This window comes from Lemur catta, chromosome 2, assembly GCF_020740605.2.
Source record: "Lemur catta isolate mLemCat1 chromosome 2, mLemCat1.pri, whole genome shotgun sequence".
In the NCBI taxonomy this organism is placed as follows: Eukaryota; Metazoa; Chordata; class Mammalia; order Primates; family Lemuridae; genus Lemur; species Lemur catta.
The window spans coordinates 81,969,322-82,257,679 of record NC_059129.1 but is presented as its reverse complement, the minus strand read 5'-3'; the positions used below and the strand labels follow the sequence as shown (position 1 = coordinate 82,257,679).

Sequence of the window (288,358 nt, the reverse complement as noted above, 5' to 3'; positions counted from 1 at the left end):
AAGAAAGATTTGGATGAGGTTATGTGCCTTTTCTGCAGTGGCTGTTGTTTTCTGCCCCAGGCCTGTGCCATGAGGGATGCTTTCTCGGGACTCTTGCCAATCTTTTCTGAGAGTACCTGGTGAGCTCTGCTGTGAACTGCCTGCGGGTAGATGAAAGTTCCCCCTATATCGTCCTCCCCAAAGGTTTCTACAATCTAGCCCACGTTTTACCTTTACTAATTTAATAACTTTAGCTAATTTCTTCTTACCAGCATCCAGCTGTGTCTGCCCCAAATAAACAAGTGTTCATGTCCCATCTCTCCTTGAAGTCTCTGTGTTCGGTTCTCTGATGGGTCAAGACAAGTTTTGAATTTGCAGTTTGTCTGGCTTACTTGTTGTTTTTTGTTTGTATGAGTGGTACCATGCTTTTTCCAGTTTCCTACATCCCCAGCAGAAATTGAGGTAGTACTCTGTATATATGTGTTTGTGTGTGTGTATTCATTTATTTATTGATTGATAACCATATATATATTTATAACCATAAATATATTTGGTTATAAAAGAAATACAAGTTTATTGCAGAAACCTGAGAAAATTGACAATAATATAAACAGAAAATAAAAATCACCCACAACATCCCCATGCAGAGATGAATATTTTGGCATATTTCTCATACATATTAACATACGTGTTTTGTAAAGAAAGTTTCGATCAGACTATGCACACTGCCTTGAAATATATTCTTTTTTTTACTTTTTTGTTTCCCTGACTCTGTGGACAACTGCTAACATGAGCTCAGGATAGAGCCCTAGTATACAGATGCTTTCACAGAGTATTCATCTTAATACTACTCAATATTCATCACAGTTGAAACTCTAGATTGCCAGAGTTCAGCGTAAACCCTTAAGATAAGAGCCTGTGTTGAGCTTCTTTTCTTTCTTTCTTTTTTTTTTTTTTTTTTTTTGGTCCTTTCTTTTTTATCTTTTTGACTCCGAGGCTTTCTGCTTTCTCTTTGTTTTAAGGCTCTGCCCACTTTTTTCTTTTGCACCAGATTGGTAATATATTTTAAAAGATGATTTTTGATAACTTTAGTCAGAATTGTTTTATTTCTTTGAGTTAGGGTGTTTTGGGTCATCTTTTCTGCCACACTGTTGGGAATAGAAGTGAGAAGCCACTTAGTCTCTCTGTTTTTATTCAATCTGTTCCAATTGGTGTTGCAAGATAAAAATACCTGGATTATATTGTTAGCCTTTAGTTCTGGGTGGATTCTTCCATAACTATATTATAAATTCTTTGAAAGAAGGGATACGTCATATTTTAGATTCCTTATAGTTTCTGAAGGGTTTAGCACAAGATAGTGCATGAAAAAGGTGCTTCATAAGTAGTTTTTTTAATGCATTATTGATGCAGGTACCATAGTCTCTGTAGGGCTGATCCACATGAACAATCATACATGGTAGCCACACTCATGACAATTAATTTGCTGTTTAAGTTGAGTAGAAAAAATATTTTACTGTCTTGTCGAATATGACATTAACTTCTTACCTGGTAACATAAGCCCTACAAAACTTAAGGTTATCAGTATAATTTAATTAAGAGTCCATTATGTTGAAGCTGAACAGACTTGGATTTTTCATCCCAGCACTATAGGCAACTAGTTAAATGATGCCAAGTAAATAGTTAGTCATTATCAAATCATTCATTAAAGAATATTTATTGAGCCTCTACCATATGCCAGACGTTGTGCTAGGCACTGGGTAAATAGCACAGAAATGATCTTTACTCTTGTGATGGCTACAGAGTTAGCAGGGAGATTCACATTAACTAAGTAAACAAGTGAGCTAATATTACTTAAAAATACAATTCCCTCCTTCCCCTCCCCTCCTCTTTCCTTCCCTCAAAAGAGATCCTTTCCACCAACATTGTAAAAGTATAAATAAATACCCTCCAATATCTTGCCAATGCCTCCCATTGGCCAAACACAGAAGATATAGAAGCCTGGAAAAGACAGTCTTCAAGGGTCAGTACCCACATGAGTTATAATATAATCAGTCCCGCTCTAGAGCAGGGATGAGTGAGGACTGGATCTGAAAGTTAAGGTCAAGAACTGGCACAGGGTCCACTAATATTGTAGTCACACGATCTATAAAATGTCACTGATTAATTGTATCTAAAAATGTATAGCTGACAGTAATACAGTATTAGTTACAAGTATTGAGAGCCTGAAGGCTGTTCAATTTAATTCAAAAAACTGAGAAGAAAGCAAAAAAAATCTTTTCACCAAATCTGAACCCAGATTTGTCTGATTTCAAAACCTGGCATCTAATGTCTTTCGTGGCCTCTTAAAAAGTTTCCTAAAACAAGGGTCTTCAAATAATAATATTCTAAACAATAAAAGGAAGTATGTTTCAGTATGAATTTTTAAGGTAGTGACCATTAAATCCCATTTTTAAAGTCTAGTATTACTGTTTTTGTAGACCTAGGCTTTGGGGATTTTTTTGAAGAGCTATTTAAAAACACTTATTAGTCTGGAAAGATGACATTTAGCAACAATGTCACCAATTATTTGAGATTTGTTTATATTGCTTTGGGGGAAAATACTTTGCTCAAGACATTTTCAATGACTTGAATATATTAATTTGTGATTCAATGACTCAAACTTTTCAAAACAGTAATAGATTTCCATTCAGCAAACATTCTGTGGATTAATTGAACAGCCTTCGTGGGCTGTGTTTAATTTGTTTAATTTAACAGCCATTGGTCTACATGAAAAATTGGTTAGCGTTCCCTCTTTCTCCCAAGATTTAAACAGAAGTTTCAATAGTGACTATTTGTGCAGTGAAACTGAAAATGGTATTTTGGAGTCCTTAAAACATAGACTGCTACAAGTATTCAGGTTACTCCTTAATGGAGCAGGCATTGCCACACAAACAGACTTAATCAAAATGGACTTAGGCAACTTGCAACTCTTCTTGTCTCACAAATGATGGAGAAAGAGAGCCAGCCATTATAAAGGGGTAGACTCAGGAAATCTGTGAACTTCTGAAGTCAGATATACTTGCCACGCAGTTGCTTAAACCCAGGTCTGGCTGAGGAGTAAATTGTTTTGAGAGATCTAGAAAAAGAATGACACCTGCTCTACTGTGAAGCCTGCAATGCCACAGAACTGATAGTGGTGAATTTCATGATGCCCTTTTTATACTTTAATCCAGAACACCCCTCAAAAGCATATGATTATGTATAAAATCATGATAGGCCAGCCCCTGAGAGGAGAGTATACAAGTCTTAGAACCATAATAGTGATAGGTAACATTTATGCTAAATGCTTACATATGTACATGATACATTTATTTTTCACAACAATCCTCCAAAGTAAATCCTAAAGCTGGGTTCGAATATGCAACTTAAACTTTAACTCTAAGCAAAACTTCTGTCTCTTTTATGCCAGAACCTCAGTCTTGGGTCCTCAGGACCCTCTGGCCAGCCACATGATATAAAATCAAGTGTAAGTATTAATATTTAGTATACATGGGAAAGGAGAAAGATGCATAGCCTGCTCAAAGCCAAAATGTACTTAATACTCATTCATGAAGGGAAAATAAATCGAGAAATTAAAACATGGTAGCACATGACCACTTAACACACCATGACCCCCACTCATGGCAAACAAGGAATAATCATTTTTCTTCAGTCCAAACAATTAGATTATAATTCCTTCAGGAGTAGAAGAAAGAAGGAAGGATGAGGGGAAGGGATATTTTCTTGTTATAAGGACAATATTGAAAACTCTCCTCTCCCTAAGAGACCTATGAATAATATTATCAAAAAAGCGATTACCTCCAAGTCTTCACTGATCAGAAAAGAATATCAGGGTAACAAAAACTCACTGAGTAGCAGCATTACAAATTAAAACCAATAGCACAAATCTAGTTTCCGACCCAGTTTCCTATACTTCTGGGATAAATTAGTTCTACGACCTGAACAGTTTATTTAACTTTGGCACTTTAGAATCTTATTTTTTAAATTAAGAAATTTTATAAATTAATATTTAAGCTCTAAGATTCTTGATTTTCCAACTATTACTAAGATAATACATTTGACAATCCATGGAGTGGAGACCTTGAAGTACTGCAATAAGCACACAGCCTCGTGCCTCTTTTTTAGGAAGTTGTTACTGGATCCAAGCTAAGAAGAATGGAAGCAATCTTCCAAGATTTACAAACAGACAAAAGTGATGTAACTAAATGTAAGTAGACAAAGTCCCAAACACATCACTGTTCTCCACATTAAAAACTAACTTGACAACTATCAAAGCATATTGTTATTCTATATTGCCAGAGAGATCCTGTGCAGAAGGCTTTGGATCCAAATGCTGAACACACTCTCTAATCCCTGAGGATACCTCAAGATTCCCCTCCCCTGTAGCTCTACTCTCGGGAAGGAGAAGTTCTGACATATGTCAAGAGCATTCCATTGTAAAGAGTAGAGCTTTGGGTAAAAGGAGGGAAGAAATTAACCTATCATTCCATCTTGCATTGTAGTAACTTTGGGATTATTTGCTTCTCTCTCCTCCCACCCACAGTGGGTGCTTTTGGTGCCCTGCCAAGATCCACCTATGTCCTAGCTGCTGTGACTATTGGCAGCAAACCATACACAGGTGCCCCCTTCTCCAGGGAATTTCCCTTGACCAAACAGGACTGGGAAATAACCCTACCAACCAGCCAGTGGCCAATGACTGACTGATCTTGGGGTACAAAAGACCATACTGGCCCTTTGGCCTCAAGTTGAGAACAACTCTGCAGTGCACTTTGTGTCCCAGGACTTCCCCATGGAACCAGGCTTAAGCTAATTTCCAGGCTATACAACTTCCTTGCTTAGCTTTCTTCTCTGCCCCACCCTGTTTCCCTCATTCCTCTTCTTCTGAGAGCACTCCATCAATAAATCACTTGATAAGAATGCCCATCTTAGGCTCTCTGTGAAGGGAACCAAACGTAAGACATGCCCGTGAGGCTGGCGATGGAAGACACGCTTGGAACCATCTCCTAAATGGAAGTAGAGGCCTCCTTTCCTCAGAAATGTTGCAGGAGCAGTGATGTCCAAGGAAAGGATGCCTGAGGCCCATCCCTCTGTGGAAGGAATCTGTTTATATTCACTTCTCATAATCAGAGTAAAAAGATCCAGAAGGTTGAGATCAGGATATGAACCCAAATAAATGGTCCATGAAATCTACTTGATCTATCTTTAGATCTTATACCAAAATGGGGGTGGGTCGGAGCTCTTACATGGCCAACCATAGTTCACCACAAAAGAAGAACACAGATATTTAGAGTTCAACTTCTAGCTAATAAGAAGTAATGTGACTTTACCCAGAGGATCTTTGAGTACTAATTCTCCCTATACTTATTGAACAGCAGGAGTGGCTGGTCAAAGAGTCTATTATTTAGATTTATGGCCAAATCTCCTTCTTGCCATTTAGAAATCAATTAATACCAAACACTGCCCAACACCTGGTAGTATATAATGTAACATGACTTTACACACAGGGTTCTTGGACCAGTACTCAATGGATATTTTCTGATTCATTGCCAAGTTTGTGATTGGCTTAGTGATGTGAAATTGGGAAAGAAAAATGCCATGACTAGGATCCATAGAGAAGCTAGACCAGGAACAGACAGGGTTAATCTGAGTCCATCTGTTTTTTATTTTTCTCCAACCCACTCTGTCAGCCACCACAAAATATTCCCATGTGTTCCTGGGTACTGTCAAACGAGACATCTGGAAACAAGCATTATTGTTTTTAAACCATGATAACAATAGAGGAATTAGAAAAACTATGTTAAATGCTTCATTATTCTGATGGGAAAAGTCTCTAACCAAGAAAACTGTATTCAGGTCCATTTTGGAAAGTGCTGTTCTCTTACGTGTCTTGTCCCCTATATACAGGTCTGACTCTCAAGCTTTGGAAGGAGGGGAGGGGGTGTGGTGAAAGAGGCAATATTGGTCAGGTAGTTATTAGACTCAGAAAAGCCAAAGCAATGCAGTGTTTTGATTCAGAAAAAGAGAATCAAGTCAGGGGTTAAGGACCTCCAGGCTGCCTCCAATAAATAGAAAACACCAATGAAATAAAAAAATACCAAAAAAGAACGTTTGAACAAATAAGAGTGTATTAGAGCACACATATATGTACTTAATTCTGTTAATTGCAAGATACAATTATCCCCTAATCTCACTTTAAACATAATCATGAAGTCATGGAATTTAAGCCTGGGTGGGAATTTTGTGCTTATCAAGAATAGCTCTCTCATTTTATATTGAAACTCCAAATGGGTAAGGAACAGCAACACAAGGTTTCTGTTAGTACACTTTGCCATGAAGTATGGAAACTCCCAACAAAATATGACAACTCCTCAGAATTAGCTGTGGTCACTTAATGCTACCTTTAAAAACTTAATTAAGGTACTTTAACATAAGTAAAGATATTAACAATATAATTTCTCAGTAAAAATATATTCAGCACAGAGATGACAGCTCTGCCTGTGACTATCGTTTCTTCCTTATAAATGGAATGCAACTATCATTTCCCTCCATTGTATATTTTTGGTAACAAAACTCATTGTAACAAAAAAAATGCAATGCAATTTAATGAAAACTGATTGTTACAGAATTAAAACAAGTATCACTGTATTAACACCTGGGTATAAGTTACCTTCAGATTAGTCAGGACGCATTAGACTGCTACAGCCTTGTAGACAGGGTACGATTAAACAGAACCATAAACAAAGTCACTAGCCTGACAATCCTGCCTTCATTCTGGCCAACACCTGAGGAGTAACTGAACACGGAACTCTTTGATCTTCACAAGCTTCCAACCGGGAAACAGGACTCAGCTGACCTGCCTCACCAGCATTTTGTAAGGATTTGTAAGCACTCCAAATAGAGGCCTTTCATGGACTCAACCCATTACCATTGTGTGCCAGCAGGATACTTGCCAAGCACACAGAGATGAGGGTGAAATTAAAATTAAACAAAATCCCAAAATGCCACTAGAGCATCACCAGCTTTCGTTCTGTCCCAACAGAGTGGAAGACTTGGACTGCCCTCCTGACATCAAATAAAAATGGATTAATTCGCACTTACTCAGGGTTGCCAGGTAACCATTCCCTTTTCCCCATTCATTAAAAGCCCTCCAGATGTGTAAATTCCACCTTACATCTCTATTATTTCTGCGGCACATTACAAGTCCCCTTGGTGGATTTTAATGGGATGAAAGACCAGGCTGCACCTGGGCAGAGCTAATGCTCAAAGTCAAGGCTTTGGGATTTTCTAGACAGCCAGACACACTCACAAGAAGAAAAACAGCAGATTCCATTTTCTTCTGCATTGGAGTCTTGTTTTTGACAACTCCCACCAAAAAGGGTGCATTTCCCTCAAGCTTCAATCGGCGTGCTACCCTGTGTTAAGCATTATTCCTAGGGTCAAGTAAGGGCCGGGGACGGCCTTGGGGAAACCGAGGGTGACATTCCCTCCCTCTGCACCCTCACTCTCCACCCCTCGCCAAGCCACCTTAAGAAGGTGTTACATTTAAAGCCTAGCTGGGACTGTGCCTTACCCACTCAAGGAGGTGTGTGCCCATTAAGGAACTCCCACCCTGCTGGTGCTGGAATGTGTCTTTCACTCATTCAATAAACACTGACAGTGCTTATGGCATGCCAGGCTGCACTGGGGTGACAGGGATTAAGAGAATCAGAAAGCCCATGCCTACCTGGAGCTCAGCCTGCTGCGAGTGTAGCAGAGTCCAGTTGCCCTTCTGGGTTTTATTTATTCATTTATATCAGTTTGGGGTCTTGGAATATAAAAATCATTCCATCTTTTTGCCAGCATATGCCTATCTGTAGAAATCTCTGTCCCCTTTTGAGTCTTTATTATACCTGAATATCGCTATAGTCATGACTGAAAACCTTACTGATTCTAAGCATCATCTGAGTTTTTAGGCAAAGCAGGAGTGTGTCCCTTTGAAAGGCCTGCAGGGCCGATGGGACCAATGCACAGTGGTGAGGGAGTGGGCAGCTGTGACCCATGCAGCACAGTGACCCCTGCTCTAGGGCTTCCCCTCAGAAATCCTCCTGGATATCCGAAGTCACTTCACTAGATTAATACGTGGTAAGATATTCATAAAATACAATCATAACAGGTTAGCATTTAAAGGGACCTTAGATTTCATCTGGCATAGCCTTCTTTTTGTAGAGATGAAAAAAATTGGAGCATAGCTGTAGACAGAGTTTTACAAGGTCAAGGTCACCCTGCCTGCAGCAAACCCGGGGACATAGGGGAGTGCTTGTGTCATAATGACAGGCTCAGGGCCCTTGCCCAAAGGAGGGTTGGCTGGGGCACTCCCTGGGCCTGACAGCCTGGCAGGCCGAGGAGGAGAACTTTGGGAGAGGAGGATATTTGGGTGCTTTCTCAGGTTGTACCAAATAGATGTTGCCCATTCTAGATAACAATGCCCCAGCAGGTGCTCTTGCCGGAACAACTTCTGTGGCATAATTCACGCCCTCACTTGCTACAGAAAAAATGGAAGGCATGGATAATGGTCTGTGCTCCACTTTTGATGTGGTGTTTTCCTTGGGACTTTCTAGGGGAATTCCTAAAAATGAAAGAATTTTTTTATTCTTAGAGAGTTTAAATAAATATATTTTTACAATGTACAGAGGGACAGGTTAATGGAAACTTATTAACATATTTAGCTGCTGCTATGTTTAACTTGATTTTTCTGTCTTCCAAGCCATATGTTTTAAGTGCTGCCAGGGGAAGGAAATACAAGTGAGGATGGAGTTCGGGCCATGAGAAAATAAAGACTTATAGCATCCTAAAAGGAATCAAGCTTAGGTTTAAAAAGGATTCAGGCAGCTGTAATAATAGAAATATAAAATCTTCTATTACATTTTTTAATCAACTCTCAAATCTTCATAGAATGTCTAGTGTGTTCAAGTCACCAAAGGAGATAAAAGATACAGTCCCAACCCCTGTCTTTTGGGAGAGAAGGTGGAATAGGGAACATACAAGTTTATGTTTCAGAGCAAAATGCCCTAAGTGCCAAAGGAGTGATACAGATAATCAGTTACATCTCAAATGTGCCTGCATGTCTTTATCTCCATTGCCACCTACTTAGTCCCAGCCACTGTCATCCCTTACCTTGAATAGTGCAGATATGTCCTAACTAGCCTTTCTCTACTTCCCTTGCCTCCTGCAATCTATTCTCTTCCTAAAAGTCAAGGAGATTTTTTTATGAAATCAAAATAGATTCTGTTACAGCCCTATTTGAAGTTGGCTGAAGTCCTCCCTTTGCTTTCAGGATAAAGTTCACCATTCTTAATACAGCTTATTTAGTGCTGCGTAATCTAGTCCTGCTCTTCCCTCAACTTCATGCCCTTGTGCTCCCTCACTCTTCCTACTCCAGATATACTGGACTTTTCTCTATTCCTGGAATGCTCCAAGCTCTTACCAGTTTTAAACACTGGGAACAAGACTGTTCCCTATAACTGGAACCCATTGTTCATCTTCTTCCCCCACTTCATCCTCCTTGTCAATCAGGACATAAATTAAGTATCCCTGTCTCAAAGAGACTTTCCATGGCCCTCCATTCTAGAATGGTCCCCCATTACCCTTTTTCACAGTATCTTCTACTTTGTTCTCACATAACTTACCCCAGATTGACTATATCCTCCAAGAGAGTAAGAATGTTGGTCTGGTTTCTTTATTGCTTTATAAAAAACACAGCTTTAATAAATAGTTGATCAATAAGTATTTTTGAAAGAATAATTGAACTGGGAGATCAGAGGAGATGCCAGAGCAGTAGCAGTTGAGGTAGTGAGGGAAAACTTTACAAAGGATTCAGGATGACAGTCAAGTCTTGAAGACTAAGTAGGGCCTGATGTATGGAGAAAGGAGGTACTGATAAGACTAGTGTTTCCAGAGTGGCTTTAGTCATGGCTAAAAGGCTAAACAAAATCCAGTGCTATTTTTCAGGTTGGTTCCATTTCCATCTGGCCTTTTACAGAAACAGTTGCTGAGAAACAAATCAATTTTTGAAAAATCAAGCTGATTACTTTCTCAGTAATAATCCAGATAGATTTCATGACATTACTATCATCACTTTACCTGTCTAGGTTGACATTTAAACAGAAATCCAATACAGATTTAAATTGTTTCACCATAGACTCCTAAAGAGTTGATTTGATGGTGGATCATTCTCACATTAACTGTGGCAAATGGAAGGGAGAAAACAGGTAAAATGGAGGTGAAGACAATATTGGCCTATGGGCACAAGGCCCATGCAGTTGGCACAGGCCAAAGTTGGTGGAAAATCTTAAAAATAATTTGAATTTTTCTGAAAGACAGCTTTAAAACAACATGAGTTTTAAAAAGTTAACTGATTTAAGTGAGTTGTAAAAAGTTGTTACATATGAGGCCACACCATAAGTAGTTGGGTGGAAAAATGTGCCTACCACAAAGGGAAGGATAAAAGCTAAGTCTTCCCCAAAGAGAATTGTAGTACCCAAACTTATGGGATGCAGCAAAAGCATTCTAAGAGGAAAATTTATAGTGATAAATGCCTACATTAAGAAAAAAGAAAAATCTCAAACAGCCTAACGTTACACCTCAAGAAAGTAGGAAAAGAAGAAAAAACTAAGCCCCAAATTATCAGAAGGAAGGAAATGATAAAGATCAGAGTAGATGTAAGTAAAACACAGATTATAAAAACAATAGAAAAGATCAAAGAAACTAAGAGTTGTTTTTTTGAAAAGATAAAATTTTGAAAAATATTTAGCTCAATTAACCAACAAAAAGAGAGAAATCATAAATGAAAGAGGAGACTTTACAACTGATATTACAGAAATACAAAGTTTTGTAGGAAACTACCATGAATAATTATATGCCAGAAAGTTGGTTAATCCTAGGTGAAATGGATAAAATCCTAGAAATATACAGCCTACCAAGACTGAATCATGAAGAAATAGAAAGTCTGAAAAAAACAATAGTAAGGAGATTGAAGCAGTAATCAAAAACATCCCAACAAAGAAAAGCCCAGGATCTGAAGTCTTCATAGGTAAAGTCTACTAAATATTTTAAGAAGTGTTAATGCCAATCCTTCTCAAACTGTTCCTTCTGAAAAATTGAAGAGGAGGACACACTTCCAAACTCACTTTATAAGATTGGCATTACCCTTACACCAAAATTAGATAAAGATACGACAAGAAATCAGGCCAATATCCCTGATGAACATGGATGAAAAAAATCCCCAACAAAATACTAGCAAACCAAATTCAACAGCACATTAAAAGAATCATTCACTATGATCAAGTGGCATTTAACCCTAGGATACAAGAAACATTCAATGTACACAAATCAATAAACATGATATACCACATTAACAGAATAAAGGATAAAAATCATATGATCATCTCAATAAATACAGAGAGAGCACTTAACAAGATAAACATCCTTGCATGATAAATACTCTCCACCAATTATGTATAGAAGAAAAGTACCTCAACATAATAAAGACTATATACGACAACCCACAATGAACATAATATTCAATAGTGAAAAGCTGAAAGCTTTTCCTCTAAGATCAGGAACAAGGATGCTCAATCTTGCCCCTTCTAGTACTAGAAGTCCTAGCCAGAGCAATTGGGGAATTACAAGAAATAAAAGGCATCCAAATTGGAAAGAAAGAAATCAAATTGTTTCTTACAGATGACATGAGCCTATATGTAGAAAACCCTAAAGACTCTACAAAAAACTGTTAGGGATGCAGCAAACCAAATTCAGTAAAGTTGCAGGAGACAAAATCAATATACAAAAATAGCTTCTACACACTAACAATGAACTGTCTGAAAAAGAAATTTAGAAAACAATCCCATCTAGCATCAAAAAGAATAAAATACTTAGGAATAAACTTAACCAAGGAAGTGAAAGATCTGTATACTGAACTATAAGAAATTGATGAAAGAAATTAAAGTCATAAATAAATGAAAAAATATTCCATGTTCATGGATTGGGAGAGTTAATATTAAAATGTTCATACTACCCAAAGTGATCTACAAGTTCAATGCAATTCTTGTCAAAATACCAATGTGAAAAAATAATCCTAAAGTGTCTATGGAACCAAAAAGACCACAAATAGCCAAAGCAATCTTCAGTAAATAAAAAACAAAAACAAAGCAGGAGGCATCACACTACCTGATTTCAAAATATACTGCAAAGCTATAGTAATCAAAACAATATGCTACTGGCATAAAAACAGACACATATAAACCCATGCAACAGCATAAAGAACCCAGAAATAAAACCACATGTATACATTTAACTAATCTTTGACAAGGGCACCAAGAATACACAACAAGGGAAGGATAATCTCTTCAATCAAATGTTGTTAGGAAAACTGGATGTCCTCAGGTAGAAGAATGAAACTGGACTCTTATACCATATGTAAAAATCAACTCCAAATATATTAAAGACTTAAATATAAGACCTGAAACCTTCAAACTCCTAGAAAGAAAACATAGAGGAAAAGTTCCTTGACATTGGTCTTGGCAATTTTTTTTTTTTTTTTTTTGGATATCACCCCAAAAACACAGGCAACAAAAGCAAAAACAAACAAGTGGGATTACATCAAACTAAAAATTTTCTACACAGCAAGTACATAATAAAACTAAAAGGCCACCTGCAGAATTGGAGTAATATTTGCAAACCATATATCTAATAAGGGGTTAATATCCAAAATATATGAGGAACTCATACAATTCAATAGCATATATATATATATATATATATATCCCAATTAAAATATGGGCAAAGGACCCAAATATACATTTCTCAAAAGAAGACATACAACTGACCAACAGGTATATGAAAAAGTGCTCAACATCACTAATCATCAGGAAAAGACAAAGCCACAATGAGATGTCATCTCACCCCAGGTTAAAATGGCAACTATCAAAAAGGTAAAAGATAACAAATGTTAGCAAGGGTATGGAGAAAAGGGAACCCTGGTACACTGTTGGAGGAAATGTAAATTGGTACAGCCAGTATGGAAAATATTAATAATATGGAGTTTCCTCAAAAAATTAAAAAAGAACTACCATATGATCTAGTAATCCCACTTCTGGGTATATATCCAAAGGAAATGAAATCAGTATCTCAAGGAGATATCTGCACTCCCATGTTCATTGCAGCCTTATTCACAATTGCTAAGATAATGGAATCTGTCTATTAAGGGATGAGTGGAGAAAGAAACTGTGGTACTCTGTGTATATGTATATATACACACACAATGGAATATTAATCATAAAAAGAAAGAAATCCTGCCATTTGTGGCAACCTGGGTGAACCTGAAGTACACTACACTAAGTGAAATAAGCCGGACACAGAAAGACAAATACTATGTTATCTCACTTATATGTGGAACATAAAAAAGTCAAACTCAGCCAGGCACGGTGGCTCACACCTGTAATCCCAGCACTTTGGAAGCCTGAAACAAGAGGATCACTTGAACCCAGTAGTTTGAGACCAGCCTGGGCAAAATAGCAAGACCCTACACAAAAATGTTTTGGAAAAAAGTAGGTAGGTGTGGTGGTGCACACCTGTAGTCTGAGCTACTAGTCTCTGGGCTGAGGTTTGAGCCCATGAGTTCAAGGCTGCCGTGAGCTATGATCACACCACTGTGCTCCAGCTGGGGCAAAAAAAAAAAAGTCAAACTCATAGAAGTAGAGAAGAAAATGGGGATTGCAGAGGTGGGCAGGGATAGGGAATGAGGGATGTTGGTCAAAGGTTACAAATTTTCAGGTATGCAGGATGAATAAGTTCTGGAGATCTAATGTACTTGCCCAGCAAATGACTATAGTTAATTATGCTATATTGTATTCTTCAAGTTTGCTAGCAGAGTAGATCTGAAGTGTTCTCACCACAAAAAAGCAAACAAACAAAAAAAAAAAAGACAAGAAAAGAAAACTTTGGGAAGTGATGTATATATTAATTAGCTTGATTGTGGTAATCACTTCACAATGGCTACATATATCAAAACATGTTATGCAACTTAAATATATGCCATTTTGTTTGTTAATTATACCTCAATAAAGCTGAGAGGACTAAAGAGAATTGTTGTATCAAGGCCTGGGGATAGGGGCAGGAGGAGGGGATTGGGGGTGAAGTTATTCTTAACTTATCAATCTTCTCATTCTCAGCAGCAGACCAGGATCCTCCACGATTGTTTTCCCTGACTTACCTATCTGATCTTGCTGTTCACCACCCTCCTGCTCTTTTCCTTTCACCCCTGGACTGTCCCAAGCTTCCACTTGCCTTTGGCCTCCGCATACCCTCTCCTGCCTTCCTGGGAATTCCTTCCTAGCATCACACCTGGCCAGCTGCTGCTGATCCTTCAGGTCCTAACTTAGACCAGTTTGTCAGAGTTTCCACCGCTCCTCTTGTACGCTCCACATTTTTCCTCATTTTTATCACCCACCAGGGTCCTAAAGGCTTTTGAATTTGTGAACCCTGAGATCAACCTGGGGACTAAACTATATGATGATGTTTTGGGGTCCTTTATTTGCAATTTAGGGAAGATTTGACAGAGATTTGCGGTATGGTGCTCCATCTGATTTGGCTACTTGACCTAGGACAAAGAACCTAGAAACTAGTTTTTTGGCTCTACAGGGATAATGAACAGTGTTATTTACATCAAAGAAATGTTGAATTCTGTTCTGTCCTTTTGAGCTCTGAATAATGAAGATACATACTTAGTATTTTCTGCTTCATCAGTTTCCTCTAAAAGGCCATTATTAGGTACTTGTTTGTAGATGCCATAGTCCTGGGCACTGCTCAAAGAGAACAGATAAGAAATTACTAGAAAAATAATATGTAAGTAATTCAGATATAGAGATCTATCTACCTATCTATCTTTCTATTTATCTTTACCCATCTTTACTATATACAGATATATTTATAATACTTGTATAAAATATCTGTTTAAGCAAAATTCCTGCCCTATTTGTAGCAGGTATATTCTCGGGTCACAGACTCGGGCATGCAAAAAAAAAATTTGTTTTACCATATAATTCAACTTATTTTCTATTCCCAACCCCAATTTCACAGATGGAAGAAATTCAATCTTAGTCAGTTCAGTATTAGTTTACTACAGGGTCTTTCAATTGATCAGAATCCTCAGTCTGCATGTAAGTCCCAGGTGTATACAGAAAGTCAACCTATCAGGAGAGTGGTGGGGAGTGTCCCATATTTGATTGTCATCTCTTCAGCTAGGCACTTGTGGAGTCATCCTAGAGGTCACTGAGCCTCCTCCATTGTCTTGCAGATCCCTGCTGCATTTTCCTTGTGCTGCCTGGGAGGCCTTGCCTGGCCCGCCAGTTTCCTCTGCTGTGTCTGCCTCCCTTGCACCCTCTCTCCTCTGCCCCTCTCCCTCCTTCCCCAGGGATGGGAGTGCATGAACACACAGGAATTCTCTGGAGTTGCCTCCGGCACTCCTCCCTGCAGATACCTCACACAGCCTTTTCTATCCTTTTCCCAAGCCAGGCTTGGCTACAAGTAGGGAGGAGGAAAACCCTACACTCCCACGGCTCAGTCTGAGAGCTGAAGAATAGCTGGAAGTAGTCATGGGAATGTCTTAATATATTCTTACAGGACAGCAAAGACATTTCTGGCACGTGTCGTCATGGTTTGTAAGAAAGTTCTGGGTTGACATGAGATAACCCAATAGAAAGGATAATGAAAGGAAGGGACTAAGGTGAAATTTTGAAAAAGCCCAAGGAGATGGGCTCTTGGCTGAAGGATTTTCACAGAGAACTAATGCTCTTGAACATGATCTCTGATGAAAGATGCTGCTAGGGGATCTTATGTGGATAACATGGTGTATACTACTATTTCTAGAAATGTTGCAACATAAATAGAGTTGAATGTCATCAAATCACCCAGTAGTCTCAAATAGCAGAAAGTGTCCTAGAACTCTGGATTTTTGGCTCATTTGTTACACCTAATATGGAATTCTCATCAGCTCCTTGGTTTTTGAGGTATGACACCATTCTAGCTACCCAGCTTTTAGGTCTATATTCAGATAAATATTTTGGAATAATAAAAGGCAAGCACCACTTCATATGTGATATATTTGTGCCTATTTTCTAAAATAATTTTTTTCTGAATGTTTGAAAAATGCAAAAAAAGCTTAAAGAAGAAAATGAAAGCACCTATAATTTCGTCACTCAGAGAATAATCATAACTAACATTTTGATGTATATAGTTATAGTCTTCCTCTCCACATAGAAAATTTCTTAAAAAATTATTTTTAAAATTCTTAGTGGTTGTACCAGGTTCAATTATGTTTATACGCCATAATCCATCAATCCACTTCCCTATGGCTTAAAATTTAAGTTGTTTCCAATTTTTCACTATTACCGAAAGCAAAACTTTCTTTAAAAATAGTAAAGAAAAAATTGCTATTATTACCACTGTATTTTTTCAGAACAGTACACAAACTGCAATTACACAGTTTGGGGAGTGAAAAAGCCAGAAAGAAAGGATCACTTTGGTGGCAGTGTTAAGAATATTTAGAGGCTGTTTAAGGGAAATATGCCTTCAAGGAAGTTCTCATCACTGATGGGAAAGATGACTAGCATTTGGGCTAAGAGTATAAGAGAAGGGAACACCACGTACAGAAATGTTGAAAAGGGATATAAGGAGGATTGAAGTACAGGACAATGTAGAATGCAAAGCTAAGATTTTAAAATGATTTTAAGAAGCAATTTTTGTTGACTTTTATGGCAAACAAATCAGGTGCTTTCAGTTATGGAAGGGCCGTAAGACGGTGTGATGCAGTTTGCAGACAAGGACTCTGTAGCCTCCTTGCTCTTGGCTGTGCGTTTAGGTCTTGGTATCAAGTCACTCCAGCCAACAACACCGACTTGTGGTATTTACAGACATGGTTGTACCTACATATAAGTTAATTAAGACAAAAACAGTGCAAGTCTGCAAAATTTTACCTGATCAAAAGTGTCTCTGGGAAGTGCAGTTCCTTGTGATTTATTTGTTCTACTCCACAAGTAACACCATTTTGAAATGATTTTTAAACCAAAGGATTTTCTCCAGCTTGAGATGGAAACATGCAAGGATATAAAGTTAAAAAAAGCGTGGAGTAAGAAAGTGTTTCCCCCATGTTCACGACATTCAGAATTACCTAGAGAGACCATGGGTGCCTGCAAAGAAAAAGAACTGGGTATGATTCCCCAACACTCTTCCCTCATTCTAAGTACAGCCCAAGCAACAGTCCATAAGGGAGACCTCTAATTCTGACCTCAGTTTGTGTCGTGATGTTGGGAGAATTCTTATTTTACCAGGAATTTTTCGCTCTTTAGATCTTCGCCGAGAGATGTTCACAGTTGGGCGACTGAAAGTGTTTGTGACATTAAAAGGCAGCAACCTGTCCTGGCCTACGGTTTATATCACAAGTGACTGGTCTGAATTGCCTTCTACTTAGGCAAGTGAAAGAGAAAGTTGAAAAAGAAGTTCAAGGATTAAGTTTCCATGTGTCTCCATTCACAACAGATGGCCTCCACACGGACAAGTTTTACGAATTTGGTGATCTCCAGATGGGCAAATAAAATGCCATTTTGATCTTATTGTAAATTTGGGAAGGGGGTCGTTACAATCTTTCAATCAAACAGAAAGGAAAATGAATTTCCTCCAGGCAGGGACCCTCAGCTAAAAGAATAAACATTAAGGCTGTATAAGGATTCTACATGTAAATATATTAGTCTTCATTGAAGCTTAAGGTTTAATTTATTGTAAGCTTCAGAGAAAAAAAATTATAAATATTTGGTTGAACAGTTTTAATAGGCTATGCATATGGTTTATTAAAGAAAAAATAGTATTCAACTTTTGGTAAATCCTATGAGATTCAATATGCATTAGGAAAATAACTATTTTAATAGTTTCATTGAATATTTAATTTTATAATATTATTTAAAACACACACTCTTGAAATTATGTTTTTCTTCTTCTCTCTACTAAGCAGTCAATTTTTCCTATTATGCCTAAAATGTTTCCTTTCTTCATTTTCACAACTAAAACCACAGCCGTATCATCCGGTGCCTCTTTGATTTATGCAACACTGTGCACAATTGATGTCTTGCCTTTGATTTGGTGTTTCATTCTGCTTCCCCACCTGAGCCAGTCTCTCCAATATTCCTGTCAATTATGTGACACGCCCCCATCATCACACACACACACACACACACACACACACACACACACACACACACACACACACGCATACACAGCATCTGATTTCAGTAGCTGCTCCATGACTTGAAGTCCAGGATCCTGAAGATAGCCAGGATGCTTAATTACCAATTTGGAAAATTACTGTTCTCTGTAAACTTCAATTGTGAAAAGCAATTTCTCTGCTTTGAAAATAGGACAATAATAATACATGATTTACATGATTTTCATTCTGTAATTATGTTTAAATATCATAGGCCTTGCATTTCACACTAGAACACCAAACTTAGCCAACACACTCATATGAAAACATTTGATTAATGCTGCCTCTTTAATTAAACCAACCGACCTAGCCCAGTGGTAAGCATATGGTCAATTTTCAGATAATAATGATTTAAAGATATTTTTATTATCAAAGTCTCAATTTTTAAAAAAATGCAGTAGCCTCTAATAGCCACAGTATTGCATTGAAATGAGGCCCAGACACATCTGCCCCCAGAACAGCAGAGTGAGAAGCAGCGTCGCCTACTGGTGATGACCGTAGTCTCTGGAGTCCAGTAAACCTGGGTTCTAATTCTGGGTTCTAAGCTCTTCAATATTAGCTTTTACCCAGGAGAATTACCTGCCTTTCCAAGCCTGAGTTTCCAAATAAATGAAACAGGAAAAATAATAGTACATGCAACACATTAGGTTATATGAGGATTAAATAAGATGGCACGTGTAAGACTTTTTGTACATTTTTGTAATACCCCTCCAAAATACACACAAAGGTGTGATTATGTTCAGCATCAGTGTATTCTTTCTTTATAAATTCCTAGAAGAGAGGGGCTCTGGCTCTGTCATCTTGGACAATGTTGAGCAAAACATCCCTTAGGTACTTTATAATGCCCTTGGTTTATTGTGATGATAAAAATTGCCCCATTCTCCCATTAATCCTCTATTTCAGCTGGACCAAGAATCTTATCCTGCCAATAAATCCTATGTTCTTTTACATCTCCCTAATTTCACCCTGTTCTCTCACCTGTAACACCGCTATTTTTTCCAGAAGTTCGAGGAACTAGCAAGTCACACAATGGTTTTCTAGTTAGCACTCAGGTATGTAAAGGTCGCCTGGCTTTGACACCTGCTACCTCGTCCGTCACCAGACTGATGTGACTGCTTTTGATTGTCTGCACCCATGTCTCCTTATTGTATCACCTGCTGGTACTCCTTTCCAGAAGTCACACCTTCAGCCAAAAAGCCCAACCATTCCTGGGAGACAGAAGCACCCTTCACTCAAGGGTGTGGGGGAGTATGGCTACGTGACCCCTGACCACAATTAAGAAAATCGCCTGGGATTTTGCCTACAACCCCAGCCATGTTGCAAAAGCTATGTCCTTGACACATGATTAGATCTGCAAACCATGACAAACTGCTGGTGTTCAGAATTTCTGCTCCAACCCACAGAGAACCCACTAGTCTAACTACGTGTGAGATTTATATCACTCCCTGCCTCACTTCCCCCGCACGCCTTTTGTTCATCTGCATCTTCTCATTTGGCCTTGGTCTATAATATGCTTGTTGCTCTATGTGGTATTCCAACAGAAGAGTTGTCTGATCACATGCTACAAAAAGAGCTTTCTTTTGACTTTTAAAATACCTTCGTTAGTTGAACACTCAGCTTTTCTAAAAAAGAGTCGTTAGAATATTTGAGAAGAAAAATCCTATGGCAGCTCATGCCAGAATGTAGTGGAAGAAGCACAAACTTGGAGCCAGACGTAGCTCTTCTAAGCTGAGCTAGTCACCTGTTTCCTCGCCTGCTAAAGGAAGAAGGTGAGTGTATCTGCGGAGTAGGGCTGCGATGTGGGTGGAGTGAGATAATGAAATATGTAAGGTACCTGGTGCAATATGTGAGGCATTTGTAAGGACCCAATTCTTTTTTCCACATCCTCCTCCCTGTCTGCTCAACTCCTCTTCTCTGAGTTAGGGTATAGAAAATGAGAAGGCGGTTATATATGCCTAGCATTTCCCTGGAATAGACATTCTTGACCCAGAGTTCAAGTTTACTTGCAGTATGCAGGGATGAGGAGGCTGTCAGCACTCAGAGCAAAGAAAACAATGGGTTCATTCTCCTGAGAGCAAATTCCAGCTAAGCCAAAACAATATGCCATGACTGTCTCATAGAGGAAGGTGTTTTTTCTTCTTTGTAGGTCTGATAAATGAGAAAATTCCCAACATTTTTTAAGGTGGGTTAAAGAAGACTTGTGAGGAATTGCCAGGAATTTCAAGCAGAGTATCATAGTGTCAGAAGATGGGAGAGTACCTAAAGGGTGTTCTGAATGCCAGGAATGGTAGATGCGGCTTCTTTTTCTCTTTTGCTTTCATCCTTCTCCCTGCAAGCTGTTCCACATCGCCCTCATTTCTTAAACACCTATGACAGGTTTGGGTTCCGATTTTATACCATAGAGCCTGTCTCACATCTTGTGAGTTTTGTTTTTTTTTTCTCCATTCACCAGCTCAAATGGCTTTTTTAAATTATCATCCTTATTTTTTTTCATGCCCCCCAAATTGGCTGATCTTATACTTAGGAAATATCTCACCCTGAGCACCTTTTCCACCAAAGCTGAACTCTGTAAATGCCGGATCTTAACAGGGTCAAATCATCTTTCAACTCTGTACTTGGTTTGGCTTAGTGGTCAGAAGAGATGAATTTATGCAAGATAAGGAAGCCTTTTGTATGAAAACTTGCAGTGTGTTTCTCTCTGTTGCTGTTTCTTTTTCCCCCAGTTATAGGCATCCGTGCTGGCTGACGGCACTTGCAAATTCTTGCTTTGAGCAAAACTTGTTACTGATTTTTGTAGAAGTCTCAGATGGACAAATAATCAACTTTTCATACATTTGGCTGAACATTTCACCCTGTAGACTAGAATTTCTGTGAATTCTAGAATATTCTAGAATATTTAAGGTGGTTTATTTTTAATAACAGAATTTTGCATTAACAGCTCAAAACATTGTCCTCTAGATGAGTCTTCCAGTACTCCCTGATACTCGCAGATAAGACTCAAATGGGTTTCCCTATAAGTTCAATTCATTATGTTTAATATGCTAAAATTTATAGTGTGGACATTTAGCTTTTGGAAGGAGAGAAAATACGGTTCTTGGCAATTGTTATTTGTCTCTTTCTGCAAAGATGACTGGGAAATCATCTCTGGGTTCCCTGGTTTTAAAGACATACACATGCTAAGTTTGTAATTTCATGATTTCTCTGTATAACATGCACTGTTCTAGAACCTACATCTGAATGGATGCCTCTGTGAATTAACATGCCAGACTGTTCATCAGTTTTCATGATCAAGAGAAGACAAATAGATTATCTTGACATTTTTATCAATATATTAAAAGTGAAAGATGATCTCATAGACTGAGGTCTGGTCCTGGCTGATGCAGTTATGCCAGGAGTTCCCTGTAAAAGTAATTAGGGAAGTTGAAAAAGGGAGCACTCCCCAGATGTGATCTTACCAGTGGCCTTAATATATGACATCAATGAGTTAAATGAGGAAACTACCAGAGGCCAAACATCTAGGTTTTAAGTTTCAGACAAGGTTTTTGCTTGTGTTCACCTCAGGAAATGAATATTGCATTCATAAATTGTTGTCCTTATCCAGGAGATGAACCATAGCAGTTTCATTTAGCCCTAGAGTATTAAATTTCTTTAACACTTTGCCACATTAGAATATGTTTTCCATCTGAATCTGATGATGCAATATTTGAATGGAGAAATATTTAGCCAAGTGACATTCCATAACAAGCCGTAAAAGTTTATGATGCACATAGTAGGATAATTGACACAACAAGAATTGAATATTTCCTTATGGATAATATTTGATAAGATATGGCATGTGTAACAATCATAACATTTCAATCAACCAATGATGGCTACTTTAGAATGCATTTATTTTATTGTTTCCATAATGGATTTTACAGTGCCAGAATTGGTTCTCCTCTACCAGAAAGATGGAAAAAGAACCATATTCTTTTTCCTCCTACATTTATTTTCCATTGTAATCTTTTGCCGGTGCATTTTATTTTTTCCTCCCACTCCCCCACCAGATTGTTTCATCACAGGCTGTTGACAAATGATTTGTTGAAACCCAAAGCTAGTGGACAGAAATGTCTTATTTTTCTGCTTGAGTCAGCATTCTTTTGGTAAAGTCCTTTTACAATATTAATTAAATCATTCATAGACAGTGTCCTTTCTCCCAGTTCCCAGATTTTCTAAACCTCACACCTGTTTTTCTTTGGGTTTTGTGCTATATCAGCTTATAAATCTTCCTATATTTCCCAGTATAGTTTCTTATGAAATAACACATCCCCCCAAAAAAAAACCTCTTGCCCAACTGTTTTCAATAGTGGCAGTCAGGCCTGAAGTTGTCAATCAAAGAACAGCTTATCAGTCTGAGCTTTTGCTTTTTAAGCTTTTACTCGGTGACTTTTGAGACCTGTCAACACCCAGTTGATTTTAGCCCTAACAATAAAGTCACACTCTATCTCCCACATAGAAGCTTTAAGATTAAATTCTGATGTCATATACGTCATATTTACATAGTTAAAACGCATAACAAGCAACCCACAGGCAACAGGATGTAATAACCATGCAACAGAGCCATTTCCTGTCCCCCTTTTTTCTCTCACACTATGTTTTGTGCAGTTTATTGGATGTGAATGTTATGAAAATGAAAATCGTCTGGGAGAAACCTGCTGGCCAGGTCTGAGGTTTAGAAGAATTCAAGGAGTATATAGAGTTGTAAATGCTTGGCCACCTCTTACGTTATAAAATAGGAACACTTTCAACCTTCCTTTTATTTCCAGAAACAGGAGAGATGGGAGGCCACAATTACACATGCTAACAGCCAATTTTTAATATCTTTAATTCTTGTAGTATGAAAGGAAAACAACTAACTTGGAGTCAGAAAACTTGAAACATCAAAAGCTTTACAATTTGTATGTTTAAACACAAAGCTCCTACTTCAAATGCACTGCAAGGTGAACTTTAACTATGGACATGATTTGAGAGTCAAATCTACTGTGGCGCTTTAAACAGCCAATTTAGGCAGTTAAGCACTTTCTTGGCAATCACTTCACAGCTAGAAATATGTGTGTCATGTTAAAGTAAGAAAATGAAAACCACTGTCTGTGATTTAATTTGAAGCCTCCATCACATCAAAAGATTAGGCTAGAAGTAAAAATATTGACAAGAAAATAAGGCTCTAATGGAAGGACATTATATACCATGAAGTGGACACCTTTTTGTAGTTTCATTATTTAAAGGGAAGCTGAATTTGGAATTATTTCCTTAATAGTGTTACTTTGGAAAACCTTCTGTATAAATAAAGCCTAAAATGCCATTTCAAAATAAATTCTTATTCCTTCTGGGGCTGATCTTTCTTATTATTCATGCCAAAAGATGTACACTTAAATTTAACAACCAGATTTTATCACTGTGTTAGAAAACATTTACATTGCCTTTTTACTATACCTGAAAGGTGCAGTCATATTCCTCATGTGAAATAACATTAAGGGAAATTTCATAGAATCAATACTGTGGTTTTAATTCTATCTGAAAACAAAAAACAAATTTAAAAAAAGACTATAATAGCAGTCTTTATGCAGTCTCAAATTCCATAGCTTCTACACAAAAATCAGGTTATTTTGATTTTTTTTTTTTTTGTTATTCAAACTATGTAGGAAGCTGATTTTTGGACTCACTGATTTGTTCTAGCAAAAAATAGAGCTCCTAGAAGTACATAAGCTTTCTTAAAATCCCAGCAATGGAAGTGCTTTTATTGTCAGCAAAGGATGTGTCCTCTCTCTTTCTGTCTCTCTCTCTCTCTTTCTTTCTCTCTCTCTGCTAAGCACATACACCACATACTTGTGGAATGACGGAGAGGACTTCTCCATCTAGACCTGCAGGCTTCCTTCTCTCTGGTCCACCACTAGGTCTTGGGTTCTACTAACAGAATTCATTCCTCCTTGTTAGGCACCTTTTTCCTGCTTAATTCTCTCCCGTTTGTGTTAAACTAGGGGTAGAGAAAGTTTAGAATAGTTTCTCAGACCTGTAGGTCCTGTTGAGTGTAAGCCACTTAGAGAAGGGTGATTGATTAAAACCTCTCAGTCTCTTTCACCCGGTATCCAATGTAAGGACTGGATTCAACTCCTGGAGTCTCTGATAGCAATTACAGATGAGTGAACTTCAAATGCTTTGGAGTTTGTGTTCAATTCAGAGCAGCATGTGACATCTTGGACAGATCTCAGTATGTTCACAAAGTCACAAATGGAGTTGGAAATCTCATGAAATAGGCCAAAGATATCATCCTTTATGGGGTATGACCATAAAGTAATATAACTGATTTTAACTGACATGGAAGAACTTATACATGCAAATTGAATGTTGTACCTTTAAAAACAGTCATGTTGGAGACTTCACATTCATCTAATTGTTGCTTCCAGAAACAGAGCCAAGGTCTTCCTTGCAAATGGAAATGTCCCTGCTTTTGAAGGTAAATTTGAAATTTTAAAATGGATGAAGTGTGCAGCCCTAGGTCTGATGAATAGAGTAAGTGAGACATAGAATGTTGGGCAAAACTCAATGGGGCCATTAAAAAAATGAACTTTGTTAAAAAAAATTTGCATTGTGATATGTAATAAAAATAGCTAACACTTAACTTGGATTCTTACTAAGTGCTCCTGGTCTAAGTATTTGACACCCATGATTTCACGCAATGCCCATACTTAACCCCATGGTGCTGGTTGAATCATCACTATTTTGAAGTTAAGGAAACTGAGGCACAGAGAGGAAAATAAGCCCTAAGATCAAACAGCTAGTAAATGGTAGAGCCAAGGACCCACACATGGAAAGTCAGTCTTCAAAGGCCTGGCTTTTAATCACCACGCTGTGTTAACTCTAAGACTTGCTCTAAAGAAAAGTCTTAGTCAAGTTCTCAGCCAGTGCAATAGGCTGCTGGACTTAATAGTTACTCACTCTCAACATTCATAATGCAATAATTTGCGATTATTCTAAGACTTGGATCTGAATCTTTTTGGCTAGCCTGTAGGAGCCTGTCACATAATCATAACCAATGACTAAACTTAACTGACCATCCCGCAAGCCCATTTCAGTACAGCTTTACAGCAGTTGTGGAGAAAAGTTGATACCACAATGCCCTCTGAATGGGGGGATTTGACAATTCTCAAGATACAGTGTTTGTAAATGTCAAACTCTCTTGTAGAACACAAACTTATCACGACTACTTTGAATGACAATATTTCTTTGGATGTAGTAAGTTCAGGGCGCTTGGAAATACTCGAAAGAGTGAGGGATTGGGGTGAGGACGAACCTGGGCCGGGCCAGGTACAGCGTGGTTCACCAGCAGGAGTGCAGACTTCATAATCAGACCTAAGGACATCTCTAGAATTTTCTACTCATTAGATACACGACTTTGGGTAACTTAGTTGACTTCTCTGAGCCTTTATTTCTTCATCTGCAAAACAGGGGCTCCGATGCTTACAGAGTGTGTGAGGATTAAGTAAAACATACTGAATCTAATTTTGCCAGCACACTCTGTAGCAATACACCTTCAATAAATATGAGTTCTCTTCTTTTTTCAGCAATATCCTTGGATTCCCCATCTGAAAACAAATTATCCTCCAAGTCATCAACTCAGCTTTCTAAGAGCACTGAGTAGTGTAATTGTGATACTATAATTTAGAGGCATAGAGGAAAAGTTATTTTTACTGGTCTTGTTCATGATTCACCCCTGCTATTTTATTTGCCTAAAGTTTAGTGCCTGCAGCAGGCACCAATTGGGCTCCAACTGATAGAGACAGCACGTGGGAGGAGGTGTGGGGTCCAACAAAGGGCTTGCAGCTGTTGAGAGAGCAATTGGATTAGGCAGCCAAGACCAGAAGCATCTGGTAAAACTGACATTTTTCCACAAAATTGACGTTTCTGTCATAAACGATAATTCACAGCTTTCTTTTAACTACATTTGGAAAACACTTTTTTTTAGTGGGAAAATGAGAAGATAGGGGTAGTTCCCTGTCTGTTTGGTTATCCCCTTCTGCAGAGGAAGGGAGGGAAACCTTTTCCCAGGCACAATAAAGGCCAAGGGAGTTGTGTGCTTTGGTCTGGGGCACAGAGACAGCGTGAGAGGAGGCACGAGAATTTTTTCCCTTCATGGATCCAAGGAAACTTAAAAAGTTTACTAGGGTGAACCTCGGGGAAAACAACAGAAATTTTACTAGTGAAATGTGGAAATTGAGATTATTCATCAATTACCATTTGTTATCAAGTGTCATCAAACAGATGTCCCGGGATATCTCTGAATTTGCACTTTAGAACATTGCCCAATTCTTCCCCAAATGCAGACCAAGTACCACTTCAGCCTTGAGAGGTGATTCCAGATGGAGACACAGAAGGAAGTGGGACGAGCTAAACTAATAAAATATAGATGGTGATAAGTGCAGGAAAGGGGACTAGAGAGTGAAAAGAGTAGTTTCAACTTAAACCAGGGAGGGGAGAGATGTCCTCCAGACCAGGAAGGAGCAGAAGGAGGAAGCCTGCAGGTAGCTGAGAGGAGCACACTCCAGGCAGAAGCAGGTATGGGGACAAGGGCTGGGCCAGGGTGCCCAGGGAGGGTTTGAGGAACAGCAGAGAGGCCAATGCATTGCCAGCAAAAGGGAGAATAGATGAGGTCAGGGGTCAGGGGAGTGGGGATATTGGCTATGGGGGCCTATCGGCTTTGGCTCTTAGCGAAATGGAAACGGAGCACCTGCCAAGTCCCAGGCATCAGATGGGATGCTTTCCACAAATATCCTCTCTAGTTCTACCAAGCAGATAAAATTAGTTCCTTTAACAGACAAGGCAACCACAACTGGAGCTCAGAATGTAAAACTCGCCCACAATCATACAGCTACGAAATGGAAGAGCCAAGGATGCAAACTGGAGTCCATGCCGGCCAGAGTTTTAACCCAAGCAGGTTACACCTGCCCAACTAGGGGGGGCTCGCTGAAAGCAGTTGCCATGAAGTGTTGCCATATTTATGTGTCCAAATGCCACCCACTTTGGAGCACTCTGAATTCGTGGTTTCTGAAACAGATATGTATGTGAATCACTTGGAGAACTTTTATAAAATATTCATTCCAAACCCCCGCCCCAGACATGGAATCAGGAAATTATGGTTCCCAAATGTCTTTGAAGATGGAACTGTTTTTTTCTGGACCATCTCACAGAGATAAGTGTTAGGAACAAGGCATTTTGGAAATGAAACCACAGGTATAAATCTCATACTGTACAGATGTAGATGCCAACAAATGAAAGAACAAAAAAGACTTAATATGGTTTGGTTGTTCAGTTGATTTATTATCTGTTTATTTATTTTTCTAATTTTGGATCATAACTATTGAGTGCTCAATAAATGTGTTTGGTTGATGGTTTTTGAAATCATCTTTGTTGTGGTCCATTTACTGCTTTTAAATAATGCAACACTTTACCTGTTAAAAACAAGAATCCAAAGCCAAGGAAAATAACCGGTTTAAACCACTAGAAAGTTTTCATTACCTTCTGTGCCTGTAATTTCACCATGTTTATAACAGAGAAATTAGGTCATTAAATATGAAATGTCCAATTTTGAATCAAAAGTGTAGTTTATTATATCTCAAACAAGAAGCAGTACAATTAATCAAACTATGTGCCTAAACTATTGACACAGTTTTGTCATCTTAACAGTAGCTTGTTTATGCCAGCAGCGAAGAAGCCTGGAGAGCTAGTGGCAATGAAATTGTGAAAGGTGTTTTCCATAGCTTGTTGGAAATGAATATTTTTCCTTGCAAGAAGTGGTCCAAATCCTGGAAGAAGTGGCAGTCAGTTGGTGTAAGGTCTGGTGAATATGATGAATGACAGAAAGTTTCCAAGTCCAGCCTCTGTAGTTTGGGCAGCATTGTTTTTTGTGGCCTGTGGTCTTGCAAGAGGATTAGCCTGTCTCTCTTGACCAGACTTGGCTGCTTAATCACACGCATCCTCATCATTTCATCCAATTGGTTGTAGTAGATATCCGCTGTAATAAACTGACCAGGGTTCATGAAGCTACAGTGGACAATACCAGCGGGGGACCATCAAACAGACACCATTAGCTTTTTTGGATGAATATTCAGTTTTGGACTGTGTTTCAACACTTCATCTTTATCCAACCATTGTGCTGAATGCTTGCAATTGTCAAAAAGAATCCATTTTTCTGGTTTCATCACACGTAACAATATGGTGTGGAAATGGCCTTTGTGTCGTGACAGTAAAGAAAGGCAAGCTTCCAGATAATTTGTCTTCTGATGCTCATTTAATTCACACGGTACCTCTATCCAGCTTCTTTACCTTGCCAATTTGTTTCAAATGTTCCAATATTGTTGGAATCATGGAACTTCTCAAACCATCCACATACTGTGCGTTCATTAGCCACATCCTTCCCAAACACTTCTTTGATGTTTTGAGCTGTCTGTGCAGCATTGGTTCCATGATGGAATTCATGTTAGAAAATAACACAAATTTTGGACTTAATCATGGTTTCACAAAAATTGCTCTAAAAAAATTGAAAGATAACCACAAGCCAAAATATGCTTTTGAAAGACTGACGATATACCTTCACAATAAAAATAAAACAAGAAGTGTCAAAGTGAAACGTCAGAGATATCAACTGTCAAATTTAGTACTTAAGGAAATCGGGCATCTAATACTTAATAACCTAGTAATTCTGCTTTCTCAAGAAGTAACAGAATAATCTCCCAAGAAATGCCATGAAGAGTGATTGTTTTTAAAATCCTGACCAACATACATCTATATGTTTCTTTATGAAAAGTGTTTTATCTTTTATCATGATCATGAAATAGTTTTGCTTTCTGGATTACGAATATGCCGTTTACTTTGGCTGAAATTACTTGCTTATGCTACCATATGAGCCAAAGGTAATCTGCCATTATTGTTCAAATAGGGGGAGGATGGAAACCAGAGCTCTGACCGCTTGCTGTCCCAGTTCCACTGTGGAAGAACCTTGAGAACATATGTGCCTTGAAGCTGTCATAACCCTCACACCCCCTCGCCACTCACTCTGCTGCTCACGATAAATGAACAACCTATGGCCCAGGGATAAATGGACAGGCTCTAACATAAACCAAGTCCTACACACTAACTATGGCAGACTAAAAGAGCAGTTCTTTTTGTTTGTTTGTTTGTTATACAGATTTGTAACTGTAAGATCACATTCTATTGCTATTACTTGAAACAGAGCCGAGCAAGCATTACATAATAATCCCTGCTGGTTGAAGAACAATGAACATTTAGTTTTCAAAATCACTTCCAGATAACAACTCCCAATTAAATCGTTTTAAGTATGTTAATGTGTTTTAATCAGAAATGGCTGAAATGAAAGTGACACTTTTCTACTAGCTGAGGGAGTTTTGGTTTACAGAAATTATCTCAAATGGTCATAAAAGCAACAGTCTGAAAATAAACAACAGCTTACCAACAGTCTTAAGTATACGTGGTGCAGATTTGTGGTATGCACAGTACACAATCCTCCTCCCCTTGCAAGTAGGCAGGGCATGTACTTAGATCTGGTTGATGAGCTGGGAGTAGAAAAATTTACTTATCCAGGGAAGTTTTTCAGCATTCTCTCCCCCTGCTGCAGCAATCATAGTGCAGATTTCATGTTGAGGTGATAAAGCCCTGAGATTAAAATAACTAGATTCCTGAGTGACCACATAGAGGACAATTGCTGTGACAAGACAATCAGAATTTAACTAGACTTCGCACAAGTGAAAAATGAAACGTTTGTTGTATCAAGCCGCTGAGACTTAGGTGCTCTTTTTCATTGCACTATAACCCAGCCTAGCCTGACTAATACAGTATGTACCAGAGAAAAATGCTTAACAATGCCTGCATGTGAATGTCACAATAGTTTCATTACAGAGGATTCACCAATAGACATTCTGTTCCTTTGGGCCCTACCCACTCCCTTTTTTTTAATGACTTCTTGTTTTGTATCCATGTATTATGGTCAAGCATTTACAATATGTGTTTTTGTCACTGTCATTGCCAAACAGTTTATTATACATATATTAGAGTTATAAAAATGTTAGATCTTTCTAATCTCTTATTCCTGATCCCCTGCATCATTACTATCTATTTCCTCTCCATGCTCACATGGTCATCTCTTTCCACAGTATATTCAGTGGTGAAGAACACAGGCTTTGGAATCAAGCAGACCCAGATTCAAGCCACTTACTAGCTATTTCTATGCTTCAGTTTCCTCAGTGCAGAACAACTACGATTGGAGATCCTATCTCATGAGTTTTTGTTTTTAAGATCAACAAGGCAAATGCATTTTAAGGGATTTAGCATAGCAGTGTCTGAATAAATGTTTTAAATGATCTAAAGGACAGGGAAACTAATATTTGGTGAATAGAGCATGCTGCTTTACATGAATTATCTCACTTAAAGCTCACAGCAGCCCTGCAAGGTCGGCATCATTCCTATTTTAGGAATAACTCAGAGATGCTAACAAATTTGTCAATCTCGCAAAAAGCAGTCAGTGGCGAGGCCTTGAGTAGAGCCGAACCTGCCTGTGCCAAGCCTGCGGCTCCTTTCCCTACACCAGGCTGGCTTTCCTCTCTGCCACAAATCAGCCTAAAAGGGACATTTTTCGGGGTGCATGTTTTCCAAAAGTGTTAAAAGGCAACAACTAAAAATTGTTGTAAAAATCCACCCACAATAGCTAGGACGTGGTTTAAAACATGTATTTTGTATTAGATATTAAAAACATATTTTAATTGTATTCAAAATAAGTTAAGTTTACATAATCAAGTCAGCTTTGGTGACATTTGTTCTTTCTTTAGTTTCTTAACTCCTCTGTTAAGTCTTCTGTGCTTTTTTATGTATAAAAGTGGTTGGTTAGGTGAAAGCCATGTGGGGAAATTTATTAAATCAGTGGAACTGACATTTTTCTCTGTATATATATCACTTATTAAATGCAGTTTTAAAAACATTTTCTAGTCAATGTCTTTTGCTGAAAACATGATGAGAAAGAAATATCTATTTTATTCGTATTCTTTCTTTCTGCAGGTATTATATTTTGCTTTCCTAGATTTCTTCTAGGGCCCTTTCCAGCATCTAAAGACACCTTTAATAGGGAATTCTAACCTCCAGAGACCTTACCTAGCAGATCACCAGAAACCAAAGTGTAAGAAGAAATCAACCACTATGGAAAGTATAGTATGTTACTTTGAATTTTGAATCTGTTTGATTTGAAATGACCTCAACTTCTACCTCACTCTCATTTTTAAAATGTAGTTGATCGTAGTGAATTGTTCCTAAAAAGGCAACACAATTAGCATCTCCATGTATGCATGAAAACTGCAAATAAAGAGCTGCTAATTGTGATTTGAGGTAATTTTTTTAATGGCCAGCTCTGGCAATTTTTTATGACTCCCAAATGAATTTTAGTCTGAAACAGGTTTGGAAATCAAGGTGATAAACAATACATCTAATTGCTGTGTTAATATTTTACACACCCTTAAAATTGGGGTTTCATATAATTAAAATTTTATCTTTAAATAAATAAATACCTGACCCCAAGGCAACTGCCAGTGCCAATGACATCTCCTATGGGAGGAAAGGCAGGGGACCCTGGCACCTGGAGGAGCACCTTTCTCCACTTCTTCCTGAGACCTGCTCCATTCCTTGAACCAGAGAAATATAGAATGTACCTTTTACAACAAAGCTTTACTTTGTTTCTTTCCATAAGTGGTACATATATTTTAGCTTTCAAAATAATCTCTTTTCTGGAACAAAAACAATCTTCTTTTTGAATTTATGACCTCCTTTAAAGGACTTGATTGTCAAACTAAAAGTTAGTTAAGGTCTTGGTTTCAATGGAACTTGATTAAAGCTGAAAGATATATAAGAGTTACAAAATCAGAAGAAATAGAAAAATGACATTGGATTTTTAACCTAAATCTCCAGCAAGTATCTGGAAAGTAGGATTTTCTAGAAAGAACCAAATGGTAGTTATTCTTTATGCAATATATTTAAACTTTTTTGTAATTCCCCTGCTTCAGCAGAAAAAATTATTTTTAAGTTAAAAACAGGGCAAAAGGATATAGTATATGTATATTGTTGGTATTAAACTCAAGGGATCATGTTTTGTTAAAAATATTTGTTAAATAAACCATTGTGAACGTACCTTTAAAAACATATTTATAAATGCCCATATTTTATAAGTAAATGCTGTATTATCTTAAAAGGTAAAAGCCAAAATTTAATTGAGAACTAAATGAAGAGCTGAGACCTTTTTTTTTTTTTGGTTTAATGAACCTATTTAAAGTTTAGAAAAATGCATCAAATTAAAAACAACCCTCAATTTAGGCTGCAACACAAAACACCCACAGACCTCAGGAAATCACCAGGCTCATTCACCTTGACCTTTGGCCTCTCACACATTCTAACATTCAGCTTTCTTCCTTCTGTCCATCTGCTTGAACCATTAGTAAAGTTCTTTTGCAACAGCTCGAACAAGTAAGCCAGCTGTCATCGGAGCATATTTAAACTCTGCCTCTTAGTTTCCACTGAATCATGTGTTTGCCCACAGGTCTCATTAAATACAGGGAAGGGCAGTAGTGCAGTTTCAAAATGCTCTGGGGGAACAAACCATCTATATAAAAGGGTGGTCCAAAGGCCTTAGTCTAATTTGCTTGCTTGCTTTTTTCTTTTCAATCTAAAGAGGAATTTTCTATAGAGAAACAGGACAAATGTCAAATGTATGCAATGTAAATCTATAGCAAAAAGGACAATAGGTACATTAACAACAAAAAGAGAAATCTTTCCTTTAAAAAAGCAGTCCCTTTGAAAATTAGTTCAAAAACAAAAACTCTTACACAAACTCCCGTTGCTTGATTTGATTTAGGAAATAAATGATTCATGCATGATCACTTCCTGATCTTACATCCAAAAGCCCAGTAGAAGAGGAAATTCAAGAAAATGGCTAGATGCAAAGTCAGAATTGTCAAACTACTGCTCGGAGGTTAATTGAACTGTCTTTAGTGAAGCCCAAAGAAGAAAATGAAAACGCATCCACTTCCGTAGTGTGGAAAGGGTTGAAATACAGGACTTCCAAGTGAACAGGATATGAAATTTAAAGGTCCATTCTATGATGTAAGGCCAGGAAGCAATTAACACCAGGTAAACCAGGCAAATTAGAGTGGATATCAGGTCATTTGGGGTTCTATTTTTCATAGGCTCAATATAGATATTTTGGCTGGTCTCCTAAATACCTTTCATTTTCACTGCCATCAGTCTGCTGAGACTGAGGTCAGACTGTAAAATCAATCACATTGAATACTAACCAGGGCACACTCTGCTAAAGCCAGCCCATCAACAGAATGATCAGAAACACAAATCAACTAGCCAGGCTAAGGGCTTTCACTTGTGTATCACTAGAATAGCATTTATATTTGCATCTAAACCAAGACAGTCCATTTCAAAGGCAAAATTAACCAGGGGCATTTCCCAAGTTTCTCTGACTCATACACAGCTCTAATGGATCAGGTCACATCTCTCAGGCTCTCTCTGTATTTTGTTCTCTCCCTCTTGCTCTTTGTCAAGCACACTTGTATACATACCACACCATCTAGGTCATATTAATACAAAGTAACATGTCATTAGTGTTTTCATAGAGAAAGTTATTTTGCATAGAAATCTTCTCTGTGCTATAGACACTTTAATTTGCATTTAGTTTGTGGTTCTTTGTTTTTGTACACTATTTTTCTTGATTATTTAGTAGACAAATCCTCAATGGGAATTTTCAAAACTTTTCAAGATTGGTGGGCAAGGGAGATCTAACCATGACCCTTTCCTTACATTTAAGCTAATGCCCTAAAAATCTGCACCTTCTCTAGGAGTATAAAATAGCAGTAGAGCAAAGGCTTCTTGCACTCATGGAGGAAGAGAAAGAAAAGCAGGTGTGTGCAGAGATCACATGATGAGAGAGGAAGCAAGAGGGGTACAGAGAGGTGCCAGGCTTTATTTAACAACCAGCTCTAGTGGGAACTAATACAGCAAGAACTCACTCATTACCTTGAGGATGGCACCAAGCCATTCATGAAGGATCCGCCTCCATGACCCAAATACCTCCCGCTAGTCCCTACCTCCAACACTGGGGATCAAATTTCAATATGAGGTTTGGGGGAACAAACATCCAAACTAGAACAGGGAAGAGCAACATGGCAAAGGGCATAGTAGTCTGGCCAGTTGAAGACACAGTATTCAAAATTACTATCAATGGATTTAGTGTAAGAATCTGATAGACAAAAATTGGGGGACCCTATGGAACATCCCTCACAGAATAGGATCCTTGGGCCAAGGGTATTCCAGAGCACAAGGCAGTGGAAGCAGCCAACCAAGGCACAGAGAAAATAAACCTAAAGACCCTATGGAGGATGGAGAATGCAGAGGAAATATCACGTAGTGTATGTGAAGAAGCCAGCCCTTTCTTCAGATGATGCCCAGAGAAGTACCTGGTATACCATGACCACAAGAATGGGCACTGTGGTGACCAAACAGAAACTCCACTTGTGTCAACAGCGGTGTTCCAGGAACACAAAAGGAAAAGGAAAATTAAGTGGTTTTAAATATGTAAATGATCACTAAGGGGAAGAATAGAGCTTTGGGACTTGAATGGAGGATGCCACCACCATTTTGTAGGAAGACAAGACTGTCTCAAAGGCCCTTTTTTGATATAAAGATCCCCTATAAATGGGTTTGCTTCCTGCACGTGGAATGAATAGGTCACGTTTAACTTATTGGTGGGGATTTCTCCCAAATGAATTTTAGTTTCCAGGTCATGAACTCCAAAGACTAAAACAATAATTGATCCCAATAAGGCTGAAAGAAATATTTTTTTTTCTTATTTTTCTTTTTTCTCTTGCTTTTGTTTGGAAATGCTTTTCTGCAAGAGTTACGTTGGCTGTAACTTGTATAGCTATGGGTTTGCTGCTATATATGTTCCATCCATGCTTTGGAACTTTGGAAAATCCCAACTGGAGAATGGCAGAGTAGGATTAATGCCCCTCTGGAGATGCTAAAGGAGTGGCATCTATTATGCCGCTGCCACCTGTCACAGTCCATATTGTAGGTACCAGAGGAACCAGGCATCTGACCGGGACTCCTCTTCATTCATTCACACATATAGCAAATATTTATTGAACTCATATGAAGTGCCAGGAATTGTTCTAAATTCTAGAGATATAATGGTGAGCAAAAACTCACTGCTTTGGGAGATGGACAATAACAAAATAACCACCCAAAAGAAGCAAAATAACTTTCCAAAAGAAGCAAGAGTTCTAAAGGGAACAAATATCTGTGATGTGAGAGCTTTTAACAAAAGAACCTGCATCAGGCAAGGGTCTCCTAAGGAAATACCATGAACTGCAATTTACAGAAAGCATAGAATCTAGCTAGGGTTAAAGAGAAAGGAAGGGCTTTACAGACAGAAACTGCCACAGAGAGGGCCCCAGATTCCAAGAATATGAATTAAGCCAGTGCAGGTGGATCAGAAAGAGTGAGGCAGAGATCGTGAGAAAGAAAACTGGGAGAGAGGCACAGGTGAAGCCATGCAGGACCTCAGGGGCCATGTTATAGATTTCAGCCTCTATCTTAAGACCATTGTAAAGCCATTGGGAGGTTTTAAGCAATGAGGTGATGGCATCAGATTTGTTTCTGATAAGTTTACTCCAAAAACACAACAGGCTGGGGATTCAAGAAGAGAAGAAGCTGGAGGATGAATGTAGCAACTATTGAAATAATACAGATGTGAGCTGAAAGAAGCTTGAACTAGGGTATTAAATGGAGATAAACTGATACATTTTAAAGATTTTAAAGAAGTAATAGTTGAAAGGACTTGATTATAGACTAGAGGTGAGAGTGTGGAGGATATCTAAAATTACTCCTTGGTTTCTGACTTAAGTAATTGAATGAATGGGCACTAGTGTAATTCATTGAGACAGGGAACACTGTGCAGAGAAGGAGCTTGTAAGGAAGATCATAAATTCAATCTTGAGCTTGAAATATTGAGACGTCTAAGTAGGTATGCCAAGTAGTCACGATATATGAGTTAGGAGCTCAGATGAGAGGTTTTGCTTGAGAAATAAATTTACAATTTATGGTTGTATTATTTATAAGTTAGAAATCAAGCCATGGGCATGAATGATGTTACTTAAGGAGAAGTCACATAGTAGGACAAGGGAATGTAGAACCTGGGGCTCATGGAACTCTAATGCTTAATGTCCAGGTGGGTAAAGATGAGCCCTCCTTCAAGGTGATGGAGAAGGAGAGGCCAGAGAGGGAAGAGGAAAACCAAAGGAATACGAGGTCCAAACCTCTTAGAACTTGGTTTTCACGGTGTTGAGGGTATTTCAAATAGAAAGCTGACTCCAGTTTCCAGTGTTTCTGATAGATTATGTGAGATGAGGATTGAAAACTGCCCTTCAGATTTAGCCATATGGAGGCCAATGGTGACTGGATGGAGAGGTTTTATTTAAGAAGGAAGCCACATAGGAGACAGTTGAGAGGTGCAAGGGGACAAAATTAGACAATAAATTTAGACTACTTTTTCAAGAAACTTACCACAAAGGAAAGAGAGAATTTGGGAGCTGGGGGCGGGAGGTGTGTATATGCATGTATGTTAATGGGAGGCTTCTCACCATTTCACCTGTCCCTGTGAAAGGAAACTGTTGACTATACAAAAGGGAGACAGGGTAATTAGCAGTGATTGACTCTAAAGCATGGTTGGAAGAATTGGAAGGATGGGTGGATGGATGGATAGATAGATAAAGCATACAAGAAGTAAGAGATAATGGTACAGATGTGGCCAGAGGTTTGGTGTGTGAAGTTAAGGGAATTTTCCCACAAGATGGCTTCAATTTTTTTTCTGAGGAAGAAGGTAAACTCATCTATAGAGAGAAAGAGGCGTGATCTGATATTGAACAAAATATAAACTTGGAGAGGTGAAAGTCTTCAAAATACAACATGGAGAGATGAGAATTTGGGGGTGATAATTTACAGCTAAGGTGATTTCATTTTAGAAGATGTTATTGTGTTATCTGAGCTTGTTGGAGGTATCTGAAGAGCTTCTCTGAGTATTGTGACAGAGCATAATTTGAAAGAGGAAGTGCTATAGAGGATGAATTGTACAACCTCCAAGGTATAGGAGATTAACTAAAAAGTCCTTCTCTGATGTATTTCAAAGGCTTTGAGACAACAGCTGAACTGTCCATCTCAGTCTTAGAGTACAGGAAAAGCAGAGCTAGTAGCAGTGACCAGAACCACATATAGAGGCCAGGAGTCACCTCATAGACTTCTGACCTTTAACACTACCTGGCTTATCTTGAGCTTGGCTAGGAATGAAAAAAAGTTTTGGGTGATGTCAAGAAACTGGGAAAATATTTATGAAATTCTTCTTGTGTTTCTGCCTCAGCCGATGGAGGTCAGGATTTCTATTCTCTTTATCAAAGTGGGGGAGAGCATGGGATGAAACTCCTTTGCTTCTGTCCACACCCTCCTATACTCACTGCTGGCCAGTGAGAGCGTCTCATCTGCTGAAGCTTCCTGTCCACTGGGCCCCATTTCAGTAGGCAGGTTCCCTGCACAGTAAAGAAAAATGCATCCATTCTTTCTCTCTCTTTCTCAGCTTCCCTACCTGCTGCTGGGGAGTAGGTCAGGAGGGGCTTGCACCAGAGTCTCTTGGTTCAGCAGGAAGGTTATAGAAACCTCATTTATGCCTTCTGAGTTCTACCAAAGTTTTGCCTTGGAGTCTTAGGCCATTGCTCATATTTATGTAATTATTTTCTCCACATTTGGTTAATTATCTTTGTGAGCTCCACTAGTCAATGCTCCAAAGTGTTGAACCCTTATATTTTAGCCTAAGAAATTCAAAGATAACTTCTCAGAATAAAGATTAAAAATATTGAAACTGGAAGAGATATTAGAAATCATCTATTCTAAATTCTTCATTTTATGAGGAAATTGAGCCCAGAGAGATTACGTGTTTTCCCAAGGCACAGAGTTGATAAATGGCAGATATGAAATTAGTAGTCATTATATGAAGGGATTTTACTATTGAACAGACCTGAGTTTGAAACATGTCTTCAACCTTAGTTGCTGCAGAATCTTGGGCAAGCTGCTTAACCTCTTTGACACTAATTTTTCTTTTTCTATAAAATGAGAGTTAAAAACCTAGCGGAGGGCCAGGTGTGGTAGCTCATTCCTATAATCCTAGCAGTTTGAGAGGCCAAGGCAGGAGGATCTCTTGAGGTCAGGAACTCAAGACCAGACTGAACAACATAGCAAGACCCATTTCTATAGAAAAAATTAGCCAGTCATGGTGGTGTGTGTTCCTAGAGTTGAAGATACTTGGGATGCTGAAGCAGGAAGATCACTTGAGTCCAGGAGTTTGAGACTGCAGTGAACTATGATGACAACACAGCACTCTAGCCCTAGCCCAGACAACAGAGAGAGACCCTGTCTCAGGAAGAAAAAAAAAAAAAAAACCTAACTGCTATGGTCTGAATATCTGTGTCCCCCAGAATTTCATTTGTTGAAATTCTAACCCTGAAGGTAATGGTATTAGGAAGTGGGGCCTTTGGGAGGTCATGAGCATGAGCCCTCATGAATGGGATAAGTGCCCTTATAAAAGAAACCAGAAAGAGATCCTTTAGCCCTTCTACCATGTGCATACACAACGGGAAGGGGCCTTTACCAGACATCAATCTGCCAGCACCTTGATCTTGGACTTCTGAACCTCCAGAACTGTGAGAAAGCGATTTCTATTGTTTATAAGCCACTCAGTTTATGGTATAGAACCCAAACAAACTAAGACACTACTTCATAAGACCATTGTGAGGAACAAATAATATTTAAAGCTTTTACACAATGTATGGTAGTGTAGTATATTTGTCATAATTAATGAGCCAATATTAATATATAATTATTAAAGTCAATACTTTATTCACATTTCCTTAATCTTTACCTAATATTCTTTTTCTGTCCCAGGATCCCATCCAAGGTACCATATTACATTTAGTCATTGTGTCTTTTTAGGCTCCTCTTGGCTGTGACAGCTTCTTAGACTTCTTTTGTTTTTGATAACCTTGATGGTTTTGAGGAGTCTGCTCAGGCATTTTGTAGAAAATCCCTCAATTTGGATTTATTCAACGTTTTCCTAATTATTTGACTGGGGTTATGGGTTTTTGGAAGAAAGGCCACAGAGTTGAATGTTATTTTCATCACCCTGTATCCAGGGAACATATGTTGTTGATGTTAATGTTGATCACCTGGCTAAGGTGGTGCCTGTTATGTCTCCACTGTAAAGTTACTCTTCCTCCCTCCCCCTTTGATATCATATTCTATGAAAATAAGTCACTATGTGCAGATTACACTTAAGGAGTGGAGAGTTATGCTTCACCTCCTTGAGGGAGAAATATGTATATAAATTATTTAGAATTATTTTGTCTATTCTCTATTGACTTATTTAATCATTTCTGTATATCAGTATGGGTGCATGGATATTTATTTTATTCTTAGGGTTATAATCAAATAGTACCTTATTTATTGTGCTGCTCAAATTGTTCCAGCTTTGGCCCACTGAAAGCTTTTTCCGTTGATTCCTGTGTCCTTTTGACATATCCCCATCATTGTGGATTTTTTTTCTGAGCACTTTATCACCTTTTGGCATCATGAGATGCTCCAGGCTCATCTTGTACGTTCTCAAGCTAATTTTTCCTCCCACATTTCCACAACACTAATACTGTGTTTTGATATAATGCTACATCCCAAAAGCCTTCAAACTAGTTACCAAAATAAGGCATTTATTCAAATTCCCAAGAAATTGCTAACTTCACATCTGGTGACTAATAGAATAAATCACAAACAGCGGCAACAACAAAAACCATGACCATAATCTAAGATTTTGCCAAGAATTGTGCAAGTATCCAAGAGATATAAAACACTAGAGAGCATCCTTTCTGAAAAACAGATTCTGGAACTTCTGTTTCCATACAGTTGACCAGAGATCTTGACAGACCTTTCTGCTAACAATAAATTCAAATTCAAGGTAATTTTTAAAATATCTTTTCAAACATATCTATAACCTGTCAAGGAAGTAAGAAATTTTGAGACTCCAATAACTAAGGGAAAGAGGGAATGCAGAGCCATTGGCCAAAAACTAAGAACAGGTTGCGTTCTGAAGGCTGATCCCAGGTTAACTGCAGCTTCAGTTTGCAAGGTCTACAAAGCTAGAGAACACTGGAGACAAAGACCATGGCCCAGCCACTACATATATAGTTGATGCCCTAAGGAACTATGTCATCTGTGCTACAATGAGCTATAAATAAACACGTCCTTCTCCTGTTCCTTTGCAAAGGACAGCAAGGGAAATTGTCTCAGATGTTAGTGCTAGGAAAGAGGAGAAAGAAACCTCCTTTGAAAATCTGTAACAATAAGCTTGCCCTACATGGGTTATAGCCCAAATTCACTCTGTCTTGCAGATATGAAGAATATGAAATTTGGAATTTAAAGTGATGACACTTTGGGTGAGATGATTGTAAAATAAATAAGTAAAGTGATTCCAACTTGGTAGTATCTCCAGTTGCCTGGTAGAACAAATGCAGATCATCTCTGAAGATATCCACCTTCAAACCCATCCTCAAAGAATTTAATCAGATGAAATTCCAAGGAACTTGCAAACATAATTTAGTAAAATTCCTAACAGAAACAAGAAAAGAACCCCTAAAATTACCCCAAAAAACCATCAGCTATTGGTATCATCTGGCAGATTATAAATTAATATATGTCTTACATGTTTAACAAAATTAAGTGGGAGGTTTTATACATGCATAAAGAGAAAGAAACTTTTTTAAATGAACAGATATTTGTGAAGCAGTAGAACTTTAAGAAAGTAAAAATACAATTATTAGAATTAAATATCAGTAGAAAAGCTCAATAGAGCTTAAATAAAGATTAAGAACTGAACAGAAATACATATCAAAAAAAATGCAAAGAATGACAAAGAGTCAAAAACTATGAAAGAGGAGTGAAAGTCATGGGAGACAGAATGAGAAGTTCAGAGTTCCAAAAAGGGGAAGTGAGTCAGTCTGGGGAAAAGGCTGTCTTTAAAGAGAAAATGGCTGAGAATTTTCCAGAAATAACCTCCTTATTCCATTTTCTTATTCAGGAGGCCTACCAGTATAAAACAGAATGAATACAAAGAAAAACACACACATTGTGTGAAAGCACACAATGCCAAAGACAATAAAAAAGAAAAGAAAAATTAAAAATTGCCAGACAGAAAAGACAGTTAGTTACCTAAAGTGAACCGACAATTAGACTATGAGATGACCTCCCCAAAATATCAAAAGGTAAAAGATTGTAGAATTATACCTTCAGCGTGCTAGATAAAAGTACACTTCTAGAGTCATACACTCAGCAAAATAGATTTCAAGAGCAATACATAAAGACATTAGAGAGTTTGCCTCCAACAGACACTCAGCATGAAACTTCTGAGTGACATACCTCAGGCAGAGGGAGAACAATCACAAATGGAAGATCTGAGATGCAAGAAAAAAAGAATAATGTACAAAGAAATGGTAATGAGGTGAGTAAATCACTGCATGTTTGGTTGTATCTTGTAGTGAAAGGTGAAAAACAGACTTAAAAGACTTACCATCAGCAGCATGTAAGTCAGCAGGCAGGTGATTGGTGTTAGAGTGTTTAAGGACCTGCTATTATTCAGAATGTAAAGATATTGATTAAATGTAGACTTTAATAAGCTAGGTATTCATACTAAAATCATTAAGGTAGCCAGTCAGAATACCAATAATAGCATATCACTTCCCAAGTAGAAAACATGGAATAAGAAAAAATATTCTATCAATCCAAAGAAAGCAAGAGAAAATTACAAAAGAAACATAGAAAAAGTGGAAGAAAAGAAAGTACAAAACCAATTTAAATTCTTCACCAAGTAAGCCAAACACACAATATGTCAGGTTTATTGTCCTGTGTCAAATTTCTCTGAAAGAGGCCACAGGTGGCCCAGAGCTAGCACCCACAAACAGCTAACATTTAATGAGTGCTTGCTGTGTGCCAGGCATTTTACTAAGCACTATTTAACTGCAACAAAATCTCTTTGGGGAAGGTACTATTATTATAGATGAAGAGATCGAAGCTTAGGTTAATTAACTTATCCAAGGTCAGAATGTTCTCAGTGATAGAATTTGGATTTGAGCCCAAATTTATCTTTAAATAATCTGCATTGAGTACCTACTATGTGCCAAGCCTTGTGCTAGGTATGGGGGCACAGGGGTGAATATGACAGACAGGCCTCCTATGTTCACGTGGTTTTTGTTCTAATAGAAGGAAATAGATATTAGCAAGTAAAAGGTAAATATTTATACATATATATTCAAACATGCTTACACAATTATTTCAGGAAATGAGAGCTACTAATACTATCTATTTCAGGGTACTAGACAGAACCAGACATATTCATCTCAAATGCAGGGAGTGGACAGGGATACACATCCTTGATTAAACTAAGTGCTTCTGAAGGGTTCAAAGGAACAGAGCCACAGAGAAAAGAGATTTTATTGTTTTAAAAAAAAGGAGCTGAAAATACTTTAAGGTAGTATGTTAGTCTAAATCATCTCCTAGTACTTGTTAATATAGTTATTAAATAATAAAGAAAAAGATACCAGGACAGCCTTGAGAGACTCTGTAGACTGCTTGAAGTAGCATAACAAAAGCTCTGTAGTCTGCTCTGCTCATTTGGGGCTACTTTCCTCTCCCCACCCCTGCTGCCTGTCTCTACACCCAATTCATCACTTCACAATGGTCCATCCAAGAGATGATGAGCGCAGAGATGGTTCTGGCAGGCTTTCCTGGCAAGGTGAACGTGGAAAAATAATTTAGCCATTGATGTCAAAGGAACATAGGAGTTTGGAATAACTCTGGTAATAAGTGGAGAAACAAGATTTCCATTTCAGCTTCGTAATTTGGGAGTAAACTTCCTCACTCCGTGATGAAGTCCTGTTTCTTGCCAGTTGGTGAAGTTCTTTCCCCTGTCAATCAATATCACTTCAGTTGAATATAAGCCATGTGGATTTCGTCAGGACTTCTATTACATACAGAATATCAAGGAAACTGTTCTGTTTGGGTTTTATTAAATATATACAGTATATGCTCTAGTAAAGAGTGACCCTACTGTAGTAAGAAGGGAAATTTGTTTTTGGATCTCTAGCTCATTCATTGTCAGAAGTAAAATGGCACAATTGCAGTAATAAATATCACAGTTATTGTGGGGATGATTTCTGATCCTGGTGTTCCGTTCACATCACAGTGCCAGAGGCCATCACGGGCACCATCCAGCAGGAAGGAGTAGTGTGTTTGGTTTCCCCTAGAGGTAGCTTAGCTTCTAGAGAGAAGTTATGGAATTTACTGTATTTGGTTTCGAGAGTCTCTTCTTGACCCATGGAATGCCAGAATGCCGTCAGTCATTCTTTCAGCAGAACAAAACCCCCGTGAACATCTCCTAAGAGAGGAACTAGTTAGGCCTTCCATGAGGCTTTGCATAATTCTGAGGAGACACTCCATTCCTCATTTTAAGGAATTGGTGTTCTCTTTAGATAAATCAATACTGACCCACAAGTGTTGGCATAAACATATACATTTATTTATTCACCTGTCCCCTATTTCTAATACCGATTTAAGGTGGCTTAAAATAAAGGCATAAAACATGTTTCATTGGCCTTGGTATTCCTTCAGCACACTTTTATTCAATCCATGGTAATGAATTTCACAGAATGAGCAGTTGGTGGTGGTTTTTCTAGATGATGTCATTTTCTTTTCTTCTTAAAATCAATTTATTTACCTAATTTATTAAATGTGTATTACCTTGGCCTCTTTCAAAAATAAAATAAACAATAAGAGATCATACAATGAAAAGTCTCTCCCCTGCTCTGTCCCATATTCACTTAGTTCCCTCTTCCTACTCTCAACCCATCCTAACAGGAACCACTCTTAGGAATTTTCTTATGTATCCTTTGTGAGTTTCCTTATGCATATTAAATATACATGTAAATTATATACTTGTATGAGTATATATGTGTGCATACATTAAAACTTTTTTTTCCCCCATGCACTCAGTTTGACACCTTGCTTTTTTCACATATGTATTTTGGAGGTCTTTCCTCAGTACAATAGAATAACATTCTTTTTTACAGTTGAGTAGTAGTCCATTATATAGATGTACCCTATTTAACTAGTCTCTTTTAAATGGAAGTTAAGTTACCTAAGTGTCTATAACTTTACATTTTGAAGTATTTGTATAATTTATGCTTGTATAATTTCTGTAGGCATTGCTAAGTTACTTTACATAAATGTTTAACAATTGACACACCAACAGGAGTAAGCACACCTGTCTCTCCACAGCCTCTCCAATAATGTAGTATTAATCTTACATTGGATTGTAGATCTTTTCCTTGATCATTTCTAGGAAGTCTTTATACATTAGGGAGATTAGCTTTTTTATTTCTGTGATGAGAGTTGTGAGGTTTGTGGTTTACTTTAGGTAAAGTAAAAAAAGTTGTTTTGTTTTTGCCATGCAGAAAACTTTTTTCTTTTGTCTATGGTCTAATTAATTTATTAACCTTTATTTTATGCCTTCTATATCTTAAATCATAGTTACAAAGATCTTCCCTACTCTGAGATTACAAATGAATGCTGCCACATTTTCCTCCATGACACTTATGGTTTCCGTTTTACATTTAAATTACTGACCCATTTTGGAGTTTATACAGTGTATGACATGAGGTGTGAACTTAACTTTATTTTTTGTTTTCTTTTCATGAAAGCACTAAGATTGGGGAGAATTATACCATAAAGAAAGTGAGGACAAATTTTAAAATAAATAAGTAAAAACACACCAAATTTATAAATTTGCTTTTATTTATTTATTTTTGAACACATATCAAAGATTTTATTTAATTCATTACTTAATAAGAAAACCACCAAGCCTTATAACCAGCTCAAAGATCCTTTAAGAAACTAGAAATAGATAAGGTATTATACAAAGAAATGTTAGTATAAGATTTCTGGATTGGATACGAAACTGGTTATATCCAACAGGTCTGTAGACCATTATCTTTAGTGTTATATGTTTTACTGGACAAACATTGTTTCTTTTCTAGACAAAAATCAACAGGCTTAACCTCTTGTCCCTACAGAATTGAACATTGCATGGTCAATACGCAGTCAAGACCAGCACTACACTGAAAGAATACCAGTTATCTTTTTTTGGCTGTTTCAAGTTGGAATCATTTTTTTTTATTTCAGCTTATCATCATGGGGGGTACAAAAGTTCAGGCCACATACACTGCCCATGTCCCGCCCATTCCCCCAAGTCAGAACTTCAAGGGTGTCCATTCCCCAGATAGTGCGCATTGCACTCATTTGCTTTTAAAATGTCCCTCTGTATAGAAACCTCACTAATTGTGTCCAGGCCCCTTAACAAGACTGGACCAACACTGAGGGAAAGGCATGAGGATGAGCTGTTTTGGATGATTTCCATTAAGGACGTGGCTACTCCTTGATGCATAAAGGGAGCACCAGGGCAGATATCCTGGAAAATGGAGCCAGGCGCTAAGAGCTTAAAGGAGGACAAGGTTGCATTTGCAAAGGAAATCATGCGGAGAGGTGAGAAAGAGACTCTGATAAGGATAGAGAATGAAGTGGTGAACAGAAGGGAACTGGGTACCAGCTAGTTTAGAAAGGGGATCAGGAATCAGGCCAGTCAACACAGAGATCTGTGGGGTGGAGGATACTACACATGCCTGCAGTATTTTCTGCTGAGCCTGTTGTGGGTCCTTTAGAGCTGGGCTGGGAAGGACAAACTCAGACCATGTGAGCTAAAGCTGGCATCGACTATGGAAAGTCTGAATTAGAGAATATTTTAAATAAAATGCAATTTTTATGTTCACAAATATATTCAATAACATGGGTTTCTCTAGATGTATAAAATAATCTGTTCCTTTACACAGCAAGATCATATTTACCCTCCTAATTTACCTAACATGCTTCATAGATAGAGCAAAAATTAACTGCAGTCCAGCCTTTCCAAGTGGTCACAGTTTTTTTATTAGTGTAGTTCAATCAATGAGTTTTTTCCTCTGCTCTCTGGCTCTCCTGCTCTCCGTCTTTCACTCTAAAAGGCAGCTACATCTATTTGGCTACTTCTAAGTCTATCACCCTCTTCTACAAACTCAGGTGGTTGTGTTTGGGCGGCCCCAGGATAGGTTATACTGGAGTCCTAAGAGTGGGCAGAATGATGCTCAGTTAAACAAGAAGACATAGCAATCTGTGATGCCAGGATCCATCAGACTCTCATGCTGGTCGCCTCCTCCTGCCTGTTTGGAACTGAAATTCCCTTTGATTGGAAATGACTTCCCCAGATGTTATTCCTCTAGGATCCCTAGAGCCAGGTGCTCCTTTGATTCAGGAAGTTCAGGAGGTCACTGTTTTTGAAGCACCTTTCAGCAGGGGGAATCCTTGTTCACCTCCTTCCATCAGACAACGAACTCAGGCTGACCAGAGACACTGGAGCCAAGGGCTAGCGAATAAGAGGCCCTTTGTGTCCCATCTCTGATGGGTAGTAGCTGTCTGGGACATGCCATTGAGAAAGATTCCAAAACACACCCAAATTGCGTGAGAAAGGTGCACCCCAAGGGATAAGTAAAGTCTGCCACAGACATTGAATGGAGGTGGCAGAATGTGGGCTGGTTATGTGTCTTACAGGTCACAACTGTCCCACAAATTACCTTCTGAAAAATTCTTAGTGAATATCTAGGACTCTTCTGGTTGGAAAAAAAGAATAATTAGATTCTAGTATTCACACAGAAACAGAAAATAGTAAGGAGCTACATCTTCTTGAAAGGGTATCTGCCCATCTTGGAAGAGGGCTCTGACTTGGAGAGAGAAATGTTTTGGTACATATCTAGAGAGGAATATTTGATTAAAATAGAAAAAAATCCTTGTTTATAGATTCCTGGTGAACAGAAGAAGAAAACTAAGAGAAGGGTGATTTTTTTTTTTTCAGTTGCTAAAATGAAGGAACCTTGTAATGAGCCAAAACTTGTAAATCCTCTTGCAGTTTATGCTAATTTTGTGGAAAAACCCACAAAGAGGAAATCAAGGAATTCCCTAGTGTCATCTGGTGCCTCCCTCTCTCCTTTGCCATCACTGCACAAATGTTTGTTTATTGGCTTCTCACCTCTGTGGTATTTCCATTTCCTCTTGGTGCTGTTCTTTTTTAATGGAACATAATATTTAATAAAATAAGGAATAAAAATGTTGGAATTTTTTTTAAAAAACTGGCAAACTTTAACAAAGAGTGGTACTTATTCTTTGGGCACCAAGCTTTTAATTTAGCAATTGAGCCTCCACCTATGAATGATTCTATTTAGGCACTGCACCATTACTTCAACATGAACTTGATGCAGGGGTCCAACTGGTGCAGACTGAACTCCCTCCAACAACAACACCAAAGTACCAGACACTTGGCCCAGGGTTCCTACCATGCAGCATTGGTGGGAAGAGGCAGCTCTCTTGGCCAGTCGGGATGATTGACAAGTCACCAAATCCTTTTCCACAGGTTATGCCCAACAGTGCACTCAGTTTTTCAGAAATCATCACCGCTCTAACACTGTTACAAAAGAAAAACACAGTGTATAAAGTGTCTTTTTTCTCATTTCGAGTTCTCATTTGTTCTTTGGAATTCTTTTAGAATTTCAACATGTTTTGGAGTGTGCAGCAGGAGAGGGAAGCAAGAGAAAGAGGGGCAGAGATTTCCCCTAGATGCTGGAATCCACTATTGCTGAGTCAGCTGCATGTTGGCGGAAGTGAGTCAAACTCAGTGTGGTATGCGAGAGCCAAGACTCAGTTTGAAGAACAAGAAAAGTAGTAACGGAAGATTCCTTGCTCTTCTGAGATCCACAGCGTACGGTTGAGAGAGAAGGGAGGGAAAACATTACAAGGTAAAAGAGAGGATAAACAAGAGATAGGGTCACAAATCCTGAAATGTGTTTGTTTTACAGGGATGTTCCAAGTGTGTTGAGACATTCCAGGTGTTTGAGTTTTGCTAATTACTTCTGAGGTTTTGCCTTTATCTGGCAATTTGAAAGCACAATCTTCCAAATTTATAGGAAAAAAAAAAACCCAGCATAAATACTTTATATTTTTTCTGAACTCTAGGTTTCTTTAGGCTTCTAAATTAATTTTGTGCCCTGGAGCCTAAATGCTGCTTCAAATCAGAAAAAGGTGGGGGAGCTCTCCCAACATCTATCACACTTTCCACAGTCAAACCTCTCCTACATGTGTTTGATTCACTAACCACCCCCCAGAACAACCTTGTCTACCCCAAATCAGATATATAACCCTGAACTTGATCTCATAGAACATAAAACATTTTGGCAGCTTTAAAGATTTGCCAAGGATTTTATTCAGCCACTACTTTCAGGTTTCACTTGCAAATTTAGAGAATGCATTGCATAACTCCATTCCAAATCAAATCAGGTAGTATAAGAAAGTTCTTATCATAGGGTCTGGCCCACAACAGATGCTAATTATGCTTGTTTTAGTAGTGATTAATATAATGCTGATTATTTTATGAAAATGCCAGTGGAGCTTGACAAGTCACCAGTACATTAATTTTTTTAATTTGAGACAGAAGCCTTATTTTTTTCTTAGCAGACTGCATCTTCTTGTAGACTTGGTTAGAAAACAAATACTAGCCTGAGTGGCAGTGTGACCCATCTAATGCCATTCAACCTCAGCAATCTAAATTCATGACCTGTTGTACGTGACTGGCTGATTCCACTGAGCCAGAGTCAGGGTTTGAAAGCAGCTAAGCAGTGATGAGTGACCACACTCACCCCACCCACTGTGTCACTCCCATCTAACCAACTGTATCAGAATTGTAACAAGAATGAGACACTCCTTGGAATAAAACATAAATAGAATTAGAACAATGTCAATGACTGCATATATGCAGACAAGTTGGCTAAACTCAGGAAGATCAAATGAGAGCCAAATAGCAAAGGCAGCGATGGGGAGGTCAGTGTACCTGAGGACAGTCGCCTTATAAGGAAGGAAACTTGCACATGAGCTGCCTCTAGTGGAGCCCAAAGGAAAAGGGCAGTGGGATACCAGTGAAGATACTGACTTAGGCTCTCTGAACGTGGGCAAATGTGTCCACTAAAAGGGTGTACACATTTAGTACTTAATAACACCTTGGGGCTCAAGGGGACCTGCTTTGTGACTTCTAAATGAACACATAGACAAGAGCCTTTTCTCTCTTCACACTCAGCAGCCTCTCAGAGCAGGAAGCTGGGGTTCTTTCCCTGTGGTAGGGTACACAGCAGAGCCACGGGTACCCCTGGCAGCAGATTTCAGGATTAGCTCACACTAAGAGTAGCAGAGCCTCCTCTGAGCCATGGCCAATAATGTGGCAACAAGAGTGACAAAACAGACCAATTGTGGAGGCACTTAAGATGCCTCTTAAAGGGACTCCCAGAAATACTCTGGGGAAAGTTTGGAGAGGGCATGAGTTCTCCTGTAATTGGATCTTTTGAGTTGCAAGCAATAGAAACCCAAGCGGTTTAAGACAAGCAAAAGAAATGTATTAGCTCATGAAGAATCAGAAAGGATGGTGCCAACTTTTAGCATGGTTGGATATAGGCTTTCAATCAATGTTAGTAGAGCGCTCTCTTTCTCTCTCCGCACCCCCCTTCCCTCTCAGCTCTGCTTTTTATCAAAAAGTCTTTCCAAGTCAGCAAATAACCACTGTGCTCATATCATCTTTGTAGCCAGTGTTCCTAACGAAAACAGTGTCCTGGTGTCCACATCAATTTTCAGAAGGACTCAAATATGTCTGGACTGTACAATTTGCCCATCCCAGAACCAATTAGTGTGAATGAGGGTTTGAAGTGCTCTTATTTTCCAGCTTGATTCATGGTGCCTACCCCAGGGTTAGAGGTAGTTGATTCTTGTTAGTTGACAGTGCCCAGGACGGGAAGGGCTACTTCCCAAAAAGAAGGAAAAATAAGACCAAAAAGTTATATATAGGCAGACTGGGGCTTGGAGCTAAACAATTCCAAGATTTCTAAAATAGCACCAATAACAAATCTAAGTAACTTTTTTATATTTTATTGCCATTTTTACTATTTCATTGCTGATGGTCATCCTAGTTCAATCCTCCAAGCAGTATCTGCTTGAGTTTCTTGCTGTTGTCCCTAAATCCAAATACTTTTTTTTCTAAAATGTATGGTTTTAGCAAAACACCCCTAGATTGGATATACATGTCCACTTTCTTTTCATTGTCATGAGTAGTGAAACATTAATCTGGCCTCCTAGTTTGTGCTTAACATGAAAGGCAGCTTCTGAGTGAGGGCCTCTGCCCTGGCTTCCTCTGCTGAGATTGCTCTTCCCTGACAGCCACGTGGCTGACTCGCCACTGTCTTTAAGTCCTTGCACATCCTGGACATCTTACTCAAAATTGTTATTTGCTCCCCTTACTCCAGTATATGCCCACACTTTTGCTCTATTTCCCCCCTTTGTAGCACTTACCCTTCCTAAAACATTATAAAAATTTACCTAATTTTTATTTTTCTTGTTCATTGATTGATCCTTATTCAAATGCAAGCTCTTAGGGATAGGGACCTCTCTCTGTGTGTTGTATCCCAAGCACCCAGAATGGTGCCCTGGCGCATACCAGATACCCGCTAAATATCTGGTAAATGCATGAATTTCCACAAAGCACTGAAAGCCTAAACAGAGTATGTTTTAAGTTTTGAAGATTTTAGCACATTAAAAATAACAATTTATAATTTAATATTAGATATATGTTCTCAAACTTCATTGAGAAAAAATCATCAAATAATTGCTGGCCACAGGGAATTTCTCTTCTTGGGCTCCAGTTTATTACTCTCTTCATAGGCTTCTTTTCTTTAAATCTCCTCTTCTTTCTGACCTTCTTCACCACTTCAGAATTATTCCCAGAAAACTAAAGATTCTCCTTTTTATTAAGCAAAATTATGCAGTCCTCTCTTTCCTTACTGACTTGACCATGGTGTGCCCAGGGGACCTCATCTTTATCAGCCAGAACAGCCCCTCAGAAATATCATGGTGTTTTCCAATAAAAGAATCCCCTACTTTTGAGATGATACTTCCCCTCCCCAAATTGTGAAGTAAGCAGTGAGGATTTTGCTCCAAGTAGAACTTTCTTCTGCTACATATATCAATATATCAGAAAATGTCAACACCAAAATAACCTTAATGTAGAAAAGGTAATGGTGATTTGTTTTCTTCTTTTTGCTTATCTTATTTTCTATTTTTTCAAAAGTAAACTTGTAGTACTTGTGAAATACGGAAAAAAATGTTTAAATTTTTCTGTTCTGCAATATAAGTATGTATAGCTAGTAAATAAGCATGCAGCTCTAAAGACATGTTAATCATAGTTAAAGTACGTGGAGCTCATGTATGCTAAACACAGATAGGAAAGAATGGAAGGAACCAATAAGTACCCAAGATTAATGAGGCAACTGCTACTTCTGGTCAAGGCAAAGTAACATGAAGAAACAAGGATCTCCCTCTTAAAGCAATTTGAAAACTGGACAAAAATATGAATTAATGGTTTTTAGACAGGTAGCACCAAAAAACAAATGTGAAAATAACAAAAGACCAGAAGAGAGTTTGAGGAGAGAGTTTCTAGACCACAGAGCAGGGAGAGGGGACTCACATAGAGCCCATCAGTTTCTCTGAGGTAATGACACAGATCTGAGGATTCAGGGAGACCAGGGAAGCTAAAATTGGGAGGATAGAGTACCAGGGAGGAAATAGCTTCATGTAGAAGAAGGAACTTCATGGAGAGGAAAGAGCTTCCTGGGAGTAATTGCACAGAGGAAAAGTTAAAGATCTTCACAGAGGCACCGAGTTCCCCTAAGTTTTCAGTTGAATTTTTTTTTTTTTTTCAGAATATTACAGGGGTACAAATGTTTTGGTTACATGGATTGCTTTTGTACTGCTTGAGACAAAGTTATAAGAGTGCCCATCACCCAGATAATGTACATTGTACCCATTGGGTATGATTTCATCCATCTACTTGGTCAGTTGAATATTGATCAGCACAGGTATGAGGAAACTGCCTAAGGCTGGAGAAAGGACCACAGAAGAGAAATGGGCAGATCAATACTTAGAGTTCACACAGGGCCAGGAATAGTTTGTGTTTCCACCAGCCATAGGAAAATCTTCATAACACACAAAGAATTAGGTACAGGACTCGGAAAGACATTGCCTCCATAGTAGGTAAAACTTAGCCCTAGACTAAATGCTATTCTTTTCTCACCTAACAAAGTTTAAAGGCACTTCTTGAAAGGAACAAACTGTTACAAAGCTTAAAGGCATGCCTGCAAAGGAATAAGTTGTTTCCAAGTAACATAACTACACTCTAGAACAAAGCTCAAGAATATTTTAATAAACAGAAAAATATCCAACACCCAAAAAAGTAACATTCACAATATCCAGCATGCAGTAAAGAATTACTAGATACACAAAGAAGGAAAAATGTTACTCATAACTCCCCCAAATTAATCAATAGAAATACTCAGAAATTACATAAATGACAGAAATAGTAGGCAACGATATTAAAACAGTTATTATAAATACATTCCATATGTCAAAGAAGGTACAAGCAGTCCTCAGGTTATAGATGAGAAATGTTCCTGAGAACGTCTTTAGGTCAGATTCACATGTAACTCAGATCCCTGATGAACAGCACATATACAGTGATGATAATAACAACAACAGTACTATAATGGCTCATATGTGGTAATAATACAGTGTAATACTGTAATAATAATAATACCCCTGTACTGTAATAAGTTACAGAAACTATTATGCTCTTTTAATTCAAATAAACAGAACGTTAAAAACACTCATATGAAAAGTTTAGATAAGAGAAATTTCAAAGAAGAATATTAAAGGTTAACACTCACCTAATGTTGCATCGATGTCTGGAAAGGGTATTTTTGAGGCAAGCAGTAGGCTAACATTAATTGGAACATGGTGATGGAGATGGCGCTGGAGAGGATGCCGTGGTTGCTGGAGAATCAGGATTTGATTCTGTTGTTGAAGGAGGGGAGATTACTACTGAAGTCAGTTTCTTTAAAGAGGTATCTAGGATTGTTTTCACAGCCTTTCTATTTTTTTCATCATAAATACCCTTGTAGCCACTGACATTCTCACTGACTTCACAATAAACTTTTGTAAACCACTCAATGTTAGAATCGTGCCCCTCAAGCTTAGCAAATCCTGCTTCAATGAGATGAAAGTCTTCAGCTAATTCTTCTGTCATAAACTTTCTTGCCTCTGGATCTTCTGATTCCATGTGTTCTTGTGTTTCTACCAGCTGCTTCTCCATCTATCTATGAGATTGGCTGCTAGCACAAAGATGCTGCGCCAACGAGCCACTATGTCATGCAGGTTTGTTTACATGTGTGGAAGAAACCAGTTCCCAAATTATTAATTCAATTATTTAATTATAAATTCTCCTTATGGGGAGCCTTGGGAGCCCATTCTTAAGTACAGAACACCATAAGTCAGGTCATCTATAACTCGGGGACTACCTGTAAAGGGAAATTTTTAAAAATTTTAAAGACTATAATTGAATTTACAGAATTGAAAATAATAATGACTGGATGGGGTTAACAGCAGATTAAACATAGTAGAAGAAAAAGTTAGTAAACTTGAAGAAAGAAATAAAAACTATCCAAAATGAAACATACAGAGAAGAAAGACCAAAAAAAAAAAAAAAAAGAATAGAGCATCAGTGAACTGTGGGACAGTGACTTCAATCAGCCTAACATATATGTAATTGAAGTCCCAAAAGAAGAGGAGAAACAAGAGAAGACAGAGAAATATTTGTAAAAATAATTACTGAATATTTTCAAATTTTATGAAATCTTACAACTACACAGATCCCAAAAGTTAAATGAAACCCAAGCATGAAAGCAGTGGAGAAAACTATACCAAAGGCAACTTATCTAATTGCTTAACTAGTGATAAAGAGAACATCCTCAAAGCATCCAGAGAAAATGACATATTGTATACAAAGGAACAAAGATAGCAGACAACTTCTCATCAGAAGCAATGCAAGCCAGAAGACATGGAGCAACATTTTTAAAGTAACTAAAAGAAAAAATTGTCAACCTATTCTATACACAGCAAAAGTATCTTTCAGAAATAAAGGTAAAATAAAAACTTTTTCTGATGTACAAAATCTGATAAAATTCACCAATAGACCTTAAACACATAGACACACACAAGTTAAAGGAAGTCCTTCACCCACAAGGAAATTGATACCAAATGGGAATCTGGGCCTACACAAAGGAATGAAGAACATTTCCAGTGGTAAGAAAGATAAATTTTTCCCTTATTTTCAAACTTCTTAAAAAAGATAACTGACTCTTGAAAGAAAAATTAATAACAGTGGATTGTGAGGTTTACAACATGTAAAAGTAAAATATATGACAATAGCACAAAGGCTGAGAGAGGAAATGGGAGCATGCTGTTATAAGGTTCTTTTACTAAACATGAAGAGATATGCTTTATTTGAAGAGAAAAGAGGACACTCCTACAAAAATAAAAAGACAAGTTATACACTGGAAGAAAAGTAATTGATACAGGCTTATATTGAGATTATTAAGATCTCTTATCATGTAATAAGACCATAAGCAACCCAGTAAAAATAGGTGAAAGATTTGAACAGACATTTCATCAGAGAAGATATACCAATAACAAATAAACACATGACAAGATGCTCATTATAGGTTAGGGAAATGAAAATTAAAAGCACAATGAGATATCACTACACACAAACTAGAAAGATACAATTAAGAAGACTGGCTATACCAAGGGTTGGCAAGATATTTATTAATATTAACTGGAACTCTCCTATGTCACTGATGTAGTACAAAATGGTACAACCACTTGGAAAAACAGCTGTCAGTTTCTTAAAACATTAAACATATGCCTACTATATGACCCAGCCATTCCATTTCTAGATATTTACCCAAAAGAAATAAAAGATTTTTGTCTCAAAAGGTGGAAGGGAGTTGTACAAAAATATTCATAACACCTTTATTTGTAATAACCTAAACCTGGAAATGACCCAAATGTTCATCAACAACTGAATGAATAAACAAGTTTTGATATATATAGAATGGAATACTACTCAGCAATAAATAGGAATGAAAAACTAATACAACAAGAAGGATGAATCTCAAAAAATTATGCTAATTTAAATGAGCCAAGCAAAAAAAGAATATGTATATTTCCATTGATTAAAAAAATTATGGAAAATACAAACTGGTCTATAATTACAGAAAGCAGACCCATCCCTGACTGAGAATAGTGTTTGGGAGGAGAGAAAGATAGATTATAAAAGGGCACAAGAAAACTTTTGGGGGATGATGGATATGTTCATTGTCTTGATTGTGGTTATGATTACATATATATGTCAAAACTTATCAAACTGTTCACTTTAAATATATGTAGTTTATTTTATGTCAGTAATAGCTCAATAAAACTGTTTTTTAAAAAACTTAAATTTTTGAGAATAAAAGCATTTATGAGATATCAAATATTTATGACAGTTTAGCATCTTTTAATCAGCCATTATCAACCTCATTTGGCCAGAGACAAGCAGATAAAAACTGTGGCCACTCAGCAATTATCAGTGAGCTTCACTTTCTGTCCTCGCATACTTTCTGCTGCATCTTTCTAGTAAAGTAAGCATGTGTTGGCTCCAGGCACCTTCCGTCTACCAAGCCCCCTTGCTGACCCTCAACTCTGATCCTCATAACCATGCAATTGGCAGGGGAGGGTGATGCAGCAGAGAGACAGCGCATGTGAGCACTGCAGACTCCAGCATGCAGGTAACGAGCTCCTTTCCACTGGGTCCTACTCTAAGCATGTCAACCCCTGTTCCCATCTCTTTCTCCTTGTTTCTCACAATATGTTTTAAATTGATTCAATATACTCTGCCATTCATGCATCTTAATTCGGCTGTGAGTCTTTCTGCGTCTGTTCTGTGAGGCTACTGTGAAATCAAGGAATTTCCCACGGCAACGTACTCAGAGGTTCATTTGGGAAGTGAGCGTCATTGAAAGAGTAGGGAATTTTCTCCCCATGTCATTCATTTCGCCCTCTGGCCCACTGAGTGTTAAAATCTTTTGTGTCAAGGTCACCAACCTCTTTCCAAAGATATTCTATCTCCATTGTCACATAAACTCCTGACTGGAAAGAATTTTCCTGTGGTGTCCTGCTTCTTCGTGGCTGTACCTGAATTATTGGTTTTGAAAACAGAATGCTGGGTTCAAATATTACCTATTCTCTTGCACTGATTGCTAAAGTTCTCTGAAATTTGTTATTAGGAAATTTATTAGAAATCTAGATTTCTCAGCTGTAGAAATCTATGTAATGGGAATTAAAATCTCTTCCTTGTCAAGTTGTTGTAATGATCAAATGATGACATTTTTCTGGTGCCTGGTATGGAGCTTGATACATGGTAAGTGACCAACAGATGATCACTCTGTTTGTCTTTGCATTCTCCCTGGCTTTGCAACAACTCCACAGCTATTCCCTCCCTTGCATTTCAGCTCTGGAAGTGGGGTGCAGCACTCAGGCCTGGGAACCATCTGCATCATCTTCTGTCTCCAGTTAGCTCCTTCCTCCCCTCTGGGGCTCCACCCTTCCACAGCCTCTGCCCAGGCAGGAAACTGTTTTCTCTGCCCACGCACTTGATCACTAAGGCACTGAGGAAACACCGAGGCCCACGCTCTGCTTTTCAGGGCTTCCTTCTCATCCTGTTCTCCCTCTACTACTCAACCAGTTGTAGCTACACTTTGCCTAAGGCAGGAATCAAAGGTCTATAAAAGGACCAGACCAAAGGAACAACTTGAAGAAAGGAAGTATAATAATAGGTGAAGACCCTACAGTCAGTCATTTCAGCATCATTGTGAAATGATTTTCTTACAGACTTTCAAAATTTCAGGGCCTTAGCCACTCCCGTCCAATTTCTATGCAAAGAAACTTCCTGCCCTTCTTCTGCTGAGGTGAAAGACTTATAGGAGGTGTTGTTATCATCCTATCCCGAGAGGAGAAATGGCTCAGAGGAGGTAAGAGCCACCTCGTGATTCGTGAACCAAGGCTCAACTCCAGGGTTTCCCCATTTCCCTTACTGGGCTTGTCGCCTCTAGTATCTCCTTTTTCTTTGCCATGTAACTAGCCCCGTTCTTGCTCCTCCAGATCACTGCCTCACATTTTTACAATCATTCTCCTATTTGGGTGAGGGAAAGAGCTCATTTGAACTGATTCTTATGTCAAAGCCTTTCTTTTCTGTCATTGTACATGCACACTTGCTGTGTGTTTCATCCGTCCTGAGGCAACCAGATTCGTGATGTGTGACTGTCAAGAGCAGGAGGTAAATAAACGGAAGATGGAGGAGGAGAGGGAGGAGGAAGAAAAGCAGAAGGAAGAAGAGGAGGAAGAGCAGAATAAGTAGAAAGAAGAAGAGAAGGAGGAGGAGGAGAGGGGGGAGGAGGAGGAGGAGAGGAAGGAGGAGGGGGAGGAGGAGGAGGAGGAGGAGAGGAAGGAGGAGGGGGAGGAGGAGGAGGAGAGGAAGGAGGAGGAGGAGGAGGAGGAGGAGAGGAAGGAGAAGGAGGAGGAGGAGGAGGAGCAGCAGCAGCAGAAACAGAAGCCCCCAAACAAGAAATGTATATGGAAGTAAACAATTTCCTTTGGAAATAAGAAAAACATACTATTAATTTCTGTGTACTATTAAATTCTTTGCCCAAATTTTAGAAAATTTCCAGGCTCCCTTTGGAACACGTAAACCCTCAAAGGCATTGATTGCTATTTCTTTATTTTTACTCATTGACCACACCAGTCATCTGAGCAACTAGAGAAAAACCAAAGGTACCAGATACTCCAGATTTGACCAATCTAGTTTAGGTCTGTGTTAGAATATTTTTTGAATACACACACACACTTTTCTAAATGGGAAATCACAGCTTAGGTTCCTCAAACTATCCAGTTTAGGATAAAAAACTTGAATAAAATTTGAAGTATAAAAATTGACATAACCTCACCTTTCTAAATGCCTCCCTACTTAATATTAATTTATATCAAAGCCAGAAAATAAAAGAATAATTATGAAAGAAGTCTGTAAAATCTGAGCTTCATATTTTTAACTTGTGGGGAGTAAAGTGGTTTTGCTTAATTTAACCTGAGTTTGTCCTTCCAGAGTAACGGTGCGATACCTTTGGCAATTAGTTCTCAGATTAGGAAAACAGTAAACTGAATTTTTCACCTTTCTCATCTTTTTCTTTCTTTTCCAATAAAACTATTTGTGAACCACATTTCAGGATGGACTAAGTTGCCTCTGAAGTGAGAATTAAATAAGCTGGGAATTCACTCAGACCTCATGAGGCCCACAGTAGATCTTCAGTTTAGTATATTAGTGATATACCCAGTAAACAATGCTCCTGGGCCTAAACAGAAGTGAAATCACAATAGTAATGCCCTTCCCCACCAGTCTTACATACCTACGCATCTCTCTCCTTTTTTTCCTGAACAGAGAGGAGGCAGGATTGCAGTATAAACACAAAGATGAGACAAAGTGGTGGACTTCCCACTGTTATCTTTACCCATTCTAATGGGGGCATAAGGCCCCAGAGCTTGAAAGCAAGATTTCATATATTAGCTGTAGAATTGACTCATTCTTTGGCAAACAACATTGCTTGGACCCCCACCCCACCCATTCCAGAGAGTCAAATAACTCCACACCATCATGGTAATGGCGACATTGTTATTAGGTTCAGCCTATGAAAACTGGTATCTGTATGTATTTTTTCAGTAGGTGGAAACTGAAATTTTGCAAACTATTAAAAGTCAGTACTCATGACCTCTTTTGAGGTGAGGATCCAACATTGTGAGAAGGTTAGGATTAGCGTGAGAAATGAGTCTTGTGAGTGAATCCTTTATGTTTGATAGCCACCCTAGAAGTCAATTGCTTTGGGTTGCTTTTTGTTTCTTTTTCCAAGGGAAAGTCCAGGGAAGAACTGATCAATAAAGATATTCTTGAGAATCACAGAATTTATTGCTCCAGTCTGCATTATTAAAAGGGGAAAAAATACCAAGATTGAGAGAACATCTAATAATTGTCAAGCTAAAATAAGACCCTGATTCTTTGTTTCTGTGTAGACTACATTTCCCCATTTTGTATACCCAGAGCAGCTTTGTCTCAGCTTCCAACAGCTGGAGGACAAACCGAGGGAGAAAAGCACAGCAAATCTGACAATGGACATAGAAGGACTTTGAGGGAAAACTACTACAAGACAAATGAAAAACTGCAATAAGCCTGAAAAAAAGTAATCCTTCCAATGAGATAATTTAAAGGTTGAAACATGCATGGCTCAGGGATTTCCTTTTTTTTCTTCAAAGAATTTTTAAAATTCCCTTGACATTTGAATAAAATTCTCAAAGCTAAGAAGTACTTATTAACAGAACCAGGAAAATCATGTGAAGCAAGAACATTCTGACTGCTAAGAGCCATTTGACAGAAAGATTAAAAACATAAGTCTTTTTTTAACCTATTGATTTTTCATATAGTATTTTTTTTATTACTTTTCAACATCAATGAAAGTAATACTATGCTTTGTCTTTTTTTGAGGTAATTTATAGTGTTTAACACTTTATGTCTCAGTATATTTTAAAGCTTCATTTATATGAGAGTTTTAGAGGTTTTTAAAGTTTAAATCTTTTAAAGTTATTCTCACAATATTTATGAGAAGAGCAATCTTTACAAAGTACAGTTAATCTCAGCCTTCTTTTGACAGCCTGGAAGAAAAGTGTATCTTTGTAATAGGCCTGACAAATTTTTATTATTTCCAGCCATTTTTAGGGTTTTAGACACCTGAGAGGGCTAGTTGCATCCATTCTATCTAAACTGTTTTATTTCATTTTAAAGGAATTTTGATTTGGAGTCCAAGACACATTTCATATCATTGTGAGTGACTTTTCCTCGCCATCCCACAAACCTCTTCCCACAGCTTCCATCTCCCACTTGTCTGGGTGACTTCTTTCTACTGGGAGCCATGCCATTATTGAGGCTAACTCCGATTAGCCCAACTGCATCTTAAATGGCCTTCTCTTTAAGAAAATGTAAACTTCCTCATATTTAAAGCAAAGTAGAATTCAAATTTCCAAATGCTGTTGTGTTATTTCATTTTAAAAGAAAAAAACATGGCATTTCTTTTCTTTTAATGAGAACAAAAACTATCGAAAAAATAGGTACTTAAGTGAAAAGCAAGACATCTGTTGCTATTTTTTAAAAAATAAACTACACATTTACAACCAACAGAATTGTCAGCTATACCTATGTTTGTAGGATTTCATTTTTTAACTTTATTGTTTTCCTAATTATTTTTAATGTTTGTATTGCTTTTACAATGAAAAACACCCATAAGATTTTCAAATAAACATTAACCTACTGAGTTAACTGTTAAACTTACTTCGGTTTTTACTGTAATCTCTTGTTCAAAATTCAGATGCAGCAAAACATACCAATTTATATGAATGAGTATAAAATTCCCTGAAAGTCATTAAGGTATTTTGTTCTCCAATGTCTGGAAGACTTTTGAGGATAAAAAGCTTATTTTACACAAACAAGAATACTAGCTTCTTGACCTCACTGAGGAAAAGAAGAGCTGTGCTAGGAAGAAAATATCCGGTGGCACCCAAAGAGCAGGACTGGACACCCCAAACGTTCCACGGCTGCCACAGGACACACGTTCTCCCAAGAGCACAGGCTGGATGGCGGTTGCTACAGGTCATCCCAGCTGCCTCCTGATCTTGCTATTACTGTTGAAAATATCTGAAGCAGTCCAGGCATTATTCCAATTTCCCCCAGTAGTCTGCTCTAGAGGAAGAATACAATATTCATTAGGACACAAGCTCCACGACTGCTCTATCCCCAATGACTGGAACAGAGCCTGACATTAGTAGAAGCTCTATGAATATGTATGGAATCAATGAATGATACCTAAGAAATGTGCAAAATTTCATTCAGAGTGTTTTTTTGTTTACTTGTTTTTTTTTTGTTTGTTTGTTTTTTAACCTTTGGACCATATGTGCCCATTAAAAAACAAACTCTCTTAGGGGCAAGAACATGATCTTTCCAGTATCTAATACACTATTGGCACATAACTAATTTGAAGTAATTATCCAAAGTTCTTAAGTTACAGGCTAGCGCTGTGGAAACAGGCAGTATTGTACAATGGTTAAAAGTTTAGACACAGCTCGCCTGATTTCAAATCCCAGCTCCACCGCATGAGTTGTATGACCTTTGGACAGGTAATTTAACTTCTCTCTTAAAATGGACATAGTAACAGCACCACCCTCACATGGTAGTTGCAAGAATTAAGTAATTTAAAATATGAAAAATACTTCGAACAAACCAAGCACCTAGTGTTTGCTTTATTATTATTATTAATTTTAACACTTATCCTAGGTTTGAAATCGTTTAAGAAATTCTAAGTTTTTTTGTTTACTCTCAGAAAAACACAACTTCCTGTTTCTAAGGGGGAGAAAAGCTTTTAAAAGTTATAAAAAGACTCAAAGACTTCTTGGACATCAAATAGCTCTTACACAACAACAGTTTGGTGAGTTAAGTGTAAAGGAATCAAAAACATACGGATTAAATTTCCTTTATAATACACATGGGTTTAAAATGAAGAGAAAAGTGCTTAGCAAAACACACTTTGGGTTTGCCAAACCCAAAACATTGAAAAACAGTTCAAGACATTCTGCAGACCCAGAACAGAACCAGGTCTCCCCATCCACGGTTAATATTCTCACCCATCTGGGCCTCTGCACTCCAAGCTGCTCCACAGCCTGTCATTTTGTGATCAATCTTCTCAAGGGTAACCTTCCCCCAATTTATAAGGAATTATGCTGCACCTCAGAAGTAGTATATAAACAGTTTATAATTTAAAAGATGAAGAGGTAATAATCTGCACATGCCTTTTATTTTAATATTTTATTGAAGATCTATAACTATGCATTTAAATGCAATAATATTGCATATACTAAAACTAAGATGTAGACAAAAGTCTTATACTAAGTTTATATTTTTCTGTTTGCAACATAACCATGAGCAAGAGGCAACTTGTACATTTGAAAGTATTATTTTGAATCAAAAAATTTTCTGCATAAATATGATCTTTTTGAGAGTATTATAATAATATCACCCTGTCTGTACATGTTATTAGGATTGAAAAACAGGTAATTGCCTGACCAGGAAACTCTTTCCTCATACATTAAGTCTATGTGAGATGTTCTGTAGCTCTACTTTTAGAAAACAAAGAAGTTTCAAATTTTAGATTTCTTCTGAAATAAATAATTTTCTGAACTAAACCCCCTTTACAGGCTGTTATAGAGGAAAAAAATCCAGCCTGCAATACTGATAACCCAGAAAAGCAGATAGGACTCAAAAGCCCATGTTAACATTAATCATGTGGTCACATCTAAAGAAGCAATTTGTTAATAGTACAGGCAGATATATGGATGGCATGCTCGATTTTTTTTCTGCTAAGCCTTGTTACATTTGTGTATTTCCTGTAGATCTAATATCATAAGACTCAATGAATCAGTTAACAAGTCTCTCGGTAAATAAAATATTAGGATAAAATAGAAAGAATTTAATGTTTCTGAGTACATCTTAAATTGAGAATGGAGGGTAACAAAAATAACTTAAAACACATTTCTCTATCTTGAAATGTATTACTTTTTAAAAAATTTTTCTTTTTTTTTCTTAATGACTTAACTAAAAATATTCTGACTTTAGAAGTATTTTTCCCTGTTTAAGAGCAGTGTAAGGCAATGTGGGTGGTCCCTTCATTTAGAAACTGTCAGATTCTCTTTGAGTAGGAAGTTTGCAGCTAAAAGAACCATCTTAAGAATGAAGTTGATCTTATATACACATATATTTTCTCATTTTTAGGACTAACTAAATTGATGAATACAGACACTGGTTTACATTTCATTAGTTTTGTAGAAATGTCACTGAAGAAATTAGAGCAAGATCTGTTATAATCGCCACAAACCCTTGCCTTACCCACCATTCCTGTCTGCCCAAGAATCTTCTTTCCAATGCATTCGAGATCAGATTTTCTGCAGACATGTTATCTTGACTCACAAGAGACTGGAAGACTCACAAGTTATAAAATAAAAATAATTACACTGAAAGAAAAATTTCATGATGGCCCATTTTACTTTATATAAATTTTGATTTCTTATGACCAAAAAGATAACCTATCTCTGATGTCTTCAATTTTTGTCCTCATAAAATATGTCAAAATTTTCAAAAATTTTAGTTCATAGAGAGGAGGACCAGTTGAAATTAGTAAAAAGATTACATTATTGATCATTTTCAATAAAATGCATTTGAATTAATTTAAATTTTCTAAAGTGACTCAAAATAATCTAATATAGTTACCTAGCAAATAGCTTTTGGGGACGATAGTTCAGTGATTGGCTGGTCTGTGTTTTTATCACTGTTCACATGTCAGAATTTCTGGAATAATTTCAATGTTTGCAAAACTGTTTTTTAATAGTGTAAACATTTCTCAAAAATCTTAATTATGTCATTAATCACTTGAGAAAGCGTTGTTGCACAACGAAAAAATTCAGTCCAGCCACAAATCATCAAAAGCATCAAATAAATGAAAATCAGCTTAATGAAGCTTTATCACAATTACCATTGCTTTTACATTATACAAAGGAAACAGCCACAGCTGCTCACTACTTGACCTATTTCACACCTCATGAATTGGGTTGACTTTTAAAATCATTATCTATAAAACTATCTGTGGTCTCTGACTATGCATTGCCATCCAGATATGCAAGTATCATGGCTGTTTGATCACAGAGACATTTAAAAGCATAAGACCCAAATTAACCTCCTTTTTCTGATGGAAGCTGATGAGAAGGACTCTAGGTTTACTCATTCATCAAACATATACAGAAGATCCAGTAGGTGTTAGCCACCAAGGAATCAAAGAAAAATAAGATGTCATAGTTTAACCATAGATCGTAACTTATTTAACATTAAGATTAAAAAACCTGAAAGAGTAGAGAGTGGAAGGAGACCTCCGAGATCATCTAATCCAACTCTCATTTTACAGATGAAAAAATTAAGCCCTAGAGTAGTCAAAAAGATTTGTTTAAATTGTCATTTGATGTGTATACAAGTTAGAGAAGAATGATGTATAACTAGGATCTTCTGACATGTATAGAGACTCTATTGCATAATTAGTTTATGTAGCCACCATTCATCATTTTATTGCAGCATAATTGTCTATGTAGTGCTTTGGCTCAAGGTAGGTTTGTTTGTTATGTCCTTTAAGCAAACCTCTGTCTGAACATGCAGTTTGGAATAGTGCTAATTAAATCAAGGTCTTGTACTGTTTCTTGTTTGGATCACTTCATTTGGTTATGTGCCATGGTCTCAAGTCTGGCCAGGCATCTCACAAATATTAATACATTCAGAATGAACTAGGTAAGAGAGTACAGCTAAATCCTATATATTTATTTCCTTTGCTAGAAAAACTACTCAGCCTAAATATCCTATTGAAAATGAATCTGCAGACAGAACACTTACCTTGATGACAACTAGGTAAATTACTCAATAATCACTCAAAGAAAATTCAATTTTTTCTGTCTCTAATCATTTCCACATCAGCTTGCCTTGCAGCAGTAGCTAAGGTAACATCCATTTTCTGTACATGTTCACATGAGTGAAACCATTTGGAAAAAGACAAAGTCATAATGACTAGAGACACTGTTAGTAGGCCTCCCCTTTCTTCCACAAAACTCCAATTTTATTCAGATATTCATCCTTCAGGAAGGATGACCCTATAGGCAACTAAAAGATAAATCTGCATACCCATCATGATTTTCCCATTCCCCTTGCCAAGAAATAGTTTGGCCATGGCTATTTATGAGGTACAATGTGATATTTCAATCCATTGTGGAATGATCAAATCAGGATAATTTGATCCATCACTTCAAATATTTATCCTTTTTTTGTGGTTAGAACATTTAAAATCCTCTTTTAGCTATGTTGAAATATACATTATTATTAACTATCATCTTGCAGTGCAATAGAACATAAGAACTTATTCCTCCCACCTAACTGTAACTTTGTACCCCTTGACCCACATCTTCTTTTTCCCCATCCACCTCTCCCCTAGCCTCTGGTAACTACCTTTCTGTTATCTACTTCGATGAATTTGACTTTTTTAGATCACACAAATAAGTAAAATCAGTAGTATTTGTCGCTCTGTGCCTGGCTTATTTAACATAATGGCCTCTAGGTTCATCCATGTTACCCAAATGATAGAATTTCATGGTTTTTAAGTACATATACCACATTTTTAATCCATTCACCCATAGATATATACTTCCATTGTTTCCCTATCTTGGCTACTGTGAAAAATGCTACAATAAACATGGGAGTGCAGACACCACTTCAGCATAATAATTTTAATTCCTTTGGGTATATACCCACTAGTAAATTGCTAGATCATATGGGATTTCTATTTTTAGTTTTTTCAAGAACCTCCATACTGTTTTGCAAAATGGCTGCACTAATTTACAATACCACCAACAGTGTGTAAGGGTTCTCTTTCTTCCACATCCTCCAACACTTGTTATCTTTGATCTTTTTGATAACAGCCAGTCTAACAAGTATGAGATAATATCTCATTGTGGTTTTAATTTGCATTTCCCTGATGATTAGGGATGTTGAACATTTTTGCATGTATCTGTTGGCCATTTGTATGTCTTCTTTTGAGAAATGTCTATTCAAGTTCTTTGCACATTTTTAACAGGGTTATTTTCTTGTTGTTGAGTAGTTTGACTACCTTGAATATTTTAAATATTAGCCCCTTATCTGATGTATGATTTGCAAATATTTTCTTCCAATCCATGAGATGTGTCTCTTCAATCTATTTATGGTTTCATTTGCTGTACAAAGGCTTTTTAGTTTGAGGCAATCCAATTGGTCTATTTTTGCTTTTGTTGCCTGTGCTTTTAAGATTAGATCCAAAAAATCTCTGTCTAGACCAATGTCATAGAGCTTTTTCCCTGTTTTTTGGTAATTTTATAGTTTCAGGTCTTATGTTTAAGCCTTTAATCCATTTTGGGTTGATTCTTGAATAAGGAATGAGGTAAGAATCCATTTTCATTCTTTTGTATGTAGACATCTAGTTTTTATAACACCATTTATTGAAGTGACTACCTTTTCCCCATTGTGTGTTCTTGGCAGCTTTGTTGAAAATCTATTGGCTGTTGATATGTAGGTTTATTGCTTGGCTATCTTATTCCATTGGTCAATGTGTCTGTTTTTTGTGCCAGTACCATGCTGTTTTGATTACTATAGCTTTTTAATATACTTGAAATCTGGTATTTTGATGACTCTAACTTTGTTCTTTTTGGTCAAGATTTCTTTGTCTATTCATGTTATTCATGATTTCTTTGGCTATTCAGAACCTTTTATGGGTCATACAAATTTTAGGATTGTTTTTTCTATTTCTGTGAGAAATGACATTGGAATTTTGATAAAGATTGCATTGAATCTTTTTTTTCATGTTTGTTGGTACTTTATATTTTTCTTTACAACAAAATAAGTTTTAGCTTTTGAAAAATCTTTTTTTTTATTTCAGAATATTAAGAGGATACAGATTTTTTTGTTACATGGGTCACTTTTGTAATGCTTGAGTCATAGTTATAAGTGTGTCCATCACCTGAATAGTATTCATTATACCCATTAGGTAGGTTTTTGCTCCTCTCCCCTTCTCCTCCTCCCTGCTTGATTTCCAATGAATTTTACTTCCCTCTGTGCACGTGTGTGCCATCAGTTAGTTCCAGCTTAATGGAGAGTATATGTGGTTTTTGTTTTTCCATTCTTTAGGTACTTCACTTAGGATAATGGTCTCCAGTTCCATCCAAATTGTTGCAAAAGGCATTAATTCATTTTTTTTATGGCTGAGTAGTTCTCCATGATGTACATATACCACATTTTGTTAATCCACTCATGAATTGATGGGCACTTGGGTTGATTCCACATCTTTGCAATGGTGAATTGTGCTGCGTGAACATTCAAGTGCTGGTGCCTTTTTGGTAAAATGACTCCTTTTCCTTTGGGTAGATACCCAGTAGTGGAATTACTAGATCGAATGGTAGGTCTAATTTTAGTTCTTTGAGGAATCTCCATACTGTTTTCCACAGAGGTTGTGCTCATTTGCAGTCCCACCAACAGTGTGTGAGCATTCCTTTCTCTCTGCAGCCACACCAGCATCCATTATCTTTGGACTTTTTAATGAAAGCCATTATAACAGGGGTAAGGTGATATCTCATTGTGGTTTTAATTTGCATTTCCATGGTGATTAGTGACATTGAGCATTTTTTCATTTGTTTATTGGCCATTTGTCTATCTTCTTTTGAAAAGCTGTTTATGTCTTTTGCTCACTTCTTAATGGGGTTGTTTGTTTTTTTCTTGCTGATTTGCTGGAGTTCTTTGTAGATTCTGGATAGTAGTCCTTTATCGGATGTATAGTTTGTGAATATTTTCTCCCATTCTGTAGGTTGTCTATTAGGTCTGTTTATTATTTCCTTAGCTGTGCAGAAGCTTTCTGTCTTTTTGATGTAGGCATTTAAGACTATGAATTTTCCCCTCAGGAATGTATTCGCTGAATCCCATAGATTTTGATAGCTTGTGTTCCCTTTGTCATTCAGTTCAAGGAATCTTTTGATTTCCATCTTAATTTCATGATTGACCCAAGAATCATTCAGCAGCAGGTTGTTTAATTTTCATGACTTTGTGTAGACTTGAGTGTTTCTCTTGAAATTGTTTTATTCCACTGTAGTCTGAGAAGATACATGGTATAATTTTGATTTTTTTTGAATTTGTGGAGATATGATATGATCTATCTTGGATGATGATATGATCTATCTTGAATAATGTCCTGGGTACTGGTGACAAGAATGTATATTCAGTAGTTTTGGGTCAGAATATTCTGTAAATGTCTGTTACGTCCATTTGGTTTAGAGTCTGGTTTAAGTTCACCATTTCTTTATTTATTTTCTACTTTGTTGATTTGTCCAGCTCTGACAGTGAGGTGTTAAAGTCCCTGGCAATTATGATGGTGCTATTTATATTTTGCTTAGCTCTAGTAAAATTTGCTTTATGTACCTGGAAACTCCTGTGTTAGGTGCATATATATTTAGGATTGTTATGTTTTCTCATTGAATTGCTCCCTTTACCATTATATAATGATCCTCATTGTCTTTCTTTACTTTTGTTGGCTTAAAGTCAACTTTATCTAATAAGAGAGCGGCTGCTCTCTTTTGATTTCCATTTCCAAGGAATATTTTTTTCTGTTCTTTCACATTCAGCCTGTGTGCATACTTGTAGTTTAGATGTATTTCCCGAAGACACCAGATACTTCAGTTGTGTTTTTTCATCCATTCAGCCAGCCTATGTCTTTTGAGTGGAGCATTCAGATTATTAACATTGGGTGATAGAATTGATATGTGGGATGCTGTTCTGTACATCATGTTAGGAAGTGCCTTTTTGCTTTGTTTTCTCTCTTGTGCTATTGTTTTATGAGGGTTGTGAGTTTTAGGGGTTTTCTGGGGCTGGTTTTACACTGGTGGGTATCTATCATGCTGATTCATGCATAAGGCAGTTCTGAGTATTTCCTGCAGGGCAGGTCTGGTCATGGCAAATTCCCTCAGTGTTTGCTTGTCTGGAAAAGACTTAATTTCTCCATCAATTGTGAAAATTTTGCAGGATACAAAATTCTCAGATGGCAGTTCTGTTTAAGGAGATTGAAGATGGGCTCCAATCCCTTCTGGCTTATAATGTTTCCACCGAGAATTCTGCAGTTAGCCTGATGGGTTTTGCTTTGTAGGTTAGTTGCTGCTTGCAGAATTTTCTCCTTCATTTTGACTTTGGCCAGGTTCATTACCATGTGTCTTGGAGATGTCCTATTTGCTATGAATCCTCCTGGTTTTTGATGACCATCTTGTATCTGGATGTCTGGATTTCTGACTATACCGGGGAAGTTTTCCTCAACAATTCCCTCAAATAGGTTTTCCATGCTATTTCCTTTCTTCTTTTCCCTCAGGGATACCTATAATTTGTATGTGAGTTCACTTCACATAGTCTCATATCTGTCTCAGTGATTGCTCAGACTTTGTTACTCTCTGCCACTTTAAATGATTAGGTTAGTTTGAGAGCCTTGTCTCTAGCTCTGAGTTTCTTTCTTCTCCTTGGTTTAGTCTGTTATTGAAGCTTTCTGCTGTGTTTTGAAATTCCCTAGACGACTCTTTCATTTCTTTAAGTTCTATTACATCCTTTTTTATGTCATCTAGCTTTTTAGTGACTTTTTCATTGATTTCCTGAAATTTTTTTTCCTTCTTTTTATTGTTTTTCAACTTTCCCTTCAATTCCATTCATCTCATTTGCCATCCATATTCTGAATTCCATTTCAGTCATTTCAGCAATATCCTTGTGGGTGGAGTCCACTACTGTATCTTCATTGTGTTCCCTTGGGGGGTATCAAACAATTTTGTTTTTTCATGTTGCCAGAATTCTTTTCCTGGTTTCTTCTCATCTGTCTCCTCTTCTCTTGGATAGGGGTTAATAGAATTGCAGGGCACCTGTTATACTTTGCTGGGAACTCCCCTGTTTGGTAAGAGGAAGGGGAGGACCCTAGATGGAGCTTTTGTGTACTACCCTGGAATGTTGACTGGTCAGGGGAGGGGCAGGTGCACTGAGAGCCTGTAGAACAGCTGTTCTGTTTTGACCTGTTCCCCTGTGATTGCCTCAGTTTGAGCCAGTACTGGATAATCTTCATGTTGGGTGGAGAGTTGTTCCATTGCTCATTTTTGGGAGTTCGAATTGGGGGCTGGATGTGACCCTCTCCACAACAGCTTTTGTTGTGGGGGTTTACTCTGCCTGGAGTCACTCAGTAGAGGTGACAGTGGCAGCTGTCTATTTAGGTAGTGGTCATGGATGACCATGCTGTGGGCATTTGAATGAACCAGGTCCAGGAGTAATGGCTGCTCAGGGCTGGGGGCATCCCAGGTGAAGTATTGGACCCTGGGGAAGTTCTGCTGGCCCAGCAGCAGTGGTAGAGGCTCAGGGATGGGGTCTTAGGGCCTTGGCCCAACTCTAGAATCTTGGAGGTGGTGTCACAGGCCCAATGGGTGCCCTACAGCTACAGAGGCAGAGCCTTGGGCTCAGGCACAGTGAGAGCTTCAGAGCTGGATCTAGGGATTACGGGGGCAGAGCTGTGCAGATGTAGGGGGGGCTGTTCCACTAGTGCAGAGACTACTGATGCAAGTCGTGCAGGGAGGGTTTTGTCTCAGCAGCCCAGGGTCCGCAGAGGTGGGCCGGGGCTATTGGTTGGCCAAGGTTCTCTCCTTCCCCTACCTAGGTCTCAATGAGGCAGTCGCCCAAGGCTTTCCAGGTGGTGCCTGTGGCATCTGAGGCTTCTCCTCTGCTCAGACCCCACACAGGGAGTGAGGGATGCTCGGCTCCCAGTCACAGGGCATGGCACAGAGGGATGTCTGCTCTGTCTGCTCCCTCCTTAGCCCAGCTGGAAAGCAGAGTCCCAGGCAGACCTGGTGCCCTGTGCCAGAGCAATCAGGATGGTGTCAGCTGCAGAAACCGGGAATTGACAGCCACTAGATCTCTGTTGCACCTGCTCTCCAGTGCAGTGTCTTTGCACAGACTCTGAGGAGCTCCCCAATTAGCCCAGAGGTCTGCAGTGGAGGAGGGAGACCCCTCCACAGCTCGAGCAGCCTGCAAGTTATATTCCTCTCCTAAAAAGTGGCACCCCCACGGGCTGCTTCTATTCTGCCCTCTTCCCCTCCCCCCAGCTGTGTGAATTGCATTGGGACCCCCAGCTTAACCTCTGAGATGGTGAGTGGTGCTTGTATTGCAATGAATCTTTACATTGCTTGTGTAGTATGGACATTTTAACAATATTAATTCTTCTAATCCATGAATACAGTATATCTTTCCATTTGCTTGTGTCATCTTCAATTTCTTTCATCAATGTTTTATAGCTCAGTATACAGATCCTTCACTTTCTTGTTTAAATTTATACGTAAATATTTTTATGCTATTATCCCAAACCTCCTATCTGAAAGCAGCCCTGCTATGAGGCTAGTTTGTCTTTAGTATTGGTTTTGAGTTTTCTATAGTAGATGACTGTTGTGGGTGGTGAAACCAATGCAGCCAAGAAGCCATTTTCAAGGGAGCTGTTTGGGAGCTGTTCATCCTTAAGCAGTTTTTGAGGTTCATGCATGAAGAGTACTCTTTCTACCAGCACAATCTCTCAAGTATAGATGTTCCATGCCAAAGTGGGCTCTGGCTCCCAATGTTACAGCTTCCAGTTAATACTCATCCCACCCTTATCCCCCAAACACATACCCTCATTGTGCCTAGATATAGCCCTCCGCACAACTCTTGGTTCTGGGTTTATGTGCAGATCATCAGTTTTGGCTCCTCTTGCCTATACTGTGGCAACATTTAGCTGATACACTGATGTCCTGGATCACAGAATGTGATGCCTGTAGAAGTTTAAAGGACACTGGTCCTAGCCCTGTCACTTTACTGATAAAGAAACCAAAGCCCAGAGTGACAAAGTGCCCAGAGTAAAACATTTAAGTATTTAGCTATGGATTTAAGAGTAGATATCTTTATTCTTTCTCTTGTGCTATATCTTTCCTCTGGCCTTTGAATAAGGAGTACGATTTAGTAGAAGAGGAGTATGTAGTATATAATATATCATAGAAAATTTAAAAATATGTGGAAATTAAACAATCTGCTCCTGAATAACTGTTGGGCCAAAGAAGAAATTAAAGGAGAATTTTAAAAATATCTTGAGACAAACAAAAATGGAAACACAACACACCAAAACTTAGGGGATATATAGTAAGAGTAGTTCTAAGAGGGAAGTTTATAGCAACAAATGAGCCTACATCAAAAAAGAAGAAAGATCTAAAATAAACAACCTAACATTATACCTCAAAGAACTAGAGAGAGAAGAACAAACTAAGCACAAGTTAGAAGAAGGAAGGAAATAACAAATATCAGAGCAGAAATCAATTAAGAATAGAAAAACAATAGAAAAATCAATAAAACTAAGAGTTGTTTTTTGAAAAACTAAACAAAATCAGCAAACTATTAGCTAGACTAAGAAAAAGACACAGAAGGCTCAAATAAATAAAATCAGAAATCAAAGAGGAGACATTACAAATGATGACAGAAATACAAAGGATCATAAGAGACTAATATGAAAAATTTATATGCCAACAAATTGGACAACCTAGAAAAAATGGATAAATTTCTAGAAACATATAACCTACCAAGACTGAGCCAAGAAGAAATTAGAAATCTGAGAAGACCAATAATGAGTAAAAGATTAAATCAGTAATTAATTATAAGTCCCTTGATGGATGGATAGATAAAATATAGTGTTTATACATGCACGCACACATACAATGGAATATTATTCAGAGCAAAAAAAGAAGGAAATTGTCATGTGCAACAACATGGAGGAACCTGGAGAACATTTTGCTAAGTGAAATAATCCAGACACAGGCAGACAAATACTGCATGATCACACCTCTCTAGAATCCAAAAAAGTCAGACTCATAGAAGCAGAGAAGAGAATCATCCCCAGGGGCTGGGATGTGCAGGAAGTGGGAAGATGTTTGTCAAATGGTACAAAGTTACAGGTGTGCAGGATAAATTAGTTCTGGAGATCAGTGAGTACAGCAAGGTGACTATAGATAACAGCAATGTATTTTATACCTGAAATTTGCCAAGAGAGTAGATCATAAGTGTTCTCACCACAAATAAACTGCAGTACCTATATGAGGAGATGGATATGTTAAATTAACTTATCATGGCAATCATTTTACAGTGTACACATACATCAAAACATGTTGTACACCTTAAATATATAGAATTTTTATTTGTCAATTTTATACCAACAAATCAGTGCGGGGGGGGGGGGGGGGAGAGGGGCAGGGGAGTGGCAATAAACACAGCAAAAAAATGCCTTAAAAGATATAAGAAAAAACTTTTGAAAATCAAAAGCAAAAAATGAAGGGGCATGGGGAATGAAGAGCTATTTTATAATGGGCAAAGAGTTTCAGTTGGGATGATAAAAAGTTCTGGAGATGGGTAGTGGTGATAGCTGCACATACTAAATGTATTTAATGTAAATGTACTTAATGCCAATGGGTTGTACACTTAAAAATGGTTAAATGGTATATTCTATATTCTATGTTCTATAACTGAAAAAAATAAATAGAGTAAAAGTGAAAGGGAAAAAAGAAAGTTACAAATGGTGATAATCAAAAAGTTCCTGAAATAGAAAAAACAAGAAAATAAACAACTATAAACACTATAATTCAAAAAACTTTCTTAAAGAAATTAAAACAAACAACATATCAGAAGAAGACATGTACCTGAGAATGTTGCACCAGGTAACCAATAACTACACATAATTCAGTAAAACTAATAGACTTTTTAAAAACAGGAAAAAATACTTTTTTGCATCTATGCAAAAATAGCAGGTGACTCATAAGGGGAAAAATAGGTTATCATCAGATGTTTTTAAATTTTATTTATTTTTAATTGACAAAAATTGTATATATTTATGGTTGTGACATGTTTTGATATATACATTGTGGAATGACTAAATCAAGTTAATTAACGCATCCATTACCTGTTTTTTTACTGTGTGAGCATTTAAAATCTACTGTCTTAGCAATTTTCAAGTATCCAATGCACTGTTATATTGTCATGCTATTATCACCATGTTGTGCAATAGATCTCCTGAACTTATTTCTTCTGTCTAACTGAAATTTTGTATCCTTTAACCAACATCTCCTCAAATCCTACCCTTACCCTGCCCCTGGTAACCACCATTCTACTCTGCTTCTGTGAGTGGAATTTTTTATATATTTTTTTATATTTATATTTTTTATGTTCCACATATAAGTGAGATCATGCAGTACTTGCCCTTGTATGCCTGGCTTATTTCATTAGCATAATGTCCTCCAGGTTCATACATGTTGTCACAAATGACAGGATGTCCTTACTTGCTATTTTTTTTTTTTTGACAGTAGCCCATTATGCCAGACAAAGAAATGAAGTAACACATTTAAGACACTCAAGTAAGGAAAACGTAAATGTATAAAGGCCACAGACAAACTGTTATCAACATGTAGGAACTCAGGCAATATCATTCCTATGGGTCCTTCCTTTGGAATTTACTAGAGAAGGAGCTTCACAAAATGACTAGAGGGACATTGACATAACCACCAGGGGCGAGCACGAAATACGCTGTTAGTCACCGAGCTAAGATAAAATGAGAAAGGCATCATAGACTTATGCTACTACCTATGACTACATATGATAATGTAGATATAGTACATCTTTTAAAAGGTAAAGGAAGAATAGAGACAACATATGAAAACAAATTTAACTACTTTCAGTAGTAAGATAATCATAATGGTTATCTTAGTTTTGTTACTTAGAGGCTGTCATATGTGTAACATGGGATAAAGAAAATGAGTGTTCTGGGACATTCTAATTCTATCATCCCCTAAGTCCTTGAGAATCAGGATTCTCAGTGTAGAAGGAATAAGATACAGATATAATATAGAAAAGGTAAAGTAAAACCCTACAATCCTGTATTTGAATTAAAAATGTTAGACTGAATTTGCAGAAAAAACTAGAAATAATGAAAACCCCAGGTCCAGTGAGTAATTCTGGAGTTAGATTGTGGTCTTTAAATATCATTTCATATTAAAAGACACCAGGGCTTCTTAAAGAAATGGCTGATTCCAGGTCTGGTGCAAGAAAGGTACAAGATGACCTAAAATATTGTGACATACCAGAAAGCAAGGAAAGACCATTCTTCAAAGCCAAACTGAAAGATGCTCCCTTTGGACAAAGATAGGACAATAAAAGTATCAGAAAGGATAAAATTAACAATCAATTGAAATCCATCAAATATATTTAAAGATTGTGTAATGATATTTAAAATAAAATCTTCATCTTTTGAGGATGACAGGGAACTACTTAATTATCTTGAAAATCATGTAAAGAAAAGAATCATGCATTTATACTGCCTCTTCTTTAGGAACTGTACTATAGGGTAACCAAATAGCAGATGAGAGGGAACATTGCCTCATAAAATTATCCCAATTAAAAAATAAAAAATAAGTGATAGAATTATAATATTAATATTACCTTCTTTGCAACCCCCAAAAACTACTATGCATAAGCATTGAAAATCAACTGTTATAAATATTTTCAAAAGAACAAAATTCAGACATGTGTCTCCTAATGAAAACCTATAGTTTTGCCAAAAGGACTGAATCTAATTGAGCGTCTGGATCCATCTACCAATTTGCAGGAAATACGGAGCACAGAGGAACATGTCAAACTGCACCATGAGTGCACAGTCGGCAAAATCCAGACTGTTGACTCTGGAAGGTCAGATGCTCTGGGTTTTTCACAGATGTATTGTAAGAAAAAGAAATGAATGGTTGAGAAACTTGTAGATTAAAAGAAGCATAAAAGAGACAGGGAGTTTTTAAAATGGGGGCAACACTGAACTCCATCATATCCAGGGATGCTCACTTGGGTGATAAAAAGAAATGCAGGGAAGGGCTTACTATACCTGTCAGGATGGTGGTTACTTTAGGAAGGAGGGAAGTGCTATGATGGAGAGTGGTCTATGGAGGTATTTCTGGAGAGGCTGCCAACGTTTTACCTCTTAAAATGAGGCTGTTTACTTTATAATAATTTACTAAGCTATGCATTTGTTTTGTGTAGTTTTCTGTACCTGTGTTTTATTTTATAATAGAAGGTAATAAAATAAACAAAATGTAAGCATACGTCATATCAAATATAATTTGCATATCTCCATGAAAGATACATTTTGTAGGCAGAAATATTTTTTAAATGACTCAACCTGCTATACAGAGCCTGGAAATATTATGAATAATTTTAAATATTGAAAAACATAGTGTCTTAAGCATTTTTTGTGTTGTCCCGTGGCCTAACATAATTTTAAGAATATAACAGGTACCATTTATTGAGAGTTCATTATAGGGTAAGCACTGTGCCAATTGCTTTACATGAACTATCTCATTGAATCCTCCCTATGACCTTAAAAATGGTGTTTGTAATTATCTTAAGGAATATTCCACATAAAGAGACTGAAATTTAGAGAGGTTAAGTCCATGCCTGAGGTCCTCCAACTGCAGTCGGCACAGCTGGAATTTGAACCCTAGAAATCTGACTCCAGAGCAAGTTCTACCTCCAAAGCTGATGTTCAACAAATACTGTCTAATAAAGTTTTTTATAAAAAAGGAACACATTTTGCCTTTCTATTTTCTGTTCATTGCATCATTCTAAACATAAAAATATCAGATAATTATGTTTGTGTTTGAGTTGAATACATTATATTAAATCAATGTAAATAATACATTATGTCATAAACACAATATATCAAGTCAACATTTGGTAATTTTCAAAAAGTATCATAATCCCATTTTACAGTGAGTGTTTGGGCCTGGTAATTTTTTGGAAAAGAAAAAAGAAAAGAAAAGAAAGGAAAGCCCATCCCCAGATTTACAGACCACAGGGAAGTCACTTACTTGCCCAAAGCCTGCTTCCCCATCAGCTTCCTTCAATCTTCCAGTGACTCTCTTAATTAATACTAAATAAACAAAATGAAATGGTCTCAAAGGGCACTTGGAAGAGTCAATGATCATTTAAAACATTTTTCAAGTGCTTAAAACATTAAAAATAAAATATTCTGTTTGAGCTACATTGAATACATTGTTTTAGTATCAATATGAATCTTTGATACAGGTGATTATTATAGTTTTAATTGGCTATTGAGGCATAAACAGAAAATATGGTATAGAAAAAATAATGTAATTATTTTTAACAAACTAATAAACATGAAACTTTTGTGTGGGTGCATCTTAAAAAGTTGTTCTACTCAAAATAGCATTTATTTCATCCAGTTTAACCTGGAATTTGAGTTGACATTGCAATATCTGAATTTCAGTACAATATATTAATATGATTTTAATAATATTGCACATGGAACACTACATTCCAGAACCTCTCCACTTTTAAGGACACTTTTACATTATGCAATTAAACTTTAGAATCCACATAAATATCAAATGGTTGTTATTTCACAATAAAGTGGTTATGGTTACAGTATATGTCTGCTATTACAAATACTATTATTAAATATTAACCTCATTAGTGTTTTTTATTGTTATTCTTTGTGCTTGGTTATGCCCAGTGATGTTCTGTGTAAATTTTGTTACTGTTGCTGTTTCCAAATTCAGGATCAGTTTAAAAATTAACTTAAACAATAATATCAATGTACCACCCAGTGGCACCTTTTTTGTTGTTCCTCCTTTCTTTTTTCCTCCCTCCCTATTCTTTCCTTTATCCACTGAACAAATAATTTTTGACTGCCTAAAATATACCAAAGCCTAGATTAGACTAACACAATATTATGCTGTTCTCACATCACTTAACCTAGAGGGGTATGTAAGCAAATACAGAGGTGAATATTATAAACTGTAATATTTGCAAAATAGAAATAAGCACTGGATAGTTCGTCAGCGTAAAGAAGTGCTGAGCTCAGCCCGGTAGGGAAGGTGGAACATGACACACTTCTTTGAACATCAGCACCACCTACGGTAAGGGAAACTGTTCTGAAGCCAGTAGATAGCATCAAATCTTTTCCCATAGGATTGTCTGCAACCAGACCCCTTTCCTTCCACAGTCTTCCCTTTTTAAAGCACCACTTTTAAAATGTTGCCCTTAAAAGACTAAGATCAGGAAATTGACAGCTCACAAAGCAGTCTGCTGGCACCAGGGCTCAAAGGAACAGGCCCCCAAAGCAGAGGCTCTTCTCGTTAGCCCAAACACAACTTGTTATAATCCCTTTCTGCCTTCTGTGCTTATATAATACAGGCCTTCTTCGATTACAAGACACTTTGAAGATCTCACCTTCTCCCATTACTTGTCTTCTACATAAAATGCCCACAGATGTGAGACTGTTAGAATGTGTGAGAACTGCAGTTGATAATTTATAAACCAATACTTCCTATGGTTTGAAATTTGTTAGGATTCAGTGACGTTGAAAGAGGACAGGTTGCTTCAGGAGCACCCCCTATTGACCATAAGGAGAGGTATTGTGAAACTGAGTGTGAAAGTGGACGGGCCTGGAAACAATATTCCACACTTACTATCTAACAACAAGTATGTATTGAGTAATATTCTGTGATACAAGAGAGCTAAAATTACCCATTCAAATGGCAAAGCAATTATTTTTGTAATTTTTAAAACTAAGGTATTCAATAATTTGACCTCTTCTAGAATAACAATCACAAAAAAACTTGTGGTTTGGCTGAATTCAAGCATCTTGGAGGTGTTTTGTTTTTGTTTTTCTGTTTTGTTTCTTCTCTAAACATAGTCAAATTGGATTATATACCAACTGAGCAAGAATGGAATGATGCAAAAAAAGACCTAAATGAATCATGTTCTTGCATGGGGGAATTCAAAATTATGAAATTGCCAATTGTCATGGATACACCTACGAATTCAGCATAATCACAATCCAAATATAAATGGGATGCCTTAATACATGTGACAAGTTGAATCTAAAGCTCATATTAAAGAATAGACAAGATACTTTTGATATACCAAATATCGGAACATAATGCAAAACTTCAGTAACTAAAACATCGTGGCACTGGCGAAGTCAATGCATGAGAAACAGATACAGGTGTTTGGGGGAATTTAGAATTGATAAAGGTAAATTAACTGGAAGAGCATTTCATGAGAAATGTTGAGACAATTGGACATAATGTCTATTTTAAGACATTTACAAGAATAAATTACTGCTGGGTTAACTATTTAAACAAAAGAAATCTTAAAAGCCATAGAAGAATATGTAGTATGACATTTGTATAATACTAGGAGGAGGTAGGTTTTCCTGAACCAGATATACAGTGAGCCATAGTTCTAAGCTCCAAAAACTATACATTATCTTACAGTTTTCTTTAACATATGCATAGTTTATACTCTTCCTGTTCAGTTCTGATCTCTCTATCTTTACTCTTAACACATATTTTGCTATTGTTACTGGTTGGGAACCTCTTTCTTTTTTTCTTTTTTCCTTTTTTGAGATAGGAAAAATGAGCCATATGGAAATGAAGTTGCTTGGCTAACAAGTATGGAGCCTTTGACATAGTTTTGGGAGTTCAGAGGCATTAAAAGTCCTTTCAAATTACTTGAACGTCCTCAAATTAGTTCAAAACTCACAGATACTAGCTAGAGCATCTAGGTGTCTGGGACTTGTTTGAGATACCCTATATTTCCCCCCAAAATCAATAACCCAGTCCAGAAAACCAACAACAACAACAACAAAATAGCAAGAAGGAGCAGGGACTAAAGCCACTTCATTTGTAGAGAGTGAACAGGTGAGAAATAAAGAGCTTCAGCTGCAAGAAAACTCACTTTAAAGCTAATGTGAACAGGCATGTTAATGACCATACTAATCTGTGGGAGAAGACCACTTAAAACACCACTGTCGGAACTAGGTAAGGAATCGTTGAAGAAGCCACTACTTGGAATTTAATGTTCCAGTAATTGCTCCATAAAAAGACCCTTGAGCCACTGTGTGAAGGAAATGGTCTAGACAGCCACACTCCAAGAATGTGCCATTGTGTATGCAGCAGATTGAGTTTACACTCTGCTCCTGATTCACAAAGAGGAGTGCGTGTGCCAGTGGGCCATCGGCCAGGATGTGGGTAGTTGAATAAGTGCTCTTGGAGGGAGTGGTGTTCTGGCAACTGCATCAGCACACCAGCTGATCAACAAATGCAGAAGTTTTGAATAAAGTTAGACAAGAAGATAAATTGGACATGCTTTTTCCAATATGTGAAGGGTGGGCATTCACCAGATTTAAAATTTTCCTGGACTGTCAAATTTCCAGGCAATTCTGAGTAACTATCCATGTTTCTCTGTGAGATTCATATGAGGAAGACTTGTCTATATCAATTATATATAGAAATATATACCACTATATTTTCCAGACTACCTACATGATTTGATTGCACTTGCGTAACTATCACTACTTTCCACTTATAGTCAGACAGGAGGGCGGAAAATGGAGAGTGGAAAAAATCTAGATGTTTCTAGTAGATTTGCAATACATTAGTGAAAAAGAGCCTCCTGTAAAAAAAATGTTTTTTTCTTTAATTCATTACAAAAGAACCTTAAATCCTACCTCTTTCATGAAAAGTTTTATTGCTTCATGAACGAGTTGACAATTTCTCCCACACCCTAAGTTATTCAAATTCATTTCCCATGATTATCTTAATACTTCAAGGAATGTGTTAGTTGCTTATCAGTAAGATAAATGCTTTTCTATTTAAAGGGTTTAATTTCATAATATCCCTTATATTTTTCATATTGCAGCCTGCCTGAATTTTAAAGAGGAAATTCATGAAACATGCTTACATAATGGGTGCAATGCACACTGTCTGTGGGATGGACATGCTTGAAGCTTTCACTCAGGTGGGGCAAGGGCAATATACATAACCTAAATATTTGTACCCCCATAATATGCTGAAATTTTAAAAAAATTTTAAAAATGTTTATACAAAAATTTCACCCCAATGACCTTTTTCCAGATTGGAGAGCAATTATGTTGCCACCATGGCTTTATTCATGCAAAGTTCTTTTCCCCATCAATACAAACAAGGGATTAAATAAAAGATGATAACATGGCAGCTTGACTCTTGCTGGGACTGAAAGAGGAGAGAACCAAGTAGTGCTATCTTTTGCAACTATCTCTTTTGCCTTCTAGCCATTGTCCCTCATGTCCTTTGCATTCACATATTTCTCTTTTAACTCTCTTATAATAGATGTTGCCACTGTTCTTCAATATTAGCTTCTCTTTTATTTCCAAGAACATAGAACATTACACTTCTCATACTTCCTGCTTTCTCAACATTAGGCATGACCATATAACTTGTTCTGGCTGATGCAATATGAACAAAAGTAATAAGAGGGAGAAGAGAGAGATGGCCACTGCAGCTAATTCTGAGCATAGACCTTGTGCTACTCTAGCTCTAACTCCCAATAGTCATGATGACATCAGTGCATTTTTGCTATACCTACAGCTACCTAAGGATGAATTTTATACACTGTTATCAGTCAGGGTTCAACCAGAGAGGCAGAACCACTAGGAATTAGATAGATAGATTATATGTAGGTAGCTAAAAAGACAGATACATAGGTAGATGGATGCTGAGATATTTGTTACAGGGAATCAGCCTTAAGCAACTATGGGAGCTAATTAACCAGTCTTTGAAAGACTGTTTCTCTACACCTGATGCTGGATCTTGAGGTCCACAGGGTGGGCAGTCAGGAAAGGAAGATGGATGTAAAGTGGGGAAGAATAAGAACAAACTGGAAGCTACAAGCACACACTAGAACCCTACAAAGACAACTAAAACCCTTGTCAGTTCTGATTGCCTCTGACCTTAATAGCAAGGATTTTGTTATTAAGGCAGAGGAACAGTCCCTCAAAGATGTCCACATCCTAATCCCTGAAACCAGTGAGTATGTTCTTCATATGGCAAAGGGGAATTAGGGTTTCAGATGAAATTGAGGTTGCTCATGAGTTGGCCTTAAGAGAGAGGGCTTATTCTGGGTTATCTGGGCAGGCCGATGTAATTACAAGGCTCCTTAAAAGCGGAAGAAGGGGGCAGAAGAGGAGTCAGTGTCAGAACAATGAAATGTGAGAAAGTTTGACCAGTTATTGCTGGTCTTGAAGACAGAGGAAGGGAACCATGAGCCAAAGAGTGTGGCCAGCTTGTAGAAGGTGGAAAAGGCAAAGAAATGGATTCATTTCTAGAAATGGATACAGCCCTGCAGACATCTTCATTTTGTCCCAGTGAGATATATGTCAAATATCTAACCTGCAGGATTGTAAGATAATGAATTGTTTTAAGCCACCTGTTTGTGGTAATTTGTTACAGCAGCAATAGAAAACCAATAAAAGTGTCCTACAGAAACCAGGGCCCTTTGGCACAGAGCCAGACCAAGGAGTTGGAGAAGCCAAAGGAGGAAGGTAGAGTAGCTGTAAGCCCAATTTCTCCTTCATGCCAACGAGGTGAGTCAGCAGATGAGCTACAAAATCGCTGCTGCTTCCCTCTCCCCTTCCAGATCACCCAAGAACCTTCCACACTATATGAGAAAGAGGATTCTGGGAAATTTAGTGCAGGCTAACCAGACTGACACATCACAAAGCCATTAGAGAGGCTTCCCATGCCACTGACTTCACCCTGGTTCTCTTTCCTTTCTTCTCCTTGAGGGAATTAACATAATAGCAAACTGTTTGACTTTGAAATTTAATTTAATATTAAATGTTTAAATGCATTCTGGGTGTTTTCTTTAGAACATATGTGCAAAATAGCAAAAAAAATTCCTCATGGTTCTAAAGTACTATGGATAAACATTAATATGTATTTTACATACAAAGTTACTTGTTTAATGACTTAGAAAAGGTGAACTTTCCCTAAGCTAACAATGAGTTCCCAGTAGGGATCCACGCAGTTTCATAATGAGCATTTAATGAAAATACATGATTTCCTGCAAATTATCACTGTTACTAAAAAAATTTACTCAAAGATGCAATATACCTGTATTACAACGTGGGGAAATAAGTAAAGTCCTAGATTCTAGTATCATCTCTAGTCTGTCTGACCTGGACGGGCTTGGAAAAAAAATCACCTTATTTCTCTGAAATGTAATTGCCTTATCTGTAAAATAGTAATGATCTTTTCAACTGCCTTCAATTCCATGAAACTTAAAACTGAACTAGCTATGATTTTCTGAAGTCAAAATGAATGTCATGAAAAGAATTGTTACTGTGATGTGGTCATTCTGAACAGGTTTCTTAGCCATTTACTATAACCAACTGCTATCCATGAAGAAAACAGCCGCAAGAGTGACTGAAGAGATAGTAGCCATCAAGACTTATTTTTAAAGAACTTAACTGAGAAGAACAGCAAAATCCTTGAACATGCTAAGGTTGTAGTACTTTTATCTGGGGCAATCATAATCCTTTAAAATGCATGGAAAGGAAACTACCTTACCTTACCCTGAAGAATACCTTATGCTGAAAAATAACAGCAATATTTAAAGAACCACAGGTATGTAGTAGATAAAGAGAATGAACCCTTTGAATCTTCACTGTTTTACAGTGAGCCATAGTGACCTCAATCAGGTATGTGCTTTGCTGATCCACACTCTGAAAAAGCATATTTTGACTGTAAAATGTATTAAGAATTTAACGTATTTGCCATATGTGTTATCTGAAAGAAAGAAAGAAAAAAAAAACCTGCTGTGGAAACATTTTTTTAAAAAAGTTTAACCACATGAAAAGAGTAAGGCACAAAAGGACAAAAGGATAATGATTTTTTTTCCCCCTAAACTCCTGGCCTGAACATAAGTACTCCAAAAGTCCCCCTTACCAGATGGCTAACCCAGCCAAGGGAAAACAGCCAACTTGATTTCAAATGTGAGAGTGATTTTTTATTTAAATGAAAGATAGAAACTGTCTCAACTTCATTATATCTAAGAGGGGAGCTCAAGTGTTCAGCATGTGGGTCTGGTTTGAGTAAAAGTTTGTCTTTTTTGAATAGAAATCATATGTAATCCCAGGCAGTGGCCCGAACCATTTGCTAATACTAATTGTTGTCGGTTGAAAGCGGAGTAGGAGATTGTTAAAGTCTTCCCTGGCAGAAACCTGATCTGTGGAAATGTACTTCACAGGAACTGTGATGAGGTTTGCAGCTGGCAGGAGAGTATGACAATGTGGCCACATGCATCTCCATCTTTCCTTTGGCAACGAACGGAGACTCACAAGAAACTGCTCTGGAAGTTAGCCGATGGCCCTAAATGCAGCCCTGGCATTCTTTTCCTCCCCATCCCCATCCCAGTCCATGATCTGACAACAAAAACTGAAGCGGGTGTAGGTACCATTTCTAAGAACGTATATTTTTCAAAAAATGATTATTTAATGATGTGGCTATTTTGAACCATGATTAATATAAGCACATTGAAGATGTAACACTGGCAAGTTGGAAAACCACCAAGTAAGGCCAGATGTATAAACCGACTTGATGTTTTAATTTAAAACACCACCATCAAGTTGAAAGGTCTATTATAATATAAGCCAAATCATAGAGAATTCACACATAAATTACATTTATCTGTTATCCCCAGTACCTAGAAATATACTAATTGCCTTTTACAATTATTAGGAACTGATCTATGCATGATCTAGCTAAGTGGATTTTGTTAGTTAAGACATTAAATTATTAAAGTGAACTTTTGATCTTATGTTAATCATGTCAATGTTTGAGAATCCGGTTATGTTCTGTCAGTTTTAATATAATTTGTCTTATGTTTTAAATCGTGGTGGGACATGTAAAATTGTTGTTAAATTACTGTGACATTCTAGTCTGATTTAGCTTTTGTTCACTAATACTAAGAAACCTCCCCCATTGACACTGCTGAAAGTATGTATGAACCTATTATTTCAGTTTTATTGGCCACTACCATGGCTTCTTTCAGATAATGGAGAAAGGTATGTGAGCAAAGTTCATTTGGAAGAACCAACACATAATATCAAGTAGATATTCTACATATACTTTAGAGAATAAAGAGTGACATAATGGCCCAGGCGCGGTGGCTCACGCCTGTAATCCTAGCACTCTGGAAGGCCGAGGCAGGAGGATTGCTGGGGTCAGGAGTTTGAGATTAACCTGACCAAGAGTGAAACCCCGTCTCTACTAAAAATAGAAAAAAATTAGCCGGGTGTGGTGGCATGCACCTGTAGTCCCAGATACTCGGGAGGCTGAGGCAGGAGGATCACTTGAGCCCAGGAGTTTGAGGTTGCTGTGAGCTATGATGATGCCACTGCACTCTAACCCTGGGCAACATAGCAAAACTGTCTCAAAAAAAAGAGTGACACAATGTTGGTGCCCACACAAGGGTTGAGAACCTTCTGGATCCTTGAGTGCAGCCTTTGATAAAATCCAAATTTTACAGAACAAATCCTTTTAATAAAAGGGCTGGTTCTGTGAAGTTTGGATTTGGTCGAGGGGCTGCACTTGGGGATCTGGAGGGCCACGTGTGGCCTTGAGGCCGCAGATCCCCACCCTGTGGAGAGCCACTCTAACAGCCAGATGTTTCACAAATGGAGAAATGCTGCAAGCAATCCCTACTTAAAGGGCAACTGCAAAGTCTTGGGTTATACTGTACGGTTATTTTCCCCCTATGGTCCTATTCCCTGCTGTTTTGGAATAAGTAAAGTGACTGCTCTTTAAATGTTGTCTGCAAAACAAATATTTAAATCAACGCACCATGGAATGCCCCAAAAACTTTCAATGGGACACATTTATATTGTACTTTAAGTTGGTTTTGAGCACCTTTTCCTCTAGAAAAAAAAATCATTTTACAAGCCTAGGAGACACAGGGAACATAATTTGCAACTCTCATTTACTACCTCTGATATGTAGAGGCCTTCCACACCAGAAATCTGAAAAATGTTTGTACGCCCTAGAAAACACCACACGCACACATATCAGAATTCTAAACAACTTGTGCTAATATAATTCAATATCATGAGACCACACAGAGATGTTTTGGGAAGCCTTTTATATAAATAAATTGGTATGATTCTTGAATCAATAGATAACATTTCTCTGATCTCCCTGGGCTTACGCACCAGAGTGAAATTAGCTCCTGCAGAAGTCAGCTATAGGATAACAGCCAAGCCCTTTGGCATGGCTTACAAGATCCTTCGTGCTATGCCTCCTGCCTACCCTCAGCTCTATTCCTAGCCAACCACTTCACTTGCCACTTTTCTGCTCACTCTTTACTCTTGGCCTTCCTTACTCTGAGATGTCACCACCTCCTGAACATGCTGCCAATGCTGCGTGCATCCCACTGTGCCCTCATGACTCATCCATATTCCTGTTTCCATCACTAGACTGTGAGCTTTGGGGCGGGGATCTCATCTTATGCATCTTTTTATCTCTAACACCTAGAACATAGTATCACCTTAGAAAACCTTTGACCTGTTAAGTCTCCAAAATCCATGCTCTTTCTAGGACCTTTTACAAGGACAGTCAGGGAAGGCTGCAATGAAGATAACTGGCCTAATCAACCTCAGTGATGGGTGTGACTTGAACATGCAGACCTTGAGTCAGTTTGTTAAATAAATCAAAAATAGAAAAGAACAACAGGAAAAGTGAGGTCTTTTCGAAAATCAGGTCTTCAGACAGCACCAGCGTGTTAAAATGGCTGATGTTAATTCATGTATTAAATTTGACATTATTTTAAATGTTTTCTTGGTGGAGGAACTTTAAAAATCATTATTGTTATGTTATAATCTACTTTGAAGTTGTTTAGTATTGATCTGTTTCCTTGCTTTCATTTTTGCCAGAGAAGAACTAGGATACATTTCAAAGTTTACCCCAAAATACTCAGACCATTAACATTTTGAATTATCTGGTATTCATTCAGCTTGACTTTATCCTGAATTGTTATCAGTTGGTTTTATTTTTCCTATAATCACTCATTTGCAAATAATCTGTACAACAAGCAGCTGCTTAGTACCACTACTCCATCCTGGCAAAGACTGCTAGTTGACCACCAAAACTATTTCCTTTTTCTCCCAGGCAAACAATTAGACTATACTTTCCAATCCTTTGCAGTTTGATGTGGTCACATGACACCAGCCAATAATCCATGAGTGGAAGGGATGTGAGCCCCTTCTAGGCTTGATCCATAAAAATCTCTCACACACAGTCCTACAATCATACTTTTTTCTTTCTTTTTCCACCAGCTTGATGGCAAATGGCAAAGAGAGGCAGAGCCATGAGATGAAAGGAACCTGCCTCACTAAACACCAGGGGAAGAAAACTCCCTCCAGGACTTCTCATGAGCTTCAGCAAGCACTCTACTTCTACAGTATTAGGCAACTGAGATCTGGGGGTATACCAATAACAGTCTTAATACACAACCTGCCCTGGTTCCCTTTCCGATCGAGCTCCATGCAATACTGATGCACACACAGATATTGCAGCTGCCACTGTTGTCCAGGGGAATCAGCACCCCTGAGTTCTCACCACTCACCCTCTGCGAACCAGTTTCTCACCAGGGAAGCATCCACCACCAGAGGCTCTCTTTAGCTCCTGAACTTTTGCCCAGCCCCATCAGTAGATTCGTCACTTCATGGAGCCCTCTCTACCCACTTTTCTTTAGAGTTTAGTGGTGGTGGGTAAGTGGAGAAGAGGATAAAGAGAAGGTTTTTGAGCATGCACTATGTGTGTACTATGCTTTATACAGCCTCTCATCTTAAATGCTCACCACACAACCCCATGAGGTAGGTATCATTATCCTCATGCTACAGAAGGGGAACTAAACACTCACACAGGGTACCAGCTGGTAAGTGGCAGACTCTAGATTCAAACTCACTCTTCTGACTAGAAAGCCAGCAATGGTTCAATCACCATGGAGTCCTCCTGCACTGAGGAACACTCATCCTACTTCCCTACTGCCCTCTGAGATCCTCGTTGGAGTGAGGCTTCTGGAAAGGGCAGTGTGGGAGCCTCTCTGTGGAAGCCAAGTCTTTTCACTGAGACGGGAGTGGGTGGAGGATGTGTAACTGGCGTTGGCATTTAAAACTTGGAACACATTTTTTCCATGGAAAAAATATTATGCAGAGACGCTCCATTTTTCAAAATGTATGCAAAAGTACTTTGCAAACCATCAAGAAGTACATAATATGCCTATAAGGAATTACTATTCTGCAGTACATTAGCACTATAATTCCGACACTTTGTGGATTAAATAACCTTTTGTGAAGTAGTTCGAGAATTTAACCACTGAGTGTTACAGTGTCTCAAAGGAAAAATACATTCCAATCACCAAACAACTGACTTACAACAGACTTTTGGAACCCAATCCATTCATAAACTAGGAACTGCCTGGATTAACATGAAGAGGACACATCATCACCATGTTCATCAAGTATTATTTATTAAGGGGAGTACATAGGGTGAGGACTTTAGGGTAAAGGAAAAAAAGAAGGGAAGTGTTAATCTAATTTTTAATGGTTATAATTCCACATCCCTGGTTGTGAATGAACTCAAGCTGTTCCAAAACATCCTTCTCATCTTTCTCTTTACTTCCTTTCCCCTATTTTCACTTATCTTTTGCTCTCTTTTTTTTTATTTTCCTCTTACCATTCCATGTTTTTCCTGCTTTCCATATTTATTCAACATTCATCCTTGCATTAAACAAACTCTTTTTCAAGAGTTAACTGTACTCCCAGACTCTGTGATGAAGTCTAGAAACACCAAGATGAACAAAATACAGTCCTCGGGGAACTCTTAGACCAGTAGGAAAGTGAGCCTGTAAACAAATAAAATTCCACCTAATGTGATGAAAACGAAGATCTGTGTAGACAGTTAAGAGTATAGTGTGGGCAGATGTTAAAGGAGAAACTCCAGTTTCCTTTTTGCTCATCTCACGCGTGCACGCCCTCCTCCTCCCTTTCCTCTTGCCACACCACTTTGAACCTTCATTACTTCTCTTCTGAACGACTCTAAAATTGTCCTAACCAGTCTCCTGACTTCTGCCTCTTCTCACTGCAATCCAATGAATATACTGTCGCCAGATCAATCTTCCTTTGGAACAACACATCGTGCCCACTATATATCCCACTGATACTTTATGGTCACAGAGTTTTATAATTGCATTTGGAGGCCCTGCAAGGCCTATACCTGTAGTCCATCCCTACACAAAGTTCCCTTACTTGTATCCTATTAGTCCAATTGAACTCCACGTAATTCCCCAAACATGCTTCCCTCCCTATGTCTTTACCGTTCTGTCCTCTTCAGTGCTCCTCAAATCACCAGTATGAGATTCTGTGTATTCTTCAACACTCCACTCAAAGGCTGCTTGCTTGACAGTGTTTCCTTATCCTCTTAGCTATGAATCCTTTATTGCTTGTTTTTGAAGGAAGAAACCTATGTTTGCCGAACACCTTTTACATACTATGCTAGGCACTTTTCATGTAATATCCTCTTTAGTGTTCACAACATCCCTGTGAAATAACTGTCAATTTCCTCACTTGTCAGGTAAGGAAATCGAGATGTAAGGGATGTGCTCTAGGTAAGGAAGTAGCAGAGCCAAAATTTGAGCCCATGTATACCTGACTCCAAAGCCTATGTTTGTCTCTTTCCATCAAGCCTCATTGCCTCCTTCATTATTTCCCTTAGAGTGACAGACTGGAAATGTGGCATGTGAACACATCAGTGTCTCTACACTACTGTGGATGCTTTCAGGTCAGAAACTTGGTCTTAAACATCTTTGCACCCCAGAATACGTACTGCCATGTCTTGTATAATAAAAACTTAAATAATGTGACAGTGATGTGAAAGTGTCCCATCAGGCATGACTCATGCCCCCCTATTCTGTTACCACAGGCAACCCAACTCATCAGTAAATAGCCACGGAATCATGTGTCCACAGACACATTAATAGAAAGAATCAGATATGAGCTTCTTGCCAGTGTAATTCTGAACAGAACAGAAACTAGAGAAACTGGCTGTTGGTGTTTGCAGCTGGCAAAGTTTGAGAAGGGAAGGATACTGAGCGTCAGCAAATCCTTAAAATCCTTTGTTTATTTGTTTAGATATCCAAAGTGAGCCATTTGCCAAGTTTGCAGGCCCAAGTACAAGACTGAGACACAAACGAGTGTTTCTTCTCAGCCAATAATAGCTTCTAATAGCATCTGGAAACCTACACCAGTTAAGAAAGAAACAAATATGCCTTTTCTTCTTTCCTTTTAAGGCCTCAAAGCTTGTAAATCTGGGGTCTGTTGGGTAGGGAGAAGAGCCTTCCCAAAACGGGGGCCCTCCATAAAACTCAAGCCCCCTGGCAACCGAGACTTCAGATCCTAGGGACAGTGAGAGATCATGTTTATTCTGATCTCAATGGCTCAGGAACAAAACAGAGGTTGCCGCTATCTCTGTTCACATTGAAAGAACTCCCCTGCCATCCAATCTAGCATTCAGTTCAACCCTGTAAATTACTATGATATTTTTATTGATACCATGAAAACATCCCCTCGCTTCTCTATTGTCACAAAAGCATGTTGTTAAAACACTTAAAATGCCTTGGAACACTTTAAAAGTGCTTTTTACAAAAGAGACATGAAATTAATGGTTCATCTCAGTCAACACATCCCGCACAATGCTTTCTTTCCCCTTCCTCAAAGCCACAGGATAAAACAGAGTGGGTCCAAACAAGACCTCTGAACATTGCCCTGATGGTAATAACATCTGGGTAGTGAGGAATGGAAATCAGTGCTGCAATCTCCTCTCGTGCCTGAATGTACACATGAGCAGCATTAAGCTAGTTTTATCATCAGATTTCACTTTTCACTGAAGTCTTAATTACCAACCTTTACTATGTCATTTCTGTGAGGGGGTGTGGTAGTTCACCCCGCATTTCCTTGTTTCCCAAATCTTTCTCTTAACGGGGCTCCAGCCTACTCTTCCTCCCTGCCTCCTGTTTACATGCCCCCGGTTCAAAAAGCTTCAGAGCCAGTGTGAGTGTCCCCCACTCCATCAACATCATTTTTTGAACCCTGTATTTTCCTAACCACACAGCAGTTTCTAGCCATCAAACACGTAATCTTCGTTGCACATTAGCCTGGAAATGGGCTTTCCTCCTTTTTGGTTATCTTATACACAACATGTGCAAATATTACCTCATTCATCCTTGAGTTGGTTCCAGAGATTAACCCCAAAACTGTCATGATAAATGTACAATTTAAAAAATAGTCAGTTTCCTCAAACTATTTTGTCAGTCGTTTTAAATTTCATCCCCTGTTATGACGTGGCTACTAGAACTTGTCATCTTTTATACTGTTTCTTTTCCAAATATTGGAGCCAAAAATGATGTCATATGTTCTAGTAGCACAGCACTTATCTAAAGGAAAAAGCTTACCCAGGGCTTTTAATAATGTTTTTATTTGTTATAATAACACACAGAGCACAAGTTGGAAAACATATTTTTAAGGGAAACCAATGAAACAGGCTTTAACCTTTAACTGTGACCAGGAATCCTTAAATATTTCAAAAGAAAGACAAGGTCTATTCCTCAGACAGATTAAGTATTGATTCGCAGAGGGTTACTTTCATCAACATTCAACTTGCAAAATCATTCCATCTATTAGTCAAGTTTGTCACTTTGTTATAAGCATCGTGCATGTGTTATGGAAAGTGTCAAAAAGTAAAAGACCTTGTGCCTATTCAAAGAAATTTAATATTTAATCTTTTTGTAAAAGGAAAATAAAACAGCACTAAGATTCTTCTATTTTCCAATTAACACCGGTGGCATCATATTTAAATGACAAAAATGGAAGATGATGTCATGGGAAATGTAATGGATTTGGAAACAGAAGACCAAGGCATGGACCTAGTAAAATGATTCTGGGAAAATCTCTTGCTTTTCCTTATTTATTAGAGATGATCTGTTGTATCGCAAAGTACTAATACTTGGGGACCATCAAAAAATTCACATAATATGATTTGAAATCATAAAATACTGTACACATATATGGTATCATCTCTGCCAATTTTTAGTCCCCACTCTTAATTTTTAAAGTTATCAGACTCAGCACTCTGTACTCCATTTGCATGTTGAGCATCCTTCTCTGCCAGCATTGACCATACTGTACTGTAATTATAGCTATATGGTTATTCTTTCTACTACCTTGCAAGCTTCTGCAATTCAATTCATCTTTGTATCTCCAGAGCCTAGGACAATCTGGCATATATGTCTGTTGAATGATTTACTTGCTAAATGGATACAATATAGGGTCCCCAATTTTTTATTAAATCATTTTTCATTTTCCTTTGAAGACCAAATCTCTTGTCTTTGCTTCATTACTATACTGTCTACACAGAATAACTTTAATTTTTGTTCTGCCTCCCAAACCTTCCTCTACTGTTACTTGTCCATGGAATTTTCGCTTTGGCTAAGGAAAGAGAATCAGTACCATAACTGAAGAAGCCATTACAAGCAAGAAATTTCTTTGAAGTCTTAAGAATTAATTTTGAAAATTAATGCAAATTTTGAATGGAAATGAATAATATACCTGAATTTATCTTAATAAAAATCATATTATTCTCCTAAGTATTTGAGTACAATTTGTGCTCCAGAAAAAATGGGCCATATTTGTCCATATTTGTTCTGTTCAAAGATCCAATAGTTCCCAACATTAGTTGCACAAAGGCACAGAAAAAAAATCTATATTAAGAATTTTATTCTATTTGTCATAGATGTTGCAAAACAAAAGAAAAAAATAGTTTTATTAATGTATTAAAATTAAGGAGGAAATTTGACCTCACAAGTAAAGGTAATTTAACTGTATACCATGAGCATACTATTACCACCAAGTGAATTAACTAAAAAGTTCAGAAAACATCCTCATCTGTCTGGATATTAAAGGACATAATATATAGTAGAGTAAGTTGATTTTTATTTTTAATTCATCCAGAGAGGTGCTTGTTTTTTTAATACAGAGTCCAATCCCTCTTTGCATTCTTATTTAGTTGGTCCATTGTTAAGCTTCATAACAGTATTTTTTTAAAGCTCCCAAAATGCTTCTGGGCAATTAGGGCTGAGAATTTCTGAAGTACACTCAGAATTGAGCAGCATATGAGGCCATGTAACTGAAGAACTTGGAAATGAAGTGTAAACATTATGTTCTGGAAGTTAAACTCCAAAAGAGGAATTTAAAGGTGGAACTAACTTTGGTATCAGAATGCAGTTACCTGACTTAAAGAGATAAAATGGCTCTCATACACAGTCTTCCCTGCAACCTAATTATGGATATTTGATATAGACAAAGAAAGAATATTTCTGTCAGGCTGTAGTGATCACCAATGGGAACATGGGAAAGAGAATCAGAAAGATTAACAATGACAGAATGACTACACTGTATTCCAAAGGAGAGGTACTCTGTTCTCCAAATATACCCTGTAGAGGAGGAAAACTCAATCCTGGGTAAGGCAGCGTGAAGCACATGAGTTTTAGATTCAAATTGGCCTCTGGCTAAATCCCAGGTCTGTCCCTTATTAGCTGTATGATGTTACACAAGTCACTTAGACACTCTGATCTTCATATCCTCATCTGTAAAATAGTTTTATCATATATAAATGTAAATCTATATAAATTAGCACAATGCCTGGCTTGTAGTAAGAGCTCAATACTGGTAGCCATTATTATTATTGTTAGCTATTATTTGTTGATGACACAGTTATTGAAATAATTTAACACTCCTTTGTTTTCATGCTTACCAAGCAACTTTCTGATTATAATTTTGCTTCTATAGAGACTTGTCTATTGGGAGGGAATGTAATGATCAGTGAACAGAAGTGGCTGGTCTACTAAATAGCTCTATTTCTCATCATAAATTAATGAATTGGAATTATTATCGTTATGCATCAGTCTTTTGTGAATGTGATTAGTGATTTCCCTGGAATAAAAATTACCTATACTTATTTTAACATTAAATGTTTTGGGTTAATGTTGAGAATCTGTCCCTGGGATGTAGTGAGCCTACCAGAGACTTCCTACAACAGCATTTCTCCTGTCCCAGGTAGGGATCCTTCTCTTTCTAATTCCTACTTCTCCAAACTGTAATACTGGGGTTTAAAGAAAAACGATTTTTTTTTCTGTTATTCTTTCTTTTTTAAAAAATAAATAGATCCTCAGGTTTTTCACTGATACAATGAGGATTAAAAAAAATAAGGGTTTGGGTGGATTAAATAAAGCAATAAATATGAAAGTACATTGTAAACTGTGAAACAGCATTTATTCAATACATTTAATAAATATTTTGGGTGCCTATGACATGCAAGGCCTTCAGCAGTAAACAGAGCCCTTGCCCTGACTCTGATACGAAGAGACAAATAATAAACAAATAAATAGATCATTGTAATGCAATGATAAAAGTCCTGTGAAAAGAAATGAAGCAAGTTAAGGGAAATATAGAGTGATGGAGTGGGAAGGCCAACGATGAGACAATTTGATCAGAGACCGGAAAGAAGGGAGAGAGGGACCCAGGCAGAAAAACATGGGGCAGCATGCTTGTTAACTCAGGGTCTTTTTTGAAAAAGACTGAAGCAAGATTTGCCTGTATTGGAGAAAAAAACCATCTCATCCTGAGCATCGTATGACAGTGGGGCCCTCAAGAAGAGGGCAGGAAAAGGCTGAGATGGTGAGAAGGGGACTCAGGGCAGGGAAGTGACTGATGATGTTGTGTCGTGAACTTGGGACGCAGCCATGGTTGGAGAAGTGGTGGCACACAGGCGAGCAACAAGGTTTTACTTTTATCTCTTTTTTCCCCTTCCTCATATCAGCGTCATCCCTGTCCTAGGGACCACCGGACATCACAGGGAGGCAAAAATTAGAATGTCAGGAGAGTGGAGTGTGTGGTCCCAAACAGCAGAGAAGGAGGGAGGGAAGGTCACAAGAGGAAGGAAATGCCAACTGACTGTCAAAGAGACAAGAGAATTCTTAGCTAACTGGCTGCAGGTAACCAGTCCTGAGTGAATGTTCATTTATAAAAGATGTGTATATGTTGCAGACTGTCTGAATCATGATTTTTGAGGGTTTTTGAAGATTTTGGGGTAGAGGGTTCTTACAAATTATCTTTAATTGTATCTTGATGTAATTTTTACCTCCATCCTTGAGAGCACAAACAGCATTTTCTTAACCTAACGTGGAGAATCACTCTCAGAATTTGATTTAATTGTGTGACCTTCAGTAGCTATTTATGAATGACGTATGAGTCATTTGAAATATCTTTTTCTAGAAATGTCATCAAATATGTTTTATTTCCAGTTAAGAAACAGCTGAGTCTACACATACTACACACTTATTTTCTGTATTCTCAGAATTTTATTATGTTAACCTTGCACATCAAAAGGGAGTGGACAGCTCTATATCCGCACACAACACCCTCCACATGCAAAAGGAATAACTTTATCCATGAGGGAAACAATTTTTTTTTTTAAAAGGAAGTTTTGTACATGTGTTTCTTTTATTCTGTTGTTGGTTTTCATCATCTTTAATTCTGGCCGAGGGAAAGAACTTGTGTGTATCTCTCAATCATCTTTTTAGGGGAATTGTAGGTCCTTCATGAACTCTGATGAATGCTCTGGTCCCTTTCACCTGCAATTAACAGACACAAATTCTTACATTCAGTTTCGGGGTTCATGGGCCTACTGAAGTCTGTCTATGTGCTACAGACCCGAAGTTAAGAACTTCTTCTGCTCCAAAACATTTCAGAATCTGTCATGCTGAGCTTGTGACTCTTTATCACCATGGAGCCAGAGTCACAGGACTTAGTTGCAGTTGCTGGATTCAATCTGTAGATAAAGTTACATTAAATCCCCACCTTATAAAAGAGGGAAGTCTAGACACTCAATAAATGAGATAATTCCTCCTAAGAAAGACAGTTAGGGACACAAACTTTATGGTGGCCCATGAATTTGGAAAATAATGGAAAATAGCAGAAGCCATATTGGCAATGTGTACATTTGTGTTCACAAAACAAATGAGAAGAGTAGCTCCAAGTATGTATTTCATTATGTTTTATCACTATAATCCCCCAAATTGATAGGAAGCCCCAGAATATGAAAATATTACATCTACACAGGTGATTGTTGACATTTTATTTTTATAAGACAAACATTAAGAGGCTGGAATATGTTGCCTTTTCTCTTTAACCTACTGCTGTAGGAACAGTGTGATGCTTTCTGCCCTGATCCCTACTTGTAGCCTCTTAACTTATAAGTAGTTAGGTCCAAAGAGATTCAGTTAGAACTAGAGAAATGAATATTTCTGAGACTATGGATTTTTACTTCCTGCCAAGCATTCAATTCTCATACACTCTTGTGACCTTATGGAAATAGGAACCATGAAAATATTTTCTGGCTTGAGGGTTAATCTATAGTTCACTTTCTCCAACACTCCTCCAAAGACCAGATGGGATTCTAAAATGAACTAGGTTCTAACTACAAAGCACCCTCATGGCCGGAGGCAAGAGAAGGCATTACAAATATGTGTGCTATGTGGAAGTCCCAGCGGGATTTCCACAAAGAGCCCCTCTGAAGGCGCATGTCCACTCTGGGAAGCAAGCCACTCTGCGATTCTCAATCCTTTCTGAGCACTGACCTTGCAGCATGGGTAGGGAGGCCAATTCGAACCATGTGTACAGGCTACACCCAGGGCAGGCTGCAGTGCCCTTGCCGTGCTGCCTTATGGTTCTGGTCCCAGGGCTTTCCCAGCTCCATGCTTGTAGGACACGCTCTCTAAAGGCGTTGACTTGGCCTTCCAGCAAAACCATACTTGTCGTGATGGGGAAAACAGGAGCTTTGGCATCATTCAGTCCTGGATTGAATTCTGGCTCTACCATTTCCCAACTGCATGACTTTGGGCAAGTTACCGAATCTCTGGGCCTCCAGTATTCTCGTATATACAAGGAGATAATTATGCCTATCTTGCAGGCTATTACAAATATTGAGTAAGATAATAGAGCAGGACAGAGAAGCAATCTACTGCAATAATTGAGTTCTACAATCTGTCAGCTTCAGTTTCCTCATCTGTAAAATGGAAACAACAAAATACCTAATAGGGTCCTTGTGAGGATACAGTGAGTTAATATATATGAAGAGCTTCTGGCCAGGTGTGGTGGCTCACGCCTGTAATCCTAGCACTCTGAGAGTCCGAGGCAGGAGGATCACTCGAGGTCAGGAGTTCGAGACCAGCCTGAGCAAGAGTGAGACCCCGTCTCTACTGAAAATAGAAAGAAAGTAACTGGACAACTAAAAATATATATAGAAAAAATTAGCCAGGCATAGTGGCACATGTCTGTAGTCCCAGCTACTCGGGAGGCTGAGGCAGAAGGATTGCTTGAGCCCAGGAGTTTGAGGTTGCTGTGAGCGAGGCTGACACCATGGCACTCTAGCCCGGGCAACAGACGGAGACTCTGTCTCAAAATAATTAATTAATTAATTAAATAAAGAGCTTCAGCCAGAGTTTGACACATATTAAATGAGCAATAAATGTTTATAATATTGGATAATACACATAAAATATTTAGCAGAATCCTATGCTAAAGTAGAAGCTCAGAAATGGCAATGTTATTATGCTTTTATTTTCTGCCTAAACATAGTACGAAGGGAAAACTGTATGTTTATTTCTATTGTCCTACAGACAAATTAGGAATGTTTAGTATCCTTAAAACCACCTGTTTTAAAATGCCTTAAAACTTCTTATACCATGTCCAGATTGTCTCTACCAAACTCAGTCTGTTTCAATTCTCCCAATTTTCTGAGAATAGGAAGCATAGGCTAAATTAAACTGATTCAGTGAAAGTTAAAGAAAACATACTAGGAAAGGGTATCAGTCCAGGACCAAAGACTTATAACAGAAAAATTTGGCAATCTCTACCAAAAATATCCTGGTACTTCTTGAAAATCTCAATAAGAAAAAAAAAATGTTTTTCTAGTCACCAAATGAAAGATTTGCATAGCATTTTACTCAAAAATTGCAATTTTTACCCTGCAGCCAGGATACATTAAAGAAGAGAAAGCTCAATTGTACACACTACCATGAAAATGATTCCAGGTGCAATGAGCCCTCAAGATTTATATAACTCAGCTCTTAATTTATTTCCTTTAATCCACACGATTTTTCCCAGCTTCTCAATTGCCAGCCACATGTTTCTCGATAAAGACCGTGGTGGCATCAAACTCCCAAATGAGATGCTGTGAGTGTCCTTCCTGAGAGCCCAACATAAAGTGTTAGTGTTTTTAATAATCATTCCTCTTGTGATATTTCCATGGAGGAAAAAATAAGTGCCTAATGCTAAACCTTGGTCTTCTGCACGAAACTGCGTAATGTCCACATAGTTACTAGAAAGCTGGGTTTTCAGACTTGGTGTTAATTTCACCCCCCCGTGTTTCAGACCACAGTAAGGAGCAGCCCTGGAATTGATGGGCAGCTGTGTGTCGCATCGAGCATGGGGAGATGGCAGCTAATTAAAATCTATTGCAATCTCAATATAGAAGCATCTTTGAAAAATTATAATATAGGCATAATACCCAGTGAGAAAATGCTCTTATTATCTATGTAATGAGGAAAAATAATATGCATCTGTGTAGATAACCATAAGGTCTATAATATAAAAAGTTTCGGTGAACAAAACCCAAACTCATTTATTAAAAATCGAACTTTTGATAAACAGAAATAAGATTTTATCTACCAGAATTTCTATTTTTACACCTGCCTGCTTGCACTCTTTTACATGCAACCACTGAGGTAAACAGAGATGACTGTACAAACAGATCGAAAAATCTCTATTGCAATTGTTTTAAATTATATCCATAAAAAATAAACAATGTGAAAGTTCAACAAGATTGACACTATTAAAGCTTTCCTCTTAGAGATATAAGTAAAAATTTATTAGATTGGAAAGGTAATTTGTGAAAATTTTATTTTATTTTTTTATTTTATTTTATTTGAGACTCTTCACTCTGTTGCCCAGAGTAGAGTGCCGTGGCATCAGCCTAGCTCACAGCAACCTCAAACTCCTGGGCTCAAGCGATCCTCCTGCCTCAGCCTCCCAAGTAGCTGGGACTACAGGCATGTGTCACCATGCCCGGCTCATTTTTTTTACATATATATTTTTAGTTGTACAGCTAATTTCTTTCTAGTTTTTAGTAGAGACGGGGTCTCACTCTTGCTCAGGCTGGTCTCGAACTCCTGAGCTCAAACAATCCACCTGCCTCGGCCTCCCAGAGAGTTAGGATTACAAGCATGAGACACCGTACCGGGCCTAATTTGTGAAAATTTTATGTGAAAAACAATGATATAAATTTTTCCTTTTGATATTAAACATTAATTTGTAACATCCTCCTTTAAAATAGCAAAATGTACTGTATACCATCCATTACTACTGAAAATTCCAGAAAAAGCCATTTTATTACCTTCTTTGTGATGTTTGAGAGCCTTTAGAAATGTAAGCAGTAGTCATTTCTCATTGTGCAATCTGTGCTGAGAATTTATTTTTTAGACTAGACCATCCATCTGAGCAACTTTTCACACACTATGTGTGTGGCGTTCATGTCAACATCAGGCAGAACAAACACGGATTATGAGCAGACAGATAGATCATTTCATGAGCAACGTACATAAAGCTCTATAGTCTTCATGTATATTAGTGCCTCAGTATTGTCTTTATCCTTGCTATGGTTTAAGTTCTTTTTCTTTCTTTCTTTTTAATATGATTCCCAGCATTTTGATGTCATATGTTTTGCCTTATTCAGCCATTTGGAGTACAGGTGTGCCACTGTGTTTTTGATGGAGTGTTGCTATGCCAGAGAGGTCCGTCCAAAACACAACCCCACACATGTAATCCACATCCGAAGATGAGTCGACCATTGTGTCTTTGCTCTGGTACTTAAGAGAACTCTTTATATACATAATTGCACAGAATATAGAATTAGTAAAGCACACAATAGTTAAAGAATAATCTTAAACTTTAAAATACCCCAGTCTTCCCCTAGGAATTTTCAAGGGAATTTTTTTAAATTCTGTGTGCATCCTACTAAAGTTATGATCAATGTTGTCATATCACAAAAGTCTTTCCTTAGTGAATAAACCATCTTACTTGTGCCTTATACCACCTCTAAAATGGGACCATTCCACAATACTGGTTAAATGATTTTCCAGGTCAGAACAAGAAGCTTGCAAGAATTTCTTGCAATGAAAATATTCCCTAAAGTGTAGGTCAAGATTCTATCGATCCTGACAGATATACAATAAATTCTGATTTCTTTGAAAATGTTTCAGTGTCTTATCACATGAAGAAAATGACCACTTTCAAAAAGTTCACAACAACAAAGGGAACAGCCTGGTTTTTAGGCTTAATCTGGGTATTATTTTCAAGACACGCTTTAGAGAGAGTCTTTGAGGGCTCAGTCAGAGACGGATCTCTGTCAGTGTTTATTTCTTAAATTGATGCAGTTAAGAGGTGATTAGTGAAAAAGATGCTTAAAGAAAGGGTATAAATGCAAGGACAGGTGTCATACGCTTCGTGCTCTCAGTTAGAGCTTGCACAGCCAGTTCCACGGTGGCAAGTTTGGCACTATGTGGGTGGCTGCCTGACTTCAAATGCTCAGCTGCTCTGGCTCCCAGGGCACTGACAGACTGTATCCTCCACTTCGAAATCCTCAGATGATGAGTCTGTGACCCTTTAAACAAAAAAAGCCTGAGCACCAGATGGCGATTTAAAAAGTGCTATCTAAAGATACGAGAACTTTATGAAGAGTGTTTGTACTTCACTCCATTGCATGCGGTCAGTTCTTTGTATTATTATTCTTGTTGGGAACCACCTTCCCATCTGTATCCATTAATAGAAGTATAGTCACAGACTAATAGAAGTTTAAAGCTGGGAGGAGCTTATCAACCATGTACCCCAAACTTCTTAGAAAATCAAAAAGTGAAAATACTTTGTAAACTGAAAAATTCTTCCTAAAAGTAGTGTATTTTATTTTGTAGATGGGGACACCAATGATTAGAAAGTTATGACTTTTCTATTATACTTTGGGTTGATAGATAACTGCATAATCAATTTTAACACTTTCATGCAAGGTTTTAATTTACAAAATTCACGTAATGTTTAGAATTAGTTCATGAATTCCATGACTTCTATTGCGAATGTATATTTTGAACTAGGAGTTCAGGATTTCTTCGTGCAAACAGCCTATAGTACAAGCAACACACGATTATATTATACCTCAGACAAAGATGTCAACCACAGCTAGAACACTTCTGTAGACGAGATCACAGAATCTGTCCTAATAGAAGAGGAAGTTAGCAGCCAATATCATGTATTTCACAACACAGATTCATTTTGTTGAAGTGTTTTCTTTGGGTAAAAGTGAGAGTTTGATATAAAATGTTGCATGATATTTTAATACCAGAACTTTCCCAATGCCTTTGCCTAGCAGTATCTGCAATCCAAAAAGCAGAAAGGCATAGGTGGCTGCCCAGAGTGGGGGGCTGTCAGAGTTCCATGTCCAACTCCAGGGATCCCTAAACTGACCACAGTGGTACTGAGAGACAAGTGCCAGGCCCCTTGAACACGTGGTATCACACAGGAGGGCACAGGAAAGAGACAAAACTGCCAAACTAGGTTTGGCATCTCTACCTCTACACCTTGGGCCTATCAGTGGTGTTCTAGGGTTTGAAGGAAAGGAGGGACTGACTGTACATGAAAAACCTGCTTGTGCACAGGGCATGGCTCAAAGAGGGCTGGCTAACAAGTGGAATCTGGTGGAGTCTCAGGACCTGCTGGGATGTTGACTGAGGCCCCCATACTGTCTCACTCCTTGTCTTCCATGCCCAGAACGTCTCCCACCCTCTGCACAGACTGTAGATTCCCCGGCCCAGGCGCACTCCAGCTCCTCCACTGAAACTCTCTCCAGGTCTGCCACGGCACCTCTCAGCTGCCACGACACGATGACATGACACGTTAAAGCAGAATCGGGGTTAATGGGGTTGATAAGTGCAGAGACAAGTTGAGAAACTCAGTAAGAAAAGAGGAAGGAAGTTGAACAGGGTTGACTTTACTCGTACCTAAAAAACAAATAAAATGTCCTATTATAATTTGAATCTCTGTAGTTTACAGTTTTAACCATGGACATTGGCAATATTAGGAGGAAATGGATAAGAGTTTGGGGTGATTTTTCAAGTTATCAAATGAATGCGAAATGTAAGACAATCCTCCCATTTTAAACAGTGAAACTGGACTACAGGGTACTTTGGTGACTTCCAATGCACTGAGGATGCCAGATGTTCACTATCTTGTATTTCAGTGCCCGGCCCTCTTTTATTTGTTTTCTTTTACAATGTGGTAATGCTGAGGATGCATAATGTCACTTATGTAAGCTCAGGCAAAAGCTATTGATGACAATTGTCAGCACCTCGGCCATCCCCACCTTCCTGGTTAGACTCTGCCTGGCAATGGCCAGGCTAAAACCTGGCAAACAGATCCCAGGAAATCAAGTGGCAGACCTGGAATAGACCTTCTTAACGCTACCTTGGGGGAGAACTTCAAACCACCTCTCACTCTCATATTCTCTTTCATTTTATTTTATTTTATTTTTTCTCCTTTTGTTCTTGTAATTCACACGTGAGCTGTTGCTTCTCTTCCAGTTTAATAACTAAGGGGAAAGGCTACATTAAATTACTTCAGTATCACATTGGGAAATTTAAAACAAATATCCATTTTTATAACAAATTTCGTTCTATTTTACCTTCTAAGCTCCTAAGAGGGATGAAAACTGGTTGATATAGAGCCCGAATGTTACTAGAGAGTGAATATCTCTCTCAGTGTGGTGCTCAGGATAAACATACATTCACATACTGTTTATTATACTTCAAAAAATTTTTTAAAAAGTTTAGCGTGGGGAAAATTTTTCTAGCTGTATTTAGAGAGTGACCTGAGATGTGGGAAAGTTGTCTATTGCTTATGTTATTTTTTTCACCCACTTTTAAATTCTTTGAGGCTCCATTTCCCCTGAGTTAAGCAGCGATTGCCACCCACCTTGGCTCTTCCTGCCTCTGCTCCAACAGAACCTCTTTGTTGTTTTATCTAATCAGATTCAGAGGCCCTGCTATGGTTGGCCCGCTTAGATTTTTCAAGGAGGTTATATTTCTTATTTCCCAGGCTTCAGAAGAACTAAAAATAACTGGGTGAAAATCTGAAAGGCAAAGCTGCTCTATCTGCCAGCATTATAAGGAGATAGGATCAGGCTCAACCAAAAGAGAGTATATATCTGTTCTTCTGTGACAAAGCAAATTGTATCTGATACCAGTCTGGTAGCTAAAGCCTCTGGTTCGTTTTATGTCTATATTTAACACACTTATTTTTTTCTTTTTAGTCTATTGAAAACATCCATATTAGCACCTCTTCTTCCGTGATAATCCTAAAAATGAGACTGCCCTTGAGTCATGTTGGCCATCACCTTTGTGTGCCTAATAATTTTTTTTAAATAGTAAATTTTAAACAGCACCAACAGAATATGTTCTGTCTGAATGGCCACTATCATCATTTGTATACATAAGGCCACTTTCTACATTTTAGTCTCATGCTAATTTTTTACCATTCGACATAGAATCTCATCCAGAAACTTGAATAGTATGTGGCCCAAGACTCACTATGAAGGATTTGCTAATCAAGACAAGTAGTCTTCTTTTCATGAGGTTTTGCTGGCAGAAAAATCCATCTCCATGTTTTCTAAAGACGGATTATGCCCATGAAACATGGGTGAGGGAACATCTGTCATACATGAAAGATTTTGCTTTTTCATGTTTTATTTTTTAGAGCCATAAAAAATTAAGAGACTAAGGGGAAAAAGTTCAAAAAAGGAGTTTGTGTCATTAACTTTGCTGCTAGGGCATCAGAGGAAATATAGGATTTCAGTTCTGAACTTACAAATATGTGAAACTAGAGATAATGAAAATAAATATTTAGTCATATTCCTAGTTGTCTTTTTGTAGAGGTTAACAGTTTCATACTGGAATTAAAAGCAAACAAACAGTGGTGAATTAAGAACTTTGTTCAAACTGCTTTCTTTGTCATGTTCACAGTGATAATCCTGTCTTACAAAACTAAGCGATAAAAAAGATAAAAGACTCTCCAGGATAATACTAAAAAGTGCCATTGTTATTGGGAAGCATTTACATGCAACATGGAAATTTTAATGATAAATAAGTCATCTTAAATATAAAATATAAATATAAATAGCTGACTTCAATCATCAGGTTTGCCAGACAAACTGCTTCCAATACAGTATCTGAACTAAGTCCCAATCAAGAAGTCAGAATAATAAAATTGACTTCGGAAGTGGAAGGTGGGAGAGCAATGAGTCGGACTGTCAGCGCACAGGAACAGGAAGAATATTATTTCCAATGTCTTTTGAGCTTACCACACTGGATCACAAAATCACTGGTAGAGATTCTGTGTTCTTTATGTAGTTTGCAAACATTTTTCCCAGTTCTGACCATTTTTAAGCTTCACTAGGGAAAGGACCATCTCTATTCATAGCTCTCCTCCAGAGCCTATCAGTCAAAAAGGACCATCTCTATTCATAGCTCTCCTCCAGAGCCTATCAGTCACTGGCACGTAATAGGTGCTCACAAACATTTAAAGAAATGAATGTATGAACAGCCTGAGTAGAGATGGTCTCATTTCCAGTGATATTTTAAGTGAGGAAAATGAGAAACATACAAAACTTTGTGTTAGCATTGATAAAATTTTACTTTCCCTCTCTCACTGTAAAATATTTTTCTAATCTAAAACTTTGTAAACAATGAAATAGAAAAATTAAGCTGTTATCTGCAAAACTGAAACCCTCTGTTACTAAATAGTTATTCCAGGCAGCATTTTGTTTAAGAAAAAGAAAGAATGAACAGATTAGTAAGGAGCAGGAAATCTCTTTGAGGAATGTCCTGTGTCTGATACAAACTGGGATAAAGAGAAGAGCATATGGTACAAATAGGCCACAAACAACTGACAAAATTTCAAAAAATAAAAATGGTTGACATCTCCATTATTTTGCCTTGTTCAATAGGCCTAGAGCATATTTCCATTCCAAAGGCTTGTATTGCTGAAAAATGCTTTTAAAGCACAAAAGTTTGTTCCAACCATTCTAGGTGTTTGGGAACAAAAGTCACAAATGCTTTTGCAAAATATTGCCATAGACCCACTCTTGCTTACAGATTGATAGTTCGCAATATTTTGAAAATATCTTATGCAGTTCAAGTCATTTGGAAATGGGGTCTGCTTTATTTCTGTATTAGAAGTGCGAGTTCCTCAAACATATTAAATGATTTCACATATTCAAAATTTCTCTTCTGTGTATATGTACATAGTGATTCTATAATAAATCTGTAAACATATATGGCAGAAGTAGATTTTGAATGAAAAGACAAAGAGGAAAAAGTAGAAGTTCACTTCAGAAGCATATGCTAAGTAGACCCATTTGAAATATTTAGGAAAACAGATCAGACCCATTGTCTTAATTATTTGCCAAGCACCTACCAGTGCCAAGTACATTAGCAACACTATCTTGTATCTTAACAATCCTAAGAGATAAGTATTATTGTTATTCCCATATTACTGATAATGAAATTAATGTTTAATGAGGTAAAGCAACTTAAAAACCAAGCCACTTAGGTATAAATAACATAAGATTTTGACCTTGTTCTGGTGACAAAGACATTGTTCTTTCCACTACAGTCCAGTGGTTTTTAAGCTGTGTTCCATGATTCGTAGGGCATTTTGGCCGGAATACTAATGATTTAGATATCCCTTGCATCCACTCCCTTCACGTACACACATACACACAAACACACTTTTACAAACACATGTTTGACACCATTTATTTCCTTTTGTTTTATATCAGAGTGAGGGACAGAAAAAGAAAGTATACATGGAGAGGATGGATGGTATTCTTTCCCATCTAGATCCATAGACTGGATTTATCTAAAGGGAAAAGGCCATAAGCTAATGAAAGTACTTAAATGTGCTTTGAGAAAAGCACTGTTCTCGTATCCCAGGTTAGGGGACTTTGAACGTACCCTGAGACAGCACCTTTGATATGGACATTGGTGTTTTCCTGACAGGAAGTGACAGCTGTGTACATGCTTCATATGGCTTTGCAAACAGCTACCGGAGACAAAGCAAAGCCAGGGCAGCAGAGGAGGAACAAGGCAGTGCCATTGGTGAGCATAGGTAAGGAAGGTGGGGACATTTTGGAGGGAGGTTGTGTGGATCTACTAGATAGATGGATATATAGACACGTATATTACGTACATTACACCTGGAGCCCTAGAGCTCTTAGGAGGCTTTTCGGGAATTGAGGGGGAGGCTTAGCAGGTGTACTCTGGACTTCTGTGACTGTTTCAACTAGATCTCCTCTATTTTCAAATGTTTTATAAATTGAGGATCCATGCACTATATCATTTGAAAAAATATTCTGCTGCCAAACAATATAAATTACAAACCTAAACCATGATACCTCTCTTTTTCCAATTAAAATTGAGTTTGAATACCCTTTCACAAGTTATACAACAAAATAACTAGTAATGGATGAAGGAAGTTTTAGTGCAGCTTTGAGAGAGGTTGCTGTTGATAGTCTTTTTTTTTTTTTGGTTTGTTTTAATCTTCATTTTATATATATATTTTTTTATTTCAGCATATTACAGGGGTACAAATGTTTAGGTGACATATATTGCCTTTGCCCTGCCCGAGTCAGAGCTTCAAGCATGTCCATCCCCCAGATGGTGTGCAATATTTACACCTAATGGGTGCTGTTGATAGTCTTGAGGATCTTTTTTAGACAATTATCAATCTATAACTCTCAAAGGTGTTTCATCTACCCCAACCACCTAAAAGGCAGTACATAGGTTTTCATCCATCACTTCTCTGCTCAAATTCAGATGTACATGTGCACCCGCCTGCTAGAAATCTCCAATGCACCTTAAATTCAATAATACAATGTATCAAAAACCTGTTTAGCTTCTTGCTCAATGGCCCCATTACTCATCCACACATTCATTCACGCTAGAAAGCTCAACATTATCATCAACTTCTGCCTCTATACCACCTATAGGTCACCCAGACCAATGCATTTTGCTTCTGGACAATCTCTCAAATCCTCTTTCTCTCTCTCATCCTCACTGTCCCTTCCTTTTAAAGGCTCTCATTATCTCTCACCTGATCATAGTCTCCTACCTAAACTCCTTGTTGTCATTTCTCTCCTTTTTACCAATCTCAACACAGACAACAGAATTATTTTTTAAATACAAATATAATCATATAATCCATCTATTTTTAATCCTTAAGTATGAAAAAATATTAAAGTCTACTGTCAGCAGCAGAGGCACCATCTTCCTCTTGTCCAGTGATAACTCCAGACTGATAACTGATAACTCCAGAACTTTACAAGACAATCGCAAGCTAGATGGCACTCCTAGCATGAACATTGGCCATCAGCCTCAAAATCAGCACCTCTCAACTCCATTCTCTGTTCTAAATTGCATTCTGGTGTGGTCTTTGTCATACTGCTACGGTTACATCTCTACCAGAGCATATGTGCAGTTGTGTTATTGCCTAAACTAGCTATGAGCTGGGTAGCACAGCACTCTTGTTTCTGCAGATGAAGGTTAAAGCAATTTCAAATCTACTCAAATCCTGTTGGATACTATTCATACACACTAAAATTAATATTGTCCTCCTGGTGCTACGAAGACAGTGAAGAGCCTATTGTCTCTACCTAGATTTTGCAGATTGCAAATGAGATAAAATTCTTTAAACTCCTTAAAATAATATTGCACAACATGTCATGTAACAATATAAAGATGTGATCATTTTCAGCATGTTATTATGGTTATCAAATTTCTAAAGAAAATAAATTACATGCAAAGTATTGAATTTTTGATCAATAATAGAAGATAACATATAATTTATATGGTTAATAATAACTGAGAGGTAACCAAAAGCATCAGTGAGTAATGCTCATTGGGTTTCAGGGTGAACCTTTTAAAGCAATATGATTCTTCAACAAACACAATTGGCAGTTGTCAGCTGTTAGCTGGATGCCTCTTGGAGACACAGAGAACTGTTATTCCTTAGACATTTGAGAGATAATGGACATAGTAAATATTCCACCAACATGAACCAAACTTGCTAAAAGGAAATTAAACTGGAACAGCTAACTTTGGAAAGAGGAATGATACAATAGTTGAAATGGGGAAATTGTGTGAGAAATAATCATGCATGAATTCAGAGGGAAATGTAATTGTTCTATTGTTGTAAGAGTCAGTGATATATTGTTTTTACACACACTTAAATTTATTACTTCATTGCACACGTCACAGCTTTCATCAGTGTGCCTGGGCAGCTTTAGTACTCTAAGAGTCCTCAGAAAGTTACTGATAGAAGTGTTTAACCTGGGTTTTTGAGAAACGTTATATTCCATATAGTCTTGCTTGAGTTCTGTCATGATATATTCCGCCAGTACGGGAGTGAACAGTATTTTTGTGAAACTATTAAAGTGTATTATTTGTGTAAGTTCATTAATGATTAATCTAACTCCTTTCCCTACTTCCATCTCTGAATTGCATTCTCATCTTCACCCTGGGTCCCCACATTTGGTCCAACACACCAAAAAAATCAAATAATACATGAGTTTCTAGCCACAGGAAGAAATATTTTGATTCATTATGACCTAGATAAAGATGTAACAATGGAAGGAGGAAATTTTGTTACAAATCTCAACCTGCATCTCTGCCATTCCCTATGTTATTATTAGAGCATCATTACTTTGGTCCCCTTACACAACATGAAATCTTTATTACAAACATAAAATAACTTACGTTATTTCACTTAAACTATAAACATCCTCATAAGTTTACTGATCATTTCATATTCTGGATTTTTAACTGAAAAACTCTCACATTAGGAACTATCTGTGGAATAGGTGAAAACATTTGAAATGCTATCATATTGACAATAACATCTCAGAAAAGTAAAGACTTTATTGCTTTTTTCTGATTATAAATGGATTTGGATTTTAAAATAGAAATAAAACATAGAGAACTTTAATTTTGTCTCCAATAATTTATTTCTTCAAAAATAAATCTCAAGCAAAAATAACAAATTCTAAGCAACGGTGGTGTGTACTTTGGTGTTTCATATATTAGTCTTTGTACTTCCCTTTTTTTTGCAAACTTCACAGAAGACTACATGTTCAATACAGATAACTAGAAAATATAATATATAATAGTACAAAGAAATTTTTTTTTTAATTTCAGCTCATCATGGGGGTACAAAAGCTCAGGTTATATACATTGTCCATGTCCCGCCCATCCCCCTGAGTCAGAGGCTCAAGCGCGTCCATTCTCCAGACAGTGCGCCTGGCACTCACCATGTAGTCATACCTCCATCCCCTTCCCCGACCCCCCCCTCCCCGAGTCAGCACCTTCAAGCATGACCATTCCCCAGACAGTGCCCAACACACTCATCAGTGGCTCCTCAACCCAGATAACTTTGATGTATGTCCTTGTGCAATTTTTCTATGAGATTATATAAAAATATTTGACAAGGTTTAAATTACAATTCTAAATTTGATAATTGAAATTCTGTCATAGATTCTAAGATTTCAGTCTGTACAGACTATGGGAATTTTAAAAACTAATAATTAAAAAAAGAAAAGAAAATAGCTTTTTGTTCTTGAAAAGTTGCATGGAACTAAAAATGCAAAACAAACTCAGATTAGCAATATATTCTGGTTGTGTTATCCAGACCTTAAAAGGCTGTTGATCGAAGCCAAAAGTATACAATTCTCTTCTAATGATCAGATGCGACTGCTCTCAGTAGCCTGTTCCCAGTTGGTTTTCATTTCATTTCCTGCTATCCCCTGCCAACCCTGCCTCCTGACCCATGTGATTTGCCAGGCTGTGGCTCCACTGCAGGGAGGGCTGGGAGTTCTCAGACCTCCCAACTTAATCCTCCATGATGGTAGACATCTCTGGTCGCTTGTCTGCCATATTCCTGGTATCAAAACAGACCCACTACATGTTTTGGTTCAAATGAAGTATATTCATGATGGTGACATTTCCAAGCTCTATAAAATAAGGTCAACCTCCACAGTTAAACCATAGCTGGGACTCCCCCATGAGAGGTCTTCACCATGAATCAGCCTATGGTATCTTAAATTTACACAAAAAAAGTGTGTTTTAAAAACCCAGGCTTAAAGTTAGTAATGTTAATATATGTGGCTTTATTTCTTCTTCATTTCTTGCAGTATCCTTATTACATATTCTTAAATAAAAGGCTCAATTTCAGCTAAAATTAAAACAAATTTATCTCCTTTAAAAGAGTGTCAAGGTTTAGCAACAACCTCAAAATATGGAGGTCAGAATCTCATGGGTTTTATTCTCTTTTTTAAGAAAAATAAAGCATTAACAGCTCTCTTCCTTGGGGAAAAAGAAAGTAGCATAAATCCTGCATCTTTACCTATGTATTGCAAAATAGCTTTTCAAAGTAGATGAATAGTCTAAATGTGTTTATTGCAATAAAAGGAAGGAAATGAAACTGCTGAAGAAAGTTACTTTCAAAGTTACATTAACTATGAGAAAAATGAGGCAAAATAGCAAGGCCTCTTCAGGCTTCCCCAAGACTTCAGGACAGGTACATTATCCCAGTGGTCATCACAATACTCATCCTCACTCTAATGATTCCAAGTGACCCTATTCTGGAGCAATAGGCAATTAGTCAAGATTTTTTATTTGTTCCAAGCCCTTCAGAATTAAGACATATAATGAAAAAATTTTCCCATTGATGCAATATTTATCCAGATTTAAAGAATCAACTTATTCATCCATTTACTAGATCCTAGTCTATCTAGGAGGCAAGAGAACCTGTGGGTTGACTCTGAGCAACTGCTGAGCTGTTGGAGATTTCACAGCTACCATGTCTCTCATTGTACTACCTAAACAGTCATCACTGCTATCACTGAAATTACAGAGAGTAATAAGGATCACCACCTTTCTATTGGAACTATAATTAGCTTTTTCTGGAAATAATGTGCTTTCTCATGCTCAGACCAAAGAATAATCATTCTACCTAATACACAGGGGTGGATTAGAAGGTGGCAGTGGGTGGAGGGAGAATAGGAAACATCACCCCCATACGCATGACATCAATTCAAGATGTATTAACACTTACAAAAGTTTTAAGTTATGACTGAAACTATTAGAAAATAAAATTGGTAAAATTGGACCAATAGTCAATAATGGACCCAGTAGTTTTGACAACCACACACTGGAATGATGCAAATATTAACCACACAACACCCACCCTCAAAGAGTTTATGATCTGGTAAGGAAAAAGAAGAAAGGGAAAGAGCACACATTAAATAAATAAATAAATAAAAATTTTAAAGAGTAAATAAAATAACTTTTCTACTGGAGATATAAGCAAAGAAAAACTGTTGTTTCCAAAACTTGGAACCATCAGAAGGCCACCAAAGACTTGAGTATGAGCATGAAATAAACCTGAATTGGATTGTTCTTTTGCTCCTTCTACAGTTTTCCAAAAGTTAAATGGGTTCCTTCAATAAGGCAGTGGTGTTACAGCACTAATGCTACTCTTAATATTCTTGATTATTAGATGTGGAATAGTGCAGGTGGTAGATTATTCAGGAGATTTTCTTTCCTTTGGCTTTCACCGTTAGAAGCAGCTTGTTGCTCATTAAAACCTCCTGTAGAGGGCAAAGGAGGGAGGGGATGGAGCTGAAATTCATTTTGGAACTTGTCAGAAGCATTGGTGAAAGGTTTGGTAGAATTGTAGAAACAATCCCTTTATATTTTCTTTTTTCTTTCAAAGAAACCTTGTTTTTCATCAATGAGATTTATATGGTGACTAAAAAATGTACATGTGCTTTGACTTTCTGGATTAAGGAGTTCTTCAAAGAAAGACTTCATGAAAAATCAAAATTTTCTCCCATTTCATATCAAATATCAATATTTATTTTTCCTGTTAAGATTGATGACACAAGTAAAAACAAAAAAAAATGAGTGCAATATTTCTCAACTCACAGAACACAGTTTTTTGCACAGGTAGCAAAACTATTTTTGTGTCTAAATGCCATGTTTTCAGGTCAAAATTGATGAACCCCAAATATACTAATGCATTGAGAAAGTATGAGCAACCAAAGGCCAAAACTAATTTTTTAAATACTCAAAGAATTACTTTAGAATAGTTTTTATTACCAAAAAAGGAGCATGAATTGAAATAACAAAATCTCTGGTGAAGAGAATGACATTGGCCTCCCTCCACCCTACACCACACCTCCAAGGTCACTGCCGGTAAAGAGAATGATATAAGGTAGGAGCAGGCTGCACCTAGGAGCAGTATAGAGGCTTCCAAAACTTGAGAGCCATTAGAAGATTAGAGAGTAAACCCAGTAAGACAAAACTGCCTTTAAAAATAGGACAGAATTGAAGAGAGGGACAATTGTATGGACATTTGTGAAGACTAAGGTTTGACTGTTTAAACAAATAGTTCATAAAAATGAACTATTAATCACAGAGTTGTGTTTCTATGATTTTTAAGGCTTTTTGACAGCTGTGATAGCCCCTTCTGGCATGCCAATAGACAAATGAAAAAAGTCTTTTCATACGCTATATTGGAAGAAAGGTACACTTTAATAACGGGTATCAAATTATTGTTCACTACATATACTACAGGATGTACTTCACAAAGAACAACACCACAATAGCTAATGTGTATTGAGAATTATTATGTATGAGATACCAATCAAAACTGTTATGTGTTTTAACTCATTTAGTCCTGACAACACTATGGTATGGTGTAGATGCTATTACTGTACCTATTGAATCAATGAGGAATTTGGGCTGGATAGTATCACAGTTTAATTTAAACTTTTTGTGTAAGTCAAATATAAATTCTCTCAACCAAGCCCCAGCCCTACAGGGGTCCCTTTTGTCCACTGGTGACTCCATTGGCTGGGAAGGGTTCAGCTGGCCAGATCCAGAGTTGAGGAGAGAAAGCACAGGTAGCCCACAGGTGCTGGTAGAATTGCACTCCACCTTTAGTGGAAAGGATTTGGATTGTCCAATGTCAATTCATGTGTCAGAGTATTTTTTATCCCCATCATTTGTCTTTAATTGTGGTAAAATTACAGTAACATAAAATTTATTTACAGTAACATAAAATTTATTAATCATTTTTAAGTGTACATTTTAGTGTTAAGTACATTCACATTGCTGTGCAACCAATCTCCAGAAAACTTTTCATCTTGCAAAAGTGAAACTCTACACTCATTAAATAACAACTCTCTATTCTCCCCTATCCCAGCTCCTGTCAACTACTATTCTACTTTCTGTCTCTATGAATTTACTATTCTTGGTACCTCATATAAGTGAAATCACAGTATTTATCTTTTTGTGACTCATTTATTTCATGTGCCACAGTACTTTTGAAAACAAACTATGCTAATACAAAAATATTAACAGTCATTTTATAAGGAGGTTTTAAAATTATTATACAAAAAAGAGCAATGACAACTTACAACTTTGCATTATAATCCAAGTACAAATTATTTTAACTTGTTGGGTTTTTGCATATCTAACAATTTATCTAGAGCAAGAGAAGTTTCAAATCAATACATGCTACTTTTGACTTAGTCAAAATACATTTCAAAAATAGATGTGTAAAATATAATTTATTATTATCAGTAAGATAATTGATACATTTGAATCATAAGTTTCTCAGATGTAAAGTTTATGAGACACATTTTACTATGTTTTATGAAGTATATGCTATGTTCACTAAGAAATATACGGCAAGATACTTCTATGTTTTAATTTCATTTATTTCCTTTCTTTTGTTAATAGGTGGAATACTTTGTTGATTATAGACCCCACAAACCCAACTAAAATTAAACATATTTATATTTCCAGAACAAGTCATCGACACTACTTTGATTTTAAATTTTATTCTTAAAATAAAAATTGAGAGCACCAAAGTCAAAGAATAGCCTGATGTTCTTATAACCTACCAGATAATTTTATTCTTAACAATTATTTTTCTTCATTTATAAATGACATTAGGTGGATTGTGACTTTTTTAAAGGCTTTCTAAGAACAGGTTACAGTTCAAATTTCAAACAAATTTATTTTCAACAAAGCTTAAATTTCTACTCTACATTGTCCTTTCATGACCTCTGATGGTGAAAGTGTAAACTGACATTCCAAATGCCAACAGAAATAATGCACAAATTCCATTTTACCTTACTATTGAGGAACTTTTCCCTCTTTTTATATTTATTTACCTTGAGAATGTAATGATCTCAATTATTCAACAATATAGAAATAATGTTAGACAATTTCATACTACTTTAAGGCATTAAAAAAAAGCCCTTTTATCCACAGCCTATAAATCTCTAAATATGTTGCACTCTACATAACAGAATGAACATTTTAGTGATACAGCAGCTTACTACTATGACTACCAGCTCTCAAATGTAAATAAGGAAGCATAATTGCATATTAAAATTATTATTTGGACTTGTTTATTATTTCAACTTAGTTAATAAGATTACTGTCTAGGCCTGAGTTTCTCCCCAAAAGTCTTCTGCACAGGTGATTTATCTGGGAATATGATCCCAGAGAGCAGGAATAGTGAATGGAGGTGGGGTAAAAATAGGGACGAAGGGAAACTTGAAACTAGGATGAATTATCAAATGACTACAGCTATGACTAACCTATGCCATATTCAAAGATTTTCTGAGAGGCCTTAACAAAATGCATGAAAAAAAGGATAGCATTTCTCCATGGGCTTCTACCCGCCATGAGTGAAGGTGGCTCCTGGAACTCTGACTACCACATAACCACTTGTAGGTTGTGTATGTGCGACAGTTCAATGGATTTCACAGTCAATGGCAGAAAAGTGCCAGGGAAGGAAGAGGCTCACACCTTGGCCAAAGGTGAGGCACTCCCCTGTTGCACCTGCAGGGAGCTGGTCAAGTCTATGAGATCCAGTTGTTAAAACAGTGACTGCTGTAAGATGTGGGGCCAAGAGGCCATGGAGTGATGCACACAGTGGTATCTGATATACAGGACCCTTTGTACTACTCAGATCCATCTTTACTGTTCATTAAGTCCAACCTATTCCAGACTCCCTTTTCAGAAGGTGGCCAGCCACAATCTCTGCAATGGGGTTTGTGGGACTAGCTACAGCCCCTGCTGCAGCTAGTTGGTCCTAAGATGTTATTGATAACCATCATCCCTCTCTTCCATGACCCATTCTAGATTTTTCTAACCCTTGGCCAGCATCTCAGCTCATCCAAGGTTGCTTGCTTGGTACAGTGACCCAGACCTTTTTTTCCTAGGTTTGCTTTGCCCTTAACAAGTCATAGTTGCTGTAATTTACCATTCACCATTATTACCTGGTACAAAAACACCAGGCAGCGTGTCAGTCAAGTCTCTGGATAGTCCTCTCTGCCTCCATTATATATCAGTGACATGGATCTTTACACAAACAAGGGTAGATTAGCCTCGAAAATTTATATCAATATGTTAATTCCCTTTTGTTTGCTGATCCAGGAAGGATTAGCCCAAAGTGACCGGGGGATAAGCAATTTCCATGGAACTCTCAGTGTGTCCTCTGGTGGAAGTGCTCTCTCTCCTGGTCATGTACCAGTTGTTGCACCACTTTTGCCATAAAATGAGCTCCTTGGGCAGAGGCAATGTTGTGGGGAATGCCATGCCAACAGGTAAGGCATTTTGTAAGCCCTCAGTTGGTGGTGCTGGGGAAGGCTTTGTTGTCAGAGAATGCAAACCTATTGCCATAGTCTGTTTTAATTCCAAAAGGATGAATTGTTGCCATCTCCAAGGTGTAAAGGATACCAAAAAATTAATCTGATATTAACTGGATGACTGGTCTCTCTGACAATACCATACTGAGTTCTCAGTACCAGTCTCTACTGCTGACAAGTTGGGCATTCAGAAGGAGGCAGTAGCTAGATCAGCATTAGGAAGAGGGAGCCCATGTTGCTGTGCTCATGAATAGCCTCCTTCCAAGCCATGGTGGCAACTCTGTTCATGGGTCAATTGTCCATACAGTGAGGTCTCTAAAGGTTAAGGAAAGAGTATAGCTCACTTCCACAGGGCAAGCCAACCTGTCTAATTGGTTGTTGAGTAACTTCTGTTCAGAGAATGCTCTTTGGTGGGCATTAACACAATGATGTGCATGCCATGTGGCCACTCCCGTAGATTATCCACATGCCTCTTTCCCCAGATTTCTTTGTCCCTGATATTTTGATCTTGCTTTATCATGGCCCCTGACCAAAACTCCAAGCCATTTGTCACTGCTCAGTCTATGTATATACCATATACAATACCTCAGGCCATTTCTACCTCCATATAAGTAATTGATAAAGTGTTCTACTTAGACCTCTTCCCAATGAGAGGATGTCTCCTCATCACAGTACTTTAGGGCTACCTCTGAGTGTGGCAATAGAGTAACAACAGTCTATTTATGGCTGGTATCAACACATCACTCTAACTCATATGTAAACCAGGTCATTCTCCTTCATCAGTTGGTCATAGAAAATACCCATGAGGGACATGAAAAGGAATTCCTATGTGAATCAGGAAAAGGCATTAGTGCAAAAAGGTAGTTGCCATGGGAGTCTTGCCCATGCCTTCAGGAAAGACCTTCTGTACCTGCTAAGGCCTAATCCCAAATGTACCATTTCCACAAACAGTAGATTTCTGCTGTGCCTATTTGACTGTAGACTTGATGAAGTTGATTATTCTCAATTCAATATTGATAGCTCTAGTCACATAATCACTTGGAATCACTTAGTAATTTAATTTCAAGACATTTATGGTCAGGCACTCCATCTCAACCAGGACCCAGTGGCACACCAAAAAAATTTCAAATTGGCAAGTAGTTTTCAACAGCAGAAAACATAACCTTCTTCTTTAATCCTAGTGATCTGTCTTGTGACTATCCAACTGAGGTTTGCCAGGGAATGTTCAAAACACTTTTATTTACTATAGATGTTTCTAGACACCATCAGATCTTCTGGGTCATCCAGCCCAAGCTTCCAGTAAGATTGTACTACTGCCTGGACCTACTACAGACCCTTTTATTGCTCTGGGTAACATTCAAGTCCAATAAATGGGTTGGAAAAGTACTCCCAAGTACAGAATATGCTGTCTCTAAAAAGGTCCACCGACTATTACATGCCTCTTTCTTGGTGGTAAGTTCCAATGTGTAATAATTTTTTTCATCTTTATCTTTTTTAATCATCTAAAACTTCATCAATGTGGCAGTACCCTAAAATTGTGTGATTTATCTCCGCCACGATCTGACGTGCATGTGCCTAATGAGAACATCTAAAATAATTTCCCCTTACTTCTTATCAAGTTCAACCAGTATGATGCCATCAATATAGCAGACCATCATGACATTCTGTGAAATGTCAAGGCAATCAGGGTTCCTTCAGAGTACATTGTGATAGACTACAGGAGAATTAGTTCAGCCATGGGGGGAAATAGCTACACGAGCTGTTGTCCTACCTAGGTGCATGCCAACTGCTTTCAATGTTTTCCAAAGAGGATTTAAAAGACCATATTTGCCAGATAAGTCGTGGCATGCCAGTGCTATAAACTATATTGATCTCTTCCTGATAAGAAAATATATCTGACATGCCAGCTGCAATTGGTGTTAGCACTTGTTTATGTTTACTATAGTCAAGCCATTGTCATCCAAGATTTATCTGTTTTTTGCAGGAGCCAAGTAGATTTAAAAAGGATATGCAGGGATTCACTATCCCTACATCCTTGTGGTGCTAGTCTCTGCCATTCCTCTCAGGAAGTGGTATTGTTTCTTATTTACCCACTGGATGGGGGTGGGGTATGTTCAGAGACCTCTATTTAACCCTTCTTACAATAAAGGCTCTACAGATCCAGGAACCAACATAAAAGTTCTTCCACTTATGAAACATAGTTAAGAATTTTATATATCCCAATTATTTATTTGGCGACTGGGGAAACAATCACAGGGTGGGCCATAGACCCATAATAACCTCTGTGAGACACACTTCGACTAGAACTCTGATTTTTTTACCTGTCCTCCATAGGCTCCCACTCTACCTAGAGACCACAGTAAGTTTTCTGGTCCTCTGGTATTAGTATTAGCTTATACTCTTTATTCAACATTTGTCAAAAACTCTAAATATTCTTTCCTCAGTGAAATGTTACCCTGGTAAATGGTCACAGGACCCTTTGTGGAAAGACAGGTTCACAAAAAGAGTATTTACAATTATTTTTGTGACAATGCAGGGTCCTCCTTTAAGGGCACTCATCCTCTCTTAACCAATAAGATCTGGGTCTATGAAATTATATAAATCTAGAAACCAGGAAGGGACCTGGATTTCCCAGTGTGACAGCTGATATTATAACAGTATCTGCTCACCAGATCTCTCTTTTTTTTTTTGTTACACACACACACACAAACACACAAGTAATTACCCAATCAGCTGTTCATCTGCCTCATTCTACAAAACACCGTGACTTATTGGTCATTGCCACAGATTCCTGCAGGTCAAGGCAGCCTGTGATTGCTACTATAGACTTCTTCTCATTTCAGTAATTACAACCATCTTTCCCTCTGACAGTTCAGTATCACCACACAGTCTGTCATTCAAGAATCCCATAACCCCACTGATACTAGGGAGACTAGTTCCATAGCAGCACCTCTGTAACCAACCCTGATCTGTGGAGGATAGACATCACCAAGCTTCTCAAAGATGCGGATGTCCCTCTTAACAGTGAATTCCTTTTGCCTTACCAAAGCAAATGTCTTCTGGGTCTTCTCAGGGAACAATTAAGGTGAGAGGTTCTAGATACCACATAACAAATCCACTCTAACATTCCCATTTCCATGAGCCTTCTCACATCTTTCTTAATCCTAGGCCACAGCAATTTCAACATTTCTGTCTCACATTTTTGTATTGGCCATTATCACATGAAGGTTTCAAGGAAACATCTCAGCAGAATATTAAGACCAGCTCCAGGTGTTCTTACTAGGACATTGAGCCCCAAGTCATGAGTGAGTGCTCCCATGTCAATAAATTTGTCCCCATACAGCCTTATTTTATTACCCCTACCAGGCAACACTCTCAAAATTCACTCCTACATGCATTACCCTGGTTCCTTTCAGTGTATGTATGATCTAGGTCCTGCAATTCCTATAAGCCATTTCCTCTTGGAGAAAGAATTGTTTTTCCCTACTCAGGTGTTTTGAGACCTGACCCAAGTACTGGCATGGAGACAATGAATGGTGACAGGGCAGATCTTGAGGAGGATAAGCATTACCATGTGAGTTTCCTTCCTCATATAAGGGTCTCTAGATCTTTTCAAGGTCTCCAGGCAAGAGGAGGATGGTCTCCTTAGCGAGGAGAATGGGACTGCTTCTACTATGTCGAAGGCTCAGGAAAATCTGAGAGTTCAAGATTCCCAGACTCATCCACCCAAATGCCCATATTTCAAGTTTAGGGTTCCACTGCTTTCTACAGGGGCCCTGATTCAGTACACCCAAAGAGGTTGTAGCTCAGTGTCCTTTGCAGCTGTGCCATTCTTATGATTTGAATCTGGGCCTGATTTTCACCACAGATTCTCTTGCAACTGCAGCTGTAGGAAATGATGATTCCTTCAAATACTGATAGAGGCTTTTGACTTTTACAGTGTATATTGATTTTGGCTGACCTGAGCCATTCTTTTTGTTTATTTCAAGCCATCCAAAGCAATTAATAAAATCCAGCCATTCTGCAATACTAATAATTACCATTGCCACCATACCATTCAAGTGTAACAGTGAGTGTATTAGTGATCCCTTCACATTCCACCTGTACTTCTGCCCAACCAACCTCATGTGAGAATCTTAGTAATTCCATGCCATTGATTATCACTACCCCATTTCCCATCAGCAATGGGGTCTTCATCACCATCTTTCTGGTGCGTCATTCAGTTCCCAAATCTCATCCTAATGGTCTGCTTTCTAGGGATAATCCTAAAACTATCTATCTTTCCCAGGGTTCTCCTAAAAGGAGAACATGAGGCACAGACCTGGATGAAAGTAATGTATTTGGGAATGGGTTGGCAAATGGTAGAAGGTTGACAAATGATGAATAAGGACAGTGATATAAAGGAGGGAAAGGCAATACAAGAATGTGTCATCAAGCTATTGCTGCAAACAACTAGTTCTGAATTACACAGGACATTGTGAGAAGTCTTATGAAATGTGTGTCAGTACTGTCCACCTCAGGATCAAAAGGGGGAAGCAGGCGGGGCCCAGTGACTCACGCCTGTAATTCTAGCACTCTGGGAGGCTGAGGCGGGCGGATTGTTTGAGCTCAGGAGTTTGAGACCAGCCTAAGCAAGAGCAAGACCCTGTCTCTACTAAAAATAAAAAAGAAATTATACGGACAGCTAAAAACATATATATATATATGTATATATGTGTATATATACATATAAACATGTATATATATATACATATATATATATGTGTATATATATATAAAATTAGCTGGGCATGGTGGTACATGCCTGTAGTCCCAGCTACTCGGGAGGCTGAGGCAGGAGGATTACTCGAGCCCAGGAGTTTGAGGTTGCTGTGAGCTAGGCTGACGGCACGGCACTCACTCTAGCCCGGGCAACAGAGTGAGACTCTGTCTCAAAAAAAAAAAGGAGGAAGCATTTATTCTTCAGCTTCTCCCTGCATTGATCAAGGGTGGGCCCACAGAGGTTAGGTCCCCTACAATTCCTAGGTGCAAGTGTTGAGTACCGAATGGGTTCCCTCGAGGATCAAAGAAGCCCCAGGGAGAAGAAAGCAAGAGGTTCACATGCAGGCTTAAGGCAGACACACACCCTTGACTTATACCTGTGTGAAGCTAGTCAAAGCCTGGGTGGAAGTGGTACCAGCAGCAGTGGCTAGAGGGCCACAAAGATGAGGCCATGAAGATCTGAATATGACATACAACTAGTCCAATGGAGCATGCAGAAAAATAAGAGTATCAAGCATCAGAATGTGAACATGAAATATTAATAGCACAGGTTAGAAAATGACTCTATATATGGTCTAGATGTGCTTAAGTTTACAGATTGTGACTGGAATAAAACTTGTTTCCAGCTAGAAGATGTTATATTTATTTTTCTTTATTAGAGTCTCCTAACATCAAAAGAGTGCTATTTTAAATCTAAAGCATCTAACTTAGAAAATAATAAATACAATTTTAAATGTCTACTTTGTCGGCATATTTATATAGTAAGCCTGAGTTCTAAAAGTTCCATTCAGTAAACCAGTGATGTTTCACATAGTCCTGCCAGGAAAGCTACTTGGAGGCAAACATCCTTAATTTATGAATATTTATTTATAAACCAATACATTTACAGCAATTAGTACACAATGTTCATCAAACTCTAATTTCTTTATTTTGCGATATGAATAAAAATAAGTTGGAAAGAAGTTTTAATATTTTCTTCTTGCACCCACCTGATCATCTTGCTCAGATTCACCACCTAATGTGTGTGAACACAACTTTGGAGACCCTAAAAAATTAATTTTAGACTAATATTGTTGTATTGGCACAACCTAATAATTTGTTAATAATTAGATGAGTTTAATCCACATTTATATGTGCTAAAAATCACAATTTTGTATATATACAAAGACAAAACATATTAATACTTAACTATTTTTCTAACTTGCTGGTAAATTCATATATATATCATATATATATATATTTTTTTTTTTTTTTTTTTTTTTTTTTTTTTTTTTTTGAGACAGAGTCTCACTTTGTTGCCCAGGCTAGAGTGAGTGCCGTGGCATCAGCCTAGCTCACAGCAACCTCAGACTCCTGGGCTTAAGCGATCCTACTGCCTCAGCCTCCCGAGTAGCTGGGACTACAGGCATGAGCCACCATGCCCGGCTAATTTTTTTTTGTATATATATTTTTAGTTGGCCAGATAATTTCTTTCTATTTTTGGTAGAGACGGGGTCTCACTCTTGCTCAGGCTGGTCTCGAACTCCTGACCTCGAGCGATCCACCCGCCTCGGCCTCCCAGAGCTAGGATTACAGGCGTGAGCCACCGCGCCCGGCCTATATATCATATATATTAATATACATATATAGAAATTATCTGATTTCCTGGGTAATGGAGCTATGGTTTAAAACAGCAGTTTTAGACAACATTCTGAAGTTCTGGGGAGGTCCCTCTGAGGTCAACAAAAAAGTGAAAGGAGAGGCCTCAAAACCATCCCTCACCTGCATGCCAACCATAGCAACTCTGCTTTTATCTGTTTTATAGATTGTGCTTCTAAGAGTTTCATAGAAGAAAAGGTTCTGGGCTAATATATATATATGCATAAATTGACATAAAGGAGGCCTAATTTCCAAGAAGCTTACTAGTACAGATGGGTGGGAAAGAAACCTATTAGGCTATAGAACTGAAATCTCTCATTATTATCTTGTAGCTACACCAAACAAGGGTGAACATAACCTGCATGCTGCAAGGAAGCATTAATTTCACATTACAAATAACAATCACGTATCTTTTAGAAAGGCAACAAATCTCTGCGAGGAGTTAGGGTAATTGTACCCTCAATCTTCACTGTAATGGTACTTTTAGCTCAAGCAGAGGCTAAGAAGCAAAGCCAGCAGAATGCCTTCATAAGATAAGAGAGCTGGAAAATTTTAAATGTAGAGGGTTAAAGGAAATATACTATTACCAAGATAATCTCCTAATGTATTTTTAGTATTAACTTTTGTATTCTAAATTTATATGCAATTAACTAACTAAATTTGTATAAAATTAGCTATTGTATACTGTATTTATGTAAAATAAGGAATTGTGTTATAGGTTAAAACATGATTTTACAAGAAATTATTTTTCTTTAATATTTCATTACTATATCAAACTTGACTCATGGATGGGTAATCCTATAGATAAAAATCAAATATTACTTTTTTGCTTTAATTGAAGAAACACAGGATCTCCATTTTAGCATTTTGCAATTTTCTTTTACGTTTTTTTTAAATAATAATAGATTTGCAGAAAGTTGAGGGAAATAGTACAGAGGTTATTAATTTCATCAATTTTACATGCCCTCACGTGTGTGTATTTCTATGAAATTTTATCATACATGTAGCTTGCTGTAACTGCTGCCACATCAAGATACAGAGCAAAGATTTCCTGTTTCTTCATAGCTACACTCACCCAGTGATATTTCATTGTGATTTTAATTTGCCTTTCCCTAATGGCTAGTGCTGTTGAGCATCTTTTCATGTGCTTATTTGCCATTTTCATATCCTCTTTGATGAAATGTCTGTTTATGTCTTTGGCCCATTTTCTAATTGTATTGTTTTCTTTCTTTACTATTGTTTTGAGTATTCTTTTTATATTCTAGGTATCAGCCTTTTATCAGATATGTGGTGTGCAAATATTTTCTCCTAGTCTTTAGCTTGTCTTTTTATCCTCTTACAGTCTTTCATAGAGCAATAGTTTTTCTTCAATTTGATATATCAATTTTTGTGTTTTTTCATTTATATAATAATTGTAAAACCACGTTGTTAATCACCTCATTTAGAGACATAGCCAAATTCTTATGATTACTGACATCCTCAGTGGCCATTGACTGGATTATTGGAGAATTATTTAAAAAACAGTTTCATAAGCTAAATCATTATCCATGGCCTCATGATATAATTGTAAACTAGCAGCTGTGCATAGCCTAGGGAAAGAACATCTGTCTGTATTTCAGAAACATTTAAATCCTTATAAAGATGACTGCATAATTTCTCAATATTCTATTACGAATAATTCTTATTTTTCTTGAGAAAAAATTATAAGAACAGCTGAACCTTTGAACACTAAATTCTATACATAAAAGAATTAGAAAAAAATTTAAGTAATCAAAATAAAAGCTGTCAGGATATGGACAAATAGGCAAAAGTAAGCAATAACAATGACAAATGAAAAACAGAACAAAATAAATCATTACATTTCATTTTCTTATTGCTAGAATAACACAATTCCTTCAATGTCTTCCTTATTGTCTACATCAGTGAAGAAAATCTCCCCTTCTGAAAAAAAAGTAAAGAAGCAGGATTTTGTTAAATGGAACTATGTGTAACTAGATCTGATGCAGTTCTCCTTAATCCAATCCCACAATGTTCTAGGTTTACACTCCATTTAACATTGCAGGTCTTGGCTGCAGCTATGTTGTCAATGTTGACTGAGTTCTCACCACTGTACTAATCACTATGAAAAAAAATGCAATATAAAGCTGAGGTACAATCTCACCGCCCCCCTAACCCCGCAAACCTCGCTGGGGAGCTGGACTAACACCAAATGTATATCAAATTTCATATCATTCCAGGAAATACAAAAACACATTAGAAACCTGTAACAGTTATGAAGAGCTATCAAAGTAGGAATCTCTGATCCTATCCAGAGTGATTTCATTACAGAAGTAGCCAACTTATCCTCCCATTTCATTGACATTTTAGTTAGATACACATTTATCATAAGAGTTAGTATTACACAGTGTTTAAAATTATGGGTCATGAGGTCAATTTGTCAGAGCTGGAATCCTGGACATTTTCAAGAGAAAGAGTAGAAGTAGAGAAACGTGTTAGGAGGCTAGTGAAGTAGTTCAGGCAAGAGGAAATAATGCCTTGGACTCGGACATTAGTAATTAAGATGTAAACAAGTGAACAGAGTAGAGACATATTTTGGAGGTAGCATAGATAAGTCTTAATAATGAACAAAATATGGGAGGGAGGGAACTCCCAGATTTTCTGTCCTGGTGACTGGGTTAAGTAAAGGTACCACATAGTGTAATACGAAGTGTTGGAAGAGACAGAAATCAGTGTGTGACAAGGGCAGAAAAGCAAGACTCCCACTGAATTAGAGATGCTTGTGAGATATCAAGTGGAGATGTGCTTTGGGTAAGTTGGGTAGGACCCCCAAGTTAGAGTTGAAGGTGTATACTTGAGAGTTTTAAATACATAAATGATATTTAAAGCCTTGAGGATCAGACTGCCTAGAATAAGAATGTAAAAGATAAGGAGAAGATATGAGTCCAGAAATGAGCCCTCAGAAATTATAACATTTAGAGATCAGGTAGAATAGACCAAGGAATAGTGAAAGACCCCAAGGACAGGCCACAAAAGTAGAAGAAAAATCAAGAAAGGGAGAGTGGACAACTGTGTCAAATAGTATTACAGATCAGGTAAGTTGATGTGTGTGTGTGTGTGTGTGTGTGTGTGTGTGTGTGTGTGTGTGAGTGCGGGATTTAGCAATGTGGAGAAAATTGATGACACTACCAAGAAAGGTTTTAGTACCTTGGTGTGGGTGGATTAGAAGGATTAGAAAGTCTGATGAAAGAGAAGTAAAGTGGAAAGAATTCCTCAGAAAAGATTGGCAGGCAGGATTAAGAGAGGGAGAGAGAATTCCAATCACTGGAAATACAGAACGAAGAGTGTTTTGAAAGTGGCATTTTAGGTGGGGATCACAGGGAATGTTCCAATTCTGTTAGGAAGAATCCTACAAATAGCCAGAAGTTGAAGATATAGTAAGAAGGGGAAATGACCAGTGGAACAAGATCAGTGAGAAGAAGAATGGGTTAAGGCTATAGATCATATGTGGGAAGATGAGTCTTTGGTAATTTCCTCCATTACAACACATGATAGATTGAGTGCAGATGCAGACACAGTTTATAGATATAGTGGAAAGATGATGAAGAAATTCCAGCCTCATGGGATCTATTCTTTTAATGAGGTATGAGGCCAGGCCATCTGTTCACAGTGGATGTGTGATGTCAGGGGAAGGGACAATGAAGGAAGAAAGGGCAAGGGTGACCAACTATCCCAGCTGGCATGAGACTATGACTCTAGACTCTCAGTGATAAAACCAGGAAAGTCTCAGGCAAGATGGGAAAGGTTGCTCATTCTGGAATCCGAGCAGGGTGGAGGAGTTATGAAATAGTCTCTATAGCATAAGCGTAAAATTTACTAGAAAAGCCAGTGAGATTGCTATTGTTGAATGCCCAGTCTAAGTTGGTGATTATGAATTTATAGTGTTAACTGTATATTGAGCAAGACTTTGACTTTACAAATTGTGCCTCAGGTGGAAAGGCTCCCAAACTTTCTTGGTTCATGGTACACTAAGTGCTACAGTAATATCTGTTATTATTCATATTTGTATTGTGGGGCACAGCTCCTAGCCTGTACACATTTGGAAGGCAATAAACACTTGCCAAATGAAATGTTCAGGTTGAAAATATGGTCCTGAACTATGTCTACCAGTAATAAACCCTTCAACTGTTGTAGATTTTACTTTCCCTGTCCTAAATGCTGTCCTCTGAAATTCCAGCTTACATTGTGACAAAGAAGAAAGAAGAGGAAAAGGAGGAGGAGGAAGGAAGGAAGGAAGAAGAAACAGAAAACAAAATCCAAGAAAGTAGTAAAATGCCACTACAGAACGTGGTTTTGAAAAGTAGGGGGTAGCGGGAAACCACAGAGATGCTCTGACTAATGGTATCTTAATAGGAATCTTGGGCTGGGCCAGGTGGCTCACCTGTCACCCTCCCATCCCACTTTGGGAGGCGCAGGCAGGAAGATCACTTGAGTACAAGAGTTCAAAACCAGTTTGAGCAACATAGCAAGACGCCATCTCTAAAAAAATCTTTAAAAATAGCCCAGCATGTGTGGCAGGAGGATTGCCTGAATCCAGGAGTTCAAGGTTGCAGTGAGCTATGATGACAACACTGCCCTCTAGTCTGGGCACACCCTGACTTTAAAAAAAGCAAACAGTAAAAGAATCTTGGTGTTTGTGTATTTTCAATTCTTTGTCCACTAGGTGGGGAAACAGAGTCCTTATCCTAACAACAAAGTTCTTTCTCAAACGTTTGTGTTTCTCTCTCAACACCCACAGAAGGCTTTCCACGTGAAGGAAATCCAATAAATGCAATTTCTGCAAAGCTTCCGCTTGGAAGACAGAGTGCTCAAATGACAAGGGCGGGGAAGGCGGTAAGAAGCAAGGTGGACTACAGAAATACAAGGACTGGAGGAGCTAAACTACATTTCCCAGAAGCCACGGGCGGGGCGCAACCCCCCCCCCCCATGACGCCTCCCTTCTGGCTCTCCAGTAACCGATTCGCTGACGTCCACTTTTCTAAGGAGCGCACAGAAAGCCCGGGAGGGCGCAGGAGTGCAGCATCGATGCTCTTATTCACCAGAGTACCCTTGTGAGGTGTGGCTGTTCCAACCTAGTCTTGTAAAGGGATTGGGACACTAATGGCTGCCCTGCTCGGCCCACGAGCCACGTGACCAACCCGGATCATGTGACTCCGGAGGCTGACGCCTGTTACCCTGGCAACTGGCGGGCCCCACAGACCTTCCGGGAAAGCGCGGAATTCAGAGGCAGAGGTAGGTCGGGACTGGACTTTCGCTTCTTACCCAAATTTCCAAGGCCGAGGCCGTGTCTGAGACCCAGTGCAACGGCCTTGGGTTTCGGGTTATTTCTCCACGTCCAGACTCCGCTGTAAATGCGTCTGGGTCTTCCCGCCAGTCCCCGAACCCGCGCTTGCCGGCCCGGACGCCGCAGGGCTGAGGAGCTTGTAGTGGAGTCTGCCCCTGACCGAGACCTTCGGGCCAGTTACGCCATGTCTTTGCCAACACTGTTATTATCTGAGGACCCTAACCGCACCCGCCCTGGACTGGTCGAAAGTGCTAATGAGTGGGGGAGCTGTTATTCTGAGGATGGGGAAGGTATTGTCCGGGTCTTCAACCCCATCCCCCACTCCCACCTTTGCAAAAGAAAGCTGGGGTTTTAGCTGCCTTGAAGGAGTTAAAAGTCTAGAAGCTGCTGCAGATCTGAGGTTGGGTTCATTAAGGGAATAGGGGAGAGGTTGCGTTGCAAATCACTGGATTCCACTTAAGATGTTAAGTGCATAGTTTTTGTTGGCTTTCCCCCGCTTCAAAGGAGACATACTTAGTGCTGATCTGTATACTCTTAACTAAGTATTCTTTAAGTATTCTGAGTGTTAGTAAATACTATTTGTCTTGGAAGCATCCTCATATCTGGCAACTGTCTTACAAAACTATTAATATGGATTGGTAAAATAACAGGCTGAATGATAAGGCAGCACATACTGTTTTCTGTGGTTTGCAAGAAAGAAATGGTCCTTTGGATTTGATAATTTATAATTTTTAAGATTCTCTGGGAGGACCTGGTGTGTGAGAAGTATTGAGTAACATACAAACACACAAATACAGGTTTAGGAAATACTGTAGAGACCACCCTTTAAGAATTGGATGTTAACAGATGAAAATGTGATTCTGGGCCCTGAATACAAGGCAGACTCTCAAAGATGCTTTTCCAAGTCAGTTTGCTTGACTAGCTTACTGGTCCATAATTGTACATATATACTAAATCATAACAAATGTTTAAAGTGTGGCTGTTTCATGATGTGATGAATTTCCTAAAAAGGTATTTATGTCTCTTGTCTTTTAGCGTCTCCAATGTTGTAAATACTTTAGGATATTTATTTTGGGAAGTGAAAATTACTGATTATGGCTCACTATTCCAAAGAAGAGATGGATGAAGAGTTTGAACAGTTTATGAAAGAGGTAAGCTTGTATTTTTAAAAGCTGTATTGTAAATTTGTCTCAAAAACCTCATCTTTTAATTCTTTCTTTCACTTCAAAGATATAGTTAGTCCATCACCACACTGTCAGCGCTGCCACCAGAATATACCTGTCATCCCTCTAGCTTTCTCCCTTTTTTCTACCACCTGCTAGTTCAATACTATCATGTCATCTGGGCTACTGCAGCAGTTCCCAACTAATGTCCCAGCATTTCTCTCGCCACACTTATGTGTTACTTAAGTCTAACTCTGTTCCTCCCCAGTGTAAAATTCAACTGGTCTCCCATCACGTGTAGAATAAAATCCAAATTCCTTACCATGGTTCATAAAGCCCTTCATGATTTTGCTCATGTATACCTCACTGACTTTATATCACTCTTCCCCCTCATCCATTTTATTTATGCTACAGTGGCCTTTTTTCTCTCCCAGGCATTTCACGCTCATTTTACCTTAGGGGCTTTGCACTACCTGTTCCCTCTGCCAATAATGCTGTTCCCTTATTCTGCACCTCACTGGTGAAGATCTTACATTACATATCACTACCTCAGAGAAGCCTCTTGTGTTTACCCAGTAGAAAGTAACCACCAAGTCACTTTTGAGTATGCCATATATTTAATTCTTTGTATGGCACTAACGCATTCATTACTTTTCTCCTGTGGGTCTATTTTCTGCTTCCCATTATAAGGATGTATATGGCCTGTGTCACAATGGCTGTGTATGTTCATTGCTATATCTGCAGTACCTAATAGATGCTTAATAAATATTTTCTGAATGAATAAATTAAATGGTTACACCACATTCCATGTGTAGTTAGTTGTGCGCCACATAAGGACGTTTTCATCAACGATGGACCACATAAACAACAGTGGTCCCATAAGATTATAATGGGGTTGCCCTATGTAGGTGTACCTTTTTTAAAAATCTTTTGTACCATGTTTACTCCACCTCTTATATGTTTAGATATGTTTAGACACTCAAATACTTGCCATTGTGTTACAGATGCATACAGTATTCAATACAGTGACATGCTGTAGAGGTTTGTAGTCTAGGATCAATAGGCTATACCCTATAGCCTAGGTATGTATTAGGAGGGTGTACCATCTAGGTTTATGTACATACACTCTGATGTTCTCACAACATCAGAAATTGTCTGACAAGGCATTTCTCAGAACATATTCCCATCATTAAGTGACACATGACTGTATATACATAAAGGGGGCTTATAGAGCATTCAAAGGAGTCACATTTTAAACTATTATACTAACATTCTTATTCATAAAACGGAGTTTGGTGTAGTAGGAAGAAACTCTCAGTTTCATCGTTTAATAGGAAAAATAATGCCTACTTTGTAGGATTGTTTTAAGGATTAAAAAAAGCATCTACCAATTGCCAGGATGTAATAGGAACTCAGAATGAATCTCGCTTCCCATTTGAAGGTTAAGTTTTTTATTTCAAATACAGGTGCCTTTGAAAATTAAATTTATGGGAAGAATGTTCATTGTAAAAAATAGATGGCAGTACAGGCCTTTTGGAAAATGTTTTTTCTACCCCTCATTTACCACCCCAACACACACACACACACACACACTCTAACACACTTCCTCCCCTGCCCTTCCCTCCCTGTCTCCCTTCTTCCCTCCTTCTCATATCCATCCTGAACTCATAAAAGTTCTTATCTCATGATAGAGATTTGGGTAAGGCAGTGTTTCTTTCTTTCTTTTTTTTTTTAGTGTTTCTTTCTTAACAATGAACATCATGATTTTAGACTTATAGTAACTTCTTTGGTCATTTTGATGAATTATCATTCAGTTTGTTCGAAGACATAGTTTACATCTCTTTGTTTTTAGGAGAGTGGTGGGACCAACTTTTTTTATATATAGCTTTATTGAGATATAATTCACACACCATATAATTCACCCATTTAAAGTGTACAATATGGAGTTGTACTCCCTCAGTGGTTTTAGAGATATGTAACCATCACCACAATCAATTTTAGAATATTTTTATCACCCCAGAAAGAAACCCCTTATCTGTTAGCCATTACCCGTATCTCCTTTTCCTCCCTTCCCCAGCCTTAGGCAACCAGTAGTCTACTTCTGTCTCTAAAGATTTGCCTGTTATGGACATTTCATAAAATTGGAATTGTATAGTATGTGGCCTTTTGGGTCTGGCTTCTTTTACTTAGGATAATGTTTTCAAGGTTCGTCCCTGTCGTAGCTTGTATTAATACGTCATTTCTTTTTATAACTGAGTAATATTTAATTGTATAGATATATACCACATTTTGTTTTCCCACTTATCAGTTGATGGATATTTGGGTTCTTTTCACTTTTTGGTAATTATGAATAATGCTGCTATGAAAATCATGTGTGAGTTTTTCTGTGGATGTATGTTTTCATTTCTCTTGTGTATATGCCTAGGAGTGAAATTGCTGGGTCACATGGTAACTCTATATTTACCCTTTAAGGAACTACCAGACTATTTTCTAAAGTGTCTTTGACATTTTGTATTCCCACAGTGTGTTAGTTTATTAGGGTTCCAATTTCCAACAGTTATTATCTGAGCACTAGCTTTTCTGTTTTTTTCTGTTTTTAATGACAGTAATCTGGATAGCACTGTTAGCACTGTGGAAGGTTGTTGAAAGTGAGAACACCTACTATGTATTAGACAGTAGGATGGGTATTCATCATTTCTTTTTCTGCTCTTTGCCATAACCCTGCAAGATCAGTGGTACTATGCCTGTGTTACAGATAAATAAACTGAAAAAATGTGGGGAGGAGAGAGAAATGGATCATTTCAAGGTAACAGTAAAATTCCGAGGCTAAGTGGAAAGTGATGCAACTGATTTCAGAAACTCAGGTGGAATAAATATTTTTTCTCCCCTCCTTCCCTCTTCCTACCTGGTTGTCAGTGAAGACAAAGAGTTCTTTTTGAGCATTTTAAAATTGACACTCTTGACTCTTACAAGTCATTGAAGGAGAGATTTTTTGTTTGGCAGATGGAAATGTGTGTGTGCTTGTTGTCATCTTGGAAGTTTAAAAGGTCACCCAGATAGTAGTGTTCTAGTTGGGGGACTACATAGTATAGTGGAAAGTGGACGAGTTTAGACAGAGACCCAAGTTTAAATCCCACACTTATTAACAGTAGCAACTTGGGCAAATTGTTTAATCTCTCAGGGTTTCAGTTTTCTCATCAGTAAATCTCTGCAGGATTGTTCAAAGATTAAGTGAGATAACCTGAGTGTAGATCCAGGCAAGTAATAAATGTTGGTTTCTTCCCCAGAAAAAAAATATATAGAATGAAATTGAAAAGGATCAAGAGCACAGTCCTAGAGAAGTCTTATGTAAAGAAATGGGCAAAAAGCCAAAAGCTATTAACATAGATGGGTGGAAGTGGCCACAGAGCTTGGCCAGAAATAACCTGGAGGAAGTGATGCTGCTATAAGTTAGGGGTAGAGAGTTTCAGGAAGTGAGAGCTGGTCACCAATATCAAATTCCATGATGTGATCAGGGAGGATAACTGACAGTGGTACTTTATTTGTGGCATTTAGGAAGCTCGTGGTGCCTGGAGGAGAGCACCGTTTTAGATGGGAACCAGATTTTAAGGGTTGACCAGTGAACTCAAGAAGTTGGTATATCAAGGAAAAATAATAGGTAGAGTAAAAGGGAAGTAGGAATAAGGAACTTTTTTGTTTTATTTTGCTTTTTTTTAATTCCAAAGTGGAGCTGAGTGTTCATTCTTTCCCTCCACAATTGTGTCAGGTGCTGTGCTAGGCACTGGAGGTACAGTGCTGAGTGCTGAGCAGGTTTGCAATCTAAGAGAAGGGAAGGGAGTAGAGAGAGAAGGGAGTGAAGATACAGAAATAAAATCCAAATAGGGAAGGAAGAACCTGGGGAGATGGGAAGTGACCTTTCTGTAGGTTCTGCTTGGAGTAGAGGAAAGAATTGTGTCTTCTGAGAGAGAAAGAAAATGCCTTAACAGGTAAGTTTAGGGGTGTGGTGAGGGGAAAGAGGGCGGTATTTGACTGAAGGTCTTTATTTTCTCAGTGAACAGGGAGACCAAGTTAATTGGCTGAGAATGAGAAGGGTATTGTGGTTAGAATAGGTGATTTAGAATTGTCGTAAAATTTGGATTGGAAGAGTAAAAAAGGGCAAATAAAAGTTTATTAATCACTGTAACAAAATGCTGATTTCTCTGGTCAACTCCATCATCCTTTCTATTCCCTGAAACTCAGTTCTTCCTTGTCTTGGAATTCTGTGTTTTTCTAGAGTGATGCTATATAATTTTGCTCAGCTATGGTTTATTCTTAGACACTAGAGAATATCTAGAAGATAGGGTTATATCCTTCTTTTTCCTTTCCTGAACAAGTTTCTTGACCAGTTTTCTTTATTTCTCTCTTGTTGTTCTCCTAGTTTTCTTAATTATAAAATTGATGCTCAGAGATGTATGCTTGATTTTTAAGTTATTTTGGTCACATACTTTGACAGAAATTTATACATTATTGTTAAGCATATTATTTGTATATGTGATAGTTGAACTGTGAGAGAACTAATAGAGACATTTTTAGTGATAATTCTGTGTTTCTCAAATTCACAACATATTTTAAAATTCAGTAACTTGCATCTGATTCAGCTTTCAGATGATTCTTTTGAAAATTCAAACACAACACCTAGACAACCTAAAAAAGAAATGAAGGAGAAAGATACAGTGCCTTGGTGGATAACAGAAGATGATTTTGAAGATGGTGGTAAATATTGCTGACTTTTAGTTTCAAATTATTTGACCACAAGGGGTCAGTCAAGACTTTCAAATCTGGATTTTTTTGTTACTGTACTATGAATATGTAAAGAAAATAATATTAGTAGTTTGGGTTTCTGAGATTTGAATGGATTTTAATATAACCTGTACTTTATATTTATTATGTAACTGAGAATCTGTAGTTTTGCATTTTCAAGTTATTTCACATTGAGATAATTTATATTTACTCAAATTAAGGCACTTGAGTAATTTAGGCATATTTATATATTGTCACCATGTTTAATGATAAATTGAATTAAAGTGATTCAATAAAATATTCTGGCAGTATATCAATGTCATTGTATTGGGAAGATTTTAACAAATCCATAGATTTTGATACTACAGTTTGTTAATAACAATAGTAGAAAAAAATAATTTACTGCCTCAATGGTAAAGAACTCATTATCGATCCTGACACATTTATACCTTTTCTAGAACTATTCCTAGTCACATCTTTATGAACGCAAAATTACTTTCTTGAGTGTTTTTTTACACTTACTATACTTACTATATATTCCATATATAGTAAGTATATATCCTTTATGATATTATATATTATATATTTACTGTATATGATACTGCCATATCCATAAAGAACCCAGACTACTTCTATTTAAGTGCCTAATTCTTGCTATTTGTGGATCTGTATTAAGCAAAATTTTGTAAACTGATATAATTTCTAAATATTTTGACTAGGGGAAAAATTTACCAGTGGCTTTTGTTTTTTCCCATGAAATTGAGCCTGAATTCTTCAGTATGACAGTTAAGGCTTTATATAATCTGACTGGAACCCTCCCTTCTAGCTTCATGTGCTTCAGCCACACTTAATTACTCTTTATCTCCTGGAAACACCATTGGCCTCCATGCCTCTGTGCATTAGTTCATGCTTCCTTGCCATTAGAATGTCTTTCTTATTCTTCTTGTCCAGTAATGCTTGACATAACCACTTTTTGCAGTCCTTCACTAGTTCTTGTAGCTCACTTGTCACAATTATCTTCTTTGTTTTGATGTCATAGCACCATAATAGCACTTACACATTGTTTTGATGGGTGTAACCTATAGGGCTACTCCTAAGGTTGGGAGCTTTGTGAGGGTAGGAAGCACTTCTCTTTTCTTATAGCCCCTGACCCTCAACACTAAATGATAAATGTGTTTAATAAATGAATGTTGCAGTAGATTTGACAGTCATTTCTCTGTTCTTCTTCATACTGTATGTTAAGGAAATGCCTTATTGAAAAATTCTGTGTATTTTCTTTCATACATTCCCAAACCATGCAACAATGCAAAAATTTACATGTGAAGAGTTCTTTTTTTGAACTTTTTCCCCTTTTGGTACTTGGAAAGGGTATTATAGGATGACACACCATTAGAATTGTTGGCAAAGATTTGGGACTTAATTAACATTAAATCCTTTTTTCTAGAAGATAAAGAATCAGAACATAAATATACAAACTCACGCTAAAGGGAAAGAATAGCTCTCCTACCAAATGTACTTGCATGTAACCTGACTAAAGTATTAATTTTTTTAAAAGAATGTATCAATCAAAAATATTTTATTAAAATAAGCAAAGACGGATAGTTAAGAAGCAAACTTTGACAATGTCCACTTAAACACAGCAGAGTTTCTCTGCCCCAGGGCATAACCTGGTCCCTGGTTCAATCACAAATGTTTATTAAATTCATATTATATTCAGAATAGTAGGCACTAGTGTATAAAGAACAGGATATGATTTCCTGCTATTGAGTGTAGAAGTTTCTCAGGGAGCACTGAACACCTCTCTCGAGGAGAGGAATGCATTACCATTCTTAAATACATACCATCAAACATTAATGTTGAGCAACTTCTACATCACAATTGTTTTTTTTTCCAATTGCCGTAAAGATAAAATGTTCTGTTTAGAGAGTGAAACTATTTCGTTGTCTTGCTGGGTATATTCTTCATTATAAGTAACTAAACTGGATCTTGTTTTCTGTTACATTAGTTGCTTGTAAGCTTGGTTGTTATGAGTCACATTCTTGAGTCCAGCTGCGGAGCCAGAGTGAGACCCTGGACAAGCTGCCGCAATAGAACCCTACCCTTGGCATGTGCTTTTTCATGTGAAGTATCTGTGGATATATGCCTTGATTTTCTGCACCTGTGTGGAAGTTAGTATTTGATCCAATAGAACCATTATTCACACAAAGCCATAAAATAAATTGATTCTGAACTCTTTCCAAGAGGACACTAATTAGGAAATTGAAGTCAAAATTTATGACTTCTTAATAAGGCTTCCTTCTAGCCAAAAGTGATATCTTTTCTAATCTTAATATTTATATCACACATTACAATTACTTACCTTTTCCATGTATCAGTTTTTTACAACAAATATATAAGAGTAAAGAAATTTTGGTATTGTATACCTTTTCCAGTGTTTTCTAGTGCTCTTGGAATAAAGAGCAAAACCCTACCCCTGGCCTATGTGGACAGCTTGGTCGGACCATTGACTTCCTACTCTTGGTTTATTTCCTCCCAGACTGACCCCCACTCTCAGGGTCCAGCCTCACTGGCCTTTTTGCACCCTCAAATGTGGCCTGCCCTTCACATTGTCCAGCCTTTGTAGTTGTCTCCCTGGCCCAATTCACCTAGTGGGTCATAAAATCTGAAATGTCTGATTTCAAATCAAAGGTGTAGTTTATTATGTCTCAAATAAGAAGCAGTACACTTAATCAAAGTATGCACCTAACCTATGGACACAGTTTTGCCATCTTAATGGTAGCTTGTTTATGGCAGCAACAAAAAAGCCTGGATAGTGAGTGTCGATGAAATCATGAAAGGCATTTTCTACACCTTATTGACAATTGAACATTTCCTTGCAAGAAGTGGTCAAAAACCTGGAAGAAGTGGTAGTCAGTTGATGCAAGGTCTGGTGAATATGGTGGATGACAGAGTTTTCAAGTCTAGCTACTGTAGTTTGAGCAGAGTTGTTTGTGCAACATGTGGTCAAGCGTTGTCTCGCAAAACAATTGGCCTGTCTGTTGACCAATCTCAGCTGCTTAATCACAAGCATCCTCATCGTTTTGTCCAATTGGTTGCAGTAAACATCCACTGTAATCGATTGACTGGGTTTCATAAAGCTGTAGCAGATAATACCAGTGCTAGACCCCCAAATAGACACCACTAGCTTTTTTTGATGAATCTTCAGTTTTGGACTGTGTTTTGGCACTTCATGTTTATTCAGCCATTGTGTGGGAATGTTTGTGATTGTCAAAAAGAATCCATTTTTCATCACATCATCATACAGTATAGGAATGGTTTACCTTTATGTCATGACAGCAAAGGCAAGCTTCGAGACGATTTCTCTTTTGATGCTCGTTTAACGTATGTGAAACCCATCTACCCAGCTTCTTTACCTTGCCAGTTTGTTTCAAGTGCTCCAATGTTGTTGAAATAGTAACATCAAACCTTGCTGCTAATTCACATGTAGGTTGAGATGGAGTCACTTCCACTACAGCTTTCAGCTCACCATTATCCACCTCAGTCTCAGGTCACCCACATGGATCATTTTCAAGATTAACATCACCAGAACAGAACTTCTCAAACCATCAACGTACTGTGCATTCATTAGCCACTTTCTTCTCAGATGCTTCATTGATATTTTGAGCTGTCTGTGCTGCATTGGTTCTACGATGGAACTCATATTTGAAAATAACACGAATTTTTGACTTACCCATGGTTTCACAAAAATTGCTCTAAAAAAAAATGTGAAAGATAATCACAAGCCAAAATGTGCATTTCAAAAACTGAGGATGTACCTTCACAGTAAAAATAAAACAAGAAGTGTCAAAGTGAAACGTCAGGGATATCAACGTCAAACTTAGTACTGAAAGAAATTAGACATTTCATATTTTATAACCTAATTATTTTTCCTACTCTTTCTTCACATCTTAGCAGAAGTATGACTTCCTTACAGATATATGCTTGGATTTTCCAGGCTTGGCATGCTCCCCCCACCCCAATTAATATCTCATATATTTCCTTCAGAGCACTAAGAATCGTAATTTACATTTAGTGCTCCTCTGTGGACGCTGCTGCTTCTCCAGTAATCGCCAATAGTTACTGTTTTCTTTCCCACATCTCTTGTTCTATTAGACTTGGAAAGGAGGTAGATTGCTTTTCATTGCTGCTTCCAGACCTTTCTCCATTAGATCTCCTTATGATCCATGTCATCAGATCACCTCTCTTTCTCGAAATTATCTATGATCTCCAGGTTATTCCTCCTCATTCCTCAAAGATTTTATCTCCTGTTTCACTGACAGTCTCTATTTCACCTAATTCTTAGTGACTTCATTAACCACATAGCCAATCCCTTTAGTAACCTGAGTTCCTCTAATTTATTTACACCAAAGATCTTGTTGCCTTCCACGTCATAGCCACCTACTCCCTCTAATAGCTTCTTATTTCACTCATTATAAAAACCAATGATCTACAAGCCACCACCCCACCCCAGCTCTGCACCGTGACTTCTCTGATCTCTCAATTTGTACAGCCTTTCCTTTGCTCATGCCAATATAACTACACTGGCATGCTGAATCTTTATACATGCCTGGCATTTTCTTGGCCTAGAGGCTTTACACTTACTTCCTCTTCCTTATACATTCATTCTGCAAGTATTCACATGGATTGGTCCCTCACCTCCATCAAGTCATAGCTCAAGTATTAACTTCTCAGTGAAGGCATTCCTGACTAAAGTTGCAGTGTCCTCCACTTCTGCATTCCCTATTCTTCTTTCTTGTTTTAATTTTCTTCTAGGACTTATCATTTCCTAATGTACTATTTAATTGTAATGTTCTTACTTGTTTTACTTATTGCCTGTTTCTATCCACACGAATGTAAGCTTCACAAGGGTGGGAATTTTTGTCTTTGTCTTTTTTTATTCATTGAAAAATGTCTAGCATTTAAAACAATGCCTGGCATACGGTAAGCACCAATAAATATTTGTCATTGATTGCTTCTTCTATTAGACTTTAACCTTCGTGATGGTAAGGGCCTTCATTGTATGGCCAGCACTAACACTGTTCTGGGCACATTTTTTGTCCAAAAGTTTGAATAAAATAGATAGTTTTCAGAACCTTTGCAATGTAAACATAAATTATACTTGCCCAGGATTCATGGAACATTTTTTAAACTTTTTGTTATAAAACATTGCAGACGTATGCAGCAAGAAGTAGAATGTACTCCCATGTACCCATTGCCTTGCTACAACAATTAACTCATGGCCAGTCATGTTTCTTCTATATCCCCTGTTATTCTTCATGCCCCCACGCACTGGATTATACTGAAAAGAAATCCCCAACAGTATATCACTTCTATTTATAGATACTTCAAAGCATCTCTTAAAATAAGGACTTTTAAAAATATAACTATAATAATACTATCTAAGAAGTATATTGATAATAATTCCATATCATCTAATACCTAATCAGCCATAAAACACTTTTAATATGTTTAATATATATTAGCCTTAGTGAAAATTTCAAATTCAAAAATACAGTGAGAGATTATGATAGCTTCCCCTTCCCCAACAGTACACATATATCCTGGTGTGAGAATGTCTCCTTCAGGGAGCCACTGATTCCAGTGTTTTAGAAATAGTGACTTTGAAAGATCTTGTAATATTTCCATCTATTTTCTTGAAATGATATTTACATGAACAAAAGATCTTATTTAATCCCTGTTATTGTTTTTAATTGTACCTACTTTTCCTCTTTGTGTTTTATAATACTGGTTCTTGCCATCCAGAGTCTATTTCCATAAGTATTAAGAGTCAAGAAACCAAAGCACTCTAAGAATAGAGGGAATAAGGCAGAAGATTTTTCTTATGATTTCAAAGAATCTCTTTATTTTACAATGTTTATGTTTTTAAGTCCTGAAATATAAATTTTTTTAATTATTATGGGTATATAATAGTTGTATATCTTTATAGGGTACATGTGATATTTTGGTACAGGCATACAAGGTGAATTAACCAAATTAGGGCAATTGGGGTATCTATCTATCACTTCAGGCATTTTAACTTTTCTTTGTGTTAGGAACATTCCAATTCTACTCTTAGTTATTTTAAAGTATACCCTGACTTATGTTGATTATAGTCACTTTGGTGTGCAATCAAATATTGTTCATTCTATCTATCTATTAATAACTATATTTTTGTACCCATTAACCATCCCCACTTTATTTCTCCCTGCCTGCTACCATTCCTAGTCTCTGGTAACCGTCGCTATCTGTCTCCATGAGTCAATTTTTTTTTAGTATTTAGCTCCCACGTATGAGTGATAACATGCAAGATTTGTCTTTCTGTGCTTGGCTAATTTCACTTAACATAATGTTCTCCAGTTTACGTGTGTTGTTGCAAATAACAAGATTTCATTTGTTTTTGTGGCTTCATATAATTTTCTTATGTCATGAAATATTATTATCCTTTTGATTTTTTCCTAACCATTTAAAATGGTTAAAAATGGTTAAAAAACATTTTTCCTTTGGAAACTCTACAAGAACACAGGTAGTGAGCCAGATTTGCTAGCCACTGGTCTAGGTGAGAGGATGCAGGGAAGAGGGTTGGGTTTGTGCTTTGGGGATATTAGTCAAGAAGACCTTGCCCAGACCAATGTCCTGAAGCATTCCCCAGTGTTGTCTTTTAGTAGTTTTCATAGTTTCAGGTCTTAGGTTTAAGTCTTTAACTTGTTATTGTTTGATTTTTGTATATGGCAAGAGATAGGGGTCTAGTTTCATTCTTCTGCATATGGATATCCAATTTCCCAGAACCATTTATTGAAAAGACTGTCCTTTCCCCACCATATGTTCTTGGCACCTTTGTCAAAGATAAATTCATTATAGATGTGTGGATTTATTTCTGGGTTCTCTATTCTGTTCCTTTGGTCTATGTATCTGTTCACGCTGTTTTGGTTACTACAGCTCTGTAGTATAACTTGAAATCAGGTTATGTGATTCCTCCAGTTTTGTTCTTTTTGCTCAAGATGGCTTTGGCTATTCTGGGTCTTTTGTGGTTCCATATAAATTTTAGGATTATTTTTTTTGTTTCTGTGAAGAACATCACTGGTATTTTGATGGGGATTGCATTGAATCTGTAGATTGCTTTGGGTGGTATGGACATTTTAACAATATTTGATCTTCCAATCCATGAGCATAGAATATCTTTCCATTTTTATGTGTCCTCTTCAATTTCTTTCATCAGTTTTTTATAGTTTTCTTTATGGAAATCTTTCACTTCTTTTGTTAAGTTTATTCCCAGGTATTTTATGTTATTTGTAGCCATTGAAATGGGATTACTTTTTCAGATTGTTTACTGTTGGCATATAGAAATGCTACTGATTTTTTTATATGTTGATTTTGTATCCTGAAGCTTTACTGAATTTGTTTATCAGTTCTAACAGGTTTTTTTGGTGTATGTGAAGGCTTTAGGTTTCTCTAGGTATGAGATCATATTGTCTGCAAACAAGGATAATTTGACTTTTTCCTTTCCAATTTGGTTGCTCTTTATTTCTTTCTCTTGTCTGATTGCTCTAGGTAGAACTTCCAGTACTATGTTGAGTAACAGTGGTGAAAATGAGCATCCTTATCTTGTTCCAGATGTTAGAGGAAAGGCTTTCAGTTTTTCCCCATTTAGTATGATGCTAGCTGTGGGTCTGTCATATATGGCTTTTATTGTGTTGAGGCATGTTCTTTCTATACCCAATGTTTTGTGTTTCGTGTTTTTTTTTTGCGAGTTTTTAATCATGGAATGATGATGAATTTTATTGAATGCTTTTTCAGCATCAGTTGAGATGATTATAGGTTTTTGTCCTTCATTCTGTTATAATGATGTCACATTGATTGATTTACATACATTGTACCATCCTTGCATCCCTTGGATGAATCCCATTTTACCATTTTGAATAATCTTTTAAATGTGTTGTTGAATTCAGTTTGCTAGTATTTTGTTGAGGATTTTTGCATCTGTGTTGATCAGAGATACTGGCCTGTAGTTTTCTTTTTTTGTTGGGTCTTTGTCTGGTTTTGGTATCAGGGTGACACAGGCCTCATAGAATGAGTTTGGGTATAGTCCCTCCTCCTTGATTTTTTGGAATAGTTTAGGTAGCATTGGTATTAGAATGCTTGATAGAATTCAGCAATAAAGCCATCGGGTCCTGGACTTTTCTTTGATGGGAGACTTTTTATTGCTGCTTCTATCTTGTTACTTGTTATTGGTTTTGGTATCAGGGTGACACAGGCCTCATAGAATGAGTTTGGGTGTAATCCTTCCTCCTTGATTTTTTGGAATAGTTTAGGTAGCATTGGTATTAGATCTTTGAATGCTTGGTAGAATTCAGCAATAAAGCCATCGGGTCCTGGGCTTTTCTTTGATGGGAGACTTTTTATTGCTGCTTCTGTCTTGTTACTTGTTATTGGTTTGTTCAGGGTTTGGATTTCTTCTTGGTTCAATCTTGGCGGATTGTCTGTGTCTAGGAATTTATCTATTTCTTCTAGGTTTTCCAATTTATTGGCATATAATTGGTCATAGTAGTCTCTAATGATCCTTTAGATCTCTGCAGCATCAGTTGTAATGTCTCCTTTGTCATCTCTGATTTTATTTATTCGGATCTTCTCTCTTCTTAGTCTGGCTAAAGTTGTGTCAATTTTATCTTTTTAAAAAAACAACTTTTCATTTCGTTGATCTTTTGTGGTTTTTTTGTTTCAATTTCATTTATTTCTGCTCTTATTATTTTCTTCTACTAATTTCGGGTTTGGTTTGCTCTTGTTTTTCTAGTTCTTTGAGATGTATCATTAGGTTGTTTATTTGAAGCTTTTCTATTTTTTTTGATGTAGGCACTTATTACTGTAAACTTTCCTCTTATCGCTGCTTTTACTGAATTTTTTTAAGGCTTGTTTTATGGCCTAGCACATGGTCTATCCTTGAGAATAATCCATGAGCTAAGGAGAAGAACGTGAATTCTGCAGCTGTTGGATGAAATGTTCTGTAAGTATCTATTAGGTCCATTTGGTCTGTAGGGCAGATTAAGTCCAGTGTTTCTTTGTTGATTTTCTGTCCAGATGATATGTCCAATGTCCAGAGTGGTCTCCAGTTATTATTGTTGGGATCTTATCTCTCTAGCTCTGATATTTGTTTTATGTATCTGGGTGCTTGAGGGTTGGGCATATATATATTTAGAATTGTTATCTCTTCTTGCTGAATTATATTTCATCATTATATATATAATGACCTTCTTTGTCTCTTTTTATGGTTTTCGTCTTGAAATCTATTTTATCTGATAGAAGTATTGCTACTCCTGCTCTTTTTTGGTTTCCATTTGCATGGAATATCTTCTTCCATCCCTTTATTTTCAGTCTATGTGTGTCTTCATAGGTGAAGTAGGTTTCTTGCAGACAATGTATAGTTGGCTCTTGTTTTTTATCCATTAAGCCACTCTATGTCTCTTTATTGGAAAGTTTAGTCCATTCACATTCACTGTTGTTATTGATAGCTAAGGACTTACTACTGCAATGTCATTATTTGATTTCTGGTTGTTTTGTGGTCCCCTCTTTCTTCCTTCCTATCTTCCTTTGTTAAAAGTGATTTTCTCTTGTAGTGTGTTTTAATTTCTTTTTATTTTTTGTGTATTTGTTGTAGGTTTTTTGATTTGAGGTTACCATGAGGCTTGCAAAAAACATAAGTAATCATTTTAAACATGACAACTCTGCTTACAAACAAACAAACAAGCAAAGAGAAATCTAATAGAAATTCTACACTTTAATTCCATCCTCTCCCCTGCTTTTTAACATTTTGTTGTTTCCATCCATATCTTTCTATACTATCTCTCTCTCAAAAAGTTGTTGTAGTCATTTTTTGATAGGTTTGTCTTTTAGTCTTCCTACTCAAGATGTAAGTGGTTTATATACTGCAATTACAGCGTATTCTGTGTTTATGTACTTACGGTTACCAAGTACATCTTCAGATGAATCCTTATTGTTCATTAACATCCTTTTCTTTCAGATTGAAGAACTCCTTTTAGCATTTCTTATAGGCCAGGTTTGGTGTTGATAAAATTCCACAGCTTTTGTTTGTCTGGGAAAGTCTTTATTTCTCCTTCGTGTTTGAAGGATTTTTTTTTTTTTTGCAAGATATAATATTTTAGGGTTAAGGGTTTTTTCTTTCAGCACTTTGAATATTTCATGCCACTCTTTCCTGACCCATAAGGTTTCCACTGAGAAGTTTGCTGCCAGACGTATCAGAGCTCCTTTATATGTTATTTTTTTCTTTTTTCTTTCTTCTCTTAGGACCTTTTCTTCATCCATGACCTTTAGGAGCTTGATTGTTAAATGCTTTGAGGTAGTCTTGTTGAGTTAAATCTGGTTGGTGTTCTGTGACCTTCTTGTACCTGAATATTGATACCTTTCTCTAGGTTTGGAAAGTTCTCTGTTATTATTTTTTTGAATAAACTTTCTATCCCAATCTCAGAAGATATTATTTAAGGTAGCATAGTATAATATATTAAGTACTTGGCTTCAAAGTAATTTTGAAAAATCTTGTCTCATTATGCAAATTTTTGAAATACTCTGTCTAATAAGATACACTGCAATAAAATAGAATTTTGATTTTTCTTTTGTAGATTTGTCTGATGGATTTTTATTTAATAGAGCAGATTTATTTTGTAGCTACTATGCACAAAATTAGTATAACAGTATTATTGTGTTGTCATACTGGTCAAAACAATTCTCTTAACATAAATATTCAACTATATTAAATCCTATTCCTAGGACAGCGTGGAACAAATGTAAGCTTTTTGAAAACAAAGAAGATTTCTCAGCCTGTTATGGAAATAGAAGAGGAGTCTACTGAAAAGATTCAACTTCTTAAAAGCAGTGGAACCTCTATCTTAAGTATTGACAGCTTAGAAGCAAATGGTAAGAAATGTGAGGGATATGAGTTAATAATTTATAATTATTAATACAGTGCTTATATTCAGAATTATAAAAATTAACTCAACTATATCTTGGAGCCTCCTTTACTAAAACATGTAGACAGATTTAATGTCTTCCTAGAGGCTTAGAATTACAACTCTAGAGAAGCCTTAAACCTTACATATTTATTATGAATATGAATCTATGCTTGGTAGATGAGAGACTATGTAAAGTATTTGTAAAAATTTTTAAATTTACTATATAATGTTAATAAATGCATCATTAAAATGAATTTTACCAAAATTCAATATGTTAATAATATATATTTGTGCTTTCCTCTTAGAACTAGCAGTTTCTGAACTCAATCATAGTATTCTTGGATTGGGATTGGACACATTAGAAGAACAAGAGGAGAAAGAGCGATTTTTTGCCAGGCTTGAGAAGGGCTTGACATCTTCCATTGATTACTCAAGGTTAAATAAGGAATTGGATTCTAATGACTCCACACATTTTAAAACTTTACATAGGTAAAGTAAATACACTATAAACTCTTAAATGATTTTTGTGTTTTTCTGAATTTTTGGAAGACTGGTATATACATGGGCTTGAATAGGTAAACAATATAACAGGCAAAATTAAATCTTATTTTTTAACTCTGTTCTCTGTTCATTGTTATAGTCAGGGTTTTTCTTATCTTTGAATAGAAAATGCTCATTTGTATTTTAGAGCTCAGTCTGCCTCCAGAATCTAAAATTTCATACATAAAATACTATTGAGACTAGTAGTACATTGCCTTACTAGGAAAGTCCTTACTAGTAAAGTGATTTATTAAGTGACTTAACATAGATAAAATTAATAAGAGAGTCCAAGTTATTAATACGATTACAAAGTCAGGAAAAAAGGAACAGAAAGGGAAAGGGAAGTAAAAACCAAAGAACAAAGAAAAATTTGGTCTGTGTCTTACCTCTATGTTGATCCTGATGATTATCAAGAAACCTCACTTATCCTAGAAATCTTACTAGTTGACTGAGCTGGTCCTGGCTTATATACAGTAAACCAGGGGTGGGGAACCTTTTCATGTTGGAAGCCTTCATTAATTTTGCTGTAATCAAATAAGGCCACATCCAAGAAACTTCAATTAGATATACTTGAAAATGTACATGATTTTGTAAAAATCTACTATGTACTTAATAATTTCAAAAAATGAAAACTATTTGGTAATTTTAAAGTTAACCTTTTTATGACTTTGTTGTGTCTGCTTTTTGTTGGAAAGCATTTGAATATTTGAAAACATGGAGGTCCATATTTTCAGTTGTTCCTCTAGATGAGTATCAGTCATTTGTGACCTTAAGGGTGTCTCAATTTGGGTTAGTAGGAGAATGTAGATTTGCAGCAATAAGTGGCTGAAAAACAAGAAAGCATTTTTCGGGCATGTTGCTGAAGGCGTGGACATTCTGTGTTTTTCCATGTTTCAACTGGATCTTTCTCAGCATCAAATAATGACTTTAAAATGTCATTTACTGCGAGCTCAATCAATGTCATCTATAGTTCTTTAGGTGCCTTGCTGATAGCGACTAGGTGAGGCTGAAATGCTAATTTGAGTGTGCTGTCATGATTCTCAAAGTCAGTGAACTTTTCATTGTATTCTCCAATTAATAGGTCTATAAGAGCTGCATATTGTTCAGATGGTTCACATCTATCATCCTGCTCATCACTGGCCTTTGCTAACTGGGGAAAATGTTCATCCAAAATTTCCTTTTGAAGTGTTTTGAAAGAAGACAGCTTTTTTTGAAATGCTTGGATTTTTTGTCACATACTGTATAATATATAGACTTAGTTTTACCTTGCAAAGAAATATTCCAGTCGTTTTGATTTGAAATGATATCACACAGAAATGCTGCATGCCTATAGAAGTCATCTTTCAATAATTCACATTGCTGATTCTGTTCCTCATAAAATTTAACTATCTATTCTTGCAGAAATCAAATTTTGGCTAACACCTGACCCTATGATAGCCAACACACTTTAGAATGATACAGCAAATACACACTGAATACCTCATCTTTCAACTTTAACATGTTATGAAACTGTCCGTGCCGTGTTGCATTTGCATGAATATAGTTAACAATGCTTAAAACTTGTTGCAAAGTGTCACTTAAACTAGTAGCTTTAACACAGAGATTTTGCTGATGCAAGATACAATGAAAAGAAATGAGAGCATCTGGATCTGTCAGTATTTTTTTTAATCTGTGCAATAAACCCTTCATGTTTTCCTGTCATGGAAGGTGCGCCCTCTGTACATACACTCACTAAATTTACCAAATTCACTTCAACTTCACAACATTTATCTTGAAAGTTGTTGAAGATATCTATTCTGCATGTTCTGTTCACAAGAGAGCCCAAAGTGAGTAACTCTTCATAGCAAAGAAAATCTTCTGTTATGAACCAAATGAAGTATAAAACCTGTACTGAGTCAGTAGTATCAGTTGATTCATCCAAAACGATTGAATAATATATATTTTCCTTTTGAAGTATTGCATGAAGTTGTTCTGTTAAGTTGAAGGCTAATTCATGCTGCCAATCCATTTTGGTTCTCTTTGAAAGGGGCAGTTGTTTGTACTTTGAAATATTATTGGGGTCTAAGCATCCTGCAGTTTCGACAATGCAGTCTTTCACAATTTCTGCATCACTGAATGGCTTCTCTTTTTTCCCCGAGTACATAAGCTACTTTGCAAGTTGCTTCATTGGTGTTATTTCCAGGCCTTATGGCTGATTGAAAGAATTGTCTTTGCTTTTGCTTTTCATCTTTTAATTTCTACAGTACAACCTTTTGTGCCTCTCCCTCTAATTTAAAATATTTGTGGTCTTTATGAGTGTTATAATGCTGATGAGCATTGAATTTCTTTAATGTTGATATTGCAGTATCACAAAGCAAGGAAATGATCTTATATTTAGCAGAACAAGATAAATTGCAATTCCCAATCCTCATTAAAAAATCTGTTTACTTCAGCATTCTCTTGGTCTTCTTTGTCATGATGGGCTATTAAGCAGACAGAATTAAAAACATACCGTCAAGCTGTGCAATTATGCACAAATTCCACTTCAAAGAGAACACAGTGCGCCATTGTCAAAAGCTGATAACAGAGTGGCATACTCAACCCCCATAAACTCTAGCCAGCCAGCCACATGCACCAGTGGCGCCAGTCAGGCAGGGGAAGGTAGAACAAATCATGAGCATAGCAGCCGTCAATTTTGCCCTTATGGCTTACTAATGTTCTAATTGTGCTAGTCAATCTGGAAGGATTATTTCGTTGAAACTTATTTTATTCTTTGGTATTTTAAATATGTTCATTTTAAAAATAAAATGAAATATAAAAGATAAACAAAAGTGTATTAATAAAAATAAAAAGTATTTGTTCTGTAAAATTTGGATTCAGTCAAAAGGCTGCACTTAAGGACCTAGAAGGCCGCATGTGGCCTTAAGGCTGCAGGTTCCCCACCCCTGCAGTGAACTGTTGCCATTCTCAAGACTTTTGTGAAACCTGAGGTCTTCAATGTCCTTGGTTAGTTATCCATATAATTTTTTAATTATAAATAGAAAGCAGATTATAATTTTATTTAGGATTTTGAGAACACAAAAGTATAATGAAGTTAAGGGTCAGGAGAATCATACCTCTGATTATTAGAGTGCCTAGTCCTCTCAACATGATTAGTTTCTGATAAACAGTAGATAAAGCGGTACATTTAATGTCATAAATTGTGTAGGATCTGAAATTTTTCCCTACCTGTAAGGTAAAAAGTTAGCCTTTTGGTTTTATGGATTTTGACAATAGACACAAGATTTCTGGGTCAGAACCAAAGACCTTATTTCTCAAAGTAAAAGCAGTACCTGAGTGTCAATGTTTGTTGGCATCAGTTCCCCATGCCCCAAGAGACCCAAGGGGGCAAAGCATAGGATCCATGAGGGTTGTCTGCATGTGCAGTGGGTTGAGTTACAGAAGGGGAACACTGAGCTTTCCTTTATATTAAGTGGAAACAAGCCTGCTCTTTGGGCAGAAACATTACCTCATCTCTCAAGATTGCTCACTGCAAAGCACAACCCTGAGAAATGGCTTGGTGAAAAATGGTCAGGGCTTTGCATTCTTGGCATACTCAGCAAGAACCTGCAGGGAAATTCAGGGTCCATGGTGATTACCTCTTCCAAAAGTGACAACACAGATTAAGTATGCACAGGTTTTTGGGCAACAACTTTTTGCCACTTTGCAACATTTGTTAATGTTTTTTTATTTCTTAACAGTATTCTTAACTATTGATATTTTTCTCTAGAACAGACTGGTCAAAGTGCAGGATAACATGGAGTATGGAATATTAGGTGTTTGCTCCTATTATTATTATAATAGTCTTTTCTCTGGTCTACTAATGATACCACTAAAGACAGGGTTGATAGACTGAAAAAAGGAGAACTGATTTCTTGACCTGAAAAAAAGCAGTATATGAACTAATATATTCAATATAACTAAAACATGCTCAAGCTCCTTTGTTCCCTTGCTGAGTTTTCCTTGGTTTAAGGCTCCTTTTCAGCTTCCTTCAGGATTAAATTGCTTATTAGCATGTAAATTTCTGACTTTAGCATTTTTTTCCGACCTTCATGTAGACCAAACTGGTTCTCAATTCCTAATCCTTAGTGAAGAAGGGATATCTCGATCATAAGATAATATGTGTACATGTAAATGCACACATTTCTGTATAAAATTATATATATTTTAGAAATATGGCATTTTCCCCTTTGTATTACTTTTACAGCTACAATTAGTCTTATGCTTTAAAAATCCTTTATTGTCAAAACATTTTTCTTATAGCGCCCAAGTTTTTAGCTTTTTAATTTTTTTTAATTTTTATTTTATTTCATTTATTTGTTTATTTTGTTAAGACAAGGTCTTGCCCTATAGCCCAAGCTAAAGTGCAGTAGCATCATCATAGCTCACTGCAACCTCAAACTCATGGGCTCAAGGCCCAGGAGTAGCCTCCTGAATAGCTAGAACTATAGGTGTACACCACCACACCTGGCTTATTTTTGTATTTTTTGTAGAGACGGGGTCTTGCTATTGCCCAGGCTGGTCTTGAATTCCTGGCCTCAAGGAATCTTCCTGCCTCGGCCTCCTAAGGTGCTAAGATTATAGGCTTGAGCCACTGTGCCCGGACTCAAAGTTTTAACTTTTGACAGAACAAGAGTACTTGAGAGGAAATAAATAATTTTACAGATTTTTTTTTAAATAGGCAAAGGACTGCATGAAAATATATTTTTAACATATAATATTAAATAAATATTTTTTTCAGTAATCAAGCCAATGTAGAACTAACTGAAGATGAACATGAGAATGAATCAAAACATGAAGAACTGGCAGGTAATTTCATTGGTTTTAAAATTTGTAATATCTGAAAAGATAATACAGCTTTTAATGAAGACATTGATAAGAGAAAAATAATTTTAAAAAAATGTTGTCTTAGAAATAGCTTTGAACAGGTAGAGTAGGGTTGCCTATGTTATAATCTGAGCTACTAAAAAATTGTTATAAGTGAACTACTGCCTCATTTGTTGAGAGTGGGCAGCATACCAATTGCAAAGATGGAAAAAAGGATTTTTTGTGCCAGGATTGTGGGAATCTGTGAAGCCTGGACAAAACCCACAAAGCATACCTTTTTTCATCTTTTAGCTTTTAATATATCTGTGTTTTTATACATAATATAGTTTTCTTATAGACTGCATATAGCTGGGTTTTACATTTTTGTCCAGTCTGACACTCTCTGATTTTTAATTGAAGTGTTTCTATCCTATACAAAAATGTATTTATTGATATGGTGGTTTACTGTTTTGCCATTTGGTTTCTATCTTTCCATCTTTTGTTGTTGTTGCTTTTGTTCTTCATTCTATTGGATTGACTATTTATATTATTCTATTTTATTCCAACTTTGGCTTTTTAGTTATACATCTTTGTTTTTTTCTTAATTTCCCTGATTCACAATATATGTCTTTATCTTACCAGATTCTACTTTTAAATAACATGTCACTTTATTTCTATGAAGTCTAACAGTAGTAAACTCTACTTGATCATTTATCTGGTTTTGTCATACATTTCTTTTCTACATGTCTTAAAAACCCCACAGGGCATTATTGTCAGCAATCAGCTAACATTTAAAAGTATTTTTAAGAAATAAAAAAGTGAATATTTATGTAAAATTTATATTTATCTACATATTTATCATTCCCAGTGCTTTATTTTGCCCTTATTTATTTATTTATTTTAGGTTACAGGTTTGTTTTTTTTTTTTCCTTTGAGCGCTTTAGTTTTTTTTTTTTTTTTTTTTAAAGACACAGAGTCTTGCTCTGTCTCTGAGGCTGGAGTGCAGTGGTGCAAACATAGCTCACTGTTATCTTGAACTCCTGGGCTCCGGCAGTCCTCCCACCTCAGCTTTCTGAATGACTACAAGTGTGCACTCTTTTAATGATTTCGTTTTATTGTCTTCTGACCTTATTTCTCATGAGAAGTCACTGATAATTCCTATTATTGTTATTTTGTATATATTATTTCTTTTTTTCCCATTTTCAAGATTTTTCTCTTTATCTTTGTTTTTTGGCAGTTTGGTTGTGATGCATCTTGGTTTGCTTTTCTTGTATTTATCCTGTTGGGAGTTGATTGAGCATCATTGATCTGTGGATTTATAGTTTCCATCAAAATCAAAAATGTTTTGGCTATTCTTAAAATATCAATTCTGTTTTCTGTCTTCTGCCGTCTGACCCTAATTATATGTTAGAACACTAAATTTTTTCCTTCAGGTCACTAAGATGCTTCCATTTTTTAAAGCTGTTTTTTCTTTCCATGCTTCAGTTTCTATTGCTGTGCCTTCACGGTACTGATATTTCCCTTTCTTTAATCTAGAAGTTCCTTTTGGATCTCTTCTTAAATCTCTTTAATATCTTTCCTCATTATGTTCTTTTTTTTCAATTCCTTACTATTAAGCATATTTTATAGATCCCAGTATTTGTTCATTTCTGAATCTCTTTATAATACTTGTTTTTTTCTCTTGGTTATGGGACACTTTTTCCTGCTTTTTAGATGTCTAGTAATGTTTTTATTGGATATTGAGTATTGTGAATTTGCATTGTTGAATGTCTAGGTTTAACTTTCTTCTTCTAAAGAGTGTTGAGCTTTGTTCTGGTAAATAGTTGATCCTACCACTTGATCCTTTTGAGACTTTTCTTACGCTTTGTTAGGGGAAGTCTAGATTAGCCACTCTAGGTATCATTTAACCCAACTATTAAGGCATGCCCCTTTTGAGGTTTCTACTGAATGGCCCCTAGTGATCAGTGACCACTTTGCATTCAAGCAGGTTAGAGTTCAAAAGTCTCCTTGCTGTATATGAACTCTGAGAATTGTCCAGCCTGCAGCTTCCCAGCCTCCCACCTTCTCCATAAGCAGACTGATGGCATCAGTTAACATGGAGACACCTTTTCCTTCTGCTGCAAAGCCATTGACATATAATTTGGAGTCTTTAGCCAAGAAGTGCCCAGGACTGGGGAAACACCAAAGGTCATCCAGGGGCCAGTATTTACCTGAGGGAAGGGTCAGAGATAGGTCTTACATAGGTACTAATTTAAGGTTTACAGTGGAGATCCTACAAAGACCAAAAAAAAAAAAAAAAAATCAATCAACTTAAAATAAGCAAAATCCAGCGTTTTTAAGAGTAAGAACAAATATTGGCCAGGCGCAGTGGCTCATACTTGTAATTGTAGCATTTTGGGAGGCTGAGGCAGGACTGCTTGAGGCCAGGAGTTCAAGACCAGCTAGAGCAATAGCAAGAGCCTGTCTCTACAAAAAAAAAAAAGAAAAATTAGCATGGTACACGCACCTATAGCCCAGCTACTCAAGAGTCTAAGGCAGGAGGATCACTTGAACTCATGAGTATGAGGTTGCAATGAGCTATGATGATGCCGCTGTACTCTAGCCCAGGTAACGGCAAGACCCTGTCTCCCAAAAAGGGGAAAAAAAAAAGAACAAATATTAAAGTTTTACTTTAAATGTAATATAAAATCTTTTGGACGGCTCTAGAAATTTTTAGTTGGTTAATAATATAGAAGATTAAAAATATAAAATAGGACTATTTGAAAGTACAAAAAAATGAAGTAAACCTAAGGTAGTCTTATAGATAGATTGAACTCTCATTAAATCTTTACAAAAATATATGTTCTTTAAAAGTATCTTTATGTTAATATTTCAATAAATTATTCTTATATAATCTTCCTTTGGAAATCAGCAGTCTTTTCCTGAAATTTGACTTTTTTGACAGTGTGATCTTGTACTTTTTAAAATTATTTTTTTCAGAAAATTACAGTGATGATTTTGAAGATGAAGAGGATGTTGATGCACCTTTGACTACTAAAGATAAAAAGACTCACTGGAAAGAGAATCTCAATTCAGAAAAAATAAATGCACCCAAACAGGTATACATCAATTATATATTTGACAGTTTTGCAACTCCTTTCATGATGTTGGCTATTACCATATGAAGAGCTCAGAATGTGGAGTTCTTCATAGTCTTGCTTGTTGTAAACTTATAGGTCTCTTAACACTCAGTTAAACATTTTCTTAACTCAGGATGTCAATTTAACATAAATTTTAATGGAGGAAATATAATTGATAAGAAATTTCTCTTGGCAAATAATTTCCTGCAGTTAAGCTTTAGAAATTGAAAACTTAATTAAAATTTCAAAACTAAAATAAGTATATTAAATTATACTTTTCTTTGGTATAACTTGTCTTGTGAAGTACAATAAATACTTCTCCCCAGTGTTAGTGTTAACATTAGTGTCTGAAATGTACTTGGCTAAAATAAGGAATTACATTATTCCATTCACATTCCGCAGTGCTGTACTCTAATTCTCTCATTTGCTGGTTCTTACCAGTACTACTCCATATTGCCTGCCACAAAGAACTTTCTAACAGTAGCTAGTAGGACAAATACTATTTGTTATTTTGGTTTTGATCTGGACACAGTCTCTTTTAGGACTAGATTTTTGAACATGTGTGAAACCATCAATTCTCTAAATAGAAGAGAGAAACACTCTGTGGGTATACATAAATACTTTTATTTTTAAATTCACTTAGTACTTTGTCTTTGGGTATTTATAGGTTACTCAGTTTGGGGGAAAAACCAAGGTGACCTTAGAAATAATACAAAGATTAATGTAACCTAATGAGTATCCTTAGAAATTTAATGAGATTTACATTTGGAATATGGCAATTACAATATTTTATGAAAAAATTAATAGGTCAGTAGAAGATATGGTAATGCAGTATATTAAGAAAGTATACACTGCATAAAAATGTGTCTACCTAAATGTGGAAACTTTGTAGAGAGCTGTCTGGGTAAGAACCAAAATAGAAAGGAATTAAGCTCTGTTACTATGGGAGGACCCTACACACTGCCTAGCCAGGTAGGGGATATAGGTGATACTACTTGGGAAGCTTATTCTAAGGGAACCTATAATAACGAATCTCATCTATCTTGGCAATTTGGTGGCCTGTTGCCTTTGTGAAAGTTGTGCCTTTCAAAATGTAAATGAAATGAGTGTAAGGTATATTTGGTCACAAATTTTGAACAATAAGGGAAAATCAACTGGTGATGTTATAATTGTAGGACTCTTGTGTGAAGTAGCCTTGTTACCTTGAAGTTTGAAAAACAAGAGAATTTTTGAGCAAGGTAGAAGAGCAGATGGCACCTAGATACTTTAAGCAAAGCATTTTAAGACCTAATTAAATTTGGTAATTGCCAAAGTTCAGAGAGAATTTTGGAAGTTCTGTCAGAGCTATAGTCTCTCCCTAGTCTTGAAGAATTACTGATGAATGAGAGTGGGGAAGGAAACCTAGAAAGCACTTTCCTGATCTTTTCATAATGGAATAAAGCCCTGGCTTTCAAATTTTCTACTATTCTCATTGTGGTCATTTTACATAATTTTGGTTTCAAATCATAATCATTTTCTTCTTTTAATTTAGGAAGAAGAGAAAACTGGCATGCTGGCTAATGGTAAATATTATGTATATTCATATATTTTAGCTGGCAAAAAACTAGTCTGTTCAGAATCTCATCTAAATAATTCCAAATCAATCACTCTCTGTCTTTTAAATATCTTTAAGGAATTAAAGTTCTAGCATTTCTCAATAATGTGTCCCTTGTGCCTGTCTTGAATTTATTGTGTTATATTTGAGAATATTTCTTTTTTGTTGTTTTTCTCAGGCCCTTTGCCTTCCACAGATAAATGTACATTAAACTTGTATGTAAGCATAACTATGTGTGTTGATGTTAGCCATAGGAAGAAAATCATATTTGTTATATATATTAATCATACTTATTATATAGACACATATATAAGATTATATACTATTTTCATATAAATATCTTTGTTTTTATATGCATTGCATATGATTAAAATAATTTTATTAGATCAGAGGAACCACAGAATTTCTCTACATTCCTTATATTTTTTCTTTTATATTCTTCCAGTTGTGTTACTTGATTCATTAGATTCTGTTGCAGAGGTCAACCTTGATGAACAAGATAAGACAACAACTAAGCCAAAAGCCCTCCCAGAAATGACTGATAATGAAATGACAGGAACAGGTAAAAGTGTTTGAAAACCAGCAATTCTCTAAAATATGGAATACTTTACAAATAATTGACAGCATTTCTAAGGAAATATATATAATAACCATATTAATAATAACTTTAAATCTCACTTTTCATTTTTCTGCCATATATAATAATTTAATCAGAGCTTGCTAATGGTGACACCTAATGCTAATAGGACAAGTAATGTATGGTCTTAAATAAATAATAAATTAATGAATACTGTTGATAGAAAGTGTAGCACTGTAAGTAATTATTAACTAATTTTCTATGCCTTTCTAGAGTACTCAGTTAAACTTGCCATGTGTAGGAGAAATGAGACTTTGGTCTTATTGTGCTTTTCCGTAATTCCTTCTGTTATAAAGGTCTTTGAGACAGTGCCTTTTCAAACTTTTTTAAAGCAGTGGAAACCTCATCTCCAATAAAAATCTTATGTAGAACCCTCCATATAGGTAAAAATGGTATTTTATCAGTACAAATATATATAAGCTCACATTTGTAACATTTGCCTATAAAATTAATGAGAGCAAAAATAGTCTTTTGAAAATTTTGAAAACAGAAACTATAGAAGGTTTGTTACATTCTCATATAGCCATCAGCCTTCCAATGTGTTTTTATATTTTGTTTTTGTAGTACAGTATAAAATTATTCTTGTTTTACCACATAAATAGTTGCAATTCGGAACTTTTTAATCAGCTTACTTTGTAGTATCTAGATACTGGTCAACTAAACCAATTCAGACACTTGGGAAAAAAAGAGTAATAGAAATCACTAACCAGTTCCAAATACCAGTTTGCATTTTATTTTTATTTTATTTTTACTTCTTTTTACTTTTTTATTGACATATAATATACATATAGAGTGTCATAATACTGCAACCCAAATTTTCAAGTACTGGACATACCAGTGTAATCAGCAAGTAGATCAAAGCACAAGGACCCAAACCACAGTGTCTCATCATGTATCTCTTATTTCACTATCTTTCCAAGAGTCACCACTATTTCAGCTTATTGCATCCACTTGCATTTTAAAATATAAAAGTTAAAAAATTATAACTATAAGAATTTTCCCATCAAGACCCATTACTCACTTCTTGTTGCCTAACTGAATATTCCTCCATGAGGAAGGCATATGCTAAGCCCATGTCCCTCAGTCTTAACTGCTGTTGACTTAAGTAACCTGTCACGCATGTGCCATGATAGTGTATCCATTTGCAGTTTTCAGTAAGACATGAATTCTTTTAAAAGACCAAAGCGGAACTACAACTTTTCTAATAAATAGTATTTTATAGGAAGTTCTATATGCAGGATGGCCAGAGAAACTTTATTCAGAGATGTGTATGAAAACAAGTAAAAGAGAAGGCAAAAGTTATCAAAAATATTATAATTATATAATGCCTTCAAAATATTACAGTTATATAAATTGTACATTTGAGTGTGCACATTTAGTTTTAAAGCATGATTTAAAATGGAATTTCAGTCAAACATCTGTGGAAGCCATGATTTTCTCTGTAAAACTATTAATATGATTTTGTAAAACAGTGTGAAAACCCCTGCTGCTATATGTTATAAAAAAAACTCAGAAATAAAAAATGTATTACTAAAAATAAAGATTCTATTAAGATAATCCAAGCAATTATATAAAGCTATCATTTTTTGATCCTGTTTCTTAAATGTTCTCGACTCTGAAATAATTCAATTAGCTAATTACTGGAAGGTAGTACAGCATGAACTTACTGTCATGTAGACTTGGCTTCATACTCCCAGCCTTGCCGCTTATCGGCTGTATGACATTGGATATTAATGCTTCTGAGCCTGTTTCCTCTTCTTAAAGGACTTGTGATGGTCAGCTGAGATAGTGCATAGTGTGTAATACATTGTTCAGATTCAGTAAGCAGTAGCAGCTCTGTGGTTATTATTTACATCAACCCCCTGTTAATAATAGCACAAGCTATAATAATGAACCTGAAGTCATACCATATAAATATTTATTGGCTGTGGGGTATTGAATTTCCTGGTATTTCAAAAATACGCTTGAAAGTCTTCAAATGAGTGTCTGAACTTGGTTTAAGAACTGAAAAGTTCAGTGGGTTTTTTTGTTTTATTTTACTATATTTCCTCTAATATTAAGCTGACTGGGTTTAGGCAGAAGATTGTCAAAGATTATCTTTTGTTAATAATATTATTCATGAAATTCTTTATGCTTTGTTGTATTAAAAAGGTTAGTAAATATAAAAATGAGGTTTTCCTGACACTAGGCCAGATCTAGCCCTTCACTTGTTTTTATTTGTCTCATAGGAAAGTACCATTTTATGCTATGGCTGCATGACTGGAATAGTCACAGAATGACATTATAGCTCTGCAAAACTAGACCCTTTCCTCTGCAAAATAGGATTTGACACTTCTCAACTTTCTAAAGTTGAAAAATATAGGGATATTTTGACTTGTAATAATACATAAAATAACTACAGAGTGCTCTCTTTTTAATGAAAAGGAAGATAAGTAAGCCCTTTTCTTTTCAAAAAATGCATGGAAAAAGTTAACTTACATGACCGTGGAATTATTTTTAATATGACTTAGGTTAATGACTCCAGTTAGAAGACAGGTACCTTTCCCTGCTCTGTTTTATGAGCAGCCTATTATACCTCTTTATCCTCCATTTCTAATTTCTAACTTTTAGATCATTTGTTTTTCTGCATATTTGCTCTGTTGTTGCTCTAAAGCCTAGAACCTCCTCTTTGTGACATCTTATACCTGTTAAGTTAGGTATGAGCATTCAATACTACTCTGTTATTTACCATTGAAACAATTTACTTTATATATATCAGAAAATACTTGCACATCCTGATATTTTTATAGAGAAAAAAATACCTTGTGCTTTTCCTTTTTTCCTAAAAATTAATTCTCTCTTTCAGTCATGCTACTCTGAGTCTGGCTGATGGCTTAGGGGGAAGGGTAGGCCCACCTTAACCGGCAAGATTTTTTCCTCGTGTCTACTTGGAAAATCCCTACCCCTTAACTGTTGGCAGTACTGCTCTAACAGTATCCCCCCTCTCTTTTTGGTTTTAGTTTATTTAAGCAAATTTGTTATTAATTGGGCGTGTTCTAAATGGCCATGGTAATGTGAAACATTAGCTAGAAAGACATCTCATTTGTAAGGCATTCTTACAGATAGATAATCTTATATGCGATACTTGTCTCTTATGTTTAGTGTTGAAAACAGCCCCTCAGAGTGGGACACTGTACAACTTACAGAATATATATACAGGGAGGTGGGGCTGTATATACTGTTTGATTTTTAAGCATTAGTTAATTAACCATGGGTATCAAGACAAGGGATTGGTCACCCTATTTCTCTTCTCTTTTTCCCCACTCTTTTATGACTCATTATTTTGTCTGATTTTGAAAATTCTGCTTGTTAGTAAAGAAAGTTACAAAATGAATAAGAAAATACTCATAAAAATCTCAGATCATTATTGTCCTTAGATTCTTTGAATTCTTTTTGCTAGAATTTATTTGTCACATGGTGGAAAGAAGTTAATAGGGAAGGAAGAGTGAATAACAACATCCAGGTTTCTATGTTGGGTGACTGAGTAAATAGTGATGCCATTAGCTTAAATAGGAAATACTGGTAATAGAACAAGTTTTGGTGGGGAATATAATGAATTCAGTTGGGGATATGTAAGATGTGATTTACTTATAGAACAATCTAAATGTCTGTCAGGAAAAAGTTATATGGACAAAAAGCATAGATTTGGGAGTCATGAGCATATGGGTAATAGTTGAAGCTAAGCGTCTTGATGAAGTTAGGCAAAAAAAATAGTGAGAGGTTCAAAAAAGAGGGCTAAAGATATAGCCCTGAGATGAGCCATAGACTATAAGAGATGGAAAAGTAGCCAATCAGAACGGTGGAAATAACAAAAAGAAGAAGGGATGCAGAAGAAATGGGTACCAGGAAAAGGATAATGTCAAATGTCTCATAAAGTTGTAGAGAACTAAAGATGAAATGATTTGGCTATTAGGAAATGGCTTTTTATTACAGCAGCTTTAGCAGAATATTGGAACAGACTGGATCGCAAAGTTAGAGGAGGGAATTGCGATTGACTAAAAAATATACACTACAAGATGCTTGTTGATACAAGGAAGCAGAGAGAGTAGTAGTAGTAAGGGAAAGATAGAATCCTTCAAAGGAATGTGTCAGTTTTAGAAATTTAAGAATATTTTTTTTTCCCAGTGCAGAGGTATTGATTAAGAAGAGTAGGAAGAGCGGGCAATGACCAGTGAAGTCATATTTTACAGTTACCGCGTGAGGACACATGTTAACTTGCTGAGTAGAGTTATTGAGCCTGGTATAATTTCATACTGGTAGGCAACAGCTACAAATTACCTGTTTGTGCTTAACTCTACTTTTGTAATTTTGCTATTGTCCTATATAGCCTTGTTCGCCATTCGGAACAGATTAAGGAGTGATATGAGTGTTTTATATTTCTCATGTATTTGTGATATAATTATTCCTGTGGATTACATTTATTTCAACAGGTATTTCTTATGGACAAAGCAATAGTGACATTGAAGCCCTACATCAGGCTTATTGTCATATAGCCCATTCTTTGGAAGATGCAGATGAACAAAGAATTGAGAGTAATGTGATGGGAAATATCAAGAGTTCTGTGAAAGATCATCCTCAAGAAAATGAAGAGTCTTCAAAAAACATCTCTACTACTGAATCTGGTAAAAAGCTGATAGATAAAGATAGATAGATATACTTTTCAGTTATTTGAGATGTTCTCTAAAGAGTTTTCAGTATAATATAATTTAAATACAATTTGCTGTGGTGAGTGTTTCTCAGTCTCTGAACTTAATTAAAGAGTTGTTTAAATGAAGTACAGGAATCATTGGTTTAACTATAAAATTAGAGCCAAACACAGAATAAAACTGCAGTTCCTCTAATATGCCTGGACCAAATTAAGATATCACTTAAGCCGACATTTTTTACTCTTTTGCATGTACATGTGTTAAAGTTGTTGGGTTTTTTTTTAATAGAAAACAGTATTTTGGGATTGACTAAATACATGCTTAGCAAATGTGTGTGTAGATGTTCTTTGATATCGATACTTGAGATATATATTTCATATATGTGATATTTGATAAATATCAAAGGAGGTTTTTCTGGTACAAGCAAATTTACTGTGGGAAGTTAGGTTTATTGCCTGTGCCATTTTGTTAACTATGTCAGTTAAAGAAAGTGTAATTTTGGGTGGTATTAGACATGTAAGTTAAGTAATTTATATAACATTTTTGATTTCTACTTTAATTTTTTTCCCCTCTTAGATCTGCCCACAGTAGAGGAGCTGATGAAACCTATCAGAATCGATTCCTTTGGGGTTAGTGGTTTTGATTTACAATCTGTCAGGTAGGAGTTTTTTGTCATATTGTACATGTTGATTAGTTGGTTGAGTTTTTATTTGTTCATTGTTTTGTCCTTGGAAACTTTTGTAATCGTTTGATGTAATGATTCCTACTGAATGATTAATAACTAATATTAGCTTATATGAGTCTACCTGTGAGTCATTGCTCTCTTCTTTCTATGTTTGCCCTCATTTAATTAATTTGTCAAAATTCTTCTACAGCTAAAAGAAAAAAAAATAGATGATACTAAAAAAGTATCATTTTACTGCCATTACGTAGACCTAAAGCTTTTCACTGAAAAATACAGTCTCTTCAGCTTTAAATAATAACACAGTGACAGTTGATTCACGATGAGGGGGAAGGTGGATTTTATTCTGTGTATGAGTCATAGATTTGCTTCTTTAGAAACCAGTTAGTTATAACTTAGTCACAGACTGGCTGTCATCTCACAGAGTGAGTACTGTGGTCACAAGAGAAATGGGCTTCATGAAAATGCTCCACCTCCAATGTAGTTTAGTGGCAGTATGTACAATTCATTGTCATTCTTCAACACACAGAGTAACACATTACAGTAACCTTGTCATAAGACAACTTCACATTTGTGTAGCACTTAGAATGCCATGTTCAGTATCTCATGTGATCCTTATAACAAGTAGAACAGGCATCTTTGTGTTTATAATTCAAGAGAGGAAACTGAAGTAAACCCAGTTTAGTGGTGGATGATAACAGCTAACATTTATTACCTTTACAATAGGCAGTAACTGTGCAAAGTTCTTTATGTATATTATTTCATTTAATAGCAACTCCATGGGGTGTAGTCCATTATTATCCGTATTTCATGGACAAGAAAACTGAGGTTTAAGAGGTTAAAATAAAGCCATTGCCAAAGGGCACATGGCTGTAACAAGGGAACACAGGCAGTTCATGTGTTTAACCACTTATGTTGGCAGATCTTTGATATCCATGAAATATTTCTGTGAAATAGCCTATCATCCATTCATTTAGTCATTTGTTCAGTTTTTTCAACAGACACGTTTTGAGTCCCTTCTTGTACTACATCTTCATCATGTAAATCTACTTGTAGTGATTTCTTGTTTCTACATTTGTGCTAGTATAATGAGAAAAATGAGAGAAAATGATGCAATGTAACTGACACTAAAATCCATCCACTCTAATGCTAAGTATCATATTCTTCCACTGATCTGTAGTGCTAGTTAGTATTTTTAAAGGTATGTTGTGCTCTCTTATTATTGCTGTTTGGGGATATGTTAGTGTTACTGAAGAGATTTTCTTAAATATCTTGTGTCTTTGCTATTGCAGGTAAAACCATTTTAGCAATATGAATTCTAAAACATCAGTTTTTACATTTGTGTTTAAAGATTGAAAACAAGTATACTTACATTAAAGGCATAATAATAATTATGGAAATGTCAGTAATATTACCTTTAGTACACATATCTAAAAAATCTTTAGTGAGCTGTAGGAAATAATCCTAGCTGCCATAACAGATAATCTTTGAAATCTTAGTAGCTAAACATCATAAAAAATTATTTCTTGCTCACATTACCATCCCCTGTGGGTCAGTGGAATTGGGGTGGGGTTGTGCTCCACGCAGTAATTTAGGAACCTAAATTAGGAACCTAAATTAGGAACCTGCTTCTGTCAATAGTACATAGTTTTAAGGTTGTCATGGCATCATCCAACCAGTCAGTAAGGAAAGAAAGAGAATGGTTTAGCCTTTCTTTTAACTGCTTCAACACAGAAAAAAAAGTAAATGAGTTTGGTAGGTATCTGGTCAGTCTCTGCCAGGATATACCCTTCTAATAACTAAATATCCGTTTCACTGTTCTTCATACCCAGCCCCACTTATCCCCTCCCAAAGCAGACAGCCCAAGTCCCATTCAGGACCGTGTGCATCAGAAGGGCCAGGATTTCCAGGTGAAGCGCAGTCCTCTCCATCAGGTGTGGCTGGGATTCCTTATCAACTGCCAGTGGATGAATTAAAAATTCAAGTTCTGTACTTCCTCACCTCCACCCAATATATATAATGGTGGAACTATAACAGGTACTCCCATTTGGGAAGGAAAAGTATGAGGAAAATAACAGCAATCAGTGTTTCAAACCACTAGAAAGACCTTGTAAAGACCCTGCCCCCTACCTTGGGGATAGGGATTTCCCTTAATTAGGCCATTATTCTGTTGTTAAGGAGGAACTACCTTATAAATGTATAATTCTATATAGTGCCTAGTTCCACTCCTTGGAGTATTTGTCTTATATTTTGTCACCATTGGCCACAACTGAAGTGGGTGTGGGGATATACCCATCTTGGGGGATATACTTCTTTCTCAGTCTACTCCCTGGGTACAGGTAGTTTTGAGGTTCCCAGTTGCTGGCTTTTGGGATATTTTTGTTTGTTTTAAATGGGATGTGGTTTCATTGACATTATAGTTTAGTAGCCTTCTGATTTATTTGATTCCGGTTAATTCCATGTGCCAGTAACCAGACTTAAAGGTCTTTAGTAGAGAAAGGTTTTGAATCTGCTTTATGTCTTTGGTTCTTTGTCCCTCTATTTTTTTTTCTCTCAATCTATTTTCAGCTGTCTGGATATTTTGGGGAACAATAGGAAGTGTATGATACCCTTAATATGATCTTTACCAAGGGACTGAGTCACTCATTTCAACCAAGAAGTCTCATGAAATCTTGCTTTTTGCCTAGCATTTTTCAGTGCTGAATCTTACTGTTTGAGTCTAGACACAGAGAGTGAATCCAAGGCACCCTTCACTTCTAGATTCTTTCTATTCCCTTTCATTTCTACTTATAAACCAGCCCACTCTATCCCAAGCTCATTAATTGTTTTGTATTATCTTGTCAAAAACAGCTAATAGCAGCTAGCACTTAATTCTTTGTTCCCTCTAGCCATTTCTCTTATTCCAGGTTCAGCAGGCATGTGATCTGCCCTATAAGCTACTGTAGGTGACAGTTTAGCAATGTTTTGCCATCAGAAAACATAGGTTGCCATCTCTCCAGCCTCTGGTTATCAGTTTCCTGCCACACAAAACCTGACCACTAAGCCAGTGACACAAATGTTGGGTTCTTGGCACCATAGCACTCACATGCTAAAGCCATGAACCAGTAAATGGCTCCATCTAGATGCAAGGTAGCAGGGGAATATGGTTTAGCTGGTACCCAACAAGAATGGGAAACAGTTTTGATTAGCATCTAGCCAGGTTCTGTTACTGTGAAGAAGGAAGGAACTATTTCATATTTCTGATGATTCCAGCTACTTTAGAAGTTTCTAACAGTTACTAAGAAGTCATTCTATGTAATATGGAAATGGTAGCCTCTTAAACTGTTCTTTAATCTTATTTTATGAATTATAAAATTAAATGGCCTAATTGACACAGGATTAAATAATTTGAGAGTAACAATTCCCATATTTTTTAAGCTCCTGTAGTTTGCTAATATTTAATCACATTTAGAACATTTCTTTAAGATGTATTTTCCAGACTTTTAATATTTAATTGTCTGAATTGTTACATTTCATTTAAGTATTTTAAACCACAGAAATGACTTTATTTTAAAATTGTAGTGATTTTTGTGTTTTACTTTAAAATTTTTGCTATATATTTTGATTAAATTTATGCCTTTTATAATACTATTTATATTCTGTGCTTCCTTGGCATAAATTATGATTACTTCTTTGGTTTCTTCTAGAAATGAGTAAAATTTTTTTTCTGTCTCAAATGCATATTGACTTTGTAAGAAATGATGGATAAAAGATATATTATAAAGCAAAAACTTTGTTTAGAAATTTATTATTTTATTTTTCATATACAAAAGCAATCTAATGTTTAGTTTGGTCTCTTTAAAGTAGGTCTCAGAGTCACCTGTGTAATCCTTTGTATTATATTGCATTAAAATTATTATCTGAAGTTACAAACAAATAGATGATTCTATATGAGTATACTGTGTTAACCAGAATTATAACTTAACATTAGTAACTTAATTTGAATGGTTACAACTCATGTGTATGTATGTATATATAGTGTGTTGTGCATATATAACTGATATTTGAGGAGTCATTATATAGAGTTCATTATCTGTCCTGTTTTGTTTTATAGCTGTAAGAAAGTGGCTGATAGTAAAGAAACTGAATTTGTTAGCCCTTTATCTCTTAATATGAACCCAAATGTTATATCTCAAGACCCCCAACATGTGAACCAGTTTTTTGACAAAAATGATCAGAAGGTGATTTTACAAAAGACAACAAATGAGGGTATGGAAAATAGCGGTCCAAGAGTACCTGCTACAGAGGAACATGTTCATAAAATGTACCTTGATATTCTGAAGAAAAAAACATCTGTTAATCCTTCATTATTAATTCAGGATGACAAAATTAATAAAGTAAGTATTTATAATCTAAATTGATTTGATATGTTGAGAACTGAAGTTATGTAAAGTCTATGGGTACTGTTAGCAGGTGTGTGCTTTTTAAACTAGTGGGATTAGTTATATACTGACTTCCCCAGTAGATCCTGGATGTTTGTTGGTGATATTTATCATAACACCCTCAATCCTCAAATTCCACTATAACATTAGCTTTCTTTACACGTCCTTTTTTTTCAAGTAAATATGGTTCAGCATTTAAATAGTATAAGAAAATAAAGTTCATTCATCATTGTAGTGCTCATTGTTCAATCTTTCCAATAGTTTAAGTTGGCATTTTGTAGAAATATTATTAGCAACCATAAAGAAACTTATATTTCACTGTTTCTTTCTTTTTCCTCTATTCTTGATCTCTTCTGCTTTATAGTTCCCATTATCTGAATGTTGTATTTGTTATAATTTTGAATTATATGTTTACTGTAAGTCATCTCCAGTTCTTTGTAGGATAAGACAAGGTATTAATAAATTTTTAAAAGCATCTTGAGAAGTCCAGAGGAAAAAAGATATGATTTTATGTCATTTCAAAATATGGTCTTCCTTGCTCTCTTGCATGTTCATTCTGATAGTTACATGTCTTGCTTTCTGACAAGCTTATTTTGCTTTATAGTTTTGCTTTATTTCCGTGCTAACTTGGAAGGTATGCTTCAAAATACTAAAATTCGGATGCATTAGACTTAAGAACTTTACTATAGTAGTTTGCCTTTTACAAACTACATTGTTTGATAATCACTGTTGTTTTGCCATCTGCTAAATCTTCATTTATAATAATAGTTGAAATTCGTTTAGGTACTAAAGAGTTTGTGCTTGTTGTGTGCAGACTTACAGATCTCGACTTAGTTCTGAAGAAGAAGGGACTGTAGTTGGCAAACAGGCACCATACAAGAAAGTCAGAAGTGCACCTCCTTTACTTAAAAGGAAACCCCATAGTGGATTATATGCATCAGTCAGAAGCTCAGGCTATGGCAAACCCAGTTCGCCACTCAACTTGTCTACTCTTGAAAAGAAAACTTCAAAGGATGTTATAAAAAGTAAAACTTTAAGATCCATACCCACCTCAAATCAAGCTAGGAAAAAAGGTAATCATATACTCTTCATAATAGAATACTATGTATATAATATATTATTTTACTTTCTTCATTTTTAGGGAAGAGAATTAATCTTAAGGTACTGCATTCCATTTCTGAAAGATGCAATTTACAGATGGTGACAGGGCTTAACCCAGGGTGGTGGCAGTGGAGGTGATGAAAAGTGGTTGGATAAGGATATATTTAGAAAGTAGAACCAAAAATCTAAAGAATTAGTTTTGGGTTGCTAAAGTTTTTGGCTTGAGCAACTGGAAGAATGGAGTTACTGTCAGCTGCAATGTGGAAAGTCACGGTAGAATGGATTTGGGAGTTGAAGGAAGACTGGGAGTTTAGTTTTGGAGATGATAATTTTGAGATTATCTATTCAACATGCAAATGGAGATGACAAGGAGACAGTTAAATATGAAAGTCTGAAGTTCAAGAGGGAGGTATGAACTGTAGATATCATTTGGGAGTTGTTAAAAACTAATAAAGATCTTTTTTTAAGCCATGAGACTGAGAGTACCAAGAAAGTGAACATAACTGGAGGGAAAAAAGCAAACCAAGGCCTGAGTCCTGGGCATGCTCACCTTTAGAGATCAGGCAGAAGAGGCTGAACCTGTAAAGGAGACAGAGTGAGGTTGGAGGAAATCTGTGAGCATATGGAATCCTGAAAACTAAGTGAAGAAAGTGAATTAAGAAGAATCCACTCTGTCATTTGCTGCTGAAGAAGAAGAGTGAGGATGGAGAATTTCCCTTTGGGTTTAGCAAGGAGGAGGTCATCAGTAAAGTAGACAAGCATTTTCCATGGAGAGGTGGCTGTAAAAGGCAAGTTTAATGGGAGTGGAAGGGAATAGGAGGAGTGGAATTGGTGCTTCAGGTGATAGACCACCCTGGAACTGGAAAGTTGCCATAAAAGGCAGCAAAGTAATGGGGCAGTAGTAGATGTGAGAGGTGGGATCAAAAGAAGTTTTTTGCTTTGCGTTGTTTTCAATGAGGGGAATGATAGTATGTATGTTGTTAAGAAAGATTCAGTAGAGAGGAAAATAATTGATGATGTAGGAGAGAGGGAAGAATTGCTGGAACAGTGTCCTTGAGTAGAGGAGCGGTAATGGGGTCTGGTGCACTGTAGAATGGTTGGCGTTAGATAGGAACCTGGACAGTTCCTATGTTCTAGGAACAGTGAAGGTAGATACGAAGGGAGATTTTATGCTGGTAGGTGGATAGATGTGGTGGGGAGAGAATGTTGATGCTTTCTTCTGTTTGCTTCAGTTTTCTCTGAGAAATAGAAAGCAATGTCATTAGATGGGAGGAAGGGTAAGTAGAGATGTGTTGGAGGTTACAGGAGAGAAGAGAAAGCGTGAAGTAGCCATCGAGGAGGGTTAGACTGCCAGCAGCCAAAAGCATCTACATGAAGTAACTGATCATGAGTTTACACTGAGTTGTATAGTTGGATTTATCAGAAAGTATGGGTTTTATTAAGTGAGTACAATGAACTGAGGCAGAAGCAAGAAGGGAGCGAATGATTAAAATGGTTGACGGTGAATTTAAGTGGAGTAATGAAGGAAGAAAGGTCATCAGGGGATGTGGTACAAAGTGAAACAGGTAGATCCGTAGACTGTGAGTCCTCATAGGGGTCAAAGGATTGTTGGAATCCAGGTACCAGAGTATGAGGTACATCGATAGAGATGTGATTATCAGAGAGTAAGAACATAAGGCTGAGGTTAGGGAGTAGTTGTGTTACTGGCAGTGGAGAGACCTAGACTATGCCAATGAGAGTGAGCAGCTGAGGTGGAGAGAAGTTCAAGGAACTAAAAGCCAGAGGGTTAGGTTAAAAGGATCGCCTATCAGTATATTGAAATCACCAAGAATGAAGACAGTAATGTCACAGTGAGTGAAAAAGAAACAAGGGAAATTATGTTGAGGTTTATAGATGAAGGCAAGAATATTTTTATGAGTAAAGTAATATTCTTAAACTTATTTGTCATATTTCAAAATTTTATAGTATTTGTGACTACCAACATGAAAATAAAACACATTACTAAAATTTATATTAAAATGTAATGATGGACCATGACTGTTTTTATACTGGACTTTTTCTCATTAGAGTACCTGTTTAGTTTGTTATTTTTATCTGGTTTTTTGTTGTTGTTGTTGTTGTTGAAGAATTACCCAGAGCAGTTTTAGTTTTATTCAAAAGAACTGTAATTCCTTTGGGATGGTTGTTACTTGTCACAGGTTTGGTTCCCTGGGCAGTAGACTCTGAGACAGAGATTAGTGTATAGAAAGTACAGAGAATGTAGTTTGGCTCAACACCATTTAGGTTAGGATGACAAAGAGGCCCAGCTACTGGGGCTTAACAAAATAAAAAGACTTCTCTTTTTCATGTAACAAAGAGTCCAGAGATAGGAAGTTCAAAGGAACCAAAATTTCTTCTTTCCTGATATAAAATTCTTAGTATGTGACTTTTGCCTTCACTTTCACACTATAGCTACTCAACCTCCAGGCCCTCTCCATGAGGTGGGGCAAAAGGTAAAATGTAGATGCCAGCCAACTTGTCAACTTCCTAATCAGGAAAGTAATCACTTTTCTAGAAGCACCGTGTAGGAAACTTTTGCTTCCATCTTATTGACCAGAACTTCGATTTTGTGGCCACCCTCAGTTGCATGGAGTTCAGGGGTTGAGTTTGTTTAACTGAGCATGTTACCGAAAGCTCAGCACTTGTCAAACTTGAGGCTGCATCAGAACAAGAACAAGTAGTTTGAGGGGAAGGAACTAGAAGTTTATTACTTTGCTGGCAAAGGAGGAAAAATGGTAGAACTTCTAGCCTCAAAATCCAAATTTCCTGAATATAAGCAAAAATATAGAGCTTTTAAAGGGAGTGCCCCTCTGTTCTAGGCTATTGTGGTTAACCATTCTAATTGTCCCATCTCTGCCAAAGACAAAGCCCCACCTGGGGAGCTGGTGCTGGCCTGGAATAGCTGAGTAAACTCTTGTAACAAAAGACTTAACCTGCCTCAGAATGCAGGCCAGACCTCGGTTCCCAAAAAGAGTGGGGGAAGTTTTAAAGAGACAGAAAATATTTTTGCCGTTTTTTTCAGGCAATTCCCTCTGTTACAAGCACATTGCTGCTCAGGGCAAAATTAGATCTCTTTAATAGGGAGGAAGAGGAGGTTGGTAGCTAGTAGTACCACCACATAGTTGTCTTCCTTTTTATTCTAGATTAATTTTCTTTGGCTCTAACTCTTGTGTTTTTATTTTTTAGACTAATAATTTTATTGTCATGAAAGGAATACTTGCTCATTATTTAAAATTAAAAAATGCAGAAAAAAGAAAGGAATAATTGAGCCATAAGCACTAGTATCACACTGAGTGTCACACTGGGTAAGCATGATTCCATGCTTCTCACTGTTTATGTACTGATAGAAGGGAGCATGAATGAATGGATAGAAGGAAAGAGGAGGGCACACATGGATAAGTGGACAAAACATTTTATCAGAATGGAATCACTTTACAAGTTCTTTATAAATAAAATATTAGATTTAGTTTTACTTTAATCTGTAAGAAGCAAAAGAAACTTCATTCTAAAAAAATTGTATGTCCCAAAAGATCCCTTTAAGAAAATAGATTATGAAAACAACTCAAAGGTTGCCGTAACCATGGTGTTCTTAACTGCATTTTTCAATTTTATATATTATCAATCATTTCCTTCCCTTCTGTGAGATATAAAGTAATATATCCCCCAGTTACATACCTCCTACCCATTTTTGTTGGTTTTGTTTTTACTTGTTCGAGGTATATTTTTATATTCTCTCCTGCAACTGTAATTCCCCTCAGCTTTTTGATTAGTTCTTAGTTCTGATTATTAAAGAGACTGAATGCTTTTCATCTGTCTTTTAGCCATTGTTTCTCCATTCTGGAATTATTTTGCTTGGTTTCTTTTTTGACTGAATTGTCTTAATGTATTGTTTTTTCAAGAAGGGTTCATGGGTTCCAAAATTTGCAATGTTTTCATGTTTGAATTTTATGTTCAAGCAAATTATTATTATTTTTTTTTCAGAGATGGGGTCTCACACTGTCACCCAAGCTGTTCTCAAACTCCTGGGCTCAGGCAATTCTCCTGCCTTCCAAGTAGCTAGGACTACAGACGCACACCGCCATACCCGACTGATTTGTAAATTTTTTGTAGAAGACAAGGTCTTGCTTTGTCGCTCAGGCTGGTCTCGAACTCCTGGACTCAAGGGATCCTCTCTCCTTGGCTTCCTGAAGTACTGAGATTACAGGCAGAAGCCACCACACCCAGACCAGATTTTCTTTTATGTATGAAGGGAGAAGATACTGCCCATGTGCCATTATTGAAAATAATTATTTAAAATACTTTAGTCCACTAAGAGAGAAATCAAAATTAAGAATTCAGAAAGGGCGAATTCTAGGATAAAAGGACTGGCAGTTTCAGTTTCAGCTCATAAACTATAGTTTATGAACAAGAACATGTTACAGGTTGAGTATCCCTTATTTAAAATTTTTGGGACCAACCAGAAATGTTTCAGATTTCGTATTTTTTTGGATTGGGGAATATTTGCATTATACTTACCAGTTGGCATCCCAAATCCAAATTGAAATGCTCCAATAAGTATTTCTTTTGAATTTCATGTTGGTACTCAAAAAAGTTTTGGATTTTGGTGCTGTTCAGATTTTGGATTTTCGGATTTGAGATGCTCAACCTGTACTAACTGCCTCATTCTAAGGAGACTCATATGCTAGCATATGCCCCATTTGTTTGTTACAGTAATGAACTTCCAGTGATTTGGAAGGATTGAATCCCTGATTTTACAATGACTCAAATAATCTCTTTATGTATGCTTTAAGAAATTTCTCCGGAAAACTTACATCAGTCTAATTAAATGTGATCATAACTCTGTAAGAAAAACTTTTGAATGTCTGGAAAAAATATTGAAATGAAATCTTTTGGTGAGGGACTTTTGGTGATTTGTTTCTTCTTTTAACTTTTCTATATTTTCCAAATCTTTAATGATATATAACATTTTTAATGAAAAAGTAAACTCTACATGTAAAAAGTTCGCATCTTAAAGAAATTATTTTAAAAATATAAATTTTGAAGTTCTTCATTTACCTCTAAGACAGTCAGATAATATTTCATGAGTGTTCAGCTCAGGTCCTGTAGTATTTGAATACATCCCTTAATATCCCTTCTAGCTGTTTCCCTTAAACATTGTTTATTATTAACTGAATAACATATTGGCCTTAGAATTATTCTACTGTTTGAGGATTTACAGCTTAAGAGCTGGAAATTGGACCAGAATATGCATTAATTACATTTTTTTCTAATTTAATACATATTACCCAGGGTATTGTAGTATTATTAATCTTTTAAAATAAAATTTAGATTAGCTGTTATAAAGTCCTCCATGCAATTTATTATTATTCCATTGATACTATAATATCTTGATATACATTGTTTATAAAGTGTTTTTTGAAAGCACATTTAATCTGAACTAAAATGCTTTATAAAGTTATCAGCTGCCCTTTTGTTTGTCACTTAGAAATTCTTATTCTGTGAACATTTAAAAGAATATTTAGAAGTAATAAAGCTTGAAGTTATCCCAATTCCACATTCTCCTCACATTTATTTAGCTCCATTTGTCATTTGATGTAAGTCTAGGGTCAATTAGCCATCTGTGTCAAATTGAGTAGAATGTTGACTATGGGTGACGTTTCTTCTGAGTGCAGTTAATTATCATAGTGAAACAGCTGTGTTATAGTGTCATACATACATCAGCCTATTCTGAGATCCTCATTTTAGTGTTACCATTGTATTTCTACTTATTGTTACTTAACTGTTGAATACACATTCAGCTTTATATTTGTGGTGCTTTTATTCATTGTTTACAATATTTAGAAATCTTATCTGGCACAAAACTCATCAAACCTGCAGCTTTGGGTAAACCAGTTTCCAGAACTGAAAGTTGCCTGGCTACTCCTAAGAAGTCTGAAGATCCTACAGAAACTGATCCTTGCATTCAATTTCAGCCTGTAGGTATTAAATTTCAAATTAGTGTTCATAATTTTTATGTTCTAAAATATTAAAGCTAAATTATAAGCAAAATATAATAAATAAGTGACATTTCTTTTCCTTCAAGAGTGAGAATACTTACTGATTTTCTTACATAGTAGAACATACTTAACCATGTCATTTTTATTCTTTTTATGTTTTGTTTTGTTTTTTAACCACCTGTGTTTGAATCTTGTATATAAATCTACTATGATGAAATAATGTTTTTCCTTAATAGGATTCTTCAGGATACTGTGGTGGGAACAAAGAGAAAGAATTATTTATGTTTAAAAGAGTTCAGGAAGCAGAGGAAAAATGGAGGGGTGCACAAGCCCTAATTGAACAAATTAAAGTCACATTCTCAGAAAAAGAAAAAGAACTGGAAAATAAGTTGGAAGAACTAAAAAGACAACAGGAAAAAGAACTCTTCAGATTGAATCAAGACAACTATATCCTTCAAACCAAGGTACTAGACACATTGTTCTACTTTTCCTTTTATTTATTTAAAAAAAAAAAAAACTTAGACTCCCTGCTAAATGCATTGTCATTCTTGGTTCCTAGAGCGTTTGACTTGATGTGTTTGCTGTGTAAGATACGAACATGGTTTTGAGAGTGCCTCCTTACCTGAGAGCCTAATAAACTTAAATTGGCTCATTTTGATGGATAGAAGACTGTCACTATGTAGCATTTCTGAGTTACTTCACTCCCGAGAACCATCAGCACAAAATGTCACTGCTGATTTAACTGTAGTTATGTCACATTCCAGATATTTTGAGTCTAAACACCTTAAGTTTTCTATTATTCTTCCTCATTTCTCACTTCATGGTTTTCTTCTCCAAGTAAAACAATTTCTGCATTTTCTCAAAGTTAAGTAGCTTTGAAGAAACAAACAAAAAACAAAGGTGGTTACATATTGGAGAAACAACTGATCCCATCACTGGAGAAAAATTGAAGCAAATCCAAAAGGAAATACAAGAACAGGAGACACTTCTTCAAGGATATCAACAGGTATGACAATTCTTCAGCACATGGCAAATTTGCTCTTCATCCGTTAATTATAAAAATGAGGCATATTAAAATATTTCTGTGCTCATTTAACAGGTAATGAGAATTCTGGCAAATAGAGGAAGTAATAATTTGACTAGTCTGCATATTTCTCATGGGCAGAATTAAAGTGGCTAAGAGCATGGGTTCTGGATTCAAAGAGTCTGGCTTAGAGCCTTAGCTTTACCACCTGCTGGTAATCACTTCACCTTTTAAGCCAATTTCTTCATCTGTGAAATGGGAATAATAATACAGATGGGAGCAGCCAGACTTACAATGGTTCAACTTACTATTTTTTTAGTAAACCCTTGCAATGGGTTTATCAGGGTATTAAATGCATTTTTTTAAAACTTTTTTTTTATTTCAGCATAATATGGGGGTACAAAAGTGTAGGTTACGTATATTGCCCTCCCTGCCCCACCCAAAGTCAGAGCTTCAAGCATGTCCATTCCCCAGACAGTGCACATCGCACTCATCATGTAGGTATACACCCATCCCCTCCCCACCCCCACATCTGTCCGACACCCAATTGGTGTTATTCTCAAATGTGCACTTGGGTGATGATCAGGGAAACGAATTTCCTAGTGAGTACATATGGTGCTTATTAAATGGATTTTTGACTTAGGATATTTTTGACTTGTGCTGAATTTATCAGGACATAGTCTCACTGTTAAGTCAAGGAGCATCTGTATCCTTTTAGCCTGGCACACAGTAAGCAATCGATGAAGGTTACCAGTTTTTATTTTTAATAGCCATGTTCCTTAGAAACTGCCCTGTTTTTTATTTTTTTAGTTTTCTGTAATGCTTTTCAGTAGATAATATTGGCTAGTTTTGCTATTATAATCAAAAATAAGAATCTGAAATCAATTGCTAATGCCCTGAGGGTTAAAAAAAAACAAATTTTGAATGTAATAAAAGAAGATCTCTGTGTTTGCAGATACTTACAGTGTATGATAGAATCTTGGTGAGGCTAGCCTGACAGTCAGCCTGGACAGGTTTAATGATCTGCAGCATAAGACTTGGTCTTTGTTCTCTGATTCTTACCCTCTTCTTTCTTACTTCTCTTCCTTCTCCTTTTCTTTCATTACATTATTCTCTTTTGACAACTATAGCCTGAGCATTGAGCCTGCTGGTAACATGCATTGTCAACCAGGGACATCCAGAGAAATCATTGCCACATCAATGGTTACCTTTGCTCTAAATGAAACAGACTGATTTTGCAGGATGCATTGCCCATGAGAGAACCTTTCATTCTTTTCCTACCAGTCTAATCTTGCCATATAAAATAGGAGTTTTTAAGGAGATTTCACAGACCCATAAGTATGCCACCCAACCCCTCCCACAAAGATAATACAAAATTTATGTATCTGAGTACTTGGGGTAGGAGAGTTCATTAATTCTGCATGTATTTCATCTGCCAGGCACTATTCCACATATGGTGAAACAGTCCAGAGTTTTCATTAGATCCTCAAATACCCTTCATTTTCATCAAATTCTTAACTTTAAAGAGGTTAATAAGCCAGAGCATCTAAGTGCAGATTGGTACCTTCTCTTCTACCTCTAATCTCAACTGGTTTGAGTCACACTTTAGCTCAAGCCTTGTGGTGAGCTGAGTCTATTCTCTGCTCTGCCTTGTCCTAACAGCTTTCAAAAACACCCAGGCTTTACCTCACTGCTGGAAGGCAGGCTTCTAGAATCTTCCTCCAGCAGTGATTTTTATCCCTCTCCAAGGCCAGAAACAAAAGAGAGTATAAAAAGTCCCACCGGGCCTTTCTGCCCCTGGTCCATGCAGTCGGAATGTGATGATTTCTTCAGCCACTCTCTCACTTACTGAAATGCAGTGTCTTGTGCAGATGTGAGGCTCTTTGGCTTTGGGAATTTATGCAAATTGTTTTACAAGTAAGCATTTGAAGCATTTTGGAAAGAATTGTTTTTAGATACCAAGCTTTCTTCTGAAATAATATAAAAAGTTTGAAAAAGATTTTGCACACTCAAAGAAATTTAAAAGACCTCAAAAATGTATAAAGGAGCCAGGTGCAGTGGCTCACACCTATATAATCCCAGCACTTAGGGAGGCTAAGGTGAGAGGATCGCTTGAGGCCAGGAGTTCAAGACTAGCCTGAGCAACATGGCAAGACACTGTCTTTACACACAAAAAAAAAAAAGAAGAAGAAAAATTAGTTGGGTGTGGTGGCGTGCTCCTGTAGTCCCAGCTATGCAAGGGTCTGAGGTGGGAGGATCGCTTGACCCCAAGAGTTTGAGGAAGCAATGAGCTATAATCGTACCACTGTCACTCTGGGTGACAGAGTGAGAGCTTGTCTCAAAAAAAAAAAAAAAGTTTAAAGGATTTATCTACTATGAGCATATATATAGTATGATGTTATGTTATCTAAGTACTACTTTTAACTAAGATCAATTTTCTATTTTTAAAAAGGAAAATGAAAGATTATACTATCAAGTGAAAGATCTCCAAGAACAAAACAAGAAAAATGAGGAGCGAATGTTTAAGGAAAATCAAAGTTTATTCAGTGAGTTAGCTTCCTTAAAGTAAGTCCTTTTGAAATTCTTAACATCAAATAGACTATTTTGAGCATTTTATTGTTATATTAATAACACATTTATTATTACTTAGAAATTGTAGAACTCTATTTTTACATTTATTTATTTTCATTTACACACTGATTTCTAGTTTAGTAACTTTTATGTATTTAATATTGAATGGATTTTTCTTTTAGTATTAGATGACTTGTACATACTTTAGTATTTTCAACATATTTATATTTGAACTCATATGAATTTATATTTGTAACTGATTCAAACATCAGTTTCAGGAAATTGAGTATAACAGTATTGCTTTTTGATTAGTCATTATACCTGATGTGCTTAACTATTTCCTAAGGTACCATGTGATTGATAAAGCTAAAAAATATATATATACAGTATCATGTACTATCTTAGGTCAGGTTCCGCAGATGCAGAGCCTGAGATGGGACCCTGTGGAGGTGATCCACTGAAGGATACTCAGGAGAAGAGGGCAAGCAAAGCAGGATGGGGAGAGGACAGGATAGGGGAGGTGGGGGGAGGCAAGTAAATAGGAATGTAGTCTCAGCTAGAGAATGGTTTCACTGTGCTCCCACCAGGAAGCTCTGGAGGACAGATTGTACCAGAGCTGGTCCCCCCTTGAGGCAAAGGAGCAGCCTCAGTCACTGAGGTGTGCCCTGAGAAGGGGCTGGGGGTGTCCTCCAGGCCAGAGGGCAGGGGCTGCTGTTTGACTGAGGGCATTTCTCCAGAGAAGGAAAAACTTGTGAGTTTTCAGCCAATACTCACCACAGCAGGCAGGATGATGGAGCACCAGTACCTACTTAGAAACCATATTTCAGACTATGAGGTCTTTTGGATATTACTACTTCCAACGTTAACACATTAAGTAAAAAAGCTAAATGCAAAATATGGACAAGCTAGGGTACTGTCTTCTTTTAGGAAATGACTACTATATTTGCGTATTGCTTTACATAAACACCTAATCACACAGGTAGGACTGTTATCAGAAGTTTCTTTGACCATGAATTTCATGAATGTTACCATATTTATTTACATGCTTCTTCCTTTGGTTTTTGTTTTTTTTTTTTTAGAGACAGGGTGTAGCTCTGTTGCTCAAGCTAGAGTAGCTCACTGCAGCCTCAGTCTCATGGGTTCAAGCAAGCTTCAGCCTCCCAAGTAGCTGGAACTACAGGCACATGCCACCATACCTGGCTAACTTTTCTATTTTTTTTGTAGAGACAGGGTCTCACTCTTACTTAGGCTGATCTCAAACTCCTGGCCTCAAGCAGTCCTCCCACATCCGTCTTCCAAAGTGTTAGGGTTATGGGTGTGAACCACTGTGCCTGACCTCTTCCATTATTTTTGTCATATAACCTAGGGCATACGAGCCAGGGGCTGTTGATAACTCATACTGCATCTTTCATGCAAAATAGAGAAAGGCATACCCTATAACAGACAAATGTAGCAGCTACACAGGTTGGCAAGTAGAGGGCATCTTTGTGTAAGTTTTCTTTTTTAATTATTCCTTTCTCCTGGTAGGTGTAACCCCAGGCCAAGTATGATGATCTACACAGTTCTAATGTATGAAAACATGTAAATATCTACTTTCTTTCCAGATGTTTCAATAAAATATTTTAAAATATCACATCGTATACTACCTGACTTCTAAAAGAGATCTATTTCAGAATCCAAAACAGAAGTTCTAAATTAATTTTCACAGTGAAATGTAGGGTTTCTTTAGTACATTAAGGTTAGGTGATCTTGTGTAGTTTCTTAAACTCCTTGTATAATGTCTCTGAAAAACACAAAAATTGAATCTAAGGTCCAAATAGTAGACTGTGTTTGGCTTTGTTAGTTTCCATGTGTAAGACTGGCAATTTGTGTTTCTCAGAAAGGAAACTAGAACAGTGTGACAAGGAGTACATTAACACTACAGGAAAAATCCAGCACATCTTTCTGGGCCATTGATTTTTTTTTTCCCCCCTCTGAGAATTAGGAGGAAATATTTTTATATTATGAATAAACCAATAATCTTGGGTTTCAGTTCTTTTAAATCAAATATAAGCAATTTTCTTAAAGTATACTTCCCTTTTAGTATGTTAGTATTTAATCTTTAGATTAAATAAAATTTTTACCTTCAGTTACTCATATAGTTACAACATTCATTAGTTTTTTTAATTTTAAGAATTGAATATTTTGGGCCAGGCGTGGTGGCTCACGCCTGTAATCCTAGCACTCTGGGAGGCCGAGACAGGCAGATCATTTGAGCTCAGGAGTTCAAGACTACCCTGAGCAAGAGCGAGACCCCGTCTCTACTGAAAATAGAAAGAAACTAGCTGGACAACTAAAAATATATAGAAAAAATTAGCCGGGCATGGTGGTGCATGCCTATAGTCCCAGCTACTTGGGAGGCTGAGGCAGGAGGATCACTTGAGCCCAGGAGTTTGAGGTTGAGCTAGGCTGATGCCACAGCACGCTAGCCCGGGCAGTAGAACAAGACTCTGTCTCAAAAAAAAGAAAAGAATTGAATATTTTGTATTAAAAGGAATAACTTGTTAAAAAAAATACCTCTTTTTATTTTCAAAATAAATCAGAGAACAGATGCACAAAAGTCGTTCCCTATCTCAAGCAGTTGAAGATTCAGAGCCCACTAGAAACCAGAGTTTTACAGATCTGTTAGCAGAACTACGGGTGGCACAGGTAAGTTGTATAAGGATTTTAACTATTAGGGATAGTAAAGATTACTATAAAAATCCCCATATGTTTAAAAAAAAAGTTTTCATAATATTATATAGGAATAAGATCTGTTTATAAATTTCATAGCATATAAAATTAAGAAGTATCTAAGATAAGCATTTATTATATGTGTGACCTTAATGTAGAGGAAACAATGTAATACTGGTTTTAGATGGCATCCTATTTATATAATTCAACCTCTCATAAGGCATTTATCACATGGAGCCTTTTCTGAGGCATAGCTTTATTTAGGATATGTATACCTTATGTCAAACAAATTCCTCACTGGAAAGCATACAGCTAAAATAGGATAATTTGGAGGTAATTGTTCACCTTAAAAAGTTAGTTGGCTTTTTAGCTGTCTTCTGACGTGGACTGTGCACTTCGAGAGAGCAGAGAGACTATACATCTTATGAATATTTGTATCCCAGATCGTAACACGAGTGAAATGCAATGCTGCTCCATAAGTTTTTTATTTATTTTTATTAAATTGTATTATAAAGAATGTGGCCTGGAATTTTCTAAAACAGTATTTATCAATGGGAGAAGTTTTAGCAGAAATAACCCGTGCATTGCGTGCATTTTATCATATATCTGGCCCCAGGAACTCTGTGCTCCTAGTACCCACCAGTCGTTGTAAACATCAGAATGACTCTGCCACATTTCCAAACATCCTCTGTGGAGGACTGTTACTTCTCCTTACCTACTCCCATTAAGAACCATAGCGATAAACTAAAAGCCCTTCTAATCTATTGAATGATTATGTAGATTAGAAAAATTCCAATTACATACCACCTTTAATAAGAAATTTACTGTACAGTTAGGTTACATAGAAATCTAAACATAGTATAGTTTAATAGCTGATGTTTAACATGTTTTTGTATATAAAATGCAGCGTTACATACGAATTCATGAGGAAACTTTCTTTGGATGCAAGTATGTCTGTATATATAAAATGATTAGTCACATAGGTAGGCAGATAGGTAGAAAGAATGAAAGCATAAATGAATGATTGTATCCTCCTTTATCAGTAGGCCTCAAAAATTAGCAAGTTAAAACAAATTGCCATATTTTATGAAGCTTTAGGAGAACATGGTAAGCTTTCAAGTGTAGTATTAGTTGTATTCACAGGTTGTTGTTAGTGACCTTTTGAAAATTCTATTTTGAACATACTTTTAGGACAAATAAAAAATTTGAAAACAATTCCATTAAAACGCACAAAAAAACTGGATAAAATATAATAAATATCTTGTAAATGGATAACCGAGCTCTCAAGAAAACAAGGGAAATCTTTAGGAGCCAAAAATAAGGAAGGATAAAAACAGCAATAAGCATCTTCCACTCAGTCCACCAGTTTAGTAAGCACAAGGCCTAGCTTTAGCAGCATAACAGCAAAGTATAGACAGGGCACCTTCAAAGGACTGCATCTTTCAGTAAAATAGTAGACTAGGAAAAACTCCATCCACCTTCATAATAAGCTGAGATGTCAAGAAGGCTTTTCTGTCTTAACTTAGTCTCTGAGTCGGGAAGGGAAAAAAATCTCTTCTGTTCAGTGCACATTCTTTACTGGTTCAATGTAAATGTTACCTCTTATGCCTTCATTTCTGTTTTAGTGTTTGAATTGATAGTACCTACAATGCTCAAACTAAAAAAAAAAATAACATAAACAGTGGTCCTGGCTGGGGTGGGGAACCTGTGGCCTTAGGGTCACATGTAGCCCTCCAGATCCCCAAGTGTGGCCCCTTAACCAAATCCAAACTTCCCGAACAAATCCTTTTAACAAAACCCTTTTGAGGCCAGGCGCGGTGGCTCACACCTGTAATCCTAGCACTCTGGGAGGCTGAGGCAGGAGGATTGCTCGAGGTCAGGAGTTTGAGACTAGCCTGAGCAAGAGCGAGACCCCGTCTCTACTATAAATACAAAGAAAGTAGCCAAACAGCTAAAAATAGAAAAAATTAGCCGGGCATGGTGGCGCGTGCCTATAGTCCCAGCTACCTGGGAGGCTGAGGCAGGAGGATCGCTTGAGCCCAGGAGTTTGAGGTTGCTGTGAGCTAGGCTGATGCCACGGCACTCCACCCGGGGTGAGAGAACCAGACCCTGTCTCAAAAAAATTTAAAAAATTAAAAAAAAAACATTTTATAAAATTTTAATTCAGTCAAAAGGCCACGTTCAAGGATCCAGAAGGCCACAGGTTCCCCAATTCGTAGAGGTATCCACCCTTAGCCCAGCTCACACAGTATTCCCACAGATAAAATCCTGCTGATACATGCTCACAGTGCAAATTACAAAAGCCAGAGAAACAATCCATCAGCAGCACACATAACATGATTTACAGCAGGATTAGAACCTCAATAGGATTACTGAAGGGAGATTATAAAGTAAATACACTTAAAATGATTAAATATATAAAATAAATGAGAAAATGTGAGAAAAAAACAAAACAAATCAGGCAAATTCAATAGAACTGTAAACAGCTCTGGAAATGAAATATAATTCTGGAACCTAAAAACTAAGATGAAGAATTAAATAGGTGATCTTAAACAACTAAAAAAAAAAATTTAGTAAACTGAAAGATCTCAGGAACTTAGAGTGAAACACAGGAAAATAAAGAAATGGAAAATGTCAGAAATATTAAGAAATAGATCTTCTAATATATATTTAAATATTTTAATAGATAATGGCTGGGAATTTTCTAGAGGTGATAAAAGAGATGAATTCTCATATACAGGAAGCACAGTAGGTCCTGCTCAGGTTAAATAAGTAAAAATCCACATCTGGCCCATCATGGTGAAGCTACCAAAGGCAGGGGAAACCTAAAAGAAATCAGAAAAAAGAAAAAGGTTAGTTTAAAGTAATAGTAAAAATTATTTAGAGGTTTTTTTTTTTTTTTACACATAATGAAAGATAGAATATAAATATACCTTTCTGTTCATTTACTTTGATATTCTGAATTTAAATAGTTTTAGAGGTAAAATTATTCATACTGGGATAAATCTATAAAATAATCATATCAAGTATGTTTGTGTACAGTCTAATAAACCTTAAAAATTAGTATCAATTAGTATAGTCTTAAAACGTCAGTTGGTTCTTTATAAAGTATGGATGGAAACATAATAAAAACTAAGGTCCTGAGCCCTGTTCTTTCAGTATCCCGGGGTCGGGAAGAGAATGGGCTGACTACAGTTCATTCAGTCAGCCTTTATTAAGCACATGCCGTGTGCCAGGCACTCGTCTCAGAATTGGAAATACAGTAGGTAAACAAGACAGAATACAGATCTCACTCACTAGGAACATTATATTCAAGTGGGGAAAACAGTATGTAAACAAATACATAATTACAGATAGAAGTAAATGCTTTGAAGAAAATAAAAATTGAGAATAATGGGAGGCAAGGTAGAGATAAGGCAGCATTTAATAGATGGATCAAGGAAGCTCTTTCTGAGAAAGACATGTATGAGATGAGAGCTGAAGAGAAGTAGCAGCCAACTGTGTAAAGATCAAGTCTTCCAGCCATGGGGAAGAGCAAGTGCAAAAGTCCTGGGTCAATGCTTGCTACCTTCCAGAAGCAGAGGCCTCTGAGGTGGAAGTGGGTAGAGAGAAGAGTGGTGGAAGATAAGGTCAGAGAGGCAGGCAGAGACCTCTCTGAATGTCTGCACAGTGACTTACAAGGGAGGAAAAGTACTTGCCAGCTAAAACCCCTGTGGCCCACAGGATTGACACGGGGCATACTAGCTTTCTTGAAGACAGACAGTCTCGATCCCTATATGCAAGGACATATGCAAGCCTATAGTGGACATCCATTAAAGCATTGATTGCATGATTGAACTCAAGATGTTTAAAGTTCCTTTGAATATGAAAATTCTGTACTTCCGTAAAGCAGGCACTGCTGGAGAGAACATTTCTAAATGGATTGAACTAATTGAACAGAAAGTATTTGCAAAAAGATACCTGAGCATTCAAAAACAGGAAGGTCAATAATCTCCTGAAAAAGACATCTACAGAAGATCACACAGATTAAACAATGAAATGTGCAGTTAAATCTGTGATGCAGCTAGAAACCAAGATTATACAATGCTTTATGAATGCACTTGTTTTCTTTGTAAGACTGAATTTTAAATTGTAAAGTAGTATAATACAGAATTTATAAGAATTTGTCATTTTGAAACTTAACTACACCAAGTGTACTGCCATGAGTCCAGCGGTTTCTTCAGCAGTTGTGAGTTCAGTTCAGTGTACATTTATTGAGTACATGCCATGTGCTTAATACCATAAAGTAAACAGAAAGTAATAAATCACAGTCTTGGTCCCCACAGAACTTTCAACCTAATAAAGAGAAGAGAAATGTACACAAATCAGTATCATATGAAACAGAAAGTAATAAATGCTATACACTAGAGGTATAACAGAAGTCTGGGAGCACAGAAGAGGGAATTATCAGGAATAGCTTAGCTTAATTTGAACTGAGCTTTGAAGGATAAGAATGACTTTTGTCAAGCAGAAGAATAGGGCACAGTGCTTCAAGCTATTGAGAGTAGTGTGGAATGTAGGGCATACTGAGAAGTCCTTCACTTTTTTTGGGATGTCCCAAGCATTTTTTATGTATTTATGATACAAGAGTTAGTGAAATTAAATCCTGTTTTCAAATAAATAGGTAATATATTTGGTGGTGATGAGTGCTGTGAAAAGAAAACGAAATAATGTGCCTGGGGACCAGAGTGGGGCTTGCTGTTTTAGTTAGGGTGGTCAGGAATGCCATCCTGGGTTTCATTTGAGCAAAAATCCTGGTGAAGGGAAGGAGCAAGCTACCTGGCTATCTGGGGGCGAGCGCTGCCAGCAGAGGAGACAATACAAACCCCTTGCTACAGTAGGGTGCTAGGGGTATTCAAAGAGCAGCAAAGAGGTCTCTGGCTAAACGGAATGGAGGGGTAAGATTTATAGTAGATGTGGTCAGCCATGAGCAAGGCTGGGTTACATGACACTGAAGGTCATAGTAAGGACTTTGGGTTAACCCTGAGAGAAGCCAACAGAGAGTTTCAGATAGAGGAGTAATATTAACTGACTCTCCACAACAATTCCTCTATTGTGAGGAGAATAGACTGTAAGGGATGAGGATAGAAGAGGCAGACTAATTAGGAGGTTATTGCAGCAATCTAGGCGAGAGAATTAGTGAATCATCAATATGATTAGTATATAGAAGTTAGAACAAAGATTGGAAGGTCTTCAATGCTGTGCCTAGATGATTAGAACTGATTCTAATAACAGGCTATGGGGAGCCATTAATGATTCTGGGGTAGGGCTGGTGTTAGTAAATAACATCAGAGCTAAAATTTAGGAAAAATATTCCACAGCAGTATTTTTTGATAGATTGGGTAAAAGAGAGACTATACCACAATGTATTGTGGTTGGAAATAACTTGCTTTTGCATTTCTTTGAATATCAAGAAAGAAAAAAACAGTTTATTGGAAGACATCAAAAGACTGAAACAAGACAAACAAGCTCTTGAAGTAGACTTGGAAAAAATGAAGAAAGAGAGGGACCAAGCCAAAGATCAGATTGCTTATGCCACAGGTAAAACACTGAGCTGAGACAGCTTAACTTTATACTCATGAATATTAAATTTAAGTAATAGTAATTGAATAATATAGTCAAAATGCTATTTCTTGAAATACAGTGTGACCTTAGAAATATTTTTAATTAGTTATTAAAAGGTGTATATATTGGTTTTAACAGGAATAATTGCAAGATTAAAGAATGTCAAGGATTATTTTGTATTTTGGTTCATTGCATTTTATGTTTAATTGTTCACATGGCTGTCACCCTAGCTAGACTATAACCTTCTTGAGTGCAAGATCTATCTTTTTATCCCTGGGCTTGAAACATTGTTGATTCTTAAGTATTTGTCAAATGAACAAATACCACTGCACTGTGATTTACAGAGAATACAAAGATAAATATGGCATGGTCCCCACCAGGAAAGACAAAGGGGAATAAGATAAGAATGCAGAAAACTTTAATATAGGAAAAAAATTACAAACAAGAGGAGGTAGGGTGCTAAATAAGGTTTTAGGGAAGGGTGGCATGTGAGCTGGGCCTTGCCAGATGGTAAGATTTGAAAGAGAAGGAATGGAAAGAGGCTGCTCCAAGAGTCTCATGACTTAGGATGGCAGAACACAAGGCTAGAAAGGTAGGTGAGAGGAGCCTTTGTGTGCCAAAGTAAGGATCTTTCCTCTAAGTATTATCAGCTTCAGTGTAAGATGTGTGCATTCTTGTCTACTTGTAAAAAAAAATGACATTTGCTTTCCTTATCTGTAAAATAGAATAATAATAGTACCCATTATAAAAGTTTGTTGTGGTAAATAAAATAATACATGGTGATAAGTATTCATGAATGTTTGCCATTGTTACTTTTTAATATAATTATAGCCATTCTTCATTTTTATCATCTCTGGAATTCAACATTTCCCCATGGAAACAATGTTTATAATGAAAGTCAATGGGAAAACAATTGATTTACCAAAAATTTCTGCGTGGCCAGCTTTACTACAAGGTTGAGGATTTGGGTTATGAATGCAGTCTCTCATTTCTTTTGACTAATAGATAAAACTAGACGCTATGTTCTATGTATCAGTTGTTTTATGCCACTTTTTCATAATGCTTTCATTAGATATTGATTTTCATTTAAAATCTTGTAATTTGGTTTATTTCCATATTTTGAAAAATTACAAATTGAGTTCTTTTATCTTATAGGTGAAAAATTATATGAAATAAAAATTTTAGAAGAAACACATAAACAAGAAATCTGTCGTCTACAAAAAAGATTATGGTGGTATGCTGAAAATCAGGAACTTCTGGATAAAGATGCAGTTCGACTTAAAGAAGCAAATGAAGAAATTGAGAAGCTCAAACTTGAAGTAATAGATCATTTCAGAATGTATTTCTGTAGATGAATCCTGTTGTCCTCAATAACAATTCCACATAACCTTGTATCATTGCATCATTACTCTAAACTCTATTAATTAAAATAACTTGTTTTGGTTTTGGTGTGCATTTAGATATATAGTCCATTTGAGATTAGAATGAGAATAAATGCAAGCTCCTTATCACGACCCATCAGGCCCACATGGGATCTTCACCCTGCCTGCTTCTTTAGCCTCATCTAATACCCTCTGAGTCACTCTCCTCCAGCCACACCAGAGCTCCTCTGATTCTTGAACATCCTAAGCGCAATCCACTTGTTCCCTTGGCCTAGAATACTCTGACCTTGGTTCTTCCCATGTCTCCTTCTCGTTCAAGTCTCAGCTCAAATTTCTACTTCTCAGAAAGACCTTCCCTAACTCCCTTATGTAATGTAGCTGCCAATCCTGCCCCTTCTGGCTCTTTGTTCCTATTCCTTCCTTCTGTTTTATTTTCTTCCTAGCACTTGCCACCCTCTGAAGTTATTTACTTATTGATTTACTTTACTTATTAGCTTATCAATGCTCTCCCTCCACTAGAACACAAGCACCCTGAGAGCAGGGACCTAGATTGTCTTGTTTGTCCACCATATCTCCAGCCCTGAGCCAGAACAGGGAAGTGCCTGGAACTTTGGAGGAGCTCAGTCAGTGTTTGCTGAGGAATTAATAAATGAATGAATGAACTAACATTCTGCTTCCTCTTTGTGCTTTTCTGTTATTTTTTTATTTTTAATTTTTTTATTATGTGTACATAATAGTTATATAAATTTATGGGGTACATGTGATGTTTTGATACAGGTATGTAATGTGCAATAATCAAATCAGGATAATTGGGGTATTCATTTATTTGTTACCCCAAGCATTTATCATTTCTTTGTGTTGGGAGCATTTCAGTTCCACTCTCTTAGCTGTTTTTAAATATACAATCACTTATTGTTGACTATCGTCAACCTGTTGTGCTATCAGATATTAGATCTTGTTCATTTTTATCTGACTATATTTTTGCACCCATTAACCATCCCATTTTGTCCCCCACCTCCCCGCTACCCTTCCCAGCCTGCTAACTTGTTCTACTGTCTATCTCCATGAGATCAGTTGTTTTAATTTTTGGCTCCCACATATGAGTGAGAAAATGTGAAGTTTGCTTTATGTTTTAAATATGCTTCTTAACGTGTTGTTTATTGACAGATTGAGAAACTAAAAGCTGAATCTGGGAATCCATCTATTCAGCAGAAGATACGCTTAAAAGATAAAGCAGTTGATGCCAAAAAAATTCAGGACCTGGAGCGACAAGTATGTGTTAAGAATAAATTTTTATTAAGGTATTTTATATACAGCACATTTTTGTTTTCAGAGTTCACACAAGATGTAGTCAACCTGGAAATTCTTGTTTTAAAGGAACATTAATAAAAGTAAAAAAAAACATTTTATGTAATCTACAGCTTTATAAATAATTTTTAGACTAATTTGCCTCATTTATAAGATGGTAGACCTACTAATGAAAGGTCATTTTGTACCTCAGCTCTATTAGACATCTAGGAAAAAGAAAGCAAAATTTTGAAACTCTGGGTATAAAGTTGGGATTTCTCCTCCTGGCCAAAGATAGGTGAGAGAGAAGTATAAGAAGGGAGATCCTGAGTTGGGAACACGTTGATAATGCTTGGGAAATGTTACAAAACACCTCATAAACCGAACATTCAGTCTCCCAAAGAGCTGGCCATCATCTTAAGCTCTTGCATACTTGAATATTTAGAAATATTCATTTTGTGGTCAGTGTGGCTGGGAGACTTTTACTAAAATGATGAAGTGACGCTTATTAGAATAAAGATATTTTCATTGAAATAGTTGTTTTGGGAGGTGGGCTTTTTTTGTTTTGTTTTGTTTTTGGGGGGAGGTGGAATTGTAATTAATTTTTCCTTCTGTTTTTAAAACTTTCTGTAATATAGCATTTATATTCATCTACATACTAAAACAAAATAAAAATTTACATTTCAAAAGGAGCATGATTCTGTAGTCAACTCATGATGCTTAAACATATGGCTATTATTTCATCACAGATCCGAAACTGTGAGGTCATCACTGGGATGAATATTATCTCAGTTTTATGAGAAGAAGGAAAACTAAGCCAAAAAATAACTTTGTTACTTTTAACTTTTACAGGGCCTGTTGTTATATTAAAAGGTATGATTTAGTAGTTTGGTTCAGGGGCCAAGAAAGGAACAGGACAAAGGTGGTTTGAAAAGCCAGAAATATTTTAAAGTGAGTGTAGTCTAGAATTGTTTAGCTTTTCTTCAGTGTTTAAGGTTAAGATTAGCTGATCTAAGAAGGCATCCAGCATTACAAGAGAAAAAAACCCAAAGGAATCACTTTTCCGTTAGATGACTTTAAGAGAAATCATGTAGAACTGAACATATGAAAGTAAAAAATAAAGTATGCTTTCTTAAGGGCAAAATTAAAACTTTAAATGGTGGTCCATATTGACCAGAAATACACCATTTTATAAAAGTAAACCTCCTCTTTTATTGACACTTTTATTAAACATTTATTGGTTTATCATCTTAGATTATATCTTCCTAAAATAGTATTCATCATGTAGTAGTATTTTGTATAGTTGGATTGCTGCATATACATTTTAGATCTTATTTATCCTGTTTCCATGAGCATTTCTATCCTAATGGTTTTAAACCTTAATATATATTTTATAATCAAGGTATGTTACAATATATTCGGAATTGTTTTGGAGCCATATTCTGAAATATATATATCTCTTTCTAAATAGAACATAAGTAAAAAGGAGGCTAATTAGATAAACATTGTAATGAAAATTTCAGATTGCATGCATTTGTTCATGCTTTTTTTATTTAATGGAATATTTCATAGTTTAATTTTCAATTAGAGTTAAAAAAAATTTACTTTCTGTACCAGTCACACTGGTATCATTGACCAAAGCATAATATTAAAAAGGGAAGTTAAAGAAGATAGAAATGAACTCTATTTATTTTCCCCAAAATGTAATATATATTTCAGGATATCAAAATTAGATTGAAAATACTTCTTAAATTTTAAATTAATGCATTAATTAAAAATATGTCAAAACAAATTTTTTTAAATCTTCTTTTTAATATATGTGGTATTGTAAATGTATGCGTATACTTCCATATACTTACAACTAACTCATATACCTAGATTTTTTTTTTTTTTTTTGAGACACAGTCTCACTCTGTTGCCCAGGCTAGAGTGCCATGGAGTCAGCCTAGCTCACAGCAACCTCAAACTCTTGGGCTCAAGCAATCCTACTGCCTCAGCCTCCCGAGTAGCTGGCACTACAGGGATGCGCCACCATGCCTGGCTAATTTTTTCTATATATTTTTAGTTGTCCAGCTAATTTCTTTCTATTTTTAGTAGAGATGGGGGCCTCACTCTTGCTCAGGCTGGTCTCAAACTCCTGATCTCAAGCGATCCTCCCGCCTTGGCCTCTGCCAGTGCTAGGATTATAGGCATGAGCCACGGCACCCAGCCTAGCTAGATTTTTAATACCAGACGAAAATAAGCTTTAAAAATTTTCCAAGTGAAAAAAAATATTAATATTTGTATCTGGATATTTCCCAATTTATGGGTTCATTACTGAATGCCCAAACAGTTTTCACAAATGGAAATATTAATATTTAACTTTGCAAATGATGTGACCCTTAAATACCTAACATGAATAATGTTCAGTCTATAAATAGGATTTTGAGCACCAGCAACCTATTTTGCCTTAGGGAATATAGTTTTTCAGATGAACTTGTAATAAAAGCCAACAATTATCAAGTCACTCTATCTTAGGCACTGACTAAGTACTTACCAAGATAAAAGTCATTTCACCCTGACTTAATTATATCAACCTCTTGTAATTGATACCGTTATCATCTTCATCTTATCCATGAGGCAAAAGAGATATAAATTGAGGAGTTGACACAAGGTCCTAAAGCTGGAGGCATAGTCTAACCTAACATGCTCTTTTAACCACTGCACTAGACAGCTCAGGTGCTGTTTTGTTGCATGCCCGTAGGCTACAAAACTATTTAACAAAGAATTTAGTATTTGTATGTTTTTCAAAGGTATCTTCACCATAATATTTTTTAAAAACCAAGTATACACACATAGGTTTGTGTAATATAATGCTGTAATTCATGTAGATCCTGGTGCATTTCTGTCTTGCAGTAATAGTGTATGTCATTTTTTATAGACCAAATGAAAAGTATTCAGCCTTTTACAAAGACTTCATTAAATGCCATATAATCCTCTTTGCTTCCCAATTGAAAGAAGTCATTTTAAAATGATTAAACTTCATTTGGGGGGGTCTTTTGTGGAGGGTTGGGGTAGAGGTAGAGATTGTTGCAGGCAAGGGCAGATGCTTAGGAAGCTGTATATTTAATCCAAAAATTTTGTATATTCATATACATATAATAGGTAGTCCAAAGATATATTTCAAATGAATGTAAGAGGATTTCTGTAAATTAACCAGGAGTTAATTAGACGTTATACTGTAAAGTTTTTTAATCAGGTAATCTAGGGGTATAAAATTTAAAATTTATTTGAGCTTCTATGCATTTGATTCAGTCTGGAGACATGCTATAAACATTTCTGAAATCTAGACATGGCTAATGTAGCATAATCTAAGTTTATACATTAAGCTGATTTTATGTATGTTTGCAACCTTACATACATTCAAAAATATTTTACTAGGTTAAGGAAATGGAAGGAATTCTAAAAAGAAGATATCCCAATTCTTTACCTGCTTTAATATTGGCTGCATCAGCAGCGGGTGATACAGTGGATAGAAATACAGTGGAATTTATGGAAAAAAGGATAAAAAAGCTAGAAGCTGATCTGGAGGGCAAAGATGAAGAAGCAAAGAAAAGTCTTCGTACCATGGAACAAGAATTTCAGAAAATGAAAGTAAGTGCAAGGTAGCCCGAGCATTGCTTGCCCAGTGAGAACTTCCTGGTACTCCCTGGTACATGAATGACCTCTTTGGGCTCTCTCAGCCCCCCGTATACCTCTCCTTCATGGCATTCACCACAGTTGTAGCCATTTTGATTGGATCATTAGTGGTCTGTCTCTTTCTCTCTTTCCCCATCTAGACTGGGACTCCATGATGGCTGCTTTTACTCACCATTGTATTCCATCATTCAGCAAGGTGCCTGGCACAAAGTAGACACTCAATAAATATTTTAATTAATCCCTAATTCATAGGATATTGGGAGGATTGAGTGTCAAAGTACATATAAAGCCCTAGTACCATGCCTGGAGTATAGCACAACACTCAATATATGCTTATAATTAGTATTCCATTGACCAAATAGAGGCACTCAGGCATGAACTCCAACCCTCTATCCCATTTTTATGAATCTAAATGTACGCACTCCAGTTTGATCCTTTTGGTAGTCCCCTGCCTCTGCTCACTACCTGCCACTTCCTTCTTTCATTTCTGATTCCCACTGCACGCCAAGCATTCAGTTATCTTTGCATATACTCTTCCTACTTCCAAAATACTCCTGCCTCCACTTATTCCCAAATTCACACTCATCCCTCAAGAGCAAACTTAAATGTGCTGTCTCTGTACAGTCTTCCCACCTTCCCTCAGGCCCCTAGACCTTCAGGGTTGCTTCACCTTCTCTGTACCCGCCATGCCATGTTCACAGGCGCATTATCACAGTTATCATAGGACATTGTAACTATTGCGCTGTCGCTCTGCTCACCAGGCTGCAAACTATTAAAAGCAAGAACCGGGTCTCTTTATCTCTGAACCTAACATAGTGACTGGGGAAGTCATAGCTCAATAAATACCCATTGAATGAACACGCAAATGCTACTAGTGCCTCCATTCATAGGAGAAATGATTTATTCATTTACTAAATACTAAATGATATAGTAAAGCTCCAACAGACAAATCCCAAGCCGTTTTACTCTGTGAGAGTAATAAATTGATCTTAGAAGGCTGAAAATGCGCTGTTTCTCAAAGACCCTCAGTAGCCTCAGTTGCTTTACCTGTTTATCCTCAAAAAGTATGTTTGACAGTTGCATAGAGAAAGGTGCATAGTAAGTTTGGATTGTGAGGTTTAAATAAATTTGGGGTTTATAAGAACATGTGTAAGTTAATATTTATGATGCAACATATCAGTTATGAAATCAGATAACATGTATCAAGAATATATAATGTTGTGCTGTTCAGAGAGTCAAAGAGTAGGACTTTAATACATTTGACTCACTCAAGGAACACAGAAGTTTGGAAACATCAGAATGTATGAGTGCCTGAATAGGCAGGTGGGACCCCAAGGTCCTAGGTAGGACCCCAAAGAATACAGGTCTTCATCAACTCATGAAATGTTTACCAGGGGGTTGGCATTACATGGATTCTTTTCTTTTCAGATTCAGTATGAACAGAGACTAGAGGAGCAGGAGCAGCTACTTGCCTGCAAATTGAAGGAAGCACCCCAGAACCAACGTGACAGCTCCTCCAGGGTTAAAACACTAGAGAAGGAACTCAGCGACATTAAGGAAGTCCATCAGATCACTGTAAGAAACCTTGAAGCTGAAATAGATGTTCTTAAACATCAGAATGCTGAATTAGAACTCAAGAAAAACAATAAAGATGCCAAAGATTTTCAGTCTATAGAATTCCAGGTGGAACAGGCACATGCCAAAGCTAAACTGGTAAGACTGAATGAAGAACTGGCTGCAAAAAAGAGAGAAATACAAGACCTTTCAAAAACTGTGGAAAGACTTCAGAAGGAAAGAAGAATGATGCTGTCTAATCAGAACTCTAAGGGCAGAGAGGATATGTCTGCCAAAAGGGCAAAGAAAGATGTTTTGCGCCCAAGTAAAGTAAATGCTAACTCATTCCCTGGAACCCTGGACAGCAAGCTTTACCAACCACATACTTTTACTGATTCTCATATTTCAGAGCTTTTACAAGAAAACTACAGATTGAAAAATGAGCTAGAGGGATTGACTTTGGAGAGGGATCAGCTGAAGATGAAGTCTGAAGCAGCAGTGAACCAATTTGAAAACTCCATGAAAAGGTAAAATGTTACATTATTTATAAATATATGGGGAAATAAAAAGATAAAAATTGAAAAATCATAAGATATATTTCCTCTGGATAATTAGTTTGACCCTGAACTGAATTCAAAAGTGAATTTTAAGAAATTATGTTACATTGCTGAGCATAGATCTGTTTCAGAGTAGGGTCCTCTATTTGCAAGAGGCCCAAATTCTAATGAACCCGAACCTCTAAGTCAAACCAAACCAGGTCCTCAAGTTCACCAGTCTTGGCTTTAAGCTGATTCACTGGGCCCTTCTTGCCAAGGAATGTCATCATTTATAATTGCTGTAGGCAGATTGCTGTTAGAAAACTATTATTAAAACTAGTCCAAGAGGAAAAGGTCTCTTTCAAAAATAAGTCTTCAAACTGACCTTGTGATCACATCCATTCATGCCTGGAGGAACTTTTATACTCATCTCTTTCCTCCTCAGAATCTCCAACTATTATTACTATCCACTGTCTGTTTCCTCTGAGTCTTGACATCCTCAGATCTTTTTCACCTGATCAAACCAAGTTCCAGTCTTCTTTCTGTCTTAGAGTGCCAGTTTTTCACAAGAAACCTCTTCTTTTATTCCTATCTCGCTTCCTCTTAAATATGACTCTCATCATCACCATTTTGAAACCTGGTCTCTTAATAAGGACCCTTCCCAGTCCCGTGGCATTTTCTCCCTCCTCATTTTCCTTGACAATGTTGACCACACTGCATTTCCTGAAATGGTTTCCTCCCTTAACCTCAGTGACGTGGCAGCTCTGACTAAAACTCCTTTTGTTTCTTTTGCTGACTTCTGATTTCTCTTCCTTCTCAGTGTCCAAAAATCTGGCTTTCTACCAGTGTTCATTTTTTGGCTTCCTGTTTATTCGCTGTTCTTTCCTCATTGCTAAACTCATCCATTCTTATAGCTTCTATGCACCATGACTCCTAGGTTTACTTTTAAAGGCTTGTTCTCTTCCCAGAGTTCAGATGTTAAACCTACAACTATTTATTGGGTTGCCTCTCTTGGAATCAGCAATACCTCAAGTTCTCTCTCTTTTTCACCCGTAAACTAGTTTCCCTCCCAAGTTCCCCAGCCCTGTCTATGACCTCATATATTTCAGTTGCCAGGTCCAGCTTTACCTCCTTTATTCCTTGGGTTCACAGCCTGTAGGGTGCTTCCTTATAAATATTTCTCATTTTGCTTTTATCCTTACTATACTAAGTCATTGCAGCCTACCTGGTATACTAGAGTTTTCCCACTCCAATCTACCTTTTGTTTTTACTTCCCCCAATCATCTTGCATAAAAACCATTAATATTCTTTAAATACTCCTGTATCTGAGTCACTCTGCCTTCCACTGACTCCCAACTTCCTTAAATCTCATGACTGCATTTCTCTGCCTGGCATCTCAAGTCCCATCACCATTCTAATACTAGTCTGCATACCTAATCTGCCAAATTTCTTCAGACCTTTTGCTTATTCGTGTTTTAAGTCCTACCTCCTGCACAAAGCATTTCTTGAAGCTTCCCAGGAAAGTGCCTGCTCCTATCCCCGACTCCTACAGAATTTATAGTGTGTACTAAGAAAGCATTAATCATAAAAAGCCTTGTAGGTCCTCGAGAACTGATGTAAGATTTGGCTTCTTCTGTATCCTCACCACAACCTGGTATGGCAGCGGAACAAGCATGGGGGGAAGCATCCAACAAATGCTTAGTGATTAATTGGCAGCCATGGCAGTGATTAGAACTTTGTTTCTTTAGTCCTGAATATGACAGTAGTATGAAGCTATTTGCGGAGAATCACATTTTTTTCCTAGAAATAATTTAAAATTCAAGTTTGTCCTATAATTATATTTTCCAATATATAATTTAAAATTATTGTCAGTCTGTTTCTCAGGTGGCTCTAGGCCTGAGTAGTAAACTTTCCCATTCCAGATTTAGGCTGTTTTTTACTATAATTCCGATATGTCATGGGTGCTTTAGGTTTTTATGCTTTTCCTAGGACCCTAATCACACTGTTTCCATGGAGAAAATTTATATAGTGAAATAAGCAACTGACAAATTTGTGTATTGTTTGGGATCTGCCATATTAATATGTATCAACAGTGATTTATGCAAATATCTTCTTTGAATAAAATCCTGTCGTTTTTGAATAGTCCTTCCAATAAGAGAGAACTATCTATCTGTAGGAAATGTATCAAATCTTTATTCATAACTTTGGCATTTACTAAACTGCCTCTGAATACATAAATTTTATCTCAGAGACAAATGAATAGTCTTTCACACTTAGAATCCAAATTAATTAGTTGGAGATTACTCTTACGTCTTGAGAATTACTGTAAAGATCATTTTATTCTCACAACATGCAACTAGCCCTGGAGTCACATGCATAGATCAAAATAGGGGTGAATGCTGCCTAGACACAAAGCATTGATGGTTCTAAAGGGAGCAGCTGTGATTACTCAGATAAGAATCGGGGCAAAAAAGTCTGAGTTTATCTTAAAAGATAAAATGTCAAGCACTATGCTTTAAATTCAAACAGATATTCTGGAACCTTAGATTCCCTCAGAAAGTGTAGCCATAGGCTGGGGATAGAGTGGAAGACCTGAACCTTGAAGTCCATCTCTGCTGGGCTTGAACCCCAGCTTTACAACTTAGTGATGTGGGACCCTGAATGTATTAATATCACTCTTTTGTCAACTCAGGTTTGCCCATATAAAATTCAGTAAATAATAGCTCATGGATTGGTTGTGAAAACTCATAGGCAATAATGTATAAAGCACGTAACATAATGCAGTTAACATTGATTTCTTCTCTCCATTTGCATCTTTAATGTTGAGGCTTCTTACACTGTTTTTGTGCTAACTCTTAATTAGAGGTTGAAGAGCCACTTTTATATGTGGTTTTCTTTCATTTGCTCTGTAGGGTCAAGGAAGATACTGCAGCTCACATTGCATCCCTCAAAGCATTTCATCAGAGAGAAGTAGAGAGACTCCTTTGCCAAAATGCAGTAGAAAATTCTTCGTCCAAAATAGCTGAACTGAATCGTAAAATAGCAACTCAAGAGGTAGATAACAAATCTGTTTTGATCTTTGATTTTAATGTTTTTTTTTTTTAGGACTTTTAACTGAACATTAATTTGGAAATGTTTTTAACTTTTTCAGGTTGGTGATAGAAATAGGGAATTATTGGCTTGCTTTTTTTTAATAGAAGATACCATTACCATATATTTAACTTTTCCACTTTAAAACTATCCCATGTAAATAAGCATCTTTACAGTTTTTCTCTACACTTCACAAATCTTCCTCTAAATACGTTATAACAGATGATTGAAGTATATGTCTAATATGATTAGGACCTTCGTAGTCATCTCCTTTTTACCCCAAGTCCCAGCTGACAAGTAATTATATCTAGGCATTATTCCTGCCCATTACCTTTCATTCACTGGAAAAATAATGATTTGGATCTATAGACAGGCACTGGGAATAAAATAATGAGCCAAGATACATAGCTCTAGCCCTTAGGAAGCATAGTCTTCTAAGAATTATGGTGGAGAATGCTGACAGCTCATCAGCATTTCCTCAAATAAGTGTCTTCCTTCTTGAATATCTGGACATCTACTATGTGGCCTGTCTCTGTGGTGTTAGTAGGATGAAAAAACAGCATTAAAATAGAACTTTTATCTGCAACTTATTTTCAAATGGTATGTCCAAGAAAAAAAAAGTGCCAAAATGTTAGCAGTTGATGAATGAATGGATGTTTATTGTGCTTGTCATCTTTTCTGTGGGTTTTAATTTTAAAAAAAGCTTGAGGGAAAAACTTCAAGTAATTATCTCACCACCATCTCTCCCACCTATAATTTAATACCATCTTAATTAAAAACAAATCCTTCAATGCTTGAGGTGATAGATACCCCATTTACCCTGATTTGATTATTATGCATTATATGCCTATGTCAAAATATCATATGTAGCCCCTAAATATATAAAGCTATTATATATCCATACTAAATATTTTTTAAAAATCCCTCAGTTGAAGAAGTTTGAATATGTACTATTAGATACTAAGAAATTATTATAAATTTTCTTATGTGTAAAATGGTATTGTGGTTTTGTGAGAAATGCCCTTATAAAGATATGCATATTGAAGTATTTAAGGGGTAAAATATAATGAACTGTAACAATGTCAAATCGCTCAGAAAAATGTTAATACTTTAATGAAAAATATTCAAAGTGCTTTTCAAAAATAACAACTCCTACAGCTTTACAGATAATCTGCCTAGCTTTTTCCCTCATAGGAATAGGGTGTCAGAGGGCAGTTATAAGCATTGTATCAAGTGATTTTTTAATAAGGAATAGTCTAGGAGAGGTGGGGAAAGTAGTGTCATAATGGGTAAATCTTATTTTCCCAGAGTTATAAATGTAATACTGTAAAATTCTGAGTTTAAAACAGTAGATGTGTACAGCATTAGAGATGAATTTTCCCCAGGTTCTCAGTTTCTTGATGGAAGTATCTGCTTATGTATTTCGGTTTCTTTGTCTAAAAATATGAGACCAACATTTCATAATATGAGCTGTTATGAGGCTTGTGTTATATTTAGTCAATAGTTTAATAAAAACTTATCCTACTACTAAAGTACAAAGATAATATTATCTACTTTTTCCCAAATGCTCAGACTTTATAGAGGTTTATCTTAAAAGGAATGTTCCAGTCTTGAGGTGGCTTTCTTATATTTTCCAAATAGTGTTCAAGGAGGAGCTTTACTAACTGGGTACTTCTGACAATTTCCCAGGTACTTATAAAACATTTCCAAAGTCAAGTTAATGAGCTGCAACGTAAACAAGCGTCTCTTGAACTTTCTGAAGTTCGAGAAGAAATCCTACAGAAACAGGTAAAAAATAACCAAAATACTGTGTTAAAATAAGGTTTTCTTAGGCATTTCAATCATATTCATATGTCTGTATAAATTTAACTTAAATGTATATAACCTGAAAGTATCTATCACATGTCATGAAAATATTAGTAACTTGCTTATGTTAAGTCTGCTTTCACCAGATGAAGTTCAAATATTAAGTCATTAAGTTGTTTATATGTTTTATTTGCTGTTGAGATTTTGTGGGCAGTGGGGTAAATGGGATGGAAGATGTTTGGGGTTTTGTTTGGGGGATTTTTTTTATTTTTTGGAGATAATATTTTGAATAGTTTTGTTTGGGGGATTTTTTTTATTTTTTGGAGATAATATTTTGAATAGTTAAGGCCATTTCTGTGTTAAGTACTGTCAGGGAAGAAAAATATTTTCCTAAACCCTTAGGAGTTCTCAGTTGGGTTAAACCCCATAACAAATAAGAGAAAAACAAGTTTATTAACATATGTAGCATACAACACAAGAAAAAATCTCAACACAAAGTAACTCAAAGTGGTACCTTAGAACTTTCTGAGTGGGTAGCTGTGGAGCGATTTGGGTTAGAGGTCACAAGATAAGAGATGGGCAAAAGGAGAGAAAAACACACATGGAACAAGTAGAAAAGAACAAATTTAAAGACATTGTTCCATATCTTTTTGAAACCTTGTCTTAGTCCTGAGAATAAGTTTGTTCTGTTAAATAGTTGTCTCATTTCAGGAGTGGGCTCCCTTCAAAGTTAGGCCTCCATATGGTAATTTAACAAGAGGCATTTCTGTGGAAACAAACGAACAACAAAGGTTAATGGTTACAGTAGTCTATACACTAGTTTCTGAGTCTGGAGGACAGCCAGTCAAGATTTCTAGATGTTGGGCTCAAAGCGTCTTTTGCAGTTTGGCCCAAATTGCAACAGGCACAAAGATTGTCCACACATGAGCTGTTGTGGTGATTCTCTGCAGTTTATATCAAGTCACTCAGCTTCAGGTTGTTAGGGTTTCAGGAAAAGGGCAGTTTGAATTTTTAGTGATTGCAAGCCAGAAGGGTGGGAGAAAAATTGAAAATATGAGTTCGGAGAATTATAGCCAGATATTGGAAGAAACTAGAATAATGTCAGATTACAGATAAATAACAAAACCATAGATAATGAACAGGGCTAGAAATGATATCCACAAAAATGTGTTATAGTTTTCTACTGAGACAGTTTTTTTCTCTACAGTCACTCCCATTTCTATCAAAGATAATCACAATAAGATCAATTTGTTTGCAAAACTAAGTCTAGCCTCATTAAAATTGGCTTGATTATGTACATAAGTGCCCAAGAATAGTGATTGATTATACAGGCCCTTTTGTAAGTCTGCTTTACTGGAACTTTTAATAAGGAATCTCAGATTGGACCTTTAAAAGCCTCTCTAGACTAGGAAGACAAGGCAACAACTCGCCATCAGTTTTTGCCTGCAATACCTATAGATTCAGGTGAATTCCTCTCTTTTCCAAAGGTCCATAAACTTCCTGAGGTTCTTGGCTCGCCAGGCAGAACATTCCTTACTAACCAGGTAGACGAGGTACCAAGCCAGCTTTTTCCCCCAAGAGGCTTTATTGGCCTCATAAAGTTAACATTAGTTTCTTAAATCTGTCTGATCATACCTGATTCTGTGCACATTCTCAAGTATTATATTCTAGTCAAAGCCTTGGTAATATAACCAGTGTTTCCAGTTGTGTCCTGTTACAAAGAGAACAGATGCTTATTGATGTTATGCAAATAACTATATTGGTATGAAAATAAGAATACTCATTAAGTTTCTGGAAGGATAAGTAGTCAGAAGAACATAAATGTTTCAATTCTGTTTACAAAAATATAATTTACCAAATTGCTGTAAGATGTAATATATAGCTTAAAAGAAAAAGTTTCCTTAATAATGAACCAGCAATGTTTCAAATAAAAAGGCCATAAGGATTCTTCAGTTTATTCAGTCCCATGTAATTCTTATTCTGCGTGATGTTGGATTAGCAGTTTTATGAGCCAGTTTCTTCATTACAGTTTTGGAAATTCTTACCCAGCCCAATGATATGATCTTACCAGAAACCTGTACTTGTCAGGAGTTCTTTCCATAAATCTCCTTGAAGATAATACAGTTGCTTGCAAAGCTTTCAGGAAAATACCAGAGCAAAACAATTAACTATCTGTGGAAGACAAAAGACTTAAAAATAGCCATGACTAAACATCTAATAAGAGTTCATTATAATGCTATTGACATGGAAATTTATTTATTTCTATAATAAATAGCATTTGAAGATAACTGGAATTATTACTGATATCATACAAAGACATACCAGATTTCTAAGAATTTTGTACAACTTCTGGAACGTTTAATAACATATCCATACAAATGTACCTCAAATAAGATTAAACATCTTTATTTGACAATGATTCTCATATAATTTAACATATCAAATAAGCCTAATTAGTTAAACATCTTTTTTTGTTTGTTTGTTTAAGGCGAGAGAACAGATTCTTTTGAGATATTCCAGAGGTGCCCTGGAACATCCCAAAGTTAGTTTGAGATGAAAAGAACTTAATTTAGAATTTGATTTTGGGAAATTGTCAAAAAGTTTAAAATATTCAATTAAATAGATTCACAAGTCACTGTGAAATAATAGTTATCTTAAGTGACAAAAGATTCTAAAGGCAAATACAGAAAGTTACATAGTGAGAAGATTTAATTTTCCAAAGTAATCAAAGACCTGATAGACCACATAAAACACAGGAAATCTTTGTTTTCTAAGCAGATTAAAGAAAATTTTTCACAATGTCTTATATCAAGAGCAGACCCAGTGTGCTCCAAGAAAGCTTTGTTGTTTTAACAGAAAACCAGGTTCTAGTTTTGTATTACTGTACTTTTGATATGAAGGCTCATTTTAAAAAACTCTTTAATAAATTTGTGCAATTTTGGCTAGCTTGGGTATCCAAGATAAGCATTCATTCTCTTTCTCTACCAACTTTCAGTCTCCTTTTTCATTTAAAACAACCTGTCATTCAACTTTAATATAGAATTGCTCGTTTTCCTATAACAAAAATACATCCTCTTACCTCACAGCTTTCCTTACCAAAAATCCATCTTATTTTCCTTGTATATTTTGTAGAGTTGTTTCTCTTATCATTTCTAGTAGTTTTAATTATATACATATATTAGAATTTTTAAGCCTTAGTAACCTTAATTCTTTGTGAAAACTACAGACTACCCAATTGTGACCTGTCAATATACCAACATACTGTAGATTAACACCATTTTATAATTTCTAGAAGCATTTTTTATAGTTTAATGTGGCAAGAAGAACATGTGATTAATAGACACAAACATCTTTTGTTTTCCTGTAAAAATTAAGAATCCAAAGTAGATAGACTTACGTTCAACAATTAATTTTCAGTATATTTGGAAATGATCTAAATATTCAGTGAATGTCTATTATTCAACTTAGCAAAACCCTAAGGATGTAAGTTACCAAAGAGATTTCAGAAACTTTTTTTGCAAACATAAACATAAATCATTGAAAATTTCATTTATAAACTTTTATCCCACTAATAGGTACTTAATTCACTTGTTCTTAATTTTTCTTATATTGCCATGAAAATTTCATGAGCCATTAAACAGCCACCATTTCCTATTAATAACTATTTTTTACAGCATGGGTATGTTAGGCAGGTATCACAAAAGCAAGAACCTAAAAGTTAAATATATGTTTTTGTTTTCTTTTACTACTGTGCTTGATATACATAGAATAATGGATACTGCGCTTGTACTTGCACTTTTGATCTTAGGTTGAACTTCTAGTTGTATATCAGTCTTAAACATCTAGTAGAAATAACAAACTTGACTAGTAAACCCAGATAGAATAAAAGTTGTGTGTATGCATTATATTTAATGTTGACAACTCTAAAGACATGCCTGTTTTTATTAAACTAATCTTACATACCAAAGATTTACCTGAGTCACATGAACTTGAAAAGTATTTGGGCTAGTTTCTATACATTTGGGTTTTAGGAATTCTTAATGTATGTAAGTGCTTCTTTTTCTATCGCTTTCACAAATTACTTTTGGCGGTACCATCCAAAGGTAGAAAGTTGTACATAAACAGACAGATGCAAACAGAGATCCTGTAGCAGTCATTTTAAAATTTTAGCCATCAGATAGGTACAATAACATAAAACTAGTTTATAAAAGAACAGTTGTATGCAAATTGTGGTTTTGTCAGAGGGAATAACTTAAGGTTACCTGCTCAGATGGCTGACTTAGCAATATTTGTGGAAAAGGCAAAATTTTTCATTTGCCCTTTGTCAGCAATCCTACGGAGGCTGTGGACTAAATTTTGGGTAAAGCAGTTTGGGGTGCTGGGGTTTTATTTTTTTGTTTTTTTTTTTTTTAAGCCTCTTCTCCTTCCTCCCTTTTTTTCTTTAGTCTCAAATGGTTACAGTTGTTTTAGTTAACTCCTTTTATGTTTGCATTTCAAAGACATGGCAAGATTTACATCTCCAGGGGACTGAAAAAGGATGTAAGTTTTCTCTAAGGAGTTTTAGGACACATTTGCCTATTATGAGAGATCTAGGGTTTTAAGTTTTTCTTTTCCTAAAGTATAGGACAGCTTAAGGAATTTTTTGCAGTGGGAGCCCAAATATGGGAAGGCCTGGAGCTGATGGAGTTTGATTATAGAGCCCTAGGAAGTAGAAGTTGTAAGGTACAGCAAAGGTGGCCTGGCTGTGAGTTCCCTGAGCCTGTGTCCAATTTCTTTCCTGGTTGTCAGCGTTTACAAAAGTAACCTGTATACCCTGGACCTGGAGATCAGGCTGGACTGCTTTTTGTAAATCTTCCTGGGAAAGGGAAGTTAAAATAAGCAGCCAGGCATATAAAGGATTTCCTGGAGAAATTTAAAGAGTTTTAGGACTTAAAAGAATTTGTTCAGATGTTGAGACTGGATTTTGAGGAAGGGGGTTTAAGCCAGGGGCCCAGAGAGCCAAAAGATTTTCTGGAGGGTCAGAGTCAGGAAGTCGGAGGTAAAGAAGACTATAGCTAGGTGAGGAAAAGTTTACAGCAGGTACAGATTTTAACTTTGGTCTTTGTTTTGGGTTGTCTTTTTTTTTTTTTCCATCTTATTAAGGGAATCTCTAAGATTAGCCTTGACACTCTTTTGTGTCCTCTTTTAAGTCTTATCTTACCATAGGTACCAGTAGGACATTTGCTTGGAATAAGAGCACTCTTAAAAAAAAAAATCTTTTTTAGATATAAAAGTCCAAATCTTTGAAGATTTACTCATTTTAATATGACTCTAGACCAATAAGCCTTTTTTCCTTAACGATGGATGCAAAAAGCTTCCTCACAAAGGCTACAAAAGATGATGTCCCCCTCAAGATCCAAAGTTTCCCCCAAAGATGGCCTGTGAAAGCAGAACCCTTCATTGCTATTCAGGCAGTAAGAATAGTGTTTATGAAAATGGCCTTTCAAGTCTCGCACAGAATGTGAAACACCTCCAGTCACAAACCTGCTAATCCGCGACACCAGGCATGTGCTACCAGGATGGACTTACCCAGCACTAACAAAGCAATGAAGTTTGAGATGCCAAAGTCCCCTTATTAAGACAGCTCCCCTGAGAGCTGGCACAGTCAGACAGAGGGAATACTGGTTGTCACTTGGTCCCCACCCTGTTCAACTAGCCACCTTGTGCAGGTTGACACTGGTGCTCTCCAGCTTGTAGAGACTGGAGACTATTCTCACTGGTCCCAAAAGCCAAGTGCTCAGGACATAAGATGAAAGAAGAACCTCATCTTTTTTTTTTCCTTATTGGGCACCCACAGCAAAGTTTGTCTAAACAGACATGTATGGTGAGAACTGAAGTCACCAGTCTGTGAGGCTGGCTGGAACAAGCTTGTAAGACCTATGTCTTTTCTACCCTATGATTCTCCTTCTTATGAAAAATGATGCAAAAGACAAGGGAAAACAATGACTGTCTCTGGGAGGCTAAAGATGAATAACCAGGAAGTACCCAAAACCAAATCTGCAAGTCACAGTTCAAAGAATTTTTACAAATTTTTATCTCCTGCCAATCTGAATTTGGAAACAAAAGGACAAGGAAAAATTTTACCTTCCTCTCTTGACTGGATGCTACAAATGGGTATGTAGGAGAGCTGATTTTGGTAAGAATTCTTACCTTTTACCAGCTTCTATCAGTTTCCCTAGGATCCCATCTTCAGGCTCTGGAGTAAGTGGGATGTCCCAGAAAGTCCCATCTGGGTTGCCAGAATCTGTTGAGAAGGAAAAAAAAATTTTTTTCTCAACTCTCACGAGTTCTTACTTGGGATGGACTGCTGTAACAAAAGACAGATTAATGAGAAAAACAAACAAGTGTATTAACCCATGCTGCACACATCACTCAGGAGAAACCTCAGTGCAAAGTAACTTAAAGCAGTGGCTTAGAACTCTGGCTTACATAGCATCTTCAACAAAGAACACTAAATTTGTAGATAAGTGACACGACTAAGGAAGGCAGTTTCAGGCTTCAAAGGTAGGAAACCGGGTAGGTAAATATATGAGAGGAAACTAATGAGTAAGGTTTGTTTGCACATTGCTCTGGTACCATCTCTGGGCTGATAAAAGTCTAGAGTTTTCTCCAGCAAAGGATAATTTACATCCTGCCTTTGGGTAGGAAACGGGGAAGACAGCTTTTCCTCCATTTGCTGTTTCTTACTGCCTTTAGCTCAAAAATAATTTTCATGTCAAGTTAAGCATATTTTGGGGCAACATATTCCTATTTCCCTCACTACTAATACTATTTAATTTGATTATTAAGAAACAGGGCCAGGTGCAGTGGCTCATGCTTGTAATCCTAGCACTCTGGGAGACTGAAGCAGGAGGATAGCTTGAGGTCAGGAGTTTAAGACTAGCCTAAGCAAGAACAAGACTCCATCTCTACAAAAAAAACAGAAAAATTAGCCAGGCGTGGTAGCCTGCACGCCTGTAGTCCCAGCTACTCAGGAGGCTGAGATGGGAGGATCGCTCGAGCCCAGGAGTTTGAGGTTGCAGTGAGCTATGATGATGCCACTGCACTCTAGCCCAGGCAACAGGGCAAGACCCTGTCTCAAAAAAGAAATGGGTAGTACAACCATGACAGTCATGCTAGATCATCAAAAACAATATCATTACAGGAGGTAGATCTTTCTGGAAACCTACCATTTTTATTATTTCTAGAATCCTTTTGATTCTAGAAAGTGTGAAAAACCAGTACAGCTCACCTTATTTATTTCCCTTCTCCCAGAAATCACAGTCCTGCAGTGCTGTTGCCCAGTGTCCGAAAATAGTTTTTTCATGTTTTGTCTTGTTCTGATTGTTTAAAGAATGAAGGTAAATCCATCCCTTTTGTTCCACATGCTGACAACTGAAAGCACATTATGCATTTTAAAGCGAAGATGAATTCTGTTACCTTTTTTGATTGCTTTCTAAAATAATTTTTTAGAGCCATAAGAAAACTGAGTAATGATTTAGAAGTTTTCAACATGGTTAAAACAAATACCCTCATCATTAGAAAGTAAACCATCTCCCACTTAGCATGTTAATCATGGAAATCTGAAAGGATTTTTCTGTACTCTGCATTTTGTTCTATGCCTTTGTTACCTAAAATGTTTTCAAACCATAGCTCTTTAAAATATCTGCTGCAATGGGGTGAAAATCTTACAGCATCCAGTACATCTTTATTCAGTTGATGCTAACTCAGGCATGTATTCCTCAAGTCTTTTGTTTTTTTAGTACTCTAATGAAGTTAATCTTTCATGTTTTAGCACTCATCATAGGTTTTCAATGTTATTATTCCCACTTTTATTCATAGTTGATTGCAAAAAATCTTTGTTTGTTTCTTAGTACCCTGAAGTTGTAAAGAAAGGACTTAAATCTTTATTCATATTCCTTAGGGACAGCTGAGAGGGTTGCTGCTATTATTGCTTATTATTTTCATCTTTTACAGTTAGTATATATATTTTACTGGTTATAGATTTTTCATTAATGGAGTTTTTATTAAGCGTTAGAAACCACTTAAGGCTGACCTCTAATAAAAGCCCAGGGACTATTGTGGCCTAGTCATAAAAATTACCAAAATTTTTATTGTAACTTATCTCAAATATTCTATAAGTAGCTGCTGTTATTTTGTAAGGGAATAGTGGAATATCATGGGGCTTATGATCTAGGTTGAAATTCTTGGCTTGCCACTGTAAGGTTAACTGGCAGGGTTTAAGTAAACATTTAGAGTCATGAAATGACATAAGCCACAGCCTAAGCTGCCCAGTCAATTTTAATTATATTTTTCAAGGTGCTTTTAGGGAGATACAAACAAAAGGAAATTGTCTCTTAGTCTACAACCGTATTTCTAAATTTATGCAATTTACCATTGAATGTTTATATTTAGTCATTGAAACATGAATACATTAATTCACGAGTAATTGTTAAACATCTACTCCCTTGTGCACAGCTCTAGGTGCTGGAAATACTGAGAAGTAGTAGACAAAATTCCTTATTCTTGTGGAGCTTACATTTTATTTGATGGAGTCAGACAGTAAACAAATATAAGATTTAATAAAATTAAATGAGGCACTATCTGTAAAGTGGTTAGCATAGTGCCTCGCACATAATAATGCCATGACTCACTGCCACTTGTCCTTTAAGACTTGATTCAAACACAGCTGCCTTAGGAATACCATGGCCCACCTCCTCAAGTTAGGTGTTCTCATTTGTCGTCTCACTGCTTTTTGGCCATCTCTCCAGAGCACACCACACTAGAATTCTCCTTCACTTGACTACTACTTTCACGAGACCAGAACTTCCTAGCTGGTGCTCCAGGAACAGGTCGCCGGTGCACCACAAGATAGCAATGGCTGGAAGTGTATAATGACAAAAAGCTCAAAATCATTTCTCTGCCATTAAAAAAAGTTTATAGAAATTGAAATATTTGACCATTCTGTATATGACTGTGCCTCTGTCAACTCTTAGTTCAGTAATCATTATTGGGTTTCTTTTTAAGTAATTTTTAGTTATCACTGTTTTAACACATAAGATTTTTATGGCCAGCACCCATCGCCACAACATGCTCTGTCAGGCCTCTCCCTGAGCCTTCTACAAACTATCTAGTCACAGCCTGCATAGTTCTCTGGTCAATGATGGTATCATCAGAGATGTTCCACATTTAAAATATTTACCTTGCCTCTTATTTAATTTGCTTGTATTTTCACTTTTTTTCAACTAATTTAAGGTATGGGATGTTTTTATTATTATTATCATTGTTATTAGGTAATGCGTGTTTCCATATAAAACATGGTTGACTTTGTTAATTTTATCCTTTTTCATTTGCTTGTTTTTTGCCTTTTGTTGTTAATAATTTAGCAAAATCTGATTCCTGATGGAATTTCCTTTCATGATTTTATGGTATAAAGAAAATGCAATTAATTTTTTCACCAAGCCTAATATAAAGGTCCCTCAATTCCCCTCCAAAAGATACATAATAACTGAACTCTTTTTGTGCATTGGGCAGTATATTGTGTTGGATGCCTTAAATGTATTTTTTTAATCCTTAAAGTAATCACCTTATTAAATACCTTGTAGCAAAGCTGAGTACATTACATTAAAGAAAGTGCCCAACTTTATTTTAATGAACCCTATAACCAGACTGGCATACATGGGAGGGAACAGGTAGGTGGTTCATTCATTTGGAACCCCTTGAATGTGAGGTCAACTCAGAGGTAGGATGGATCGTTTCTTAGCACTGAAAGCTGTTAATTACTCTAACAATCCAAGATGCCTCTAATCTAGAGAAATTTTATACAGATAATCTTATTTCCTTGTGATCATAGTTTTTCATTCACTTCATACTTCTATTTTAGATTACAAAACTCTTAGAAGAATTGAAAAAAGCCAAGGAAAACCATACTCCAGAGATGAAACATTTCATGGACCTAGAAAAGAAAATTGAACAGATGGAAATGAGACATGAGCAAAGAGAACAGGAACTTCAACAGGTACAGTAGTAAATCACATTTATATATTTGTATAATCTAACTTTTAAGTGCCTTTAATTTGCTATAGTTTTGTCATCCCTAGCAAAAGTTACTTCTTAAAGTGTTTCCATTGTGTTTTGATCTTGTTAAAAATAAATTTATAGCTTTTAAGAGAAAATAAGACTTTTAATCTCAAATACTTGAAGATTGGCTACCCTTAGATCTAGAAAAGAAGAAGAAATTTTTGTCATATTCTTAATTATTGATGAGTACCTAAAAAGTTATAAGTCTTACTTTGGGAACAGAGCTTTGGAAATAAAGTTTCATATCTAAGTCATTTCAATAAGTGTTTATAAGAAATTTATATTAAAATGTCATCTAATGTATATCTAGCCCTAATATTATACTTAATTACAAACATAAATTAATAGAAATTAAAAAGCAGATGTAAGGACATGATGCATTTTTAGGCACTTCCCTTGGTGCTGAAGCTTGGGCTGCTGTAACAAGATATCATAGATTGGGTGGATAAAATAACAAGTTTTCCCATAATTCTGGAGGCCAGAAGTCCAAGATCAAAAGTTCTGGTCAATTTGATTTCTGGTGAGGGCTTTCTTCCTGGCTTGCAGATGGCCATTCTAATTCTCACGCAGCCTTTCATCAGTGCATGTGCTTAGAGCAGGGGGAACGAGGGGTGAGAGATCTCTCTGGTATCTCTTCTTATGAGGATACCAACCCTATCAGATCAGGGCCCCACCTTTGCACCCTCATGACCTCATTTAGCCTTAATTATTTTCTTACTCCACATACAGCCATACGGAGGGTTAGGGCTTCAACATATGAATGGGGGGTGGGGGGGAGACGGGCGCCAAAAACATTCAGTCGAATTTATGTACTCTCTGAAGACAGAAAATACTACAGACATGCAGACCTTTATGGTTGACCCGAGTTCCCCAAAGAAGCCCCAGGTTTGCCTACTCAGTATTGCCCCACTTTAGCGCTTTGAGATTAAATGTTCTTTATCCCCACTACAAACTGTAACAGCATTGTGGAATTTTTGTATCTGCAGATAATACAGCAAACACAACAAGTAGTAGAAACTGAGCAAAACAAAGAAATTGAGAAATGGAAAAGACTCGCACAATTAAAGAATCGTGAGGTGGACAAGTTTCGCACAGAATTAGACTCGATATTAGATGTCCTGCGAGAGCTGCAGCGGCAGGGGGTGGTTGTGCCAGTGGCTTTTGCAGATGAACTGAATGCACCAGAGTACTAGAAACTCAGCTTTCGAATGATGTCATTGGAAGGCCTGAAGATGCGATTGTGCTACTGTGAAAAGAACAGTTTTTGAAAAATAGATGTTCCAGTATGTTGCTGGAAAGCAAACACCAACATTTCAAAATAAACCAACATTTCCTTAAGCAATAAAGAAAAAAGGCCTCATGGTATATTTTACTGAAAATCATCAACCAGTCACATTTTAAATGATTTATGGACAGATTCCTTTGTGTCAGATGCTTATAACTAGTAAGATTTATCGTATAAGGTCTCACTTGTGTGCTAGAAGTAGAAAGAAAATTGCACATGCTCTGCCACCTTATTTATTGACCAAGTGTGTATTCTTAATTTGCTTTGTGACAAACACAGCTTCTCTTTCTTTTGGAAATGGTAGAGGAATGTGAGCACAGTGCTGTAGACAGTGGCACTGTTAGCTGAGTAGGAGAGCTTCCTCCATAAGTCAGGTGAGAATTGTAACTTCCTATACAAGTAAACAGTGAATTCTCCTGTGTTCACCCAGTTTTCCACTCCTTCCTCTAGGTGGCTCATTTTTGCACCTGATACAAGATGAAAAATATATTTTACAAGTTATAGGGGAATTTGATTTAGCCAGTTTTAATCTTTTAAACTGCATCTCTTAAATCCCAATCCTACTTTTTGTAACTTTAAAATTATGTGGAATATAATAACCTTTTTACTTTAAAAAGTAATATTAGGTCCATTAGAAAAAGTTACAAATATGCATAAAAGTAGCTGAATTATTTTATTTAATTTTCTAGTAGCTACATTTAAAAAAGTAAGGAACAATTGAATTTTGATAATATACTTATATAATCTAATATACCTAAAATATTAGTATCAATATAAAAATTGAGTTTTTGCATTTTTCCTACTAAGTCATCAAAATATATTTTATAGTTACAACACATCACAATTTGGACTAGCCACATTCCAAGTGCTCAATAACCACATGCCAATAAAGTGCAATTCTAGGATAATAATTACAAGTAAAATACTTTATAAAGGACAGGTTAACTAGATCTTGGTGAAATTATGGGCAGCAAATGTGAGATGTAGAAGTTGTTAAATATAAGAAATGCAATTATTGTTTTAATGTTCAGCATTTTTTAATGTACCTTTCCTAAAGAGGGTAGTAAAAGCATTATAGTTTGCTATTTTTTTACATGAAAGAAATTCTAAACTATATATATATAAATAATTTATTTTGGTTATTATTTGAGTGTGTTGTGTATTTTTTATGTCTGTTCATATATAGTTGCACCCATGAGCCATTCATTCCAAACACAAACATGACTGGTTCTAAAACACAGGGAAGTGCAAAAATCAAATAATTACTTACAGAAAAGGTACAATCCTATTTTGATAAAGAGTCTATTTCTATTTTGGTATAAGGTGTGCACATGGCAGGTTTTCAGTTCTGTGTACAGATTAAAGATCCAAAAATACCACCAGAGCTATTTGTTAAAACTAAAAACCTCAGGAACCATACCCCATTCCTAAGTCCTTCACCGTTAGGGGCCAGGATGAGAACACAGAAGAGAGACACATTTTGGCTATTTTGCATAAAAGAGGTTTTGTAAAGATTTAAACTCCAGAAATTATGGATCCTTCCCCACTGTGATGGTTAATTTTAAGTGTCAACTTCACTGGATTAAGTACCCAGATAGCTGGTAAAGCATTACTTCTGGGTATGTCTGTGAGGTTGGTTCCAGAAGAGATTGGCATTTGAATCAGTGAATATGGAAGATCTGTCCTCACCCGACTTGGATAGGCACCATCTAAGCAGTTGAGGGCCCAGATAGAGCGAAAAGGCAGAGGAAAGGCGAATGTGCCCTTTCTTCTGGAGCTAGAACCCCATCTTCTTCTGCCCATGGACATCAGAACACCAGGTTCTCTGGCCTTCAGATCCCAGAACTTGCGCCAGTGGCCCCCAAAGTTCTCAGGCCTTTGCACTTGAGCTGAGAGGTACAGCTCCCCTGGTTTTCAGGCCGTTGGACTTGGACTGAGCTATGCCACTGGCTTCCCTGGTTCTCCAGCTTGCAAACAGTGTATCGAGGGACTTCTCAGCCTTCATAACTCCATGAGCCAATTCCCATAATATATCCCCTCTCATATATTTATATGTGTGTATGTGTGTGTATATATACATACATACATATATATATATACCCTATTTGTTTTGTTTCTCCAGAGAGCCCTAATATACCCACCAAGTTCATCTCCATAAACTCATAAGATACCCATATCCACAGTACTTCCTTCCAGGAGCCTTATCAGGATAGATGGCTTACTGCTGACACCTGCTTTTGTGCAGAGAGACTGCTGATTTGATCCTACTACTTGTGAGAACAAAGCATTCTATAACCAGCATCTACTCGTAAACCCTAAGGAGTCTAGGTTTTAGCGCTTGGATCCTATTCCACCTTGAAAAAAATCCTAAATATATTACTTGCTATGGTTCGAATGTTTGTCCTCTTCAAAACTTATGTTGATATTTAATCCCCAATATGTCAATATTGAGAGGTGAGAGCTTGAAGAAGTGATTATGTCATGAGGGCTCAGCCTCATGAATGAATTAATCCAGTCATGAATTAATGGGCTATGGGAGTGGGACTGGTGGCTTTATAAGAAGAGGAAGAGAGACCAGAGCTAGCAGGTTCTGTAAGAAATAAGTTATTTTCCTTTATAAATTACCCAGTTTTGGATATTCAGTTATAAACAACAAAAAGACATTACTAAATACCAAGTATGTGAGAATAGATATTCCCCGTTCCCACCCATATCTACTAAAGGGCTCTAATTAGGTCCAAGATCTGCAGGCATATTGATTAGAGATAATTTTACTCAGAAAAAGATAAACATTTTGTAGCTATTCAAAGCTAGCCATCCTGCTTTGAAGAAGTCCTTTGCAATGAATGGCAGAAAGTGAAGTTTGAGTTTTCTAATCCTTCCAAGTTACTGATGATTCTATTTTAGTATTTGGAACCATTAATAGCCTTCCCTTTCAGTTTCCATAGAAGAGGCTTTAATTAAAAACACATGTTTTTCTTAGTGCCGGTCCAACTTGATAAGGAATTAGGTCCTAGCCCTAATTAACCTATTGCCTCACACTCTGAACCACAGAAGCTCCATTTTTCTTTCTAGGTTTTCTGAAAGCTTCACTTACAACCACCTGAATAGTACAAATGGGGGAAACACTTCTTTCCCACCTATACCTACTTTATAAGATTGTTGTGAGAATTAAGTTTGTTGAGATACAGTATTAATCAGATGGGAAATCTACAGGAGAAGAGGCATCAAGTTTCACTGGTAGAATAAAATGAGTTGTTAGTGAATTCAAGTAAGAAGGAAATGGAATAGACTTTGTAGAGAAGCAGACAAAAAATGGAAAAGGTAATTGCAGAAGATATCCATTCTTGAGGCACAAAGTGAAGACGCTAAGAACACAAGAGTCTGACCAAATGGAATTAGTCTCAGTAAAGCATGCCCTGCACTTGAACCCCTCCTGGCCACCCTACCATGGTCCCTACCTTACCATACTGCTCGTGCAATAAGAAAACCCTTATGCAGATGCAGGGGACAGACAACAAAAATAGAGCTACACATGATCTATGTAACTCCTTCTTACAGAAAATTCTGGAAAAAAAAGGATTTTTGAGGTACACAAAAGTAAAGTCATGAGGGAAAGAATTTGAATTATTTATAAAAAGGATAAAATTGAGCCTGCTTCTTAGAGGAAACCAGGTGGAATGAAGCATCTTGAATTTTTTTCTCTGTCCAGCTCTGGGCTGTCAGGGCAAATCAATCTTACTTACACTTGCAAGTTCATGCCTTCTCATCTGTATTGCTCATTATCACAAAGGCGTTCACAGAGCCCTAGTGAGAAGGGACAAGTACTCACTGCCCTCGTTTGGGATCAGAGCCTTCCCAGCAGTCCAGCCTCTCACTCTCAGCAGGGGCTCAGAAAATTAAGCCTTTCTTTGTCCCTTGACTTGCTTCTACAAATATTAATACAACCCTCTCCTCCTGCCCTTCCCCAGAGATAATATCTATTCTCACCGCACAGCTACTTTTACCAGCAGAATACCAGTATGACATTGGATCTGTATCTCTAAACTTCTCTCCTGAATGCTAGCCCTATTTCCAATTCGTACCAGAATAATCCATTGTCCTCATAAAATGCAATATGTTTAAAGCCAGTTCCTTATTTTTCTCCTCAAACTAGCTGCCCACTCCTCGATTCAACAGCTCTGGTCAGCCAGTTTTAAGCTTTGAACCATCCTTAACTTAGCCTCTGAAACACGGAGTCATCAAACCTGTAGCGATTTCTTCAAAATAATGCATATATTTGATTGTCTCTCCCTAACCATAGCTACAAACATAACTGAAGCCCTGGCACCATCTCACGGCTTGCTTTTTCAGTAGAGGCTTAACTGATTCCTCTAACCCAATGTTCCCCTCACTCGAAATGGTTTGCAACAGCACCGCCAGGTGGTTCTTCCTAAACCTCTGCTTGACAAATCCCACCTGCCCACTTCCCTCTGTTGTTTGAGGTGTGGATGTCAGGATACCTGCCCAGGCCTTCAAGGTGCTGCTCACCCTGACCCCAGCCTTCCTCTCCACACTCCAAACCAGACCTCTAGTCTCCTGCATACATCCTCCCTATATTAGATTTCTATTGCTGTTGTAACAAGTTACCACATATTTAACGACTAAAAACAACACAAATTTACCGTCTTACAGTTCTATAGGTCAGCAGTCCAGCACAATTCTAGGTAGGCTAAAACTGAAGTATTAGCAGGACTGTGCTCCTTTCTGGAGGCTCTAAGAGAGCAGGTTTCCTTACCTTTTCCAGCTTCTAGAGGCCACTCACATCCTTTGGCCTGTGGCTCTCTTCCGCCGTCTTCACAGCCAGAAACTTCGCCTCTGAGTGTTCCATAGCCACGTCTCCTCTGACTTTAAACTCAATGTCTCTGATTTTAATGCCCCACCCACGCGAGGCCCACCTGGATAATTCACCCATGTGATTGGGCCCAGCTGGATAATTCAGAGTCCTTTTTCCATCTCCCCATCTCAAGGTCTTGAGCTTACTCAATCTGCAAAAACACCGTTGCTGTGTATGGTAACATCTTCCCAGGTGGCCATCTGTGGGGGAAGGGAGCATTAACCTGCCTATCACGCTCCCCTTCCTTCTAATCAATCTACGAATCTTCTAACCGTGCCATCTCTGCTGTCACCTCGCTATGCCCTCCCCTTTCCACCTGACCATATCACTCCTACCACTTTCTTTTTTCACCACACCAGGTTTTCATGATCACATTCTTCTCTGGGACAGGCAGCATCTAATGTCTGATTACTGTCTCACTGTGTACACACGTACACACAGTCACATGCACACATCCCTTGTGTGTCCATCTCTTTATTTCTTTAGGATATTCCAGAGGAATCAATTCCATGATGGATATTCTGATGATGGTGGTGATAAGGACACAGGCCTTTCTTTCATGGACTCTGAGAAAGAAGGAATCATTGCAAAGCCACTAGAGAAATAGCCTTAAAGGCAAATGACTGCTATAGTGTTTAATGGAATCAACTAATAATTAATCATTACTGAATTTTGTATCACTGTATTTTAAATTTTAATGTGACTTTTCTTTAACTACTAATCAAAATTCTACTTTAGGACAAAAAGCTAAGAGCATTTCTATCTTCTAACAAACTGTCTACTAGCTTTTAAGCATACGGTACTTTAATAAAGATAAGTGCTGTGCTGCAAATTAACAGGATTCACATAATCTCACCAGCTGTAATAAATGTGGAAAGACTAAGACAAAAAACCATTTATAAGTGTCCTGAGCCTTAAACTGCTCACGGGAGAAACCTACCCCAGGTGAGTGTCACGTGGGCATGATGCCTGAGTGTGATGCGAAAACTGATTTCCCTACTAACATGGATATGCTGCTAATTTGCTAGGTGCTACAGCAATTTTCTCATGGTATTTCTTCCCAATAAGTAGGAAAGAGTTATGCTCTACAAAAAGCAGGCAAAATGTATTTCCGCACTCCCAGTCACTGGGCTGAATTTCTCCCTTAAGAAAGACATGATTATACTCCATACAAAAGTTCTTGCTGAGAATAATAGGCTTTTAGAGGCCAAGGGCACAACAGCAGTTGCCTCTAATGGAGGGCTAGGACAGGGCTGAAGGGGACCAGTGGAAATACAGTAGGTCTGAGCTGGGGTACTGCTGCTCTGGTAGCTACTGATGTCATTGCTATCTTTAAGGATATGACAGCCCCCAAAGAGTTCAGTGATAAGAGAGGATGTGAACAATAAATAGATTTTTAAGACAGTTGCATATAATTATCATCACAAGTCAATTAGATGATTAGAGTATGTTTGGGTAATAGGGAAATAAATAGCCCATTATTCTTTGAAAGTACAGTGGCATCAATAGAAATAATAAAGACTGAGAGATCTTGAAGATACCAAGCAGTAAAATAAACAATTCTAACTGTGTTGGTTTCCTTGACAATATGCAGGAAATGAGCTAGATAGAGATGTCTCCTGCAGGTCTCTTTTAATGCAGGGCTTACTCCTGCAAAGTATAAAACTATTTTTTTCAGCAGACAGAGTGAACAGGACAAGCTTCCTGATCTTGAGAAGTTTACTCTATGGCAGGAACAATCAGACATGTACACATAGCCAAATGTGAATAAATGCAATGAGAATATTACTATGAGAATAATATTATGAAGTTTGAACAGAGCACCCAGGATTCTTTTTTTTTTTTTTTTTTTTGGAAAGTGTGGCTTTGCAGTTGAATCTTAAGAAATGGGTGGAATTTTGGGAGAACAGGATGTAAGAAAGGGAATTTTAAAACTGATTTTAGCATTCATATACAAATGCGAAGGATGCCAAATAGACTAAACAACTATAAATAAGAAGGACAAGGATAGAGGACCTACAGTATTTGATTTCAAGACTTATTGTAAAGCTATAGTAATCAAGAAGTATGGAATTAGTGTAAAATGGGCAACTAGAACAATGGAACAGAATAGAAAATGTCCAGAATTAATACAACACATATGTGGTAAACTGATTTTCAAAAAAGATGCAAAGGCAATTTGGTGGAGAAAGGATCTTTTCAACAATTAGATATCTATATGCAAAAAAAAAAGATCTTTGATCAATATCTCACACCATATACCAAAAAGAAAAAAAAAAACCAAAACCTCAAAATGAATCATAAACATTAATGGAAAACCTGAAACTATAAAACTTCTAGAAAAATGCATAGGATTATACCTTTATGACCTTGGGCTTAGCAAAGTTTTCTTTGATAAGACACTAAAAGCAAGATCTACTTAAAAAAGAAATTATAAATTGGAATTCATCAAAATGAACAATTTCTGCTCTTCAAGACACTGTTAAGCAAATAAAAAGACAAGCCACAAACTGAGAGAAACTATTTGCAAATCAGGTATCTGATAAAGGACTTATATCCAGAATATAAAGAACTCTCAAAACTAAATAATAAAACAAATACCCTAATAAAATAATGGGCATAAGACTTGAAAAGACCATTCACCAAAGAAAAATAAGCATATGAAAAGATGCTGAATACCTTTAGACAGGTGCAATCTCCACTTTTCACCTCTCACAAAAATGAATTCAAACAAATGATTCTTAAAATAATGGTGAAAAGCATGGATCCTGTTTCAGTCTTCAGACTCACCTCTCACAAAAATCAACTCAAACAAAAGATTCATAAAATAATGGTGAAAAGTTCTAAAGTTCATAAAATAGTGGTGAAATAATAATGAGATAATGGTGAAATAATTCTTAAAATAATGGTTATTTCAAAAGTTCTACTACCTACTTCTTAGAAATATCCAGTTAGCTGGGCCTAAACATAGATTCATCTATCAAAAACATTTCAGGCTATGGGCTGATTAAACAAATGATTCCTAAAATATGGTGAAAAGTGTGATTCCTGTTTCAGTCTTCTATGACTTGTAAGCCTTCTAAGACTGAAAAAGGATCTGTACTTTTCACCTCTCACAAAAATCAACTCCAACCAATGATTCTTAAAATAATGGTGAAAAGTCCTACAGTTCTTAAAATAATGGTGAAATAATAGTGAAAATAAAGGTGAAATAATTCTTAAAATAATGGTGAAAAGTGGTATAGTTCTTAAAATGATGGTGTAATAATGGTGAAATAATTCTTAAACACAGTCTTCCTGGAAGACTGAAACAGGATCTGCACTTTTCACATCTCACAAAAAAACCACACTTTTCACCTCTCTAAAATTCAAAACAAACAAATGCTTCTTAAAATAATGGTTATTTCAAAGGTTCTAGTACCAAATTGTTGGAAATATCCAGTTAGCTGGGCCTAAACATAGATTTGTCTGCCAAAACCATTTTAGGTCCTGAGCTGATGAAAGAAATGATTCTTAAAATAAAGGTGAAAAGGCCTACAGTTCTTGAAATAATGGCGAAATATTTCTTAAAATAATGGTAAAAAGTGGTTCAGTTCTTAAAATAATGGTGTAATATTGTTGAAGTAATGGTGAAAAGTGGTGAAATACAGTGAAAATAAAGGTGAAAGAACTCTTAAATTCAGTCTTCGTAGAAGACTAAAACAGGATTCGCACTTTTTACCTCTCACAAAAATCTGCACTTTCCACCTCTCGAAAAAAATCAACTCAAACGAATGATTCTTAAAATTATGGTGAAAAGTGTGGATCCTGTTTAAGTCTTCAGATTCACCTCTCATTTTTCAACTCTCAGAAATATCAATGGGACCTGATCAAATTAGAAAGGTTCTGCAGAGCCAAGGAAACTATCTGTAGAGCAAGTAGACAATCACAGAATGGGAGAAAATATTTGCTCTGTACACATCTGATAAAGGGCTGATAACAAGAATCTATATAGAACTCAAAAAAATCAAACAACCCCATCCATAAATGGGCAAAGGACATGAACAGAAACTTTTCAAAAGGAGACACAATAGTGGTCAGCAAACATATAAAAAAAAGCTCAACATCTCTAATCATCAAGGAAATGCAAATCAAAACCACAATGAGATATCACTTAACTCCAGTGAAAATGTCCTTTATCAAAATGTCCCAAAACAGCAAATGCTGACAAGGTTGTGGAGAGAGAGGAACACTCTTACACTGCTGGTGGGACTGCCAATTAGTACAACCCCTGTGGAAAACAGCTTGGATATACCTCAAAGAGCAAAAAATAGAAATACCATATGATCCAGCAATCCCACTACTAGCCATCTACCCAAAGGAACAATAGACATTCTATAATGAAAACATCTGCACTCGAATGTTTATAGCAGCACAATTCACTATTGCAAGGATGTGGAAACAACCCAAGTGCTCATCAATCCATGAGTGGAATAATGAAATATAGTATATGTATACTATGGAATACTACTCAATTACAAAAACAATAGTGATCTAGCACCTCTTATATTATTCTGGATAGAGCTTGAGCCCATCCTCCAAAGCGAGATATCACAAGAATGGAAAAATAAGCACCACATGTACTCGCCATCAAATTGGTATTAACTGACCAACACTAAGGTGCTCACATGGTAGTAATATTCATTGGGTGTTGTGGGGGTGGGGTGGGTAAACTCACAACTAATGGATGCGGTCAGCATTGTATGGGGGAAGGGTACACCTCTAGCCCTGGCTTGAGTGAGGCAAAGTCATAACTTTTAACCAAAATGTTTGTACCCCCATAATATCCTGAAATCAAAAAAAGAAAAAAAGAAAAAAAAGCATATGAAAAGATGCTGAATACCATTAGAGAAATGCAATTGAAAACCACAATGAGATATTACTACACATGCATATTAGAATGGATAAAATTTAAAAGATTGATATTACAACATGTTGGCAAGGAAATAGAGAGAATTCATATACACTGTGAGGAATTTAAAATGGTGCAACGATTTTGGCAAACAATTTAGCGGTTTCTTAGAAAGGTAAACACCTATCTATCATATGATGCAAATGTTCCTCTTCTAGGTACTTAAAAAATAAAAGCTTATGTTCATACAAAGACTTGTGAACAAATATTCATAGCAGTTTTATATGCAATAGCCAAAATTATAAATAACCTAAATGTCCATCAACAAATATACAGATAAATAAATTATGTTATGTATATCTATACAACGAAACACTACTCAGCAATAAAGAGAAATGAACTATTGATACGTACAACACAGATGAATCTCAAAATAACTATGCTGAATGAAAGAAGCCAGGCAAAACAGAGTAGATACTGCATGATTCCATTCATATAAATATCCTGAAAATACAAACCAATATATAGCAACAGAAAGCAGATCTGTGGTTCCAGGGGAGGGGATGGAGAGGGAAGTATTAGAAAAGAGCATTAGATAACTTTTATGGATAATGGACAGGTTCATTATCTTGATTGTGGTGATGGTTTCTTGAGTGTATACATGTGTCCACATGTATTAAAGTGTGCACTTTAAATATACAAAAGTCATTTTGTCAAGTATGCTTCAATGTTGTTAAAAATGCATCAGTCCTGACCTACCTCGATGCCTGAATAGCCCCTCACCCTATCTGCCTAACAGAGGAAAAGGAGAGACTTCTCTCATGGAAGGTAACGTCACATGGAGCATCACTGGATTTCTCCTATACAACGTCTGCCAAATACTAAAAAATGTTTAAACATACAAAGTGTCAAGACCATAGGATTGATAATATGAGAATAAGAAACATTAAACAATAGATGCAAACCCACAAATGATCTAGGTATTAGAGTTATCACAGTCTTTGATAAAGTCTACAAAATAATTACTTTCAATATGTTGAAGAACATAGATGAATTGATGGACAAAATAAATGAAAGGATAAAGATTTTCAACAGAGAAATATACTAAATATATTTTTTAAGAGGAATCAAATGGATATTCTAGAATTCAAGAAATAAGTATGCTTCCAGTTCTGGAAACATGATGAACTGAGCTAATTTCAATCCCTTTTGAACAAAACTTTTAGTAATGGTGGATAAGACACAACAACAATAACAATAATAATAGAGCTAAACATGAAGAAAAGAGACGTTCCCAAGTGACAAAAGTAAAGAGGAAACTTAAAGCCAGCATGGTAAGCTTGTGATCTGATGCATGTCACAGTGCCCTGGAGCGAGTGAGGCCATAATATCAGTTCAGAAAAAGGGGTCATCCTAGATTGAGAGACTGTCTTGGTTTACTGAGACCCCTGCATGACAGTTACTGGAAGGGCTGCCTCTTCTGTGACGGGCAGGGGAGGTGGCATAGGTCACACAGAGCTTTGAGGTTGTGGCTGCTTCACTGAGTAAAACGGGAAGTCATTGCAGAATTTTAAAGAAGGAAGAAATCTGACAAGTTATATTTATTAATAAAAGGATCACTGAGACCTCTGTGTTGAGAGTTCTCACAATAGGGTTACAAAAATTAACTTAGCACAGGGGCAGCTTAGTGCCTAATGAATGCCACCTGTTATTGTTTGTCATGGCTCCTGGCAGTGCCCACGCAGATCCCTCTACTAGCCAGTGCCCATTCCCAGCTGTGGGCACGTTGGGCAATGCCCCCTTCTCTGGAGAATTTCCCACGGTCACAGCAGAAACCACCTTACCCTGACAGGCTTGAAGCTACAAAAGGCCATGCCCCTGCCCTCAAAAAGGGACAGGCTTTGGGGTGCATCTTGTGCCCCAGAACTTCCCATGAGAGCAGAATGAGGCCAGCCCCTGGCTGAGATAACATTTTTTTTTAACTTTTTAAAATTTTTAATTATTCTGGGTAGATAATAGCTGTATATATTTATAGGGTACTTGTGATGTTTCGATACAGGCATACAATGTGAATTAATCAAATCAGGGTAATTAGGGTATGCATCACTTCAGGCATTTAACATTTCTTTATCCCCACCCCACCTCCTGCTACCCTTCCCAGCCTGTGATAACCATCGTTGTACTCTCTGTCTCCATGAGATCAATTATTTTTAATATTCAGCTCCCACATATGAGTGAGAACATGCGAGATTTGTCTTTCTGTGCTTGGCTTATTTCACTTAACATAATGTTCTCCAGTTCCATCCATGGTGTTGCAAATGGCAGGATTTCGTTCTTTTCTGTGGCTATATAATATTCCGTTGTGTATAAGTACTGCAATTTCTTTATCCATTCATCCATGGATGGACACTTAGATTGATTCCAAATCCTGGCTATTGTGAATAGTGCTGCAGTAGACATGGGAAAGAAGATACATCTTTTCAATATACTGAATTCCCATCCCTGGATATATACCCAGCAGTGTGATTGCTGGGTCTTACGGTAGTTCTATTTTCAGTTTTTCAAGGAACCTCCATACTGTTCTCCATAGTGGTTGCACTAATATACACTCTCACCAACAGCATACAAGGGTTCCCCTTTGAGAAAACACTCTTGCTAGCTTCCCTTGCCCTAGCTGCTTCGGTCACTCCTCTTCTTCTGATGCGCTGCCTCCAGGAAATCACTTCAACAAGAATCCTCATGTCAGGCTCTGCTTCTATGGAACCTAAGACACTATTGTTATTAGAATTGTCTCTCAACCTACCATTTCTTTAATGCAATTCATCCTCACACACTTCACTTGAAGCCAAAGGCTGGTGCTTCCAAACTCACATTAGTAGCTCATAGGCTCTGAGGGTACGACATGGACAGACTCATGTGTAAAAACTCTCCTACTCTTACACTGGACACTATTCTGCTGTCTGAGAAGGTGTTTTTGGAATGAAGTCTAACACTGTGTTATGTTGAAATTTTAATATTCATCTTTATTAATTGTATCATGAATGTACACCCAAGGTGATCTGGGTAAGATCAGATTCTCATTATTCATTCTAAAAGCTAACCACAACCACATGGTTCCTCACATCCCAATTCTTACCCTTGAAGTAACAATGCAAACTAGGTCAAAGTCTCCTACACATACCAAATCTGTATCCTAGGCGAGTAATGGAGAAAATTGGAGTTTCTCTGTTTACATACAGGAGAAAGAAGCAAAATAGGAGAAAGAAAAAGCGTTGCTCCAAAGAGACCACATGGAAAGGATCCTGGAAATGTAAACACATCCCTCCCACGTGTCTTTGGATTTTATGATCTAGAGATGTTTCCAAGGTCCTGGAACACATTTTCCTTGAAATCTAAACACATACCTCCCAAGTCAGGCATATTTCTCTGGAGTTCTCTCACTAACTTTACAGTTGTAAATTAACTCCCAAGGCGTGCTCTTCACCCAGGATCACACTTTTTCTGTAAAATTTATTCAAGAGCATCAATTCTATTAAAAAAACAAGAATATTTTCTCTATACCCCACATGTCTGTCTCAAGAATCAGCAGAGGCTGCCATTTCTCTGCCTCTGATCACAGGCTGCCTGAACTCTTCTCTCAAGATGTCTAAAAGTCTGGCCTAGACACACATACTTTCTATTTCTACCACACCCCATTTCTGGGTGGCATGGTGGATTATTGTTCTACCACTAATAGACAGTATTTCAGCGGGTAATAAAATGTTCACATACACAGTGTATGTTTTGGAAAAATCTTCGCAGTTTTCAGAAGGAAAAAAAATCCATTGAATTTAACCTGAGGTGGTTGTAACGCCTCTGAAAGAGAAATTCAGGCATTTTTTTTAAGTCACCTTAATTCTTTTTGCAATTTCTTTAAAGTTGTCTCTTTTTAAAAATTCCCAGATGATTTAGGCAATATACTCTTCGATCATTTTAGGCTTGGGAGACAGTTCTCCAAGGGCCTTTCACATGTCTGCATGTACTGTAAGCAAAAGCACTGACAGCTTTTGTCTCACCTGTCTATTCAACTATGTTTGGAGAGCGAACAGCCTTGGAAGATGGAGATAGCGTCTCCCTCTGGAGCAGAGAGCAGGTTTCCTTGCTATTCAGTATTTAAAAAGATAATGTCTCCTTCCGGGGCAAAGGTCAGGCAGGCTTGCTTGCAGCCCACTGTCAAAACATGGAGTTCCCCAAGCTCAGGGTTCCTCAGCGGTGAGGCCAACCCACTGCAGGCACAGCATCACCTGAGCCCCTCCATCTCCCCGCTGTGAGAATTGGGGGGGAGGGGAACTATATTAGCTTCCTATTGCTGCTGTAACAATACTTAAAAGTGTGGAATTGGGCAATGGGCAGAGGCTGGAAGAATATTGAGGTGCATGATAGAAAATAACCAGATCGCCTTGAGCAGTCTCTCAGTAGAAGTATGGATGTTAACAACTTAGTGAGGACGCACAAGGAAGTGATGAGCATGATTAAAAAACAAATATGTCTTACGGAGTACGTAAATCGTCATGACACCGTGGCAGAAATATGGACGTTAAAGGCATGGTGGGTGAGGGTTACGATGGGAAGGAGGAGGAAGCTGTTGGAAACTGGAGAGAAGAGGATCCTTGTCACATACAGGCAGAAGACTTAGGTGACTTTTGTTCTGCAGTTACATAGAAAGCAAAATCTGTAAACAATCTGAATATTTAGCTAAGGAAATTTCCAGGCAAAACGTTAAAGATGAAGCCTGGTTTCTTCTTGCTACTTATAGTAAAATGCAAGAGGAAAAGGATAAATTGAGGAGAGAACCGTTTAAGTGAACAGGAACCAGGACTTGGTGATTTGGAAAATTCTCCTCTTATGCAGACTGCAAACGACACTCAAGTGAGGAGATTCAGTGTCAGGAAAGCACGCTCTGGAGAGAAAGCCAAGCATATGACTGGACGATCTTTGCTAGTGTCTCAAAAGAAACAAAAAGAATATTCAATCACACAGGAGTTTCTCTGTGAAGAAACTAGGAATGTGACTCATGGATCCCTTTATCCATCTGCATAGAAGCTAGGAATAGAGACGGGATTATTCAGGAAGGATCTGTCCAGGAGCCCCTTGCCTAATGGGATGAATTCCTGTGATACATCCAGATAAAATGTTACACCAGCAGAAACATTGCCGACTTGAACTGAAATGCACAGAGTGAGGACAACATAAAAGAGGGATGTCAGACTCAAAATTCTACATGCAGAAACAGGTTGACAAAACTACTCAGCTACAAACATATTCTACCCTTCAAGAAAAAGGAAGGATGATTGCAAGGGCAGAGAGCTTCAGGCCCCGAGGATGGAGCTGTTACTGGCTGTTGAAATCCTCAGTTCTTGTCTTCTCGAGATTGAAGAATAAAAGCAAGAGACAGTTTTGAAGCAGCAAGCAGCAAACTTTATTATTAATAAAGCGAAAGGTCACTCTGAAAGGGGTTAGCGGTTTCTGTAGTGTAGTGGCTATCACGTTGGCCTCACCCTAAAAGGGTAAGGGCGGGCACACGTCCTAGTGGACAGTGGCCCTGTGGTCTCTCTAGGTCTCTCTTTTTTTTCCTGTCTGGCCTCTCCCCATTCCTGACGCTGTCTCCTTTTTTTTTTTTTTTACCAATGGAGATGTTGTCTTCTTCCTGCAATTGAGGGTTGCGGGGGAGGGGGGTAGTTTTTCACCTTACATGGCAAGGCCAGGATGTGTTGTGGGGTCCAAAGTCCATGGGGGGAGGGCAAGTTGTAATGTGTAATGTGCCCTGTGTCCTTCCTGTTATGTTTCTTTGTGACAGTTGTAGCTACCCTTTATCTTGTTACTGTTGCAGTATGTTCTCTTACTCCCGTACCCACTGGTTCACTTTGCTTGTTGCTTGCTTTCCTATTTTCTCTGCTATCTCCCTTTTCTTACGCCAACATTCTGTGACACACAGCGACCCGTATCTTGCAGTGTGTTTCCTTATCCAGTAGCCCTTTTGCTCACCCGGCCCGCTCCGTACTTCCTCTGCCGTGTCTCACCTTCCCGCCTGTGCTAGCACAGCCACGAGTCTCGGAATACTTGCGGGCCTTGCAACCTAACAGTTTTCCCAGCTGAACTTTGAAATTTCATGGAACTGGTGACTCTTTTTTTCTTCCATTTTCTCCCGTTTGAGTGGGAATACTGTTGACCCTTGAACAATGTGGGTTTGAACTATGCAGGTCCACTTATAAACAGATTTTTTTTTTCAAAGAAACATGGATCTAAAATACAGTATTCCTGGGTTGTAAAACTCACATATATGAAGGGCCAACTTTTCATGTATGCAGGTTCCTCATGACAAACTTCGGGACTTGAGTATGCAAGGATTTTGGTATATTTGGGGGTGGTGGTGCTGGAACCAGTGCCCCACATCTACCAAGGGACAACTGTATTTGTAAGTAGTATCTTATGCTGGTATTCTGTAGCCAATGGCACAGCAGTGTGACCACAGATACACCTACCCAGAAATACACAGAAGGCACCTCCCCTCACCCAGCTGACAACCTTCCTCACATATCCTGGGGATGGCAGCGCCATGCGAGGTACCATGGATGGGTACTCATTCTCACGTGGGGCAGGGCTGTCCGCAGGTTTGAGCATGCGTGATTACAGGTCCTCAGAAGAGCTGTTCCAGCACAACCCAGCAGAAATGTTGGCCACAGTGACTACGTAAGATGAGTTTCCTGACATCCTAGTAGACACTCCAAGCCCCTGACTAAAGCTTGGTTCAGTTAAGGGGGAAGGGGAAGGTGCAGAGATTGGAAAGAGCCTACAACAAGAGCTAGGAGGCAATGCCCTTGTTTATACTGCTTTGTGTATGTCTCAGCCTCATTTGGATGCAAAGTCATAAATTTACAAAATGTTAGAGCTGGATGCATCACTCCAGACACATCATTTTACAGCTAAAAGTGTGGCAGCCAGACAGGCAGTGCAACTTGCACAGGGCCCAGCACAGCAGGCAGCAGGGCCAGATCAGGGCGCAGAAGGCCGACCCTCACTCGAGGATGCCGGCAATGAAGATTTGGCCAAGTTTTTCAACAAGGAAGATGAGACAGTATAAATATGAATCCCCTCAAAGCCTCAAATGTGTTGAAAAGCAAAAGAACACTTGGCTTAATCATCTCTCTTCTAAGGGGGCTCTATTCTCTGTCTCCCTGTCTCTATGTTCTCTCTGTCTCTACCTCTCTGTGTCTCTGTGTCTCTCTCTCCCTCCCCCACCACACACACCATTTTGGTGGATGGAAATTTCATGCCATACCAAAACAGAATCCACGTGGATCTCTGGGTAGACCCTTTTCAGAGCATGTTTCTCAATCTAGGTCTTTGTGTGATGTCTGGGAAAGTGGCTTATTTTCGAGAACAATGGGTGGTTCCGAAATCAGAAGATCGTCCTCCCCAAAGGAGGAGTTCTGGTCCGTATTCACAAAGTTGGGGATGTCAAACTTCATGAGCCTGTTCAGCTCCTCCTCTGGCTGCCCGCCACTTCTGATGGCTTCCTGGAGTTGGACGTCACTGCCGAGGCTTGTGGTCTGGTGACAAGCTCTGGCCCTGTCCGAGTGTTCCACTTCATTGATGTAACAGTGAAAGAGAGACCTGGACTCCTCATTACCCTGGCGAGAAAACACCTTATCCGGCTCCAGAGGTCTTCCAAAGTCTGACACAAAGCTGTTCATTCTGAATCTCTTCTCTGAAGACTCTGCATTGCTATAAACAAAAGGAAAACAAAAGATTGCTTATGCTCCAGCTCGTTCACCTGCAGAATCATGGTTTTCTGCATGCGGGGCAGGCCAGCACATTTCCACCAAGCACCTACTGAGTGTAAGTCTTTTTAAGGCATGCAGACAACATGAGAAAGGAGAGCCATCCCATTTCTGAACATGTGCAGATAAAACCCAAGGCAAAAGCTTCATGATGAGGGCCCCTGGATCGTCCCCAGGACAGACATCTTGCTGAGGAATTCCCCAGTATTCTGAAGATACACCAGCATTTTTCAATGGGATTCTTGGATCATGGGCATCAGAATTACTTGAAGTGCCTCTTAAAATGCAGATTCCTAAGTAGCAGACCCTCAGAATCTCTCTGAAGGTAGGCTTGGTAATCTGTATTGTCACAGACTCTCCAAGTGCCATTACTCATACTAAAGTCTAGAACCACTGGCCTACATCCTGCCAGCCTGAAAACAGCAATACTATCTCATACGGGTGCATTAAATGTTTATCAAAACACTGTAATATCCATTTATCTCACTTGATTCTCAAAACTGAACAGTGCAGTCACTTAGGGCAATAATTGCTGTGCCCGTTTTACAAATCTATAAACTGAAGCAAGGAGCAGTCAAAACTTCCCATGTGAGATGCACAACCAGTTTGTGATACGAGTGGGAATAAAATCTAGGTTCCTAAATCTCTGTTTCATTTAGCGTGTAACAAATTAGCAGTTCAGTGGTAATAATGAGTGAATAATGAATAAAATAACTCTCAGTTAGTCTTACAAATGCATGAATGAAAGAGCATGGGGAAGCTGAAAAACCTGATACCTCATCTACTTTCATCACCAACCTTTCTAGACTGATGTGAGGGTTGCTCATGCCCAGCCAGCGACTCCTTAAGGGCACGAATCGTGAATGAACATGTTGCAAATCCAGAAGAGAATTTGACAAAAGTCAGTCTCCAGTGTCCGTGTTCAATGAACATGTCATTTTCTCAAAGCTTCCAGTTTTTAAATCTCTTCCTTCCCAACCCCATCACTCAGGACAAAGCACTTATACAAAATTCTTATGGGGCAGTGGAGCATAGATTTAAATTACAGGCCTGGAAAATCTGATCATATAACACTAACCTCCAAATTATCAAAATCACCTGGATTTCAGAAGTCAGCAAGCCTAGAAGTTTTGCAATCCAGCTGGCTGAAGGACTTTTATATCAGATTAATCTCCTAGCATGGTTACCTGGATGATAAGGCAAGGAATTCCTCTAAGAAATCTGAATTTTTCCTTTCCATAATGAGCCTGATTAATAACTTTCATTGCCCGCTAAACACATGCATTGTGAAGATCAAGGGCTCACACAAGAATCCAATATTCACTATGTCATGTATTCAGAATTCAGAGAAAAATCACTTCAGAGAGACTCTGAGGACTTGTGCCCTAATGCAAATTTAAATGGTTTTCCTCTTTGTCTTCCTATAAATGACTTTCCCCCCACTTATCACTTCACTTGGGTTTAAAAGATGTCTGAGAACAGAGATGAGGGTGCCAGCAATCTGTGACCTAATAAGCTAAAATGTCACCTAGGAAAAAGAGGAGCTTAAAGTGTCTGGAGAAAGCCATGATGAAGATTTCTGGGCCCACACCATTCCCTGATTCCAGGGCTAAGGAGCTCTGAGAAGTAGCTTTTCCGCCTGCCTGGGGCACCAGCTGAGTATGACAGCAGACCCAGAAACACAGCTGTGTGCAGTGGCTCTTCCGTAACACAGATACGTTTCCTCAGAATTAAGAATGGGACCCACTGACCACTCCTGCTAGGGAATTAAGGTACAGGAGACCAAGAAAGTTTTGCTCCTCTCCAGGACAGAGCCAGGGTAGTAGACAATAAAGTTCCTCTGAGATGCCTTCCCTGCCCCTCACCCCTGAGGCTAAACTGGGGCTCCCAGGGCCTCCCCACTTCCCGCTAGCTTTGTCCCAGTGATCTCTTGGTGCGACAACAGTGTGATGTGTCCTATGCTTTCTTCTAGAACTATGCTGTCCAATGCAATATATTACACGTGTGGCTATTTAAATTTAAATTAATTAAAATTAAGTAAAATTCGAAATTTGATTTCTCATATTACCCACACTGCGAGTGCTCAATAGCCACATATGACTAGTGGCTACCTAATTGGATGGCACAGAAACACTCCCATCATCACAGAAAGTTCTTTTGGCTAGTGTTGTCCTAGGAGCTTTTTACTTAAAGGAAATGATCCACGTTGAGATAGGGGTCCAGGTTCATTTTTTCCCTTATGTTTATGCTGTCATTCCAGCACCGTTGTTAAAAAAGACTTTCCTTTTGATTGACATTACATAAAAATCATTGTATTACTACATACCAATAACGAAAAATAAGAAAATGAAAAAGTAAATCCAAAATAACATTAAAAAATAAGAATACTTAAGAATAAAGTTAACGAAGCATGTTCAAGTCTTGTACTCTGAAATTTTCAAAAAATTACAAAGGAAAATTAAAGAGGACCTAAGGATATGGAGAGACAGAGCACACCTGTGGATTGGAAGGCTCCAGGTAGGAAGTCATACAGTCACAGACATAAGCTAGTGCACTTTCCTTCTTTCTTTTTTTTTTTTTTTTTGAGACAGAGTCTCACTCTGTTGCCCGGGCTAGAGTGCCGTGGCGTCAGCCTAGCTCACAGCAACCTCAAACTCCTGGGCTTAAGTGATCCTACTGCCTCAGCCTCCCAAGTAGCTGGGACTACAGGCATGTGCCACCATGCCCGGCTAATTTTTTCTATATATATTTTTAGTTGTCCAATAATTTATTTCTATTTTTAGTAGAGACGGGGTCTCGCTCAGGCTGGCCTCAAACTCCTGACCTCGAGCGATCCGCCCGCCTCGGCCTCCCAGAGGGCTAGGATTACAGGCGTGAGCCACCGCGCCCGGCCTCACTTTCCTTCTTTCAAGAGCCAAAAGCCCTTCGGTTTTTGTCTGCTTAGGTTCATTCTCTAATGTCTTCCCACGGTTGTTGTTTATATTTTGTCCATATTTTATAACTATTATCTGCAAGATTATCTGCAAAAAGCTATGCTGCCATTACTGGAACTGAAACCCACTTGCCTAATTTTTCTTGGCTTTTTTATGAATCACCTATGGTGCCAACTCCTGTAAGAAGATCTCCTGTATCATCCTAACTTTTTAGAAACCATAACTATCTATTCTGATAGAGCCCTGAACCCTGAAACCCTTTTTTCCCACTTATTGGTTGTGATAATTTGTACTCTTCATTTTCAGCTTGCTATAGGAAATGCAACTTGGACTTAACCTATTGACTGTAGTATCACCGAACTCCACCGGCCAGAATACAAAGGCTGTTCGGAATGTTCTGATCTGATTCTCAGCCTTTTCTTCATCTCACCACAGGTTACATCATGTCTTTTCTGTACCTGTGAAATTCTCTGTACCTGAGCAGAGCACATCTAACACAAGGACCCAGCCAGGCTGCTGACACCCACACAGTAATTGGCACTTACTACTCATGACACCTCCCTGCTCAAAAACTTTCATCACCTCCCCCAAATCTGCCTGATATTCCCGACCCCCGCTCTCATATTACCTGTCCTTTCCAGGGTTCCTCTCCCCACAGTCCCTTCGCCAACCACACAGGCCAGCCACCGGGTACCTGGCTGGCCCCAGTGCACTCAGGACTGTCTCTCTCTGTGCCTTTGCTCATGCTGTTCCTTCTACCTGATAGGCCCTTCCACCCATCTGTCTGTCAAAATCAAATACCTTCAATGTCCAACTCCAGTGCCACTGCCTCCATGTAGACTCTCTGATCTGTTGACAAGAAGACTCTGTCCCTCCGCCGTGCCCATGCCTGCTCTTACAGGATGCATCCTTTTCTGCCTTGTGTCAGAGTCATTTGTGCGTGGTCTTTTCTCTCCTATATGCCAATGTGCTGTATTTTGCTCACCTCTGCATCCCTCAAAGGGCTTGCAGTAATTAGACCTCAATGAGCACTTTATGAAACACCATGTACTGAATGGCTGTATCTTTGGGCTTGTCCAGAGCTCTGATTCCTAGAAGAGGCACAGTCACCCCAGTGTTTGGTGAAGTACTCCTTCTTCTGTTACCCGAAAGACCAAGCAAGTCAAGAGGATAGACTCCTCCCACCTCCACTTGCAGAGAGACAACACAGGCAATGTTCTGTGACATTCCGCTAGGGATTTTCCAGATTTATGATGAGTTTTTACAAATGAAGTGCCTGCTGCTGTGCCAAGAGTCTTAGCAAGCTGACAACTATCCTCAAGTTTGCCCCAGTCATGGAAAGTGGTGGGCAGACCAGCATGTGGGCGCCTGGTATTTCCAGCAGTCACTTCCAGTGGGCTTTTAAAGATGTGCAAGCTAAACAAAGACCTACTAAGAGGGAAAGCTTCTATGATTAATAACCAGAGAGATAATAATAACCACCACCAATATTTATAAAGCCATAGCCCGCGCCGAGAGCTTTACATCAGATAATAAGCCCTAACAGAAGCGCTGGCCAAACCCTTCTGTGTGGAAACGCCGTTTGGTTGCTTTCATTGGTAGCAGTGACATGCCAGGAATGTGTTAGTTTAACTGGGGAGGGAAGATTCCACAACCTTAAAACTACCCTCGGCACAGTCCTGGGCAAGGTGTACCTGTACATGCAGTAAAAATAACTCCGGAACAAAGGTTTATAGACTGAACCAGATACATAAAATAGCCAGAACTTCTACCTATTCGTGGCGGTAGCCCTCTCAGAATGACAGGACTCTCTCAGGAACCACTTACCACATCTGCACTTTGCCAGCTAGTTCCCGTGGCTATGATCATTATGAAAGATTCTGAACACTGACATTTTCTCGCTATTAGCTTTTAGTTCCATGTACCCATCCTTTAATAAGTGCCATATTTGGGTAAATTACTATTCAAGGTAAAGTGTGATTCCCATTTTTACAAGGACATGAGCAATCCTACAGCGGCCCCTAAATGAAGAACATTCCCACCTGGACAAGGTGCACTTAGCAAAGGCTACAAAGGGGCGTATGTGATGTATATAATGGGGTTTGATCATTTTTTTTAAGAAGTCCAAAATATTCAACATAAAAATGGGATCCAAGCCTTTCCCATTACTCTCCACCAGGCAGATTTATGATAATGGCGCTGTAACACTTTAACAAGACAGCATACAGAGTAAATGGCTCCTTAGCTGAGAAAGCAGGAGGAAATGGTTCTTTTATCTTCATTGTCCATAAAGAATCCAGATAAGAGCTTTTTCCTCCCACACAACAGCAAATATTCCATGGAAAAAAATAATCCCTACCAAAGCTGCTTCTTAGGTCTAGAAGCTTTTAAGAGAGGTGATGTCAGCTTTATAGCGGTCTTCCTCCCTCTGCAGTTCGCCTTCCCAGCGCTCACCAACGTCTTGCTCGACAGCCAGCCCGGAGGGCGACCCTCCCAGGGGACAGCTAGGTGGGCGGGGCTGGTTCCGACCAACCAGCTGTGGGGGGAAGGGCCGTGCACCACTTCTGGGCTGGAGAAGAGAAGGGCTGGCTGAGGGCTCCAGGTGTGCTCCTCTCCCACGGCAGCGGCCCAGGAGGCTGAGTAGTAGAGACAGTGCCACTCTAACTGGAGAAGCTTCTCTCTGCCCCTTGCCACCCACAGCAAACATGTAGTTTGAGCACAAAATAAACCATCGTTGTGTTATACTGAGCTTTGAGGAGTTCCCTGTCACTGTCTCATGGCCTAGCCTAGCCTGACTACTGCACGGTCCCTCCCTTAACAGAAGCCACGGAGTAGTGACTCCAGAATGGAAGTTCTTATCCTAACACCATCCCAAGTTGAAAACTTCAGAGGGAAAACAATGCCTATTTTATTGTCGTGTCATTGGCTCCGTGCAGTTGAGTGGACCTCAATTTCTGCCATCCAATACTATTAAAGAAAAGACCAGCCACAGATGGCAAATATATGTTCTCTCTCAGGTAAACTGTGATTTCAAGCAGTGGCCTGGAGCTCTGTTTTGAAAATGATTCTGAGGCAAGGTCTTGGCTATGCAGGGAAGAGGACACAGTCGATTGGTGACGTCCATGGTGTGTATGGGCACAGTGAGTAGGGGCAGGGGCGGTGGTACCTGCCAGCTTGTGTCTTACTACTGTCACAGGGATGCTCATACTCTACGTGTCAGCACTTGGCCCTGCCCTGAGATGCCTCCATGGAGAAAAAAATTAAATTAAGTGGTAGATTTAGCACTAGTCCATTCTGAGTTTTTGGACTCAATCAGGCATCTTAACCAGACTGTTAGAGTTGTACATTCCAAAAGGATACTGCCTGATACACTACACGAGCAAGTAATGTTTCTTTGTGACAAGCCACCCAGAGAGCCTGACATGTAAAGCAGTCAGAATTCAGGCATGTTGGTCCTGAGCCATCACCAGGATTCTCTACTTAGCTGTCTTTTAGACTCATCTTACTGTTTCCCTACAAGACACAGCCAAACTGAAGCTGGAGCAGAATGAGGCAACGTTTTTTCCAGTGTGGCTACAAAGCTATTCATGGGAGGATGGGTTCCTTTTTCTCCTCCCTCCCACTGTCTTCCCAGACCCTTCAGCTTGCACCAGTGACTGGCCTTTACTGAGGGATACTATGAGCCCAGCTTTGCAAGTAGCTCCACAGCCTGCTCACTCTTCTCATTTCATCTTTACAATAATCCTAGGAGGCACATACTATTTTATTTTTATACATAAGAAGTCTCAAGCATAGAGAAGTTAAGACTTCAGCCCAAAGTCTCAATAAGTAAACCTGGAAATGTGTCACTCCAGAGTCCATGCTTGGCCCAGCATGTGACAAAAGAAAATAAATATGGCTGCGTGCTAACATCTTTGGTTCAATAGAAGGAAGAGATTAAAAATTACCAATCTGAAATAGTTTAGCATAGTGGTTAATGTTGGAATTTCAGTGCCAAAGAGACATTAGTTTGAGGCCTGGCTCTATAGTTTTTTCAACCCATGAGACTGCACACAAGTGACTCAGTCTCACTTTTCTCATCTGTAAAGTGGGAACACTTGTAGAACTTACTTCATCCTGTGAGAACATAGTAAGATTATACCTACAAAGTGACACTGGCATAGGGTAAACACTCAAAAAAGTGGCCATTATTCTTCTCAATGACATTATCATCCTCCCTCCAACTCCTGTTTATCACAAACTTAAAAGTGATTGTTTTCTATTAAAGTTAGCTATATGGAAAAAAACAATGTGCACTTTAGGAGAAAATTCCTGGCACATAAATGTCCACCTTGCTAAGATCTAAACGTCTTTTCAATGGATTCATTTGAGGATTTTTCCACATATCTGATTCTTTCAGTTTTCTACTACGATATGCTGCAACGAAATGCCATATTTTACACTGCCTAAGATCGGGCACCGAAGCATTTAAAGTATGGTCCTGAAAGCTGATCCATTATTTTATTAAAAGGAAAAAATTCAGAGTTTCTCCTTAATCTTGATAGAAGCACACAGGGTGACAATGACCCCTGTTCTGTGATTGAGCATTGCTCAGAACTGCCATCAAGAAGAAAGATCGTCTAGCGACAGGAGTGAGCTGACAACTAGAAGGCTAGAAATGCAAGTCATAGCTACCTAGGGTCACCATGACACCTCATGGAGGTGGATTAGTCAGGGCTCTCCAGAGAAAAATAACCAACGTGATGTGTGTGTGTGTGCTCATGTGCACATGTGTAAAGAGAGAGGTTTATTTTAAGGAATTGGCTTACTCAATTTTGGAGGCTGGCAAGTCCAAAATCTACAGAGGCCAGCAGGCTGTAGATGCAGGGGCAAGTTGCAGTTCCAGTCCAAAGGCAGCCTACTGGCAGAATTCCTTTTTGCTTGGGGAGGTCAGTCTTTGTTCTCTTAAGGCCTTCCACTGAATTGGATAAGGCCCACTTACACTGAGGAGGGTAATCTGCTTAACTCAAAGTATACTGATTTAAATGTTAACCTTATCTAAAAAATACCTTCATAGAAACATCTAGAATGATGTTTGACCCAATATATGGGTACCATGGCCTAGTTTGATAGATGCACAAAATTAGTCATCACGGGAAGTCACATTCTATTTTGTGCTAGAGTGTTCCCATCTGTAACATCACCTGCCTTCTCATACATCCATCTCAATAACCCTGCAAAACCCATCTGTCCCTCTGAAGAAAAGGAAAATAACAGAGTAGTAGTATTCCCTAACCACTCTGAAATGTGCCCTAATCCGGGTTTATTCTCAGCTTTCCTTACTACTCTTGCAATCCACACCCTATTTCCAAATTCCCTGGACCGATGTAATAGAAGCAAAGGCACGTGCGGATATTTATAAGGACATGAAGACCGAAAAGGGAAAGTGCATGTCTTTTTAGTGGCTGTTAAAGAGAATCTCAGCCATATGTCTCCATATGCTTCAATAAAATGGTACTTCCCTTTCATTTAAAATGTTTGTGTTTAAGTTTTCTTTTCCCAGCCCCTGATGTCTGGAAATAGCTGCGTGAAGAACAGAACTGTCCCCTTTGCCCAGGCATTTGTTATAGTTCAAACGCAGGCTGAAGAAGGAACAGACACTGGAGACTGTGTGAGGAGACACGATCATGGAGTGCTGTCCCAGGCTGCCAGGGTAAACGACATACTGAATGTAAAACCATTAAGATCTCTTCCATTTGCTCTCCTGGCTCGCTCTCTCCCCGTCCCCGTCCTGCTCTGTGCTCTGGGAAAATGGCCTTGGATGGAGCCTCTGGCTGCAGGTTGTGTTCAAGCTCAGGCGTGGGGAGCAAAGGGGAGAGACGGGGAGGAGGGGAAGAGTGAGGTTCTTTATTTTGAGGCTCCTTCCCTAAGAAGCCACATTGGACCAGCTGTTTGCCTCCATCCAAGGTCACAGCCCCTCTCAACTGACTCCTGGGTTCCCGTAATCGCCCCGCTTGAAACCTAGGGTGGTAACTGCGCCTCAGTGTTGCCAGCCTTGGGGTCCTGCACTCTTCCCTGTCCATGACTCCTAAGTAGCCCCTTTATCAAAAGCTCTTTTAAATAGCAATATGAATGTGGGGTTTGCTGCCTGCTGGGCCCAAGTAATAAGGTATTCAACATACTCTATTTTCCCTTTTGTTGAAGAGTTGGTATAAAATATATATATATATATCCTCTAAGACATTTCTGAATTTTTTACAAACCATAACTGAACAAATGCTGATGTTACTCAACATTCTTTAACACATTAACTGCCATGTGAGTTGTATTTAACTCAGCCTAGTTTTGAACCTGGGGCCACGTGAAGCAAAACCCTGCAGTTGGTTCATGAAAATCTTACTTGTTGATGTTCTTATTGTTACAATTAATATTGACAATTTTAATTCTAAAATCACAGATTGCATTGCATATAACTCACACACAGAAAACCATAAAAAATAACAAATTAGAAAGGGTCATTTTGTTTTAATAAAACACTGTGGCCCCAGGGAAAAATGTTTTTTCCTAGTGTGGCAATCAATGTGTTAAGCACCCATGTAGTAATTTCCTCCAGAAATCCAAAGCCCAACACTAATGTTCTTTGCCATGTTATGAGAATTATGTAATCCACAGTGTTTCCCTTTTATCCTACTTTCAAGAAAACTCAGTGTTGAACTCGGTGATCATTGTCACTAATTTATTTAGCTGAGTTTCCAGTAACAATTATGTCTCTGCTTCTCAAAATATTTTTTGAAACTAGTTTTCATCCTATTTTTGCCATTATCTTTTCCACTGTTTTTAATCTGGCACATAATCTAAATCCTTTTGAGAATAGGAGAAAATATGTCCTAATTAAAATATATTGCAACATAAAAATCAGGCCTAGATCAGCATTAAGACTGCAGGAAAGGACCAAGAAATCCAATTTTATAAGAGTCAAATTGAAAATAAGCCCCAGAAGCAAGAGGCAAAAGTCCAGGAGGAAAGTGGGATTCCGCCCACAGGCACCCGGGTCTGAGCTGCAAACCCACAACCAGCCCCTTGTCCCCACCACTGGAACCTGCCCCAGCCCTGGGCAGTAGTTTCTGTTTCCTCAGCTCCATGTGGGGCTTAACAGACCTTCAGGAACAGCCAGACTTACTCTTGGTGTGGGGCTCCTGTCTTGGTCAGCAAGGTCAGCACAAAAAACATAAAGATCACGAAGACAGCAAGACCAACCCAGAATCCAATCACAATGGAATCTGCAAGACAGTTAATACCAGGATTAGTATTTCACAACAGATTAAAACTTGAACATTCAAGGAATCAGAGCTTTTTGGAGAGGTTTTGGTACGTGAAACATGAGAGGAAATCAACAGTCTGATCCCCAGTTAGCTGCGGACGGATGAGACAGTGGAGAATGAGGGAGAAGAGTCTCCAGATGTCCTCCAGGTTTCTGTCTCAGATAACACGAAGTGATGTGGGCCTGATCAACTCTTGGTTTCCACATCCTAACGAAGGAACCTAGCACAGAACGTCAGGTCATCTAGGTCCTCAACATTCCACTGAAGTGTCTTGCGTTAGAAAATACAATTTTTAGCAGAGACTGCCATCAGAAGCTAAAAATGAATTCTGATTCCAACTAAGTTTTAAAAGAAACACTGTAGACAAATTAAATTTAACAGAGACTGACTGGACAAGAAAAAAGGAAAAAAAAAAAAAAAATGATTCTCAAACCAGGCAGTGCCCAGAATCAGAACAGATTCAGAGAGACCCCAGGGCTGCCTCATGGTCGCTTAAGATTTATAACCTGAGGTTTTGTACCCCCATGAAGAGCTGAAATAAAAAAAAAAAAAAAAAGATTTATGGGCAGAAAAAGGTAAGTGACATACAGAAATCAGAAGTGCGGCCCACAAACAGCCGGACTGGTTACAGCTGGGGTTTGCTGTGTTAGACATGATTTGAACAGGTGGCGGCCTGTGAGTGGCTGAAGTCTGGCTGCTGTGATTGGTGGAGACTCAACTATTGTTACAGAAGCAGTCTCCTAAGTTAGGTTTGCAGTGGCTCACCTACTAAGTTAAGTGGTGGTTTGTAGGTAAGAACTCAAGTATGGAAGTACAGAGGCCTTCTCAGGCCAAATTTTAGTTTAGCAACCCAATCTAGTTAGCAACCCAATTTAGTTAGCAACCCCACTTTGCATTTTCACCTAAGTTCACAATGGAATATTCTGGGCCCTCTTCACTTCTTGCAGAGAACATACAAACAGCCTCCTGAGTGCTCTCGCTGCCTTCTGCTCTTCCCTGTGCTTTGCCTCTCCACACACCTGCTCTACCACAGCTCTGACGATATTGCTCTTTCATGAAAAACTCTCTAACAAATATAGACCTGACCTACTTTTCCAAATTAAAAGAGAGTTCCTATGTAAAGGGCTCCCAGGTGCCAGCTATTGTCATTAGAATTATCATTTTCCTCCCAATTTACCCCACTTTAAAACCCATGTGTTTCCAATCAAACTAGGGGCCAAGTGTGCTCCTGTATTTACCTTAATTAACTCCCAGCCACAGCAGTGAGAGAGCACCCACACCTTTACAGAGGCCCTTACCTCTACCTGGCTAGAAAAACTTTTCCCAGCTTGGAGCTAATGAAAGTCTAGCCATCTTTCACACCATCTCCTTCACAAAGCCTCATGGAACTTCCCTAACTGATGCGCTCTCCCTCTCCTTTGAACTCCAAGACATTTTGAGCCCTGCAGGCTCTTCTGTGGTCCTATCGTGGGCAACAGCTGCAAGTGTGTATCTCTGGGACAGGGATTAGACGAGATCGCCTACAGAACCTGGCACATGCGCAGTAAGGGCTCAAATCTTGGGGGCAGCAGAGTTAAATCGTTCTACATTTTCTGATCTATACTAAGAAGCTTACTTATACAGGAAGATAGTAAGGATGCTTAGCAATTTTCTAAAAATAAACGATTGGAGCTGACACATTAAATATGTTTAAATGCAAAACATTATTCTAATTAACTTATATATACATATGTATAGCACTTTTCCTAAAATGAAGAAATCAGATCAACAATTTACTCTGCATAATTTGTACTTGCACCCTGCATATACTATTGCCTAGAGGTTAGCAACGTTTACTCAGCACTCTGCAAAACTGATGCATCTTCCCTAAGGTCTTAACCTTAAGTGCCCAAGAAACAGAAATTGCAGACGTTGCCTTTTAATACAGTGGAAATGAGGCATAAAAAAAGACATAAGGACAAATACCCAAAAACACATGTACTCAAGTGCAACTAACATGGAACAATAAAATCTCAATTATCTGGGCATGGGCTGTGAAGAAACATTGCACAGATAGATAACAGTTCTGCACACTGTACTTTATCAACCGCCTGCATAGCAAAAGCAAATCCTAAAATTACACACCAATGTCATACTCAAGGCCTTGATTTAGAATTTAGTCATGTGGATTGACATTTTTCAAATGTCAATTTTTCTGTTCACGAGGAAGGGGTTCTCATGAGGACACTTTCACACTGCGAATGGTGGAGCCATCTCTTGAGGTGGAGGAGGGGGTGCCTTTAACTGAGCCCAGCCCTCTCTCCACCCTTCTGGTGCCCCAGGGAGCTCATGGAAAAGCAGCAATAATGTGGGGCGTGGGTGGGTCACAGCCCTCAGAGAAGTTGGGGGAGGCAGAGTTGGGGGGAGAGGGGCTGGGGTTAGAAGTTGAGAATCTCCATGAGCCAACAGCATTTCCAAAAAGTTCCTTGATGACGTGGCATCTACGTTTCCCATGGCAGTATGCTTTAAGCACTTTTGCTTATTCACATTCCCTTTGAACAAAATTCTGCTTCTTTAAATTATATCTACTAATTTCCCCCTACCTCATCTTCTGCCCTACAACCCAGTTCCAGGGCACTTTCTCACCCTGAGTCCCTTATCAGGAACATCAGAGATCCCCATCTCATCCCAGGAATACCCAAACTCTCCTGCAGTTTTATTTACATGCCAAGTTTCATGGGCATAGGCACTGCAGTGAGGTGGGAAAAACAGATCCTGCAGTCTTCCCCAAAGCATCCTTTCCCGGGAAGAAGTCAGAATATAAGTTACATAGAGTGAGGCTCCAGATGGCTAAGGAAACCAAGAGGAGTGTTCCAAAGGGTTCCTACCACAGCCAAGCAGCCACGCTCGGTCCTGTCCAGCCAGTGAGCTATTTGGAGACAACGAGGGGGTAGAACAAATTGCCCAGGGAGATTCCAAATGGTATGTGTCATAATAAAGTAACTTCCCTTACCCTGACCCATGAAGAGAGGAAGGAAACAAGGGAGCTGAGAGTGGACATGATCTTTTTCTTTTCCAATCTGGGGTAGGACTAGAGCAACGATCCCATCCCAGTCCCCCTCCTCTCCACCTCCTAAGGATAAATAGTGACCTTTCCATTTCACAGTTATGTAAAAAAACAAGGGTTAATACTTCATTTGAAAGAGAGACTTCAGGACACCAGAGCAGCACTATCCTCACACTTCTGGTTCCTAAGGCAGTAGGCTCAGCTGTATAGTATAAATTCCTGGCAAGGAGCCAATGGTGATGTTCCCACACTTGTCTCTACTGTGCTCCAGATGACACTCTTACTCCATGCCCGTGCAAGCTCTAGCTCTGCTTCTCATCCTGATGCCGCGGCTTCTTGCTGACTCACCCATGCATGTATCTGATATTAGCTGCACGTTAGCATATTAAAAAAGCATGGGATTTGGCCACCACTGATGGCTCAGAATAAGAGGATGCTCCTTCAGTCTTTCCTTAACACAGCAGCCAGAGTGGTCCTGCTAAAATGTAAGTGTCCACTCACTGACTCATAGGGTTTTGCTTCTGCTTCTCTAAGAGCATCCTGTCTCACCCAGCCATGCCCTTCATAAATGATCCATATCTGTCTTTCCCTTTATGGCAAAACTCTTGAGAGATCTGCCTCTACCTCCAATCCCTCCCCTCTAGTTTTTTTTGAACTGATTCCATCAGCCTTTCACCCCACCACTCCACTAACAACATTGTTTTTAAGACCATTCCCAGTAACTTCTACATTATAAATCCAATGGTCATGTCCTCAACTAACTTGACCTAATAGCAGCATTTGACATAGACCATCTGTGAAGCCCCTTTCCAGTTGGCTTCCAGAAAACCACAGCTGCCCAGTTTTCTTCCTACTTTCTGTACATTCCTCTCAGGCTCCTTTGCTGCTTCGTTCTCAGCCCTCCAACTTCTAAATGCAAGTGTGCCCAGGGCTCAGCTCTCGGACCCTTCAGTCTTCTATCTACACTCACTTATCCAGCCTCTTGGCTTTGAACACACACCATTCATGTGCTGAACCATCCAAGAGGACCTCTCCTCCCAGGTCCTCTTGGATGTCTGATGGGTATCTCCAGTGACAGATCCAAATCTGAGCTCCCCAGATTCCTCTCTGAAACCTCCTCTCCCATAATCTTCCCCATGTCAGTTAAAGGCAACTCCATCCTGCCAGTTACTCGGGTCACAAATGTTCAAATCACCCTTGACTCTTTCTCTTACATCCCGTTGCCAACCCACTGACAAATCTTCTGAGATCTATCTTTTAAGAATATCCAGAGTTTATGCACTCCTCACCACTTCACTTGCCCCACCCCATCCAAGCCACCACCATCAGCTGCCTGGACTGCGGCAATGGCCTCCTGACCATCTCTGCTTCCAATCTCATCCCTTTCATTCCCCAGCTGCAGTGGGATCCTGTTGAAACCTAAGTCAGATGCCACTCCTCTACTTTAAACCCTCAAATGACTTCTAGAGTAAAAAGCCAAAGTCCTTAACATGACTTCTCAGGACCCCCATGCCCTGGTCCCCACAACTTCTCTAACCTTGTCTCCTGCTGCTCTGCATGTTCTCACTCCCCCAGTGCTGTGCTGGCCTCCTTGTTGTTCCTTGCATGTTCCATCCCATTCCTGCCATGGAGCCTTTCCTAGAATGTTCTTCCCCCAGATATTTAAAGCTCTCTCTCTTCCTTCAGGTCTTTTCTCAAATCTCTCCTTCTCAGTAAGGCATTCCCATGGCCACTCTCTCTATACTTCACCCCCACACTCCACATCCCCTCTCCCCACTCTATTCGCCCTTTTTTATTGCCATCTGACATAGTTTGTTTATTTAATTTATTCGTTGTCTGTCTCTCTCACTAGAATGCAAGCTCTATAGCAGGAAATATTTTTGTCTTTTCTGTTCACTGTTTTATCTCTAGTGCTTAAAACAGTGCTGTATATATCAGGTGCTCAATAAATACATGTTTCATGAATGAATGAATAAACAAATTTCCACTCTGCTGATGCCAAATTTATGTCAGATATACAAGGGCTGTCCGGAAAGTAGCCGGACATTGTTACTATAACAAGAACATATTCCATGGCTGGATTCTTTCCAGACAGCCCTCGTATATCCACTTTTGACACATCATAAGGTTTAATTCTGGACTCAAAACTGAGGGCCAAAGGAGACTTCGCGATGACCATCAGAGGTTGTTTCTTACATGAAAGACCCTTTGAAGGTAGGAATCTTAATTTCAGCAGGCAGAGGAGCTTGGTCTAACTAAAGATCCATCACAGGGAAAGCAAATGGTGGTAACTTTTATGGTCATTCCTATCCTCACTAAGTGCTTCCCCTTGAAACGTCCTGCCTCTATTCTTCTGAACCTCTACCTAATTGGCTTCCTATTTTGCACATCAAAACAAGAGTCAGAATCACAGCCTATTGTACCAATAATTACCATAGTTGAATTAGCTTTTCATTTTCATGTATATCTGGAAGTTTTTGTTTGTTTTTTTGTTTGTTTGTTTTTGTACTCTATGTATCTTATATAATGTCAGGCTCCTGAAACTAAGGGCCTCTACTTTAATCAGATCTTTTATATCAGAACAGTAAGTACCCAAGGATTGGGCCTTTTTGTTTTTTTCTTGATGTAAACATTACAACTAACAAAGGCCATCCTTATTAATGGTATAATAGGTAAAATAAGCATGTAATGTGTCACACCTCTGCCTATGCTTTGCAGGAAATTTTCCAGCTATAATCATTTCTAGAATGTAATATGCTCAAAAAAGATTTTCCTCAGCTGTCTCTGGAAATGTATCCACGAAAATTATAGCAGCAGGCCTGTCTTCTGTGCCCCTTAGACTAAGGCAAAGAGACAGGAGCAAAGTGACACAAAAATAAAGTTGATGTCACCAAGTGGTAAAAGCCTACATTACAGGGAAATATATGGCAATTTTCCCAGTCATTTTGATTTCCATTATTATTTATAACAAGTAAGTGTCCCTACATAAAGGTTATCCCAGAAAAACAACAGAGTAAAGAAGTAAATTAAGGAGGGTGACTTCACACACAGACCGTAACAGCCTTCTGTCAGATAATCAATGACAGCATGCCCTGATGGATTCCGTGAGCTTTTTTTTTCCCCACAAGGAAATACTGAACAGATGTCAATAAAGGATTGAGGGAAAGCATTTAATTACTAATATTCACTTTACGAGTAAAAGATATGTGGTTTAGTTAATGATTTTTGCTTAAGGAACAAAAATAGAAAGCTCTCCTTGCAAGGGGGCACCAATTGGGTGCGAGGGATCGTAAATGCCAAGACAGGTCAGAGCAGAAGCAGCCAGGAAATGATTAAAGGGACAAAAGCATCTCCTTGGCTACATTTGCATCTCTGATTCTAATCTCTCTTATATTTCCTGATGTGTCCCACTAATCTGGACCAGTTAGAACCTAAAAATTTTATAGTGCTGTGGCTATTCACTCGGAAACACGTGAACATTGCAGGGATGTTTATGGGGTAACCACGACAGGCCCTGGAATGGGGCAGCAGTTCCTGCCTACGATGTCAACTCTACTTCATGAAACAAGGATGATTCACGCTGGCCTAAGCAGCATTCAGTTATGACCGCAGTTGAAGAGTATCTTTTCACAGAATTACATTTCCTGGCTCTGTGATGGATCATTAATCACTCCAGTAACACGAAACCCAATTCCTGCCTATAATACGGAGTTAGGAATGAGCACGGGCTATTCTCATCTGCCATCATGAACACACACTGATAGACTGAAAGGATGCTGTTCACTATGTGTTACAGAAGAAGATTCTTCAAGAATAGTTTCAGATTCTATTTTGGTACACATTTTTGATAGTTCAAACATTAACAGTTTGGGGGAACTGGAATGGTTAAAGCTTTTTAAAAATTTTCAATCTGAGATTGACATTGATTCATGTTCCCCAAATAGAAGGGAATCTTTTAAGTTCATCAATCAGAACTCCCAGGGCCCTCATGGAATACCATCCTTGAGCAATCAGCCTATGCATGGAGAGGGTGTTTCATTGGGGGTTGGAGGTAGAGGATAGAGTTCTGTAAAAAGACAGACTATTCCAGAGAACTAATCTCTGGGGATTTCACAGGTTGAGACAAATACATATTATGCTCACAATGGGGAATTATATAAGACTTACATTTATGAGCCTTCAGTCCTTCAAAGGAAACTGGTCCGATCTCATAGTACTCATATTCCCATGTGTAATCAGAATTAGATGCAGATTCCTGGGAGGTTGTGTTAGAAATTAACCTCTGGGCAGACATCTCCACCCTGCACAAATGGAGAAAGGCAAGTGCAGAACCCGTTAATTCATCCGCAACTGCACAGACACCCTCATCACTGCTGACCACACTTGGGAGTTCAGTGGCAAAGGCCTCAAGGAGGTCCCACCACCGGGCCAGGGAGAGGGTCTCACCAGCTGCCCACACCTCATACCAGGTGGCCAATATTTCCCCTTATCTCTCCACTAGACTGGAATATATCTGAAGCCAGACACCATATATTGTTTGTGAACTTAACCCAATGCCTGGCATATAACCAACTCTCAATAACTGATAAAGGACATAAGAGAAGGAGGGAGAGAGCATGTCGAAATCTCTGAGCTTACAACTTCAGCCTCATTGCCTGTACCTGCATGAGTAGGTAAAGAGCCTACAGAAAATCAATACAATAGTACCAGCAGTGAACCAGCTCAGAATGTATCACTGTGCACCTGCTATACAGCCACGAAGATGTGCAACCCAAGTGTGAAGACAAAAGTGAAGTGGACAAGAAAAGTCACATAATGGGAAAAGACCCTCAGTAGAAGTCCATGATTTACCCACTGCTTACTCCTAAAATTTATCATATTTTCAGGGCTTCCCAAATATCTTTGTTAACTATGACTACTTTAGACTAGAAAATTCTGACTGCTTTGGGAGAAGATGCTGCACTGTGCAGCGCAGATGCCAAAGGTGAAGAGTCAGCCCAGCCTGTGTTCAGTTACTGAATTGCAGCATCTACTGGGTGGAAGGTGCTGCACTCTGTGGTTGTGCAGATAGACACAGACCGGCACCCCACACACCTTCCCTTATCATGGGAAAAGGGAGACAAATTGACATTAACAATAATAGAAGGAGAAATCTAATGCGAGCTCAGCTGAAACCAAGATTAGCTGGGCAGGCACTACCCCTGGGCCCCCAGGAGCTCTCTGAAGTTCCCTCTCTCCCACCCACCACAGCAGATTCACCCAGCACCATCTCTAGGGCACAACCCTCACGGAAGCTGAGGGAAAATCCCCGCCACCCTTCTGCCCCAAGACATGGGTCTCACCTTTCCCTCATCCCTTCATCCCCAACCCCAGATACAGACCCCATCGAAGGAGACTCCAACCCCACGTCATCATGCTGTTCAAAGGACGGGTTCCTCTGACCCAGAAATGCATGTCAGTGTCAGGAACGGAGGTGTGACACTGAGGGCCCAGCCAGACGAGTGTTTTTTTTTTTTTCAAAGATAGAAAAGAATGTGCTAATTCTCATTTGGGAAAGAAAGCTACACAGATTACAAGAAAAGCTGACCTTTACTTTAAGTAAAGCATTCAGTTACCTTTCTAATGCCAGCATAAAAAATAATAAAACCATTACCACCATATCATCTTTGGCCTTTTTATCATTTGAACGAGAGATTATTTCCCTCAACGATGAAATAAATTTCCTCAGGAAATGAAAATTAATAACTCAAACCTAAGGAGCACTAGCCTCATTTATGAGCACTTGTGAGAGAGAAAGAGAGGAGTAGCTCTTCAGTTGCAGGGATCAGAGATAAACGGTAGACTAGGATAAATGTCATTTCCATTTGAGAGCGTTAAGCATTTCATATCACATAGGAAAAGGCACTGGATTTGAAGTTGGAAGACCACGGTCTTAATCTCTGTTCTACTTCCCTTTGTGATAGTGCCAGGCAAGACCTCTCTCTCCCAGCCACGTTTCCCCCCATCTACAAAACTGATCGTCATGACTGCCTGAGAACACTGTTATCAGGAAACAGTTCTGGCTTTGGCCACTAAAGAACACCATCTTCACCCACCTGGCCCACTTCTCAGGCTTCCTAACTGGTTTTTCTGCTTTCACTCTTATTAATCTCTGGGATCCATTCTCTACTCATCAGCCAGTGATCTTTCAAAGAGACAAATCGCACTTGTCACTCCTTTGCTTAACACTTTTAATGGTCTCCCACTGCCATAAGGACAAAGTCCAAAATCCTTCAAATGTCCCCCAAGGTCATGACTTGGGCCCCACTATCTCCTCTTATGTGAGCCATTCTGCCTCATACCCTATCAAACTGTAACACATTTATTGCAGTTCCTCCAGTATTTCGTGCTCTCTGCCACCCACATGCACGCTGCTCCCTCTGGCATGAGTGTTCTTCCTACCACCCCCCCTGACTCCACCCCTGCCCTGCATCCTCTCATCTGGACCAGCGGCCAGCAAACCCGGCTCGCCACCTGTGCACTTCTACAGCCTGCAAGGGAAAAATGTTTTCTACATTTTTAAATGGTTGAAAAAAAATCAAAAGGTTAATAATATTTCAGGACATAAGAAAATTATATGAAGCTACAAAAAGAATGAAATCCTGCCATTTGCAACATGGATGGAGCTGGAGAACATTATGTTAAGTGAAATAAGCCAAGCACAGAAAGACAAATCTCACATGTTCTCACTCATGTCTGGGAGCTAAATATTAAAAATAATTGATCTCCTGGAGACAGAGAGTAGAATGATGGTCACTAGAGGCTGGGAAGTGGGGGGGGGATAAAATGGGGATAGTTAATGGGTACAAAAATAGATAGAATGAACAATATTTGATAGCACAACAAAGTGACTACAATCAACAATAAGTTAGGGTACAGTTTAAAATAACTAAAAGAGTGGAATTGGAATGTTCCCAACACAAAGAAATTTTAAATGCCTGAGGTGATGGATACTCCAATTACCCAGATTTGATTAATTCACATTGTAGGCTTGTAGCAAAACATCAGTGTACCCTACAAAGATAGACAACTATTATGTACCCATAATAATTTAAAAAAAGGAAATTACAGTAAATTTAACTATCAGTGTCAATAAATCAAGTCTGATTGGAATGTAGCCACCCACTTGTTTTTGTATTTGGTATGGCTGCTGTGAATTACAGTGGCAGAGCTGAGTGGCTGTGACAGAGATGGTGTGGCCTCAAAAGCCTAAAATATTTACTTTCTGGTCTTCTATAGAAAACGTTTCTCAACCTTGGCTCTAGAGCCATGAAAAAAGAATGATCTGAGCTTCAGTCTTCCCATAGGAAAATGACGATGCCAATGGTACCTACTCCACGGAGCTGCTATACAGCCTGCATGTGATGTTGCATGAAGAGCGAGTGCCAGAGCTGGCCCACCCCAGGCTCTCCGGGATGCAGAATGACATGCGACATCAGCTCCCCTCAAGCAGCCACCCTTTGGTAGCCTTTGCATAAAAAGAGAGGTGTCTTCACTCGCTATTTCTGCTCAGTCCTTGAATCCTAAAGATAGGTTCAGAGGACAGAACCTCTGGCCTCTCCTTTGAAGCAGTCATCTAGTGCCCTTGAAAAAGTCCATGAGGCAATGTTTTTTCACCCACGTCTCAAATTAATCAGCTTACACCATGAGATGCACAAAGACAGACAACAGGAAGCTGTGCTAAGGCAGTACTTTGTATAATCCCCATTATTGAAGCCCAAGGTCGACTCTGAGCTTTGCCAAAACAGAAGCTAGAACTGTTTGATCATTGGGAAACTGCCAGCACCTCTGGGCAGCAGCCCCCAGAGCCCGACATTCCTGCCACAGTGAGGCTGTCATCGGGGCCATGCGCGCAGCGAGGGGGAGGCAGGCTGGCACCAGGGCTTGCTCACGGTCTGACAGCCAGCAGCGGCTCTCTCTTGAACACAACAAACGGGAAAGGGCAGCTCCGCAAGCAGCTGCCTCTGGGCCTCTGCTACTTCTGAGCACCCCCCACCCCCAGATTTCCCGAATGTCAGGTTGCTTCATAATATTAGAGTCATTAAATATAACTTCTTTGACAGGAAACATGTCCTAAACAAGCTTCCGGGAACAGCAGAGAGACAGAGAAATTGCTCTTGAGCAGATCAAAGCACTGCTGCCAACAAAAGCAAAAATAAAAATTACGACTGCACCTCAAAGCTATCACTGAAGGGAAGTTTACCTTTTCCAGGTGTGCACAGGGGAGTGAGGGGCAGGCCGGGCTACTGGGGCGGACACCTCATAAGACCTGGCTCATAAGCAGACGTGCAATACATGCAAGTTGAATCTGTCTCTCATGATGTCAAGAAGCCATAGAATTATCTTACTTCACTCTGCTTCTCAACCCAGAACCTAAAAGCAGAGGTCTCCCATTCTATAGGAGACTTCAAGTGGGCACCGAGAAGAATGCATGCCAACACAGGGATGAAACACCCCAGGAAGCAGCTCTAAAACTTCCACCTGGGGAGAATGTCCCACGAAGACATGAGCATATCCCTGCAGTACAGCTCCATCAGAGCCCCGAGCTCTGCAGATTCAGAGAGCTGGATTTTCAGTCTTCCGGGGTGAGAAGGCCCTTATGGACTGAGTCAGGCTGACCAGCTGCAGGAGAATGATTTATAACCTGTGCATTCATTTGTTGAATTACAATAAGGAATAAAATGGCCAAGTAGACAGGGCACATGTTTTACAAGGTCTGGGAAACAACAGTTAAGATCAGGTGATTCGCTGGTGAATATGGAATCAGGCAAGGGAGTTACATTATAACAAAACAGGACCCTACTTCTCTACCTCACTACACGTGTGACAAGGTGTTATGTTTCTTGTCTTGTGTCCCAACACCAATGTTCTGTTGCCACTACAAAGTGAGGCCACTGCCATGGTGGGGTTTGGGTCCCAACACAGAAAAATTCACAGGTTTAACTCCTGCCTTTTCTGGACTTTGTTTTTCTTAGTCTGTACTTCAAAAAATTCTAGGCATATTGAGGGTAACAATTGAATCCCAAGCTGACCACTCTACGATAGACAGGTTTTCTGGGCTCCCGTGTCTATTTATTTTTGCTCTATTCCTGTGCCTTCAGTAAAAGTGTGTTTAAAATTACTAGAGTCTAGGCAAAGAATAAGCTATCAAAAAGCAATGCTTCATAATGAAATACCACTTCACATCCACTAGCATGGCTATTATCAAAACCCAGAAAATAACTAGTGTTGGTGAGGATATGGAGAAACCGGAACCCTCGTGCATTGCTGGTGGGAATGTAAAATGGTACAACACTGTGGAATACAGTACAGTAGTTCCTCAAAAATTTAAACATGAATTACCATGTGATCCAGCAATTCCACTTCTGGGTATATACCCAAAAGAACTGAAAGCAGGGACTTGAACAGATTTTTTTTTTTTTTTTTTTTTTTTTTTTTTTTTTTTTTTTGTGAGACAGAGTCTTGCACTGTCACCTGGCCTAGAGTGCCGTGGCGTCAGCCTAGCTGACAGCAACCTCCAACTCCTGGGCTCAAGTAATCCTCCTGCCTCAGCCTCCCAAGTGGCTGTGACTATAGGCACGTGCCACCACACCCATCTAATTTTTCTATTTTTAGTAGAGATGGGGTTTCCCTCTTGCTCAGACTGGTCTCGAACTCCTGACCTCAAGTGATCCTCCCACCTCGGCTTCCCAGAGTGCTAGGATTATAGGTGTGAGCCACCTTGCCTGGCCTTGAACAGGCATTTTTACACCCACATTCATAGCAGCATTGTTCACAATAGCCAAAAGGCAGAAGAGACCATTGACAGATGAATGGATGACAGATGAATGGATAAACAAGATGTGGTATACACACACACACTGTGAAATATTATTAAGTCTTAAAAAGGAATAAAATTCTAAAACATGCTATAACATGAATGAATTGTGAAAACATTATGCTAAGTGAAGTCAGCCAGACACAAACGGACAAATATTGCATGATTCCACTCATATGCTGAGGTACCCAGAATAGTCAAATTCCTAGAGACAGAAAGTAGACTGAATGGTGGTTATTGGAAGCTGGGTGTTGGAGTAAGTGGGAAGTTGTTTAATGGGTACAGACTTTCAGTTTGGGATAAGAAAAAGTTCTGGGGATGGACCGTTGTAATCGCTGCACAACAATGTACACTCAAAAATGGTAAACTTTATGTTGTGACTAGTTTAACAAAACATGAAAAGGTTCTAAAACTTGTTTTAAAAAATTAAAAATAATAAAAAGCAGTGCTTCCCAATCAAAGCACTTGAGGGCAGGGTAACTGAGAGCTCTCTGAAGAAAAAGAGGATAAAAAATGATGCTGAGACACCCAGGCACCCCTTCCTGTGCAAGTCCTTCCTCCCTGGCCAAGCTTCCAGAATCCAGCTTTGCTCTTTTCAAGAGCCCTGGGGGATTCCTTTTCAAGTAAAAGGAATACTCACTGTAGGCTGCAAGGAAACACCCTTCTCACCCTAGGGAGAGTCGCAGACAGCTAGGAGAATACGCCAGCCCATGGGCCTCTCACCCTGACCGGTCCTGGAAACACACTGCTTTCTATAAACTTCACCTTCCGTTGTCCCTGTCATTAGTCCACCTCATTTCAGGAGAAGCCCATTGCAAGTTACCATTCCAAAGCTTCCAGGTCCTCCTCAGGGATTACATTTAAAGTTAGTGGTTTCCCTGATGACAAAGAGGAAGCACCTTAATCTCATTAAACCTGCGCCAGTCTCTAGGGAAAGTTTTCTGGAGACCAGCTGGATTTCAGGGAGCTGGGAAATAGGGTTGTCAACATTTTCATTTTACCAAGTAAAGAAAAATTTTTAACAACTATCATTAACAATTATTCTGTAGACAAAAAGTTATCTTAAGCACCCTCCCAGTGGGGAAGATACAATTTCACAATACAGTCCTCTGCAAGAGAGGAGAGCTAGCAGGTGACATCAGTATTTTCACAGCAAGCAGACACTTCCACCGGGGATCGCATTACAGCGCCTCTGTCCACGGCACTCCCGTGACAGCTGCCTGTATGGCTGAAATACCCACCCGCTCTGAGAACAAAGGAAAACGACTAAAAGAGATGCCGTGAAATTCCTTCCAGATCTATGATTCTGTAACTTAATAAAATACCAGTTGCTTTCTACTTGCATCACAAACTCTAGCATGTGTATCTATTTGTAAAAATTATGGGTGTGGGTGTGTGTGTGTGTGTGTGCACGTGCACACAGGTATCCCCCGGTATCCACAGGGGACTGGTTCCAGGCCCCCTCACAAATACCAAAACCCATGGATGCTCAAGTCTCTCATATAAAATGGTGCAGTATTTGCATATAATCCTATGTATGTCCTCCTGTATAATTTAAATCATCTCTAAATTATTATAACACCTAATACAATGTACATGCTATGTAAATAGTTGTTATACTGCATTGTTTAGGGAATAATGACCAAAAAAGTCTGTAGGTGTTCAATAAAGACACAACTATCCACTTTTTTTTCAAATATTTTCTATCCATGGTTGGTTGAATCCACAGATGCGGAACTCACAGATACGGAGCACCAACTGTTTTACCATATGGATATAGTGCTGCTATAGGCTGAATTGTGTCCCCAACCCCAAATTCACATAGTGAAGCCCTACCCCTCCGTACCTCAGAACATGCCTATATCTGGATATGGGGCCTTTAAAGAGTTTATCAAGTTAAATTGAGGCTCTGATGCAATCTGACGGGTGTCTGTATAAGAAGAAGAGATTAGGACACAGGGACAGAGGCACCAGGGCGCACATGCACAGAGGGACGACCCTGTGAAGAGGCAGCGAGAGGGCGGTCAGCAGCAAGCCTACGGCCCTCAGAGGAAACCCACCCTGCCGGCACCTTGATCTTGGACTTCCAGTCCCCAGAACTGTAAGAAAATACATTTCTGTTTTTTAAGCCACCCAGTCTGTGGTATTTTTGTTATGGCAGCCCTAGCAAACTAATAGAGGCACTGAAATTAATTTTGGGAAAACAATGTTCCCTTTGATGAGTTAATTAAACTGTCCCAGAAAGTCCATTAAAATGACTTACTTTATACTACTCTTACTGTAACTAGAAAACAAATATATTTTTGAAAAGAAAACCTTTGCAAAACAAATACATTCATTAAGTTGTCATAAACACACCTTTTGAGGAGAAAGAACACTTGTTTTGAACATGCTAAAATTAGTATGAGTCAATTCAGATCAACAAGGATATTTTAAACACTATGAGCTAAACTATGAAAAATTTAGTGGAGGTCAAAAAGTCAAGACCTGTACCCTCAAAGAATTCAGCCTTGTATTTGGAACCACCCTCTCTCCCCCATCAAACTTCCCCCTCTCAAATACACACATCCACACACACACAGAAAGGTTAAGGAGTAACACAAACCCTGAGGACACAGAGAGCAGGTGCAACAGGGCCATTCAGAAAGGGAGGGCTCATTACAGCACAGGAATCTGGTCCTCTGAGCCTCTGCCCACTCTATTCTGCCTGCCCCACTAGATTTTACCTCCCTCCTCTCTGACTCCTGCCTACCTTTGAGGGTAGGGCTCAGTCACCACCTCCATGAAGTCCTGTCCAATTATTTCAGCCCATAAGGATCCCTCTCTACTCTCAAATCCCATTATTTGGAATATGTGAATCTCTCATTTTATTAACAGAAGAATATAAATTGGACTCTCTAGAAATGAGACTTTGCCCCTCCCCGAACCCTCGCACTAGTTTATATAGCTGCTATTCCAAAACATCATGGCTAGGTGAATTAAAACCTTAAAGTTTTTAAACTTTAAAATTAGACCATTTTAACAGTACTAGGAAATCAACTACCCTTTAAATTTTAATTAGTGGAGTTTTTGAAACCCTCGGCACAGCAAGACTAAATAGAGTGAAACCAGTCGTGTCTTAAATCACTTTGAGGATGACTTGCCAAATAAGACTACTTTGTATTTTTTGCTCGTGGTATCCGTCTCCAAGCAGCACATACTGCTCATTACAGCCTGAGCTGAATCATTCTTTTGACAAACAAGTGAAAAGGAGAGGGATCAGGTATTTCTGTTTCTGTTCCACAGAAAATGAAATGTAAAGTAAAGCAGTCTATACACTGCTAATGGGACTGCAAACTAATGCAACCTCTGCGGAAAGCAATATGGAGATACCTCAAAGAGATACAAGTAGACCTGCCATTTGATCCAGCAATCCCATTATTGGGCATCTACCCAAAGGGAAAAAAGACATTCTATAAAAAAGACATCTGCACTGAATGGTTATAGCAGCACAATTCACAACTGCAAAGATGTGGAAACCACCCAAGTGCCCATCAATATATGAGTGGATTAATAAATTGTGGTATATGAATACCATGGAGCTCTACTCAGCCACAAAAAACAATGGTGATCTAGCACCTCTTGTATTATCCTGGATAGAGCTGGACCTCATTCTACTAAGTATCACAAGAATGGAAAAACAAGCACCACATGTACTCACCATCAAATTGATATTAACTCACCAACACTTGAATGTACATATAGTAGTAACATTGATCGGGTGTTGGGCAGGTGGGAGGGGAGGAGAGGATGGGTATATTCACACCTAATGGGTGTGGTACGTACCGTCTGGGGGATGGACACTCTTGAAGCTCTGACTCAGGCTGGGGCAAAGGCAATATATGTAACCTAAACATTTGTACCCCTGTAATATGCTGAAATAAAAAAAAATTAAAAAAATAAATAAATAAAAATAAAGCAGTGTTTTATTTAAGAGCTTGAGACCGAGCAGCAGAAAAGGTGAGGTTTTTAATGACCCTCTTATCCTGCTAGGTCTGGGATTCTTAAACTAGACGTGTGTCTTGTCTAGTCTTGCCACTGACACCACTCACTGCCACCTTAGCCTAATAAACCAGGGCTCAGGGAGCAAGGGGAGCATGGGCTCCAGCTACCCGCCCCCCCGGCCACCTCATCTTGCAGGCAGGTGCCTGGCCAGATGAGAGGGACCTTGTAAAGTCAGCAGATAAAAGTAGGGTCCCTCACCTTGCCTAGGTCAGAAGATGCCAAAAGCCCCTCTCTTTTTCACTTGTTTGTCAAAAGAATGATTCAGCTCAGGCTGTAATGAGCAGTAAGTCTCAGGACATACCTCATTCATCTTCCTGGAGCATCAATTTTACAAGACTTGAAGGATTATTTTTTCTACTCAAGTACAATTTCACCATAGAGTAAACTGCAAGTATCCAATAAATGTTTAAAATAAACATGTACTTGCTTCTGTCAGCCTTGGTCTCTGCTTCAGACTCCCAGAAATATGGGTTAAGTCTCCTCTTCCAAGGGGGTAATTTAGTGGAAATTTTAAAGCACTGGTAGGAATATGATGCAGGTTTATATGATAGTTTCCAGATCTTCATCTTAAATTTGTTTCTTTCCCTTCTTTTTCCACACAAGATAGAATTATATTTTCTGGAACAACCTGCACAAAGGTGTGTAGAAGGACAGGAAATGTTTACAACCACATCCCCTCGCGCATCTCCTGACTTTTCTTTCTTGATGGACAGGCAACTTCAGAGCCAGCCTGTAGGCAGCAGCTCCCTCAGCCTGCCCCGCTTTTGCACCACGGCTGTTTTTGCTATTACCGTGCTATTATGCATAAGGAAAACAAATGCACCTAGTTCTGAAGCTTGCAAACTATTCTCACTTGAAGGGTTATGAAAGTTTACTAATGTTCTCTAGTCAGGCAAAAATTACAGAGGTCTTGATAACAGAAACATGAGCAACAATTAATCCCAGATTTTAACATCCATCATTTTAGCATCTCATAAAGAGATTCTCATCTTATGCTTTTTTACTTCACACCTCAGCAACACTGTAATGGATGCAAGAATCATGATCACAAGGAAAGAGAAGCAAAAATGCACATCATCCCCTCTTTCCAATAGGACTAAGCACTTCCCACATTCCAGTGCAAAAAAAAAAATCACTTTGCACCCTAACATAAGCCCAAAATAACATGATCATCCTGTCTGGAAGTTGGTCCCCCAAATAATAAAATCTCAAATATATTCCATTCCCTAACAAAAAAATAATTTTCCCTTGATTATTTACTATGATGATGTCAGAAAATAAGTCACAACTTTTGGGGATAGGATAATCATGCAAGAAAGCTGTTTCCAGTCCTGAACACCAGACTAAAAGGCACTTGAGAACCTTGGTAATTGTGGGGGCTATTGTCCTTCAAATATTTATTGTGATTTTATTAGATGAGCCAGTTTTAGGAGGCCTGACTCCCCTGCACTCTGGGGAAAGTAATGCTTTTTTCCTTTTCTAACTCCTGCCTCTAAGTCTTTCTTTGTCAGAAGTAAGAGGAACATCAAGTACAGATTGCTAATCTTTACTATTTTAACCCAAGCAGATATAACCCATATGCTGAGCTAGCACAACTTATGGGATCTAATCAAATGTCAATTTTATTTTTGTCTTCTATTGCCCCTCAAAATGTATTCAAGGGATTCATCCTCCCCGCCCTCAAACGAACACCTGAGCAGATCTCATGATTTTTCTGCTCGTGCAACTACTTCAAAGTTCTAAAAGGGTTAAAATGTCCAGTCTTTAGAAACAAAAGAAACTCTGCCCTTTACTCCAGTAAAGTCCTATTTGCACACTGGTCTCCTGCTGGGGTTGGGGAAAGGTGGCTTTTTTTCTTTCTCTACCATTTGCTGAACTGCTGTTCAGTTTCTCACCCCTCCAAGATGAAAGCAGGACAGGGCTGAATTCATTATCTTCACTTGCTCTCCTTATGGGTGCTTTAGTGATACTCACCTTCCTTCAGCTCATTGCTGCTCACCTCTGCTGCTGGGGTGCCCTTGCCCTTCCTCCCTCCCGTGTGGCCCCACCTGGCCCCGAGGGGACCTACAGGCATCTTTGCCCAGACAAACTCTGGGAAGGCAAGTGATCCAGCTGCCCAGCCCCTGCGTGAGCTCCAAATGCGGGAAGCACATGTACAGCTCAACTCATGGTCCCTCCAAAGTCCTCCTCACTAGGCAGGTTTGGGATGAAGGAAGCGGCAACAGAACTCTCCGAAGAAATCTATTCAACAAAGCCGCCTCCTTCAACCCTCATAGTCTTAAAGCAGCCAGTGGGTTCACAAGGTACAGAAAGGTTCTCAAATATCCACCTTGACATTTCTACTTGGTGGTCTAGCACTTTCCTTTGGAAGTTCACATAATTTAAATGTGTGCCTCAGTCAAAACTTTAATTTAGTACTCTATTTTATTTACACACACACATACATAAATGTTTAGGAAATACTTTATTTCTAATTATTTTTAAAGTTCATATTTGCTCACATTTCCCATAATTTTGAGAAATTTGAGCATTGAAAGGGGCTTTCAGAGACATAAAATTCAACACCCAGCCTCAGCCAGTGGAGAATCTATCTTCTCCGAAATCCTGACAGAAGATCACACAGCATTTGCTAGAATATTGGTCCTAATTCTGCTGTGGGAACAAACCCAGCTCAAAACCTGGCCGAGGCTCCTCTCTGTCAGGTTGAACACTCCCTGTTCCTCGTGGGGCCTGGTGTCCAGACCCTTGTCATCTCAGTCCCCTCCTTCTGGACACCCTGGAGTTGGTCCCTATTCTCTATAAAGATGCCACCCAGAATGGAAAATCAGAGTGGACCCTGGGCTCTTCCAATCCAAACACCACAGGGAGGGAGCAGATAGTAGGAGTTAAAGGCCCAGGTTCTGATCCCAGCTCTACTATTTACTGACTGTAAGACCTCGGGCAAGTCATTTCATCCCTCTGCACCACAGTTTCTTGTCTGTTAGATGGGAATGGTGATAATTATATCCCCTTCCTCACGGAGCTGCTGCAGGTGTTGAGTGAAAACTGTGAAACACTCATAACTGTGCCTGGCACGTGACAAGCTCCATACAAATGTCTATTTTACAAAAGGGCATGTCCTTATTAACACATCCCGAGTTTGCTTTTGAGCAGTTACTTCACCCTGTGGTTCATTCAGGGCTGGTGGCTATTGACACTCCCAGGCTTTTTCCTCTCAGGTGAACTGCTGTTCAGCGCGGCTGCTCCATCCTTTCCTGTTCTAATTGACTCTTTGAACCTAAACGCAGAACTAGACCTTTAATTCTACTGGGAGCCCAATATTCTAGTATTATTATCTCTTGTCCAGATTTAAAATGGTCCTCGTAGATTATCCTCCCAGATTTGTATTAATAGTTGCTGCAACTCTGATAAATATCTCCTCTATGTCTTTCTCTTGAGTAATGCCAAGAAGGGCCAGGGACAGAGCCTTGTTGCATTCCACCCTTCTCCTGCTTGTCCTCAGGGATAGTATGAGACTTCGTAAGTAACTTGCAAAGACAGGACACTTTACATTGTCCACTGGTAGGAGTCAATCAGTGACTTTGACCTGTTTGTAAATCACTGGCTTTGGGAACCTCCTGTTGATAAAATGGAAATAACCAGTCACTTTGCTGCGAGAACTAAAGTAAACTATGCAATAGAAAGCATCTAACCAAGTTGCTGTTACACTGAAGACATTAAAAGGTTGAAAATAAACCAAAAATTGTTTAAAAAGGCAAAACTAAAAAAAAAAAAAAAAAAGACTAGCCAGAAAATGGCACAGTGACCCATTATCTGGTAATCTTCCAAATATCATAGCTGGCATGACAATGTTTCCATAAATGTATTACATAATACCATGAGAATATTGTTCCTCTAATATTTTTTGTACTCCAAAGTAACAAAACATTTCCATCTTGAAAGCTACAAAGGAGAGAACTGATATTCTTTTAAACAATTTGAACTAATTTAATATGTTTAAAAAAGTTATCTATGGAGCGTGGCTATCAACAAAAAGTCAAAACTAAAGAATTCAGAGATGAATTCTGATTGGAGAAACACTTCAGCATTTGGGGGCCAATAAGCAATGGAGAGGAGGAAGGCTACGCTGCAGAATGTGTGATGATGTAATTCACAAGGTAAAAGATTGATGCCGGCGTGGAGCAGAGTGGGGTCAGCCTGGAAGGTTGAAAGGCAGCGGCCAAGGATAAGTATGAACACCCATGCAGAGGCAGCAGGATAAACAATGCAGAGTAACACTCAGACACACAGAGACACACAAACACACAGACACACATGCGCATGCATGTTTTGAAAACAGTACCCTAGCTCTGTGGTCCCCAAACCCCGATCGCAGGCCAGTAAGGGCCTGTGGCCTGTTAGGGACTGGGCCACAGAGCCACACTGCTCCCACCTCTCCCCATCCGTGGAAAAATTGCCTTCCATGAAACAGGGCCCAGTGCCAAAAAGGCTGAGGACGGCTGCCCTAGCTCATGCAATGCACTGTGTTTTCTCTTCCTTTCTACTGAATTTCATGTTTTAAAAACCACTGGTTGTAACTCACTAAACTGATCATTAACCTAATGAATCATAGCCCACATTTGTAGGGCACACCTCACTCTAGCCCCAGTAGATTGGTAGAAAAGGGAAAGAAGCTAGTTTAGCACAAATTGTGCTCTAAATGCTTCCCTAGGTGGTCTTGAGATATCTTTTTTAAGAATTTGTTCTGGAATGTTACCAGGATTCAATGTTTCCCTCTTTTGAAAAGTCTCCTGGCTCTGTTCTCATCTCTCATATCTGCAGCAAAGATGACTGTGACCCCCTTCACTGCTCTCAGACGCCTGCCATTTGGGCTTGGAGCCATCCATTCTGAGTTCGGGCTTCAAGTCCTCTTCAGGGGGTTTAGAACGGCTTTCCCATTTTGAAAAGAAAGATACAGACTGGGAGCAACTCTGCATCTTCCCTATCACCTGTTAATATCACCTCAGCTTCCATAAACACTGGGTGGTCTTCCCCATCAGAACAAAACTTATTGTGGGCGCCCCAGCTCACAGTAGCCCCTGGCTTTCCCAACCTGATCCCCGCAAGCCCAGGTCACTGTCCTGCACCTGTCCTTGGTGATGTGCCCCATGCCATATGCCACATGTGATGTACCGAAAGAACACTAAACTCACAGTCCTAGTTTCCAGACCTTCTACTCCCCGCTATTAACTGGGGGATTCAGCTTGAAAAGGTTAATATCTCCATCTAATTTCCTTCACCTGTAAACTGGAAATACTACTACTTACTTTGGGGTTTTCATAAGAATTAACTTATGTATGAGAGTTCCCTTTTCTTCCTGGAGTAGCATGGACACTTTCCCCCAAACATCGCTTTCAAAACACCATTGAGTGTTTCATCGTTGCCAGATTAAATCCAGAGTAATACCTGGGATTCCAGGTCATCGGAAATGCTGGGAAAACACCACAAAGCCTCCAGACAGGTTTCTAAACAGACTACACAGAAATAATTGGGGGGGGGCGGGTGTGGAAACCGCAATTTCCCTCTAATCAGTAAAATGACCTGCAGGCAGGCTCCCCGGCACAACAAAATGAATCAACAGCGGTCAAGTGCGGGTTCATTCGCAGAGCCCTGCCCCGCAGGGCGCGCGCCGGAGCTGGGGTCCCCCGCACGTCGCCCGGAGGGGCAGATCCCGGGTCCCGGAGGGCTCTCCTGGCCACGGGGCGCCGCGGGGGCTGGAGGGCCGGAGCGAGGAAAGTTTTCTCACCGGCGGGCAAGGGTGTGGCTCGGCGGCCGGGCCGAGCGGGGGAGGAAGCCCACCCAAGCCCCCAGCGTCGCGGCTCCCCGGCTTTTCCGACGGCCCCCGGCGGGACACACGGACGTCAGCGGGCTGCGGGGAAGGTTTTAAACTCGGGTTCTCCCCACGGGGTCCACACTCTTCCCCTGGGCATCCTCAAACCGCAGTTCTCCTCCCACCCCATTTTCCAACCCCCAGACTAAGACACCCCCAAACCCAAGCGCACCCCCCTGCCTTGGCCGGAGCCGCCCGCGCCGCCCGCCCCGGCTCTGCCCTGCCCCGGGCGCCCGGTCCCGCGGTTACCGGCTGGCGCGCCCCGGCCCGCGGGCTCGGCCCGGCCCGGCTCCTCCGAGGTGCGTGAGCGCCGCCGCCGCCGCCGCCTCCCGCGGCCCAGGGCTGGGCGCGTCGCTCCCGGCGCTGCGGTGCGGCGGGGACGCGCGCTCCCGACCCGCGGCGGGGGCCAGGGGCGGGGAGCCCGAGCCGCCTCCCTGGCCCGAGGCCGCCGCGGCGAGCTTTGCAGGACCCTTTCCGCTCACGCTGCCCCCTCCGAGCCCGATCGGAGGCTGCTGCGGGGAAAGGAAAAAGCAATCGGAGTCCTTTGCCTTCCCCGGCTCTGCAGCGGGTCCCTCAGGCCAACTTTGGCAAACAGGAGCTCACGAGCTTTGCGAGAGGGAGGACAGCGTGGATCGAGGTTTATGAAAACTGCTCAGCATCGAGTTCAAGTACATCAAGGCCAGGGCTCTCTGTAATTCGCTGCTTAAATTACCACCTCGATTGTAGTTCCTCCTCAGATGCCAGCAGGCAATCAAATGCCCCCCAAACAGAGCCCCAATGGGATAGATAGGACTGGGCCACAAGTAGTTTCAAGTAGGGCCTGGCTCACTCCTCCCTTGAGTCCACGTTCCATGCCAGACGCTGATCCGGGCGCCTCTGGCGCTTATATGTTAGCAAAAAGACAATAAACATAACGAATAACTAGTGAGATAGTGATAAAGAGCTGTGGACAAAAAAAAAAAGAACGCGGGAAATGAGATAATTTGGGGGGAGGGTTGGGGGTGCGCTTTTAACTAGGGTGGAGAGAGCAGGTCATGCCCGTATCTGCAGAGAAGGCAATCAGGTGTGCCAGGCACCGAGATGTTCTTTATCGCATGACTCATTTCTTTTACTACTCCCAGGTGCCATATCAAGCAGGCGGTACTAACATTTCCATTTTACAGATGAGGGAACTGTAGCTTAAGAAGGTTAAATGAATTGCTGAAGGTCTTATGTTAGTGAATGGAGGAGCCTTCAAGCTCAGGAAGCCTGGTGCCCAGAGCCAGAGTTTAACCAAGACTATTCTGTAATGGGGGAAATGCAGCAACAGCAGAGCACGCGCAGATGGTGCCAGAAAAGGAATCCTGGAAATGACATCTGATTCACTGATATTTTTTTTAAGTGTAGCTTCATTATCACATGCAAGATGAAATATTTTGAAAACCATCTTTATAGTATGTATGTATATTCCTCTGCCTCATCCACAGGCAGTTGAATTCTAAATAACATAATTTGACCATCTGCGATGACATTTGTTAGTCGTTCCCCAAGTTTCTGCACTGATTCCAGTTGCACGTTCCTGTTCATGGGAATTCTATCCATCGCCCGTGCCTGTGCCACATGTTTGTCAGCGCATGGTGAAACCATTCAGAAAAAGCAGAGCAACAGAACTGCCACTGCTCCCAGACAACAAAACAAACAGGCCAGGCTCTACCTTAGCTGGCAGCATCCTGTGGCCTTGTTCTTGGCAGAGTGTCAACAGCTCATAAGACGGAGCCAGGGCACGTTGTACTTTGTGGAAAAGGCAGGTCACTAACACCATTAGTTTCAGAAGCCGGAATTATTGCATCCAGCGAAGCAACATCATCAAAGGATGGTAGAGCTCACATTTCTCTCCTAGGTATCTCCTTCATTCATTTCCTTCTTCCTTTTTCCAGTGTCAGCAATATCTTTCTACTTTTCCTTCAGGGTCTATCTCGAATGCCACTTCTTCCAGGAAGCCGCCCTCACTGCCCCAACTACAAATGAACTCTTAATATAAAATCTGAAACCTCTCTTATGGCGCATGACATTTTCTACTTTATTTTAAAGTTTAGCCTATACTATATTAACTCATCCACAGGCCAAATATTAATTTATATTTAATTTTTCCACAGGTCCTAGCATAATGTCTCATACCCAATGAACATTGAATGAGTGTATTTTTATTGTTTATAATAAATAAATCTGCAAGAATACAGCTTCATTGTCTTTTAATTTTATCATTTCATTCCAAAATAACTTTTGAGTTCATGGAAATTTAGTGATAGGACTGAGTTATATGTAGCTGTAGCTATCGTTTATCAATATAAATTGATGACAGTTTGCCTTGAGGTAAATTCCATTTGCCCTATTTTGAGATTAGAAAACTGAGGCTTTAGAATAATTTCTGTAAGGTCACAATACTAATCATTGATAAAGGCTGGATTTAAACCCAAGACTATTTAACTCTAAAATGCATTTTCTTCACCACAAGCTCATACTTCCCCTCATTCAATCATTCATTCATGCATGCATTCATTTGATCTTTCAACAAATATTTACAAACAGTTACTGTGCTCAGCTCTGCACCAGGCACCAGGAAAATGGTAATGATTAAAATATCGCTCTTGTCCACAAAATTGCTCACAATTCTGTGGAAGGGATGGACAGGTAAAGAAATAATCAAAATTTAGTGTTATAAACCTTATAAAAGAGATTCATAGAGGCCCTAAAGAAGCACTAGGTAATGGGAAGTAGGAAATGACAGTAAGAATTCACTGAGAAGATAAAACGTAATTTTAATTTTGAAGGATAAATAGTAGTTTGTTACAATGATAATGAAGAAAATATGGTAGACAAAGGAAAGAGCATGTGCAAAACCATGGAAGCATGGAAGAATACAATGCATTCGGGGAGTGGCTATGGTATTCAGGAGAGCCGCAGCGTGGTAAGAGAGGTTGAGGTGAGGCTGGAAAGGGAAGCAGGGCCAAATCCACAGGGTGCATGAAATAGCTTCATGGAGTCTGTTACCCCTTGAAAATGTATTAAAAATCATGGCTGTCTATGTATGTCAGCTTTTCAGGGCAGAGGTTTAGTCAGGGGCTGACTGACCCAGGGTTGGGAGGTAGGGAAGTCAGTTTCCCTCCCTATAGCCTGCTGCCCTACCGATGGGCCACAGGTAACCTAGGAATTACAACATCAGCCAGGACATGCTGGCTGCTGGGATTGGGGGTGGGTGCCAGACTCACCCCTACCAAATCACCTCCAAACATGCGGTGGCACTGCCAGCCCTGGACAAGGATGGATGGACCCCGGCCCTCCCAGCACCTGCACCATGTTCTCTCTAAGGCTGGAAGGAAGGAGTTTCTGGGTGGCCAGGAGGCAGGGAGCTAGCTGGCAGCTAAGAACATTTCTGGAAGGCAGCAGAAAGCAAGACCACAGTGAGCCAGGACTCCAAGCTCTCAGTGCACGTTCCATGGCCGCATCCAACTTCACATACCGCTGTGGGCTGAATTGTGTCCCCCACAAATTCATATGTCCTGACAGCCGGTACCCAAGAATGTGACTGTATGTGGAGATAGGGCCTTTAAAGAGGTCACATGGGTGGGCCCTAATCCAATCCAACTGGTGTTCTTATAAGACGAAGAGATTAGGATACATGGAGAGGCACCAGGGTCCTGTGAGCCCAGAAGGATGACCATGCGAAGAGGCAGCAAGAGGGCGGCCAGCTGCAAGCCAAGGAGAAAGGCTTGGAACAGAGCATCCCCTCACGGCCCTCAGAGAAAACCCACCCTTCTGGCACCATGGCACCTTGATCCTGGACTTCCAGTCTCCAGAATTGTGGTACTTTTTTATGGCAGCCTGAGTGGATTAACTGAGTAGATTGATGTTCTGTATGTAGACCTACAGAATACCAATTCAAAACTCAAAGATAAAGTTTTTAAGAATTTCAAGATGGTGAATGCAGAGCATTAAATCTTAAGGGGTGGGATGGGTCCTGGTGACCCCTGTGCCCCTGTGCCACTGTGCTGGTCATACGCCCATGAAGCCAGGCCTTAGGAAATTGAGCGTGGCGATCTGAAGATGACTTGGGGTCTGTCAGTGGAGAGGTGTGGTTGATGCTGGGGGAACCAGTTCCCAGAAATTGCTCCCTGGGAACATGAAGAGGGAGGAGAAGAGAGCTGATGTCAGAAAAAGCAACTGGAGAAATAGGAGGCGAACAAGAGAAAGTGGAAAAGAGGGACACATTGTGTTTGTTTTGTTTTGCCTGCATTCATTTGTTTCAGATGAGAGACATAAACATGTTTATAGATTGAGAACATGGACCCCAAAGGAAGAGAGAAGTTGAAGACAGTTGGGAGAGGAAATAATTGATGAAATAAGATACTAGAGAAAGGAGTAAGAAAATAAGAGAATTTCTGGAAGAAAAAAAAATCTGAGTCATCTTTTGGGAAATTTAATCATTTAATCATTCAGTGGTGAGTATTCTGCATTGCCCTGGGCCCTTTCAAGGGTGGGGACGTTTTTTGCAGAGTGGATGAATACAAAAGAAAACATAAGATATATTTTCTTCCATTTGATCAAGATGACACCATCTAGTTAAGAAATCTTTTATAAAAAAAAAAAATACACAGCAAGAATGTTCCCAAGCATCCAAGTAATAAAGAAAGATTTGGAAACAGCGCGAGCTGAGAGAATACCCAGGGGCATTACTGCAGAGGTGGACAGGAGACAGGGGAAGGAAGCAGAGAGAAAATAAGGGAACACGGGCACTGGCCTCCTGGCAATGGGCCAGCTGGCAGCTCTCAGGAACCAGAAAATGGGGAGTCAGTGTTGGCCCAAGACCAGGGACAGCTCCATTTATTTTCCCATCAATTAGGGCCTGTGCCAGCACGCCCGGCAGGAAGCAGTACATCGAGCCCTGTCTCAGAGAGGGATGCATGAGTCTGGGCATGGAAAACCTGGCTGGTTTTTAACGAGTCCAACAAGGCCAGGGACAACTGAGGAAAATGATGAGAAAGAAAAACTGACATTTTTTCAGATGCTAAAATGCATAATATGATACAGTTACCTCTTTAACTTGTTTGCTTTAAAGAACAGGAAAATCTACCGTCCAGCCAAATCAAAGGCAAAAATAACACACACACGGAGGAACCCCCACAGCCATCCAAGGGGGCAGTAAGTACAACTCACTTCAAGGATACAGTTTCCTCCTTCTGCTCACAGGCGACAGGCATGAGTGTTCAGAAACCCTGAGGCCTCTAAGATGTGAGGGGCACAGGCTGTGGTTGGTCCTGTTCTAATTGTGAATCTCTCCCCTCTCATTAATGGCAATAGTTCTCCACTCATTTTTTCTTAGGTGATTGGAGGGTTATCACTTATTATAATCTTTTTTTCTCATGCTTTGGCATAAATTGGATTTCATTTGCTTTGTCTTGGTTTTATACTATTGCTCTTTTCAAATTAGCATAAATGATCCTGAATGCAAGTACACTGCTTTCACTTGCCAGTTGTTTCTTTTTCTTCCATGAAACACATGCCAGGCACAGCACCCCTGCAGCAGCATACATACAAGACCCCTCTTATGATATTCATTTCATTCCTTCCCTTCCAATGCTTAAGCATTTACTCGGAGCTTCCCTCTTGCAGCTAATCCTATCATTCCTCCGGTAGAGCTGCACAGACTTCCACCCACAGAATGTGGCACTAGGCAGACAAAACATCTCATATATTTTAGTTCATGTCTGGCATTCAATCAGGAAGATGGAGCTGTGAGCTGCTGTGAAATGCCAACTAGAATTCATTTTCCACTACCAGACGGAGGGAGACTGCACACCAGGGAGAAACTGTAGGCTCCTGGTGATTACATATAGCCCTAGGCACTAACTCTTGCATATTTCTTTCCCTCAAAATTGAATTGGTGCATTTCAGAGTGAAATCCTGGTGGCTTCTTGTTACTATTGCACGGTAATGAGGAAGCTTTAGTTTATTGACTCTGGGCTCAGCCACTCTCTGACAGCAAATAGAAGAGAGAGACTGGCTTGTCCAGGCTCCTTGCTTCTTGCTATTCCTTAAATTGTATCATACCAAAATAAGGAATTATTCCCAAATGGAGAAACACATTGAGTCCAGACATTGGCAGCTACAGCTCTGTGGATGGTGTCCCACATGTATTCATGTCCCTCTCTTTCCTACATGCCTGCACACCAGCCTGGCAACCCCTAGCAGTGAGGGGAAGATGAGGTCTTGCAGCCGTAGGTGGCTTCATCTGCCCACAAAGGCCACTTTTCCCTTCCTGGTATCTTTACCTCGAGGGAATTCTGTGCTCACCATCTTCACATGCAGGTTTTCATTCCCTGGTTTCAGTTTATGACCATGCCCCTGTAGCTCTGCCATCATAAAACACAAACTGGCCCAGCAGCAATCCCAAAAATGCCACCTGCAGAACTCCAGTGTGAGCCCGCCACCACTTGCCTTGCCTTCACTCAATTCCTGCAGGCTCCTTAGCACTGCTGGTCTGGAACGCTTCCAGCATCCTCCACACACTCCTTGTTTCTCTCTCATCTCCCAGGTCACCTGGTGAACTTGCCTGAGGGAGACTGCCCTCACCTCTTGGCCACAGTCTTGTTACCCTTGGTCACCTCCTTGGGCCTTCTTGACAGCTCACATGTTCATACATGCACCCCCGTGCATGCACACACACAATTTTAATCCATTGCACTTTTACAATTATCTTGGAGTAGAAGCCAATAATATTCAAAGCACTTACTCCATACTATGCCAAGTGCTTTGCAAACAGCATCACATTCAATCTTCACAGCAACCCTCAGAAATAGCTGTGGTTATCACTCCCATCCCCTCCTTACACATAAGGAACCTAAGCATACTTCTGCCTCTCCTCAAATTATCTATGATACTACTCTTAACATTTCTGGCTCCACCAAAATGCATGCCTATTTGGTAGAAGGCGACTCAAGCGAAGAAGATGAATAATAAAAAGATGTGTGTATATGTGTATGAAATCTCAGAAAGAAATGTTGAAATATATAAAAAACATAGAATTTAAAATTATTTTAAAGGTAGTATAAACTTTATGGAATACTAAAAAGAAGAAAATAATCTATAACTTCACCATAAAACTATCAATGATAGATGGCATTTTCCATTTACTTTAATTTTTAATTTTTATGAATATATAACCATTGTACACATTTATGGGGTACATGCGATATTTTGATACAAGCATACAATGTGTAATGATCAAATCAAGACAATTGGGATATCCATCAGTTCAAGTACTTATCATTTCTGTGTTAGGAACATTCCAATTCCACTAAGTTATTTTGAAATATACAATAAATTATTGTCATAGTCACCCTATTGTGCTATCAAACACTAGATCTTATTCTTTCTATCTCACTGTTTTTTTGTATCCATTTATCATTATCTCTTTATCCTTCCCTCCCCACTGCCTTTCCCAGCCTCTGGTAACCATCATTTTACTCTATCTCCATAAGTTCAGTTTCTTTTAGCTCCCACATGTAAGTGAGAACATGCAATATTTGCCTTTCTGTGCCTGGCTTATTTCACTTAATGTATTACATTTACTGTTGTAAAATGTGGCTAATTACATGGTAATCATATGACACCTATAAATTTGTATATTGATTTTTTCATGTAATTCCATTAGATGGGGCCTTTTACTATCTTATTATATAATCTTTATAGGCATCAAATTTTTTTCGGTTGCACATGCCTGGCACGTAGCATGTGCTCTACCAGTGTTAGTTAATGGATAACCACAACTCATAAAAATCAAATACTATTCTTATGATATGCATTTAAAGTATGCTGTTCTTGTGAAGTGATAGTACCTCAGGAATGGAAAGTTATGATGTTTCACATCACTTCCAAGAAACTAGATAGGTAAGGTAAGGCTCATATTGATATGAGAAACACTAGGTAAAACGTGTAGGTCTGACGCTTTGGGGAAATGAGGGTCTGCTTTAATCTTTATTTTAAAGCATTGATTATTTCGAGAGTTGTGAGACTATTTTTCAGTGCACTTCAGTATGTTCTGCTTATATTCTGGCCTCTTGCCTTCTAGTAGTTTACCAAGTTCTTCATTGTAATCCCTGGACTGTATTTACCCAGAAATAGAGTCAACTTGTGACATCACAAATATCCTCTGCACTTGAAATTAGGAAACGGAAACACATTTTTCCACGGCAGATTTCTAGCTGGTCTTTGTTTAGAGGGAGAAGTTAATGAAAAAAAAAATGGCAGCATGTGCCACTCCTCAAGTTCCCATTAATTGAGGACAAAGCCACATTAATCCCAAAATAGAAGAGGTGATATATATACATATATATATGTGTGTGTGTGTATGTGTGTGTGTGCACCCACATATTAGTCTATTTCCTGCTGCAACAAAATACCATAAACCAGGTGGCTTATAAACAACAGAAATTTCTCATGGTTCTGAAGGCTGGGAAGTCCAAGATCACAGTGCTGGCAGGCTCAGTGTCTAGTGAGGGCTCACTTCCTGGTTCATAGAACAGCACCTTCTTAGTGTGTACTCACATGCAGAAGGGATGAATGAGCTCCCTTGGGCTTGTTTTATAACGGCACTAATCCCATTGATGAGGGCACTACCTTCAGGATCTAATTACCTCTCAGAAGGTCCTACCTCTTAATATCATGACCTTAGGGGTTAGAATTTCAACATATGGATTTGGGGGGGGTAATAAACATTCAGACCATATCACATATGTAACATAAATGTATTTACAAACACATGATACATTTATGTATTATATGTCATATATGAGAGAGAGAATATTCAGTGGAAGGGAAAGGCCATAAAATGAAAATAATTTAAAACATACATCTACCTAGGTAGATGGGAAAATTTGAAAGAGCTCAATACTGAGGATAGCTATAAACTCATGGGTGTCTGTGCCCTGGCAAAACAATTGCTCAGATTGAACACTTGTTTACCTGTGGAAAAAAAGATCAATTACTGCAGTGATGTTGCTTGGCAGGATCAAAGCAAGTAAGCAGAGATAATACAATAGGCAGTGAGAACACAGGGTCAGAGTAAAAGAGATCTGTGTTGGAATCTCTGTTCTGGCACTACCTTGTCCTGTGCCTTGGGTTTCTCATATGTAAAGCAGGGGTACACACTGTCTCCGGGTCTGTTGCAACCATGAAATGAGATTACATATGTGAAGAGCTTGGATGGTGTCTGTCATGGAGGAAATGCTCATCTCCGGTTAGCAGCTGTTATTCTTGGTTATATGTGATGTGAACAGCAATTACATGGCCACAGTTCCCACCTTGTGGAGGAAAGGTGAGATTTCAAATCTGGACCTTTGAGTTTGAGTTCAAAAGTATCAACAAATAATTTTGGTACTCTAGGCAAATCAATGAATCCTTTTATGCTCTTTTGGGGGGACAAAACATCACTCATCTAATCCTCCCAACTAATTTTGCTTCAATTCCAGAGTCACAGAAAAAGTGGTACCAGGGATGGCATCCCTCAAATGAGCATCACTTCAGGATTTGAATGGGTTTTGCATCAAATAGGCTTTCCATAAAACTAGGATGTCTCTCAGGACATGCTGCAGCTGTTCTCTGTGGTTTATGTTTGGTCGGGTTGGTTTTTCTCTGTGCCCCCGAGAGCATCTTCTGGAGCCGGGCTGCTTCCTTCTCACAAGAACAAACGCTTTCTTTTTAAAGGAAGCCAAGCAAAATATAATGAGGAAAATAAATCTCTGGGCAGAAGCATTCCCAACTCAAATAGAAAAGAAGTTGTTCACTATCTGCTGTTTTGGGACCTCTTACAACACGCCTCTTCTTTCTTTTGTTGAGAGGAGTGGACTCTGCAAGGATGTTTGCTTTAAACATGGACTCCCTAGAGCAGTGCTTCCCAAGGCTTTGCAAGTGAGCAGCTGCTCTATCTCTAAGAAGGATAAGATTAAGCAGCAGGTCTACAATCCACTCTCCTTATTAAGGGGGCAGGGACGCTCCCCCAAGAAATAAAGAAGGCTGGTGACCTGCTCTGATCTCCTTGCAAAGATGCTAATGGTGGGTCTCCTGCCAAGTAAAGTAATGGAATTGCTAGTGGGAGAGTCTTTCAGTAAGGAAAGGTTTAATCTGTGTTCCAGATCACCCGGGATTGCTTTTGCTAAACAAATCTGAGATCTGTGAATTTGTAGGGCATGGCTCCCTGTCACAGTCAAAGAAGCTATATAACCAGCAGAATATAAAATGGACAGATTTCAGGACTAAAATGACTCTCTTCTGTATAAGTGGCTTGATCTGCACACATCACTTTGATACCTTGTGTGTTCCCCTGGGCCAGAGTGGTTCTGAAACTTTGAGAAAAGGCCTGGACACCTGCACTGACAGTCCCACTCTGGTCCCCGCTCAGCCTATGGTTCTTGATTACTTGTCTCCTTGGAGTTATTAGTAAAGCTTGTCACTGGGGAAGATCTCTGATGCACGTGAGTCTGATTTGATAGTCCCCCTCTGGTGACCAGTTAGGAGTCTGGTGAAGGAAAAGGGAGAGGTGGGCTCATTTTTGAAGCAGCAGGTTCCAGGCTGGGAGGTGAACTTCCTGCCTTCCTGGAGTGTCCATAAACCAAAGACAGGTGCCTGTTTGACTCCCCTTTGAGATTGCCATACACAAGGGCCTTGGAACTCAGTTCTCAAAAAAGAGATAATCTAGATGAGTATCAAGAAGATAAAGGGATGGCATTTAGATCCCCGAGCGGTGATGTCATTCCAATTGGACAGCTTTCTCTCAAATTCAAAAATAAAGGGCTTTCATTATAAACTGCTCTTTGAATCTCCTCAAAGAAGGCAGGTAAGCCCATAACATCAGAGCAGGGATGGCTAAACCAAACATTGCCAAATCTTGCCAGACACGTGGAGTGTTTGTGAAAAAGTAGTTAATCAAGCACAGCAACCATGCAAAGTAGAAATGCCGATATTTTCCTGGCCACACACCCCTACATCCTACCTCTAGCTCTGTGTCTTAACAATCCCACCTCTCAGTCTATGAAGTCCTCAAACTCCCTATCATTTTGATTTTCTTCTCATTTCCTCTTATTTTATTTTAATTCCCTCTGAGCTCAACGTTGGTAAGATACTGGCTTTATAAGAAGAAAACAAAGTTCACAAGGCACTTCCTCATAATGGAAGGAGAATTGGCTTTATTTTATCCTCTTTTAAGTATTCCGCTGAACAACTCAAACGAATCAGTAAACAGCATGTTGCCTGGTTAAATGCAGGAGACGATGTGCATGTGGTTGCTGTGCTCACCAGAAACAGCTGTTTGTGGAGGGGAACTGAGAAGCAGGATGAGTTGTCAGGTCCCTCCCAGGACCAGGTGAAATCATTTAACTCATAAATCAGACAAACTAAGCCATGTATGTCTTTAGATGGCAATTAGATTGTTTGAAAACCACTTCTTCCCTCCAGCGTCTGAGGCAAACTCAGGGCTTGTAGTGCTGATCAGAGAACAGAGTTTCTGCCAAACTCTAATGGATGTTCCATCAGATTTTGGAAGCAGAATGAAAACGAGTCATCAAAGAACAATCAGCTGTGCACTACATTTCAGATGTTTCACTGGGCAGGAGAGGTTTAATTCTACACCAGATGCAAGGTTTAAATCAATATTTCCCTAAATCTCATGTACAGATCATAGATTTCTGCATATGCTAAAGAAATAAAATATAAAATATTCACAACAGAATAAGAGACCTTGGAGGTTAATACAGATAGTAAGATTCTTATCTTTTTTCCCCAAAAGACAATTGTTTTTACATGACAAACACAGATTATATGGCATTTACTATATGCCACGCACTGTTCTAGTACCTTATAAAGATTGCCTCATTTGGTCCCCAAAACAACCATATGAAGTAGGTAGGTACTATTATTATCTTCATCATTTCAAAATCTCCCCATTTTGCAGATGAGGAGACCAAGGCTTAGAGAGTTTAAATAACTTGCCCAAGGTCACACAGCCAGCCTGATTAAAATCTAGAGTCTGCTCCAAAATCTATGCTCTTATCCAGTATCCTACTGTGCCTTATTTAATATTTTAATCACAAAATTTAAAAGCATTTAATTCTTTCTGTATCTCAAAATATTCCTTTTCTATCTAAAAAAGGTGCATGCATGGAAACCTCAGCATGTGAGTTGGGGACCTTCCAGCACAAGTGACAACTGCTGCTTTGACTCAACCATCTTGCCAAGGCCTGGAAAGTTCCCTCTTGTCCTAGTTCTGCCTTCATCAATGGGGTTTGAATAGAGGGTCCCACCTGTTTCCTTGTTCCTTGCTCTATTCCCAGGCTCCCAAGTTATTGTTGCCCATTGGTTGCCAACTAACCCTTCCAAGATTGATTGTTCATTAATTCATTCTATAAACTCCTTCCATGTGCCAAGCCCATATTTGGCATGAAGAATATCTTCTAGGTGAGTAAAAATATAATAAAAATGGGAGTAGCAATATAATGAAAATGTCACTGAAAATCCTGACATTAATGCTAATCAGGAATATCTCAGACAGCTCAAAGAATTGTGATTCATCCCTCAATTACTGAGCAGCAGTTCTAGACACTGTGACGGTACAAATCAAAACAAACATTATTAACTGCCTTTATGTTCCTGGCTCTATGCTAGATTTTGCAGATATGTCAGTAAGCAAGAGAAACTCAACACCTGCTTCACAGAGCATACAAGCTTTAAAGAAGGCTGCCAGTGAAAAAGGAATTACAAGTGCAACTATAAATTATTAAAAATTAAATTTCTAGGTCGGACTTAGTCAAATGCTGAAATTCCCTGATGCAGCAGTTACATTCCCAGGAGCACCTTATGCAGTCTGACAATTCCTCATTCTAGACCCTCTGTAACACACATATTGAGCACTAAGTAATTGCACTGTAATTTCTGGAGTTGCTACTACTGCGTGGCAGAGAGAGATGAAGTAGGCACACAGGCAGGGTGTCGTGGTACGGTGCACTGGGGGATTCTCACTGGGGAAGGATTCTTTCAAAATATCCCTTTTCTATCTAAAAAATGTGCATGCATGGAAACCTCAGCATGTGAGTTGAGGACTTTCCAGCACAAAGTGGCAACAACTGCTGCTTTGACTCAACCATCTTTCCAAGGCCTGGGAAGTTCCCTCTTGTCAGAACACACTGGAGAGGAGCAAAACCTCCCTTAAAAATCAACTGACAAAGATTTAGTACATAAACTCTGTAATTGGGGCAGATTAAAAAAATAAAGACAATTAGTAATAAAGGCCCTGAGCAAAAGGCAGAAGTTAATTCAATACAGATTATGAGGGTAAAAGCAACAGAGACATATATGTGAATCCAGGCTGTTCTGCAACCAAGACAACTCCTTTGTAAAGGACCAACGTGTGCTTCTTTGGGGGAATGTACTATCATTTCTTTCTGACATCTTCATCAATTTCTGTATACGTACCTGGAGAAGGTGGGCCAAACTATGCATAGGTATGCAGAGCCACTAAGAGATGTTTAATCTTCTTTACCAGGGCTGTGCTCTCTGTACTTACCTTCACTCAGCAGCAAGTGGCAAGTGTTTGGGAGAGCAACCGTGTGATCAAGCAAACATCTTTCTGTTTACTCTACGCTCTGTTATTTCCTCTCAGAAGAGCACCTCGGTTCCAAGCAAAATGATCAATGCTATAGCACTGAGTATTGCTTGTGGCATTTCATTATCACGTTCTCTAGGCAAAGCCCCAATATCTTTTGTAAGACTTAATTCATTTAATAGATATTTACTTAAATGTGTCCAAGTATGTACAGCAAATAATGAATGTGCCAACCAGTGTGCTAGGGCACCCTTAACTAAAGGATCTATCCCCTGAAGGATCTTGGTGTCCAAAACAGTGTGGAAAGAAGCTCTTGGCATAGCTGCAGACTGATGATTGCAAAGGCTGTTTAAGGAAAAGCTTTAGGGACCTCTGTGCTCAGTGGCCCTGGCAGGCTTTGAGGATTTAATTAAACAAGTCCCAGGGCAATGTGAGCCATTAGGTTTGCTACTCTGGGGTAAGAGCAGGAGATCTGCAAGGGAGGTCAGAAGGGAGACCTGAGCAGTGCCCTGTGGTAATCAGAGCAACTGCCAGAGTTATGTGCCAAGAACAATGTTCTGAGATGCTGCTCTCTGGAAAGCAAAGTCAGGCTGGCCAAACCAGCACTTAAAGGCAATGAAGTGTACTGAAAAAGCCCCAGGCTTCCTGCTGATAGAGCTGGACGATTTACTTCCTAAATGGGCCAACTTTTCCCCATCCCCAACAAAAATCAGTTGCCCATAACAATATATGGTTAAATTATCAGTGTTCCATGGTCAACTGGAGATTCAGAATTACATATAGGCAATGTGTTGGAAAATGGGATGTGTTAAGAGACAAAAGCACCTTGAAAGAAAAAGAAATTATGGGTTCAGAAACTGTTTTTATACACAGTCATTCCTATTAGAGAAGCAAGACCTAAAAGAAGAGATATAAGGAAAAAAACCCTCCATTCTAATGGACATATGAGGACTTACATTCAAGTTTAATCAATACTTCCTTTCCGACTCCAATGGACATACAGATAAGGATTTTGGGAAGAAAACTGTAAAACCACACAATGGACTATATGTATAGTCTTTGACTAATTAAGGATTTGGAACTTGAGATTTGGAAGACTACATAGTTTATGTAAACCCAAACTAGAGGGTCCATGGCTCTTCCAATATTGCCCAATGTAATGGTTCTGCCAGATTCCCCTCCAGATGTAACATTGACAGTTTTATGTCCTAGCAGAAAAGTACATTTCTGAGCTCAGACTTGTTTTTACTACCCTGACTGTTCCTAAGCAGCCAGTGCATTACTCCAGGGCTCCATATTTCTCTCTAGACCTGTGTGTGAAGCCCCTAGAACAAAAAGAAAAGGAAAAAACTCAATCAAGACTTTTGATGCTGTGATTCAAAATACTACTTCGTCCTTTGAAAAAGCTACTTGGATATAAGGCAGTAGAGATTCACAAGGGAATGTCTGTTGGCAATGGAGGAAAATCATTTTATAGCAATTATAAAAACTTGACAAAAACACTGCTGTAAAGCTCTTTGTTGTGCAATTTCTGGCTGCTGTCATTGCTGAGGATGACCTTGCTTGTTCTAAACCACATACTTTGCAATGTTCAGGTAGTACAAATTATTTTTTCTAGCCAATTGGTCATTGTGTTTAACCTGATAAACAGCAAGTGACCCTGAATTTGGGAAAGTTCAAAATTCTCTACTTCATTTCCTGATGCCCAGAAATACAAGTTCCTAGCTCCAGGGCTTTCCAAATGAATCAAGGAAAAGGAAAATAACAATAGAATTTTTAAAATCTTACTTTCATACTTTTGCCAAGCCAAATTTCAAGGACTTTACCACAACAAATTAAAGAAAATTCTGCCCCCGGTTCTAAATGATTAAAAAGCCAATCTAATTTTTGTTTCTGAAGATAACATGATATTAAAGTTTTATGTGTTTTTGTGCTCCCTTGCTAAGGCTAAGATTGAGAAAATATGAGTTTAGTGAGGAAATTCAGATCAAAAGTTGAAAAAAACACTTCATTTCAAATAAGCCAGAAGCTGACTTAAATTTTGTTTGGCTTTTTAGAGAATTATTTTCCCCATTAGTTCTTTGTTTGGGCAAAGAAAGCCTGTTGGCAGGGAAAGTACGAATTTTACCAAAGGAGTTGCAAGCCTCCTTCTCTGAGCAAAACCAAAATCCAACACAAAATGTCTTGCTGGAGTTGCCACCTACGTGTGACTCATGCATTCCTCCCTGCTTTTACTGGTGAATCTTCACTTGTCTTTTTATTTCACAGTCTCTTCTAACTGAAGTTGAAAGCATCACTGATGGCATGTGTAGCTCTAAGAGCACAAAGAAATGAGTGGTGAGATTTTAGAAAAGAGGAAAAGATTGTTTTTGAGCATACTGACCTTGGCGGTTATGTCTGCAAAACTTCATAATTGTGATCAGTCTATCAGTTTCCTAGGGCTGCCATAGCCAGGTCTGGCAAACCTGGTAGCTTAAAACAACAGAAATTTATTCTCTCACATTTCTGGAAGCTATATGTCCAAAATTAAGTTGTCAGTAAGGTTGGTTCCTTCCAGTAGGCTCTGAGGAAGAGTGTTCCATGTCTCTCTACAAATTTCCAGTGGTTTTCAGCAATCCTTGGTATTCCTTGGCTTGTGGATGCATCACTCTAATATCTACTTCCATTGTTACATGGTGTTCTTCCCTGTGTGTCTGTCTCTGCTTTCTTTTCTTATAAGGATGCTAGTCACATTGGATAAGAGGCCCACATTGGCTAAGAAGCCTACTTCAGGGTAGACGGAGTTAAGTCTTCATCATAACTTATATCTTAATTACATCTGCAAAGATCCTGTCTCCAAATAAGGACTCATGCACAGGTATCAGGAATTTAGACTTCAATATATCTTTCTGGGGGACACAATTCCACTCACAAGAGGCAGAAAATTTTTTTTTTCTGATTTTAACAAAAATGACCTTTAAGAGCAAGAAATCATTTTGCATAAACAGTTTAATGGATGCTTTCACCCCTAACAGTGTAAAACCTTGGCTTAACCTATGAGATTTGGATGTTAGCAAGCTATGTGTTATACAAGAGCCCAAAACTGAGTAAGTGGCTTTTAAAAGAGAACCATCAGGATAGTGCCCTTTGGCCTCGTTAAAATAATCCATTGAGTCGCTACAAGTGGGCAGTCTCTAGAAATATCCTATTTGAAGTTGACCTCTAGCCTCCAGACTTATTGTATATGATAAGAGACCCAAATTTAGGGTGTTAGAATTTACACAGCTTGAGTATTGGATGCCCAAGTAGGAGATCCAAAGCTGGAAGTTTTGTTTGTGTCCCACACAGCTTGGACTGCTTCCAGGGGAATTCCATGGAAAGTATTTTTTCAGATTTCAAAAGAGTAACAGGAGAATGGCCTGAACAGCAGTTCCACTGAAATTGGCTCAATTGGTCCTGTTGCCACTATCCTTGAGGAGGTCCTGGCCAGGAGCACCTCACTGTGGACATTCAAGTTAGGGCCACCCAACCTTTTAACTAAGCAAGTTACCCAGGCAGCTTTGAGAAAAAGACAGAGTAGAGAGAAATCATTGAGCTGCTATGACTGACTCCTCCATTTTTACCTGCTGGAATTAAACGTACTAAGCCCTTAATTTGGGAGCCTTGTAAATGCCAAGTACATCATAATTGCTTTCACTTCCCCAATTTTTCTCAACATTTTATAATACAAATTTTTAAGCATAGCTGAAAGAATTTGACAGTGATTGTCTTCTGGAGTCTACCATTAGCATTTCACTACACTTGCTCTCTCATACATCTATCCATGGATTCAGTCCTCTGTTCACCTATCAATCCATCTTATTTTTATGCATTTCAAAGTAAATTACAGACATCAGTACATATCCTCCTAAATACTTCAGCATGCATATCACTAACTACAGATGTCCACAGCTTTTAAAGCTGTTGAGCAGATGACATAAACTGTGAGATATTTATAGAGGAATGCCTGGGACCTCTGTGAAGATAATTCCCTTTATGGTAAGTGTCCAGGTAGCATATTCCTTTTCCTGAGCATTTCAGTGAATATCTAAAATATGAGCCAAGCATGGTTTATAAAGTTTATATCAAGATACTTTAAAAAGCAGAATATAAAGAATTCATTGAGTCATCTTATCCACAAATAGCACTGCATCCCTCCCTGGGCATATATGCAAGAACATGGGTGGGTGTGACCTCAGAATTCAGGCCCCACAGTGCCTACCTGTCCTAGAACTGCACTGAATGTACTGATTTAAGTTCTCTCCAACAGCCACAATCATCACATCTCCACCTTACTTCTCTGTATTACAATCCTCTTTCACATACAGGTTCTCACCAATAAAAATCCCTAAAGCATAACCTGGTGTTTTATTAATATTTGTCAACCACTATCTTTCCATTAAGAAGAAAGAATTCTTGTCCTGTCTATTTTCATGGGCCACTGTGTGTTGCAGGGGTTGCCTGCTTAATATAGCCCCGTTTTGACACTAAAAGTCTTAAGTAAAACATTCATTACTTAATGGAGAGAGATAACAAGAACAGGAAGCTATTCATGAACTTGTAATGAAGTTTATCAACAGAGTAGGGCCAGCTAAAATTTTTTTTAAAAAAATTAATGAAGTAATTGCCTCTCTAAAAGAGGTCTAGAAAACAAAAATGCAAGAACTCAGTCAGGGAAGAGATCACAAAGCAATAGAAGGAGATGAAATACAGTGGAAACCAGCAGAGAATCATGAGGGGAAAAAATCAGAGAAATAAGGCATAATTGCAGGGAGCAGAAGTGAAATAAAATAGATACTGTAAAGCAATCCAAATGAAAGAGAAATTTATTTCTACCGAAAGTTTAAAAGGATTAAGGAGGAAATGATAAAGAAACAGGAAAAGGAAATTCAACACTTTCCAAAATCTTACAGGCATGCATTTTGCTCACACCATGCACATTGAATCAGGGCGGGAGGGAGCCCAGTAAATCATCATTTCCAGCTTCCAACTTCCATGATCTAGGAGAGGGCATATGGGGGCAGGCATGAGTGCTGGCTTCAAAAAAAAGTATCCAGAATTAATGAATATATATATACATATATATATATTCTCATAAGATAAAGAAAAATGGGCAAAGAATATAAACAGTTCACAGAAAAATAGGTACATATATGAGTAAACAACTTATAGAAAAAGATGCCTTTTTAATGCCTCTTTAATGCCTCCTAAATATATGAAAAGATGTTCATACTCACTTATAATAAAAGAAATGCAAATTGAAAGTCCCCCTAGATATCAGTTTTCATTACTTGGCTGGAAACATCATAAAGTTGCTAGCACACTCTATGGGTGAGTGTGGGGGAACAGGAACTCAATGTCTTACAGTGAGAGAGTGCAATGTGGCATCATCTATCGAAATTACAATTGCATACAGCATTTGATACAGAAACTGCGCTTCCAAGAATTTATCCTCCAGATTTGTTTACATGTGTGAAATTGTAATTGTAAACACCTACACACACTCTAAGTGCCTGTCAACAGGGGACTGGTTAAACAAATGATGGTATAGTCACATAACGGAATATAATGTTTCTTAAAAAAAGAATGGAGAAAAAACTTCTTTACTGCTTTGGAAATATTTTCAAGACATTAAGTGGGAAAAAAACAAGGTATAGAATATTATTAAGCGAAACATAACATTTATTTTAGAAAAAGAGGAAAATAACATGCATTTGTATCAGCTTTCATATGTATAAAAGTTCTGGGAAGACAAGTAGGAAGCGAACGATAGTGGTTATCTTTGGGAGGGGACAGTAGAAAAGGGACAGACAGAGGACAGGGTGGAAAGGATACTATTGGGTTTTATGGTTGAATTATACAGATGTATTGCCTGGTCGATAATAGATCAATTATTTTATTTAAGAAGATTGGGGGAGGAAAAGAACATGGTAGAAGTTCAGTGGGATGCTGCAAAGGCAACAGCAAAGGCTGGAGAATAAGCCCCTGAGGAGTGAGGATGAGACTGTGCTATTCAGCTGAGAAGGCACAGGACGGAACTCCTGCACCCAAGAGGGCTGCCAGCCATTTGTCACTTCCCTAAAAACAGAGGACAGTATCCAAATAATGCCAAGACTTGCCTTCTCTGAAGCCAGCCACCCTTCTCTACTCTGTGGGGCTGTTCGTGCGACACTGTCTCTTGCCTTGACATTCAGAACTCTCAGTTCACTTGCTTAAATACCCTGCGCTGACTTGTGACAGAGTCCATTTGCTTTGGAGCACAGTAGAGCCCTTCATAATCAGCACCAGCCTATCTTTCAACCTACCAGTGGGTGCTTTCTGCTTTCTTCCTTCTACACAACACACCCTCACATCAGCCTGGTGTAACTTCCTGTTTCAAAACCTACTTTGCCTTTTCATGCCTCTATGCCTTTGCTGATGCTGCTCTCACTTCCTGGAATATCCTGCTGCTTATCTTCCTAGAGGGCCTCTCCTCACTCTTGAGACTAAGCAAGTAACACCCCTGTGAAATATTTTTGGAATCTTCTCTAACTACGGCATAATTGGTTGTGCCCACTTATGCCTTGCCATGCCATCTGCTCATATCCCAGTTCCATTGGGACACAGGTTTGGTACCCCATTAAATTTTGACAGATGCCAGATGTTAATTATCTCTTCATCCTTAGAAACCAGTATGGTGGCCCACAGGTAGCACAGTACCTGGCCTCAAGCTATGCTGACTGCATGAAAAGTGAAGTATAAATAACATAGTTGGGAATGAGAAGATCCAGACACTCATTCTGGGCTTATATATTTCAAATACTTTCAAAAACAGGATGATTTCCATTTAAACATAGTCTGCTCTACTATGTTTACATCTTTAGGGACAGAATCCAAAGAAGTCTCTGGAATGTACTGAATAGATCCTAAATGCATCAGAGTATATTCAATTTCAAAAGATGCGCAGTGGCCTTGCTATCAATACAGTTGGACAATGGGGGCTATAAATGTCCAAAGTATGCTTTGAAAGTAAACTCCATCAACTGTACGTTATACTTGAAGATGATAATTTGGTTGTTTATTTTTTGATTATGCATGTATTATATTTAAAATTTCCAAACTTAATGTGTTACTCATTTATTTTAGCATTTTGGTTTATTTCCTTATGAAGAAAAAGCCCACAAATGCTTCTACCTTGACTTCACCAACACAAACCTACACATCTTCAATCATAAAATAAATAGACATACAATCTTTTTATGAAAACCTTGGTTTTGGACCTGGACCTCTTACATGTCAGAAAAATACATTTTAATTTATGCTTCATCAAAAATTTTCAAGCATTGAATTCAATCTCAGGTTCATATTTTATATCCAAAGACTTATTCAAACACTCAGGTCCCTAAGCAATATTTTGTTTATCATAATTGGGATTTATCAGGAAACTGAGTCAACCAGAAATACCTATGCCTTTTTTTTCAGTCCAATTTTGTACTAAGGGCATACAAGAGAAGTAGAATGAAACTCTCCTGGAGTTAGGCCTCGCTGAGCTGAACTTCCAGTTCAGTCATCGCCGTTGGACCTTGTTACTTGCTGAGCCTGGAGAGCTAGGAGAGGCTCTCTAGGAAGATAAGGTTTAACTTGCTAAAGCTTTGTTTCCTCACCTATAAAAAAGGAATAATAATGATATGCCCTAGAGAGTTTTGAATTATGAATAACATAGACATTGGTAGCACACACAGTACCTCGCACATAATAGGTCTCAATAAGTTGTGTTTATTTTTATCATGGTTCCATCTGTCAATTGATATTTTCTTTGCCTTATTGCTATTTCCTCAGTCTGGATCACCCTTGCCCATCCCTATCCTACCCTGGCCAGGCAATCTCATCTTGGTCCTTACATACCAGTGTTAACTCCCCCGAGAAAACTTCCTAACTCCTTCCCACTTCTCCAGGCCAGGTCCTTGAATATTTTCCCTTAAAATTCTGGGCTTACCTCTGTCATTGCCCTTATTACACTGCATCATGATGTTTACTTGTCTGTCTGTCTACCTACTTCAGTGTAAGTTCTTGAGAAGAGAGACTGTCTTGATCTGTGTTGTCTTAGTATTTTTACTGCTAGCACTATGTCTGCATTTAGAAGGGAAATAAAAAAGCTCCTAAAATACTTTAATTCAGACAGTTAAAATTAAAAGAAACTATAGATATTAATGATATTTGATTAAGAATTCAGAGGGAAATCTATTTCTGGGTATATATCCAAAGTGATTAAAATTAGGCTCTCAAAGAGATACCTGTAGACCCATGTGCATTGTAGCATTACTGAAAATAGCCAAGATATGCACTTTGGTTTGAATGCTTATATCCTCTCCAAAATTCATACATTGAAACTTAATTGCCAACGTGATAGAATTAAGATGTGGGACCTTTAAGAGGGAGTAAGGCATAGGATTAATAACTTTATAAAAGTACAAAGAGCTGCCACTCTGTTTTGCCTTTCTATCCTTTCTGCCATGTGAGGGCATAGCATTTGTTCCCTCTGGAGGGTGCAGCAATAAGGCACCATCTTGGAAGCAGACAGTAGCCCTCACCAGACACTGCCAGTGCATCGATCTTGGACTTCCCATCCTCCAGAACTAAAAAAAATAAATTTCTGTTGGTTATAAGTTACCTAGATTGTGGCATTTTGTCATAGCAGCACAAATGTACAAAGCCAACATGGAAGCAGCCTAAATGTTCATTGACAGATGAATGAACAAAGAAAATGTGGTATGCATATGCAATGGAATGTCATTCAGCCTTATAAAAGAAGGAAATTCAATTATTTGCAACAACATGGATGAACCTGGAGGGTATTATGCTCAATGAAATGAGTCAGACAGAGAAGGTCAAATTCTACATAATACTACCATATGATGAATCTAAAATAGTCAAGCTCATAAAAGCAGAGAGAAGAATGGTGGCTGTCAGGGGCTGAGAAGGAAGAGAAAACCAGGGAAGTTTTGGTAAAAGGTGCAAAGTTTTATTTATACAAGATGAAAAAGTGCTAGAGATCAATTGTACAGCGCATTGCCTATAGTTAACAATATCATATTATATACTTAAAAATTTGCTAAAAGAGTAGATCTTACATTAAGTGTTCATGTTACACACACACACACACACACACACACACAGAGTAATAATAATTAGTTAAGAAGGTGGGAGGAAACTTTTGGACATAATAGATTTACGGCATAGATTGCAGTGATGATTTCACGGGTATCTACTTATCTCCAAACTCATCATGTTGTGTACATTAACTATGTACAGTTTTTCATATGCCAATCATAACTTAAAAAAAACAAATCAGTGGGAAAATTCCTACTATCCCAAATATTTTTAATTTTTTAAGTTCTGAGTCATTATTCTTCTCAAAAAGGAAAAGGGTAGGCTGGGCACGGTGGCTCACGCCTGTAATCCTAGCACTCTGGGAGGCCGAGGTGGAAGAATCGCTCAAGGTCAGGAGTTTGAGACCAGCCTGAGCAAGAGAGAGACTCTGTCTCTACCAAAAAATAGAAAGAAATTAACTGGACAACTAAAAATATATAGAAAAAATTAGCCAGGCATGGTGGCGCATGCCTGTAGTCCCAGCTACTCGGGAGGCTGAGGCAAGAGGATCACTTGAGCCCAAGAGTTTGAGGTTTCTGTGAGCTAGGCTGATGCCATGGCACTCTAGCCCAGGCAACAGAGTGAGACTCTGTCTCAAAAAAAAAAAAAAAAAAGGAAAAGGGTAGTACTCTTTTGTTAATGTCAAGAACCTCAGATTCTAGGTCTAGTGTTTTTCTTGACTGCCATTTAAGTAAAATAAAATGGCAAGTCTGCCAGAGGCAAACTCAAGCATAACATGAACATATGTCCATGATGTCCACAGTCTACAACAGTGGCTCAACAAATCTATAGATGAATAAAGACTGAAGGAAGATGATCTGTTTTGGGTGAAAGTGTTACCAAACCCACGAAGGAGGTCTGGCCTAGGTCTGATTGCTTACAGCACAGAAAGCCAATGAGAATTGCCAAGGAGGAAAGGTAATTTATTACAGATGACATCACCTGGAAGATAGGAGAAATGCCTCAAATCTATCTCTCTGACCAACTGAGGGTAGGGATTTTTCTAAGGAGTTTAGGAAGTTGGTTAAACATATTGGAGCAGATTGTGTTGAAAGCAATATATGTAGGAGGTCTAATTCAGATATTACAGGTTGTCAATGGATGGTGAGTCTTATTCAGAAGTCACAGGTTGGTGATGGATGGTGAGTCTTGGCATTGCAATCCTGCAAAGAGTCTGCTGTTTCTGGGAGACAGCTCAAAAGGCAAAAGGGTTAGTTAAACAGAAAGATTATAACTGTCTGTTCCTTGAGTGCTACAGGCCTGGGAATCCAAAGCATAAGAAAGCTACAGGGAAAGCATATTGGGCAGGGAGGGTGGTCATTTTGTGTTTGTCTGTGGAGCTGATTATAAAAGTTTGGGAGACAGTTTTTTAAAGTTCAATGATGAGTGTTTGTAAGCTGATTCTGTGTATTTAAGTCTCTGGTGAACTATGTTTGAGAGTGGAGTAATGGTGGTTCCAGAGGTGCAGCTGGGAATATGCACGAATTCTCGATATCTCCCCCTTCGAATCCCTCCTCACATCCACATGTTTCACCAATTAAGATTAATTAACAAGATCATCTTTCAAAATGGAAAATGCCACCGGGGGATGGATGGAGAAGTAAGTAAAACAATCATTTGAATGCTACAATAGAGTAATTAGAGCCACACTTTGGTAAGCTCAGAGTCTATCTTACATTAGATGAAAAAGGAGGGAATCTGACCCTGAAAAGCTAAGACCCTTCTCTCATTCTTTATACTTCTGTTGCAGCACAGTATATACAGATCTTGTAATTGCAGGAATCTGGGAAGGTGCTCCACTTTCAAAAGCCAAAAAAACCAGTGACATGAAGAAGCCTAAAATAACTCATTTTTTTGAACACAGCAAGTAAACAGAGAACAAAATTAATTTACAATTACCCTCTAACATCTAAGGAGGGAAGATTCTAGTAAATGAAGATTTTGTTTGCAGAGCACAAATGATGTCACCAACATCCCCAGGATGACCTCTGGCTGTCTTTATAGATGGTTTTAAGGAATGGATGCAGGAAGCCACAGCTGGAGGAGTCTGCCCCACACCCTACTGTCCTATCTAAGGATGGAGCCATAGCGGGAGGAAGAGCTGGAGGAAGGAGGTGGGGTGGAGGAGAGAAAAGACTCAGCCTCCAGCTGCAATGAGGGTCATCAGAAAATACTGTCCACACGAGGGGGGGGGGGTGAAAGGCTCTGAGCTTTGTGATATAAACCAGCTTCCCATCAAGCTCTCAGTGAAACATCCATTTCTCATCAATACTTGATGGAGAATCTTTTTTATTGGAGGAGTAAGGAAACCCGCTGAGTTCTGCATGGGATGAGATAAAAGCTGTCCATAAGCCCAGCATCTGTCTCACACAATAATTTTAGTCTTTTTGTTTGATTTAAACCCCAAAGGAGACAGACTAATTTCACCATCAACAGAGCTTGGGAAAAAAAAAAAAAAAAAAAGGTAAACTACCCCCAATCACCATGGGCCGTACATCCTGCAGGGTTTTGCTGTTGATAACTGGTCAAAAACACTGTTACTTGGAGTCAATAATGGATAAACTCTTTAGAAATCCTTGAAACAGAATTCAATCTATTACGCCGTTACATTCTCAACTGAAACATCTACCCTGGCAGAGCTGTAAATATTTCCCTTTGAAATCACAACAATCCAACACAGGCTGTCTTTGTAGTAAAATTCTCCCTCCTGGCTGATGAAATTGGTTGCTATGGTAACAGAGGTAGCAGCAGCAAGTGGCAGAAAATCATTTTTCATCCCCTTCACGATGACTTCCCCTTTCACAAAATAATGCCAACACTCAGGCAAAATAATAGAAAAGAAAAGCCCGAATTTTGGGCACTTAGAATTCATAGGTACAACCTCTTGTTCCACTAATCCACCTCCCCACACCACCCATCACCTAACCTCTACGAAAAGTATTTTTCTGATTCATCCTATCCCTTACTACAAATCTCCTTTCTCTTTGGACTGATTTGATAGTGACAGTGTCATTCCATAGCTGTGGTCCCCAACCCCCCGGCCTCAGACTGGTATCAGTCCGGGGCCTGTTAGGAACCAGATGTGTCACCGCCTGGGCTTCGCGTGCCCTGCCTCCCACCCCCAGTGCATGGAAAAATTATCTTCCATGAAACTTAGGAACCAGGCTGCACAGCAGGAGGTGAGCAGCTGGTGAGTCAGCAAAGCTTCGTCTGTATTTACAGCCACTCCCGATCCCTCCCGTCACCACCTGAGCTCTTCCTCCGCCTCCCCCACAACCTCCATGGAAAAATTGTCTTCTATGAAACTGGTCCCTGGTGCCAAAAAGGTTGGGGACTGCAGTTCTATAGTCGTTCACAGATGTTCACAGCCAGGAGCCAGGTCAGCCGCAATAACCCTCCCAGTGTCCCATGCATACACACTCCAAGTCCAATTACAAACACATTCAGCTGGATCCTTGCCTATAAAGATAAACAAATCACCTTCCCCTCTAAGCTGACTCTCCTTCCCAAGTTCTCCATCTCATTTCATGGTGGGGCCACCTTCCCTAAAGGTCCCTGACTCATAATTCTGGTGTCACTTTTCACTTCCCCATCTCGTCTGTTCTGCAGGTTTTGCCAGCTGCTAAGTTACTTGGCTTCTTCTTTGTCATGTTGCTTGACTTCACCCCTTCCTCTGCCCTCCCTAGCCACTGTCAAAGGCAGAAACTGCATGACCTATACTTCGCGGCCATCTCCTGGCATAATACTGTCCACTCCCATATTCCCTTACCCCCTCATTTTAATGTACACATCCAAAAATATTTTTCTTTTCTCAACCTTTAAAAACAGAGAACTCTTGGCCGGGTGTGGTGGCTCACGCCTGTAATCCTAGCACTCTGGGAGGCCGAGGCGGGTGGATCACTCAAGGTCAGGAGTTCGAGACCAGCCTGAGCGAGACTCCGTCTCTACTAAAAATAGAAAGAAATTATCTGGCCAACTAAAAATATATATAGAAAAAAATTAGCTGGGCATGGTGGCACATGCCTGTAGTCCCAGCTACTGGGGAGCCTGAGGCAGTAGGATCGCTTAAGCCCAGGAGTTTGAGGTTGCTGTGAGCTAGGCTGACGCCACGGCACTCACTCTAGCTCGGGCAACAAAGTGACACTCTGTCTCAAAAAAAAAAACAAAAAAAACCCAGAGAACTCTTGTAGGACAAAACCTGCCCTTGTTGAGGAAATGCTCAGATAAGCTCCTTTTGGGTGGAAACTCAGTCCGAAGGGCCTGAAAGTGGGTAGAATGGTTGTTGCATGAGGTCAGGGGAGAATTTGTCTGTTACTTCAGCAGATGAGCAAGGAAGCTGGAGACAGAAAGACGGGGTCTCTAAACCTTTAGTGAAGTGAGTGGAGTTGCAAGATGTCTGGTTAAAGTGGGTTTTGTTTTTATCTTTAATCTCTTTTGTGGGGTTGTGGGGGGCAACTGGTGACAGTGCTGTGCTTATCACCTGGATCAATATAGGCAAGATTTGGGCAGCCAGTAGTCAACGTTGGGCAGACAAAGCAGCTGAGAAAAAAGCATGAAGAAGTCAGAGAAGTCAGAAATTCTCCAGATCTTAGAAGGGTTCCGGATTCTCATTTTCCATGTGTTCAAGTGTTTCGTGTAAGTTTACAGAACTCTTTGAGGAATAGGAGGCCCCTGCTGAGGTCTAGCTTATATTTTACTGAATTTATGTCATTTTATAAGCTGCCTTTAATCCTTTCTGGCCCAAGTGAGAGCATAAAAATAAATAAGTAAATAAATAAATAATTTTTAAAGAGTGTGAAAAATGGACGCTGTGTATACATTGTGATTGCAGCCCTACAAAAACAATTCACTGGAAAAAATAACTTAAAGGAAATATAGCAAAGTGATCAACTACGTTTGGTAACGGGATTATGTGTAACCTTTTCTTTTTCAAACATTCTGTAATATAGTTAACCGTAGTTTTAAATTTTAGAAAGGTAATTATGAAGGCTATTTAACAACATGAGGAACTGTTCATGACAGAATGTTAAATTTAAAAATTAGAACTTCAGTATGTCTGCAATAAAGTAAAACAAAAGTACTTTTACACAAGAGGTGGAAGGCATCTTAAAAATTACCCCATTTTGATTTTTCAGGCTCAGAGACAGAGCTGGGTTCAGGGCATTTACCAGGAAGCACCCTTAGGATCAAGACCCACAGAAAGAAGAAAGAGGAATCAGGATTGGGCAGAGGGAGAAGTCTAGCTGAACTGCCTCCTTAGAGCTGATCCCTATTGGGCCAGAATACTCAGCCTATTACTCCCACCCCAGTCAGTCACTGGATAGGGGCCAGCCAGGGAGGGAGATGGCAGGGGGTGGCCTTGGGAGAGGAAGTTCTCTCCCTGCAGGGGCTGCCAGCTGAAGGTCTGCTGACAACACTCCCAGGAGCTGAGGCAACAGGTCTTTCCTTGAAGGTCAATCTGAGCTGCACTCGTCCACATCCAAAATGAAAAAAATTTTGTTTAGAATGGTAGGATAAAATGTCATTCAAAAATTGTGGGGGTTTTTGGTAAAAATCATTTTCAATTTTGCTACATCATCTTTTTATTTCTGTAAAATGGGGATTTTTATTTTTTTATTTTCATAGCACTGGTTTTGAAGATTAAATAACAATTGTAAAGCACAATACTTGGCACAAAATGCACAATATTATTATTGTTTTTTGTTTTTAACATTTCCTAACTTTACTATGCTAGTGCTCTTATTTTCATTCCATGTGTAACTAGTCAGTGTCAA

The 288,358-nt window shown here is 38.2% G+C and overlaps 2 protein-coding genes across 2 annotated transcripts; one reads left to right on the top strand and one right to left on the bottom strand.

Moving 5' to 3' along the window:
- Positions 1-127,877: 127,877 nt before the first annotated feature.
- CEP162 (centrosomal protein 162) lies at positions 127,878-209,232 on the top strand. Its single transcript, XM_045543963.1, has 27 exons — positions 127,878-127,915; positions 129,003-129,118; positions 133,768-133,882; positions 144,725-144,871; positions 145,212-145,395; positions 150,206-150,273; positions 153,250-153,368; positions 154,921-154,951; positions 155,429-155,545; positions 160,090-160,281; positions 160,882-160,963; positions 165,081-165,363; positions 166,223-166,481; positions 172,390-172,523; positions 172,781-173,008; positions 173,410-173,550; positions 176,021-176,133; positions 178,722-178,827; positions 184,305-184,431; positions 185,611-185,774; positions 187,005-187,109; positions 190,545-190,757; positions 192,231-192,883; positions 195,805-195,946; positions 197,672-197,770; positions 207,690-207,824; positions 208,873-209,232. Exons 2-27 carry the CDS (start codon positions 129,062-129,064, stop codon positions 209,077-209,079), a joined length of 4,221 nt encoding a protein of 1,406 aa, XP_045399919.1. The 5' UTR covers positions 127,878-127,915; positions 129,003-129,061; the 3' UTR covers positions 209,080-209,232.
- Positions 209,233-224,378: 15,146 nt separating this feature from the next.
- Positions 224,379-244,415, bottom strand: MRAP2 (melanocortin 2 receptor accessory protein 2). Its single transcript, XM_045542270.1, has 3 exons — positions 244,206-244,415; positions 236,851-236,950; positions 224,379-226,702 (listed from the first exon to the last, which is right to left on the bottom strand). The coding sequence occupies exons 1-3, from the start codon at positions 244,330-244,332 to the stop codon at positions 226,309-226,311; spliced, it is 621 nt and encodes a 206-aa protein (XP_045398226.1). The 5' UTR covers positions 244,333-244,415; the 3' UTR covers positions 224,379-226,308.
- Between the last annotated feature and the right edge of the window lie 43,943 nt (positions 244,416-288,358).

Coding starts and splice junctions, on each gene's coding strand:
- CEP162 (XM_045543963.1), top strand. CDS start 129,062: ATGGCTCACTATTCCAAAGAAGAGATGGATGAAGAGTTTGAACAGTTT. Junction 160,282..160,881: donor CATCTCTACTACTGAATCTG/GTAAAAAGCTGA, acceptor TTCCCCTCTTAG/ATCTGCCCACAGTAGAGGAG. Junction 165,364..166,222: donor AGGATGACAAAATTAATAAA/GTAAGTATTTAT, acceptor TGTTGTGTGCAG/ACTTACAGATCTCGACTTAG.
- MRAP2 (XM_045542270.1), bottom strand. CDS start 244,332: ATGTCTGCCCAGAGGTTAATTTCTAACACAACCTCCCAGGAATCTGCA. Junction 236,951..244,205: donor AGGACTGAAGGCTCATAAAT/GTAAGTCTTATA, acceptor ACTGTCTTGCAG/ATTCCATTGTGATTGGATTC. Junction 226,703..236,850: donor ACAGGAGCCCCACACCAAGA/GTAAGTCTGGCT, acceptor TTTTGTTTATAG/CAATGCAGAGTCTTCAGAGA.